Source organism: Sylvia atricapilla, chromosome 4 (assembly GCF_009819655.1).
Source record: "Sylvia atricapilla isolate bSylAtr1 chromosome 4, bSylAtr1.pri, whole genome shotgun sequence".
In the NCBI taxonomy this organism is placed as follows: domain Eukaryota; kingdom Metazoa; phylum Chordata; class Aves; order Passeriformes; family Sylviidae; genus Sylvia; species Sylvia atricapilla.
Window position 1 is genome coordinate 38762970 of NC_089143.1, and position 288358 is coordinate 39051327.

At 37.3% G+C, this 288358-nt stretch overlaps 4 protein-coding genes across 4 annotated transcripts; 1 reads left to right on the forward strand and 3 right to left on the reverse strand.

Annotated features, from left to right (window-relative positions):
• Positions 1 to 12644: 12644 nt before the first annotated feature.
• CBR4 (carbonyl reductase 4) lies at positions 12645 to 19255 on the forward strand. Its single transcript, XM_066317616.1, has 6 exons — positions 12645 to 12686; positions 14582 to 14723; positions 15261 to 15381; positions 15847 to 15983; positions 16574 to 16708; positions 18066 to 19255. The coding sequence occupies exons 2-6, from the start codon at positions 14582 to 14584 to the stop codon at positions 18242 to 18244; spliced, it is 714 nt and encodes a 237-aa protein (XP_066173713.1). The 5' UTR covers positions 12645 to 12686; the 3' UTR covers positions 18245 to 19255.
• Positions 19256 to 28176: 8921 nt separating this feature from the next.
• Positions 28177 to 207524, reverse strand: PALLD (palladin, cytoskeletal associated protein). The gene is given in 24 exon segments (XM_066317618.1): positions 28177 to 30278; positions 31275 to 31408; positions 32132 to 32297; positions 33010 to 33224; positions 34209 to 34334; positions 38899 to 38993; positions 42870 to 43019; positions 47883 to 48104; positions 49510 to 49560; positions 50129 to 50230; positions 52587 to 52722; positions 65465 to 66157; positions 131965 to 132026; positions 132028 to 132107; positions 132110 to 132277; positions 133045 to 133072; positions 133074 to 133165; positions 141474 to 141497; positions 143097 to 143238; positions 145782 to 145856; positions 146813 to 146918; positions 147500 to 147566; positions 149887 to 150065; positions 206479 to 207524. Coding segments are annotated over 24 exon segments (4332 nt in total). The 3' UTR covers positions 28177 to 30105.
• Positions 207525 to 228162: 20638 nt separating this feature from the next.
• Positions 228163 to 240512, reverse strand: LOC136360405 (uncharacterized). The gene is made up of 8 exons (XM_066317619.1): positions 239765 to 240512; positions 237876 to 237962; positions 237457 to 237690; positions 236147 to 236169; positions 235152 to 235297; positions 234533 to 234624; positions 234340 to 234435; positions 228163 to 233220 (listed from the first exon to the last, which is right to left on the reverse strand). Exons 1-8 carry the CDS (start codon positions 240311 to 240313, stop codon positions 231559 to 231561), a joined length of 2889 nt encoding a protein of 962 aa, XP_066173716.1. The 5' UTR covers positions 240314 to 240512; the 3' UTR covers positions 228163 to 231558.
• A 1632-nt stretch (positions 240513 to 242144) lies between these two features.
• On the reverse strand, positions 242145 to 268070 carry ANXA10 (annexin A10). The gene is made up of 12 exons (XM_066316831.1): positions 268053 to 268070; positions 258057 to 258138; positions 256060 to 256154; positions 251898 to 252011; positions 250030 to 250120; positions 249586 to 249665; positions 246898 to 246951; positions 246667 to 246760; positions 245181 to 245276; positions 244485 to 244543; positions 243299 to 243421; positions 242145 to 242522 (listed from the first exon to the last, which is right to left on the reverse strand). Exons 1-12 carry the CDS (start codon positions 268068 to 268070, stop codon positions 242454 to 242456), a joined length of 975 nt encoding a protein of 324 aa, XP_066172928.1. The 3' UTR covers positions 242145 to 242453.
• Positions 268071 to 288358: the final 20288 nt, after the last annotated feature.

The window sequence follows — 288358 nt, forward strand, 5'->3', positions numbered from 1 at the left end:
GGAGAGAAGATGAGTCAGGAGCAGAATAACTTTAAAGTGGTCATTGACTTTGTTCTCCACAACAAGGGATGTGCCCTAGGTCAAATTTCTTATTTCAGCTGGCTGAACTTCTGAATAAGCTGAAGAATGTTAGTTCTAAAAAGTTTACAGTTCAAAGAATTTCTCTCCACTCCTCTGATAGGCAGTCTTAATGTGTCTTTTGAATACAAACAGATCAGGGAAATCTTATTTTCCTGCTTATCAAAGCATTACTGTATGCTGCTATCCAGCTTCTAAGTTTATAGTACACAAGTAACTATTTGCCCCTGCAGTCACTGAAATTCTTTTCATTGAATAATTTAAAATCTGTGATACACAATATAGCTTTTTTACAAGGATAAAGTTTAATAGTTTTTAAAAATAAAGTACTACTGGGCTTTGTAAAGATCAACATTTTCATGAAAGATAAGAACACATGTAAAGAGATAAACATTTTAAGTTTAAAAAATCATCCTCCCTAGGCATTCAGTACTTGCACCACATGTGTATTTCTTAATACTGAATGGGTTATTTCTGCCACAGACTGTTAAAATTCTCAGAAAGCTGGAGAGTTTCTGTTGAGACTGTCTCCAATAAATAGAAAAAAAAAGAGCAAGAATGAGATGGGCTTGGAATTCTGTCTGAAGAACCAGAGGCCGGTTCAGGACCAAATTTTAAGTGGTCCAGTTGTACATACTACAACTATATCTCTGTTTGGAGGTCTGCCATAGCTGCTCTCAAGAAAATGGTATTTCACATTTGTTCTTCACCTTACCTAGAATACTTCTTGTTATGGAAATCCACATAACTTAGTGTCAAATGCAGATAAAATTTAGACACAATGGCAAAACACAACAATGCTTACGTAATTTGTTTCCCTGATTTGGCAGTGTTAGTGAACGCTGAGATGAGCAAAGAAAAGTTAACTACTAAAATATAAAATTCTGTAGGTGATGTTTCTCAACACATGTTTCTGTGAAATTCTGTGGGTGATGTTTCTCAACATGTGCTGTTCTGTACAGCACAGGATCAGCAGGCTTGAGCATCAGTTTCTGAGTCTGGGAAAGTTACACAGTTCTCTTTGTAAAGACTGACATGTCAGCAGTGAATGAGCTAGTGGCGAGTGGGTGGGAGGAGAAACAGCCCAGTAATTACAGAGATCAGTGAAACGTTGTCTGGTCCAACCACAGCTATTTTGGGGTTTTTATTTTACAATATGCTATCCCATAGTAAAGGATGCTAACGCTCCTTTCCCACATTAGGTCAGGGAGGTCTGTAAGTGGATGTGACCAAATGTTTGAATGTTGGAAGATGAGGACCACAACAGAACTTAGCTGGTTTCATGTCTGGGGGGACTCTGGTGACAGCTGTCTTGCCAGAGCCCCCAAGTGCAGGCACAGCTGGGGCTGATGGCACAAACTGCTGTCAGAGCTGCACGACAGCTCAGATGGCAAAGCCAGGCCGTGAGAGCTGTCACGTCCCTTCAGAGGTCAAGCTGATGGGAAATGGTCAGTCAGGAGGATGTGTCTCAGTGCTGGGGTGTGTTTATGCTGGCAAACCTTTGTTGTGTGGACCCCACATTGTGTGTTACTGATGAAGGAGATGATGTGGGAATTGTTCCATCTGCTTTCTTTGTACTTTTGCCAGTCAGTGTAACAGGTTTGGTTTTGACGACCAGGTGTTACAGTGTCATTTGGACAGTGACACAGTGTACTCGTGCAGCTATGATTTAATTAGCCCACAGCCCTGTTTCTATTGAGTAATGGCTAAATCTTAAGTACAAGAAGTAGCTTTTGTCAAGTGCAGGAACTAGTTTGGGGAAAAATCAGCGAACCTGTACTTTTGAGCCTCTTGGACTTTATCATCAGATACTGTCATCAGAGACTGGAACTCCTAATTGTTTGTGTGTGTCTGAAGATCTGTCATGCATCTGTCTGCATGTTTTCTCTATTGCAATCCTGTCAAAAGCAACCTTTTGAAGAAAATAGGGTGGTTTTTTTTCAAGGGCACATATTACATTCTGGTCAACATCTGGTTAATGTTTGTTATTAAAAGCTTATTTCTGTCTGGCATTACAAAAGACACAAACAGGAAGTCCATATTTTTGTAACTAAAGGCACTATGGACAACTTTACAAAAGCTTATATAGCTGGCTTATGTTGTGTTTCAGCTATATATGGTAACACAGTAGAATGCTTTTGGAAGAGATATTAGATGCTGAAATAGTGATTCCAAATATAAACGAGGTCCCTAAGGCATGGATGTAATGTCTTGCTTATAACTTTAAATTACTTTTTTATAGCTAAAACTAGCATGTCTAGTGGCTAATTATAATGTACCCTGATGTTATGCCCAACCATCCCCTTTTCTGTCTTTTCCACATGCACCACTTAACCTCCTAGGCCTTCATTTCATAAAGGATTAAGTGCATTGGAGTGTTACTAAACAAAAAACTCCAAAACCAAACAAAACAAACAAAAAAAATCGCAAAAGCTTTGTATAACAAGAGTAGACTTAAACATGACCTTACATGTCTGAGGAGGCATTTTGCTGAATCCTGGTGTTTTTTTCTCTCTGGACCATCCTGGAAATATAATGATGTGGTTCTAAGAAAAGAAAAAAACAATGTTACTTACAAAGAGAAGTTATTTCAGTAAATTTATTTTTACTAATTCAGTAAAAATAAATTAAATTGACATTTCAAGCCTGAAATTGATTTCTTGGATACTATAACACATCTGACAGAAAAGTAGAGCACTTTGGAGAGCTTGGATGTGTTCTCTATATTGAAATTGGAGATAGTGTTCCATTGGATTAAAAAAAAAAAAATAAAATAAAAAAACCCAAACCAAAGAAAGAGAAGCAATTTTTACCTGATCAAACTAAATGGGAATTGCAGTACTTACCCGTACTGGTATGGCTTTGTGAAGAACAAAGTGTTTAGCAAGTGTTGGACTGTTATGCAAGTGTTGGAGCCTGATGGCCAGGCTGAAAAGGTCGATAACTGGCTGGTTCTGAGACAGGCCAGTGGTGCTGTCTGCACTTTGGTGGAGGACAGATTGCCATCCAGTGAGTGTAAAAGGTGGGAACATAAAAAATCTTGGAATGAGATTCAGGATTATTTTATCTTCACAAACTTGTGGGTAGGGGGAATAGGAAGTAGGAAACAAAGTAGGGATCTGGAAGTTTCCATGAGAGATCTTTCTTTTATATTTGAAATAAAAACATGTAGTTTCATGCAGAATACAGAGAGATCATCAATTAGTTTGGCAGAAACTCTGCAAACATTTCAGAGGTAAGGCTGGGATGAGGTGGTTTAGCTGTTGCTGACTTTCCTAGCTGTTGCAATGGGAGCTATGAAAACACTGCTGATGGTAAAGGAGTCTGTAATTCTCAGAGAGGTGTCAAAGAAAACTGAGCTAAAAACACGAAGATTTACAGCTTCATGAATGAGAATATTTTGTCCTCATTTAGAAACCTTCTTAACCAGTATTGTTCATGCAGACACTCTGCTGATGTGCAGATTAGTTGTAGAATGTCTTTCTTAGGTTTTGGGGGACTTTATTTGGGTAACAGAAAAACATGTGACTGGATATTTGTAAATCTACCTGGCAGCACAAACCGTAGGAAGTAATCAATTCTTTTGAACAACAAGAAGCCGGTAAGTTTAAGCTTGGTAAGCTTGTGAGTCACAGAACCATAAAATGGTTTGGAAAGGACCTTAAAGACCTAGATCCAACGTCCTGCCACAGGCATGGATACCTTCCACTAGACCAGGTTGCTCAAAGCCCCATCCAGTCAGGCCTGAATCTCTAAAATGACTTTGGTTGTATCTCAAAAAAGAGAAGACAAGACTCTAATTTCCTCATAGTTTCACAAAATATATGTCTGTAGGGTGCAAATTAAAAATATCATAAAAATATTAGCTTTTATTGCTTTAAAAGCTTCATCCCTCCCTGGGCCCCATTCAATAGCCTCTATCTCTTCATTTTTGGTTGCCTCCATCAGAGGCTTAGCCAATTCCCCTAATTCAGGAATCCACAGCTGACAAAATCCCACAGCTCCAAGACTAGTTCTGTGAATTCAAAGAAACAGTTAAAGCTGTGAAGGATGTTGCAACTGGATGCAGCTTTACAGCCAAAATGAGTTATAAAACATTTTGCAGAGCCCGGCTCTTAAAAATAGCTATGCATTGAGTTGAGAAAATGCAGAGAGGCTGGATTAGGTCAGTAAGCACAACATTACCCAGTTCTTACAATGGAGGAAATTGACCTCCCATTAGTATACATGTCATTCAATAGATGGTGTTCTGGTATCTTCTGGCTGAGGCCTTTCTTGTTTTTTTCCTTCTTATCCCATTTGGTTATCTGTTGTGCTCCTTCCCATTACTCTCCCTGGGCTCTTTTCTGCAGGATTGCAGCTTGTTCTTTTCTCTTGTATCATTGTCATAGGGCAGTGGACCAATGTGTGTAAGTAGAATTGCTTAACATGTATTTATCAGATTGTTTATTTACACATATTTAACAGCTTTTGAATATAAATGCACAAAAAATGCCTCTGTTTTTGCAAAGTGCTTGCATATTCTAGCAAATGACAATCTGGCTGCTTTTAGTAAATTTCACTTAATTTACTTGAAAAATTACATGAAATACAGAGTTAATGTCAAACTTGGGTTGTTTTGGGATTTTTTTGAAGCACTTATATATTTTTATATCTTTTTGGAAACTCCCCCAACCTTTCCTAATCTACATCCTTATAAGTTTTGCATGAACAAAATTATTGACAACTCCTCTAATAAAATAGAATGCCGTTCCAGATGGGATTTAAATCCAGCAATTCACTTTTTGCAGGTGTAATCCTCTTTCTACTTTAGGGCCTAAAAGTGCTTCCACTTTTGGGAGGCATGACAGTAACTATGTAGTAGATATTTCCCTAGGGCTCTGCCAGTATGGGAAGCTGACAGTCATTAGCCTCAATTAAAGATGGGAGACCTGACATTTGGAGGAGAAAAACGAAGTGATTTGGCAAGTCTTAAACTTGTAGCATGCCCTCTGAATCTCAGTTCATTGGGGCACCCTTCCCCTGAGGAACCTAAATATTCTATGGTGTTGGCATTCCATTCCCCTGCTGGATTTTTTTATCCTTCTTCATTTCACAAAGAAAATAATCTTGGACCAAAAATTCCTAGGAACAGAAGCTGTCATGTCTCTTTTTTCTCTGAAATGGCTGGTATGCTCTTAGTTGTAGGAGATTAAATTGTAAACATTAATTAAGGCTTACAATGAATGAATTAATTATTTGTAAATATTAATTAATTACAATTAATTAATAAATCCTCTCCTCTTTTTTTCTCCTTTCTTTTGTTCTTTATTGTGGGCATCATGTGATGTTAGGTTCCTTTAACCCTCCTATTCCAATGGATTTAATGAGTGCTTGGGAGCCAGATGGCATGCCATATTTTTTTCCAAACATTTTAAGGCACATGACAGACAATTCATGTTGACAGGAGTGCTTCGCTGAGGTGTCTGTAAAGCAAATGTGTTACTTGTTACTATTAGAGCAGAATAATTGTTTATGAAATGCATCCTCAAATTCAATAATGATTCAGTGAAGCAAACAGAAATAAACTGTGCTACGTAAACACTGCACACTCAGCAGAGACATTACCCACTTGTACAAGGTAATTATAATCTGAGTGATGCAGAGTGGCATTGTGCAATAATAGGTACTGGAGTCAAAATTCAGCCAATTTTGTATGAAAATCTCCAGTCTGGGCAGTATTAAGGAAAAGACTACAGCTGGAGACAATAAAGATTCCTCTTTTTCAAGAGAGATGCATTCTTCCTTCTTTTATCTACTAGGAAGAGAGAAAACCACAAAAGCATTATCCATATAGAAGGAAAATAAATAAAAGCAATGGACTTTTCTATCATATTTAAGATTGGTTGAAGTTGTAGGTTCAGCTTAAAAAATCATGACTAATGATCCTCATGCTGGAGTAGAACCAAGATACCTGGTTTGGGAAAATAGCAGGGTCTCTGATAAACGCATGGCCTTCATGTATCCATCTTTTCTGGTTTAGCAGCTACACTGTGAAAATTAGGAGGTAAATACTAGCTTGAATTCTCTCTGAACCTCTATTTTCTCCTTTCAAAAACTGTTAAACATGGACAAGTACTTCATTCCTGATTTTATTCATTATTTTTTTCGGTGCTCTTCATAACTGACATTTCTGGCAAATGTAGAGTTCCATAAGAAAACAAACAAACAAGCAAAACCAAAACCCACCAAACACAAAAAACCTCCAAACCAAAACCCTAAACCAACAAAGCAAACAATCAAACAAAGGTATATGAGTTTTACATCCATCAGAAATACTTGTATGGGGAGTATTTCTTTTGTCAAGAAAAAAGAACATGATGTGTAGAAACTGGATAAAGAGAGGCTGAATTGTGACTGGAAAGAGCAGTCTACAGCAGGCTGGGGATAATCCACCCCTGCAATGTGCAGTATACAGTATACTCTCTATGTTCAGGATAGAAAAAGTACAGAACATTTAGGCAAGTGAGGATAAAACCGTAAAAGTATATTTAAAATATGTATCTAGGGATTATATATATGTATAAACTTTTCCTGTTCTGGAAAAAAGAAATCAAACCAGGTTCTATGACCGCTACAGCTGTATCAGGCTGTATTGTGTAGCTTTGAATCAGAATTTTTGCTCATCACTTTTGATGGAAAAATACATGATAAAATACACACCTTCTCGACTGACCTGAATTGCTCTTCCCCCCTTTCCTATACAGGTAATACACAGGATTAATAACAAAATTACCTTCTGGAATTTAGAGATGGTAGCTTGTGCAATGCTGGGTTTCTGCAAACCACACTATTAACTGTGGTTGTCAGGCAGGAGTGGGTACCAGACCTCTAATGGGGAGCTCAGAAAATTATTGACTTTTAGTAAAATCTCATCATAAACTGTGCTCTTACAAATCAAAACCTCTATGAGGGATGACTAAAAAAGCCAAGCTTTTGAAATAATGCATTTTATATAATCAAACATTATTTATATGACAGTCTGGTGTGAACAGTAGCTAATTTTTCCAAGGATGCTAATCTCTCCCAGTAATTGCAAGAAATTATTCACTGTGATAGATTAATTTAAAAAATAGTGTAAGCAATAATCTGAAAATATCCCTTTTCATCTTTAATTACCTAATTCTTACTCTTAAGCCAGCTGATTGGGTATTATTATGATTGATTACTTTATTAGAAGGATGTAGAACAGTAAGGGTTTCTGTATGTCACAGGAAGATGAAGTCTTCAGCTGCTCAGTTAAAGTACATGAGTGAGATGAAATGACAGCAAAGTATTTCTGCAAGAAGATGTGATACCAAACCAGATTTATTTAGGACAATCTGATAGAGAAAATTGAATGTCAGGAGTTTTAAGCATAACTCGATGGGATTCAGGCTGCAAAATGGTAACAAGCTGTAAAGAATATTGGCTTTGACATTTCCTATAATACTGGTGAAGATAAAGGAGGTGAGCAGTCTATGAGATCTGAGTGATTGTCACTAGCACTACTGCAGTTGCCATTTATTATGGAGTGTGTTCAAGTCTTTTCTGGCAAATCATCAGCTGAAATTTTGCCAGCACAAGTCCTTATGTTTAGGATCACAGCTATTTGCAATTATGGAAGGATGACTACACCGCCCCTTGACTTGCTGCTTTCTGTCAGTAAATGGATGTGCTACATTAAGTTGGTATTCCTGTACTCAGTAGATTTGTGCCTCATTAGGGCTACCCTTGAAAACATATCCACGGTCACATATTGAATATATGATAAAATAGGTGAGGCTATAAAAACAGTTAGTACTCGTGGATGTGCCTTCAGTTTTCAGTTTTAAACAGCTTTTGAACTCTTCATAAATGTTATGCATGTCAAGGTAGGTATTTGGGGGGAATCACTGAAGTATTTCACTTCCATATATCTCAGATCTGCTATTTCCTGGGGCCTAATTAATGTATTTATTAAACAAAGAATTTGCTTTGGTTTGCTTTGTGTAAGTCTTATAACTTCTTATGAGAAGGGAAGTGAAGGATCAACTCTTGTTACTTATTAACTACATTTTTCTATTCCTCCAGCATAGGCCTTTAGCTGAATTTTCTTACCCTAATGAGTTCAATCCAAATCACTTGGTCAAATCTTTATGTCTTTATTCCCCCTCATCTTTATTGAATTTGCTCACTTCTCCCAACATCCTATCTCCTTCCCCCTTCTCAACAATGCAGTTTACTGACTGTAAATATGAGTAGATGCAGTAAATTTCCAGGAGACTGCATCACAGGACCAAAGCAGGCAACAATTTGGATTTGCCCATACTGATACACAGTAGGAGTCCACAGTGTCTGTGACTGGACAGGAGTTGTGGGCAAAGGCTGAATGTGCAACAAGTTTCCTGAAAATAGTTTTGCAGGGGTGGGTTATCTTGGGGCTGTTTAACGTGTCAGGTGCCCCAGGGCAGCACTGGAAGTGAAGTGTTCCATTTCAGCAGCAGATGAAGCAGCAATGCCTGACTTCTCACAGGGAGCAGCAGCAGTTCACTGACCGTGCTAACTCAAACATGGGCCTCATGCTGACGTGTGAAATAATCCTGGTCGTAGTGGGAAAACCTGTTTAGCCAGGAGGATATGAAAACATTAGGTAATTTGCCAAGGTTCTGATAGCTTTGTTTTGTTCTGGGTTTTGGTGCTGTGTTTTGAGTTTTCACAGAGCTGTTACATTTTTCACAGAGGTACCAGGAAGTAATTTCTTAAGAAGTTTTCAAATTTTTGAAAAGGTACCTAAACTGTATAAAACCACTTCATGGAGGCATGATAAAAGTTCACTGTTATCACACAAGAACAAATATTGCAGAGATTTTGCATAGTCCAGAAAAACAAAACAGACTGCAGTGTCATAAAAAAGATCACTTAAGAGCAAAAGTGTGGCAATTTGGCACTTAAATATCTGAATAGGTGTGGTTGGGAAAAGTCTGCCGAGTGGCAAAATACTGGGGGGAAAGGGGTGGGTTTTTTTCTGTCATACAATAAGGCAGTTGGATTTTTCCTCAGCAGTTTATCTCAGCTTTGTGTCACTTGCCTCGAAGACTGAGGCCATATTAAAGACATCTGGGAATTGCAAAACTTGCTAGTTCTTAATTTATATAGTTTGTATATGTGTATACAGAATATATAAAAATATAAAATTAGTAACTAGACCGGATTTTTCTCAAGGTAAATGACAAGTGCATTCCTGAAGAAAAGGGAACAAAAAGAGACAGCAGCTTCAGTGCTGAGCTGTCCAGGCAAAGTGGAAAATGATGAGAAGCTCTGAGAGCTCACCTAAAACAAGGAACCTAGTCCAGTTATACCCCCTTTTTTTTAGAGGAAGAAATGCATGGCCATGTGTGACCTGCCACTGAGTTATCATTCGACCTGGAAAGAAGGAAACCTCTTAAGCCCTTCCCTGGCTTAATTCTGTTCTAAGCCCACGACTCCTGTATCCCAGATACATGCCCCCATCATCAGATTTGCTTAAGCTAGGGAGGTCATCTTTAATACGCCAGTTGAAAAGCAAAATAGTTTCTTGAATGTTGATTTCAATTGATGCTTAATCCCCAAGGTTTTACATTTCCGGACAGTAATCATCTGGCTCGAGTGTCAAATCTCCTTGGCCCACTTTAATTTTTTGTTCTTGTTCCTATAAACTGAAACTACTTCAGACTGATGTCTATGACAAGCTTGTTCAGTGGTGAGAAACTGAAGTTAGTGACCATGTTTCCAGTAAGGGAGGAGACTTGAAAGCAGGTTTTCTTGGAGCCAAGTGCTCCAGCCAGCAGGCTTTTGTTTCAAGCAGGACTGAGCACATGTGCAGCCACTTCTCCAGTTGCTTTGTCTCAGGCCTTACACAAACCCCATGTAATGTGGGAGGTATGCTTTCACAAGCCGTACAGGGAACAGTATGAAAATGCCGCTGGACATTAGAGCAGCATTGCTCTTTCATGTGTGACTCTTGGCAGAAATTTAAGAGGCCACAGATTCAAGCATCACTGTGGTTAATAATTAGACTCAAGTTCCTCTGTAAATCTTGCCTTAAATCACACTCAGGAGGAATATGAAATACCTGATAGAGCGGAGCTCAGTTACAGTGGCCCGTTTTGTGCTATTCTGCTCTGATATGCTTTTTATGCTGTTGGATACATTAAATATCCTTTCCTGTTTGAGAATATTCTGGTTTTATTCTATATTAGTAGAGAATATTTTACCTGAAAGCAGTATGTTGGTTGTATGGGAGAATGATTAAAAAATGTTAAGGAATAAATAACTCTCTTAGGAAGAGTATTTTTAATGCCTGAATGCTTTAGGCTTGAGGAAAGACAGCTGCATCATTTTGTACATTGTGGAGAGGTTCCAAGTGTTTGTATACATGGTCACATAGACAGAGAGACAAGAATTTTTAGCTTATATTTTCACAGTAATAGTAAGCCAGGCATAATAATGACAGTATTGAACTAGCTGTTACAGATTTGGTTCTTTTATCAGCTACTGTTCCCTCAAAAGGGGGAGATAATCATTATGACACTGATCTCTCTTGCACTCCACTAGCTCCACTAGCTTTAATGGGAAATCAGTGTGACTAAACTGGCTCAGATGAACTCTGCTTAATCTGATCTCATGATTTAACCAGGCATCTGGAAAAAAAGGATAATGTCACTCTGGCCAATGGATGAACACATATCTTGTTTAAAACACAAAGTTAACGAACAAGAATTAAACAGGATCTTGTCTGAACTTTTGAAAAGGATATTTCACTTTGTCAGCTATGACACGCTTTAAAACCCCCATAACTAAACTCATGCTTACTCTGTCAGCAAAATCTTACCAGTACAGGACAGGTTAGTCTTTAACTCTTTTATGAGGGTAGGTCAGCTGTATGGATGAGGACACGTGCCGGAAATAAGGTAAAGTCACAACTACTTATAATTTTTTTCACTTAAAATCTGCCTGCTGCTGTCCTTGTACAATGCAATGCTCATAGTTATTTTCTCTGTAGTATGCCTATCTTCAGAAAACATCACTAAGGATAATTTTTTGCCCTCTGTGTAACTTTGCTTATAAGCTTCACTTGAAGTAAAAGCTATCCTGGTCCTTAATTATGCCAGGTACCACAAGTCTTGGTCAGAGACTATTCTGAGTCACAATCTCATCTGTCAGTGCCTGTTCTTTATCACTGGGAGCTCCAGGCTTTCAGAATATGGCATGTTCTGAAATGCCATTGTATCATAAAATCTCATTCACTTTTTTGAAAAGAGATGCTTGCAATCTAAATACACTTTTTAAAAGAAACTAATTCTCACAATAGCTCACAAAATTTTATTTTTCTTATAGATGTTCATCTGTTTGCCAATGCCTAAATCTGCTTTTTCTTCTATATGTAAAGAATAATCTGTGGAAGAAGAATCCTATATGTATAGAACTAATGTTATTAAATGCTCTACAGCTCCCTGGAAACACTTAATAATCTGAAATTCTGAAAAACACCTTTCAAGTAAAAAGCAAGAAGTGTGTGAAGTTACAATCCCACTTTGCTCATAGAAATTCCAGTAGGACTTAAACATATTACTCTGCAGAAAAGAATACCAGCAATTAGTATTAGTAATTAACTAATAATTATAATATTAATTAATAATAACTTGATGGTTTTTCTGGAAAAAAAAAAAAAACCGAAGTGTACGCTTGTACAAAATTGTGATAGCTTTTTTTAGTATTCCTCAGGGGATAGAATTTACTCAGTGTGTATGACTTAATTAAGAGTCCACAGAAAACCCTTCAGCACATCATCAGACATAGGCCATAAGTGTAAACAGCATTACTGTTATAACAGAATAGGTTGTTTTATACTAGTTTAATTGCATATCATGAAGTTTGCTTTGGTTTCTGAACAGGAACTCTTTTCAGATGCTTCGGTATTTTGGGCTTATCTATCTCAAAGCGTTTGAAATTTAACTCTTCTGCTACAGTGGTGCCTCATTCAAAATCCTTGGGATTTTTGGGCAAGGATACATGAAAATGAGAGAAACAAAATCCTGGTTCATCTAACTGTTATTGTATATATTTTTGTTCAGGAAGAGGGTAACAGGACTGAGCGCTTCAGCTCCACGCCGGAGGCTGTACAATGGAGTTTCAGAGCGGCAGGGGTGAGGTGAAAGCAGAGGGGCAGCCCGAGCGCAGAGCCCCGGGCCCGGCTCCTTCTCCCACATCCCCGAGCCCCACAGCCCCGGGCCCGCTCCTTCTCCCACAGCCCCGGGCCCCACAGCCCCGGGCCCCACAGCCCCGGGCCCCACAGCCCCGGGCCCCACAGCCCCGGGCCCGGCTCCTTCTCCCACATCTCCGGGCCCCACAGCCCCGGGCCCGGCTCCTTCTCCCACATCTCCGGGCCCCACAGCCCCGGGCCCGGCTCCTTGCCCCACAGCCCCGGGCCCGCTCCTTCTCCCGCCGGCCCGCGGCCCCCGGCGCTGACGTCACGCCGCTCTCCGGCACGCCTGCGCCCAGCGCGGAGCGAAGGGGCCCGGCCGGGAGGGAGCCGCGCTGCGGGAGGGAAGCGAGCCAGCGGCCGGGAGGTACCGGAGCGCACGTGGAACGCGTTCTCCCGTTCTGCTCCGGTGGCGGGGCGGCAGGCGCAGCCCGCGCCCGGCCCGGGGCGGGGGGCACACGCAGGGACGGCCCGGAGCGGCCGCGCTGCCACCGTGGCGCCGGCGGCGCGCACGAGTCGCGCGTCCCGGCGTCCCCCGCGGGCGCGGCCGGCGCGCTTCCCGCTGTCCGTGCCGAGGGCTCCACCTGCAGCCGGGCCCGCAGGAGCCCGCAGCGGCCGCGCCGCCGGCACGGCCCGAGGAGGGGAGGAAGGAGGCGCCGGGCTGCGGCAGGCACGGCTGCGGGGACCCGCTCGCCCTTGCTGAAAGGTGCCCTCCTTGGGCCGGCCCCAGACGCGGGGTCACGCGTTAAAGGGTTTGCTCTGAAAGAAGAGCAAAGGTGATAGAGGTACTTGCGTGAGCCTCTTGCTCCGAATATACCTGGTTTTCCCGTCCGTTATTTATCCAGGAAACGGCGGGTCATTACTCCTGCGGCAACTTTTTTCTCCCGAGTGACAACTCTGGAGCCCGCCTGGCGTGTCTGTGCTGAAGCGCAAACCGTACATTAGTGCGGTGCCAAAAGGCCCTGTGCCCCAGAGGCGAGTGCCTGGTTAATGCCCAGGGGCTTGCTGTGCCCCGAGAACTTGCCAGGGAAAGCAGACGCGTGGGTTGGTTTCAGGCATTTGCGAATACTTTGTGAGGGAAAAGGACAGACCGTCTGCTTGTTCAGACACTGTCACAGAAGACCAAAATCATCAGCTGTATGAGTTGGTGGTGCCCTGGTACACTTTGTACCATGTGCCGTTCTGATTATCTCTCATCCAGAAGGGTTTAATAAACCTCAGTGAGGCCAAGGGTAAGGACTCTTTAGTGAGATATTGAATAGCTTCCACATGCGTAGGAGTAACTGAATAGACCTGGAAGAGGATACAGGTGGAGAGGAAACAGTAAGGGGAAGGTATGAGGAGAAACGCATAGAATTATCTAATCAGAAAGCAAATTAAGAAAAAAAGGAAGTACTTTCCCACAAATAATAAAACTCGTTGCCTCGGGATGAAGACAGCATAATTGGGTTCAAAAAGGATTTATTCAAATGTATGGAAAAAGGATTCATTATTATTGCTTGCATTCTGCCTCTGTCACCTCAGGAAATCCCAAACAGCTGATTGGTTTCTAGAGCTTGCAGACTAAAAGATTATTCTACAGAAGTACTTTCTTTGTGTACTCCATTCTAAACATCAAAGCTAGCTACTTCAGAATAATTCTGTGTTTCAAAAAGCCTTTTTTTCTTTCTTCAAAAGCAGAAACAAAAAACCCCAGGCTAGCGGTAAAACACAGTCTGACAGTGTGAAACCAATGTAAATACAACAGTTTCAAATCATACTCAGTAACATTTGCACTGGTGGTGTCCAACACAGATACTTGGGATGGAGTGAGAGCTTGAGGCTAAATGACTGCAGCACAAGAATAGTGGTTGCAAGAACAATATAAATGCAACCAGCACATCAGCTTTGAATGAGCAGCTGAATGATACATTATGGCCTTTAGGTACATAAATCATACAATTCTTTAATTGAATAAGAGTTACCATCACTCTAGTATTGGAATGCTAGATTATATGCATGGGGTTTTTTTAATAGTTCAGAAATATTTAAGAATTAACTTTCATTTGTAGAAATGGTGTCTAATCTAGTTCAGCTGTTGATTTTGAATAAAAAATGAATATGTATGTATGGATGAAAACCAAATCACTAATGCTATAACCCACTGTTACAAATTGCTATGAACAGGTAAAGGCTGTGATGTTGATAAGAACAGCAGTTACTGTCTTGCTGTACTGGACATGAAGTTGATGGTTTATTTGCAGTCTGTGAATTCTTTTGAAGATGGGCAAGGTGTGTGCTGTTTTTGGAGGATCCCGTGGGATAGGCAGAGCTGTGGCAGAGCTCCTGGCACAGAAGGGCTGCCGCCTGGCCATCATTGCTCGGAACCTGGACGTGGCCCAGAGCACTGCCCGTGGCCTTGGTGGTACGTATGCTGCTGGGCAGTTATCTCCTCACTGCTCCCTGCAGAGGTGACTTGTGAAAATAGCAAACTCCCTCCCAGTTTAACTAGATGAAAAGGAAAATAAAGACTAAGAAGTATTAAAAAGCCAGCTGTATTGGTATGAGTTTGTTTTCACAACTCTCGTTGACAAAGTAGGTTATCTGTTTTATCTGCATGATGGGGGTTTTAAGATGAATCGAATTTTTTGGGGTCACAATAGAGGTGATGTGAATTGAGTCATCCTCAGCCCCTGAACAAGCCAGAACTGAGACCAGTCTGCTCATGCTGAACTTCCGATTTCAAAAGGCAAAAAAATATAAACCAAGGAATTGTCACGTAACTAATGAATACAATGCTTGAAAATCATCTTTGTTTGATTGTCTGGGGATTCAATGGGTTCCTTAAATTATAACTAGTTCCACATCTGTCTTGCAACTGAGTTCATACATTCTGAAGAAGGTTTATGAATTAAATACAGCTTTGACTGTTTATTTTGACATTATATATATTTCAATACAGCAGGACATCTGGCACTTAGCTGTGATGTATCCAGTGAACGAGAAGTCCAAAAGACTTTTGAGGAGGTGCAGAGGAATTTGGGTCCCATTAACTACTTGGTTAATGCAGCTGGGATCAACAGGTTGGTTACTCTTTCCAAGACTATAGGTAATTCTAGATGAAGGCAGCTCACGGGAAGGTGCTCTGGCCCTTTGTGCTTAGTAAAAGTGCTGCTAATGAGCACATCTGAAAACAATAAGTGCTTGCCAGTATTTTGTTCCTGATGGCAGTAAAATGCTAACAGATTATAAGCTTTCATTGTAGTTTCTGCATTCTGAGTTTGAGATCCCCCTCCGTTCTTCCACATTTTTCCCCAGAATGGTCTAAACCAGTGCCTGATACGGCTCTGCAAAAGAGGCTCTGTGGCCAGAAACATGGCTAACGTGTTTTTTGCTGTTTGAAGTTCTTGCAGCGTTGTCATTTTGAATGCTTGAATGTACGGAACCACACCCCCATTAATATTCTGTCCAACAGTCTATTTTTATGAGTAAACATGATCAGGGGGTTGTTCAGTCAATTCTTTGGTTTTTTTTGGTTGGTTTGCCAGGGACGGTTTGTTATTGAGAACCAAGACTGAAGATATGATAGCCCAGATTCACACTAACCTTTTGGGAACAATGTTGACATGCAAAGCTGCTGTAAAGGTCATGATTCAACAACAGGGAGGTGCTATTGTCAATATAGGTAAGTTGCTTGTGTAAGCCGGTGGAGTTCTGTGTACTAGTCTTCTAGAAATATTTAGCAGGTATAACATACTACATTACTTGTTACAATTTACTTATTTTCCTTTTCCTTGTATTTAGACATTCTATATTTAGCATTTCTTTATGAATGCTTATTCTTTTGTGTAATTTCAGCAACTTCTAGATAGCTTTTTTCAGTAATATATTTTATTGAAAAAAAGAACCTTGCTATTCTTAACCAATTCTTTCAACATCTAAATCTGCCAGCTGCTGGCTGTTAACTAAGAATTGATAGGTACAGTCAGTTTCTTTCTTGCTTTATTTAATCTGAGCAAGGATACTTTTTTTAGAAGAGTTTTGATTTTACTGTCCTGGTGCCTGTCGGTCAGCATAGATACATGGATTGTACAAAAATCACAGCTAATGGGGAGATTTGCTTATCCTAGCATGCTAAATTGCATGAAGTTACGCATATTTTACTCTTTCCTTGTGATGTCATTTTTCATTCCAAGTTTAAAACCAAAATGACAAAGCTAGTACAACATTTCAAGTTACCCATTTAATCTTCTCTTTGATGTTTCTTTATTTTAGGGAGTATTGTAGGACTGAAAGGCAACTCTGGTCAAAGTGTGTATAGTGCTACCAAAGCAGGATTAGTTGGATTTTCACGCTCTCTTGCTAAAGAAGTAGCAAAAAAGCAAATTCGAGTCAACGTTGTTGCTCCAGGTTAGTTTTTGAGGAATTCCTGCACCCTTGACTGTTGCAATTCACTAAGACTGTGGCTATTTCTTCTACTCTGAAAGTAACTTAAGACAAACTTCTGTTATTTTCTTTAGCTTTGTATATAAATATTTTTAATGTCTTTTGTATGTTTTAAGTATGATAAATTTTAGAAAGCCTTCAGTCTTTTTAAGGAACACTGAGAAATTTGGAAGAGTGAGTCTACCCATTCCTCGATCCATAATAAACATCTTTTTTTTTTCATTGTTTCTTCTTCAAAACTTGCTGTCCTTGCAGATGGAGGGATTAGATCTAATTAGAGACAGAGAGCTACCCTTGTCTCCAACTGGAGAATTTTGTTTGTTAGTAGGGAAACATGGTAGACCATGAGAAAGCTGTCATAAAAGCACCCCTGTGTTTCTGTAGTAAAAAGGAGGGAATCTTGAAAGTTATTTCTGTGAGTAAAGGCTGTGATTTCATAAGATGATCTAGTTCAAGCAAACTGCCACCCTTAAGGAAAATCCCTTCTGTATCTTCTGAATTTTTCCACTCATAATGGTGTTCACTGCTGCTCACCTTCTACTATTTCTGATGCCTTTCAGAATTCTGCATGAATGTGTTCAGATTCTGAATTAGGCAGGAAAAATACTTTAATTCTTTAGTGAGTTGAGTAGCTCATCCACAGCCATCATAAAGGGGCAGAGTTTTACAGTAGAAAGCACTTTCCCTTCTTGATGGCAGCTAGAAAGCAGGTAAGATCAGCTTTTTATAAAGCTGCAGCTTGTTTGTAGAGTCGTGCAGCAGTAGGAATGCCAAATCTCAGAAAATGGAAAATTGTAAAAATGGTCCTTCAAAAATGTCAAGAGTTATTCTTCAAATGAATGCTCTAATAGAAACTATGCAAGCACTGCCATAAGTTCTAAAATAAAATGCAAACATTTTAAAGTCTGAGAGGGTTTGTTGCCAGACATTTTGTGCTCATGTTTTAATTGAGAATGTTTTGGTGAGATGAGTATATTTTGTCTCTCATAAAAGTGCTATTAAATATAGTTTTTGGACTGAATTATAGTTACCCTTTCTTGTTTGGTTGTTTGGTTTTGTTTGTGTTTTTTAAATGCACTTCTGTAGATCTCTGCATTTTGATTATTGTGTCACTGCTTCCAAAATGGAAAGGTATTTTATTGGTTAGGTAAAATAGTGGTCTTGGCCATCAAATGATGTGGGCTGCTTTGGGAGACTTTGGAGAATGGTAGCTGCTGCTGAATCCTGGTACTAGATTTCACTTTGTAAGATTCATTGGGAAATCGACTGGATAAATTTAGTCAAAGGTTAGATAACCCTTCATATATCTCTCTGCTCTTAGGCTTTATTCGCACAGAGATGACAGCTCATTTGGAAGAAGATCAGTTGAAGAAAGCAATTCTCCTTGGAAGATTTGGAGAGCCTCATGAAGTTGCACAAGCTGTTGTCTTTCTTCTAGAATCCCAATATGTAACAGGGAGTGTTCTGGTTGTAGATGGAGGCTTGCACCTTATGACCTAAGTATTACCTCGAATAAATGACTGCTTTAATGTCATGATGGTAATATATAAATATATACTAAATAAAGGGAGAGGGTTGGAAATCGTTTGAAGATTGATGTACATAATTGACTTCGTCTTATTTAGTCAGAGGAGAAATTGGGCAGCAGTGAAGTGCAATGTGTGTGTTTAGCTGCCTGAAAGAGTCTGTTTGGTATTACAAAGTCTGTGTATGAAACAATTTGAAAAAGATCTGGTTTTGATACAGTGATAGCTTTAATAATGTGCTGATACATTTTTAAAGCACTTTATTTTTATAAACTCCTGTTTTCTAATTTGAGATAGAATGAGATTTTATTTGCATTATGTTACACAAAGGTTAATAAAGTGCAGAGACATGTTTATTGGGTGGCAGGTAGGATTGCATCAAGTTTTTCAAGTAAGGCAAAGATTATAAACTGCATAGTTTGGCATTCTTATCAGTTAGTACCTACAAAGTAGCAAGGAGTTTCCTTTGAGCTTTGTTTGTTTGTACCTAACACTACAAAGCTAGGAACTTCTAGATCTTCAGCATACCTGAATTAAATCTTTGGAAGATTTAATTATATGCAGTGTGTTTTTATAAAGACAAAGCCTACTCGGTTCCATGCCTGAATATATGTACAGTACTCACTCAATCCAGTGGCTCTTGTGTGTGCCCATCAAAGGACTGCTTGAGCACTGCTAATCCTGTCATATTCTCAGCTTGAGCTGCACACTCGCTGCTGAACACTGCAGCTGCAGACCTTGCTGTGTAAGACACTTTGCAAGGACTCAGTAGATGTTTAGAACATGTATCACTTCCAGAGCATGAAGTTAACGTGTTTTGTGTTTTGCTCTGTATCTTCATGAATACTCAGTTCAGCTGTTAAGTTGATGCTCCCTCATATGTATGTATAGTCAATAAAATAGCCATTTATTTTATTTAAAGCAACTTTTGAAGCAGAGTAATTATATTATAATGTAAATGATTCTGAGTGTTCCTGTCTTGCTGAAAACTTACCAAATGTTTGACCTCAGGCTTTTCTATTGAGCTCAAGTAATTTTTCATAATTTATGTTTTTATTATCTCTGAAGAAAACTATGAATGTGGTTCAGGACCTTCATTTCTTAGCTCTCTTGTTCATTGCATCATGATCCAGATGTTGATTCAGCTTTTGAAATTACTTCCCATCTTGGCACACGCCACAGTACAGAAAGAAGAGATCTCGCTGATGATAACTGACTCTTTAAAGTTGGAGATTGTCTTCATTTGTGCAGCTGAGAAATTTTGTCTTTGTGCCAGAAAACAGTGCATGTTCAAGCTTCTTGCAGGTATGTATTGAGAAATAATACAAGGAGTACATGTATGATCAGGAGATTTTACAGTTGGTTGTGCTACTCACATTGGAATATAAAATAGCACTAGAAGTAATCCATCCAGGAGTCCTTATCTTCCTGTTATCACTGTTATGTGTCATGTGTGTCTTTGCACCAAATATCTAAGTGCTAATTATGTTTTTCCTTGATAGAAGGAGTTGGCCAGAGAATATATGAATTTTTTTCCAAGGGCACTAGAGGTGAGGAAGGACAGCTGGTACATTTTCACAAGTCAAGTAGGAATATGTCAGTGACTTGGCTGCTGCCTATACCCGTCCTTGGTATTTTAAAAACAAACTCTGTGAGACATATCTTGACCAAAAGCCAAACCTAAGAAACTAGAAATAATTTTCTGTTAGTGAGTTCTGACCCTAATTATTATCCATTTTTTTTTAATTTTTTTTTTTTTTTTGGGTAAGGGAGCTGTTAAATAAGTTATTGGCAGTGGAATTTTTAGTTTACATTTGCAATTAAAACCTGAAATAATGTGAAATAATGTTGTCAGAAGAATCTCAGCATGCCACAGAGTAATTTCTTTAAAGTTCCAGAATATACCATGTTTTTATTATTGCTGTTGCCATAGGACCAGACTGAAGTGTTGGGATCTTTAAATCATACTTTTAAAAAGCTTTTTCCCCCTCTTTTCTTCGAACTGGTAAATTGGAACTGAGAATTGGTTAACATGATCCTGTCTGGCCTGGTGTGATGTCCCAGACAGGTGAAGTAGGGAATGTGCAGGGTAGGTAACAGATCAGGCATGTGTCTCCTTAGAAGACTTTGGTACCTCCACCAGTTTGTGGCTGGGATGTTTGAACCTACCAGTGGGTAGCTCTGGGAACCCTGCAAGCATTAAATACAGCCCTCTGGTGCTCTTTCTGTTTTGCTTTTGAATTTGTAGACCTCTGTCTTACCCTGCCTGCCTTAACTGTGTCCGTTTTGTACTGAGGAGTCATATTTCTTCTAATTGCACATTGCTGGAGAGCTCTTTTGTATCTTTGTTGAATTTTGCTTTACTTTTCCATTTTCTCAAGGAAGGAGCAACTGGTAGAACTTCTTGCTGAATTCACTGTGGATCTATTTAAAAAAAATTAAATTGTTCTATGTTTTGTTTTATACTGTTTCCAAAAGTGATGCTTAAGTGTCTTGCTTTTTCCTAACCTTTGCACTTATATTTTCAGAAAAATAACTCAGTCCCAAATAATTAATAGTCAACTTGGAGTCTATTTCCATATATATGTACAAAAGTCTGAATTTTTGTATTTTTTTCAGCATGAATTGTTCTCAAATATCTACAGTTTTAACACCTATTTCCTCAGTGAAATGATTCTGCAATTTTTAAATTCCTTAATCCCTTTGTTATTTTCAGTAACTTAGTGTTACTGGAGTACACTGTTGCATTCAGAAACTGCTGTTTCAGAATCCTTAGAAATAGGTTGTGCTTTCCCTGCCCCAACAGAGGAACTGAGGTGTTCTGTTGGCACTGCACATTCTTAGGGAAGAACAACTGCTGATTCATGCCCTTTGTCTTCTGTCTTTAAACAATTACTGATATGGCAACTTCTTTTGGCAGCACAGCAGCTTTAATAGTTTTTGGCAAGGGAATGTGTCAGGTGCCTTTTAGAATTTCAAGCATGCACCATTATTAGATCTCCGTACTCTCATCTCTTTTAAGTTCTTCTTTAGAAGAACTCTAAAATGTTTATCAAACATGACTTTCCTTCACAAAAGCAACTGCGTATGTTTATCCTGTTGCTTTCTTAGCTTTAGAATAGTTTCTGGCACTTTGCTGTGTATAGAAAAATACAAGTAGTCGTTAGTTCCCTGGATCCCTCTGGAATCACTTAAAAAGCAAGTGGTCCTTCCACGCACTGAAGTCACAGAAACTTGCTGTCACTTTTGCCAGCTTCCAGTCCCTTGATAATGAGGCAGGTTACACTCAGAAGTTTCATGCTGCAGTTACTTGGTTTCTTTTAGAACTGGGGAGTGATAGTCCCCATCTTCCTTCATTTGTCCCTTTTTCCTTTGTAACCTCTCCTGATATTTTGCTCTGAGGACTAAAACCTTCAACGAGTTCCCTGTGAAGGTTCTCCTCAAGTTCCTGAATTGTACCAAAAAGTGATCACGGGGATTTGTTCAAAGTCTGGGGATTTTTTTTCCTCAGTGGTCTTTCCTTCCCTGACCACTTTGCTTTTTACTTTGATCATCTGCTTGCCTTGCACAGGCACGGCTCCTGTTCCTGGGGTGCTGGTCACTGTCAATGCTCTTTTGCAGATTATTCCTCAGCACTCTGATCTGGCTGTAAATGTTACAGTCGCTGTAAATTCATTGACTGATTCCATTTGACTCCTAAAGATAGACTGTTGGTTTTACAAAGGTTAATATGTTGAAATGCTAGGAGGTTCCCCCTCCTCACGAAAATGGATTTAATTTGAGGTGTGTAAAGTCATTGTACTGAAGTTCAGTACATTCAATCTTAGTGTTGTCATTGGGCACTGCATCTTAATTTTGACTTGTCTTTTTGGCTTAATTTAAATATTTTCTTATTATATAATGCTTCTTTTTTGTGGAAGTCTGTGGTAGTGGACTTCTGTCTTTATTAATAAACTTGGTCAGTTGACTTACAGAAATAAAAGTCACCATTAAAAAATCACTATTTGAAAATAGCATTTTGGCTCAGGCTTTGTACAGTCAGGGTTACCACAGCCAGAGTTGGGTGGGCCTGATCAGCTGCATGAAGAAGAATATATTAAAAAAGTGATCTTGGCCTCTTCAGTGTGACATTTATCCAACATAGTCACGATTGCTGTCTGTCATCACAGTTACATTGCTGGCTTAGACGTCTCAGATGTCATAGCTATGGCCACCATCTTAATGCTAGATACCAATACTGTCCAGTAACAGTTTACCTTGCTAGGTTTGGAAATTCAGTATTTGATTGGATGATTTCATATATTGATGTTTACTTTTATGACTCTTCTATATATTTTGTATCAATATCTTACTTTTTTATCTTCTGTCATATTTCTAGTATGTTTTGTCACTGTCCTTGATTAAAAGTAGACATTCGGGCTTTACATCGTGTGCTGCTGGCATTTATAGCAAACTGTATATAAATGTTTGGGTTTTTTTGCATGTGGCTGTTTGTGAGTCAGACTGTGCACTTCACACGCACAAATTACTTACAGTCATTTCTCAATTGAATTTTGAAAACTTCAGTTCAATATCTTACTAGAAGTGCGTAGTTTCTGTGACTCCATTCCTCATGGAAGTGGGAGAATGTGCTCTTACCATCTGATGTTTCTTCACCCACTATGTTGCTTTAAACTCTCCTCTAATCTCTTATGTACCAACATTTTTTTTGCCTTTTATTTCTCTTTCAGAACTGATTATTTTATGGATTCCTACTACTTCATGTTTCTGCAGTTTCTAAAGAATCTGTAGTCCTCTTCCTCCAACTGTTTTTTCAGGCATGCATTGAACCCTGGCCTCATCCACCTAGTCTTGGGAGCATTTAAAGAAGGCTGCAGTGCAAGTCTGGTCTTCACCTTACTCTGTGTTTTATTCCAGATCTTTTCTCTTGCTCCACCCCATGTCCCTGGTTTCTACATGGCCTTTCACTGCCACCACAGCATTTTTAAAGACACTATCAAGGCATGATTTGAGGGTGGCTGCTTTTGCAGCTGTCATTTAATTCAGTCCTCTTATACAGCAGCTCTCTTTCTGACTCACCCATAATTATTGGTTTGAGTTTTTACTCAGCTGGTTTCCTGCTTCAGAGAGGATATCCTTGCTAAAAGAAGGTTGTGTACTGCACTATTTACTCATTTCTGTGATCTGCCTTGTCACTGCCAAGTTAGGAAACCTAAAATTGTTCTTCTGTTGGTTTTGAGTTTGATTCAGTTCAAAGTTCATAGGTAGTGTGATTTGCATGTTCTGGGGTTTGAAGCACATTGTGGACATAGAAAGTTAATTGTTTTGTATGTCTTCTCTGCATTGTCGTAATGTTTGGGAAGATGATGGATTTTTTTTTTTTTTTCATCTTTTGTACTAGGTAGGTCACTGGAGCCTTACTTCTGCTATTCTCTAAAGAAGTCTGCTTGTAACATAGAATTTGCTGTAGTCTAACACAGTCTTCTCTTGCTGTTGAAGCATCTGTTGCAGTTGATGGGTTAGATGGGGCTCTGAGCAACATAGTCTAGTGGGAGGTGTCCCTGCCCATGGCAGAGGGCTTGAACTAGATAATCTTTAGGGTTCCTTCCAACCCAAGCCATCTGTGATTCTTGATTATTGTCAGTAAAAGTTTGTAGCAGGACACATAAAATGTTCATGAGGTGGTTTTGGTTTGGGATTTTTTAACATATTACAGCTGTGTGGAGGAGCTCTGGTGGGGAACGGCTTTTGCAGACTGCGGTAACAGATGTATATAGTGTTGGCTGAGAAGGTGCATGCTGAGTGAGTTCGGGTTGTAGCCCGTGAAGAGATTTCACCGTGGCCTCTGGAGGGCAGTCTATCCTAAGGCATTATTGTATTGGCAATGACTTGGCGAGTAAACCTGTATTGTTTTAGGGAAGTGGAGTTGCTTGTGTAGATGCAAAGCTGATGGCTGGTATCCCTGTTACTGGTTTTGTAAAATCCAGTTACATATATCCTGAGCAGCTTGGGGGTTGTAAGGCATGACTTTTAAAGATGAAAAGGATTTCCTACTGAGATAGTGAAATTTGGATAGAAAGTGGATATCTAAATCCCAGCCTGCAAAATCTCTTAGTTACATTATTACTTACAGTTAAAACATACATTGCAATGATTATTTATTGCTGTAAGACAAATTTTCCTACTTTGATGTGTTGCACACTGTGAGGTTGTATTGCATGATCCTGAAATATATATTGCCTGTTGCAATTCTTTTTCTGGAAGAACAGTGTAGTTCATTTAAGTAAAGCAAATGAAAAATGAACTCTTCAAGGCCAGGTGCACCCACTTGATTCAGTTAACCAGTGTTTGAAAAGGCAGGTCAAGTGTGATTGTGGAGAGAAGTCACTGGGTGTGCTTAGTGCCTGAAGAAGTAAGAACTCTGGTATGTCCCAAGTTGTATTTAATTTTCACATACACATTGTGTTCAATTTCAGATCATATGCAAAAGGTTCCTTTTTTGCTGTAGATGTCTGTTAGTAAAAAATGCTACCCGTACTTTGCCAGACATCTTTGGATCAGCATGACTATAATCACAACTATTCTGGTATTTTATGGTTTTATTTTTATATTAACAGCTCGTATCTGTTAAGGTCTGGGATGTGTTTTGTTCATTGTAGGTAACAAAACTGCCAGTCTGAGTATGTTGGTTTCCAATGCAGTGAGACAACACTGGTAAAAGCCACCAAAGCTCATTTGGTATCATTACACACACACTAGGGCAGTGACAGTGGGAGCGTGGGGGGCAGATGTCACTGAACAAATGGAGTTGTGTGGATGTTCCTCAACATTTCCCAGGCTGCTGGCTGATGGTACTGAGGTGCCCTTGCACATGTAGTGTGCTGATGGGTTTGAAATTGCTGCATGATTTTGATCAATTTGATTAAGAATAACTGCAAATATGGTTATTTGGTAACTGAGGATATGGTACTGCTAAAGCTTGTTAGTGAAGCAGTTTGATGGTCTGTGAATTCTAACTTGCAGATCTCCCAGCTCGGTATTTCTAATGCTGAGTGCACTAAACTACATGTTCCAGCTCTGTGCTGGAGGCTGTACTGTCAACACCTGGATGCCAATGACCTGTTGAAAGCCCTCAGCTGCAGTGTTTTAATTCTGCTCCTTTCAATATGACCTTTTATCCTACTTTTTCACATAGTTGGTAAATTTCTACTGAAAACTTCTTGCAACATCAGAGAAAAGAAGAAATACAGTAATTTATCATGTTTTGTTTGGATGTCATGTACGATTTTTGATGGTGAATTGTCCCTGTCAGCAGCAGACTGGAACTGAGTCCATTCTCTGCAGCTCTTGTAGCTCTGTTGCTGGAATGCATATTTAGAACAGAGAGCAGTTGTAATTTTATAGTTCACCATAATTTTCAGGACACCATGGCCTTAATTTGCAGTAGATTACAGGTGCATTGTCTGTTTTCTTATTTTCAGCACCTTTTGCAGTAGCTCAGAAAGGTCCTGTTAGTTAGTCTGGGTTTTGTACCCTCAGTTCTCTACAAATACTCTATGATGTCTGGGCCAAGAGTTGTCCAAAAAAAGCTTGACAATATGTTTCCCTGAAACTGTGTTGTTAAACACACAGGAGAGAAGTCCTACCATGATCCATTTGGTGTGATGAGATTTGTAGAGCTCCTTCTGCAAGTGTTGTAATCATTTTGTGCACTGGCCATGTACTGGTTTTTTTTTTCTGCCTTCTTCTTCTGCAGCTGTTTCTCGACCATTTATGCTACTACAGAACTAGAAAGCGATAGCAGTTACAAGACTTGGCCAGTCCCCAGGGTTACAACTGTTCCACTGCAGTTGTTTGATAAAGCTCAAAATTTCTCCTTCTATGTGGTGTTGAACTGGAGTTCATCTCCATCTGTATGCTGCTGAAATCATTGCTGTACAGGTACTGCTGCTCGTTGTGTGGCTTTTGTGCTTGAGACGTGACTGAGCGTTATGTTCAAACACATTTTTATTAGAGATGCAGTGCAGTATTAGATAATTTTGTGCTTTAATCACTTCTGTTAAGAGAATGCAGAGTGGCTTAATTTAGAGTTGCAAGCTTTAAGAGCAGTGAAAGAATACTGTGTGCTGTCTGGAATACATTGTAAATTCCTTGGGGCAGGAACTGTGTTTCCATCTGCCTGATGTGTTTTATGTGCTCATATTTCTGTTCACACAGAAAATCTGTGCAGAGGGAAGGCTGTTTCTTTTAGTTCAGGAGAATGAGATAAATGTCAGTAAATTCTAGCACTTGCATGTACATTTGAGTGGTGAGGGAGGGAATTGGCCGATATGCATAATCCAAGCAGGCATTTCTAGTCCACACATGAATTTCTCTATAGTGCATGGTGTGGGTTTGGTAGCTGGGTCATGCAGTCAGAGCACACAGCTCTTCCCCTCAGCATCATGGCATGTTGGATAATGTGAGCTCATGAAATTTGTTTGGGCTACTTTGCAGAGGTGAGGATGTAGCAGTCCAGATGTGGGGGATCAAGGCATTTCTTAGCATACACCCTAAGTGAATTAAAATAGACTTTGAAAGTGGTGATACAGAAAGAAACAATGATTTATAAGCTAGGGTTTCAAGTTGGACTGGTCTTGATCCCAAACCACCAGTTAGCTGTGATGGAAGCAAATTGTGCATGTTAACTAATTGTTGCTATTGCCTTAAAGCTGTAGGATAAAGGCACAGTGTGCTAAGGTACACCACCAGCTGAAACCTTCATGCACGTGGAATTTTGCACCTCACTGTTGGTATTCTTGACAGGGGTTTCTGTTGTCATCCTGATTGTTGCTGCATCGAGTCTTTGATTGCTATGAATATGCTTGGACTGATCAGCTTCCAAAATAATTTGAAGTCTTCCCGTTCCTAAACTGGAAGTCTCACAAAAAGTCAAGGCTCCTTTTTATAGTTGTAAAAAATGACAAAAGTACACTCTCAGGTCACACTGTCCATCTTTGGCTTACGTGGAAGATTAAACTTTTGGAAGTTACTTTGGTGCTTCCAAGAATTTTTGCTTTTTGGCTTGAGAAATTCATTTGCTTGTGCCAGGCTTCTATCTCTGATTTTGTAAGCCCAAACAGTCCCAGTAACTAAGGAACAGCACAGCTGAATGTTTTCATAAAAACAATGTTGCTGCTTAGAGATGTGATTTACTGCTTAAGTGTGTCTGTACATATATACAGAGGCAAAAAGTGATGATGACCTCATCTTCAACAAGCTCAAAAAGCAGTCTATTTTTTAGTCCCCAAGCTAAACGTCCTGTGAGCAGACACAACTCCAGTGACTTCAGCTGCAGTGTCACTGTTAATGCCAGTGCTCACTTAATTGCTGACATAAGCTGTTTGTAGTGATCAATGCTTGAAATGTAAACACACACCCCCCCACCCCCAAAAAAGGTTCATCTTGCATCTTTCCTGGTATCTTCACATTGAAAAAAGGAGAAACTAGTTAATAGTCAGGATTTTGTAACTAAATCTGATTTTTTTAAAAAATTCTGATATTGTCTTTTTATCAGGCACTTAAATGTAACAGTGCTCAGACTATGCCTTTTACAGAATCAGCTGTAAGTGATGACATTTTGCAATTATTAGAAATACAAAACAGACCTGCATATTTTCTAACCTATTAAAAAAAAGTATCTTCCAGCTCTTCTATTTGGCAAAAGTTTCTCAGAATTTATGAGTAATGTTCCTCTGTTCTGTTCAAACAAGATTCCAGGTCACAAGCAGATTATTCTGATAAATTCTAGTAGTTTTTAGATGCTGGATATAGGCCTCATTTAATCTGTATTCATAATATTTAAGATTTCCGAATCTTACACTTGAATGCTTGTACCAGAACAATTATTAATCTTTACCAGAAGGAAAACTTTCTATTTGTGTAATATTTATTGATGTTAAACCCACATTATATCAGCACAACAGTCCAAAGTAATGATAATACATTTTTATAAATACAAATAAAAGGTGGCAAAATAATGCTAGTGAAGCTAAACAAAAAAGTAAATTAGCATGTCACAGTTGAGGAAAATTTGGCAGAAGATATGACATACTTCTAGAATAAAATCAGATTATTCCCACCTGACAGACTACGACGTTAATCTAGATTAACCATCCCCAGTACTAGTCATATCCTGCACCAGAATAGTACTACCTTGTGTGCTAAAGTTTATTAGTCACTAAAAACAAAACAAACTTTGTGTACTTACAAAGCAATACACATGTAGCAGTAATGCAATATATGGTGTACACAATTACAAAATTAAAAAAAAAGAACAACAAACAAACCCCTAAGTACAGGACTTCTGAATAAATGAACTGAGATAAAAGATTTCAACACTTTTATTATAAATAATGAAAGATACCATATATGTGCTTCATATAAGGAATACAGTGTTTTCCTTTCCTAGCAAAGTATCGTACCTCGTACCATCAAACACTCATTTTCATTCTCAGGCCTAGTAATTCTTCCATCCATTCTCCTTCCTTCCCCTTCAACTGAAATTCATTTGGTTCTAATTTAAAACTACCTAGTCAGGTGTGACTTAAGTGGGGCTCCACTTCCAAGCGGATTTGCCTTGCTTTCTGTAAGCAGCCTTCAGGCTTTTCACCTATGGTGCACAGACTCTACCCCTCAAAAGAGTTGACATTTGCCTGCAGTCAGGAGAAGGAAAAAATAAAATCTACTAGACACATGTTAAGAAGAAAAAACAAAAAGCAAATTGGATTTTTTTGCCTATCTTAATTTTCTACTTCCTCAGATTTGCAAACCTATCACCTGTGGTGTATGCTTTTTTGCAGAGATCTGTATTGCAGTTTCAACCCATTTTTCACTTACTGTACATTTCTAAAATCCTCATACATATTACACAAGCTTTAAACAGTCAAACATCCCATACATACACTCTCTTGTTTTCAGCTCACCTTACAATTTCAGAATCCTGAATGGGAGTACTACAAGATTACACACTGCTGGAAATCCGGAGTTCCAACCTCTTGCCCAGTCCTCCTCCCACCCCTTGCAGTAACTCACTGCAGTGGTTTATACTATCAGCATTTTTTTCCCAATCTAGTTACCTATGTGTAATCTGGAGTAGATTGTTATTATGTGTCAACTCTTCTTGGTTGTCCTGCAGAAGTAAAATTACTTCTGCTCAGACTCCATTGCTATATGTCTGTAAATAAGCCTCCTCCGAGATGGCAAAAAGAAAAAACACAAATGAATTGAAAGTTAGGGTGTTGTTGATGTCCATGCTAACAGCAGTGAAAGAAAGATTTTTTTTTTTCATTGTTGAATGGAAAGCAGTTTGCAGAGATACAGCATTTGCTTACATTTCTTTTCCTTGTCCCTTCCTGTTTTATTCTTACAATATTGCACTTGTTCATCGTAGCTGTCAGAATGTGTAGCCATTTTAGAACTGTTGATAACCCTAGAAGAAAACATCCTGCACCGTTAAGATTGTGTAGCATCTACTTACTGCTTATGAAGGTTATGTAGTGAAGAATCTTTCTCTCTGATGCATTTTGGCCTCTATGAAAAGGATTATGAAGCAACATCAGTTAAGGAACTGGTGAGTGTGATTTGTTGTGCAATGTGTACATTTCTATTAATAATCTATCTATTCTTCTAATTTGGTATAATGAATAAGGAATATATGGTTACTGTGTTTGTTGTTTATCTTTTGTACATGAAGGTGTCTGCCCTTGCATAAAGTGACATAGGAGTATCATTGGTCAAGGCAATGGCTTTCAGTGTTTCTGCTTTGAAAGAAAATGATGGAAGCGGCAGTTGAATCTACAGATCATCGCTCTCTACCAGGCCAGGCTGCATTGTCAGGTGCACGGGGTTTGCCTCCGGCTGGAAAGCTGCTTTGATGTCTAGTCCTTGGTCACAGAGAGCAGCGTACCGGCTGGCTGAGGGCCGCACCTTCTTTGGCTTGGTCTGCTGAGGGGGTTGTTGCCACTGAGCTGGAGATGAAAAAGGAAAGAAAAAGTGTTAGCCTTCCTGAACTGTGCACCTACGTGTGCCAGGTGCTCAGTCAACCCTTTGTGAAGGAGATGGTAATTTCTGAGAAGCAGAAAACCATTTATCAAAGGTAAATTTTTTTTTTCATTTCTTGGCGTTGTGTTTTGGGGTATTCTCTCAGCATCTAGTTTCACCTTCAAATGTGGTAAGTAAATACAATGGTCTGTGTTACTTTTTGGCATTGTTTTCTATATTTCCTTGTGCCACTGAGAAGGTTGTCAGCAAGTGGGTTGTTTCTGTGCACTCCTGTTACAGTAACAGGCCTGTTCTAGGGTTAGTTGTTGCATATAAAAGGAAATAATCTGGCTGCCATTGCCACCCCTTGTATGCTGAAGAATGCTGAGCCAAATTCCCACTTCCAGCACCACCCCAGAAATCATCCTTTATCAGTCTCTCCCCTTCCCCCTCTTCCTTAATTCTTGCTATGAGACTGGTAAGAGATACTTTTTACAGAAAACATTCACTATGTATGGGGCTGCTTTGGAACAAACTGAGTAATTAAGCAGAAAGCCATAAAAACATCTACCACACTTTTGGTAGCTTGTCACAGGTGTATTACAGACTAATGTACAAAAGAATACAAAAGGTTAGGGAAGTGCCAGCAAAACAAAAGTAATTATGATCCACAAAAATCATCTGAGCATGCCGTTATCTGTTGTTAATTAGCTATATTTAATTACTAAGCAAAAACAGAAAGCATGCAAGCTTGTTTTGCTTTAGGTGTCTGAAAGATGGTGAAAAATACTTTGACAGAGCATTTGTTGTCTTGAAGTGGATGTTTACTATTGAGGAGAAACTATAAACAAAAGAAAGAGAGACCATTGTAAACCATTCTGTGAATAACCCAAAACTTACAGAACTTTTTTTGGGGGAGCTTATATAACTTATAGTGCTTTTGGGGGGATTGATATATAATCATGAAAATTGAAGCCACTTACTGTAAACATCCAACCTGGCAGTGCAAGACACAATCCCAGCCTCATTCTTAGCTGAAACAGTGTACCAGCCAGCATCCTCTTTTGTAGCTCCCTGAATAAGCAGGCAAATGTAGCCGTAGTTATCCTGGTGCATGCTAATAAAAAAGTAAAAAATTACTATTAATCACAAACTAGGCTATTTTAAAATGGCATTATAAAACAACCCAGTCTTGGTTACAGATTGATTACAGTCTAACTTGAACTAAAATTTTAATTAAAACGGAACTTCCCCTGAAATTAGAAAATAAAGCCTTGAGTATGCTCGACAATTTGGCAGTTTAATATCCTGTATTGAAAACTAAGAAGAAAAAACACATGAAGTAAGTTTTCTTTCACCATTATGGATTAAGACATCTGGAGTAGCAGGAACACCAGATCGTACCCAGACTTTTTGTGGAAAGGATAAAGAAACTCGAGGAAGATCTTAAAATATAAAATACTGAATCTTAGTTGCTTAACTGTAGAGCAGAATTATGAATCAGAGTTTTTGCTGAAAAGCACAGAGTGTTCCTTTGGAACTTTGATTTTTGCTAGCAAATTTCTGTAGTCTTGATTCAGGAAGAGTAGTTCTCCTCTTGCTTAGAGTGCAAAGGTAATTGTCTAAGTCTAATGATGGAGAACAAGTAACATTTTATTTCTGCTTCAGCCACCAGGCTGGCTGCAAGTCTAAGTAAATGTCATAAATTATTACAATCACTAGTTAATATTTATGAGATGCCCTTTACACAAAGTGTTCATGTGACCTTTCAGATTTTTATTTGTTTTACAGGATAGATCATCGTTGAAGTTACACATGGGGAGATAATTTTAAGTCTAACCTCACTCGGTCAGTGTTGTACGTGAGTGACTCGTTCTCTTTCTTCCAAAATATCTGAGGAGATGGCTCCCCTGAGATTCGACACTCCAGTCGCACTGGGAATCCCTCAGTCACACCTGTGTTTTGTAGCTTCTCTATAAACACAGGTGCTTTTTGTATTTCCTTAGCTGTGGAAAAGAAAAAAAAAAAAAAAAAGTTATGTTGACATTTGTCTATGAAAACATGCCTTTTCTTTCAGCAGTGTACGAAAAACAATTATGAAAGACCTAAGTGGCAGGAAACATACGTGCTGTCTTCATTAATCATGAAGTTCAGTCCTGGTTCCTCTGAAGAAAACAGTCCTATCATTTTTTTAATAGGGGGAAAAAAGTGCTAAAAAGTTGATTCTTTCCTAAAATAATTGAAAGGCAGAGCATGACAACTAGATAAACTGGCTGCACTGTGCATGGTACAAAGTGCTCCTCCACGTTCCACAAAAGCGTGGACTTCAAACTGAAGAAGGAGCTGCTCTACCAGAAGTCTGCAGTGGCCTTAGTCTGATGTGCTGTGACACGCACAAGGCATTCCCACTGGCTGCCCAGGGGTAGACATGGGTATGCACAGATTGTCATTACAAACAAACATCCAGGGAAATAGTCTTGTTTGTGGCCTTAAGGCCAGCAGCCCCTTTTCTTAACAGTGCACAGCCATTACATGCCAGTCAACTTATGCCACAACGTAACATGAATAGCTCACCTATAAATACATCATACTTCTGTTACTGCCAGGTTCCTTTTCTTACCCTCCACCCCTCAATGTGTCATTTGATATCATTCACGTTTCTTTTTTTCATGCTGTCCTGGCAGTGCTCAGTCTGAAAGCCAAGCATGAAGATGTTACCTGCAACAGTGAGCTCCAGGCTGAATGAATTTTCACCAGCCCGATTGCTGGCAATGCACGTGTAGATCCCAGCATCTCTAGCTGTGACTGGTTCTATGATCAAGGAGTGCACCCCATTCTCACGCACCAGCATTTTGTGAGAGCTGTCAGGGCGAATTGGTCTGCCATTAAGTTGCCAGCTTAAGTCTGGAGTTGGTAATCCACTAACCTTGAGTGTGAAGAGAACAGAGGGAAATTGTTTTAGCCACATGAAACACTGGAGGAGTCCTGACTTGTTACTTCAGGGAAGTTTGGTTCAGTTTGCTACTGCAAGTGTACCAAAAGATTTAAAGATCCAATTCTGTCCTGATTTACACACTGAGTCAGCTGTAGTCATTTACTTACTTTCTGGCCAACTCCCTGAATTCCATGATGTCTTATGGGTGCGACTGAAAAAAGATCAGCGTGTAGATAGGCTAGAAGCTAAATAACAATACATTGCAAAACAAAGGGCAGGGTGACACCTTTTGTCTGTTTTATTGTTTGCTCTTCAGGTGGAATGAGAAGATACTCCTTTCTAGATTAAGTTCTTGTTGGAAAACTTGCAGAAAAAAAGATGTTAGCTGACTAACTACTGACCTCCGAAGTTGCACTCCACTGAGGTGTGCCCTAGTGACAGCACCACCTGCACTAGTTAATGCTTGGTCTGTGTGGACAAGTCCAGCACTCTGAAAGCCATGCTACTTGCTGTGGGGAGTTTGCTTCAGAGCAAACAGCTTCTCCCAAATAGGTCAGCACAAAGTAAACAGAAGTCACCCAAGCCTGAATTATTTCTGCTTAGCAGTCACAAATCAGGTTTATACTGTTTGAAACTTTAAACGGGGGTTCAAAACTCAAGTAGTAAAAGGACTTAAAATGCAAAATGTAGAAACACATTGTCTTCATAGTGTGTGCTGCTTCCCTCCACACCCCACATAGCTGAATTCTATAAATCAGTTTACTGTGACCTCTAAGATTTGCCCAAAGCACTTTCATTGGAGGGGAGACAAGCTTTTATTGTCCACTTACTCATTCACAAGCAATGAGATTAATTACTCTACTAACAGGCACCGAAACTGCCAATAGGCAAAACTGCTTTGAAAAGAAACCAATGTGGTTTTTGAGTCAGCTGATGTTATCAAAAGGCTGCTGCTACCCTTTGCATGACACTTGCCTTGCAGTCCATCCTGCATAGTTTTCCTTCTTGAACAGTCAGGTCTCCAGGAGCCTGCAGAAAATGAGGCCGGAAGAATCGTTCCTGAATTGGTTCATTTTCATCACCACTGTCCCTTGATCGAGATCGTGGTCTTAAAATAATATGAAATAAAGGTAAATTATTTTTTTTTCTCTGCTAAGTCAAAAGAACCATAATCACATATAAGACTGGTTTGAATTTTAAATCACTTCTTTGACCTGTACAGTAATCACCCCACACATGCATGGGTAGCATTTGGCCCAGACTGAGCTAATTACGACACTGCAATTATTGAATTACTTTCTTTTAATTCACATGTGAGAAACTATGACCTATAAAACAATATTGCTACAGAATAGTAGCTTGTAATATTAATGAATTTTATGAATGATAGTATTTTCATTTTGTTTAGTCTTTAAATCACTGAAATACAGATAAAACAAGTTGGCAGATCTTGGCATGTAGCTTCAGTTCCCCATTTCTAGTGTCCTGTGTATTTAATCCCCTCACTGCTGCTGATTACATCAGAAAGTATATGGACAGTTTATTAATCATGATTCCCTTTTAGCAAATAACAGCAGCTAAAAGCTAACTCATCTCAATTGACGAGACACCCTTCACATCAGACTTATCCTCTCTTGTTCTGCACTAGTGAAGACTGTACAGAAAATTCTATATATTGAATTGCTGTGGACATATATCTTCCTCATTTAACAGGGTTTTTTGTATGGGATACTCTTGAATATTTTCAATACCAGCAAACTGTGGAATTGAAACAATGAGAATTTCAATTGTAAGTAGTAGGGAGAATAACTCTGGTTGTTAGTTTTCGGGTTTTTTTAAACAAAGGTACCATAAACAGTTTGATAAACAATAAAAAGGAAAGAAAAATAACTCTCATACACAGTACCAATCACTTTAAGATTCCATGATACCATTTAATCCATTTTCCGTGTTGGCTATTCTTGCCTGTTAATTTAATCCATCAAATCTTTTTCTAAGTGGTTCCTCATTTAACTAGGTTTTTGTTTCCATAGAAATTAGATTATTCCATTTGTGTGATTTAGTAATCAAAGAATCTTGAAATGAAATTTTATATCCATTTTTGTCCTTGCCTGATCAGCTCCAGTGGGTTCCATTCTGGAGCCAGCTGCTGCCAACAGTAACATTCTGTGTGAAGAAGAGGAGCTACTCAAACACCCTCCAAAGATCACTTTTATTAATGACACACTACAGTGAAGTTTCTCTTTTCTGAATCCCATGTTCTGTTACTTTTGCCAGTGTTTCTGTTTTGGCTGCTGTTTGCAGTGTCCATGCTGCAGTATAGGTGCATTATGCATTTTTGACTGCCCAAAGTAATTTCTCCAAGTTAAAATAATTCACAACAAAAAAGAGCCTAAAACCTTCAATGATTACATTTGGAAAACAAGCTGCATGGAAAACATACTACTGCACGGAACATAAACACTCCAGCTGCATGCTCTGCTCCACTGAGGCTGCAGTTAATTAGAGTTGCTTGAATTTGATTTATTTTGCCCTGCTCTGTTGTTGTCCTTTCCTCTGCTATTGCTGTGTTTGCAATGGCCAGGCATCCCCTGTGCCATGGTGTTCTCTCTTACTAATAGTTCAATGATCATCACAGTTTTCCAATAGCTGTAACTAAAGGCAAATGGGGCTGGGGGGACTTGTGTCCATGCTGCTTAATAATGTAGGACTGGATAATGAAATGGGAAACACAGACTGACATCCCTGCACACACTAAGAGCTCATGTAACTCTTCAGGTGCCTAAATCCATGTCTGAAGCAAAATCCATGGTTTTTGCCACTTGAACATGTCTAAAGCTACTTCAGTAGGTCCAACCTGCAGCTCATAAGCAGCTCTGAGCTTTAGTTGGTGAGCTGCTGATGAGTTTTGGAAAACAAAGCAGTTAAGAATTTGTGAACAGAGATGTTGCATTTCTTTTTACCTCCTTGGAAGTTTACGCTAAAATCACAGACTCTTTAAGCCTTTGTCTTGAGAGGTAAAACTAGGGTCATTTCAATTCTAAAATATTTTGTGGTTTTAAACAAATAATGAAATGAGTTGAGCCAAGTAGCTTCAGATGTCTCGGAATGACAAATTGCAAAAGACTGGAATAACTCTTGGATTCACTGTGGGCCCTTCGGAGTTGCAATGCGGACATCACTCTGCAGGGATTAGTTTCAGCAGAACTGATGTCATGTACTAAATGTGTCCAGGGGAGACTCCACGGGTTGGTATGGTACAATGCAGTGGGAATTTCAGTGAGCAAGAAGATGAAGACTTTATGACTGACCATATGGTAATCATTCCTTATTTGTAATAAAGGAGATTAAGTTCAAATTAATCCCATAATTGAAAGCAGGGTGATAGGAATGTTTAGTTTTTAAATCTTCTTTAAATCTCATGCATTTTATGACTATTTTATCATGCATTTAAAGATTTATTTGGGACTATTGCTACCATGCTTAGATGACACAATGTTTGTTGAGCACCTTGTCATCTAAGGGATTGAGTCCAAATCAAAAGTGGCCACCAACATCAAGTGATACTAAGAAAATTATGTCTGTCAACTGAGCAAATTTCAGAAAAATACATTAAGAGTGAAATAAAACCCCAGAGTTCTGCCAGAACACATTCTGTAAGAGATTAAATGTACTTCAGGAAAAAGCCTGTCAACAGTGTAACAAGTAATAAAATTCATTAAGCTTGTAAATATACTTGTAATAAAATAAGCAAACAAACGGTTTTGTTACTCTCAAGCAGAAAAGCTTACAGAAATAATATTGTAGTGAATATTACTTACCAAAAGTCAATGGCAACAGACATGAGAAATACCACAGAATATGGGGAACAGTAATTTGGGATATTACATTAGAAAAGCCAGTGGCAAGAGTCTGTCTTAGGAAGGTTTTATGTGCTCTCATTTCATCAGTCTTGGGTGAACCCTCCAATGGGAGCAGTGAGAACTGTCACTAAACGGAGATTCCATGCTGAATGCCTACATGGGATAAGCCCTTCACATGGTAATTTTACAGGAAATAAGAATCCCCAATAATTGCTCTAATTTTAATTAAACTGCTCTACAGAAATTCCCTGTTTATAATTCATTACTCACTGGACACTCAACCCAAAGCAATAGTGGCTGCTTGGGTGCCTATCTCTATTAGAAAAAAAAAAATACCAGCCAGTGGTGGCCTTGGACTCTGAATTCATTTGGAGAGATTGAAAAGATCCTCCTGAGGATTTTCACCTGAGGGTTCTGTCCAGCACAAATTTTGTCCTTCAGGAAGCTGCAGGAGTGGCAGCTGCTTGATCCTTTCACCCCTACCTCCCATCCCATCATCTTTGCTTTTAAAGGTCTTTCCCCTTTGTCATCCCATGTGCACTGATTTATTCAGCTGAAACCTGATTGTTCATGGCAGCTTTTCCCTTCAGAGCTTAACGTGGACTTTCCATTTTTTCCCATTATCTGAAAGTGCTAAGTGCATTAGTGACTGGAGAGGCTACACCAGGTGGTCCCAGCCTTTTCTGTGCTGTTGTCACAGTGCAGCCTGGCAGGATATTCCTCTCCAGAGGCACTCTGAGCTTTGGGTGTAACACAAAGGGTGACACACTGCAGAGGGTGTTGGTGGCCATCTCAGAGAAACGCTGGGAAATGCTTTTGGGGTTGCAGTTTGTTCTGTGCAGGAGTAAGACTGACAAGATCTTTTAACCAACCAGCCTCACTTCCTAATACTTCACAGCTACCAGAGGGGGGAAGAGAGCCTGTTTTACATGCAGCAGTTCTATATTACATACTAGTACTATATTAACTGTTAGAGAAATCCTTTCCTGGTTGTACACTGACTGTAATTACATGTACTCTGTATATTGGTTGGGCAATATTGAGATTCTAATGTTGGAACCATTAAGTAAAGCACATGCCTCATTACAGCAGAATCCAGAAACCAGAGCCCCCACATTCCTCTGAAAACAGTTCTAGTAACCAAAGTAAATTTTTTTGTATCATCTAAATCTGTCTAAGCTGTGCTAAACAGCCTCATAAATGCTTTGGTCAAAGAAAAAAAATTATTTGAAGGGAAAATTTCCTTCTAAGGTCCAAAAACATAAGCCATAGCTTCGTATGGGAATAATTGTAAACTCACCAAAGATAAGTTTAATACTTTATTTCTGACTCATAATTCCTTATAAGAACCTGAACTGAAATATTAAATACTGAAATACTAAAATATTTCTAATGTAAATCTGATAAACCTCTTTGGCATGCAGTTATTAAATGAACACTTACTAGAAGCTGCAGAGGGTGGAGGTTCCTGGTAGAATCCTAATCACGAAATATTTTTAAAAAGCCTAAGTGACAAGAGCCTTCCCAACAGCTGATAGTGTAATTTGAGACACATAGAAACTAGTGAACACCAACAGAGAAAGGAGAAGGACATAGGGAAATTTAAAGATATTTAAAAGTCATGTCATTTCAGAGGTTGCTTATACTTCTGAGTGTGCAAGTTCTGCAGCAATTTTCAGACAGCAGAGGTCACATTTCTTCCTGAATGCCATACTTTTAACTTAGCTGCCTACCTCACATTCTCTACCTTACCTGACAAGTTATTTTGCAAAATCCGTATTATTAAAAGAAAAAAAAAGCATCAAATACCTTCTTATGTGAGGCTGACCTGAAGGTGACCAAGGACTGCGGCCTCTTTGATTTACAGCTTGAACCATCAGCCTGCCCGTGCAACTTACTCTACCCTGTTAGGATGATAGAGAGAAGGAACATTAAAAGACTTGAAATATGTAGCAATAAATGTTCACCCTGATTTGTTCTTTTTTTTTGCCTACCCGTTTTATCAGCTTCTAATTTATCAGAACAGACTGGAATTACAATGACTATAATTACAATAATTTCCAAAAAAAAAAAAAAAGACTGTTTATACGCTGGCAATCAAGTTCTTATTGACTGTTATTTAGGTGGGCAGGAGGTTTCTCTGTGTGTGCCAAGTGCACAGAAAGACAAGTTCAAGGTCCTGAAGATGGCCCAAGGTGAGTGTTGGCAGTTAACAACAGAGTTGCTGCCTCCTAAGTGGATTGATCTACTTGATCTGGTGGGCCCACAACTCAAAAATACCCTCATTAAAGTGAAAGCCAAAAGAATTTGACAGGTATTTAACAGGTCTTCTCTACTGAGTGAATCTGGTTTGAGGAATTGCACTGAAAGGCACAGCTGTGCTGATGGGCATTGGTGATAATTCAGGTTATTTTCAATGAAATAAATAAAACATGGCTCTGGTTTATTTGGTCCCCCTTTTACTTTGTGTTTTAGAAGACAGATTCTCCACCACAAGCATTAGTCCTAACAGATTTGGGATGGGACTGCCCTGTACGGGGTAAAAGCATCTGATGGTCCCAATAAATAACAGCTCTGCCCCCTGGGCTGGTAGCAGGAAGGCAACATCCACATCAGCGTTGCAGTGTATTTCAGCTCTAAGCTGTGAGCTCCACACTCAAGTCTGTCAGCATAAAAGACAAATATTTTTATCACAGTACTTGTGGGGTTGCAAATAGCAGTTCTTTAAGAACTGTCCAAAGTCCACCAAAAAACAATTTCACTGGGCTCACAGGCAGCCTTAGAATAGCAACAACTTTTTGTTCACTTAGAAATGAAATCTTGTGTCCCACTTCTATTCCCATGACCCATTTAGTCCACAAGTAAAATCCCTGCATTAAAACAAGCCATTGTGCAAGACCCACAGCAATTCCTTATGTAAAAGCTTTATTTTCCCCCTTACGTTACAAGGCCATTAAAGACATCTGGAACAAATTAATTTCTATTTTGGGTACCACTACATATTAATATTTTTCTGGCAGGTGATGAATACACATAGTTTAGGATCATTTCTGCATATCTCAATACATGATGGTGTCACAAATGGCAACACAAGGAATTTGGATAGGGAACAACACAAAGGGCAATAAGGAATTTGGATAGGGAAGATTAGGCATGAAGCTGAAGATTTCAAAAAAGCCACAGGATGAAGAGGAAGGAAGCAGTAAGTGGAAAATAATTAATGAGATGATGTCCTAGAAACTAAGGGAACTCCAGTCTGAGGACTGTGGGTGTGTAATGCAAAGAAGCAGAGAGAATGGGATAAAAAGAAAGAAGGTAAAAATAAGAACTTGATGCAAGCCCATACAGTTCATAGAAAGAGCTCAGTTTAAGGGATATGACCTCTAACTAAAGACCTAAACCAGGCAAGGTTTTGTGTTTGTCTAGGCCCAGAGTCCATTTGCTCTGGATTAACTTCTGTGGCAATTTTTACAACAAACCCCACTGGTGTGTCAGAAGTTTAATTCCAGCTCACTGTACTTCACACCATGGGCAATGGGGCCTGCCGTGTTAACTACCATGGATGATCTCCAGGGTCTGTCAACAAGGCATTTTACACACATAAACCCTATTATGTGAGTCCAGGTCATGAGATGGCATGAACTGGCAGAGCTTTACTGAACTGAATCCTTTGCTTTAATAAACCCGATTTCTATCAGCTGAGAACACGTCTTTTTGCTTTAGAGTTTGGTGATTCGAACAGCAATGACCAAACACAGCAACAGCCTAGCAAATATCTACCAGTCCATCAGAGTTCTGATGGGAGCTCCCTTACATTTACGTACTTCACTTTCTGAAGGAAAGGTTGCCAAATTTGCCTAAGTTTGTGATAGCTTTGAGACGTGGACAACTTTCCATTAGAATTGAGAAGACTGCCAAAATTATTTCCACTCAGGATGACTTAAAAGAATTGGAATCCAGATCTTTTGAGTGTGAAAGGCTAGTACATTAACTCACAGCCCTTTTTTGCCTCCATTGTACTGTTAAATGCGTAGTAAAAGCAAGCAAATAGTGGAAGAGATAAGTATGTTTGCTTGGGAATTACACTGTAAAAAAGAGAACAGAATGGGCTTGGTGAAACACAGATGTTTTGTTTAGGGGAGCCAGAGGAAGATGCTTCTGGTTCTTCTCCAAAGAGGGGAAAAAGCATGAGCAAAGAATTTTACCATTTAAAGCTGCTTTTTCAAGCTCCAAGTGGGGAACCACACAAACCCAGCTCATTTTAGTACATCCAAAAACCCACTAACAAAGTAGTGCCATCAACGACCAGAACTGGAAACCTGGGTCACTGTTGTGTCATTGAATGACCATTACCCAGGACAACAAATGCTCCAAAACAGGCTGTGAATATTCAGGGACAGAGTACAGTGCCCAAACACAAAGGCAGTTTGTTCACCAAGATCTCCAAGGCTTTGGCTCACACAGTAACACTACACAGTGAAACTGTGCATGCACTGAGACAGCACTTAGAGCAAGATGACCAGGAACCATTTCTTACCTTGAGCATGCATCTGTTTTTAAACCTGTTGTGAAATTTCACAGTTTAAATGGTACCAAGTATTGTAACAATGTCATCTATGTGTAAAAGCCCCCAGCTTGAACAATTTTATGGCCTTAAGCTGTTTCATTAGTATTTATTTTACTTATATATGTAGAAATAATAATTAAACCACCAACATTTAAGCACTGCAGTTCATAGAATCTACCCAAAAGCTGCTCTCTGTGTGTTGCCTGTGTGTATAACTCCCTGTATTCACAAGCCCTCTGCAGTATGAGCAGGACTGACAAGCTGAAGAGCAAGACAAAAATGGCAGCATCATGCTGAGTAACCTAGCAACATGCATAACAGAGCACAACACTCCTGCTTTGATTAAACTCTGTCTCAGTGATACAGTTTGTTATTCTACAGTGTGATTCTGCTTGCAAGCCTAGTCTTGGCAAGATATTAAGCACTACAGAAGAAAATAATTCATTACATCCCAAAAGTTATGTTACTGCTTTGGTTTCTCACGTTCTACTCTTTCCCCTCAATTTGCTGTGGTGTAGGAAAAACGGATTAAAAAAGCTACTTCAAAAGGGTGAGTGACCTGTAAGTTTGGCTATGTCTAATGAACTAGTGGGTTTCTGCTGTGTACCCTCAACTCTTGTATTAAATCTGCAAAGAAAAAATGGCATTGCTAAACCAGTAACACTCTGTGTTTCAGAAAAGCACTGTTTAAGATCAACACAGGACTGCTACATAATAGTGCTAGAGTTTTTTTGTGCCTTACAGACTTGCAATCTGCCTAATGTAAGCATGTTGAGGTGTGATATACTCCCACTCATTTTAAAAAAATTGGCCTCAGTCAGTGTGTAGGGTCAACAGAAGAAAGTTAAATCACTGGACTGGGTTATTTCTGCTGCTAAACTGGATCTTTTTCTCCCTTTATATATATGGGCTGTCCATGCTCAGTTAGAATACTGAGATGTTATCAGCTGAAACAACTAGTGGAAGAGTAATTAAAAAATTACACCCCTCCCCCTGAAACCTCAAACCATATGAAAAAAACTACTGTTGATTTGCTAATCTCTTGGAGGTAGAAGGGTCCCACCCTACTGATGCAAGAGGAAAACAGAAATCTAACTTGCATGCTTTACAGTGACTTCATCATTTAATTAAATCATGCATATGTGAGATGAGATAGTTTTCTGAAGATTTATGTCCAGAAGGATGTTTGCTCTGGAGCCAAACCTTCATTTACCTGTGGGTTAGCAGCCATAATGGTGTAATTCCCATCATCATCCAGGGTGGAGGCTGTAGTATGCAGCGAGCAAGTTCCATCAGGTTCTCTTTGAATTCGGTAGTGATCACTTCGTTTAGAAATTTGCTTCCCATCTTTAAACCAATAAATCTGCAGGGAGAAAACGAAGCACAGCTGGTAAGAGGTGGGTGCTCATTGTCATAATTTCTCATTTAATAGCACTAAGGAATTTAACTGCTGAAAAACTCTCTGGTAAGTAGCACAAGTAAGCCACTTTCACTAACAGTTACATGATTATCAGAGGACCAAAGAGAAACAACACCCTGAACATTTTCCAACAAAATGTACAGCTGCATAAGGGCTGACCATTTCAAGAACTGTAACTAATTGTCATTACAAAGAAAAGATTACTAATTTCAGAATTACTAATTTTACCTTTTCTTTCACTTAAATCTGAAGAAGTTGCAGAAAAAACTTGAGAATGCTTTTGCTCTCTTTTCAGAAAATAAGAACATTAATTTAAAAAAGCAAGATAATGATAGGCTGAATTAATTCAATGATGAATAAAATAGAAGCAATGATCTCACTGTTGAAACACCCGTTTTGTCTCTTATCCATTACGCTGACTGGACTGGACCAAAATGCCAGAGGGGATAGAGCTGCTCCCGCTGGCAGTGAGCAGCTTAGTGTGTGGAGGGGCCAGCTCAGCGTAATGACATGATTGAAACTAACAATGTCACCCCGGTGTGACAGGCCAGCTACGCAAGTGGACAGCTTTGCAAAGTAATAGGAAATACTTCAAAGCAAAGCAGCACATCGACATCCGCTAATAACGACATGCCAACACCAGCACAGCTCCAGGCTGCACAGAACAGTTACTTTGGCTATCAAACAGAGGGCTTTTCCAGCACTTTTGATACATAATTTTATTTTCTGGCTGACCCAAGATATACTTTCAGTGAGCCAAAAAAATGATGTATGCAGGATAATATCTTACAGTAATCCATGAATTACACACACAAAAAAAGAGTATTTTTAGTGCCTCAAACTTGAAGGGAAAAAAAATGACCTAGCTTTGAGGATTTTTAGAAAATATAATAATAATAAAGTAAAATCCCAAACAGATATCTGCTGGAATCAAAAGTAAATGTTGTGTATGCATGAACACACACAGAGGAATATCTGAAAAATGTTATACTAGGAAGGCTGTACTCAGCTGCCCAAACCCATATTTAAGTAGAACATTATTTACTTGTCCTTTCTGAAACATGTACTACACATGACATCAATTGTGTTCAGCATTTGAGACACTTGTGCAGATACCTACACCACTGTTACTTGTGCAGATACCTACATCATTTTTATGAGAGGCCAACTCATTCAAAGTACAGCTGTATTTGTCCTGGTCCTGCTGGGACTATTTAGGATGAGGAAAATATACACATTTTTTGCTCAGCCTCATTCTTGAAGTGGGAATTAAGGTCTTAAGACTGAGGAAAGGGTGCTGGCTCTCTAGTAAAAAATGAAGTGGCAGAGCAATGTGCAATTCAGTTCCTGATGGAGTTTAATCTGCTGGGTTCTTATTGTGTACCAATATTTCAAAGTCTGAAATTCACTCACTTGGGGGAAAGTTAAGGATATACTTTTGAATTGCACCAAAAAAAAAAAAAATTTTGTGAAAATGAGTGGAAATTTTCCTTAAAATTTATTACTTGTATGATTTTTATATTAATAACATTGTGTGTAACTTTAAATGATTTCATTTCCTCAATAGCTGGTTATACTTGTTTCCCATTTTGTCTGTCAGCAACCTTGCAGAGACTCTGTGGCCTGAACAAAAGATTTAGTCATGTCTTCTTGTCTGCTGACAGAGCACTTACTGGAGATGTAAGAGATACCCGATCACTTATATACTCATGCTAATGGCTGCTAAAGCAACATTGCTGCAGAAAAAAGTTTTTAATTGCATGCTTTACATGTGTCACAATGTTGCTTGAAATCTACTGCATTAAGGAGTAACTATTTAATAGCAGTACACTTATCAGAAATGTCAGGAGACATGCATGGAAATGCACACAAATATTAACTGAACCAGCTATCCAAACATCATGTATATGGTGTCCAAAACTTATTTCAACTAAGTTTAAAAGCATTGGCATCCCATATGAGCAGTAAATTCTTAATATTACCTTTATCTGACATGGAGTTAATAAGTAAAACACTACCAGTGCAGGAGACAATGGCCCTTGCAGTGAAGTATTTTCTTTCTAGGATAACTTTTAAAAATGTACCATTAAAATATGTAAGCACTGAACACTGCATCTGGATTGCTTTTATTTGCACCAGATTTTCAGAAACCAATGTGCAATGACAAGGAACACAATGGTAGACACTGTACAAAGGGGGTTTGATCTTGGGCAGCACAGGCATTTTTAATCACCAAGAATTGTATTCAGCCATGTGAAGAGTGAGCAGGATGAGATTTATGTAACATTTGTGTCTCAATTAACCTCTTGTCTTAATTCTGAGGTGAAATAATCCCTTAAAAAGAAGCATTCCATAGTCCCTCCTATACCACCACAGGTTTCTTATTCTGATGAGAAAACAGTTTTCCATTATTCCAAAGGTTATAACAAAGAGTATGCTCAGATTTAAAAAGTCATATATATGAAGACAGAATTTGCACATCAGTATTCAATTTACATGGCATGTTCAGGGGAAAAAATAATCTAGCCAATAACTCCACTTAGAAAAATCCCTTGTAATGAATGCCAGATTTTAGAAACACTACAGTCCTTCCCCAAGCCATTCCTTGGCAGACCTAACAGAATACTTAGAAGGGAGGAGCTTCAAGTTAGTAAATTATTTCCAGCTTTTCATTTGCCAAAGTAAAAAATCTATTCACAAGCAACACTTCCAGCTTCAACAAATGACAGCAGAAGGGCAGCCCTCAGCCACTGAGCTGTTCAAATTGCTGTCTTGGAATGCTCTGGCAGATGAGGGGGAGGCACGGCCTTGGATATTTGCAAAGCCAGGCTAACAAGCAGCCATACAACAGGACTGATATTGGTTCCATCCCAAGCAACTTAACAAATTACACAAAGCATCTGCGAGTGAATGGAACAAAGGGCCAGAGTTTCAGGTGCAAGAGCAAATAATTTCTTAATGTGCACACTTTGACACTGCAGGAAAACAGAATGTGGCTGTGAATCACAGGGCAATCACATCAGATGCTCCTCTGTAAGGACATGCTTTAGGGGGAGTACTGAGAATTTGGTTTCTTGGCTTTGCAATCCTTATCGCCCCAGTGAGGGAAAGGAGACATCCCCTTTCATCTGCCTTAGACAGAGAAACTACACCTTAATTGGAAACTGTGGAAATTAGGGAATGGTTGACTAAGGCTGACTCATAATAGGTCATCTAGCAACTTAGTCATAAGCCTCAGGCAGAAAGAGTATCTGCACACACTGCACTTCTGTCAGCAACAGACCCATTTGCATTCCACCCTTGTTCAGCACAACAGACTCTTACCTATGGTCATCTCAGAATGCTAGACACCAAAAGTTTGGTTTCTATCAGACTTGGCTTATCTTCTCAGTGTGCGTGTTTTCAGTTTGAGGCAGAAGTACTTTTTTGATAAAAGTATACCGATCAACCCCACTTACTTTGCAGTGGTTCACATCATGTTGTGCTCTTGGAGCACAGAACTGGATTCCTTTCAGATGAAACTAAGCCAGAAAACGTGCTCTAAGAACTCATCTAACGTGCATCTGCTTCAGTCTGTGGGACAAGATTAGAGCTAGCCTGGAGAAAAACCTTCTGATGTGTGCAAGGACGGATCTCTCATTCTAGAGATTTTCTTCTTCTGGTCTGCACTCTTTGCTGATATTGATGTAGCCATAGTTCTCTGTTCTTCCTCTGCTACCTCACAAAGACCTTTTTTTTTAGTTTTTACTAACAGCTTGTACAGTATCATACACATGCATCATTTGGCATATGAAGTCACTTGCATTTATCTCTGTTTGAAATCCTAAGTACCCATAAAACTTACACTAGATGAGAGATTTGTATGTGAGTGCTTCCATGAGGGTCTGATGTAACAGATAGGGCATCCTTGGTCTTGTCTAAGAAGACAAGAGCCCCTGTCCACCAGAGGTCACTGTGAGAGTAGGGGACCTCACTGGGAAGACACCGGCCTTGGCAGGGGAGTTGAAGAAGCTGCTGCCGTTTGCCTGCTGCATAATCAGTCAGTTGACTGCCAAGCAATTTTTGAAATGGTTGTGTGCAACCTACCCAAGGAGGGCATTCTTCCAAACTACTGACATCACCAGCTGGGGCTTTTACATTTGCTACAAGGAAATGCTTCCCAAGCCCAACCCTCCTTCAGAAGTTCATCATTAAAACCTCATCATCATGTCTCATCTTGCTGCTGGGATATATGGGAGCTTATGGTATTTTATTACGCCTTCTTCTACATTCCAGTAAAATCTAGTCTTGTGAGTGTGTGTAGATGCTGAAGAATGAAAGATACCATGCTGGCTTCTGAACTAGAACCCACGTATTTTTGCATTAGCATTTTGCCATGCCTGAACTAATTACCCATGCTAGCAAGATGAGGTGGCTTTTGGGACTCCTGTGCCAGCTCACGTGGGGCTTTCTAGCATTGCACTGCATTCTGTGGTACAAATGTACCCTGGAGGTAACTCTGAAAATGACAGAAGCATTACTTCCAGGTAAAATAGTTGAGAAGTCAGGACAGCTGAGAGAAGAAGGCAGAAGGCAGGAGAGCTGAGAGCAGAAGCCTCACGGTAGCATTCTTTACTAAATTTTGACTAAATAACTCCAGTTTTTAACTCCAAAAGAGATTTGACAGTCTATGCCAGTTAGGAGTCTTTCTTGTCAACTGTGAATATCTCCTGTAAGATACAGCCCATAGAGTCCAGAGCCTGATGGTAAATTACCAACACAGAACTCTTCCAAGAAATTCTGGAAACATTTACCATCTTTTCTTACCTTTGGCTTTGGATTTCCTGCCACTTTGCATGTGAATGTGACTGGCATTCCTTCAAAGATTTTGTAGTGCTTCAGCTTTATCTCAAAATATGGTGACATACTGTTATCAATAGGTTCATCTCCATGCTGCACTTCGTCATCTGATTCTTCCACAGGAGATCTCTCCAGCCTGTATTCAATTTCACTGATCAACCTTTGCTCAAAGCTGGAGACTTTATATTCCTGTCAAACGAGAGGTAGATATTATTAGACATTGCTCACAAAGATATGTTCTGAATGTTTGGATTTTTTTATTTTACTGATCTTTAACAATCCATTAAGTTTTTACATATAAAAGGAAAATTTATCTTGTTGAAGAAAAACACTGTAATCCATGTCTCCAATAATAACTTCCCTATGAAACAATCAAGACATCTGGTATGAGGCAAAAACTGTATTTCATGTTGTCTTAGGGTCTAATTTATAAGGGGAAAGAAAGTCATTGGTTGCTTTCTTTCAATTTTTTAAAAAAACCCTAGAAGAATAAAAGTATTCTGAGGCAGTTCATAAAGACAAAAGGAACATACTAATATTTCCTGGAGGGTACAGACAGATTTAGGGGTTTTATTTCCAGACGGCTAGAAGACCATATGGTTCACATCTGCTATTTGCATAGAACTGTACTAGAGGCTGAACCACAAGGATAAAATTATTTTGTTTACAGTTGCATGTAAAAATGAGGAAAAAAAAAATATGAAAATGGCAACAGTGGCAGTCCATGGCAGTGGTTTCCCTTTACTCCTGTTGCTATGGTCCCCTTTGTGCAGGACAAAATTTATCTTAACACTACTGAAGATATAGCAGGAAGAACAGAAAGGTTTATCAAGTGTAAAACACAATGACTTGTTTGAATTTGTTATGATTTACTGATATACACTGTTATTTGCTTTCTTGAACTGTCTACTTTGCAGTACAGAATTCCTGCTTGGAATCTTACTGATAAGAGTGACAATGTCAGACTGTAAAGACAGACAGTTCAGAAGCAGGAAAAAAGAGTATTATCAGTGCTCTTCTCAGTCAGCAGGAATTCAGGCACTCTTTCAAATTACCGTTGGCCATTGTCTCTGACCCTTGTATTTAAGACAGAACATGCCTCTCACGCAAAGCATCCTTTTACATCCCCATCCTCTGTCACTGCCTCTGGTCTGAGAATGACGTGACATCTTTCTACCATTGGTTACAGAACTAATCAAAACCCTTGATAATTGCAAAAAATTGAAAAGCAGAGGAATACCTTGTAAAGTGCAGACAGTTTTAATATTTCTTTGTTTCCTGAAGTGTATACCATATAAGTAAACCATGAAGTACATGACAAAGTTAGTATCTTATCAGTGTATGTTATTGTTACAGCACAAAGATAGTGGCACACATGATGATTGTTGTTAAACTGTCTGCACTCACACAGGCTTCTAGAAACAACTTGAACAGCCTCATAAACAGAGTGCAGCTCCATTCTCCACAGTTATTAATGCTAGATGACCTCTTATTATTGACCAAAACCAGCAGAATTCAACAGGACAAGAACAACAGGAAAGGGGAAAGAAAAAAAATAGACAAAAAAAAGACAGAAAAAGGTGAAAATGTTAACCTTTTGAATATCCACAGGACTCACTACAGAAGCACCAACAGAGCGAACTTCCTGCAAGGGTAGAAAAAAAGATCAAGAGGCAGAAAGAAGACCAAGAGATATCCATGACAGTTCCTCAGAGCTTTTATCAGGAGAATGTACTTTGATCAGCACCATAAGCAGACAAATGCTACACGTTTCTGAATAGCAGCTCTAGCATCTGAACAATGGAGAGCGTGTACCTGGCCCCTCAAGCAGACTTTCTGTTGCGGTTTTGGTCTGCACCCAGAAAGTGCCTATTGCACAAATAAAGATGGTTTCAAGATAGTAGATGTCTTTTTGCCTTGAGAGACTTAAAGGTCAGGACAGAATAGAATAAATGGAAGAGTTTAAAGCAGAAAGCAGACATTTGAGAGGTCTCAACCTTATGGAAAAACTGAGCAATAGACATGTGATCCTCCAGTTTATTTCACTAATAGATAACATATGACTTCTGTAATCAGTAGCCATCCTATCTTATGTATATTTATTGTCTTATGTAGGACTTTATTTTAATGACAATCATAGTCTGTGAAAAAGAAAAACTGAAAGGCATTTTTTCCTATGAAATTGTAGAAATTGCATGAAAATTATGTGGCACCTGTATAGCAGGATCTTCTTCTGGTTCCTGTATATTGAAGACAGTTGCAGCACTGTCTGCTCCCAGTAGTCGACGAGCCATTTTTTCCTCATATGTTAATCTCTGAACACAAAATAAAAAGGAGATGAGGCGGGGAGACGAAAGAAAATATTATTTTTCCAACTAGAAAGCAGTACACAGTCAGCAATGCTTAAAGTAATGTTGATAAAAGAGAGCAGCAGTATGTTTCTAACAGAAATTTTCTACCACAGTTTGTAATGCATTTTTTCAGTATTACAAGTGGCTCTTTTGGCTTAAGCAACCCTTGCACTGACTCTGCCATTTGTTTCCATCCTCGTGCCAGGAACTTGGGTAGGAATGAGCAATAGGAACTGCTTAAATCAGCATGGCCATCAGAAGAGGGCATATCAAATCATCCCAAATCTTACCCAAGTCATTCTGCTCAGTTTTAACATTAGAAACACAAGGCACAAAATACTGGCAAAAATGATAAGAAGATTCTACTCTACTTGTCCAAAATACAGAAAAATGTATTCTTTAAGATTTTTAAATTTCTATTCTTTCTTACTCTTTCAGAAATTGAGGAGACAGCTTATAAAAGACAATTTCCACTAGAGAGAGAAAACAAGTCAAAGGAAAACTTTGATGTATAGACAATTATTCCATTATTAGTTTTCTTCCTGCATTTATTAATTCATTTCAGACACTTTCTTACAAATCAACATTACAAAAAATGCTAGTTTGTGGAAGACAAGACTCATTTCATTGTGAAACACCTCATTTAAAGAGAAAAACGAATGAAGAATGGAAATTGTAAACATTACATCTATTTCATATTTGCATTTTTTAAAAAGCTCGTTTAATTTATTTTTTTAATGTCATATTGCAGCTAAACTAGCAGGCTAAAACTCATGACAACTAGGTAGCAGTGCTGTCTTGGTTAGAAGTGTCGAAGAAAATCATGAACATTTCTTTACTTTTAGTTCTTCTGCAGTCATTCCAAGTGCCCACAGCCATGATTACACCTACAGAATTTACCCAAGACAGGAATCTGCAAGGCCAATGTCCCAAGGCAAGCACCAAAACAGAGTTCATTTAGTTCAAGCTCCCACATCATCTGATCACTGTTGGTTTGGTTTTTTTGTTTTTTTTTTTTTTTTTTTACCTTGGGCCATGTGGGTATTCTCAGGACATTCTATTCATTTGCACAGGCCAAACATCTCCCTCACTTTCCAAAATAGGCATTGACAGTCATTCTCAGCCCACCTCCTTGGAAAAAAACAGGAACTAATACACTATGACAGTGATTTTGCTTAACTGCTACAGAAAACTGCCAAATGCTGGACAGTCAATGGAGAAAGGTAACAGAAGCAGCAGACACTCTGAACATTCTCCCTACTTCACTCCACTGATCTTATTAGGAACTGAAATTGAGCAACTGTTGATAGACAGTCTGACTCAATGGGCTTTCTTGAACTACATTACAGTTCACAGCTCAGACCTCGTAGCAAACTTCTGGGCATTGTCCTGAGAAACATAAAATTCTACTTCCTTTCAAAGTGACACAAAGGTATTCAAATGTTTTTTGAGACATTTTATTGACAAAAGAGGGATGACAGTTTACATTTTTAAAATTACTTTCCTCTTAAAAGAAATTCCTGCTTCAAAGACAGTGTCTTAAAAACTGTAAAAAATTCTTAGGAAAGTTGCCTCCCATCAACTCTAAGCAGGAAGAATTTGGGATTTTATCTCTTTTATGTGTATCTGAAGCACTTAAAAATGAACACAGATCTTTGTGGCTGTGCATTTCCATAGCTTGATATGCTTATTTACCTTATTTCTTGACTTCTTGAGCAGGTCATCAACTCTTGAGTCTCTAAATTGTACTATAGGTCATTTCTATTCTATTAGTCAAAATTCTACTGGTCAATAGAAGCCCCCCAACTGCAGAATCTAATGATGCCTGATTCCTACTGGGTTGTTTTTCATGACGAACTGCCTTGTCCTCCTCTGATGTCCAGTTACCACCTATTGCTACCCCCATCATCCAGTGGCTGGGCACAGAATGAGCCATTCCAAAGGTAGAATGAGCCTGGACTGAAGAAGAGCTATGCATGTTCATCCACTCAGTAATGAACAGCTGAAAGCAGATGACCCTTGAGGCTCAAAAAGTCCTAGAGGTACAGACTGTGCAGGCTTCTTATACAAATTCACCATTTTTGTGACCTCCACTGCTTTGTTAAGTCCAAGTAAAGTTGTCAAACAGGAGAAGGAATGATAGAACAAAATGTATGCCATAATTTCTTTTGGAAATGCAGTTTTGAAAATTCAGTTAAAATTATAAACACATAAAAAAGCAATCTACAACAATTATTTTATATGCAGCATATCTCAGAAACTACCAATGATGCCCTCTCCCACCCACTCCCCTTCCCCAGGGTATTTTATGTTTTTATACCGGTTGCCCATTGTTCAAAAGGTCTTCTTTGAAGCGAAGTTTTCTCTCCAGATCCTGAATTACAGCATCTTTTGACCCCTGAATCTCTTCATCTGATGCTATCCTAGCAGTTCTGCCTGTTTTCTTGGGAAATCCCCTGCAAAACAGTACAAAAAATCATAAGCTCTCCTGAAGTCATTTATATTTAGGAATGTATCTGGAATTACTGCTATTAATGAAGAAAGCAACATTGTGTCTTTGAAAATAGAGGTCTGACATCTTTCTTTCTATAGTGTCCATTTTAACTTACACTACTGATTAAATGGTTAGTTTATGGACAAAGATGAAACTGTCCTTTATTTGTGTTCAGTTAAAATAGCCCTCGGGATTGCTTGGGAATTGCTGTAAACACCACACACTCACAGTTGAAACTGACGAGCAGTGGCAATAAAGCAAAACGAGGAAACATGAAAGAGAAAGCATGACTAGATAAGTGCGGATGGAAGATAAACTAGGTTCCTATGAAGTACCAGATGAATAAAGATCAGGAAGATGTAAGACAAGGCAGTTAATTATTAATTTCTTATGTTATTTATTAACTAATTCCTTGTAGCAACTTGGCAATACACACTGCATAACTTCATGTTTATTCTTCATATCTCTGTGAACACATACCCATAAGGCAACATATAAATGTTGTTGCTCAAAGAAGAGCCATTCACAAAGTCTGGGTTACACTGGCAAAAAGAAAAATCATCCTTGTGAAGCAGTTCTCAGCAGCAAGATTTCCCAGTGGAATAGCAACCATTAAACACTTCACATTCACAGGGCAAATTTATTCCTCTTACCAGCCTACAGGTTAGGATTGCACTTTCAGCAATTTTCACTCCCATTTGCTTAAACGGTACAGGAAATTTTATTTTTCCAGACTGCACTAATATTTAACACTTTTCATTGTTATGATGTCTTTATTGCTGGAAATGCCCAGCATGGGCGGTTTCTACTGGAAATCAGCTGTTCTTAACACAGTTGTGAAGAAATCAGCATTGCTATCATATCTGAAACTTGTAGCACATCCCATTTTTCCAGTGAAGCCACACATCATCATTTAAAACACTGATAACTGGTTCAATATTAGTTTGCAGGATTTTTATACCTTTGTTGAGTAAATAGGGCTCAGACCATTACACGGGAATGACATGGAAAACACAGGATTGAATCAGATAAACAGACAAACTCAGATAACAGAGATAGGGAAAAAAAAAAGTCAGACTAGTATGTAACTGGTAAATTTATTTCCAATACACAACTTAATGATTTAGTTACTGGTGCCAAAATTCTAAACAAAAATAATACTGAGATAACAAGTTTACTTGGATATTATTCAGTTCTATATTTCTATGGTTAGAGACTTTTCATTCTTCAGCAAGTGCTTTCAATGCTAATTTCTAGCATTAGAAAAAATGAAAAAATACACATATACTGTCAAAAGCCAAAAAGAAATTAACTGAATAGATGGCAAAGACAATAGTTGAAAACCTTCCTAACTAAAACATTTCATATTCCGTTGCTGTAAGAAAATATAAAAACAGTGAAGTTCTTGTAAAAAGAACTGCATTTTTACATTAAATCACAGCAGAAGAACAGACATTTGCCTAACTTCACAAAGAGACAGAGAACTACATCCCTTGCCCTAGAAATTCGTTAGCTGGTCATCATCAAGTAATATTCACTCGGCTTTCAGCTGGGGGTCTTCTCAGTCACAAATAAGAAAGCAAGTCTCCTCCATTCTGTTTTGGGGAAGAGATAGGAAAACTGTCCCCTATACAGGGAGACAAGAGAATGTTAAGAGGAAGGGATAAGGTCTCTCCAGAAATTTGGTACAGTAAATGTAAAGGAAGATATGGAATCAATAAAGGAAGAATGGACAGGAGGAGGTAGGAAAAGGGGATCAGAAGAGAATGTCCTCAGGAAGGCTTGACCATCTGCAAGAAGGATAGTGGACAGGTGCGATCTGTTTCTGCCCTTCCAAGTCTTTCCCTTCACGTCCCAGCCCTTAATTTTCTAGGCCAGCATTGCCATGAAACCAAATTTTGTCACTTTTTAGACTACCACCCCCCCCCCCCCCCAAATTTAAAAGCCCTAAACAAACAAGAACACCCAAACAAAACAAAACAACCTCAAACCCAACCGAAAACCAGCCAACTTCAAGGCAGTTAATTTCAAGTTTGGCTTCACCTTTGGTTTTACCTTTAGCCAGCTTTTAATGGACATATGCATCCTCTCTTGAAAATTCCAAATGATACCTTAAGAAACAGCTTACATTTCTCATTCTCACAAGTTTCATACTTGGACTGATAAACAGAGTTTTACCACAAAAAGGCCTGCTTGTGCTTGGGACTCCATAGGCTGTAAAGGTGAAATGTACAGTTCACCCAAGAGAATCACAACAGTGTATGAAAAAGGATGAACTATGTGCTTGGGAGTGGATTTCAAGTAATGGATTTTCTGTTCTGAAGCATTATTGCTTCAGATTATCGCTGAAAACAAAAACCCCTGAACAAATACATAAATTTTTTCACAGGGGAATGAGTACCCAGGGAATTACAAGTTGGTAAGTTCAACATTCATACCAAACACAGAAAAACAGTATCACAGTCCATTTCTAAACAATGTAGGATAATAAGAAAATGAAAGTTGAATCATGTCAAACATCATGTTTATCTCTCTGTCAGGCTGAAGGGCATTAAGAAGTATAGGCAAGAAGAAGTAGCTTTAATACACTTCAGCTTATGGCTTCTGAGTCAGCCTTCAGGAGCTGCAGTAAGTTCCCTAGTAAATCAGGGAAAGAGTCTGGCTGAAATTTCTATGAAATGGCTGTGTAAAGCTATTCAGTCTGAAAAAGCTGTTCAGAGAGAACCAGTGATTTCTCTTTCTATCAAACTGAAATAATACAGTCCAATGAGGCATTTCAAAGAGTTCTGTATACTAAGCTGAGCACTTAGGATTTTGACCTTAATTGGAAAAATGAAATAGAGACACACGTTTCTCAAATTGGCTGATGGCACTGAACTTGCAGAGGCTGCAACTCTTTTGCAGGTAACAACTGTCATTTACAATAATCTTCATGATTTGTCTAGAGGTGTTCTAATGGCAGAACTCTGGAAAATGCTCAAAATACGATAGCAATGCGAATGGAAAATTAGTATTAATATGTTAAGAATCTCTGGAGAATCTATGGGATTAAAACTTGGAAAATAACACTATTATTTCAAAAGGGAAAGAAATATAATTCCAGAACATGTCAGCATAAGACATGAAACTGAGCTGTTTTTCTTTATTCCTTACTATTAGACACTGACTCCAGTTTTACCACTGTACTTCAAGAAAAACACCGCAAACTGGAAAGTTTTAGAACAAGAAAACTACCACATGGTTTTAAGAGCATAGCTTTTAAAGCTGTGTCACACACAGAGAGGCAAAAAAATCGTGTTTATTTAGTCAGGAAATTAGGAGAATGAAGATAGGCAGGTAAATCAAATGAAATGTCAGAAATCAGACAACAGATGACATCAGAAAATAGCTGGTATTTAATCATTCTTCATGTCCATTGAGGACAAGGTACAATAACTTGAAGAAGAACAGGCCTAGCTTAGACACAAACAATGTGGAACTCTCTCTACCCAACAACAGTGACATTTAAACCCTGAAGCAAGTTATGTAGCAAAGCTACATTGGAATTTTATTTAAGAACAAGGTATGCAAATATGATAGCAATGGCCTGGGGATCCCTGGCTAACTTTTAACAGAAGAGGCAGACTCCTTAACAACCTTCCAGATCTCTGGGTTTGTGTAAGATGATCCTGAGCTCTGCACAGTCACTGAGGAAGTGTTACCCAAGACCTAGTCAAGGCAACTTGCCTGAAAAGTAGATTATCTTCCCTTTATTAAGTATTTAAGCAAGGAAGTAGTTGGTTCAAAAATTTAACTATCAAAGTGAGCACCAGTCAAAATTTCTTCAAATACCTTTAGAGCTCTTATCTCTTCCTCTTTCAGTACTGTTTTAAACTGGGACAAAAACCCCAAAGCAATGCTTAAGGAAAACATAGCTCTTTCTGCAGATGCTCTGCTTCCACCCCCTCCTTCACAATCCCTTTCTCTAAATATATACATTTTAAAAACTGTCCAAATATATATATGCATACATATATACCCCCACAGCAAGTTAACTCTCAAGACAAAGATTTTAGAGATGAATTTCAAAATGTCTACAAGCAATGATAACAAATAGAAGGACTTAAGTAAATCTATCTTCCAAAGCACAGATCCTTTCAGCCTGAGTAATGGTTTACATGGCAAGACAGCCTGGCAGCAAACTTTCTTCAGCTGCTTTTGCAAATATTTTCCACCATGCTTACATGCCCTTATCTGGATGCATTCAGCTCCAAAGATCTGTGTTCTCAGTGACGCACGGGCTTTCTTTCTGTCTTCTCTCAGGGATAGTATCAAACAAAAAAAAAACCAACCTGCGAATTCATTTATGTATTTGTACTTTCATTCTTTGCTCAATGCAAATTTCAAGATTTACTGCATTAAGCTAGCAGAAGAAAGCATATTTCAGGCTATTGACAGCATCAGTCTCGAGTACACAACCACCACTACAAATGTGCAGAGAAACTAACAGCCTTGAGAAGTAGCCTGCAACTCATGGATTTTAAGCACCTCTGAAATACACATCACCTAAGTCACAGGGGGCCTGAATTCAGGCATAGATAAGAGCACAATTGTCTGAATTCTTTTGGTCAGAAGAAGTGTATGAAATTGCCAAAACTGTCATCTTAATTCACACAGTAATTTTTGACAGCAAAGAATTTTGCAGCATCGGCTTGGCTCTCCTTAGTTTTGAATATTTGCCCTGATATTTGTTTAGAAAGAAGGCCAAACCAGCAGTACTTTTTATGTTTTAATTACACAGAGTGCATGCCGGATCCAATTGCCTCTTTTCCTATGTACCTTTTACAGTGTAAAGAAGGGCAACAGTCTGGTTGTTGTTATCCTTCCAAGAACAAATTCCTGTTTGCAGCCAATATGGCTTGGTTTCACAGAAATCCAAATTAATTCTCTGGTACTGAAGTAATGAACAGTAACTTGATTTTTTTCCTTCAAAACTAAAGCCTTCCAAAACTACAGCTAACTCCTGCTCACTTCACATATTTTTCACTTACTGTAAAATCAAAGTTACTCCAAGCACTGTAACAGGTCAAAGACTTTGAAGGTGCAGCTGCATAATAAAATTGGTTTAGTCTGATCTTGTCATACATGCTATGGAGACCAGGAGCTTCAGCTCTGTCCGGTAATGTTACATGCATCTGAATTAAGGGCATGCCTGAGGAACAGACCTGACTAAGGATGACTTCCAGTAAATGGAACAAATGTAACAAAAGTTCAATTTTTTTCTACCACCCAATGTTCTGAAACTGTAGTTGAAAAAAAAAAAATCATGTTTCAGCATTGGATAGGGTTAAGACTGACATGAATAATACATATTTCTGAACATGTCTGATCCTTCTTAATGATTAGATAACAGAGTATAACTCACCTATAAAGTGCATGATTAACATTAATTTTTTTTCTCTAAAGCTTATGTTTAAAAATGCATTTTTACTCATGAAAAGAAGAATTACTACTTTTTCATTCCCCTGTTCAGTTCCTTGCCCTCCTGAGCAAGCTATCCCTCTGCCTCATGCTGCACGGGTTACCATAGCTACACAAGCGCCATTTACCTTTCAAAAGATGTGCATATATTGTGATATCAAATTAAAAATCAAATGCGTATTTTGCAGTCTGTAATCTTATCTGAATTTTTGATTGTTACCAGCAGTATGCTAGAACGGATAGTCAAGAAGAAATAACTAAAGTACCAACTGCTCTTGAATGTAGAAAAGGCTGGCACAATCCTCACAGTCCTGAAATCTTTAGAAGAACAGGTAACTGTGAGAAGCATGTGAAGAAAAAGCTACAGTGGACTAGGAAAAGGTATTATATCCAAAATAATAACCAATTCCAGTTGATGTGGTTAAGGTCTCCGCAACAACAAGTATTGTACCTGGCTTTCACATTCACAGATGTTTTTGTGGCATTCAGATCTGTTTAAAATAAAGACGTTCTAAAATTAATTCATCTGAAAAGAAAAACCTGCAGACCAAAACAAGCATCAAAGCCATGCTGTGAACAGCCTCTCTGTCTTTTCAACAGGGAAATATGTCTACTAATTCTCTTAGTTAAGTTCACTGCCATCTTCAGTATTTTGAAGTATCTGCAAATACCATTTCGAAAAAGAACTGGATAAAAATATCTTGAAAACTAATACTTCCAGATGAAATGACTGTCAGAATACTGTAATTTTGACTAACATCTGTGTGTCTCCATGTTACATCCTTGATCTCTACTTTTGCACAGCTTTAATTGATTAGATCTGGGCACAACCTGGATTTCTAAGTTCAAGTGGAACAAATATGCATTCATTGTATTTCAGGAAAGCTGATATGGATATGTATGTTATGATAATCACGTGCATGTGTCTAATCAAAAGGTCCAAAAACTGTGCAAAATCAAAGCCCCCAATATAAGTTGTTTCTTAGCACAACCAACAAGAATTGGTCTAATATCACAGCTAAACCCCTTATGTTGGTATAACAGCCACAAGTAGTATTCAAGCTACGGCAAATGGAAATTGAAACAAAAATGGTTTAATGGACAGGAGGAATAGCAATTTAAAAAAAAATTGGAGGTTGAGAATGAATGCAAAAATGGTATCTTCTGGAATTTTTCCAGTTACAGCAATACTTGTGTTTAGATATGTTTTCCCGATATGTTATCTGGGAATACCCCCAGGTATGACTGACTAGGAAGCAAAGAGAGATGAAGTCTTTCTCTCTGAGAAGCAAGGAAAACACCCTAGCCTGTCCTCTCAGTTTGATGCTGGAGTTCTTAATCAAGGTACTTCCTCCTAGGTATCATGATTTTCACATCAATCATACTGTAGATAACCTCCATTTTTTACAACTGGTGACAGGCATAACTTACGGAAAAAGGAAAAGTGTAAGTCCCATCTACATAGGACAGCAATGCAGTTTACTCTAAAATGAAGGCTGGGATTTGTGCCGGGAGAGTGTTGAAGGCTGCAAGATAAAAAGATAGAGAAGTGTATTTTTTCCTCTGAGTGGTCACCATCATTGCCAGTTGACCAAAGGAACATGATGATTACCAAAATATTTGTTTCAATTCCATTTGAGACAGAATGCAATGGACAAGTCACAGTAGACAGCTGCAAGAACAGTCCAGCAGCTCTGATTCAAAGGGGAAAAAAGTGCAATCTCTTTCTGATATTCCTTTCCTCATGATTCTCACATAATCTCCTCTATGATTTGGATTCAATGTTCTAAAGATCGCTGAGACAGCAGTTAAATTTTGTACAGAATGACAAAAGCAACTGATTTAATTTGGACAATCTTGCATTCAAATAATGCTTTCTTTTCCATTTTCCATCCTTTTCCAGAAAGCAGTAAATCTATATTCATGTTCTTTCACCAATTCTGTACAGTCAGATTTTTTCCTGTTTTTCATGTAAACTAAGGTAGTATTACTGAAGATAACTACTTTAAGTAAAGGTCTGCTTTAAGGAAAATCATTATTTTTTAAAGTTGCCTTCAAAAGGATATATGTATAGCTAACAATATGTATTTTTTATACTTAGAAAGATATTTCTCCAGATTGGATAATTCCACACCCTTTAGTGGCAGGTTTTATACTTTTTAAAATCAAATATTCACTAAATAGTCACCAAATCCTTCTCATGGGATTATTTGTGCTTTCACAAATGCTCATGTAAACATATAATGTATGTGCTTATCTAGAACTTTTAGGTACACTTATTTCTCTTCCTTCACACATAACTTGTGTTTTTTTCTAGGAACAGTGAAGATCAGTTTCTAGCTTCTACAAACTTAACTGTAAACTAAGCCCCCTCAATTGTATGTTACTGTCACATTAACTCTGTTCCCTGAAAGTCCTTTGTGACCAAAAACTAACCTGAATACAACAGATCCACCCACCCTAGAGTTTTCTTTGGGTAAAGAAGGAAAGAACTGAGATTTTTAAGAACAGCATTCAACAAACTTACTCCAGCCAAGTTTTACCTCAAAAATTACTGACAAGTGCTCGTAATTCCCTGAAGTACTTAATTAGCTATGAAGTTCCACCAGCACTTCACTTCTGCTTAACACAATGCTCTAGCAAGACATGAAGTCTACCAAATCTACTCCATCAATAAAAAAAGGTTATTCCCAAAGCTTGTTCAGCTAACACCACCATAGCCACAGTTTGAAAATGCTGGTCACCACTACACTTTTCAGTTACTGGAAAACTAAGATACAATTTATTCAAGGGAAACATTCACCATATTGTTGCAAATAAGTGCTAAAATATTTAAAAATAAATTAGTAGGTAATAATGACACAAAGCAGCCTTCTGTTGTTTCAGATGTCCAAATAAAATGTCGTAAATTCTAAAGTAGGTATTCCCATAATACACATGAGATTGTAAGACCACATGATGTTAAAAAAAATCCCAAACCACAATTAACTCAATTCCAAACAAATTAACAATTCCTAGTGCAATGTTTCCAAACCTATCCAAATTTAACGGGAAAGAATATTCATTGGTTCAAACTGGTTTAGTCAATGCACTCACTTCCACAAAATCTCAGGGTTAAACCCAAGGAAAATGTTGAAACATTAGCCTGGTATTTACTGTTCATGGGCCCACAGAATAACAGAATTGAAGAGAGGGTTAGAAATGTTTTTACAGAATCACAGAATATTATGAGTAGGAACGGACCCAAACTCCTGGCCCTACACAGGACACCCTAAGAGTTACACTGTGTCCTTGAGCATTGTCCAAACACTCCTGGAACCCTGTCAGGCTGGGTGCTGTAATCACTTCTCTGCGGAGCCTGTTCCAGTGTCCAGCCACCCTCTGGGTGTAAACCCTTGTCCTAATATCCAACCTAAACCTGCCCTGACACACCTTCAGGCCATTCCTTTTGGTCCATTCCCACTGGTAACCACAGAGGAGAGATCAGTGCCTGCACCTCCTCTTCCCCTCACAAGGAAGCTGCAGACTGCAATGAGGTCTCCCCTCAGTCTCCTCTTCTCCAGGCTGAACAGACCAAGTGACCTCAGCTGCTCCTCATATGGCTTCCCCTCAAGGCCCTTCACCATGTTCACTGCTCTCCTCTGGAACCTCTGTAATGGCTTAATGTCTTTTTTGTATTGTGGTGTCCAAAACTGCACACAGCACTTGAGGTGAGGCTGTCCAAGTGCAGAGTAGAGCAGGACAATCTCCTCTTTGCCTGGCTGGCCATGCTGTGCCTGATGCCCCTCAGGACACACCTGGCCTGTCACAATTTTCTCCCCATGGAGGCGGGCAGCATCTTTGCAGTCCTCCCATGTCACCTAACCTAGCTGCTGCTGGTCAAACATTTACTTTTTTTTGCCTTACCTCTAGAAGAAGATTCCTGCCTAGCCAAGTTGGCCTTCTGCCTCGCCTGCTTTTCCAACATTTTGAAATTGCCTGCTCCTGTGCCTTTACGAGGTGGTGCTTAAAAAGTCACCAGCATTGATGGACCCCAGCATCATCAAAAACATTTTCCCAGGAGACCTTACTCATTAGTTCCCTGAACAGTCTGAAGTTTTAAATCCAATTGCTTCATGGTTGCATTGGCCAAGACAACCATCATCTTTAGAAGGCATTTTACTGAGTTGGCTCCCTTAGTGTCTGCACCATGTAGTGATCATCCAGGCATTTAGGAATCTTCTGGACCTGCTTGTATTAGCTGTATGGTATTCCCAGTTAACATTTGCCAAGCTAAAGCCTCCCGTAAGGACAAGAGTGGTTAACTTACATCTGTCCCTTGTTCTGTAAAGAATAACTCATCAGCACCACTGTTATGAATAGGAGGTCTGTAGTAGACTCCCATGATGACATCTGCATTACTTGTTTGTCCCTCAATCCTCACCCAGAGGCTTTTGACCATGCCATTACCAACTGTAAGCACCATTCATCCCAGTCCCTCCATTGCATAAAATGCCAACCTCCCTGCCTCTCCTGTCCTGCCTATCCCCCATGAAGAGCCTGTAACCATCCTTCCTGGTATACCAGCCCCAGGACTCATTGCACCAGTTTTTGCTTATGCCAATGATGTCATATCTCTGGGGTTGGGCCAAAGCTTTGAGCTCCTCTTGCTTTGTCTTGCATCTCCTTGGATTGATTTCTCTTTTAAGTATAACAAATACGATACATGCACAGGAAAGGAAATGCCCAAAGAAAGCTGATAAAGGGAAGGTTTTGCTCCATGAGGAGTAACAGAGACTGCTGGTTTGTATACACCCTCAGACAACTCTACTGGTGCTGCCTTTGACCAGTCTCAAAAATAACTGCCTCCACCTGCAATGCTTATTATTTTACCTTTATTCTGCTCCAATCACAACAAGAAACTGAAAAAAAAAAAAAAAAAGCCTACGAAGGTCTGCTTTTGAGGAGCAGATCTATAGTTGTGCTAAGACTTAGCAGTGGCAAAATCTTTAAAGATAAATGGCTTGACTATGATTTCAGCTGCTGAGCAAAACTTTGAATGCTGCAATTTATTTCTTGCACCCAGTCTGTAAAGCACACTGTCAGGAAACAGTATCATCATTTTCAACCAACATATCTCGGAGATCATGGAAAAACGGTGAGACTACAGGCCGAAGTTATGGAATACTGTGTGAAGCTCAGAAGCTATGTCCCATAAAGATACATGTGCTGAAGAGGACTTGTGAGGATGGAACAAAAGACAAAAGAAAAGAAGTAAAAAGTGAAAGGGGCTAAAAAAGAATCGAGCCTATAGCACAAAGGAGAAAAGACCTAAAGCTGAGGGAGAAATGGAGGCTGGGGAAGAACTGCTCAGGAGTGGTATGAGAATTATGAGAAACAGAGTGATTTACTCAGCAAGACACACCAGACATTAACCTACACAGCAACATGAAAAAGAAGCAGCCAGGGAAAAATTGGCATCAAAGATACATAACAATAGATTATGGCTTTTCTGCATCATACGGCACATATTTTACCATGTTTTAATGTTATAATTCAGATGACAAATGCTCATTGTGTATACACACACACACACACATAAGTTATACATACATACATTCAGTATAGTTAACACGATCCAGCTCCCATCTGGACTTTATTTCCTGAGGGAATGCAGAAAAACAGCCAACTACCTCATCCTCAGCTCAGACCCTGAGGTTGCTGCCTTGTCGGGGTGGGGGAGGGAGGAATATGGATAGACACACCATCATGTGCATACCCAGACTGGCTGCTGCACTTGGGGAAGTGAGGGGCATGGGGAAGAGGGAGCAATCTTTACAGAATTGTTTCTCAGTCCAAAGATCAAAGGGAATGAGGAGGAACACAGCTAATGCCTCAAGTGAAAACATGTATCCATAAACACAGCATAACAGGGAAAGAGAGACACAGCAGAGGCTCAAGCTGCTGCTATTACTCTCACAGCACACAGAGGTGAACTCAAAAAAGAATCCAGTTCTTGTCAGAACTGTATAGCTGGACTAGAACCTTTCCTTGGAAAATCAAGGGTAATACCAGGCTTCAGTGGGCTGTGCTTACTGGTTAAGCTGTCAGTAAATTATTATGCAATTTTCAGTGCTTGGTAACAATAGTGAAACTCAGTCAGTGCAAAGGACACAGTAAGACAGGAAATCACAACGATTATGACTGCAAGGACAAACTGCACTATTTATTAATTTTTCTCCTAAAAAAGTTTCATGGCCAGACTCCATAATGAGCTGTATGACACAAATCAAGATAAAGAAATGCTTTTTAAAGCATATACAAGACTTATTACTTTGCTATCTGCCCTCTTTCTTCCTTCTCATATCTTGGACTGAAATAACAGAAGTTCCCACTGCAACATTATGTAGCTGAGCAAGTCACCTAGATACTGTAGATATGTTTAGACAAACTTCTGGACAGAGTTATAAATGAGCCTTGGATACAGCTATTCTCATTTTTGTTCTTCAGCATGTTTCTTTGTTCTCTAAGGATGGAATGAGAGTCTAGTGCCAGGGGAAAGACAAACTGATCTATGATGGGAGCTAACATGCTCCAAAATACTATTCTGGCCTTTAGAGAAGACAAAAGGGGAAAGTAAGTGTGCAGAGTTGTTAGGGATAGGGATTCTATTTGTTTTTACGCATTGCTATTCTAAATCCCTCCCTAAAAACTTTCCCAAACTTCCTCAGAACAGAATCTCTAGCCAAAGCCAATGAATTGTTATGACCACTTTGTTATCAGATGTATACTTTAATACCTTGTACCTTCAATATCACAAAGCTATAGGGACTTCTGAAAGATACTCTCTTTATTTGATATTTCTCCCCCTGCAGATGTAATAGGAACACAAACTGCAAATATCACTGAATATGTGACTTTAAAAGAACTGGGCCATGAGAAGGGTTTTCTTGGATATCCTTCCACTCCCCTGGGCCTGCAGAGTCTTTTGCTGCTGCTTTCATATTTTCTTAAACTCTAGTTTAAAGTTTCAGCTTCCCATCTTTTGTGTTCCTACTGTAGGGCTCTTTCAAAATCTCACTTCTGTGAGGGTAAAAAAATGATCTCACATCTCTAGCACAGAAGCATTTGCAATTTATTCACACATCTCTCCTTCTCAGATAACAGCTAACAGTGAAGGACCCTAGGAAAGTATAAATGAAGCAAGTGCAATAATCTTCATTACAATCTCCAGTACATCAAGGAGCTCATCAGCTGATACTTACGGAGGCGTCACTCCTTTCGGAAGGCCTAATGCGTTGACAGAAATGGGTGGTGGCTGGGACGGCAGCATGGAGCTGAGAAAAGCTGCTGGAGACTGGCTGGAATTAGGAAATCTTGGAGTTGGAGACAGGCTGTGGGAAGGTGAAGAAAGGGAAGGAAGGGGAGGAGGTGGAGGAGGTGGAAGTGGAAAGGAATCACACACTGGATATGTTGCTGTTGGACTAAAGACAGGTGGAGGCGGGGGTGGAGGGGATGGAGAAGAAGGAGACCAGGCATATTCCCCTTCTGGAGCAAACTGCTGAGAGAAGGGAGGAACTGGCACTCTCCCAAACTGTTTCTGAGAAGCAGTTGGAGACATAGGAGAAGGAAGGCTAGATGTAGATGACCCAGAAGATGGAGTCACATAACCTGAAGCAGGGCTGATGTTCTGGGCAGCAATGAACTGCTTAGGCCGAGCATAGTTGAAGGAGCTGGAAGACTGCATGGTTGGGGAAGTATGGGAGTTAAGAATACTCATTGGCACAGGAGAGGTGGCAGACTGGCTGGACTCAAGCTCCTGGAAGGAGGGGGGAGGAGGAAAGGAAGGAGAAGAGGGAGGGTGCTGATGATCAGGTTGCTGTTGGTGACGATACCACTGTCCACTTTCTTGCTCCAGACGAATTTGGTTCTGCAGCTGCTGTATTTTTTTGGGGTCCCTGTGGGAATGAAAAACAGACAAAAAGATAATCAGACAGGCAGTGCTGGCTGGGGAGGAGGCAAAAGTTCCACTCCTCTGTGGTCCAGGAAAATTGAAAGAGAAGAAAAGTTCAAAGCATTTACATATGTTGAATAGCCCCGTTTCTTCAGAGTTAACACATTGCTAAAAAAGTCCATCAAGATGAAGGGAAAAGGGTATGCATAACAGAATTTAACAAAACCATCAATTCTTCAAAAAGGTAAATTATATGGCAATTTGAAGCACTTAGGGTATTTGAAAGGAATAATGCAGATAATGGAATTAAAGGTAAAAGTACTGAAATTCTTAACAAGGTTTCTTTTTGTTTCTTGTGCTTTTATTCAGTGGTCTTGTTTCAATAATAAGGCTGAAATATTTAGCCAGTAACAACTTCAGCCATAGCTGAATTTCTGCTGTAGCCCCTGAGGGCCAATCAGACCAACCTAATTACAGCCATACTTTAAATGAGGTACTTGGAGACAAGGGACCAACTTCTGTGTTAGAACCACTCATGTATGTAGATGAGCAAAGACTTCTGAGAAACATCTGTAACCTAGGGAAGCTGTGAACTGATCTTCTGTAGTCCTGCTTTTTCTCCCCAGTTTTATTTTCAACTGCAGGCCCTGAGACAAATCTTAGTGGATACTTAATATGGTTCTGAGGCATTGCAGTACTATCAGCTCAAATGGAAGTAAGAATTTCATTTAGAAATCCAGAAATTCACTGGAAGAAGAGTAGGGACTAAAAGAGTTAATATGCAGGAGCACTCAAAACTCTCAATTAAGAAAAAAAAAAAAAGAAAGAAAAAAGTAAAATGTTCAGCAGTGAAGCAAATTAGAACTGGGATTTTTTTGTTTGTTTGGGGTTTTTTTGTTTCAATACAGTTGTTTGAAAGACATAAAGCTGAAAATTAACTGTGTGGTCTATCATGTGACAATACATCATACTGACTTGCTTAAAAATTGTTGTTTTTCAGCTGGAAAATGTAACTTTATCTCAATAATCCAGATATCCACAAAGTTTCAGCATATGCACATATACCTTTTCTGTATATTTAATACTTAAATACTTTATTGTATACAAGTATGTCATTGTTTACATATAATTTAGGTCATCTAAGCAGAAATTTTAGAAGCAGTCTGCCTAATGCATGGCATATGAATGTAAGATTCTGGCACAACAATATACTTCTGTTGATAGCAACAAAATTTAAAATGGTAATAACATCATATTTTCCACTTGAAGATTAATTTTGATATTCCAACCATCTACATTTCCCAGAAAATGTTTTCTGACAATAATTCTGCTTATGATCTCAGGCCAAAGGAGATTGCTTAGATAAAAAAAAGAGGGGAGCAAGCTGCTTTAGGGCAGAAAACTGAAAAATCAGTCACTTACAATTAACATTTGCCTTTCTTTGGTGGTGTTGTTGTAAAGATGGTTTGATTCCAGTGATGTTCCACTAACTACAAATTTAAGTACTTAAAAGGATATTAACTTTTTTTTAGTTAAATCAGCAACAAGAACATCAAAATGTTAGAGTTCACTTTGTAGATTTTATAACTCATTTTTTAATGTTGACAGTAGAGGCTCTGAATCCCTATCAGTTCAACTTTTCACTCCACAGGATGCAGGCTGAAACTTATTCTTCTATTTTTGCAAAATTGCTTAACAGTCGTCTTTATTTAAATTGGTTAAAACAACACAATTTTTGTTCCCATCAGCATCCAACTTTTTCAGTCGATGACAGAAACAGTTCAGGTCACCTCTAACTGGACAGAGAAAACTCTGTGAGATTATTACTTTCACCTCATTCTCCATCTTTGGCCTGAATATTTGCAGAGCTACTGTCCAAGACCTCTAAAATTATTAACAAATTATAGTTATTTTATTTTTCATCATAATGGCCCTCAATTTTTTTAAATTTATTACAGACAGACCAAGGTAAAAAACCAAAAAAGGTGAAAATTTAGCACTGCAAATGAGGTGTTGAATATAGAAGAAACATAGCTGTCTCCAACACTCCTATGTTTATCCAACATGTGCTGAAAGCAAGTAGGAGTGTCATGTCTTGAGACCTTTTTATTTGCATTTGCCAAATCACATGGCGCTGCGCCCGGCCAGCAGCATCCCACAAATGCCCATCTATGGCCCTGTCAATGCAAGTGCAGCACTGCAGCGCTGCCGCTGCACTGCTGCTGACCCCGCCAGGCAGGAGCAGAGACCAGATTCAGGGTATGTCTACAAAAGGGTGACAGACAAAAATGAGGCTGCTCGGCTCTCACACTAAGCTTGGCTTGAGGCTGCAGGAATAAGCATGCCTGTAAATCAGGGTTTAGTAGCCCAGGACAATACTGATTGTAGTTGAACAGTTTTTGGTTAGCTTAGAATCTGCTAAAATCAAGCGTTTGTTTGCTTGAAAAATAACATGTAAACATAACCATTATCACATCAGTCCATGGGGCAAAAATCCAACAAAGATTTGCTCCATCTTAGAGCAAATTTTCATGCCAGTTGTAAAAGTGCACAGTTCTTGCCTGCAAAGGAATGTTCTCTACCTCAGAGCTATTCTTTTAACATCAGACACTGCTGTACTATTTTCTTGAGGAGAGGTATTCTAGAGATGTATCATTACAAAAAAGAAAAGGAGAGGAAAGAGTATCAGTTCACCGGTGTTTCTTTGGAATGACACCATCAGTGGTGGAAGTTCTACATAGGTTGGTCCCTGAAAGATAACACTGCTGTGACAAAGACAGGGAGAGCCCAGCTGCCAAAATTATGAAAGGGCATCAGCCCTCATTAGTAGGGAAACAAAGAAGGGAATTAAAAGAGTTTGTTTTTGGATGAGATTACAAGAAAAACTAATTTAATTGTAATTACATCCTCTTTCCAATTAGCTGAAATATGTTTTGTAATTTTAAAGGGCACACATGTTTTCAGGGAATGCATCAAGCTTATCTAAACAATAGAGCATAAACTCATTTTCTCATGTGGAATTTTTTTGCCAAATAATTAATTATAACAATATAAGAATGAGCCTTTAAAAGTAATTTTTTTAGCAAATTCAATCAGTAAATGGTAAAGGTAAGTAAGAAAAAAAAATCATAGCTGGGTATAATGAACATTGAGGAATTTCATCAACTCACTGAAAAGCAGGCCTAGTATTACAAAAATATGTTCAAAAGTTCTGCTTTAGAATTTGTGATGTTTTTCCAATACCAGATATTCTTAACCAAGGTATTAAAATACCTTTTCAAATTATCTAATAGGTATGTTAAAACAGTTCAAAAATATAAGCAGTAATGCAGTAAGATGTTAACGAAAGCAGACATTAGTTACAACAGAGGCGAGGTTTCTGATACATGATGTCTGTAAGAGCAGCTTCATGCACAGGTTTAGTACCAGACACTCAGAACGTGCTCAGTAAGCTAATGACTTTAGAGCTAAGGGACAGCAAGAAACATTTGAAAATAGATCTTAAAAGCAAAGACTAGCAACATGAGACATTAGGTTTCTTGGTGGACAACTACAGTACAGACACACCATAGTTTAATAGCTACTTGAGAAATCATATTTTGAGGTATGTACTTGGTTTAAATTATGATAGGCTGGTTTATATTTTTATCCTATTTTCGTAATGCTTTTTCTTCCTGATAACCCCTTTTTATCACATTGTTTTGAAAACAGAACAGTCTGTGACTGAAAATCAAACTGGTAACAGCCCCCATCAGGAACTGTAACTCCAAGTGCCTGAACACAGTGGAGTCAAGAAGGGGACATAGGTAGTGGTTGTATATCTCCCAAAGCCTCAACAAGACCTGGCTACTGGATTGCAGAGAACATTGCAGCAGATGGCATTTCCAGGAATGCAATAAATCCTTCACACTTAACTTCTCTCCTAGGCTCATTCACATATTCCCAGTATTAAGATATCTACCAGCTTTACTTTTATCTTAGATTACAAAGCTTATTTGGAGAAACAATGTCCCTCTGCTGGGAAAGTATCTTACTGTTTGCGGTTCAACCATCAACTCTGTGTACCTTTAAACACAAAAGTTCATATGGATGCCCTTCTATCCAAATTACCTCTCTTGGAAGGGAAGTTCTCCAAAGGTAGAGAAATGCTGTTCAAGCCTTGAAGCCTTCATACATCAAATGAGCCCTATCAAGTTATGCCTACTACAATGGCTACCACTGAAATCCAGTCAGTGTTTTACAACACAGTATACAAAGTAAATGCAAATAGAATGACCACAGGTAAAGAACCAAGATTAAGTGATGTTTTCTATAACTTTTTAAAATTCCCAATTTTGTCCCTCCTCATGTTGATAAAAGGAGCAAATGGAAAGCAGACAAAGAAAATCAATTTTTGTTTGAAAGAAAGAGTCCTATTTATCTCAGGTATAGAAGAATAATGAGCTCCTTCTGTCTCAAGTCATTCATGAGCAAAAGCAGACTGGTCCCTTCACAATCCTACCAGTAACCTGCTCTTTGAGAAATAGATTGAGCAGTTCTACAGAAATGCACAAAACAGACCACTGAAATGATGGTGTAGGAATATCTTAAATGAAAACCAATCAGAATTAAGCACAACTTTAAAAAGTTGAGCAATTTTCTATGTTAAGATTAAAAAACAATGCCAGAAAATGTCTGTCTATTTGGGGAAACAACAACTCACCTCCATGAACTCTACTTTACAATGAAGATCTAGCTTCTAACTCAATACTATTGCTTCAGAATTATGCTGGAGCTCTACCAAAAGGGAGCCAGTCACTCTCATACTGTACCAACTGGCAGGTGCTCTTCTGAGTGCCATGTCAGCAGCTCTCTGTGTATAGATGTATTTCTTATATGTGTACATTTAGATATATTTATCTCTAAACTTTGGTATTTATACAATAAAAGCCAGGATGGGTTTTTTCCCCCCTAATTTGTTAATTTATTAAAATTGGAATGTATCACATACACTTATATCTCTCTAGCTCCTGGGCAGCCAGACCAGATACTTGCTTCTGCATCTGTGGCTCCCAGCAGCTGGCAGGACAGATCTGTCAGGTAGCTTTTAAAGACATTTAATTTGCTTCCTACAAGCACATGTGTACTTTACTGATATAGTACCTGCTGAAAATTAGTAATTTTCTTAACTACTTCTGACACGTATTATTTAAGAAACTAAAATATACATACCAACTTATCCAAAATGTGATAGTAATAACAAATATCTGCAATTCTACTCTTCACAAAAAAATTCCTAATACAATTTAAAGTTTTCCACCAAACTTATCAATAACTGAGTTGTTAAAAATTAAAAAAAACCCCAAAGCCTAACTTAATCTGCCAGTGAATTAATTAACAGCTGTACTGAACAGAAATATTCAGAATACAAAAGTAATTCCAAATTAAATATCCATGAAATGTTTGCTTATTTTTAGAAATGTTAAAAATGTACACATATGTCAAGGCAAAAATGTGAAGAGAAAACAGTCGCCTCTTTTAACAAAAACTGCTATGCATTCAACACACAGCCTTCAGGCTGTATCAATACAAACACATTTAGACAAGCTTTTGGTTTTCTGAGGTTGAATAACCCCTTATATCATGGGGAAAAAAAAAAAAAAAAAAAAGTGGACTGTTTTAAATGCTGCAAGGGTTAATATTAATGTAAGACTAGATTTGTTAGTAAAAAATAAAGATGGGGGGAGGCAGGTGATGAAGGGGACAGGATGGGGGAATGACAAAAACAACACACAGAAACCAGCACCAGTTTGGGTTCTAACATAAAAATATTCAGAGGTATATTTTGTCTACACTAAGATTACGGGGAGGATGCAGGTTGTCATTACAATTTAAACCTCATGCTGGGTAACTGGAGAACTATTACTAGGAACCATCTCCAGCAGCTGCAATCCTTTAACATTTTTATTACCTTCCCTTCAAAACTTAACAATCTGAAAATGCAGAGTCACACAAATATTTTCCTTATTTCAGGTTGATATACAAGAGCATTTATTATTAGTTTCAATGTAACCTAACACACTCCTAGAAGAAGAAACACCATGCAAGAACTAAGACAGGGACTGTGTTATGAGCACACTGTGAAACTGAGCTTAACTTTTCATCTAAGAAACTGCATACACACAGATGAGAAGTGTAAACAGTGAACTCTCTTGTAAGGAGGTCCTGCTGTAATTTGGCTGTTAAAAACTTTTCTATCTATCCTAAAATGTGTCTGCTGTAGCTGTGCCCATTTTCCACTCTGGTTTGATTATCTGTCAAACACATCAAGGTAATTTCTGTGCTAAGGAAACCAACAGTAGAGATAGTGCCAGTATTCAGCAAACACAAGCCATTCTTTTAGAGACAGGAACCATTTTTTACCCCTCAATACCACTGTGGGGACATTTTTCAAAACATGCACCAGTGAGATAACACATTTAGATTGAATGCAGAAAGAGAGGAAATGGTGCTCTTGTGCGCATTCATTGTTCCCAAAAGTCATAAAGATACAATAGAGCTTTTGCAAAAGTGCTAAACTTCATATCTCTGGTAGGGTTAGATCATAAGAATTGGTCTGGTAGTCAAAAATCTGTCTGGCTTGGTAATTCAGTTGTGTTGCACAACTATTGCACAGGTTATCCAGTGATGGATATAACAGTTAAAATATCACACAGGCAACAGGATTTACTGACAAAGGAAGCTCAAAGTGTAATGTTATCAAGAGGTAAATTGCACCAAGACTTTAATTACAATACAGGTTCCAATCTGCAGCTGAATCAGCCCAAAGTGTAGGAAACCATTACTCGGAATGCAAGAATGAACTGGTTTGCAAACAGAAGAATAGGTCTTCTGACTCTGATTATGCTATACTATGTATAAGGTTATATTCTGGGCTGATTGGTGTATATTCAAAGAAAATATAGGGTAGAAAAAATATTTCAAAGTATGAAAAACTGTGCTAGCCTAAAACCAAAAGCAAACAGAAGAAAAAGACATAGTACAATACGTTTTCTCACTGGAACAACACATGCACAGTTGTCTTTTAAAATTTACATATTTATTTTGAATTTAATTTATTTGATTAAGATAATGTATAAGTCATCACATTTCATCTACTACTGACCACCAGAGTGAGGAGATTTGCTTATTTTTATACCACTCAATAACTGTTACAGTGGGCTTAAAATTGAACCTCCAGGTCTTCAATATCAACATTCCAGTATCTGTCTAGTGTTTTCTTTGGGTTACATATAAGGATGACTGCTTTGTACTACTAAAAGAGATACTTTTGTGAGGAAGAATGGATAATACACTAAAAAGGGAAAAAAATGAGTAGCTACTGGATATCCTGGCATTAAAGGAAGCACACAATTACTCTCAACGTGTTTTTAGGAAAATTAAAATTTCAACTCTCTATTAAAAATACTCACAAAACCAAAGTAGCTTTATAACCTAAGTTCTAGGCCCTTTTATCAGCTATTCTGTATTCACAAACAGTTCCAACATTTGAGCAAGTAGCTGCCTCATGTAAAGCTGGGATATTACCAGCTGACACATCAGTAGTTTATGTTACTGAAACTCAGTGGAGGCACCCTATTGTTAAACCACCATATGAAAAGGAACAACTGAAAAGGAAATAAATACATAAGAACTGGTATTTATATGGAATAATTATATACTTCTGCAATTCTTCCATTAAAACAATACGATGAACTTAATTTAGGTGTCAGCCCCATCTTAATGCCATAAAGGTTTAGTGCTATACCATTCTCCCTGCAGTTCTTCTGTGCACACAAAAATAACCACCTTAACAACATACACCAACTTTTATGGAAGGAGGAGAAACACCAGGAATTAAGACTAACTGCTAAAGACAGTAATAATCTTTCAGCCTGGAGCACTGGAAACTGAAAACAACATTGCAGCATTACTCCCAACTTTTGTGACATTTATTGAACCAATACAATCCTAACATAATTATATCTTAGGCTCAATACAGCAGAAGGTGCTATATCCTCAAAAATAAAATAGTTTACAGGGCACTGTCACTCCTTATCTTGACAGACATGTACTTCAGAAGTGTGAGTTTGGAGGTTTAATTTTTTTGTTTGTTTTTAAAAGGTATCTTCCCTGATTATAAAGAGACAAGAAAAAATTATGATACCCAAAATGTTGCTAAAGTACCCTCAGAGATGAAGAGCTGCTACTTTTTGCATTATAAACATAATATCTCCATTGCTTGGCTAAAACAAACAAACAAACAAATTAAAATCTTTCAGCAGGATTATTAAGCAGAGGCAAAATCCACCTACAGTACACAAATTTCGCTGCAGCCAAAACCTGCTTTTAAGTAGTCAGAATATATTATGCTCCTGAACGTTGGAACAGCCTGACCGGTACTAACAATATTTCCTGCCATCACAAAGAGAAACAATGGATACTGGTGTTACACAAATCTGGACACTGATATACAACCTGAATTAGCTTCTTGCAATGGCAACACATAATTTTAAATAGAATTTTCCTCATAAATAGATATAGTGATGTAAAGGTGAGAATGTTTTTTTTCCTGCTAGCTAAGTATACAGTATATTGTTCTGGAAAGCTTAAATTAAATACCTTATGCATAAATGGAAGAGCAAATAATTTCTTTTGTACTTTAGAGTGAAAATACATTCTATAAGGATGATTCACTTCAGGTACTATTAGTTTTTTACTATAGCAAATAACCTTGAGTATGGGAGACCCATAGTAAGGACTTCATCTCTGAATTAAGCTGCACCTTAAGTGATATATAATCACATAAAAAAGAAGGAATCATACAGTCAAACATGTAATGATAAACACTTCTTACAGACAAATACTGTGCCAATGAGTATGAATGGCTGGTTCCTTCTCTAAAACTGTTTTGAATCTTGCTTTGCTCTCAGTGAATGCAGTAAGTCTTATACAGAGAAAACAAAAGGAAGAACTGTATTTCATTTTGTCCCAAATAAAATTGTGACCAACACAATGACTAGCCAAAAACAAGGAATCTAGCACTCCTCCTAAGAGAACAGTAAGGAGACATCTGCATTTGGGTTTCTGCTTGGGTCAAAAATGTGTTTTTAAAACAAGTTTCCAACCATTTCTCACTTCCTTTTTCTCTGGTTTGCATCTTTGAGAAGCCTCTCAAGAACATGAACTCCTTTCTTATCAGGTAAAATGAACTAACCAGCTTGAGTCACTAATGAGCTTCAGTCCATGGAACAGACTAGAGCTAGTCCAAAATGAAAATACAAAACCCCAAGCTCAATGACCCTGACGTGTGCAGATACCATGCCCTCAGCATGTTTCTTCACTCTATGAAGCCACACTTGTTTCTGTGTACTATTTGCTAATGTAGGCTATACACTGAATAAACTACCATGAACTGGTAGCCAAACCGTACAATCTAAGAGGCTTTTGAAACTAAGTGTGTATACCACAAGAGGTATTACTTTACTTGATTTTTAGGGTTTTCTTTATAGGATTTCTTTACACTTTTGAAGTGTACAACATAGTGATGTGTAATATATGTCGAAAATATGGTATCTTGCATATTCTTTAATATCTACATACTCAGAGACAATATATTGACTTATCTTAGTTAGCAATTTTACTATTTCTATGTCATAGTACAGGTTTTCCTATCTGATTGCCTGCAGCTGACCTCCAGAAATCAATTAATTCCACTCCTCCCATCTGCCCTGCAGGAAAAATCTCCCAGACAAAACAAACATGTCTTTTTTTGCTTTCAGTCTGATCACAAAGTAGTTTGTAAAAAGCTAGTTGCAAAGTGTATTTCTCAGGATTTAAAACCATTTTGTCTGACAATTATGAAGATTCCCTCTCTATGGACTCATTATTTTGATGATTCATGCACCTTCTTAGCCTGGAGCTGGACACTCTCAGAGAAAGAATATTAGAAACAGCACTTGCCTGATTTAAGGGTTCCAAGTTATATTTTTCTATATTTATTAAGGTAAGATTTATGTTAAAATGAACATTCCAGAATGGATGACAAAAGGAGTGGTTTACCTACTCCTACAATAAAGTTCATTTGGTTTATCTTGACCAACAGCAGTTTGTTTTGTCCTTACTGTCACTATTGTAAAAGATTTTTACACTGAATTGTATGTGCACTTTATTCCTGCCCATGTTCCTTGCCCATGGCAGGAAGGTTGGAACTAGATGTTCTTTAAAGTCTCCTCCAACCCAAACTGTTACATGATTCTATATATAAATTGTTTCCTTAACATAAGTAGATTACTTAAATTACATTTGGAAACTACTGGTAAATCACTGTTAGTAAGCTGGGGGGAAAAAAAAAAGTAATCCATGCTTTGTTTCTGTTACTGTAAGTGCTAGCAAGATGTAAGTGTTGCAATACATTTCTTTCACAATGAAGCCAACATTAATTGTGTGCAAGACCTTCTCTACAAGTATCACAACATCTTTGACTACAAGTATCATTTACCTCAAAAACAGCTGAGATAGAGAAAAATCAGGCTGTGATTTGACAACCAACCAATAGCTCCATATCAAGTATGTAGTTTATGACTTCCAGTTTACTTCAGAGACAGAAGGATATTGTAGCACTGGATATTGATAACGACATTGGTATCACTGAAGTCAGCATCAGTGTGGATCATATGGTTCTTCCTTTTTTCACTATGAGTTTCCACATGGTCCTATTCCTCTCAGCAAAACTCAGATCATGGTATAATGCTGGTCTGCCTTCTCATCTGTCTCTCTGCCTCTTTCCCTGGGTTATCAGAAAATCTTCACCACCCCTTGTGAGCTTCAAAAGACCTACCTAGGGTGTACGATACGAAAATTCATTACTTTACCTTCTATCTCACTGCATACGCTAGCTTCTCTAGAAAACCATGCTTCCTTTTCTGGAAAACCATGCTTCATTGTTGGAAAACTATGTTTCATTCTCTGGAAAACACTTGAGTAAAATAACCTCATCTACTACAGTTTTCTACTGTGAACTCAAAGAAAGTTATTTGAGGTGTTAGAACCTGCATGACGCTTCTGTCTCTGGGCCAGTTTACTTCAGCTACCCTGTAGCCACAGATAAAATTTACACAGTACATTCATCCCATTTCTCATTTGAAGGATCCTCCTATTCCTATTCTGCTTCAGGTAGAAACCTCAAGCACACCACTGAACTAAAGTGTACACAGTAACAAAAGCATTTGGATGATTTGAGGTCAGCTAGTTGATTTAAACAATTCATACAAAATATGATAATAATTTACTGCAGAAAAACGCATATGTAAAGAGCCAAAAAGCTAGAGAAACCAGAAAGGATTTTAAAATATAGTCGTTTTTGTCATAAAGGTACAAAATAAGGCAGGGACATGTAAGTTCTCCAACCAGTTGTGCTACATATCAGAGAAAGTGAGGACAGAAGACTTTGCTGCTTAGTATTTTTGTTTGGAGGAAAACAAGTACATTCCCCTATAGTCATCCTCTTTCTCATGCCAAGACCGTAGTGAGCCCATGCACTCAGACTTACCACACAATTACATTCTCACGCCCTAAAGACAGTGTCATTTGAAGCTGTCCATCTCTTGGTCATTTCATAAACCTTCAGAGTCTGCAGTTTTTCCAAATGAATTTCAAGACCTCAATATTAAAGTTGCTTAAATAATCAGTAATCCATCAGGCCTTAGTTTAAAAAAATGAGGAAACAAACTTTGCTAAGCAAGAATTGATAGCACATAGTTCTTGTTGTACACTGTCCAGGCAATACTTCACAGATTAGTTATGTCTGATCTTCTACACTAGGGAGAACATTTGCCCAAGAGCCTAATACTAAAAATGGCATCTCATGATTTAAGATTTTTTGTTTGGTTTAAATTTGTCTAACGTTTTGAATCTTACATTTGAAATTAAGAGGAATCAGTATGGCAGAAGTCCTAGTTTCATAGAATTCATAATTGCAGGAAATGTTTTTCGACCCTTGGTTGACTCAAAATTTTTTCTCATGATTTTTAGCAGCATGATCTACTTCCCCAATGAATCATTCAGAACGAACGAGAAGAGATCTGGATACTTGGAAATAGCAACAGAATCTCGCAATCATTTTCAGATCTTCTATATATTACATAGCTTTATATTTCTGGAACAAGCTCCAGATGTGTAGAACAGTAATACCTGATTTGTGATATGAGTAAAAGATCATTTGCCTTTTTCTACTGGCCTTCAGTTTGATGTCATATTGCCCTAATTCTTCCCAAAAGAGTCAAAAGGAGATACATAGGCAAATGTTCTCATCACTCCTCTTTGGCATCTCACTTACACAACTAGTAGTACAGCCTCCTAGAGGGTCAGAGAAACCTCCAGAGTGCAGTTCAGAGTGTATAGACTTGATGCCAAACGTTGGAATGTATGAAGATCCCCTTGAAGAGCATCTTTAGAAGTCAGCCCAATAAACCATAGGCTTCACAAAGAAGACAGATTAGTCAGATTTGAGCAGAAAACACATAAAATGTTCAACGCATCCTCAGTAATTCAGATAAAAATAACACTACCCAAAATTCTTTCCCCCACCCTCAACTTAAGTAGCTCATTAGAGAACTGAAGTACTCATAATACATCACATGGTTTCACAGTCACACTAGACTTAGCATTTAATTTATTAAAGTACCTTTTTTTCATATACATTATGAGTTAGTTAACTAGTATGACAACTCCTATTTATCAGTTAACATACTCAGCTACTCTTGATGGGGAATATTCTTTTAGGTGGAATTAGTATCAGGGAGGATATACAGTTCCAACACTACCACACCCAGCTAGTGTCACCATGTAGGAGTAGAATTAATAGAAAAGGTCAAGTTGTTTAAAAGCATTATGAAGTAACATTGTTAGAGTCAGGAAGAAATCTTGTGATTATTTATCAACACCATCAGCTGTAGAACAAAGAGTTGAACAGAAGCCAGGGGAAAAAAATCGTTTAAAAAGACACTCATTTACTCATTTAAAAAGCAGTCCTAAACAAAAGTCAGAGAAGGTGATGAAAAAAGATATGCCAAACTGACTTTAAACACTGCCAAAAAAGCACAGTATCTCACTGTATTATGTATGAAGAGGAATGTGACTATTTCAGACCAGAAGATCAGACTGGAACAGGAACGGCAAGCTTGGTTTTAATCACACCAATCTTACCAAATGCTTAAAAGTTAGACATCTGCATTGCTTAGTCTAAAAAGGCTCATATCAATGTAATTAACTTCCTTGTACTTCATGTTCCCTAAACAATCAGAAAAATAGTTCAATTAGAATGTTAAATAATGTTTTCAGCACAGAAATACACATCTTGGAAGTATAAATGTTAAAAAAATACCCTAGTCTTTTTATGCACCAGGAGCAAATCTATAATTTACTTTTCCCAAGTTCAACCTCTTTTATTTCTGTAAGATGTCCCCAAATCTTTTTATAATTCTTTCAATTACATATAAACATAATCTCCTGGTATTAGTATATTAGGTTGGCTAAATATAGAAAGGAGCACTCACTCGTGTTTTATGGAGCATTTTCTTTGGTATGCAGCTAATATAAATAAAATGAGCAGAGAGAAGTTGGCAGTGTTCCACTGACATTACATCACTTTTCCTTAATAGGAAACCTCTCTGCAACTTAACATCTTGCTTTAAACACACAGAAGTGTCCACAAAGTCTTCAGTGAGGATCATCATATAAGGCCAGCAGTTAGCTGCAAAGGGCTACAACATGAAGCTGGGTCTCCCAGTACAACACCGAAAAGAAACTCTCTAGTTAAAAACCACCTTTTAAATGTCATCAATCACAGAGCAAGAGAGTTGCATAATGTCTACGAAAAGACATGTAAAATGTATATAATTCCTGTAAAAAAGCAAAGGATAAAGTTCTAATTTCTACGATGCTACTTCTGTAGACTCGGAAGTTCCTCTAGAAACCAACAAATTAAAAACAGAGGCCTAATCCAGCAGATATAAATAGGACAGAGACATAAGCATCTATAACAGATTCATTTGCTGCTTACTCTTTTTGTTCCCCAAAAAGACAAAATCTTCTGTTTTGAAGAAATTAAGTACTGTAAAATATTATATATTTATTTACTAAAGAGACAGATGTTGCCACCCCCATAGGTTGAGCTTTTCACCAAAATAATAGGATTTTTTGACTGTATACAATGAAAATAAATTATATGAGCAGCAAAACCCAGTGGACCTATAAGGATTCCTCTGAGAAAAAGTCCTTGCACTCAGTTTTCCTCATCCATTACTGAGATTGCTAGTCTTTATTGTGTCATATATTGGGATGAAAAGGAATCCACATAGTACATGAAGAAGAAAAAGAGCCTAGAAAAATTTATGTTCATGTTGTAATTAATGTAAACATAAATTCCAGCCATTGTATTTCTAACATGCATATTGCTGAGGAAAAATCCAATTCCCCTTCAAGTCTGCATGCTGCATTTGCTGGCATGGAATTTTATTGAGAACATAATTTATTGAGGCACTGTCACACAGACACACATGAACACCAAAATGTATTTACCACAGTACAAAAAGTCATGGTAGGTCATTTTGTCCTCTGCTTTTTCCAAAAAAAGTTTGAGAGAAGTTCACTGAGTGGCTCCTACTGCTTTTAGTTGCAGCTGTGCAGCAAACAGTCTTTAAAAATTTACAGTAATTGTTGCCATGTTTACATCAGTGGCTCTCAGTAAAGAAAATACTAATCTAGTAAAGGTATGCAAAAAATAAATGTAAGCTGAGCTAACTGCATATCACTGTGGTTGCTCTCACTTAGGAACCACCTGGTCTTACAGTACCATGAATTCTCTGTCCCCCTTAGGAAGACATTGCTTAACACTTCTGACGTCCAACCCTGTTCTTTCACTTCCGTTTGTGATGGCACAACAGCTCAGGACCCTAGCGGAAAGGGCAAGTGAATTAGAAGTTGAAAGTCAACACAGGGTAAAATGATGGGTTTCTTTGCTGGTTGAGTTTTTAGTGGCTTGGTTTCGGGTGATGGGTTGTTTTGTTTGTTTGGCTTTTTAAAGTCTTGAGTCTGTTCAGTCCTTCAGACAAAAGAACAGCCACCTGAAGGGTTTTGCTGGCGCAGCAGTGAAGTTGTGCTTGTCCAGGAACAAGCATCTGAAAGCTGGACCTCTCATAGCTCACACTGCCAAGGCAGGGCTTGCAAAGCCTATCTTTAGTTGGTAATCACGAAGGACAGAATAACCTTTTATATCCATTCTTCTATGGATGACTCTGCTGTTACCTCTCACAATGGCAATGACCAAATAAGATCTTGAAGTTTTATTTCATGTATACATTTTGAATTCAACTGCCTCAAAAATGAATGAAGTCTTTAATGGAGTTTGCAACAAGAGAAAAGAAATTTCAAACTGGTTAGTGTGCCCAATGCATAATTGAAGAAAATTTCACCTCTGCTGCTAGAAGTACATAACTATCTAAAAATTTCAAATAGGGGTATTTGTGCAATATTACACTCTTACCAAGAATGCAGTACAGGCCTAAAAATGAGGACATGCAGCTTAAGACTTGATTGCATGAATGACAAAGGTATAAATAACAATATTTACTTGATCAGTTTCTTCTTTGTGTATTTTTGCTGATCATGAATTAGCTACTTACTCCATAATCAGGTTTTCTTTTTTCTAAAACAGTCTTAGAATTATTAGCATGAGCCTGTGTTCATTTTCTAAATGATCATTTCTGCAGTGGTTTCAACTAATGCCTAATTTTGAGAAAGCATCAGGAGAAGTAGATGAATGAAGTTAAACTCAAAACAAAATTGAAAATAATATGGCACCTATATTTATCTAACATTAATTGAATTTACCTTCGTTCAAGCAAATTCGAAAATTTATGTTTAAAATTCATCCACATATTGAAACACATTTTAAAAAAATTACTAGTTTTTGCTCTCAGTGTAATATTTTTTTAAGGTGAATGAAGTGTCTCAGTAATGTGCTGATACTTAAATGGCATAGAAATTCTTGGAGATGTAAGGGTTTAATATCCACATCCCAGGTTAAGTTCTATCAGTAGCAACATTGAAAGCACCTGATCAGCATTTAGTAGAGTGACTGAAGTCAATCAGTCTCCATGCTCTTTCCGGAAAACTTGTCCCAATGTCCAAATATCCTACCTTTTGCATCAACCTTTATTAGCATATTTAAGCAGTGAAAATGCAGAAATCTTTCTTTTGTGCCTGGAAGATCTCCCTATATAAAAAGGAGTAAGAGAATTTTTGGTGTCACTCGGGAGTTTTTTCCAAGATTTAATTAAACACTCACATCACAGAGAAGGTTTATCATGGCATACAAATCTAGGCAGTCTAAATAACAGTGATGAATGTTATCATCTGCTTCAAAAATTGGAATAACTGGTATGGCAGAATTTTTCGCAAGCTCAGGAGAACTTTTTTGTTAAATGGCCAAGGTAGCAACAATACATAACTCTTACAAGCTGCAAACTGGAATAGGTTGCCCAGAGAAGTGGAGTCACCATCCCTGCAAGTGTTCAAAAAATATGTGGATATCGCACCTGAGGACATAGTTTAATGGTGAACATGGTGGTGGTGCTGCTGGGTTAACAGTTGGACTTGATATCTTAGAAGTCTTTTCTATGCAATCTTAAGACAGCTCACACAATGGAGTTTCACAAGAAATATCAGTTGAATAACAGTTTAAAATACCTAGAAATGTATAAACCAGAAGGTATCTCCTCCAATACTGCCTAATTATCACTTAGTTAACTTTGGCTTAGCAACCAGTTGTACTAATTCTATGCAAAACTTTTCACCTACAGTTTAGAAATGTTGCTTTTCCCTCTGTTTTGGGCTAGGAAACATGAAACTAGAGCTGAAGGAAGCAGTTGGGCTGGTGAAATTATATCAGAAAAATACTCCTAACATAACAGGTGCTCTAAACTACTTAGGTGTACATACTTACTATAGACCAGAAAGAGTAAAGTTTGGAGTTAATGAAACACAACTAAGTAAACCTGACAGTTCCTAAAGACTTCTATAACTTTGAGTTATTCCCAGCCATTGCCTGACTTAGCCTGGATATGACGTACAACACTGTTATTTCTAATGTCTTACTATCTTTCAGTATTTAGGCCAGTGTGTAAATTCACCAACAACAGTAAATGTAATCCTTATTTTACTGGGGAACAAAAAATCCAAACATGCCACAGATAAATCCTGAGTTAGCACCTCAATGAAAATTTGAGTAAAAAGACAATTATTCAAAAACACTGGACAATGTGTACTATCATAGTAGCAAAACTAATAATATTTTCTGAAAAAAGGCACTGAAATGGTTTCATTAAACCAAACATATGAGTTTAGTTTAAACATGTTCCTGTCCACACAACATGCCAATCTGCACATCAACGTGCAACATTCACATGACTGGAGTCAATGCAATACAAGACCTGATTAGATAACAAAACTATTAGGCACATTCAGTAACTTAAGAGGACAAACCATTAATTTATACCTGAATGGATACATCCAAGAGCATCCGAGGAAAACTCTGAAACATTAAACTGCTTCTCACATGAAAAATATGTTTTTCATGTCCCCCAGTATCCAAAAAACTGTTTCACTACTCTTTTCTCTCCTTAATGCAGCATGTTGCAGTTACTTAGCTTAAATTATTCTACAAACTTTCCCATTGGTCAGTGATCTTAGCAAAACCTGAAGTTTTCAAAATGAAGAGCAATTAATTGAAAAACTAATCCTATTAGTATCTTCCTTCCTTTTTAAGTGCCTCAACAAAGACATTTTCAAATTCATGTAAAGCAATGAACAACCTGTAATACAAGTTTCGAGGAATTTAAGGTACTTAAATAGAGGAAGCATTTGAGAACAATTTCAGAAACCAACCACAGAGAGTAACATTGGTAATTTGGAAAGTTTGACAACAAATTTCTGTGATTCCACCTCTATCAAGAAGTCCATCAATGATGACAGAGAAAATTTCCATAACTCAGAAGCACATTAAGTATTATTAAATTATGAATTGGTGAAAATTTTCATCTCTCAAACAAGCAGCTTGTATCACTCTTTATGTGGGGCCCCGGCCTTTCCATTAATTAGAAAGGTACTATTCACGTTTTGCAAACCTCTCCCAAACATCCCAGTTTCACTCTGATTAATCAATCCTCCATTACTCTGCATAATCAACTTTGCTCTGCCAGTATTGGAAATTCTGGCAGACATAATAAATCTTTTTGGGGAAAAGAGAGGTTACTAAGCAAAAATACTGGGTGTCACAGAGCTCTGTATGTTCATACAAATTCACTCAATTTCCCCAGCTTTCATTTACTGCCAATCAGCTTCCTGCTTAAAAGCATTCCAATTCTATTCTGTTCTGCTCTTTATCAATGAGCATGTTCCTTCAAATATTAGCACTGCAAACAGTTCCTCTGATTCAGTACTCTTACAAGAATCCACTCAGTAAACAGGGCCTGTCTCTTGCATTTGTAGACAGTAATGCTTAAAGCACAAACATCTATCTTCTTAATCCAAAAAAGGACATAATGTGAGTGCTGTGTTTTAGTTACAAACCAACAATTAGCCTTAGTGGTCAACAGAGCTTTCTCGTAATTTATTATAATTAACTGTCCCTAGGTCACTCCTCTTTTCTAGTTACAGTCTACCACAAAAAAGTCCAAAGTTTGTACCCAACAGGAATGTTAACTTGACAAAGTTACAAAACAGTTTCAAAGACTTTTAAAAGTGAGGATGCAATAGCCGGGTCTGCCAGCTTATAGAAGGAGCAAACTGCATCCAGAAGATTATGAAACGAGAGGCATTTTGTACCTTTTTGTAAAACAACATGCTAAATATAACATTCAAGATTTCAATAATTTTTCTGAATCAAACATTTCACCACACAGAATCATGCCCACAGATACTAATCAGATCCATTAAAGAAGTGCACTAATGGCTTACTTCATCTCAAAACCTGGATCCCAAAAGAACCTGAAACTAATTCACAACATTTGTGGTCACATGTTAATACCCTCATTTATAACTGCAGCCTGTAACAAACAGAACACCCACAACTTCTATGTGTGTTTCTGAGGTCTAAATTTTTGATACCTCTGTGATCCTGCAGAATCCCTGGGATCGTTTGTTGAAGAAAACTTCCAGTGAGATACCACACACCAGCAGGATATGTTGAAGCTTAGACAATCACAAGCCCCTGCTCCTCGAAGACATTAGCTCCTGCCCCAAAAAGCACTGCTTTCTGCTTAAAAAAATTTCTCAGAGTTGAAACCAAGACACTGATTTTGGGCTAACTGTGATGCATGTGGTCAGTGCTAAGCTTCACCATCCCGGGAATAGTCCCAGCGCACACCAGCCTGCACACCACATGACGTGCCTTTGACATCAAGGCTAGATTGGTGCAGTATGTTCCAGCTAGGGCTGCAGAGAAGGCGGACGTGCTGCTTGCAGCTGGTTGCTGATGGCAGCCATACAACTGGTAGGAGAACAAGGGAAACCTGGCAAAGATCCTGAGTCTGGGCCTCTTGTTCCTTTTTCTGAGTATTTCATGTGGTTCTGATACATGTCACTATTTATAATATTTGTCTCTTTATATCTATCCATCAACATGACTATTACCTCTATATATCTATCCATCAACATGACTATTACCTTTTGAAAGAATGAGAGACATGGGAACCTAGAGTTTTAGAATCAGTGTATCATTTTTATTTCTGAAATCACAGAAACACTTGAAGTTGCTGTGGTTTATGGGTCAGAGACAACTGTAGATGGAACCTCAGAGTCAATAGCTGAAAGCTCATCCTTTGTTTTAGAAAATGTTGACATATCATTTTGATTTTATCTTAACAGACACTCCTTTTTTCTCTCCATCTATGTGGAAAATGTGCATGCAACAGTCATCTAATTCAGCTGCATATCCATGAAAGCATGAAAGCAGTGTCTAAGCGTAAGTGTTTCTGAAATAAAACTGATAGGATTTTTTTCTCTTTCTTTAAAACAAAAGAAAACAAAAGAAAAAACAAAATAAAAAAAATTAAAAAACAAAATAAAAAAAAACAAACAAACAAAAAAAAAAACAAAAGAAAAAAAAATAAAAAAAAAAGAAAAAAGGGGAAAAAAAGGAAAAAAAAAGAAAAAAAAAAAAAGAAAGAGGCTTAGGTATTTTAATACAAAGCAGAAAACAGTAGCCATCATTTCCCAGAAATTCCTGATGAACCACTTAAGAAAATATTAAACAGTTAATAACTGCAAAATCTCCAGAAGAAACTGCAAAAGTCACTAAAGATAAAGGAATGGAAACCATGTGTAACATCCTAGAAACTCGTATAACAACACAATGTACTTTCAATATAGTGTGAACTTCCACAGTCTCACCTTATGGATTTCATATGCCTACAGACACTGATAGAAGATGTGTCTCTCTTTTTTACATCACAAACAGATCTTGAGATTTTGAAAAAGATAGGAAAATGATTAAGTTTTATAGGAAATCAAGACTTTCTCCTAGAGCAGAGCCAAGCAGTATGGCAATCTATTTACTGCCCGAAAAAATTGCCTGCGAATGTTATATGTGAAAAAATAAGCATTATTCAGCAAGGACATTGAACTCACACATGTGAGAATTACCATGAAAGTTATGGCAAGTTATGAAAGTTACCAGGAAGTGTTGGAAACAGAAAAAGAGTACAATTTGGCCATATCAGATCAAGAAGATATGTTTTGTGGAAAAGAAAATAATCTGCAGTTTATAGAGAAAAATAAATTAGTCTGGTAGCTTTTCAGCTGAGAAATACAGATGAACGCTTCTGAAACCCAGGCAGTCTTTTCATGAAAATGTCTAAAATACATTTGTTGATATGAACCAACACCCTCTGTAGGTGTGGATACCAATATTCCCTTTAAATACTCTTTATGTAATTCTGGTTTTAGGCACCTCAGATCTGCACAGAAATAAATGGCATCATCTTGCAACAGATTCTCCATCAGTAACGTAACACCAAGTAACTCATGCCTTTATTAAATTCCCTAGAAGTTTTAACAGGAAACACAAATCACACATGAACACAGAATGCATGGAAATACCCCATCCACAGAATATTATGATCACCCCTGGGACTTTCAAAGCTTCACTTGTACTAAAATTTTCACTATATCTTGGGTCAAAACAAAAATAACCATAAATTAGGTTGCCCTCCTGGAGCCTTCAAACACTGCAAAGCAAGGCTTTGAATTTCAGAGCCAAAGTAAGTAGAGTGAGGAGGGCTAAAAGAAATACAGCACCACTGGGTTTCTGAGCAAGGAAACTCTGCTTTCATTTGTGAAAACGTTCTCTGTTGCCTTGGTGAATCTCCTTGCTGGCCAAAGTTGGCTATTAAAATTGTTTTTCACTTTATTAGCTGCTTTAAACAAAGCACCCCCATAAGTCAGATACATGTTGGTAAGGACAGACATTCACACACAAACAGACACATATATTCTCACTCCATTAGATTCATATGCCCACAGAAACAGACTTGCATCATCTTCTCTCATAAAAAAATTCTGCATAATCTGTTCTTTGAAGTTAGAAACATTTTACACATGTCTGGATGTATATACACATATGGCACTTAGAACGGCAAGAAAGAATTCTGTTTCTAGTGAATGCTTTCATACTCTGATTTAGCCTATTCAGAAGCATGAATTCAGTCACAGAGTAAAAATTTTAAAAATACTTCAAAATCCAACTATGGAAAAATAATTTTGCTATTTTAAGGTTAAGTCTTCCAAGTTGTGAGTAAGGTGCAGAACTGTGTAGAAGCAAGCTCAGCTGAAAGCTTGGCCTAAACCCAGCAGGTTGGCTCTCCTGAGAAAAGTTGCTATAACACATGGGTCTCAATTTAAACCAGATTTCTGTATTCAGTGTGGCTGGAGAAATGGTGTCATACTTTTCAAATGAATCTGTAGCAGAAGTACCAAAAAAAATCTAAATATTCCATTCTTTTCTTCTATTCACTAAAAGCCCAGGCAGGACCTCCTAATGAAGTTTGTCCACTTTACCAGATACTGCTTGCATGCATTTCTTGCTCTCTGATGTACATTTTATTTTCATCATAGTAGAGGAATTAATTTTAACTTGCAATTTAAAAATTAAATCCAGCTGACTGAATCTTTATCACAATTCAACATTTTGGAAGAGACCTTTAAGATCATCAAGTCCAACCATCAACCCAACACCACCACTGTAACTTATAAACCACTAAACCATATGTAACTTTTTTCCTGATATCTGATCAGAATTTCACCCTTCTCTTCTTGAGGCCATTATCTCCGACCCTCTTACTGCAGGTATGGTAGAAGAGATTGACCCTCACCTCAACATGACCTCATTTCAGGCAGTTGTAGAGAGCAATGAGGTCCCCTGAGCCTCCTCTTCTCCAGGCTAAACATGCCCAGCTCCCTCAGCCAATCCTCATGTTCTCCAGTCCTTCCACAAGCCTTGTTGCCCTTCTCTGGACATGCTGCAGCATTAAAATGTCGTTTTCAAAGTGAGAGGCCCAAAACTGAACTCAGTACTCAAGGTGTGACCTCAGCAGTGCAGAGCACAGGGGGACAGTCACAGCCCTGGTCCTGCTGCCACACTAGTGCTGATACAGGCCAGGATGTCATCGGCCTTCTTGGCCTTCTGTTTTAGAATAAACAGAAATCTTGTAAACACTAAGACTGAAACAAATCCACTTGAGATTGTAACAGCTAAATATTAACATTGTAAAAGTAATACCCTGTGTTTTCTCATTATTTACATGCACACCTCAGGTTCTGTGTTGTCATAATGGGTACAGTAACATATAAAACAAGTATCAGTCTTTACTGTGCATTAAATGGGGTAATATGGTTGGTATAAACGTTAATACCACTAAAACAGTTTTTTTGTGTGCTAATCTATTTTTACATTTAAGCCTGGAAAAAAATGTAACCACGTTGCCAATGAAAACCAAAAAAATCTTTTCCTGTACATTTCTGCTGGCTGACACATCATGTCTGCAAATAATAGTCTTTCTAAAAAACCTTTATTTTACACAATCCCAAAGGAACAAATAAGATATGTGCCACCTTATGAACATTTACCAGAACTTGGACACTTTGGCAATGCAGTATAGAAGTTTCCGATGCATAGACTCTACTCTTCAACTAAATAAGTCTTCCACATTATTAAGGCTGAGGTAGGAATTCAACCCTATATTACCACTTTCTGCCTGAAATACACTACAGCGATCTGTGATAGAAGATTGGTTTCTCAAAGAGAATATTCAGAACTGATTTTCTTATCCTGTGTTACATTCTAGCACATATGATGCAGGCCATCTTTTCAAATTGGTAACAAACAAAATGTGAAGTCCATCTTAAAGAGAGATTTCAACATGAACATATTTTGTTGATGTTAATGAATACAATTTTCCCAGGCTCACAAGAATGTCCTGGGAAGGACTGGAATGAATTCTGAGTAACTGCTACAAACAATGGTTTAAGATAATCTAAGGTAATCAAAGACTTCTTACTCAAATTATCACTAGAGAGCTATGCACACTGTGAAAACTAAGGAAAGCAGATTCAGTTGCTTCTTGGCTCACTTCACACAGGTACATGAGGCAGAAAAAGCCCAGCAAGAAATTGAGCCCACTATATTTATTTATTTCTATAAAAATAAATGCTGTTTATCTTAAAATTCCTTCCCTTTGTGGAAGGGGGAAGTGCTGGGGAGTGCCATACACAATACACTAATTACAATCACTTTCTGCTTCAATAAAGGAAATAGAAACTTCCTGCCTTGGCAAAGGTTAGAATGTCTCAAGCAGGTGGGAAAAGGACCACGTAAGTGTCTAGACAGAAATGTGGAGGAAAATTATTTCCTAAATTTTCTATTCATGTGCTAATCCAGATAGTGGACTACATATGTAAAGAGAACTGCCTTAATTACTGGTTCTTCTTCTATGATAATTATATTTTAATTATGATAATTGTATTTTTAACTATATGAATACCAAAATGTAAATGATCTATAATGCTCCAAAAAGTTCTGACACTTCTGGTCACAAGACTCTCACCTTCTGCAAGTAAGAGGTTAAAATTAGTCTTCTAGGCATACTATAATTTGGTCAGTAATTACTCCATGCATATTCTTTCTTATTCTTCCAAATGCATCTAGTATGGCTGTATACTGAATATTGCTATTACTGAGTGGGCACTTCACTCCAAAGGGAACCTTATTATTTAATCTAGCACTGATATACTATCTGTTAGGAAAGCAGGAATGTTTCCAAGGTGGAAGATGATGCATGAATACAAAAGTCCATAGACATATTTTGATTAAATAATATTCCCAGGATAAAAGATTTCCAGTCAATTATTATGTTCTCAAGAATATATCTGGGACTATCAGTCAATTTATATGTTCTACATAATCCTGAAATTTTTACTGGTAAAACAAAACCTTAGGGTTACCAATTCTTCACAGATCAGTAAAGGTCCAGTACAACCCCCAAATACCTGAGGACTCCTTTCCTGGACAGTAAACATCAAATGAAAAACCACAGGGCAATAACATAAAACATTTTACATTGAAATTATGCCACTAATGTGCATGTACTATCTTCACCTTTCAGACACCTTTTCTTTGCACTGCGCTCTATGCACTTATCTACACGTTTTCAGATTAGAAACCCAGCTTTTTAAAGCCAAACATCTTTATCTTCATGTCTTTCAGGTGTAGTGTCTACAAATATTCATAATCTACAGGAAATGATGCTATACACACAGAGAAAACCTACATACATGCCATCACACTCACTGACAGTCGCTCCCAGGCATGTGGATCCACATGTTGGAATAAGTAAAATCACAAAGCGGCTAATTTAAGTAGAACTCAACGAGAAATTAGGTTGCTGTTTGAGGAATACAGTATTTTCCATCAACTAAATGACTTTACAAGGATGACTGGTTTGCTTTGCCCAGCTGAGAACGACCTAAGTTCAATAAGGTAAGTCTCTCATGGATCATTTTGAAACAGAGTAACAGAAATTCTGTAGAGGAGAGAAAGAAGAAATTCTCCATATAAGTGGGCTGAGCAGCATCTCACAGGTCAATTTCAGGCAGACTTCTTCCTTGGTCTTCCAATGCCTAAAGCCCAACAGCTGAACATTACTCATCAGATTTCAGATTTATCACTGTGTCCTTACAAAAAAGGAAGCATGCTGTTCTAACATAGCTATTAGAAATGGCTGCTGCTGTCACACAGACCACAAAGTGGATGACAAAACAGCAATCACGCTCCTGCTTATGGAGCAGTTAGACTATCACGCCTTCCACATCCATCATATAAACTCAAAAAATTCTGCAGTGCAAAGTGATGTATGTTGCAATCATCACACAGTCTCTGCAAAGAGAAAACAGTAGATTCTGGCTAGTCAATAGGCCCACAATAATTGGTGCATGAGTGTCCAGCAAGATGAGCTTTGACAGGGAAAAAAAAAAAAAGGCAACTTAAAAACTCTTTGAAGATAATAGAGAATTTTCTAGGATTTCAGTAAGTGTAAAAGCCTAAAAGTATTTCTCTCCTTTCAATGCTTTTTAATTGTTAGTTAAAACACACATCAAATTTTCAGGACAGATTTTTACAGAAAAGAAAGCTTCAGAAAGCTGCAAGGGAAGTTACGTGACATATATCCGCCAGCTGCTAACAAACTTTACCACATATCCACCATTGCAATTTTAGGAAAACTGCTATGTTGGATCGCAGTGTGCAATAACTTGGTAAATTCCAACTTCGTGATTATCAGATTTCCACTATCTCGAAGATGAAAGAAATCTCATCTCAAAGATGACATCCACTATCTCAAAGATGAGGATTTGTTTTATCCAAATGAGACACTCCTAATTCCAACAATATCCTACCTGCATATTCCTACATGTTTCAAACATTGCAAGAACATCTGTATATCTCCCACCCCATATTTCCAGTTTCTTTTATTCCAACTCTTACCTCTCTGCCCCCACCTTTTCCCACAGGGTTTCTCCTTCTGGCCAGGAAAATTAATACAAGAACATCATTTCACAGCCAGTTCTTTTAGGTTTTGTTCCCCAACCAAAAGCAGGATGCAACACAATCTCACTCTGAATCTTGTTCTCACAAGTATTTGCCCCATCTTCATAGTGAAGTGGTTTTGATACAATCGATGGACATATGCTGAGAGCCATTTAACTCCATGTGGGTTTTTTTTCCATCCTCTTCTTATCAATTCTGTATCTTAATCCTTTTATGTCTGGTATGCATTGTGAATCACAGACCAGCTCTGGATGTCTGGAAACTGCTGGCTTTCTTAAAGAACATCATCATAACTTTCCCACCCCAGAACGCCAATGTATCTCTGTGCACACAAATCCGTGAGTGAAGATAAAACCTTTGCACAGTATGTAATACATCTTACAACGTTAATTTCAGAAATACAAGGTTTGTCCACAGGAATCATGGTTTCAGTTCAATACAGCCATAGAATACCACGGAAAAACAGTTTCTTGACCTCAAAGCCTAATGAAACATTGACTGCATCCACTCCTATTTTTAGATGTGTGTTCTGCAATGCCATATTCCTTAATATAAAGCTGACCCAAATGTTCCAACAGCAGACGTTGGTTTCTCTTTGATAGCCAATGCATATCTCTGCTTTCCAAGTTTCTGTAAACACATCATTATAAAGAAGGCCAGTCTTACTTTTCCCAGCCTTCTTTCTAATTATGTGCCTACTGCCAGGAAACTTTTCCCTTTTTTTTTTCCTTTTTTTTTTTTTTTTTTTTTGTCTTCACTACTAAAATTTAAACAAAGTCTGATGTGTGCTGCAGACTTGGAAAAAAAAGGAAAAAAGCCTCCAAAGCCTCCTTACAAAGTTACAAGTTACAAAGTTACTAAGTAACACCAAATTTTTTTCAACACCCGTGATAAACATTAGAGAAAATGTACGAGAGTATATTAAGTGCCAGATCACCAAATATGTCTTCCTTACAGACATATGAATTCCACAGAACAACCCAAAACTCCAGCGTCTTGTTTAATTTTGGAAAGAAGCTGTAGTAAATCCTCTACAAGATCAAGTCTCCTGCCCATTACCAACTCTCTTCATCCAGAACTGTCACTGGGTTCCTACAGAAGTCTCGTACAGAGAAGGCTTGGAAAGCACTCATAGTATACTGCCCTATCGTATTTGTTAAGGTCTGATTCAGCAAGACTTGGGCTACAGAGATGCTGCCGCCACAAAAGCATCCTTTCTGCATTTGGAAACACCAAGGGGACGGCCGGGGTCGGCAAATAAAGTGCATCAGCCAAACTCGAACGCGACTACAGACGATGAGGCAAACTAAAAGAGCAAGAAAGAGTAGATCAAAAGTAGAAATGCTCGAAAGAAAGGCGGCGAGCCCGGTCCGATTACAGCATGATTTCATGTGCCCTGACCTTTCGCCTCCTATCACCGCTTCTGCCGTGCGTTCACCTCATCTGAAGAAGACGCGTCACTGCGAACTCCTGAAAGCACCCTGCCATCTTACCTCGGCACGGCGGAGCAGCAGCTCTCACATACCCGAGCGCAGGACTGCCGGGGACGCGGAGCGGAGCGGCGCCCGCAGGTAGCCGTGGCTATAAAGGCGGGCCCGGGGCGCAGCTCCGGCCGTGACTCACTGAGGAGCCGCCGCCGGCGCGTCCCACTCCGAAAGCTTCACGTTAAGAGTCCCGCGGCCGCCCCGGGCGCCCCGATGCGTGCGGGAGGCGTGACCAGGCTGCCGGTAAGAGAGGAGACGTGGGAAACCCGCCGCCAGCCGCCATCGGGATGTTTCTCCCTGCTGCTGCAGCTTAAGTTTTAGTGACTTTCTTTCGGAGCTGCAAGAACTGTACTCTGTGGTACACTTTTTGCCAAAAAAAATGCTAGAGTCCCAGGCTGGAAGTTCACTTTTTCCCTCCAGGAATATCCACAGCTAGGCAGAAAAACTTGAGAAGGCGCTGCAACAGCCTAGAGAAACATCTCAGGGTCTTCCATATTGCCATACAGCTGCACTAAAGTGTTGCTACGAAAATTTACATCAGCTCTTCTGCGAGGCAAAAGTTTCCACGATTGCCACATCATTTTTGTCTGCAAGACAGAGCAGGTGGGATGGCTACACATTTAATGTAAAACCGCAGAAGAGACACCTCAAGTTTTTCTTCTAAGCCCTTTAATACTTCTTTGTTCTTTTAAAATAAACCTTATGCTACTACTCATCACTACCAAGACCCCAGTGTTCAGATTAAACCGAATTTAGAACTTCTTTCAGAAAAAAAAGTATCATGTTATTGCACTGTAGTAATCTGTTTTACAGTCTCCTGCGCCTTCTTCCCCTGCCAAAGATCAGATTTATTTTCTGATCAGTGATCAGAAAATAAATTACTATATGATATAAAAATCTAGGGTTTTTTTAATCTAATCATGCAAATTAAAAACCTTCCAGAGTGTCACTTACTCTAAATACATTAATTACTACTACTTATTTCACAAAGACATTCATTTAAAGTTAGATAATTCTTTTCCCCCCCCTCATCTTTTTTTGTCCTTTTTTTCCACAAGGAGATAAAGAGTGTCGGATTTCTGTTGTTGGTTCATACCCTTCCTACTGTAAGCCACTTGGTCTGGATCCAGTGCTTTCTTACACGTTACGTGCTAACATCAGTTTTATAAGCAATCATAGAACACAACTAAGTAGTAACACTACTAACATCTACTCAAACACCTATTTGAAACAAGATAGATAATCTCAAAAGATGCATCAGTAAAATCACTATTCTCAATTCCATGCTTAGCCCATGGAGGTGATCAGTGGTATCACTTGCATTTTCTCTCTCATGAGCAGCAAGTAAGCCTATGAACATGATGCCTTTTATCTCTCTGCTCAACATCCTGGACAATGGTTGGAAGATTTTTAGGGCAGATGAAAGCAAGGGTGATCCTCTTTCTTCTCTGAGCTCCAGTTTCCAATCAGTGTGTATTATAATTCAGCTCTGGATGCTTGGAAATCTGTTAAGTTTACAAGAACATCACTATTTTCCCTCAACTGGTATAAACCTCCAAAATGTGCAAGACCTCTACTGTAGAAATTTCATTCCAGAGTGGACAATGAAGAACAAGGTAGCACTGAAAATTTCTCTGCTTACTCAACCCCTTTCACACCATTTCACCATTAAGCCCTCTTTAGGACTCAGAACTCACTTCACAACACACAATCACCCCAGAATATAACAGGAAGAGCAGAGGAATGCTGCCAGCTAGGAAATAGGGCGGGGAAAGTAAAGCATCTCCCCATTGCTAGAACACAGTGGCATGCCAGAACCTGGCAGAGAGAAGGCTGGCACTGCACTAGCACCCTGTTTCCAATTCTGGTACATGACTCTGGGGAAGAAGCATGGTAGCTTATACACATAGTATTAAGACAGTGCAAAGATAAAAGGAGTATCACTCATGGCTGATCAGGTCACTCTATGATTTCTGGTAGGTATGCTTGTTGAGAATAGTATTTAATCTAAAAAGCAGAACACGGTTCTGTTACGGCCTGTTAACAGACAATGTAACACACACAACAAAGAGCAGACTGATGTACAGTAGGAAAGGTCTGTGATAGAAAAACAGTACCTGGACTTCACATCTCTTAACTGCACCTTCTCCTTTGTATTGGTTATAACAGATTGAGATAATACTGCATCAGAGACATGCACTAAGAAGTTCTCCAACATTTCTTCCGTCATAGCTCTTATAATTTTTGTACATAAGAATTTTATGTCCCTGTGTGTATGCATATGTTCAGTTCATGGGGATGGAAGATGAAAGCAGAGACAGCTTGTGCACATCAGCTTAGTTCAAGACACTTACTCTTCTCTGACTCCACAGCATATTCGGGCATGGGAAGTGAAAATGAAGTTCAGTTTACTGGGAAACAAGCATGAGGCACATTGTGAGATTAAGATCCAAAGAGAGAAGAAATAAAACCATATGCTTAACTTAATATGATCTGTGATTCTTTCTTGTAAACAACTTTGCCTTTAATTCCAGTCCCAGGAACATCTGTTTCTGGTTTAAGGAGTTTCCAACTATATCTAGCTATCTATTTGCTAGCATGACTGGCAAACCAAAATGAGGGAAACTAATTTACACATAAAAACACAATTGCTTAGTCCAATTAAGTCCTAATATTTAAATAAAATAATTAAAACATAATTATAATGATAACAAAATGCTTTTGGAAAAATGCAATAAAGGAGCCCAATTATTAATTTCTGTGGACTAGGGAAGATAATGGTAGATGTCACTAGTAAAGCAGGCAAACACCAAACTGCCTGAAGTTTTCTTGCTAGCATTTGTTCAAACTTTGGGAAGCTTCACAAAATTAAGATTTACTTTTCAAATCACCCCATAAATAAAATGAAATTAGTACTTGAAGCACGAAAACTAAAAAGGATGCTTTCAGGAAAGAAAAGCTGAAAATGCAGAGAAAACCTTATACAAGTAATCACATCCTCAGCAATGAGTGAAAATAAATGAAAGTGACTCAATGAACTTCATGAGAGTCTGTCAAATTCTTAAACTATTACAAAATAATTTGTAGCATTTAAATACAATCTTTTTGCCTGCAGTGTATCTTCAGTGAAGGAAGTGTATTTTAATAGTGTACAAATATTTTTATTCATAACAGCTGTTTTCCAGGTGCTACTATAATACAAAAAACTACACACTTCTGTTTCCTTTCTTATCTTTGCCTTCTTGATTTTTCCTCATTACGATATGCAAAAATTTAGCATTGTAACTGAGACATTTAAAGCTATACTGGAGTGTGCAATTCTGATCACACTAGTTAAGACCACAACTCTCAATTTTTTAAAATCAAACCAGGATACTTTGACAAAAGAAAAAAAATCCAACAAATGAAACTTCAAAATTCTGAGATCTAGGAAGTCTTGTTTGAGATACAAATGGCGTTTTCTAATGAGGGAGACACATGACATGAGATTCTTTTGGTCTTAAAAACTGGAAATTAATGCAAGGTTGTAGGCATGCCTGTAAATCAACCCAAATAGTATTCAGCTAGCCACAATGCAGCTTTGCATCATATTACTCTAAACTCATATTACATTAAACTCAGATGGAAATGTCAGTAAAGCAGACCCTGAAGGACTGACCAGAAGAGGGAATTGAAAGAGTTTACAAGCTTCCAAACGGATTCATATGCAGCTTACTGGATTCAACGACCCATGGGGGCCAGTTCAGCGATCTCCCTGGTTTTCCTACCTAAGGGAAAGGCATTCCATTTACACTAGCTCTGCAAAATAAACTCTGGCATGCCAACCATTGCAGATTTTAAATTTTTATTTGAAATTTTTAAAAAAAGTATCTCCATAAAACTACATCACCTCCCATACTGTAGGTGCCAAAAAAGTCGAAGCTTTTCTGCATAGCTTTGAATGAGGATTCCTAAGCCAGGAACAGGACACTGATTTTCTTGGAAGGCCTGAGAGTTTGAGATTTCTCTAGAAGGCCAGAACACAAAATTAGGATTAACCAAAAGTGACTGACTATACCTCTGAAATGGTAGTTACCAAAGATGCCAGTCAAAAGCATTTAGAACTATTTCAAGTATCCTGTACTACCTAACTTGGCTGGTGTAACTCAGTGTTCCTACACTGAAGTAGGAACTGTAAATTGCTTTGTTTATTATTTCTGTTTGGTGAAATTCACCATGTCTGAGCTAAAAGTTCCAAGCTGTTTGTGGCTTTTGTTGTTCCTAGCACTTCTGGAAAACAAAAGATCACATGTTTGTTGCAAGAAAGAATATTTAGGCAAACATTTCCCATCACTTTCAATCCTGCAAATACACACCATTAAAGTTATGGGCTTTACAAAAAGGAAAACACAGCTAGGGCCAACACTTGATAGCAAATCATACTGCAGTCTCTGATCTAGGAAAACGTGATTCAACAACAACAGCAACAACAACAATAAAAGAATACGGTCCAAACTTCTAACAAGACCAACAGAAAAACAAAATTTAGAAGTTTCCATTGCTGAGACAATTTTCATAAGGCAGGAGTTACCATTTTTGTGGAAATACACTTGCATGTGTGTGAACAGACATGGTGACAAAGTGACTTACACTTAAGTCATCTTTGTTATACCACTATTTCACCTTTCAGATTAAAATAGCAAAGGTCCTCAGGGAAAAAAAAAATTAAATTATATTGATCAGACTTACTGTGCAACCCCTATGACAGCATAGAAAAAAGAATGGGTCTACTATGTAGCACGTTGAAATAAGGAACTGGGACAGTGATGGTTCAACAACAAGCATGTGGAGAAGTCACGTGTCCCAATGACTTCCTAAAGTTCCTAGATACTTCAGTACCCACATGACTGGTCTGTTTTATCCATGGGTAATCTATGAGATTTCCTGGCCTATGGAACTAGTGATACAGCAATGTGTAAGAGCTCTGGAAATTATAACCTAGCAAATATAACCTAGAAAATTCCATTCACTGCTCAGGCTTTGCTTCATAGTAAAGATGACATAACTTTTCAGCTGTGACACTGAAATTTTACAAGCATTGCCATGGATTTATGACAGGTCTACCTGCACTTTCAGATGCTAAAATTGTTACAAGGCTTCTGAAAAAGTCACAGCAATTTGAATGTCACCTGTAAGTCCTTTCCAGTTCTGAACTCAAATCTCAACACTACATTCCCTTCTTTAATAGCCCTGATACGGCAATAGTGAGTTTGTTGTATCTTTCAATTAGCTACACTTCAGTAACTTACAGCTGCTGTAATTGTGAGGCCTGTCAGGAAAGATAAAGAAGCTGTTTCTTCTGAGCCAGGCTTCCCTACAGTATTTAAAATGTTTTTCAGTAGCTGTTTATGAGCTGATCTTGTCACAATTTCAAGATCAAGGCATAACTTACTTCCTTTCATCAGGATGTCAAGCTCACAGTGCATGTAATTGTTTGCTATAAAGGCTGTGACTTTAGGACACATTCTGTTGCTAACATTTTGAAACCAGAGCAAACCAGACCAGTATGTTAAATGTTACTGCTGAAGTTTGTGCCCACAGCTATTTAGTTTTCTCTATTCTAGGTTTCACACACTCAGCAAAGATTATAGCTTTTCCTTCTGAATATTTGTTGTGTGAATTCTTCCTGCTTTAAGTGAGACTCAAGTGAAAAAGTGAATGGTATTCCACGTGTTTTTCCACCAGGAATAAGACCTTTTAACTTCAGCCCATATAAGTACCAAACCATATAATGTCCCAAGATACTGGATCACAGGGCATGAATTTTACACCTATGTTTAAACCAGTACCCAACTTGCATTTCTGAAATTCCATAACATTTTTCCATATTTTATGTTGTTATTACATGCTTTTCTATATGAATTGTCAGGATAGTTTTAGGGTTTTCTAGCACTTATTTTCTTTCTTTTCTCTCTCTCTCTACTACTGTTATTAACTGCAAAGGCAATCCTGACTCTCAGTGTGCCCGTGTACCCTTTCTAGATGAATCTCTAAGTTTTCATTAGAACACTACAGTAGACAAAAGCTTATGATTTTGTAATGCTTGAAATTATCTGCAACGGGACTCTTCTTCCTCCCTGGCAGAGGATGACTCATTTATCTTCAGTCTGCAAACCAACGGGGCTGCCAAAGACCCCTCCTTTCCAAACAAAAATCTGTAGAGAGCTTTCAGAAACATGAGAAAATATGACAAACACAGCTTGAGTTCTTAACTTTGCTGGCTGAAGATCACAGAAGGATATGGACAAGTCCGCCAGCCTCGATCGCCTGCATTCACCACTCCGCTAAAACAACAGAGAGCAGCTCCCTGGCCACAGACTGCTTCCCCGGCTTCCCTGGCATCTCCCCCTCCGCTCCTATTCTGAAATCCTCCAGCTCCAACTTCCTTATTTGGTTGCCGGGACTGTTCTTTGTCTGGCTGAGCCCCCCGGGCCGCGCCGCCCCCGGCTCGGCCCGGCCCGGCTCCAGCGGGCCACCCCGCCCGGGCCCCGGGCGAGCCGCGGCCATGCCCATGTAAGGAGCAGCTCCCCGGGCCGCCGGGCTGCGCTCCGGCCGGGGGCTCCGGGCAGCAGCAGCGCTCCCCGAGCCACCGAGCTGCCGCTGCGAGCCACTGGCAACAAGACAAAGGAAAATGAAGCTATGAAGTTCCAGTGTAAAAACTCACAGATTCCTGTCATGTTTTCCATTGTTCTTTAGAACAGGTTACAGCGTGTCCTGTGGGGATTTCACTGGTGCTTTCTGTAGAGAAAAGAAATCCCTCAACACTGCTACCTACTTTATTAAAAGTTACCGTTCTGTTATGCTACGTGAAGAAAGCAAGCAAGGCTAGCTTTACCCTCAAAATATGCCAAAGCTTTTAAAAATAGCCTTTATAAAGAGCAGCTAACCTGCAGAAAGACAGTGAAATTTGGTAGGGGACCGCTCTTTACTGTTGCTTGCTACTTAGTTTTAGTAGCACTTCAGGAGAAAGAACTGGCAGTCAAACTCTACATGTCTATATAAGAGCCACAGCAAGCAAGGAAGAACACTTGAATAAAAACAATTAAAAAAACCCAGCCAAAAACCAGTCCTGCTGGTCACTGGTGTGGGTTTTGGTGGTAGTGTTCCCCCCCCCCCCCCCCCCCCCCCCCCCCCACGCCATCGTTTAGGTTTAGTCTTTTTAAGTCGATTTGTGTGATAGGGTTTTTTTGGTGGTTTTTGGTTGGTTGGTTTTTTTGACAAAGATCAAGGAATACTGTAGGAAGGGATTTCTTTCTTGAAATTTAAATGAGAAAATGACAACAGTTCAGGAGAATATATATTGAATATGTCCACACTGACAACTGAAACAAAAGTTCATCCAGAGAGATCTAGTTATCTAAGGAGCTTATTGAGCTGCTACTCCTTAAAAGGAATATCCTTAACAAAGTAGTGATTTAAAATTAGTAAAAGTGTTCTGAGACAGTCTTTTCATGCAGTGTGACAAGAAACAACATTTTGAAAAAAATGAAAGAAGAAGGTATAGCTTAATTTCAAACTTCCTAATTCTGTCTGGGAATCTGGAAACATTTCTGTATTTTTCAATATGATTCCTTAGTATTAAGTTATGAAAACAAGTCCTAAAATAATGCTAAAACTCCTTCAAGTGTTGCAAGCTCCCGTGGGTGTTGGGTGAAGCAGAAAATAAGTAGCAAACTGGAACTGAGAGCACTGCTTTAAGTCACTGATGTACAGGGCAGTAGTGACAGCTCCTGGCCACAAGTGCATGAAAAAAATAATTACAGATAATACAAAGGTGCATTTATAACCATCTTCCTATAAGACTCCAGCTGCACCCAAGTCAGTTGTACTTTCAGATCAACAGAAAATCAACTCTGCTATTTTTACACCACATTCTTGCCCTCAACAAAGGCCTGAACTAGTTTATTTACTTATGAGTGACTCTCAAACTAGGAAAAAATAAGGAGACAGCTTAATAAAATAACAGAAGAATAAATATATTGAGGACATCGTAATTACATTACATGTTTAAATTAGCACACTAAAATTCACCTCTGAAAAAAACCCCAGACAATTTCAGCAAAATAAGAAACATACAGGAACAATTTAGGAGAATTTATTCCCAGAAAGATCAGGTTTCAAGTTGTCTGTTTCAAGATTAATGTAAATAAAACACTTCTAAGTGACAAAGAAAATGCTAAAATAAAAACCGAAAACACCTAAATACTTTAAATTAAAACTGAGGTCACAAAGATATAGCATTGTCAAATAGTAATTTAAAATGTGGTATCTTATGGAACTAATCCTTTCTACTGCTAAAGGCTGCAGAAGTACCAGTTTATTTCAGAACTACTCCATCATCTTCAGCAGGTGTTCAGGCTACTGACAAATAACTCACTGCTGATTCTGCAAGCAATTTACTGTCCAGGCCCTGTCACCTGACATCACTTCATCTGAATGGAACAAATGACACCACAAGAGACATGTTCAGGGTAGGAGGACATATCCTTTGACCTTTGACGTGCTGTTCTACATTTGCTCTTCTGCAAGCAGCTGTATGTCTCTGCTGCAACAGAAACTGGCAATGCTCTTAAGAAAGCTATCTAAAAATCCAAGATAAATGCATATGAAAGCTTAGGTTTCTACCCTTGCAGAAAGGGTGACCTCCCAGAGATCTGGACATTACTACTCAACTGACTTTCAATGAAAGTTCCAGTTCTCTCTCTGACTGGTCAAACAGGTTTCAAAGTACAGGTTTTGTCCTTCTAAATACACCAGATAGCCAAATTGCTGCCATTGACCCCAGTGGCAATCCTTCATGTGCAAGTATATTTCCATGCAAGTAGAGCATATCTGCTCCCCATGCCACCTTCTCATTTTGGTACCTGTCCGTTTGTGCTTCCTTTACCGCCCCCAGTGAACCCCCTCACTCCAACTACTCCACAGGTCACAGTAAATCTACAGCTGCAACTAGACTGAGCCATGGTAGCCTCTTTCTCACAGGTCTGAAGCACTGCCCTCAGAGAACCACACCATATCCTCTCTCCCTCCCTTCTGCCAGAGGGTGCCCTCATGCTGTCCAGCCCCACATTCGCATTACGGCAGTTTCATATAGTCAAAAACTAGAAGGCTCTGCATGAGCAGTGGAACAGAAATGTGCCATAAAAGATCACATCATTAACCCAACAGACCTGAGTAGTTTTAGCATCTGAATATGGAAGTATTCAGCACCAGTGCACAACCACTTACCAGGGTTAGAGTATTGGCAACAACTGTTTCAACCAGCTGCTTTGAAATTGTAGCAAACTGAATTGAAAAATTACAAAATCCTTACTATTACTAAAAGAATTACGAAAACAAAACCTCAGCATTTTATCAGTAAATTAAACTGATTTTCTGTGCTAATGTTCAGCCTCGTAATAAAAACTACTGGCATTGTAGAATAAGCACTAAAACTTTTAGTGGTATAGTAAAATATATTCAATAACACATAACTGTATTTCTCAGACTAAACATATTAACATATTCTGAATGTACAGATACACACACTGATATGTGTGTGTAATGATAATAATACATTTTAATAGATCTTCAAAAATTCCCTGCCAAAGTCTGAGACTTTGCATTGACTTAACTCATAAAACAGGCCCTTTGTACATTAGCCGGTTTGTTCACTAGCACAACTGTCCAACAATAATTACTATACATCATTTTATGGTTACAACTGAATTATCATTTAATCTTAATGCAGTTTTCTGATTTAGACCCATGCAAGCAACATTACTTATACAAGAAACCCAGGTGCATTCATCTCAAAATAATATTGTCAGAATTTTCAGTGCATAAGTACTAAAACTTATCCTGGAAGAGACGTATATAAAAGCTACTCTGAAATGTAAGGCAGTAGTGAGCAGTCAAAAGTCATGCAGCGATTTATATTTAGAGCAGCAGTCAAGGACAATGCACATGTCTGAGAGAGTTGGGCACAAATTCGTGGGAAGAGAAACCACTATTCTCCATATGCATAGCTGGCAAGCCCCATTGCATTTAGATTTGGAAAAAAATTGACAACATGTTTTCGTCAGAATGGAGGAAATACACAGAACAGCAGCAGAAACCACAGTCAACTGCAAGTACATGACCATTCTCCAGCCTGGTTTTGCAAAGAAATATATAATGCATGACTTTGTTAAAAGACAACTAGTGATATCTGCAAGTGGTAAATAGTAAATAAGCACAGATTGTTGTGAGGAGCAGCAGAATGAAATGACATGAAAAATTGAAGCTGACTATAAATAGAAAACCTGCCTTATTCCATAAGTTGACTCATCTCAGTCTGTCAGGCAAAATAGAATATTGACACATCAGACAGTGCTAAACAGAGAATAAAGCAACACTGTAACAAAATTAACTCAACAAAACAAATTAACTTTAGCTCCCTTGGTGCAGTGTCCTAGCGAGATCTTCTTCCTTTGTGGAATCATGTTTGTTGGATGCTCATAAGTTGAACAGAACTTTGAGGAACCAAAATCTACCATAATGTAAAACAAAAAGACATGCATCATGAAGGCTGGGGCTGTCAAAGTACAACATGCTAAAGTTAATTTTGTCCTTTACAAACCAGGTTTCTTCTTCTTAGACATTAAAACATATAAAAAACCCAAACCAACCCACAAAAAACTTGAATAGTAATTTGCAATAACTGATTTTATGGGTAATGCACTCCTAGTGGGAGTCAGAATTACTTAGAAGATTTGTAGACAAGACTTTATGCACTGTTTACATTTTCTGGGAACTTAAGAGAAAACAGTCTGAAATAAGCTGCAGCTAACATGCTACAGGAAATGAAGGAAGAGAACCAGACTTCTCAAGAAAGATTTACATTTATATAGTGGTGATGGCTATATTTTGGCTTAGAAAAAAGAATGCAATTGTTCTAAAATACACAGAAAAGCTGTTTACTAGTGTTTCTCCTTACTTAGTGGATCATGAACTGCTCCAACACTGTACACTGCAACAAAATGCTTTTTAAGAGAGCTCTTTCACCATTGCATGATACTTTGTTTACAGACCAAAACATCTTGCATCAGCAATTCCTCTCTGCATGGCAACCAAAGACACACTAAGCCAGCACAGCCCTCACCTATGCCAAATGGGTTGATGTGAAACACACCAGAACATTTTCCATGTTTTTCCATGGAGAAAGCATTCAGTCTGTTGGTCAGCAGTAATGCATTCTTGGAAGGGTAACATCATTATTTATGAAAGATGTCCACAGCACACTGATAGAAGAACCTGCAATCAGCTTCTCACCACTTTGTAAAATTTCTATTTGTGGGAATCAGGTGCCTTTGAATTTGAAGTTTAGGAGCTGAAATTAATTAAAGGGATGTGACTACTACATCTTAAGGACATTATAGCATCTCTCACTTCTGTAGAGAATTAATTTATTTGACAGATAATCTGAATAGTTCCAGAAATAAGACTTTTTCTCTACACTAAACTATGCCTATATTTGGCTTGATCGCAAGCTCTTTTATTTAAAAAGAAACAAGCAAAACCCCTTGCTACCAAAAATGCAGCTTTGCACATGTTCAGTATGACATCATCCTTTCAGCTACATTTTTTTCCACTGGGTCAGAAGCCCATGAATCACAGACATAGAGTGGCCTATGTGAGATCTCTGGACAGTTCCTGACTTAGCAGGATGTTTCTAGACATCGCGTTCTGACTCCCAGATAAAAGGCAGAAGAACTGGAAGCAAGGAGTTTATCTTGCTTTCATTCCCAATGCTTGCTCAAGATGACTACAGGGCAACTTGATGAGATGCTATATGGTGAGGGAACAGCGATGAAAGGAACTCATAGGAGACGAAAAAAGTAACTTCTTGTATCTGACTATATAAACCCATTTTCATGTAATTTTTGAGATATGTTTGGATAGAAATGGATGAACAAACTTGTCTAAATTAGTTTGAACTTTGGTTTTGACCCAGTCTTACATGTTCAGCTTCCACGGAAATCCTTTGAGAGAGTTTGCACCATACATCTCTTTCTGGGCTTCTTACTTGCATATTTGGGAAGAATCAAGTTTTGCATACATCAGCTATTCAGCTGAGACGAAAATAAACTGCAAAAGGATATAATATCATAAAACTTCCTTTCAAGAAAGTACTGTAAGACAGATGTTTTTATACTGCAATAAGCCTGAATATGAAAATGCTACATTTCATTCAAGCAGGATTATTGGAACAGTTTTGCAAAATCTCTGAAGTGTGACATAAGCCTGCAGGTTTTGATGCTTCCCTAAGATGCATTCTTCACAATCTAAATTACTTCACTTTAATCACTTCATTTTTGCCATCTAGTTTTCAGTGAATGCTGGGCATTTTTTCCCATTTCTTTTTTTACCATGATCAGAAATGGTAAAAAGATTGTGCCATACCTTTAAAGATTTTTGCTGTTTCTTCCTGAATTTTGATACAAACTTTACCCGTCTTGCTATGCAATTCTATTTTAAAAACGTTGTTTTCACTTTAAAGTCAATTAAAGAAAGCAATAAAATGTCCACACTTCTGTTGTACGATAGAAATTTTAACCTGTAGAGATCCAGAAGATTCTGAAGTCTTCTACAAATGTTTTTTCTCTAAAAGAGTATTTCTGATTGTTGAAGTGGAAATTTAAATAAAAACAGAACTGGAGGTATCTTTAAAAACAATCATAAGGTATCCTGCGGTAAAATATTCTGAAAAGTCAGTGAAGAAGCAGATACATAGATTTTCTTAAAAGCACTGAAATTCTATTTATTGGTATAGGTTTTCATTAGGTATAACAACTTTACAAGTATTCAGTTTCCATGGCTTAAAAAGACCATCCTCTGTAAAAAACCAAAAATCACCATTTTGGTGGTTTGTTGGGTTTTTTGTCTTGTATGAGACGTTATGAATGACATTTTGCTTTCACGTGGTTTTATTAGTTTTTAAGATCTTACTTGAATTTGTAAATAGGCTTTAAAATTAAAGGAGACTAATAAAGGGAATGGAGTAGATAACATAGGTACTAAGGTGCTTTGATATTTTCCTTTCTACAGTGTTAGGCCATGAGAGAGACCTCTCTTTGACAAAGCTGAACCACATGCAGCTGCTGTTTTCAGAACATGACCAAAACTGTGATGCGAGGTTTGACTGAGGAGTACTTCATGCTCAGGGATGCTGTATCTCAACTACAACTTTTGGTCAAAGTTCCTTGGAAAAGATGTACCCTGAAAGGAGTACTGCAGGCAGAGCCTAGAGATGCAGAAAGTTTAATGAACTTCTACGAGTACTCATTGTGAAGGCAAGTGCAAGCAGTCATTCTGTGGCAGCAAATTCAGTTCATTGTATCACAGCTATCCAAGTGAATAATTATTTACACATTCACATTCTACTGATATCAATAGGTACAAACAACAAAAGAAACTATATTTGAACATCTCCAGAAACAGAAACCACACCAAAATGAGTGTGGTCTTTTCAATGACCAAAGGAGCAAAGCTGAGCTCAGACCTCTGAACTATTTGCTGTGCACAAACTCCCCTTATTGCTGGCAGGCCTTTCCACTGGCACACAAGGAAGTCAGTATCTCATTATTACCCTAAATTGCTTGCTCTTCCTTGCACCCTCTGTTTTATATTTAAAGCATCTTTTGTCCCCCTCAGCCCACCATAAAGCCTACCCTTTTATGCAATTCTTCTTTGGATTTTTTGATACAGTCAGCTAGGTAACCACTCCAGCTCACTCTTCAAATTCATGCCTGTCTGACTGATTTATTTGCATCACTGTTTCCTGGCTTGTTCTTCTAAGAAATGCTGTATTGCTTCCTTTACTGAAGTACACATTCCAGATAATACAACACACAGTGTAGTGAGGAAACAGTCCCATGTATATGTAAAAGGCAACACAATATTTTTATTTCTTTTTTAATTAGCCAGTAAGCTATGAGTAAAAACATGCCCTAAATAATACTGCCAGGAAAATGGTATTATCAGTAGTATGGTGTGATACATGATCTGGGATGTGATTCTCAAAAAATGAAATAAGTCTGATAAGTCTAATCACTAAATATACTTTCTTATCATACTTTAATCAGATATTGCCTAGACAGCATCCCATACATTCTGCAATAAAACAACATATAAGTGAAGGTCTGGGCTTTTAAAACAAGGAGCTGGTCACTGGTCCAGGAAGCTAAAACATGAATCATTTCAGAGAATGCTAAAAGAAAAAAAAACCACCAAACCAATAGCCACCAAATAAAAGATGAATCATTTCAGAAAATTGTAAAAAAAGAAAAAAAAAAAACAAAACCCAAAACCAAAACAACAAACCCAAACAGAAAGAAAGAAAAAACCCAAAACTCACACTTCAGTAAAGCCTATAGGAATCAACTGGCCTCAGACCAAAAAATGCTAATGGAACATAGATTACCTAAGAAGAAATGAAATAAGTTGCCAAGAGCCGTGGAAGCTCTTTAAGACAAATACTCATTATACAGGGAAAAGAAAGAAATTCCACTGGACCATTTTCCAAATGCCTGATCTTGTGCTCCTTGCACAGCCTAATTTCCTTTAAAATTATGAGTTTAGGCTACATATTGGAGTTATATAGCTATGTCTTAAAAGACAGATGCAAAGTAGTACAAAGTAAAATATACACAAACCCAGGATTAGGGAAAAAACCCCATAGCTAGAAATTTGGAAAGAAAGCTACAATGAAAATAGCTAGAGGTGAAGTATATTTCTAATCCCTTTCCCTGGAACTGGAAAAATATTGAGGAGGAGGAAATTCAGAGTAAAGGGAGTGAAACTGTGAAAGTTAAACAGTCTTGACAAAAGGAGAAATATTTGAATAACATTTCCTAAACTACTTTAAAAGGGAGTAAACTAACCAAATGCCATCTGAAATTGGCTGTATGCCCACCACTTTGGTTAACTTTGGGGTCAGTAAGGCAGAGGACAGACATAAGCTAGCATAGCTGAAAAATCAATACAAATATAACTAAAACAGATGGAATTTATTATAGAGCAGCTGGAAATGCAAAGAAAGAATTCTGTGGATCCATACTGATGGTGTAACTTTGAAAAATATTCTCCAAGTATGAAAGTGCTTTACAAAACAAACAACTTCAAGAAGTGGTGTTAGATGTAGTCATACTACAGAAATCACTCTGTTCTACTCTGAGTGTCTGGCATAATATTTCTGATCAGTTCAATAATGTTACCTTTCAAATCAGTCCAAACAGACTTGCTAATGAAGATCAATAAAAAGAACATGATAATATAAAGTGTGTATGACAAAATCCATTAACTGGACAGAATACAACTGCATAAAATAAAATGGGAAATTCTAAGTGGTTTCTTTCCCCCTTGATTTTCTTGTAATATACATTCTGGTTACATTTTCAGGTATTTTGCAGTTTTAAAGAATTCCTGTAAACCTTTCAAGACATTCATCAATGTCAAGATTTTTATTCTGCAGGGAGTCATGTCAGAATCAACACAATAAATTTTACCACAAAGTCTTGCTAATGAGTCATTCAAGAAAGTTTCCCAAGGTACCACTGCACAGGACAGTCAGTGATATCTTGTAAGTTTTATATTTCAACAACCCCTGTTTTAAAATACTCTGTACCAAGAATGACATGTAAAAGATTTTTGTTAGGGACATATGGAAGCCACCTTCCAAATTAAATGCAGTTTCACTGTTATTTTGGACCAATACCTTTGGGAAAAGGTAGTGATCTGGCCAAACAACTAACTTTTTTTTTTTTTTTTTTTTTTTTTTTTACTTAATTGATCTAGTCATGTGGCTGCATGACTGCTGGTGCCTTTGCAAGTGGAGAAGTTGCAAGGTGTGGGTTGAGGAATACAGCTTTATCCTTTTTGTGGCAAAGAATGGCCCTTGCAGCAGCATAACCCAGACAAAGAACTACCTATTGAAAACAACATGAAAGAACTAAATTCTGCCATGTATCTCCTTAAGGTGTATGTGGCATCTGAGACTTTAAATGAAGAGAATAAAAAATCATAAACCTTCACAATTAGTGACTGGACAAACAATGCAGAAAGAATACATAAAATACTTAGAAAAAACTATAAAGCTCAAAGGATAGCAAGTTGATTGAGAAGCAGGTTACAGGTATTTCATTGAGTGAACTCCACCTACTTAAGATTGCCATGTCATTTCTGAACCAGAGTACGCTTTTATTACCCTTTTTTTCTCTATATTGAGACAAATTCCTTCTGATCCTACTAGACAAAGTTAAAAAAAGCCCATCTGACAGCAATGGCACACATGCTCCATTAGATCTTGCACTCCCCTGTTACAGTATAGAAAAGTTTACTAAGTAAATATTAGAAGTTACTAAATGTATGTTGAATTCTCAGATCAAAACTGGAGAGGGAGATAATCTTTTTTTGGATGCTGACATGAATGTTGATGTTGGTAAGAATTAAGAAGAACTTACGAAAACAACAGAGCATGATTGCAACAGCACACATATAACTCCTGGGGACAGATATGAACAATATTTGAATACAGACATCAATTTAAGCAATACCGTTTTCTATAAACTCCTTCTCACATGAATTAATATGGGTGACTGTCATTCTTTAACAATAGTAAGCCAGGTATTTCAAATTCTTCTTTGCATGGATTTAAAAAAAGGCCATGATATTAACAAATACTACTTCTCTGCTGTTGTTTCTCCAAAACATCTGTGGGATACTAGATATGTGGGCAGTCAAAAAGCCCCATTCCATCTTTAATCTTGCCACAAGCAGCTCAAGGAGCAGAAATAGATCCCTACTTGGCAAACCAGCTTGGTTTCTGCATTGCTGTAGGGAGAGGTAATTTGCACTACCCTACTCAAGCAAAATTTCCACACTGACAGTGACATTCACCTTGGGAATGCACTGGTAACTATACTGGCAGAGAGAAACCTGCCAAGGTACATGCTGCCCATTCTACCCCCCAGCTTCACCAGCTCTGTCCGTCTGCAGTCCCATTGAAAGTAGTTGCATCATCTGCATAAGGAAACCACAGGTTCCATCTACAGGCACTATTGAATGTCTAGTGTCTATAATTCATGCTTACTGAATACAGTAATGAATTAAAATATACAATTTTTTCTAAATCTCAACTCGAAAACAATATTACTCAGTCACATAGCTAAACTCATTTGTGTGCACTGGCCTTAAATCTAAAGCACAGTTACTTCAGCTTCAAGTCACTGGACCAAGAGATCTGTAGGGCAGTCTGTCTGTCTAAATTTCCATGAGACAGGTTATATCTCACTGCAAGGCAAGGGAGGAAGGGCAGCTATCTTGAAAAGTTTTCAAGAACTTCTCTAAGCCTTTCCAACTACTTAGCAACTAACCCTTCAGGATACACTAACACTAAACTGTAATGCTGGGCCAGTTCATGAGAGTAATTCTGGCCACAAGTAAATTTCAGAATATTGCTTCATACTTCGTCCAGAACATAGATGGACATGATGTTGGTCTTGATATTCTGCAGGACATGATCAAACAGTTGTCTTGTTTAGATCCTTCCTTTGGGAGCTTCAGCTCTTGACTTTGATTTGTCAGTCTGATGTAAGCTAAAGCTTTCCTCTCCTCCCACCTCATGGTTGAGGTACATCACTCTAAATGCTTGTTTGGTTTTCTGTTTGTTTGATTGTTTGCTTGCTTGCTTTTTGGGTGTTTTTTTTTTTTTTTTTCTCTCTTTAACAATGAAAAAGAACTAATGGAGATTTAGTAATTATTATATATGAGTGAAAATGGGCCTGAACCATTTCCTTATCCCTAGGATAGAGAACAAGTTTGGGTAAAAAAGTAAAAGGGAAGTACATGAAAATAAATCCAATGTTACACGTGTTATATTAGTGAGGTGGTTGTAGCCCAGATAATAAACAGCCAAAGCATAGAGCAGAAAATCCTCATGGCATGTTATGGTTACAACTGCCATTTCCAAAAAAATCTACAGTTTCTGTGTAAACTGTTAATAAATAAAAAATGTGGAAGTCATTAAAAATTGTGTTATTCCTTTAGTTTCCTATTTACCCACTTTGATCAATCAGTATTTTGGCATTGTTCCTTATTAAAAACTTCTACCAGCTTTTATACTAGACAGTGGGTGAAAGTGAATGACTATGACTCCATTACTGCTTTTACTAAAGAACAAATTTCCCCAAGATTTTAAAATCCCTGCCAATTTATTTTCATAGCCATAGAAAACAAACAGCCTTGCTTTAAATTTTTATGCAAAGATATAAGCATACATCCACAGTTAACCAAGACAGGCACCAACTTCCCTTTGAAGGTATAAGTCAGATTAATTAGAAAATAAAAAACAAATAAGCAGAAAAAGTGGAACTGTCATTCTAGTTGCTTAATACATTTTTTTACATAATAGAAGGAGAACTTTAAGTGATTCCTAAATCCTCAGTATACTCTTGAAAGAGCATACAGCAGGACACTTTCCTCATTACAGAAAATGTGATTACATGCTCATTATTTTCAGCAATATTTTTGGCTTTTGATATGAAGGAGATATATAAGTGATGCTGAAGCTGTCTGTATTGGTATTTTGGTTTTCAATTCAGAATTCTAGTAGTGGGAGCTATAAGCAACCTAGCCTAGAAATTAGTAAATGTCCAATAGCATTGATTTGCAAGGACATACAAAGTAAAAGAAAACCAAGAAAATCAGTCTTCTTAGATGGTAAAATAAAATTTCAGAAGAGCAAACAGTGCACCCTGAGTTTTTTCACGAGAGAAAATCATAACCTGGATTGATGGGGCACCTGAATACTGAAATGCTCTCAGGCTCTGCAGACCAATAATCAAAACAACCACTGTAAAAACTTGCCTCCTTACTAACAACATCAGTGATGTGTGAGCAGGCTCCTAATATAGCTTTCTTTGTGTGCACTGAGCAGTGTGAACAACCCGTATGCCTTTGCAAGCAGTCTCTTGCACAGTGACTGGTAAGCATTTGCTTTATGTCAAATGCTGGAACAGTTTTTCCTGTCACAAGGGAAGAATTCCAGCAGTTTGTCAGTAGCTGCAATTGCTCTGTGTGCTTGCTAGATAGACCTGTACCCTGTGAAGTACCATGGTTAATATCAGACCTAACCTGATATTTATGAGGCCATAAGGTTATAACTTCAACAAACTAGTAAGTTCTTTCATGAGGCATTAGCTGTTAAAATATTAAAAAGTAAGGGAGCCATTAGTTTAAGAACTTTTAATTCTGGAAGCATTTGAATTTGTTGCTAAAGTTCTAGCAATCAGATTAAGTCTGAAGTGCTTCATGTGTGGTCATGACTGAAAATAAAATATCAATCAAGAAACTACAAGCAAGTAAGGGTTTCCTGAAACACCTCCCTTAGGGAGCTTAAACTAGGAGACAGGGAGTTATAGTATGCTTAACTGTTAAACTGGAGCATGGAATTATCTAAAGGAAAGATGAACTAGCAACTCACACAATGTGAAAATCAGTGGGAAGAAGAACCTTTACAGTCTCTTCCTAGTTTACAGTAAATGGCTACAGTCTTCCCTGGGATGTTTTTTCCCCCAATACAATAACAACAAAAAAGTTCCATTCAGATTCTTCTCTAAAAGGCAATGCATGAATGTTTCTCATTCTGTTTCCAAGCAGACTGATAAATATATGCAAACAAATACATGCCCACAGGGAGAAGAGTCTGGTTCAGCAAGTTAGTGTAATTCATTCTGAAATGCTCGATTGTTCTGTCTGGAGCACCCAGTGTTTTTAATCTGCCAGGAAAATCCTTTTTCACACTGCCACTTTAGCAATGGAAAGCCATTGTAGAAATATATATTTATATATATCTATATCTATATCTATTTTGCTTCGTGGAAATAGTTTTAGAGTCATATCTTCAAAATGAGAAAAACCAGCTGCAGCATACAATTCGTATCAATGCATATGGGTCCATGCTGCAGCCACTCTCAAATATCCAAACACAGATACACTACAACCATTTTTATGGATGTTTAGACTGTGTGCTACTACAAACACTACATGCAATTGTACATTTGCTTTTTTAAAAAATTGTTTCCTTTTTTTTCCCCAAAAGCAGAGCTATGAACAGAAAAACATAGATACAGACCCATTTTCAACACTGGCCTCAAAAGCTCAGAATATTCCATACTGGTGTCTGATATCAAAAGCAAAAAATCCTTTGGTGATGGAATTTTGACAGATAGGAAAAAAAAAAAGCTCCAAATATTTTTGCCCATGGACCAGGCTTTAGATAAGAAGGTGAATGCATCCTAATTTATTTGATCTAGTTTACTTTTCTCTAATTCTGAGAAAAGCGCCCAACTGCAAATATAAGTTGTAGAAAAAGAACTGTAACCATAAAATACAAATTACCTACTTGTAGGGAAATAAAATTTGCCATGTTTTCTGACTACTTTAAATATTTTACCTGACATCGTACTGTTTCATGCAATTTTTGCTTTACAGCCTGATATATATATTATATTATATATAATATTTAATCATTTATGTAATATAAATAATTATACATAATTACTTATCATACATAATTCTGTGGTGTGTCTCTATGGCTCTAAAGTCACCATTATTCTATATGAATTTTTATGATGTTCATAGAAGATAAATGTTTTCATTACATTGTAAAGAGGTTTCAATGTCTCAGACACGCACAGCTGATCTTGGCACAATCTGATGGAGACCAACATGTAGCTGGGGACAAAGAATGGAGATGTTAAGTGGAACAGGAACATTTTCCATCAGTAATTTCAGGAATTTCACTCTTATTCAGTCACTTCATCATCCCTCTAGGCACCATTGCTACAGTTTCCCACCTCTCTGCTGATACAATTGTTTGTGCAATTTGACTGTCATGTAACATAAAAAATATTTCAATAAATTATCATGAGTTATTTCTGTCACCTCAGAGACACAATTTATTTTTATTCTTCCCTCTCAAATGAATTACTTAGACTGATGAAGCAAAATTCACAGTTCCATTGCATAAATTTGGAAACAAAACAAAAAAAACTGTTACTGAAAGTACAAGATGCAAGATTCCCAGTATCACTATCACTGTACAACAGAAAGACAGACAAGCTTACCCTGCAGAGGACCTGCATTTGGTAATTTTCATAGTTAAGGTGCTCGTCTGGCTTTGAGTAAATAGCAGAAAAATGGAAGGAATTTAGGGAGAGGCTACTATGATTGAAGAGACAAGAATTGAGGGGTGGGAGACAGGACAGGGGATGGGCAGGAAAAGGAAAAAGGACAACAAAATAGGTGGAAAGGAACAGTGCTTTACACTAGTCTGTCCCTGTGGAAGTTTCTACAACTCTCCAAATGAACAAGCCTACCCTCATACTCTTCTGAAGTCTAGGGTGAAACTCACTAACAGAGTATAAATCAGTTGCAGGTGTTTCCTTGGAGTTTGATTTTCTAGGATACTTCTTACAGCAGCTTTATCTTTTCAGTTACCAAACCTCAAGGGACTGTAAATCCTCAATGAAAAGCTAAAACCAGCAACATAAGGAGCAGATAAACTCATGGATAAAAATCCTGGGCCAGAAATCCTTACTGTTAAAAACAATTTATACTGCACTGTCATGAAACAGAAAAATAAACCAGAAAAACAGAAAAAAACCCAAGAGCAACAATACCTTAACTTCTTAACAATATCAGTAATTTCTTCCAGTAGAGATAATGAGCAGGAGAACATCATTACTGGAATGGCAGGAGTTCTGAAGTCACAGCTTCACAGAGAGATGTTTAAAGGTGTCATTGTTATTCAGAACCCACTGCCCACTACTTACACCCTAGTGCCAGCACAAGCATTCATGTAGGCATCTGCTGCATTTACTACTTTTCACCTGGCATGGCATCCTGAGCTACTCTTTTTCTGATCCAAGCAAAAAAGATCCATGGAACCAGCCTGGCAGATGAAAAGTCAGGACAATGTGATGGCAGCTTTGACTTGTGCTTGTTGAAAGTGCATACATGAGATTACAGCCCAAAGTAATCCTCTCACATCTTTCTGTACTGGTATGTTGAAAGTAGGCCAAAGGAGAAGAGGCCTCCTGGAATGTGTATCACTAACATTATCTATTACTGAGAATCCATAAAAAACTATGAAGAAAAGCAATATAAGCTACAGAAGACTGGAAATATTTCAGACTCTCATCCAAGAAAACTATGTTGGCTACAGCAAGTCTCCTTCACTTGCTATGACTATGACTTGCTTTGGAATGATTCTTAGCATGAAAAGTTCTTTGAAAGATCAGAGCTGTACAGTACACAGTAAAAACGTTTTTCAAACAGAAGTTTTTTCTAAGGTTTCCATAGAGCATTTGTGGGTCATTTGGTTATTACAACCACCCACTAAAAACAGTAACCCAAAGTGTGTAACTAATTTGTCTAGAAACAACTGCTGTCTTCCTCCCTCCCACAGCATATTTGCAGTGATTGTATTTAACCTGTCTTGCTTTGGCAGGCTGTGTCTGACTGAGCTGAACAAACCAGTTCTAAAGAGTCAGCTTCACTCTACCTGAAACATCTTTTTGTACTTTGGTAAAACAAGAGTGTATCAAATGTAGTTCGAATTTATGGCTTCAGATTTTTTGTTTCACTTAAGAATAGTCACATATAAAAATGACCTTGCAACTATGCACTGCCAAGAAACTCAAACTGTAAATGCACTACCATAGTTTATATTTTCTGTGCTGCTTTAGCAGCCTTATTTTGTCATAAATAATGCTTAGCTACATATATAAGTTGACTTATATATAGAGTTGACTCCAGTTCCCGCAAGCTTAGATTAGATACCTAAAACCTGACTTCTAACAGATTGTGTGAACTCTGTGTGAAGAATGATCTCTAAATGAGCATGTGAAATGAGCCTGACCTGTGAAACTCATACTCTACCCCACTGGAGAGATAGTGAGTTCTTCAAGTTTGCTCCTGAAAGACAATGATGTAGAGAAGGTCATTGTAGACACAGTTATCGGCAATCAAAGCCAAGAGAGAAAGGCCCATTCTTAAAGCACAAAACATCCTAATACCCTTGGAGAAGCAATATGCTGTATCTACTCCATCAATAAACGTGGACCTAGCTTGAGGGATATATCTTCAGCACAACTGTAAAATAAGGAAAAAATCAAGAGCAACAGCCAAAAAACCCTTAACAAAACTAAAAGAATGCAGAAGTATTTTCCAGGTAAACACCAGAAAATCAAAAGTGAACTCACATTTAGCACACCTTATGCCTAGCACAATGACTATCATACACGATTTTTTAATTGGTGAGATTGAGGTTTCCTCTTGAGTACTGGAAAATATTTAAAGTAAAGGAATCTTCAAAAAGGATTATTATAGGAATACACACATGCACACACATACACTACTACCCAATATCTTAACCACAGATCTAATCAAATTACATTTTAGATAATTTTTATTCATAGAAGGAAGGATCTGATAACCCTATTATTTCCACATTCTGCAAGATGTGTGTAACACCACTGATCTGAGGACTGGTAAGGAGTATAGCTGGATTTTACTCCAAGCACCACAAGACTAAGGCATCTTTTGGGAGCTCAGAATTTACTGAAACTTACAATGGTTTGCAAACATTCATAAGACATTAAATTATTAATACCTGAAAAACTCATTCTCCTTACTTTCACATTAATATATACAGCTCATTTCAAAGGGTCATGCATAAGTCTATCCTCTTACCAAAAAAAAAAAAAAAAAAAGTATTATTTACTTGTATCAAACAAGAACAGAATCCATAGGAATTTCTGGTTAAAATAAGCTACAATATTACTGGGTTTTTAAATCTCTTTCCAAGAATCTCCATACACGTAGGGTATTAAGCAGATACTCCACTAAAGCCAAAGAAAGTCAGAGTCAAGTTATTGCAAAATTAAAATGGGGGTCTGAAAGTTTATGGTTTTTATATTTGTAATGTTTGACATGGTTTACTAAAAATTTACAAAAATACCTCTGCCTTTTATATTTCTTTGTCTTCATTTATATCAGATGTTTATAATACTTCTTTCTCATTTTAGAGAGAATATTTCTCTCATTCACTTTTCTAAAGTTTAAGTGAATAACCTTCCTTCTAACCACAAATTAGCTGTAAAATACTTGGGCTGAAAACCAACTGCTTTCTGACAGCTTCTGAGAAATCCTTTTACCATATCTAGAAAGATATCCTAATTTATGTAGCATACTTAAGTGGTATAAAGCAATAACTAGAACTGGTTACAGTGTTTAAAAGTATATGGACTCCCAGACAAATAAAAGCAAATGGGTACAGAAGAACTCACAGAATTTGTGCTTATTTCAACAAGGTCAACAACCAACAGGCAACATCCTAAGCTGACAGAGTTACTGTCTGAAAACTGGACTCCTAAAAATGTTTTTCTGTCCTTAAATAACGCTGTACTGCATTTTCCGTTGGCAAAAGTTCATATGGTTTCCCAGTGTTTTTTCTGAAACATTCCATGGGTGAATAAACATGAAATATACAAGTGGTATGCAACAAATCGAGTATAAAACAGCTATTTCCTATCCTTAATATTTCCTTTAGTTACATTTATGTTGTCCAAAGCCCCAGTCATTGATTTCACAATGTTTTCACTAAAATCATACTCATACTTATCTGTTATTACATATTAACCTCTATCTGAAAGTCTTACAGAATATCATTATCCACAGCACTGTTTCTAAATGTTTTAGTCCAAATATTGCCTGATCAGGCTTGGCAATCCAGTGCTTGCTCTTCCACTCTTTGAGTATAAAAGGGATTTAGATGTAGCTTCAGCAGAAGTTCTTAACATGTGCATGCCTTTTCAGAAGGATTATATTTATTTAATCTTTCAAAACTGTTCTTTTTGTCCTCATTCTTGTTCATCATAAAAGATATACTATACCAAGATTTATTAGAGAGGTAAATATTTTCTAAGTTTTTATTTTAATGCCAACACTGATAACAGTATTAATTGTATGATTGTAGTAAAAGAACACAAAGAAAAACATTTACGTACCTCACATTTTACCAGAAAATTGAGGTTTTTCAGCCATAAAATCTTAAGAATTGCTGAATAATATTTTCAATATTTTTACAGAAAAAACTAAAGGATGATTTGTGAAATTACCACTTGTTCTAGTATCTTGAAAGTTTGCTATTTATTCTGAATTGTCCTTATCTCATTTTGGAAATAATGCCATCATTTATTTAATGGCTTAAATAGATGTCTATTGTTAGAAGCATTGTTTCAGTGAGCTACAGTCTTTCTTTCTCTCAACCTTAATAATATTATACTTTTCTTAAATAAGGGTTAACCTTGCCTTGCTGGTTCTCTGGAAGAAATCAGAGAGGCTTGTTTAGAAAAGGATTTGACATGCATGCTCTGTCCTGGTCAGAACTGGCAGAACAAACCTCATATAAAAAGCCAGCTACATCGAGGCCTCAGAAGCTCATCCACTTGTATATTTAGTTTACTTTAAAAACAAAACAAAACAAAACAAAACAAACAAAACCCCTTTTCTTTGTCTTTTGGCTACTTTTGATGAACTATATTTTATGTCCTGTAGCATTTCTTGTGGATAGTTCAGTTAGTTACCAAGCAAATACCTATGTGTCTGTATTTTCTCTAAATTCCAATGCTCATATTCATATATGTATTAAATCCAGCATGCATGGTATTAAATCCAGCCTGTATATGTATAAAATCAGCATGTATTTAATCCAAAGTTTCAAGCATTTGAGTTCCAGTTTGACAAATTTATCGAAAGCAACTAGAATACCCTAAATAAAAATGACTGAATTTGTCTTCCAAATTTTGTGTAAGTAACTTTCTAATGATAACTCACTTGTCATTCTGGCACTAGAACAACATGCAGCAAGGCTATTTACAGACTCTTTCAATGATTCCTTGTTAATACTTACAGAGAATTGGGAGGTATATTTAAAATATCTCTTCACCAATCAGCACAGATGATTACTCCGTTTTGGGTAACTTCTATCCCTGACTCCGATTAAACAGAAACACTTTTCTGAAAGTCATATATGATTTTTTTCTCATGAAATCATCCTGTCATTTGTAGGCTGATAACTTGGTAGAGATTCATGTGTATCAAGGATAAAACAATTGTCCTATAATGGTACTACATTTCTTCGCAACAGTCTTCTCTCCACTGAGAGAAGCAGAGTCTTAAATGAGGTGTTAATAGCCTGCTATAAGAGGATTCTGATAAAAATAGAAGCCACTGCCAGACACTGCCTACAACGTGATTTTCCTTATTCTTGTAATATTGTGAGAATGATATGTAGCACTTCATGATGTAATGAAGTTATAAAATATGTTTGGAGAACATAAAATTTCAAAATTAATTTCTGTAGCATTCTGCAACAAAATACATTACTACAACTACAGTCAATTATGAAGCTCTATGGAAATTCTAGTGACAGAAAAACTCAAATCTCTTGTGCCTCTTGTCTTTCTACTGCAAGGGACAAGAATTCACAAAGGAAAAATAAACAGAACAGAGCAGAAGTACACCCATCAACATCAGAACTGCAGAGCCCTGTCTGAGGGACCTTCACATATGTACCATGCTATCTTTAATTAAGTTAGCAATTCTTTGTCTTTTCATTTACACAACACATGGAAAGGGGAAAAAAACAAAAAACAACCAAACAACAACAACATATTTATCTATACTACAGCAACAGCCAGGCTGGACATTTGTAATTCTGGACATTTATGAAGTTTTTTTGTTTTTTTTTTTTTTTGTCCTCACCCCCCCGAATATTTTGTTTTGAGTCAGGTGTTGTGTATACAGGACATACAGTCCTCTGCTGTGGCATGTCATCAAACTCTCCTGTGACTTTAATGAAGCAAGGAGGAGGTTAATTACATAATCCCAATGGCTGTGGATGCTAAAAGGATGCTTTGCACATTGAGTATTTTTTTACTCCCATTTCTAGGGTGTTTGCTGATAACCAGCATCATGTTATGTGTTTTAATGGAAGCTGAAGGCACACAGCTCTGCCTTCAGGGACTGACTTGGCAACTTCACTCAGACAAGAATTAACTAGATAACAAAGTCTGGAAATATCACTAAAGACCATTTTAGACTGTGTTGAGTTAAGTAAACATGATTAGCAAAGGAACCAAAAGGGTTCCTTTTGGATTGTGCATTTCTATCTCTGACAGAAAACGCTGCTTATCTTACATTACTTTAGGGAGGAAGAGTTAATTCCCAGTGAGCATTATAAAAGTAAACAAAAGTTGAAGTGTATCCAAAACTCAGAATTCTAAGCAATTTCAGCCACTGAATAACATCTAAGCCAATATGATAACTATTTCCCTAAGTATTTAAAATACTACAGATATGAATTTTAAAAAGACAAAAATGAAGCACTTCAGAGGACTTGTCACTTCTGTATAATCTCCAATGACAATTTTATCCTGTAAGCAGTTATGATAAATTATGAATTTTAAAGATATAATTAATATGCATATTGGAGCAATTAGTTTTCAGAAAATAAAACCAGACTTTTACAGTAATGTCTCCCATTTTATATGTTTTGAATATTTAATTATAAATAAAAATAATTTTTCTCCCAAGTGACACAACAGGAAATGTTACTAGTAAATTCTGAAAGCTGTAAAGCAAAGATGCTTCCATCCTTTAGGTAAAATCAGAAGCAAACTGCTGCAATAAAGCTGTTGGCACTTGCGACTGCTCGAGCCTTCCCTCTGCATTAACTGGTGATTTCAAAGGAAAGGTGCTATCTAGTAGACATTTAACTTCCACTAAACTACCACAGCTGCAATCCATCCCATTGTGCTTTATCTTTTGGAATATGCTGTTGATGCTTCAATTTATTCACCTATCAGGGAGAATACACTGCTACTGAACCACAAAATGGCATTCTTTGACCAGATCACCACTTTCATACCTACTGCCATTCTTAAAACCTGAAGAGATTCTGCAGAGATACAAGGTATGCTTACACAATTCCTGTCATAGAAGCATTCAAGTACTCTGAAAGCAGGTTCTCATTAGGACTCTGTAGGCTTAAAACTTAGTTAAGCTTACTCTCCTGATTCTCTTCTGAATTAAAAAAATAATAACATTGCACTGTACTTGCCAGCACAAATAAAAAGCAAACAAATTCTTAGTTTAAGAAATAAGTTACAGGAGGAAATTAAAAAGGAAACAGGTACAGATAGGAAAGGTGAAAAAATGCCAAAGGACTTGCACAATGCATTTACTGGCAAGGTACTTTATGAAAGTCCAGGAGATAAACTTAGATAAATTGCCATAAGATCAGTACCTGTTAATGTTTGGCACATATACTGCACATGCACAACACTGTAGAAGAGCATTTATTTCCAGGTTCCATGTCTATGTTCTACTGCACTGAAAATGGTGAGAATTTCAATCATTGTGAACATCACCATAAAATTTTAACTGAGTAAGCTTCTTCACTCATTCTAAAATGCTTCTGCTTTTTAAATGTAGCTCCTATCCTTCCATTATTTTATGGACTTGAAAAATTCTGTGATAAAGAAAACATTAAATAGGTTTTAATGCTACTCTACCCATTTTCCTAAATACATTTTTCAGCTACCACATTATTCTTTGGATGTCAAATCAGCATATCACGGATTGGTATTTATCAACTGTATAAACCAGACAAAAATTCAGACAACATCCCATAGAGAACTGAGGATTAAAAAGTCAACAAATCAAAGGTTATTTAATAGTACTTCCATTTGCAAACATGTTTTTCTCATCTGACTTCTTTTATTTTCCTTATTGCATTTCATATTATTTCCTAGGTTGTAAACTTACAGAGAATCTTCAGATTTCTAAGGAATCCTGACAGCTAGTGAAAACCCCCAATAAATTTATTGAAGACTATTTTCTGACATACAATTGCAGCTGTCAGTTGCTTTACAGAAAACTCACTTTGTGCAAAATGCAACATTTAATTAAATTCACATACCACACTAGTTATCTAACTGCAATTTAAAAAAAAAAAAAAAAAAAAAAAAGAAAAGAAAAAAAGCTTATGTATTATAAAATACTTGAACTAAACAATCCTACGCCTCTTACTTACAGGATTTACCATCAAGAGGTAAGAAGGTGAGACAGCGGGATGGCAAGCAAAATCTTGGTTGACAAACCCTTGCACTTGAATAAAACATGAAAAAAGACCACAGTCCACATATGTTTCTTTAAAAGTTTACAGAAACAGAAAGAAGATACAAGCAGAAACATTACAGTGGCCAAAGTTGTTAGCGTGAGAGAGAAGGAAAGAGAGAAGGAGGGAAAAAAGAAATTGGCAACTGTGTCTTTCAAATACATGTAGAACATGAGAAAATAGGAAGTGTTTTTAAGGATAAGTCCATAAAATACAGATGAATTTCAAATCAGGAGAATGGGGATAAGAGAAAAAATTTAAAGAACATGCAAGAAAGTAATATATTGCCCGTGTAAAGGTATGTGTATTATGTCACAAAATGGGTAATGAAGAAAAATACATAAAATTCCACTGGTACTGAGTTGATGCTTCAAATTCCTGGAAACTAAAGATATTTTATACAGTGCATATTACCAAACACCACAAAGATCTGCTTTAATAAGTCTGTGATGAACAATAAGTGTTAGTCAAAAGAAACAAAAATGCAGTGCATTTGTGAAATTATAAGAGGGTTGCCAAGATCTCCTCCTGGAAGCAGAACTTTCAGTGTTTACTGGGTGTCCAATTCCATTAGTTTGATATATGCTAATTACTTTTCTTACTAAATACACTGCAGAGTCTGGCAAGGATACCTAAAAACCTGACACGAGGTAACAGGAAGGAATTCTAGAACATTCCAAATATCAACCAAGTTAGGTTTTCATGAGTATTCTTTTTTTTAGACAAATACTACATATATACTATATATTATCAAGTCTCCCAAAGGATAAGAGGGTGATTATATTTCTAGTAAACAACTGTTCTACTTGATACTCAGGCCAACCCTTCATCATCCCCTTGAGACATTTTCTTCACCAGTGGTGGAACTACTGTGTGTAAACACAACTAGCCTTTAGCTTTGGGGTCTTTTCTGCCTTCCCTACCACTATTTTCAAATCAAATACTGAACTTTGCCTCTGCAACCAAATTCTAGACTTGTGCTTCCAATTTGGTATTCCTTCTAGGATATAAACAAGGCCTCTGAAAGTGGTCCAGTCCCTATCTCTTACATGGTTTTGTCAGTGTTCTGTAAAATATCAATTTGTTTCCTCAACAGACATCTACTCAAGCAACACAGCTCCCTCCGCTGGATAAGCCTTTTCTGTTCTTACCTCCACAAAACCTCTGAGAGAGCAATAAAACCTCTGAGGGGCTCTTACACAAGAATAAGGCTGACAGAGCAGGACCTGAAGCACTTGCTCAGTTCTTAGGTCTTCTCTGATATATTTAGTTACCTCTATTGATTCTGATAATGACAAAAAACATAATTTGGAAAATCTGCAGCTAATTTTCATAGCTTACACATTGAACTAGACAAAAGCCAATGCCACTGAGTTCCAATCTCTTGTTTTCACCACTAGGAAACATTTATTAACATGGGGCAGAAAATTTAAACACAGTTAATATAAGTAAATGCAACAGATAATGGCAGATATACCTGAGAACAAGGATGAAAACTTGAAATGACATGCAAGAAAACCTTAGTAGTAAAATATACAGATGGAAGAACCATGGAAACCATCAGACAAGTGCATCACTTTATTAAAAAAAAACAAAACTGGCATATGTTAGAAAAATAATAAAATCGAGTAGGTATATAACTATGTGAGTTTATGATTAAACTTCATGAGCTAGCAACCTGTCCAGCAAGTCTAACTCAAGGATGGGTTCACACTTCTGCAGAGCTTTTTTTAAAGCATGGACATGACCAACTGCAGGTAGGTGGATAGGGCTAATTGCAGGTCGTTTCTATGATAAGGAAAGCTCCAAGAAGAAGTTTATTAAAGAGCAGACACTGGAAGTTTGAGGGTAGCCAGCACCTGAAATTCTGTTTAACTAAAGTTTAGCTTGTGTTTATCTACGTTTTTGCTATATATTAAAAAGCACGCAGTAAATTAGCTATTCAGAAGTCATCTTTGCCAAAAACATCCTCAAATTACCATCTTTTTTTTTTATTTCTTGAAGGAAAGAATAATAATTACTAATCAGTTGTAGGTTTGGTGTAGTTGTATTGTCGAAGATTTCAAGCCGAAGTCATGTAGCTTTGAAATCCCATTCAAACAATAACTATTTAACCCAACTACCATTCACATAATTATGCTCCTCTCTCATAGAGAACTCTAGTGTCCATAATACTTGGAAATTCATGTTATCAAAAGGAACTTTATATTTATCTATCCAGACTCTACCAACACATTTCCCAAAGAAAATGAGGATTGGCAAAACAAGCTTTGGCCAGTACCTGTCTCAGTCTCATAAACTGATATTGGCTGATCTTTTATTTCAATTTGTTGACTAACTGAACATCACAAAAGGTACTGTCAAAACCTGTACAAAAATGACAAGCAGATTTTCTAAAATAAATATTGTATTTTTCAATATCAATCACTTTCTGTGTCATATCTCAGTTGAGTAAGGACTTCCAGTGTCTCATTTTGGATTAGAATACTAACTGCCGTATGCAGAAGGTTTTTTTTAAAATTCTCAACAGACCTGGGTGCCAAAGGAAGTGACAGTGCAATCTTCTGTTGTATTAAAAGCTCTTCAACTGAATCAGAGGGGACCTTTCTTTAGGAAGCCACTCAGAAGGCAAAGATGACAGATATACTATTTATTGAGAGTTTAAAATTTAGTTTTTCCTGAAAACCAAAACAAAATTATGAACACCATCTGTTTCACTTTTTTCAGCTTCATCTTCTACTTTCTAGAGCTGAAGTGAGCAGTCCTGGCAAGTGGGTTTAGCTGTATCACGACAGAGTAAACAAAGGTGGTTCAAAACAAAAGCTATATCCCGTCTCACCTACCTTCCTCCTCATAATCAGCATAAGATGATATATTTACAATTTCAGAATTATGCATAGATTGGATATTTACATGGTCAGGGATGAAAGAATACCAAGGGGAAATGTGGTAAGCCATATTCAAAGCCATGTATAAATTAAATACATATGATAATTAAACTGCAAGGATTAGCATGCAGGGAAGCATTTAATCATTTTGTTTGAGATTTCTATCCTGTAATAGCAAGAGAATCCTTGAATATTTCCCTATCCAAAAGCACAGTGAGAACCTCTCAGAAAATATTGCATTTTAAAGAACTGATCACTCTGATTTCCTCTGCTTGATAATTTCCTAGTAGTATATCCACCCAGTTATTTAGGCAAGAAGGAAGAAACAAGAACAACAAATCAACAGAAATGTTTAAAAAATCAAATGTTTCATTTCATTGTTTTCAGTTCATGATTACCAGAAAATGATCCATAAACTGCAGATGGAGAGTACAACACTTCCTGCTATATTTTCTGGTTCAAAGGTGCATCATAAACTGTTGGCATAGCATTCCACTCAACCTCGTTACAGAAAAAATCAAATTGCCTTAAATACACAATCAACCCCCCCACTCCCAGCTTTCATTATTCTTTTCTTAGAAAAACCCCACTCTTGGTACCCTGAGGAACTGGTGGTAACAAATGTATGAGAGAGGCAACAGAGCAATAAAGTGACATGCAGGCAGAAAAGAAAGGGAAAACAGTCTTGGAGTCACTAAATATTTTTGAAGTTTAAAGCACCAGTTTAAACTTTAACTGAAAACCTAAAATGCACAGACACAAGCAAGTGACTGAACTTGTGCACTTGTAGCCCACAGAAGACCAACCATATCCTTTTGGCTGCACCAAAAGATTCGTGACAAGCAGCTTGAGAAAGCTTAGTCTCCCTCTCCTACTCCACTCCTGTGAGCCTCCACCTGCTGTGCTGCATCCAGCTCTGGGATCCCTAATATAATAAAGCCAGGGACCTGTTTGAACAAGTCCAGAGAAGGCCACAAAGATGCTCAGAGGGCTGGAGCACCTCTCCTGTGAAGATGGGCTGAGAGAGCCAGGGCTGTTCAGCCGGAGAAGAAAAGGTTCTGTCTGGGGAGACCTTAGAGCAGCCCTTCCAGTACCTCAAGGAGGCCTATGGAAATCTGGAGGAGACAGGGCACTTAGTGATTGGACGAGGAGTAATGGCTTTAAACTGAAACAGTTTAGATAGATACCAGGAAAAAATTCTTTACTCTGAGGGTGGTGAGCCACTGGAAAAAGGTAGCCCAGAGAAGCTTTACTTTCATGGTTGCATGCACCATCCCTTGAAGCATTCAAGGCCAAGCTGGATGGGGCTTTGAGTAGCCTGGTGTAGTGGATGGCGTCCTTGTCCATTCTAGACTGGAACTAGATAATCCTTAAAGGTCCTTCCAACTGAAACCATTCTACGATTCTATTAATTTCCCTCATGCCCCTGCTTGTCCTATAAACTGAATTACTTCAGTGTTAAATTACAAATCTGAAAAAATACCAAAGTCGTGTGTACATACCATGGGTGTGGAACACACAGTGAATGTATTTCATGACTGTTTCAAGGGTATTTGACTTTTCTGCTTAAAATACTGATCAGCTTTTATGAAGACAGGATGTACACTTAGGTCTCTCCACCTACTTGGGTCAGAAAATATCAGTGGCAAAAGGAGAAAAAAACTAAAAAATAAATGTATCACCTTTGACCTCTCTTGTTTTTCATATCTATTGTTAGAAATAAAATCAGATTTCTATTGCTGCAGATTTGAAAAGGCTTAAAGTTCATTTGTGATTACCCTTTGACACAGTTAACAGAGACACAAGTAAAAGGAAATTTCTCAGCAATAATTGCCACTGGTTTTGGATCACGCTAGTCCTTGAACTAAAATAGGCAGTGAAATGTGACTTCAACCTATATTTCATATCACTTCCTTTCCTCTCTTCTTCCAGTGGTCTCCGAGATTTTCACAGTGATCGAAGATCACCAAAAAAAGACAACTAATGCTTTGTTTTAAACTTACTGTCATCTACTGCGTTCAGTTCACAGGTGTGCCAAAAGACATTATAACACGTTTTATTGCTTTTCAGGATTTGCAGCTTTTACATAAGAAACGAGTCTGAGAAAATGGGGAAAAATCCTATTTCTTAGTATATTCTCTCATAAAGCCTCCTCTATTTTCATATATTATTTGTTACTAGTAAATAATAAACCTTAGTCCAAGTGTCTGTCGATCACTGAAAGGAAATGCTTCACAAAACTTTTCCTTGTTTCTGTTAAAAATGTATTTATATAGAATGAGAAAAAAAAAGCATTACAAATGAAGCATCCATGTATTAATTGTGAAAACAGATGCAGAAAATGCTCTAGACTTGTACTATTATCAAGGGATTAACTTCATGCGCAGTTTATCCTGCCTTACATTTTTAGCAAACTTAGTTAGATTAGTTATTTCTACTACAGTAGGAAATATGTGTAGATCAAGGTTTTATTGAGGGTAGACTTTATAGCAAGATAAAGATCCAAAGGTCCTTATCAACCTTGAAAGAGCAGAGCAGATGAAACAAAAGAAATTGATATGGATGGACCTTTGCTCATGAATGTAAAGTTACATGAACCATTGAACTGTTGCCAATTCTCACATATTGTTTTTCTATCCAGCTCTTCTCAATATACTCTAAACAGTTTCTTACTGCTGCAGATATCAAATACAGTCATTATGGAAATAATAAACTCCCTTTAAGCTTATACTCTTGTGGTTACTGTATATGACAGACTTGAATAACACTCCAGCACAAAGAGGCTGAATGTGAGACAAGTGCAGAGCAGCTCTCTGATCAGGAAGCTCTGGCACCACATTGTAGTTACACTGAGTCTATGAATTTTAAAATGATGGCTTGTTGCCAAAGCCAACAAACATCACACAGCAAACATCCAGCATATGAACACCACCTTTTTTTCTCTTACTGTTTTAACAGACACATGGAAAAAATAATAATAATATCAAGCCACTGGAATTGAAGTTCTTAATTTGAAACCATGGACATGTTATATACAGTTCTACAAAACGTTTCTGTCTTTTTTGCAGACATTCACACTGAGGATTATAAGGGGTTTAAGGCAGAACCTTCATACACAGACTTCATATCGAATTAATATAAACAACCATTTGCTTGATTTTGAGAGATGTAAAATATCTTAAGATAACATACACTGCTGAGGATCTTCTGAACCTCTTCTGTGCATTACACCATTATGGACCGGAAAAGTCCAAGGCACAGCAATAGCTCAACCTCCTCAAATGGGTCACTGCAGCAGAGACCAGAATCACAGAAATCAGGGGGTTTTGTCTCAGTTCAACAGTCCTTCCACTCTACAGAAACTCACGTTGCACAGAAGACATCACGAAATATTGCGCCTTTTAACCATGTTTAGTATTATTGTCCTCTAAATTTCACTTTAGCAAAATATCTGGTGTTGGCTACTTCACCAATTCCATTCTATATATATTTTTCTCAGAAAATTTTTATATTGTCATATTAAACTCTTTTAAATAGTCTTAGCACCAAACTGAAGCAACACCTAACGATGCCTGAAGGATTAATAAAGTGTCTGTAACCACTGAATGTTTCCTAGGACTTTAAAAACACTTTTCAAGCCTGAAAACAACTACAGTAACTCTCTGTAGCAGGTCTGCTCTTGCATTAGATTGAATTGTGATAAACCATTATTTTAGGTGTAGTCACAGCTACATCACCAAGATGCAAATGTATTTCATACTTCAAGAAGGTAGTCAGTCTCTCCTTCTTGTTAAATTAAAAATAATAATACTAAAGAACACAAAACCAAACCAGCCTATCATTCCTCAAACTCCTTGCAATTACTTTCAGTGTTTGCTGAAGAAACTGTTTTCAGAGAGTTCACAGATAAACCTGTTAAGTAATTTATAATTTAAGATAAACTTGAAAACAAAAGATTATTTTGGAAATTTAAAACCAGTACTCCTGAAAAATAACCCATTAATGATTTTCAGAAGCATAAAGCTCTCTCCATAGTTAATAATTTAGAAGTTTAAATAACTTTTTTAAAAGGTTATAATTAATGTGTTTGTTCTTTTCACTCTAGTATGTGCTGATGATATTCTATCATTTAATACTCTATGGACAGATACATTCCATAGATAAGTTCTTTCAAGAGAGATCATTCTCATGGGTTGAGAGAGCTACTTTACTATTCACCTAATTTAGTATCATCATTTGTTCACTTTTACTAGGGAAGGAGTTTTCCAAATGCCAAAAGCTGATTTCAAATCTCCGCAGTCAGACGTTTCTTTTTCTCCTGTTGTTGGAACTCTTTCCCTTCCTTATGCTATCAATGTGCTTGGGAGGCAAAATATTTGGCTGAAGAGAAGGCAAGATTTCAATTTCTGACAGCAGCACAAACTCATGCTGCCTTTGGCCAAGCAAAACATGTATCTTGACTGCAATCAAGATCAGTCTCTCATGCATCAAGTGTTGTTAATCATAAAATGTAGGAACCAAGTGTAACTACACTGGGGATTCCAAGGTCATCAATTTGAACATCAGCAACTGGAGGGACTTTTGCAATAGCATGTCTCTCACATTAGCTGTATTTGATGTTGACTCTGTTTAAAAACAAAACAAATTTTGCACACACAGAAGTAAACATTATACAGTGAGAAGTCTTTTATGCCACATTCTTTCCCTTATCTTAGGCAACCTTGCTTCTGGGAAAGAAAGCTCTGGGGTGAAATTTCTATTTTACTGCTCTGCTAGAGCCATTATCTCCTTTCTTCACAAGTGGGTCTTGCAACAGATATGCTGGGTACAGGACCACCTGGCTTACTCCATATCATCTGCAAGTTGCCATTCTCAGCAACCTCCCTCCCATACATGCAACCATCCCCATATATACTGTTATTTCACTGTGCTGTCTTTCTAGTTCTTCCACTCCTCCTCCCCTTCTACGGTTGCCAGAGACTGCTTAGAATGACAAAGAGCAACTGTAAGAAAAAGCAGTGAGAGTAGAAAGGGAATAATACTGGCTTACTGCCTCAAATGTGGTTTTGTGCATTTAAATTCAACGTGAGTGCTAAAACATTTTTATATGTTTATATGCAAGTTCCTGTAAAAACACAGAATAAAGTAATGACCTTGCTAAGCTTGAAGACCATGTTTCATGCTTCTTCTTAAACACATTTTCATTGTTTACAATTCCTTCCAACTATTGATGCAAATGAAATAAGTAGCATTTTAGTTCATCACACTCCAAATATTCTTGAGGGAGATGGCAAAGAGAACTCTGTGCAATGTTAAAATCAAACTATAAGTTAACAGGAAGCATAACATCACTTTGCATAAGGAATTACCATTAACCAAAGGTAAAAATGTTACTGTAACTTGTTTTTACCACTAATTTCACTCTCCTTTCCTAGAGCTTTGCCTTCTCAGATTATTAGCTAGAAGAGCTATTTTAAATCTGGCTGAAAGCAGAATGAGGTATGTGCTATACATAAACACAGAAATAATAAAAGCATTACACACCTGAATAGCCACTGACTACACAAACCCAAGCACAGGCAGAAAAAAAAAATCAACCCTAACCAGTGCTGAAATAGAAACAGCATCCAAAAATCTCAGGCCACTATGATCTTTAGGTACAGTGACATGGGAAAAAAAGGCACAAAGCAACAGCCACTGTTTGTGACTTTACCTGAAACCTCTCTAAAGGCATTGGGATATAAAATGTTCTTCCCTTTGACGTAGCACTATGTAAAGAAAACACGTGTCTCCTGTATTCAGTTCTTTGGCATATAAATCACAGCAGCAGGAAGACTGTTCAAGGGACAGGCACAGTGACTGTCCATTCGTCTAATGCTAAATCACTTCAGGAAAAAAATTGCTGTCAACAAATATCAAGTTTATAGGAAAACAACAAAGCCAAACAAAAATACTCACAGCTTTGGTTTGGCAAGCACAGGTGGTGGCTCCTTTGTGGGTGAAAGCAAGACAGCTGGAGGGTGGGATGGATTTATCACCATTTGGCTTGCTGTTAATCATTCCATTTACTCCATGAAGAGGATGAAGGCCATTTGATTTTCCTCAGGCAAACTGAGCTCTTGTGGAAGGTCCTGCCACATCAGGTCTCATTCAGTGTTGTTTGCTTGGTGGATATCTGTATGTTTTTTAGGAGGAAGCTCAAGAGAGCTAATTTCAACTGGAAGAAGTGGTGGGAAATGACAGCAATCATCACTAGAGCATTCCAAGTTGGGCTAAAAAAAATCAAAAAGAATGTCTCCTCAACAAGTCATAGACAATGTACATGGTAAATACAAGATGTATTTTCAGTATTTTAAAGATGAAATATCTTTGGGTTTATGAAGGCATATTTCTAGCCCTCCTATTGATAATTTATGCTGAATTAGATCACACGGGTGGATATTCATTTTCTGAGTTACTCCATGCAAAAAGCACAACTAGAAACATTACAGATCTCTCTATTTCAGGAATCAAGGCACTAACTGAGATTGGCAAATATGGACAACAATAGCTAAACAGGACTTCTTCTTCCTGGAGTTTCAGGATCACTGAGGAACAAATAATTTAAAAATGTGAAGAATGCAATGTGTACGTGGCAAGTTTGCAATGGCAGCTGGGTTAGTGCATCCCATGACAATGTATATGGAAACACATACACAAACTAAACACACCATGTCACAAGTGTTTAATTTTACACAAAGGCCACCTTTAGTAGCATAATTTCATCATCTCTTTAATTTTGCCTCTGCTGCCATCTAGTCTTGAACCCTAATGCTTAAGAATGCCAGGCCTGTGGCAGAACTTTAAATATTTCACACTATAAAAATATTAAACCAGGAAATGAACATAAGAAACATTCAGTTTGCTTTAATGAATGCACTGAGGTTGAAAACCCCATGTCTTACAGCAGCTATTTTCCACAAGAAAGCGGACTGACAACTTCACAGGTAAATTATTATGTGAGATTTATGACTAAAAGCTCCTTTCTCTGTCACATACCTGAGCAGACAGTTAGTTGTGCACTGCCTTGTTACTGAACCATGCTCATTTGTTGCTGTGCAGGTGAAAATGCCTGAATCTTCAGGAAAAGTTTCTGCTATTACAAGTGTACATATCTCTTCTGGAAATAACAGAAAAATAAAGTCCATCATAAACTATTAGTGTCATGTAGTGTTTCTTGCAGTGTGTGTTGAAAGGACACAAAAAGTATACTTTTACAAAGGAACACTGGGAAAACTATAGAAGAGCTTCCAACATAAATGGCTTTAAAGAAATCACTTCACATCTGAATGCTGAAAGAAGTAAATTCATCAAGCTAAGTTTTCAAACTGACTTGAACAGTAATTTGCAGTTACAAGTCTGTGCAGTCATTTTATACAATCAGTGTTTTTATGCAGATGGTACTAATTAACACAAATTATCTAATGGTTTCCAGAAACAATTACCTTTGCAAGCTCTTTTGTGTCTCTAAATAACACAGTCTCTACAAATTTACACAATTATTTCTTTCTTTGATTTTTTTTCTGTATTTAATGCAACATTCAGATCAAATCCCATTCCCAGTAAAACCAGAAAACATTTTATCACCACTTCCAATTAACTCTTATGTATATACTAACCAGAATTAAAAAATCCAGATGCATAAATATTTTCCTTATGCAGAGTTTGGGAAAATAATTTCTGTCTCTGCACAGCAGTGAGAATGGATACATTAAAAATATAATAAATAACAGTCTCCTCCAAAACTCTTCAGGGTGCTGTGACAGACATACTCTGTAGCTATTTTAATTTTGTCATTCTACTTTGATAAGCCATGGTATATGCCTACCAGGGCTACTGTCAGAAAACTTGTGTGATGGATTTTAGGTTGGCTCTAACAGTAATTATTACTAATTGAATTTTATCTGTTTATAATGGGCACACTTAACTGTTCAGGCATATTTTTTCCAGTTTCTTCAAAGAAGTCACTTTACTTGTAATAGTACACCATTTTTAAGAGATGTCACAGTAAATAATCTTACTATTTACACAAGATACAGATATTTTATACCTGGCCAATTCTACATTGTATGTCTCCTTAAGTAATCCAGAGTTTCTTTTGTCTATGCTGATTTCAATCTCCAAACCAAAGCAGAGAAGTTTTATAACATTCAGTTTAATTAAAAGAAAAAAAGAAAAAATGCATTTGGCAATTTAGACACTTACACACAACCCCACATATTATCACAAATCAGCTAATAAAAGCAATGGAGTAAAATGAAGAAAAGTACTTTAGAATCTAATAACTTCCATATGAAAATTATTCTGTAGAAGAAGTTCAGTAAGATCAACTTCACTTCTTATAGTTAAAATAAGGAAAACATTTTCAAATAGTGCTTGTTTGGTTCTGGTTATTTTCCCCTGTGGAATGACAGACCACTGTCTCATTTCGACAGTTAACAAAAAAGTTATGAATTTTTTCCAATTATAAATGACAATGTGTCCAAAAACTTCCTGTACTGGAAATGGGCTAAAAATGAATGACTGACTAAATATTTGGCTCAGAGTTGGTTTTCAGAGAGCAGAACATGCCTTTTTTTTTTTTTGGCAACGCAAACCAGTCATTCTGTGTAGCTGCAAGAGTCATGTCTGGTAATACTGTAGCACATTGGATCTTATCTAACACAGATGAAGATTAATGGCTCATGAAAGGTCTTATCAGGAAAATAATGGGTAACATAAGCTAGTTTTTGAACTACTGAGATCAGCTTTTTTTAGAGCCTTGGTGTGTCATAAGCAGTTGAAGCTGTATTGTTAACCACACGTGCGTACTCCTGGACTGAACTGACCCTGGGGATGTAATCTTAGACAGGCAGCATTCTAGTTTCCTGTTCATTTAACATCAGAATGCTGAAAGCTGGGTATTCCAGGGCCGAAAAAGAAGATCACTCCACCAGGCTGAGAATTGCTCTGTGAATGAGGGCAAAGGCACTATAAAACACAGCAACCAGCAGAAGTCCTATTATTCAAACAGCAGAGCTAATCAATGCATAACATTCTTCCAGCTTTTTAAGTGCGTAAAATGATCACAAGAAGAGCCGATCTTCACTCTTCAGTGACAAAAGAATTCTAACAGATTCTACAATGATGTGCTTTGTTTACTGAGGAGGTGTGTTTTAAAATTATATACGGTAGATTGTGGCAATCTTTGTAAAAAAAATTCTAAGTAAATTAATGATTAAAATAATCAGAGATTAAAATTTAGTCTTTTAACCAGATGAACAAACTGCAATACATTTGTGATTAATCACAACGGAAACAATCACAAAGAAAACTAAAAACTAAACTAAACTAAAAACTAAACTAAAAAGATGAAAATCCTAAGAACAAATCAAAAGGCATCATGGGCAAAAAACGTGTGAACAACACATTGCCATCTTCTTTACGTGTTTTCCTCCTCCAAGCCAAGAATCACTCACCTCCAGCTCCTTCCTAAAAGGCTTACTACTGTGGAGTACACAGAAATTAAATACTAATTTGGCAAAAGAAAGGTTCTTTCAAGATTTCCATAACACACTCTGGATATACTCAGTCTTCTGAGTATATTTCTACCTTTACATCCTGACTCACGTAATTATTTTACTTTCTGGAACTGTGGTAAGCAGAATAGGAAGATTTGAAGGAAATAAAGTCTGTTCTACTTCCTGGTGATCATCAGCTGACAAGTAACTTCATCACAGAAATGTGTTCCAGAAAGCAGCTCTGAAATGCTGTTCTCAGGGCTTTAAAACATATTTAACACTTGACTAAATGAATACAAAAGCATTTTGTTCACTGAAACATGTAAAATGCTTAGGCATGCAAGTACTTGACTGTTTTGTTAGTTATTTAGAGAGAAAGATTACACTTTACACAGCAATTATTTCCCTTTATGATTCATGAGTCCATTAGGAAGAATAAACTTTGGTAAGAGAGAAAACTTTTGCATTTTAATGAATTTTATTACTGGCAACGTGTTTACTTCAAAATGTTTCTCTACATTACATTAAAGGTAGAGAGGTTCTTGTATCTGCAACTTCATCTCTGAATGTGACTATTAGTTTCCTCCACTGTAACACACATAGTTGGGGAAATAAGTACAGTCCTTTGCTAGGTAGCTGTTCATTTCAGTGCAATGAACAGAGTGATTTCCATAGCTGTAGGTTCAAAGCCATAAGTTTTCTGATACACAGAGACTGTGGGGAGTCACAGTTGCGGTTTCCTGGTAGAAATCCAACAAAACAGAACTCTGCTAACTTGTAGACAACTCGTGTCTAATTCTCCCTCATGTTTCACAAGTGTTTAACTCCAGTTTAACTCAAAGCAATAGGCCCACCCAGTTACTTCTCATCTAGGTATCTGTGCATTTTTTATATAAAGAGAATAGAGAAGTCTGAAAATAGAGAAGAATATGCAGAGTAGCATAATAAATGGTAGTATAGCAGACCTGTAGATGCTTAGCTTGCAATAACATAACAAAAAATGTATTCAATTTGCATATTTCTGATTATCACTATCGCAAATACATTCACCCAGCTAGACAGCAGCTCTGGCTCATTGTCACTCTGGCTTTGTGTCACGCAAGGAATGAAAAGTACAGGTTTTAGAAGATGCACAAAACTGACTATGTTTGAAGATATCTCAAACAGCACTTACAAAAGATTGATACGAAAACTGAACAAAAGCGAATGTGACTGTGAGCAATAAAATGCAGTTTTAGGGTAGAGAGCCTAGGTCACACAATATGTCATCAATAACCAAGATGTCTGCTATCTAGCCAGATTTGGTACAATAAATGGGAACACTGCTATGGCAAGAAAAAATTCAGCCCCTAAAACATTGTTCAGGTTTGAGGAGAAATTAATCCATTTATCACTGTCGAGGAAAAGTTTATATTAAAGCTTACCCTAAGGTAGTTATGATACTGTGGATGCCTAAGCCACGTAGTTTGAAGTGAAGTTAGGATATACCTAGGATATACATCAAGGCTAGGATGAATGCATTCAGCAGCATAGCTGTGAATATTACTGCATTCCAAAAAGCTTTAAAGGTTTACAATCAGAGAGGAATGAGAGTACGTTTTTAAAAATCACATAGTACAAAAACAGATCAGATGTTTACTTTGAATTTTGAAGCATCAACAAGCAAGGACAGTTATAGCTGTCAGACTTAACATGAGGTGACTGACAGGAACAGAATCCTATATGATCTTGGGAGCACAGAATACAACTGAAAATTCAATTGATAAGCAAAAACATGTGAGTTGATCAGACCACCTTAAATGAAGGGGAATTTTAGCCTATTTTCATTTTTTCTCTTAATCTGTCTTCCTGAGATATGGCTCATAGAATATTGCTCTCTCCAAGCCTTTGTTTGCTTCTCAGCAGTGAAAGATAGATCCTTAGTCGTAATTTTCTTGTTTTCACAAAAAAGTGCAAGGATCTGGCATACCTGCTAACCTACTAAAGCTTCTATGTTTTGAATTTCATCAGCCACCAGAAAGGTGATTTTCTTGCTGCAGGGAAGATGTAAGGATTTCTGTAATGTCTGCCATATACTTTCAGTTTCAAACATTATGTAGAAACTGGGGGGAATTTCTAAAGGAGTTACTTACTAGAGTGGAGACTGGAACAGAGCACTTAAACAGGAAATAAAAAAGCACAATCCAACAGAAGTGGTGACTATCTTTTGAGATATGTTTGGTGAACATACACAGTATTGTGCTTAGGAAAAAAACCCCATGTATATGTGGCAATTCCCTGGCAATTTAAGCAAAATTACTTCATACAGTTTTCTTCTTACATGCTGTTAGACAATCGTTCTAATGTAATTCAATACAGTTTGTGGCTGTCTCCAGACAGCTGAGTAATGGTCAAAATATCAACAGCTGGCAAGTGATTCCATGGGATTTTTCATTCTCAAGCAGCCTGCGTTTGAAGGATTCAATCAGTATAAAGTCAAAGTGTCCAAGAAAGAAGTACAGAACAGGTAATTTGACAAACTGTGATGTTGGCTTTAAGTAATCTGACTAGCTATTAATTCACGAAGAAGTCTGGAGGGATTTGCAATGCAAACTGATTTCTGTCTAGACAGAAAAAGGAGTGCAAAACACATTAGAGTAGATAGAGTATAACAACACAAAAAAGTAGCCAACCTCCCCCCTTCTGCTTCTTAACTTCTTACCTGTGTGAGTTCATGGAATATTTTTCCTTTAAATCATTAGTACTGACCTATCAAAGGACAACCAGTGTTACTGGTGCTATAAAGTGTTTATTGATGGTTGGACTTGGGTTGACAATCAGCAACTATAGTCACACTACAGTTTGTTACAATTTAGGTAAAATTCCATGTATGTTTTAAACTTGGAAAAATTTTGACAAAACATGTCCATCTTTCAAAATTCTGAATAATTATCTGGCATATGCACGTTTCCCTATCAATCTTGCATATATTAACCATCTGCATTGAATAGCAGTTATGTGTTTGCTCATGAAAAATTTCCTCTGAAGGCATTGTTTAGTCTGGCTTCTAAGAGAATGAATTACATCACAAACCAGTGCTGCATCTATTACATTTCTGATACCCATATCCAGCTTCCTGTTCCACAGATTTTAAGATTCTTCATTACATCCTAAAACCCAGCGTTACTTATTACCAGTGGTACTACTAATATACAAAACATTGCTCATTATTTATCCCAAAAGGAAATATTTACATTTTGTCCCAAACTTTATTTACACTCCCTTTTCATGCACAGTGTCAATTCCTACACAAATAAGCAAGTAAGTGTACTGTCATTAATTTTTGTAGTGTGTAGGACACTGCACTATTTAAGATACTACATTGTTTAATAGGGCGTAGTAGGAAAAGGTAGGTGCACAAATCTTAAAGGATAGTGTAGTGCTTAGCTCAATGAAACCAGGGAGAACAAAATACCAAACTGAAATTCTTTCACAGAGTGAAAGCACAGGAAGGTGCTCATAAATATATATTGCAACATAATTAAAACATGAAAAAAGAAATAATCCAACAACAAACCAGCCAGACTGTAGTCAGGCATTCACTACTGTTACGTCTATAAAACTGCAACAATACAGATACCAAAACTGAGATGTCTTCCTATTCTTGTCTTGCCAACTCTCTTGAGAATGGCATGATATACCTCAGCATTAAATAACTTTTCTGTACTTGAGAAGATTCAAGAAATGCACCTTTCATGTAAGGATCCATTCCCTAGTACCCTTAAGAAGACTTCAGGTATCTCCTCTCAGGGTCTGCAGGCTACCCAGAAATGGGAAGGAGAATATCCAGCACATTTAACATGACAGTGCAGGTATGTGAGAGGGCTGGCAAAGGAGGATTCTGGACTCAGAATCTCACCTTCTATTTCGTACTTCAGGTAGCAGTTATGAAAGCAAGCTGACAGTTTTGTGAACTAATATCAGCATTCTTACTTCTTCCACAGCCTGACCTGTCAGAGAGGCTATACAAACCTTGCAACTAGCAATATGAAAATCAGCTGTTCATGAAAAAAAATCTTTTTGCAAGAAGCATAATATATGGTTTCCTTTGTACTCAACTATTTACACAAAAGAAACCTTTTCTTTCTAGCAAAAAAGTGCTTCTCCTTTCTACTAGATGATGCTGCATTCTTGTTTTAAAATATTTAGTTCATTTAGCATTACATGCATTAGGTTTACTAAAGAGGGTGAAAGAGTAAAAAAAATGACCAAAATGAAGCAAATATTAATGACTGTGAGTTTTGACAGAAGTCTTAAATTGGTTACTAAAAACTCTAAGACCGGCTAGTAAATTTATACTTCTTAGAAAGTTCTGGGTAAAATTTCACTCCTTTCAGACCTATCTATCATGGTAAAGGACTAATTGAACACAGTTGAAGTGATTTTCAAGAAAAGAAGCTCTAAGTGAGAATGAGCCAGATATACTAGGTATGACTCTAGTGATTAAATCTAGAAAAGATTTTGCTACTTTGACAGGAAAAATGTTCCTCTGAGAAGGGGAAAAAAAGTCAACCTATTGATCAGATTGTTTTTTGCCATTTAATTATTTTCATATCCAAAGGCTTGATATGATACTGAAACTCTCTTGAAACTCTTTTGTACCCTAAATTAAAATATTTAAACCTTAAAGTTTATGTTATGATTAAAAAATAGTAATAGCCCATTGCTAGCACTTGGACATGTTTTAATTTCTCATTAGAGGTTAATTTGGTCTTCCAATATTCTTCTTTCCTTCACATGGCTTCAAGCCTCCACAAATCAAATCATTCAATCACAGGTATTCAGGGCATCAGCTAATACCAGAGCTGATGATGTTGCACACCATGATAAACAGCATTAACTGTTAGGATAGAGCATGCAGATGTGTGTGTATGAAATCTATATGTATAATGGACATGAGTCAAAATAGGTATATAACAACATCGTGAAGTGGAAAGAAAATCAGTGAATAGCTGACAAAGAAAAGATTTTTCCCTCTTTCCTTCCTCCTCTCATTTCCATGAAAATGAAAAGAAAGCTGCATTTTTCCTAGTCTGTATCCTCATATTCACTGTGATGCTTTGCAAGTATCTCTCAGCTGCTAGGTCTGTCCTGCCTGTCAGTTCAACTCCTTAGAGTTTAAAACAACCCCCCACTGCTAACATCCTTCAGAGACACTCTTTGGAATTACTCAGATCCTAGATAGAAAACTTTTCAGGTTTTTTCAGTGTCATAATTAAAACTCTCTCCAAATTCAAGAATATTCAAGCACAACTGGCCACATTCTTGAAGCAAAGTAAGACTGTCTTCTCTTCTACATGTTTTACTTTGAAACAGGAAAGAACATTCTCAGTCTTTTAGCGTCCACTTACTATTCAAGAATCTCCCCCAGTATATAATGATGTATAATGGGAAAATGAAGCAGACAGAGAAAACCTGCAGCTGGAAGCATGCTTTTTACTAGTTGAAATCTAGGACTTTTATCTTGTGAATTCAGTCAGTGCCTCTTTTTTTATTATTTATTTTATTTTAAGGATCAGGTTTTACTTGTGTTTAAGACACACCACATCTGCCAATCTGGATTGGTAAAACTAGCACTTAGTGGTTGGGTGTTACGTAATTCTTATGAGCACCATTTGGGTAATGGAATTTTGTGGGACTTGTCTCTTTTCCCTCAGCAGCATGCAAACCATTTACTCTCCTTGCTGGTCTAAATGGAATTTACTGTTTAACTAATAAAGGAATTGATGTAAAGGACAGAGTACAGTATGGGAGGTGTGATAAAGCAGCATTGTCTTTAAGGGGGTTTCAATTTACCAATGTTCAGCAGAAACACTTTTCTATTTATGGCTTCAGTACAAACTCAAAGAGCTAGTGAATCAAGAGATTATTTTTTCATATGATTCTTACCAGGTTCAGTTGCAGATCGTGGCTCTGCATATCACATCATAAGGAGGGAAAACAGACAAGAAAAATTGTATTAGAGATTACATACAAGAAAAATTATATTAGAGATTACATAAATAAATATCAGTGTACTGAATGAACATATTACATTGAAATAATGTAAATAACTAGAGTACCTGTGCAGATGTTACAAAATCAACAAGATTTAAATTGTTTGTCAGTAGCAGCAGTTCAGTTATTACTTCTAGCCATTACAACTGAAATGGGAAGAGGAAAGGACTCTGTCCAAAACTGAATCCTGACAGACTAATCTCATGATCTTTTTCCATCCTGTATTAAAAGCAGATTATTGCCTGAACTGGTTTTGGCTGAGTGCAGCTGTGCCAGATGTGCTAGAACTTCAATATGAACTAGAGTCAAAAGCTGCAAAGTGAGATGCCACAACTGGCATCATTAATGTGTTTTTCTCAATCCCTTTGGCAGCAGAGTGCAGGCCAAGTTGGCTTTCACTTGACTGGTGTCCAGTACATCTGGAATTGACTGAGGTGAAGTCAATTCAGGACCTCTTGTTGCTAGCCAGGCTAGAAAGACAGAGAGGAGTTAATTGCAATGTTAAATCTAGTGCTAGGGTCCAGTGGGACCAGAGGTGAAGACTGTAACGGCAATACCTTTAAATTGTTGTCACTTGTGATTTGACTTGCATATTATAGGAATTACTATACCAGGAACAACATGAAACAATTGAGAAGTCCTCATAAGAAGCAGTGCAAGGGCAGTGATGACCTGGCCTGGGCTAGCTTTAGTGCTCAATAAGTTCACGCAACACACCACCTCTCCTTCCTGAGTATCATCATAACAGAGGGAGCTCAAAGATACAGACTAACTGAACTCAAAGTAGATTTTGTGAAATTTCACACGGATGATGCAGTGACCAAGGGAATGATATCTGTGTATTGGACCAAAGGATGAGAAGTGGTGGTTCATGAAGATCTCTTGGTTAGTGTGGGACCTGAGCATGACATAAATGGTATGGAATAATGGGGTGGAAAATATCCTCGGTTTAAGTGGGATAGAGTTAATTTTCTTCACAGTAGCTGGTATTGGGCTTTGTTTAAGATCTGTGCTTAAAACACCAACACTCTGTTGGTGATACAAAGACTTTTTTTTATAAAGGCCTTTTCTGCTACTTGTATCTTGCTGATAGTGAGGAGGTTAGGGATGCACAAAGAATTGGGAGGGAACACAGCCAGGACAAACAAACTGTACTGATCAAAGTGATACTCCATACCATATGACATCATGCTCAGCATATATATCTGGGTGAAGAGGGAGGAAGGGGTAACATTCAGAGTTAGGGCATTTGTCTTCCCAAGAAACTTACAGGTAATGGAACCTTTCTTTCCTCAGAATGGCTAAACACCTGCCTGCCCATGGGAAGGGGTGAAAAGATGCCTTGTTTTGCTTTGCTTCTGAGACTTTTGCTTTCCCTTTTAAACTGTATCTCAATCCATGAGTTTTCTCACATTTACTTTTCTAATTCACTTCCCCAGCACACTGGGGGAGAGTGAATGAGGATCTGTGTGGTCCTCAACTGCTGGCTGAAGTTAAACCATGACATTGCCTTACTTTTTTGGAGAATTCTGAAGTCTGGAGAATCTTGAATTTCAATGCCCTGTCGAAACCACTTAACATGAATGGGAGGGGGTCCTCTGACCCTGCATTCCAATACCACGACTTGTCCTTCAGATGCTGTGGCATTTTGTAGCTCCTGAAATATAAACACCACAAAATTCACAGAAGCACTTTACATTTTTAAATAGTCTTTTCTTCCCTTTGTAATTCAACAATATTTTACTGTGTCATTACATTTTTGCAATAGATATTTTCTTTCTTTCTGATTGAATTTAATATGTCTCTGTAGTTAAAAAAATATTGAATAGGTTACTTACAAATACATTTGTAAAAAGACCAAAGATGGGAAAAGTGCAGAAGTATTTAATTTCTCAAATTAACACATGCAGTTCGCTGCTTGAGCTTTCCATTCTTATTCTTCTTCCACAAACTGAAATGAAAATTCTGGAACTAACTACACACTGATTGACTTAGTCCTGAGAGAGTAGCTGAGCTGCTTTTGCGTTCAGCTCTAGAAGGTGGAGTTGCTTTTCATCTGAGCCATATATAACAAACCAAGCAAAATCAGATGACACCAATATGATCACGATATATTAGCTAATGCATGGATAGCTTCTGACACAGTCGCCTGGCTGTAATAAATCCTTGTACACATGTTAAAAATTTCAGAAAACTCTAGATCTTTAATGAAGAGCTACAGTGAGAGGGAAACACAATATTTTAAGTAACAGAACTGACAGGTGATAGCCACTATTTCTACCTTTGTTATCTATGTTAAGACTATAAATCAAAGACTGTTTTTTACTCTGCAGCAGCTGTCTTATTTCCTTTGCAATTTATTGACAAACTTTCAGACCTTAATGCAGAAAAGCACTTGAAGTTAGGGCTAAGCTTAGTTATTCCTAGTTTCTATTCATAGATCTCTAGTTAATAAAATGCATAAGAATTTTGTTACATAGAAACCTAAAAATCTTTGAGCTGTTCCCTGAAATTTCTGTGGAGAGAAATTTATGCCAGGAAGCTGGATTAAGTACATATTTTGTTGTTCGTATCTGGTTTGTTTCTTCTGTAATTATTTTTTTTTGGTTTGGTATGTCCCAGCTGTCTTAAGCAAGTTAATAACGAATTTCAGGGACAAGAGGTACTAGCATTAGGAAGAAGCAGGAGAGTTTTGATTGCTTTGGTAGTTTCTGGATGGGGGATGACTTCTCCCGTTTCCTGCTCTGACTTGGAAATTGGCTGCCTCCCAACCTTGCAGTAACCACATTCTCTAATCTCTTGCACCTCTACTATTCACCCTCCTGTGACACCTGGGTGCAGTATGGGTGCAGAATTATGAGGGACAGAATTAGGTCTAATATGATGGAGCCAAGCTAGACAGCTGTAGAGAGCAGGGCTTACTCTTGCTTTCTCTTACTACTATCTCTAAGCAAAACTATTTACTGCTCCATATTAATTTTTAATCAAATGTTTTTCTGAAGTAATAACGAGAAATGTTTTATTTTGGCTTCAACAAGCAGTGATTAAATAATAATTACTACTATGGAAATCATTGTTTGAGGCACAATGAAATAATATTTTCAATTGAAGTTGTATTTTATAGATCAAGGAAGCATGCCACTCTTTTTTTTTGCTGCCACCTAATTCCCCGTTCTTAAGTTTGATTTGGGATGAACATGAAGACAAATATTGACTTAAGTAATTACCTAAGAAATACTGAATAGAATTTTCTGAATAGAAACTTCTCTTCTAAAAAGTATGATCAGCAGGACTAGAGAAAGTACTGGTTCTTGTACTCAGCACTGGTGAGGCTGGGCTGCACCTCAAATCTCATGCTCAGTTTTGGCCCCCTCAGGAAAACAACTGAGATGCTGGAGCATGTCCAAAGAAGAGCAACAAAGCTAGTAAAGGGTTTAGAGCACAAATCCTATGAGGAGCAGCTGGGGGTTTTAGTTGTGAGAAAGACAGGCTTGGGGGGATGTTATTGCTATCTACAGCTACTTGAAAGGAATTTGTAATAAAGTGGGGGTTGGGGTCTTCTCACAAGTAACATGCAATTGGACAAGAGGAAATGGCTTCATGGGAGGTTTAGACTGGATATCAGGAAAATTGTTTTCAGAGAAAGGGTTTCCAAGTACTGGCTGCCCAGGGAAGTGGTTGAGTCACCATCCATGGAGGTATCTAAAAGCTTTGTAGATGTGGTGCTTATCAACATGGTTTAGCAATGGGTTTGGTTGTGCTGGGTTAATGGTCAGGTTTGATAATCTTAAAGATCTTTTCCAACCAAAGCGGTTCTATGATTTTTACCTTACAATTTTTTTTCTAAGTCAGAGTTAAAAAGCCAGTGTTACTTGCTCTTATCAGTAGATAAACTATTGTGAATGAGGCTTTGTCAAGACTCTTATATGTAATTGGTGCTTACCTTGCTATATTTTATGAATATTTATTGTTGGAGAATAGTCACAGGCATAAGACAAAGTCATACAGAATATTCATTTAAATCCACTAGTAGAATGCATAAGAACTTAACTGTCATAGTGAAGAAGTATTTTCTTATGAAGTCATTGCTACTGAAAAATTTGAATGTGATCAAATCTTTCTGCATTAGGATACATAATTGCAATATTTTCTTTTGGACTATAAGAGTGTGATATAAAAACCATGATGGATAAAACATACCTTTGTAAAAATAGGTGCAGAATAGATAGGCTTGGGTCCATCGAGATGGTGCAGGTATGAAGTAGGACTTTGAACCTGCAAAGCAATGCAACCATGCTATAAAATGGAAAGAATACTAGTTTCAATTATATAGTCCCTGCTTATATGCAAAAACGCAAACTCTCACTTGTGCAGTCTTATTATGGTGCTCTCTTTCTACCATACTTCTTTGGAGACATCACTGTTTCACATCTGCTATACTTCTGAAATCAAAATGCAAGCTTTGAAGGCTTCTATACTTCCAATGAGAATTTTGTATCCAGTTGTTTTTGCTTAAAAGTATCTTCAGAATTTGACTCTTGTTAATAGATTCAAGTGAATCCTTTGCACCAAAGTACTTTTGCTTCTCCTGCTAATACCTCCCTTCACTGATGCAGTGATAAATAAATCCAGGTATCTAAAAGCTTCTCAAGATTAGCCTAAGGAAGGGAAAAGAATTTACCATGTACAGGCTGACAGAGATTTTAATTTTGTATTTTATGATTTACATGTAAACTCAGCCACAGTGGCATTAAAAACTTAGTATAAATGAATGAACAATGATTTTCTATATTTAATATCTAGATAGGAAAACTTATTTTTCTCTAACAGGCCCAAAGAAATGACAGCAATATTAAATTTAATAACAAAATTTACAACTTCTGCTAAAAATATTGCAGGCAATCATTTGGAGTACATTCATCTGGGACTAGAACAAGTCACTATTAAGGGACAAACTCTGTAATTTTCATCATCACCAGATCTGTCTGCTGCTCAAATGACAGATCTGCTGTGTTGATTTACACACTAAGAATCCATATGCATATTTTCTTTTATGCCCCATTCAGTGGATAAACACTAAATTTCTAAAAATCATAATTATTAATATGATAATCTAAGTTTATAGTTTAACAATATGATTCCTCAAAATTACAGAGTTTTTCAGGAGTTGTAAATCTTGGAAGAAAATCTGAAATACTTTTACTAATTTAAAAATTGGTGTCTAAAAATACCTGCTGACTGGGCACAGAGATAGGTTGAATTACAGCTGTGGTTACTCCTGATTTTGGTGTAGATGATCCTATTGTCAAGGAAACAGAAGTGGTTTTCTTTTGGGCCCTGAAAAATAAAAACCCATGAAGTGCTTTATAGGATCTGAAATGAGAATTTGTTAGTTTTTAATACATAACCCACCATGTACTTTCCACATATTTAAATATGTCATTATCAACTGAAAAGATCAACACAAATGATGAAGATCAAGAGGGACAGATGAAGCTAGAGTAGAACACAACCTTTGGCTAATTTATGCTTCTTCACACAATAAAAGGTACCGAATTAAGATGAAACTAAAAGGTATTTTGTTTTTTTAATTGTAGTCCTCTACATATTTCTTTGGAGGCATTGAACTGGGTGACTACAAATGAAAACTTGGTTAACTTGACTTATTTGTGAATATGAAAAGATGGTATCAACAAATAGGTTGTCAGGGTAAGGCCAGCCTTCTCTGACAGGACAAGTAGATCAATACAATTTACAGTTACAATACTACACATTTATATCAGATGAAAGGAATAGAAAAGGCAAGGCATACACAAGTATACCCCAGATGGTTCTTAAGATTGTAAAACTACCAAAGATTTTCCAGTATCCCTTATTAAAAACTTATACACAATATTGGTACTGCTTTACATACTTACTGTGGCATAGCTCCAGATTTTAATTTGAAAATTAAACTTTCACTCTCTGAATCTGTAGAACTCGCACCTAGAAAAGAAAGCTTTTTCAGTAATCTCACATTTTTTTATTGATTTTATTCAATGCTTAAATTGCAAAGAAAAAACTATGGTACTTTTGCATTTCATGTCAAGAATTGAGAACTCTCTGTTACAAACTATGGCATTTTTTAATCTGATATAGTTTGTAACTGTGTACTTCAAACAGTTACAGAAATCATAACCATGCCATTTTAATTGCACACTGCCTTCTCTGGGCTCCTAGCTGTCTCCCTTCCTATTGAAACAAATATGGCTGAGACAGGGAAAAAAAAGCTGAATACTATTGCTCTACAGGAAATGTAAAATTTTATTTACCTAAATTTTAAATTTGAAGCTTAAGCAAACTTATGGTTTATTCACAGATAACAAATTTTCAAACTTAAATAAGAGCAACTCAGTATACCAAGACATTTTCAGACTAAACTTGCTGCCCACGATGTCCACATTTCAGACTATTTACATTAACCTACACATAACATTTATGTACTGCTATTTCTTGCCAGTGGAAGTCTAGATATAATGTATGTGTTTGGCAATACCCAGAGCTTACTTAAAGAAAAAAATATGGAAGCATTTATTCCCTTTGTCCTATTTTTTCCTAACAACAGATACTTCACACATTCATTCTAGACATTTATGCAGTACATATTATTCCTAAAGGAATTTGTGCATATAAATGGATAGCTGTACGTTTAATACAAACCATAAGCACTTCATAATCAATATGCATAGTATAGCATAGATGGATTCTAATGAAACAATGCTGGGACTGAAATACCCAAGAACCCTATTGAATTACAAATTTATGCAATTAAAAAAAAAAAAATCAAAGCAATAAGTAGCACAGAACAAACGAGAAGAGAGAAGAAAATGTCCAGTCATCAAAATGGGTCTACATGAAAGGATTTTTTAAGAACACAGAACAGCCAGGTCTTGCATGGCTGGGCCTGCTGCACAAAAGAAATTATGACGCATCTGTGTCCTCGAGTCTATTAATGTACAAAGCAATGCTTGTGTGTCAATCTGCTTTCCTTAAAAATGACAGGGGAGGAGCCTAACAACTTGTACAAGTCTCTCTCTTTCAAAGTAATGTTATAAAACCTCAAGACAGGACTTCATACAGCAAGACTGGCAGATGTCAAAGAATGAATTGTTTTATTCACAGCATCTCTCTGCCTAGCTCTTTCATCTTTTACTGTCGCTTCTGCCCTTAAAGCTTCACACAGCAATATGTATTTGTACTACACCTGAGTATTTCTGAAATCATGATACTTCTGTAAAGAAAACTCCTACTAGAATTTGTAAGATTAAGAAAAGTCTTGGGGATTTTGTTATTGTATCCCAATGGGTCATTAAAAGGTTATGAGAATATAGGACATAATGAAAGAATTCCTATAATGGTGCATATGTCATGATTTAGCTAATTAACAGCAAAAAGGTTTTTGTTTTGTTAATCAAAAGCTATTTAATAATTTTGGTGTGTCGTTATTCAGATTCCTTAAGACTAATTCTTATGTTAATTTATTTTATGCTTTCAAATTTAAATTATAATGAGTTACAAAATTGGTAAAAGAATACAAAGTACCAAATTCTTCTGGAGAATGAAAATAAAAATCAGTATCCAGTTAAGATAATCTCGCATGAAATACAGTTCTCTGCTAAAAAAATAACTTAATAATTTTACTCATGGTCATTATTAACTTTTCTCAGAGAAAATAATACATGAATTATGACTAATTTTGCAGTCAGGAAATATTTTGACAATTATGTCCAGTTATTTCTGGACAAAACCACTGTGACTGACTTTAATCTGACTTAAAATCAGTATACCAAAGATAATGGATTATAGTATGTTTACACATGACTAAAGTAGACTCATTTGGGACAGCCACAAAGAGGAAGGGAGAGCACAGGGAGACAGTTCAAAAGACAGATGGGGATTACCGCTATCATGAAAATCATTACTGCTATCACTACTAAAATAGTAGTAATTTAACTAGTAATTTACAGTAGTACTGCTTAAAAGCTAATGATATGCCAAAGTTTTTGTTTGCTCCTTCTATTTCATTCTTTATGTCTTTTCTACCCAAAATAAATAGCAATCTACTCAGTGATTCCTGATATATTCTTTGAAATATCTGAATTAATATGATGTGATGTTCAAAATTTGTTGTGTTAAAGAAAAGCAGAGGAATACCATAAAAATACCACCATATTGAATGTAATGTTAAGATAAAGATGCAAAAGTAAACTTCAGTTTAGTTATCTTTTCTTATATGCATGAAGTATTTTATTATTTTATCTCTTACCTTCAATGAATATTTCAGCTGATGTGCTATCTGATCCAAAGGAATTTGAAGCCAGACAAGTATAGCGTCCAGTGTCGTCTTCAAAGGCTTCTACTATAATTAGTGAATGAAGTCCTCCACTTTCAGAATGGATCTGAATGTCAGGGGAATTCTGGAGTTCTTTTCCTTCACAGAACCATCTGCAGCCCACACACATTTAGAAAGACAAAGAAAAAAAATATAAAGGATTGGTTCGGGCTCATCGCACACAAGAAGACATTACACTCTGCTGCAAAAATCTAAATTGCTACTGAAATCAGCACATGGTGTTTTGAAGTGTTTAACAAAGAAAGTATTTCATAAAGAAATAACTTGCTAGAATAAGCTTTGTTTAAAAGGTAGGGAGACATTTCTGAACACTAAGAAAATTATACACAACACACCTACATTTTAAAACTATCTCCTGTCCTGGTTTTGGTAAATGAATTTTTCCTGCATAACTCATGTATTGGCTTGTTTTGACCACAGTCTAATCCATTTCAATATACTTCATCACTCTCATCTACCTAAACCCCATTGATTCTGCACACAAAATATCTGAATTTGTAATCAGTGCCACAGTCTAGCTTGAGGCCTGTCACTAGTGGAGTCCCTCAAGGGTTGATATTTGGTCCAGTATTATTCATCAATGGCTTGGCTGGATGAGAAGATGCCTCCTCAGCAAGTTCACTGATGACACAAAGCTAGGAGGGGTGGCTGATACTCCAGAGGGCTGTGCAGCCCTTCGTAGGGACCATGGCAGGTTGGAGAGATGGGCAGAGAGGAACCAGCTGAAATTCAGCAAAGGCAACTGCAGGGTCCTGCACCTGGCGAGGAATAACCAGCAGCTGGAAGCTGAGCTGCTGGAAAGCAGTGTGTGGAGAAGGACCAGGGGGTCCTGGTGGACACCAAGCTGTCCATGAGCCAGCAGTGTCCTTGTGGCCAAGAGGCCAACGGTGTCCTGGGATGCATCAGGAATGAGCATTCCAGCAGGTCAAGGGAGATGATCCTGCCCCTTTACTCAGCCCTGGTGAGGCCTCACCTGGAGTGCAGTGTTCAGTTCTGAGCTCCTCAGTAAGAGAGACATGGAGCTTCTGGAGCTCCTGTTGAGAGGGCAACAGAGATAATTAAGGGACTGGAGCATCTCTCATATAAGAATAGGAGATGAGCCTCTTCAGCCTTGAGAAGAGAACTGAGACAGGACCTCATAAATGTATATAAGTATTTGAAGGGAGGGTATCAAAAGGATGGATCCGGGTTCTGCTCAGTGTTGTCAAGCAATAGGACAAGAGACATCAGGCAACTGATTCACAGAAAGTTCCACCAGAATATTAGGAAGAACTTCTTTACTGTGCGGTTGACTGTGCACCAGAATAGAGAGGATCGCATAGAGAGGGTGTGGAGTCTCCCACACTGGAGATACTCAAGAATTGCCTGGATGCAATCCTGTGCCATACGCTCTGTTTGAGCAGGGAGGCTGGGCCAGATGACCCACTGTGGTCCCTTCCAACCCAAACTAATCTGTGATTCTGGGATTTTTGTCCATCTTTCCCAGTCAACATAACATAATCCCATGGCACAGGTTCCATATTGGTAAGCTTTAAATAGGTTTACTCTTGGTTTAGATCAAGAACATAAACAGGATTTCTAGGCCTGGATTTTTATCTATGTAATACATCTTTCAGTACCAAAGAGGTATGCCCCAACAAAAGTGCTGGATTTAGGTACAGACAAAACAGACACTTATCTAGGATGACTTATAAGTAGGTAAAAGCACAGCATAATTTTGTTTGCATCAGGTCAATCAAGCATTTGCCAGTGTAAGCTACTCTATGTTCTCAGCCCATACTGCTGCCATGAAAGTACCTGTTTGCACCTTTTTTCTGTTTGATGCCTTCATATCAGGCAGTTCTATTACCCTAGGCTATGGCCTGATTTCTCTCTCTCTGGCAGCCCAGGAAGTATGAGAAGCGGGTAATTCTTGGTTTATAGTGTCTACATTTTTGCAGGGAGGAGAGGCAGACTGGAGAGTCATTAAAGGAAAATCACTCATGAGCAATCATCCTTCTGTTCTCAAATTGTCCCTATATCCTGAAAACAAATTTTACCAAGTCTTGCCAGGGCTGTTATTCCCATTCCAGTCCTGCAAACCCACTCTGATCTTTACCCCTCTTTCTTCCCTTCTCACCCCGTAACCCCTAGTCTGTGTTTTTCCATGTCGTCTCCCTTCCCTCCTTTCCTTCTTCTTCCTCTTAACCCCAAAATTAAAATCTTGCTCTAACAAGAATAAAGACAAAGCGAGCAATTCTTGACAGCAAGCCTCAAAAGGGATCTTCCCTCCAAAAACTTTTAGTTTTCTACTCTAGTATGTTGTTTTTTTGTTTTTTTTTTTTATTTTAATTAATGAACGTAACCTCAGAAATTTACGGATAGTCAATGCAAAGCAAAAGATGACTGATTTTAAAAAATTTGCCACAAAAAAAATTGGTATTTTTTCCTTAATTTGTATGTGTTGATGAGAGAGTTTTTGCAGTTACATCCCAGAAACACTTCAGAATTTAGTTTTTTGCCCTCTATCAGATGACTTCCAATTACCCCCAAAACTCAAAATAACACCAGGGAGTTACAGAACTCTCCCTACCTATTTAGGCCAAGCATGCAACACTACAGGAGGACAGATACTGTAAAATAACAATCAGTGAGGAGTCTTTAAAACTTAACTGCTTCACTTTCATTGTTTTTTTTAATTACAAACTTAATGCAATTAACATAAATAAAAATGTTTTAAAATATCCTTCTGAAAATATTACATTGTAAAACTTGAAATGTCAGGCTTATTTCAGAATGTAGAGTTAAGAAACCAGGCTTACACAAAACACAATTTCCCTTAATAACATAATTGTGGGCAAGCTCTCTGTGTTTATGAACAATAGATGTTTTATTCCTGAAGGGAAAACTCTCAGTTGGTAGTGACATTAAAGCTATATGCAATTGTCTTCAGTAATTAGAATACTAACAAGTTCCTTTTCTGTCTTCTGTTGTCTAGGTAGTGCACACAGAAAGCATCATTTTTGGAAAGAACTAACAAACTTCCATTTGTTTACTCAGCAGACCCCTTTGGCCTCCTTTCACAACTATTTGCCTTGGAGACCAATCTATTCTGTCAGCTCTACCACCAAAATTAACATTTCTCTTCCCCCTCTTTCCCTCCTTTCCTCTAGTCACAAGTCGTCCTTTCTACCAGTGTGAGGACCTCTGCTACTATTTCTGATTATTAGACTTCAGAGTCCTAACCTCCGTGTAGCCTTTCCTAAACTGCATTTAAAAAAAAATACGCACAAGAGAGAGGTTAATTCAATTTCTAGACAATCACAGACAAGAGCCTGTAACATGAGACCCTACATAACCATTTGTTCTATTTTTCTTTCCTTTCCAGAAACATCCTGCAAAGGAAAACCTCTCCTTCAAGCCTAATTATTTTCTCAGACAGATCCCATTTTAGTTTCACGCAAGCTGTATGGCTTTCTATTGTTTCCTAAATTCCACGTACACATGGAATGTTTAAGAAATCATCATAAGCATATTTGTACATACCCACAGTCAGTCTCAAGTAGTGGGAGCTATTCCTCAGCACTAGTTGAGGATTAAGACTTGTATCACAACAGTGTCATATTGAAAACGAGTCCTGACCTGCTACATCAGACACTGTCTGCCCCAGAGGAAAGCACATAAGTAAGCAATTCAATACCAAATGAAGTCAGCTATCATTAAGGCAATGTTTGATGCATGGGAAACACACCTGGTGTGGGACTCCAGTGTTTATCGTGGAAAGAGGAATTCACCTTCACAATTGGCAAGAGCACAGGTATTTGAAATGATGAACACTGGAAGAGGCTTAGTTGTACTATCTTTCCTTTTGTAATTGTATTTTTTGTCTGTGTACATGTTGACAAAAGATGAGGATTGCTTGTCATGAATTTCTTTTGGTGATTACATCAAAATTAGGTGAAAAAGAAAATATGCAATGCAATTTAAATATTTACTCAGCAATAACTTGCCAGTAGCCAGCTCAGTTCAAGAGAGTTTGTGAATTCAGAAAAGGATCATCAAAGAAAAATAAGTGAAGCATTTTTTTCCCAAACACAGACTGAATTCTACCTTTTCATCATATATATATATATGTATTTGTGTAGTCAGCCTTACTGCATTAAAATATGAATAATCATAGAAGAGGATTTTCTGCTCCTAAGGACTGAAAAAGATTCAAAGATAATGATTTGAAGCATTATCTCTTTCTGCAGATGGATCACTAAAGCAAGCAACAAATCACTATCAAAGGGAAACTGAGCCAAAGAAACCAGGACTCATGGCTAGACACAGAAAAATAGCCACAAAGCAAGTCTTACAAGAAAATTCCAGTTTTATGCTAACTAGGGCAGCATTAACTCATGTCCAGTCTATTCCAGCCCACTGATCCTCTTGGGGATAAGAGGATTACTTTCTAGCCACTTGAAGGCAACAATACTTCTCTAGAGTTAAAACACCCCAAACCAAACCTAACCCAAAAGACAGTGAAAATAACACAGAGGAATAAATGCACGGCAGATGCTTTGAGAAAAAGAAAATTCTCTAGGGAGCATTGTTTTAAAAAGACACCTCTCTCAAAACTTCTGGATACTAAGTGTAAAAATATCGACTTATTTCTCTATCCCTGTGTTGCAGGTTCTCAGTATTGCATTAAGTATTTAAATAGAAACAAAACAGGCAGAGACACCAATAAAAGCATTTGCAGATGTGTGTACATATCAGTCCACAGAATAAAAATTTCAGCTTGCACCTTGGGTGTATTCCTGCAGGCCATGCTACCGTTCATGTAAATTTGTAGAGAACTGTCCCCTCAAAAAAGAACAGAAACTGCTGTAAGATGTCAGATAATGGCTGAGCAATTAAAAAAAAAAAAAAAAAGAAAGGAAAAGGAACATACATTTTATATAACTGACATAAATTTTATTAGCTGCTCTGTATCTTACCAAATTTCAAATTACACTGAATTTTTCTGCTCTCTCCTGTCCTACTTTCTTCCACATTCTTTTTCTACAATTTCTCTTTATGTGCATTTCTACTCCTTGCCTTGCTTTCTCTTCAACCATGCTCAGTTTACACCTACATTATATCTCCTGTATATTAAAATCATAGTAATTAAATAGTTAATGCAGACAGTGAAACAATCACTAGACTGGAAAGTCAACAGACAAGGAAGAGATACTTTGGTAGCAGGGGAACAATGATTAGGTACTATTTTTCATGCTCTAAAACCCCCTTTGCTTTTCCACTGGCTACACTGCGCAAAACCAGAACAGCAAACAAAAAAGGACAGTCAGATGCCAGGTGAGCAGCAGTTCATGCACGCTGACATCCAGTAGCAAGCCACACAATACGCCTTTCTATTCACTCGTCTTTTCTTTATGCCCTCACAATCCTCCATGCATGGAAATACAGAGGAGCACGTGTGTCTGGGATTTTAATGACCCTGAACAAAATATAAACAGAGTTGAACAGTACACTGACTAAGTAAGCACAAGGGTCTTAAGAAAAACAGTTCAAGGTTCTCTCTAATGCATAATCCTGCTGGAACTTATGTTTTTTGAGAGCCACTGAGGAATAGAGAGGTTTTCCTCTCTGCACACTCTTAAAGTTAATTTAAAATGGCAGCTGAAATGAAACTTTAAGATATAGCCTTAGGGAGAAATTAGACTAGGGAATTCTGACCACTACAGAAAGTGCAGAGAGATAAGTTTGTAAATTAAAAAGTAATTTTAATCCTTAGTGGTGTTAAGTATGTCCAGCAAGAAAAGTCAAAATGAAATACTCTGGACATTCCTGTACTGGCAGAATCAGCTTTCCATCACAATACTGTGTAACTCCATTTTGCTTTTCTCCATTGAAACTAAGCAGTCCAACACTTCCAGACTATAAACATTACTACCCTAAAGAGCCTAGAAGAATCCAGCCTTGTCATAAAAGATTTAGAGTACCTGCAGGAATCAAATTACTCAGATGCTTATAATCTCTACACACTGCCCAATTTTTGTACAATAGATACTTCATTATTTGTATAGGCAATTCATAAGAGAATTACCAATAACAACATACATACTTAAATATTATATACTGTAATCCTACAAAAAAAATCTAAATATAAATGCTGGTGACTTGCCTGAACCTTCAATTAAGCAATTAAAAAATATCTCTACATACTGAAAACCATAGAAGCTAATTTTATAAATAAACCTGTGTTACATTATAAGCAATTGTACATTATTTTAATTGATTTAACTGATTCTTCAGATGTTGCACAGTGTTCTCCCAGCTCTCACAAATTTCAGTGTGGACTTCACATCCAGCTGAGTAAACTGCACTATTAGGTACATGGAGACCAAAACTGACTTCCTGAAGTGCCAGAGAAATGGCAAGAGAATACCAAAATCATTGTATTTTCAAAACAGGTATCAACATTTCAGTCTGCAATTTCCTACAGGTTAATTCTGCTTCCTCTGAAGAAAAGCATCATGTTTTGGTGCAAGGATGCAAAGCAGACCAGCTGAGCCATGGCTGCAAGCTTCCAAGAACAATGAGTAATGGCCTCTGTCACTGATTGCAACCTGCAGTAACTCCAAAGATGATTTTTTTAGCTTATTCCTGCCATTAGGAAAATTTCTTCCCTACAATCTTGTGTAGGTTTTCCAAGCCTCTTTCAGCTCGCCTTACCCATGGAGCAGGATTCTGCTCGGTTTCAGCTGGAGAATAATCTGAAAGTAAGCTTGAGATTTTGATAGCCTGTACACGATGCTCAGAGCTACAGCCTGCAGCTCATGTCATTCTCTCTGGGTACTGCAATGTCCCCACAGCCCTACCTAGACGTGTACAGCGAATTACAAAAGACAGCATTGTCAGGCTACTTTTTGGATTAAAAAGTAATTGTTCTGTTTTAAAATCAGAGAATCAGCATAGAAACTCTTAATTTTTTTTCAAGACTGTATCTTTCCTTGACTTTGCAACTGTTGGCCTCACTTTGTAGCTTTTAAGTACAGAAGCTTTAAGAAAATATTTTCAATGGAAGCTGTTTAGTTACCTGAATGATAGAGGTAGTAACACAAGAAAACACAAAATCTATGTTAGAGTATGAAAATGAACACAACACTGAGAAACGCAATGATTTCTAATGTACAACTTTCCATATACCAAACCATTTAGAGAACATTTTTAACTTTTGGATTAAGTAAATTTACAGTATTTCCTAGGTCCTTCTGTTTTATCTCAGCTTCCTGTTATATTTTTAAAGGAACATCATAGTTAAAAATACTGTAAGCATTATAATGTGAAATGAAATACAAATTGGTATTTTTTATTAATTACTTTTTAAAGGAATGCTTACAGCTTTATTTAGATTCACACTTGATTTTGGGGTTTTTTGGGGAGTTTAAAAGTAGGTGCCTTGGTGTGAGAGAAGCACAAATAATAATTTAAATAAATAAATGGACTTTTTCTACATTAATCATAATATATGTACTATGAAAAATGAAAGAAAAGAATGAGTTCATAAAGCAAACACATTCTAATTTTATTGCAATAAATAAAATTTAGTAGAATTTTATTGCTATAAATCGCATGTCTCTCTGTTAATCCTGCAGAACTATAAAAGTTGGAAGATATGCATGCTGTGATGCAGAAATGAAATACCTGGATAATAAAGGGAAATATGCCTATAATGCAGAAGTTTAATGCTAATCTTTTCTGTACATAACCAGAGATACCACATCATGTAGAAAAGAGGTACTTTCTGTATGACTTACATGCAATCCAAACTTACTGATTTCTCATTAATATACATTTCTCTAATAGCAAGCTGTGTAGGAGGTTAAAATAATGTTCACTCATTTTTATTCATTTCTTGTGGGAGAAAACTTTTATAAGACAGGATATGCTCATTATTTTTTAGAATTCTAAGGAAGATACATAAATATTTAACATTAAAACAAGGAAAAGTATCTTGCAACTTTGTTGTTGATCTGGCTTCAAAGTCTCATAGGTACATTTATGCCATGCAGCAAAGAAAGCAGGAAAGTGACTTTTATGGTTGAGTGCATTGTAGGGTTGGTGCAAATGATATTTAGCAAATGTATCAATGAGATACCACATTTCAGGTAATCCTGTTTCATCATGTGGATCAAAGACATCTGTGCAGCTGTTTTTATTCAACAAGAACAGCAGGAAGATCATATTTCTTTAACTGGCAAAAAAGCAGTCAACATTAAAGGAAAAATCTATATGCTTACTTCTCTAACCAGAATGAACAAATATATCTTAAAGAAGTTTCTTCTAAAACATTTTCTTCTAAAATGTTGTTTATATTATAGTCAAACTTCAGAAATAACAGAATGCTGAAATGCATTCTGTAGTTTCCTTTCCATTTTTGAAGCTCAAAGCTTAAATCCTACCTCACATCTTATTTTGATCTTTTACCCTTTGCCACAAAAGATTTATCTTTTTTTCCACATTTTTGTCCACTTGCAAAACACAAAGTACTTATTATTCTTGACCTTAACTACACGTTTTCTGAAGACAAAAGCATTGTCCCGGTGTAGGTGTATCCTGCAGATCTCACATTTACAGAAACCCTTCACAGAACTTTCTTTTCCCTCTTTGGCCACAAGCCTGTGCTATAAAAGTGCCACTTTGAGAAGCTGCAAGTTATTTGACAAATAGGTGTAGATAGATAATTCAGTTTCTTCTATACTTTTGCAATCATCAGATCAAGAAAGAGTGAAAATTCTGTGCAATTCAAGGACCACTTATGTCTTATGAAGTGCAAACCACCTTTTTTACAACAGGCATGTTGATTATTTGCAATGTGGAAGCTACTTATGCAAAAATAATTAATTTCATCAAGAAAATTCTATAACTAGCGGATTTGGACATATATATATAAATTTATAAGTTACGTGACCATGTTCATACATGTGACTAAAAAGCATGAATTAAAAATCCAGGAATAAATTATATGCAATTTAAGATATGAAGTTCTCAACACTTCTGTTTGTAAGACATTTTCAAGGGCTGCTGGACTCATTAGATAACTGCAGGCTAATTTAGTGAGATTCTTTACATCAGTCATTGTCTTCAGAATATTCAGAAAACTTACTGCATTACAAGTAATTAACAATATTTAATGTATCAATTTCCCTACATCATCTCTCCTTGGACAATTTATTCTCACTCTATTTTCTGAAGCACTGTTTTGTACCTAACATCTAAATGTTTACAGAAGGATATTTTATATAATCTGTTTGACTAGACCTGAGTTCCTGCCACATGTGTGCATACTACCACCACTTACAACTCAGCCATCCATTTGAGATAAATCTAAAAAGAGGTTTTGAGAGCCAGTGCAGTCTGGGCCAACATTGCTAGAGCCTCTTTGTGAGTGCCTAAGAAATAACTGCTGTCTTCCAGGTTATCTACACTTATGTAGGATAAATCAGAATGACCGAAGAGAAAACTGCTACTCTCCTGAAAATTCAGAATAAGCACTTTCTGGCACAGCTGAGGATCAAAAGAACTCTTTGCTTCACTCCAATTATAATTCTGTATTTCAGTAATGAATGTAATCACTCAGCAACTTGGATGGCTGTGCTTGACAATATTTAATTTTTTTCAAGCTCTCATTAGATGTTAAATCTGAAATAAATTTCCTTTGGACAAAAGCCAATATTGTGTCACAACAAAATACTTTCAACATCAGGTTGCTAAATTCTCTTCCCTTCATTGAAGTTTGTTCTCCTTAGCTGTAAGACCCCAACATTTAATTATAAAAGTCTGCAAATATCAAGGGGAAAAAGATATCGAATTGGAAATATCTCCAATCTGCAATAACTCAACAGTTTTCTATCTTTCTATCTATCTATCTATCTATCTATCTATCTATCTATCTATCTATCCATGATCAATCATCTCCACAATGTATAGTACAATTTTTTTCAATATTATTAAATACACGAGATAGCAAAATAATTGAATAGCTGCAAATTCCCACTTGTTCTTAGTCCCAAAATGATACCATTTACTTTTGGAAACTGGCTGGTTGCTTCATAAATACAGTAGTAAAAGTATCTGTAACCTCTCTGGGTTTCATTGGTTTCAGACAAAAAAAAAATCACATACTAAGACCTGCAAATTCTAAAAAGTTATAATCTGGTCTACAATTTCCAAAATTAATTAAAATGCATTGAAAAGGAAAATTCTTTGGTCTTCTAACATATCTACAAATGCAATTCTCTATTATGACTCAGTAAAAACAAAAAAGAAAATGAGCATAAGAAAGATACAGATGAAAAATGATCCTATAATAGTTTTGTGACACATTTACCTGTATTTTAGAAGACTTTACACTTAAGTCAGTAGGTGATATGAGCAAGAAGTGATAGAAAGAATTAAGTGGAAGATGAACTAAAAGATCAACTTACATTCATTTATAGCCTTACCATTCCATGTTACCTTCTCATTTTATATTTTTAGGTTTCATGTTTCATGGCAAGGTTTGGTTTTTTTTCTTTTGAAATATCTTCTACATTTTAATCTCCACTGCAATAGCTTGCCTCCAACGCCAATAAACCTGGAAGCTGTTTCCATACGTCAGAGTACAAAGACAGAACGGTTTATAAATATGATAAATGAGCAAGTACAGTCATAAAAAGTTTGATAATAGCTGGCTCTGCAGTTCTGTGCTTAATATAAATCTGGATGCTTTCATTAATTTTTTAACATAATTCAGGTTTTAATGATTACCAGATAGAGCCATTTATTTACCACCCTTTGAGAGTTTTGTACTTTCAGAGGATGGTCATGGAACTATGAAATGTGTTACACAGAAGAATTCAGCACCCAACAGAATAAAAACCCCAGCACCTGAAACACACAATTTTTGCATTTAACTAGCTACTACACGGGAGTTCCTATAGTTTTAGGGCATGAAAAGCCAGTCACTGAGCAATAATTTCTTTCATTCTGACAGGTAATTAAATTGACTGGTTTTGTACAACTTCCTTCTGGGGCCTGGAACATTTTCCCCTGAAGTCAAAGTGTGGTAGACATTATCTGCATTTCATATTGCTCCGCTAATTCATTTGTCAGTAAGTCAAGCAGACTCCTTCTGCTTGTGTCTGTAGTTGTGCCAGCAAAAAATTTGATTTATCTGTTGTTTTGTTTCATGCAAAGGTTATCACCTCTTCCCCAAAAATCAGAATGTTAGATTTCCAAAGCAGAGATGCTGCTCTGTATTTTTCACCCTGTAACTAAAGGATTTTGTTATATGTGGAAATACATAGATACAAATTTTCTTGCCAAAATGGAATTGAAAGTTAATCCAGGAAATTTCTGCCTGGTTTATGTCCCACGAAGCATCCTCAAATATTTGTTTAAACGAAGTTACAGAAATTTATCCCAAACATATTAAAAAGGAGTCCTCAAATGCATCCAGCCCTGTGCTGAGAGTACAGCAGTGGTGTATAAAGCGTATGAGAACAGAGCTAAAGTTTAGTGCCTCAGAGAAAACACACATATGGTACAGAGACAACATTCCTGGTTCCATTCAGGTTGTTCTCGGTTTCAGAGCACACTGGAAGACCTCACTAGAACAGCATACTAGGCCTCCCTCATTTTATTCCACCATTTTCTCCCCGAAACATTTTTCTCAAGCAATGAAATACTGGAATTTCATTCTTAGGGATCTGTTTGCCTGTTGCAGAAGGATTTTACGTGGCTACCTTCCATAAAGTCTGAAGGCAGTCACGCACCTAAGCTCAGTAAATAGCTGTCACTTTGTTCACTTAGACTGAAGATACTATCACTTGGCTTATCTAGACCTCTTCTTAAATGAAGTTACCACTTATGGTATTTGATAGGAAATTAAGACGATCATGGAAGGAAAGGGAAGGAAAAGAAAAAAATTAAAAGCGGTGAAGATGGTTAGAGCAGGTTAAAAAAGAAAAAAGCATTTCATAATCCTGTGTGAAATGCTGAACATTTTTCAGACACAAAGAACTGTTGAGGCTTGTAGGATTAACATGATTCCTTGTCTAGCTGAAATGGAATGCATACTGCCTATAACTGAAATGCTGCTCTTAGCTATTGCTTATACTCCTTTGGCCAGAAACGGATTTTCAAAGAGCATGCTGTCATTATTTTGCCTTCGTGGGGAAGGGTACCTATTACAGAATTGCCAGGCATAATCTTCCAGTGAAATAACATTTTGAACTTCGAGGGATGGACTGTAAAGAGTTACAAGTAAGAAAAAATATGTGAAGTTATAAGGATAAAATTGCAACTTGAATTCTACACATAAGGTAGATTGTGGCAAGTTAGTCAGTGACAACTCAACATGTCAGATGAAGCATTAATTCGTCTTCTCAAAACCATAATACTTAGAAAGTGGAAGAAGATGAAAACTGTTTGAGACCAACCACTCTAGTCTACAGAAAATAAACCAACAATATTAAATTATGAAACCTTAAAAACTTGCAAATCAACCTTAAGTAAAAGGAAACCTCCATTTAGGATATACAGTCTTGGTCATACTGAACACATGGAAGTGGTAGCCATGGAACCTCTTGGTTTACCTTGAAACCTGGCAAACATCCTGGGATGTTTGGAAAGGTAGAAAGCTATTACATCGTGACATATATTGCCATCACTGGTTTTCATAGGCACAACTATATGATGCCTACAGGACACAGTTATCTACGTGCTAGTGGCTGAATAGCTGAACTTTTAATTGGCACCTGCAACATTAGCTAAACTAGATCAAATTAAATGCAAAATTAAACCCTACATAGCCAATACAACGGCATTTCATTTTTACATGGGTACTATTCATACTATCACCCCCCTTTTTCTTAGTTCTCGAGTATTTCTAGGCTAAAGACAGTCAGTGTAAGTTTGTTGAGCAGAAGCTAAAATACTTGCTTCATTTGGGTCAGGTCAGCAACTTAGTGACTGGCAACAAAGCAAGGAAGCTGTCAGCAGTTTTGTCAGTGCCTTGCGTTAATCATGACAGCAGTCAAACTTATTCAGTGAGACTCAGCCTGCAGAGATTGGCATCACTCTGCAGAGTGCCAAAGGATGTAGAGAACAAGCACCTCACTCCTGTTCTGACCACGGTTTTCAATACTCCAACAGGTCTTGGAAGGCTGAGATGTCAATGGAGGAAACTGTCATCATTAAAGAACTCAAGATTAGGATGCCCTATATCCACAGACATTTGCAACAGTTGTGTGTATTTACAGATAGAAAAATAACCATTTTAACAATTTATTTTCTACGCCTGCTGGTATGTAGAAAACTGGAAGCTTTCTGAATTGATTTCCAACATTAACTAGCAAAACAATACTGATAATACCTGTTCTGATTCATAATTTAATATTATCAAAGATAATTTTTATAGTTTATCATGGAAAGAAAAGGCTTGATCTCTATGTAAATAGCCCTCATATTTACAAGTAATGGTACTTTTCTGTAGCATGCTGTTTTCTACCTACAGAGGCAAATAGATATAGCAAAACGTTCCCCATTAAAAGAGGTAAAATAAGATTCAAGACTTAGGACTCTCGGATAACATCTGTGGTGTCCTAGGACAGATTTAGAGTGCTGTATAAAAAGGTCTAGTTGAAACAGCAGGTAACAGGAAGGAAAGGGTGAGGAAGGAATTCCTGTGTTTGGAGTCTCAGTTCTCCCAAAACGTATGCCACTTTTTCCTCAGCATCCTTCACACAGCATTCCTTTACTGAAATTATACTCCACAGGCAAAATCTGACTGATTTGCTCAGTTCATACAATGAGATACCCATCATTAGAGTTAACTGTTGTAACACTGTGCATTTTACAGCACACCAACAATCCTCCTTATGAGACGATTACATTCGCTTCCTAAGCCAAGTCTGAGGACTGGCCATCACCTTTTCTAAATAATAATGACTAACTTATAGTATCTGTTCAGGTATCAGCTGAGTGCCTTTACACACCTCACTAGCTGCATGACACAGCCCAGCTCTCACTCCAGTCTTTAGTTTCAGCTTTATCAGGTAAGCTTACATCCATGTTTGACAACTGTCAATATGGTGTGATCCTAGAGCAGGCATGTACCCATGCTTCATGTTTTGGTGACTATTTGCAGAATTATGACTAGTGCCTGCTTGCTCCAAACATTCATTTCAAGATTATTTTCCAAATTTCAAAATTCTTCCTACCTACCAACATACACCAGCCTAGCCAGCCATGCCTCAAAGAACACCATGTGTATTTTTCCAGAACCATTATGAAACCTGAAATATGAAACAATACCAAGGGCAGGTTTTAGTGGAAAATCAGAAATTCCCTAGGAATCCAACAGGTTGAGGGTCAACACTCAAGACTACTTTAATGTCTACTCCTCTTTGCAATGACTCAAGTTTATATATGCTTGCTATGACCCCTGTAAATCCTGAAATTCATTGATTCTTGTTTCCTTTTCCAATGTGCCTCTGTCCATTGTTTGAAAAACTGACTAAAGAGAGGGTGCCTGTTTAACATACGCATAGTGCAATATAGAGTGCACCAATATTACAGTCAGAAAAAAAAAATGTAAGTAGTCACTGTTTAGGAAGAATGACAACTTTCAATGTAGTAACAGATGAATAACTGTATACAGTTATATGTACATACCCTATAAAAGCTGGCCTAAAGATGTCCCAACACGATATTCTGGTATATACGTGAAGACACAGGAATATTCCTACCTATACAACACAGCAGAATCTTACCACCTTTGCTTCAATTGATCTGTAAAGCACTGAGGGGCTCTGGAATTTGTCAAAGACTTCAGGCACAAGACACATCTTTTAAGACTGGGCATCTTAAAGGCCATGGTTTCTTGTGTATTTGTAGAAGAAGTACACTGTTTTATCCACAATACAATTAGGATTGTGTAGTATAAAATCAAATCCAGTTGATTCTATGTATTTTACGTGCATTAACTCAGTGAAAGTGAACACTGACAGAACACATTAACATACAATGGGCGGGAATGTCAAGGCACTGTAGTATACATTTTGACCTCTGATTAATTCTCACAGCAGTTATTCAGAAATAATAGCTTTCCCACATGCATTATGCCCTACAAAGTTACGAAAATTTGCAAATAACCTTTAAACATTTACATTGTAGTTTATGTGAGGCAGAAATTAACTAACAGCGATTCATGAACTCTGGTTAACGTTTGGTATGGGGTTTTTTTCAGTTTTCAGCCTTTTTTAAAGTTAAGAGCAAAGTTCATGCAAGGCCTGTAAATTTGAGAGAGATGTAATGTTAAGCAAGAAACTAGTTGAAAGACATGTACAAAGCTACATAACTGATATTTTCTTCCTTTTTCCCATACTCCCCTAGCTAAATTTACCACTCCAATCCTTAAAGAGGGCAAAAAGCTCATAACTTGTTTATTGGGTTTCCTGTTGTAGAATACTACTTCTGTATTATTTCTAGATAAATTATGGTGAATTAGTGTATGAACTGCGTTTCATCATTACTTCATCTTCCAAATATAGGTTTTTCAATGCTGTAACTTTTGATCTGCATTCTATGTTTGAAACACCTTGGACTTTTTTAGCCATTTCAAAAATATCCATATAAAATAACATTCATAATCTAATCCTTCCCTCTCATTTGAGGGAAATTTGGATGACAGTTTTACATCAAAGCTATGCACCAGTGTATGGGAGAAATGTAATTGAAAAGAAAGAAGTGAGAGCACTGAGGAAAGAACAAGATTTTATTCAGAGTATTTCATACTAAAGAATATGCATAAAAAGAATATAGATTATTACAAATTCATTCTTAATAGTAGGGATATACTGCATGTAGATAGCTAAAACAATTTTAAAAGGGTTTAGTTATATGAATTTTTCAATCTTCTAAGAGCAGCGCCAAATGTTGAGAGTAAGTAATTAAATTGTATGCAATAAAAAAGGCCTTTCCTTTTTACTTTTGGTATTTTCCATAATATATTTAGAGTGGAACATATTTACTGTGATTTATGACAGGGAGATCTTCCCTTATCTCTATTCTTCTCACTCTCAAATCAGGTCACCAATTACCCTGTAATGGCCAAAAGAATTCTGGAGACACATTTGCTCTCTTTTAAGAGAAGCATGTTTTCATCCCATGCAAAATATTCAAAGAAGCTATTTTTCATTTATTCAAAGGAACACTAAAAACTATTTGTTTTAACCCTGACCTTACTATTAAATGCTATGACCCAAACTCTCAGCCTCTAGGCAATTAAAAAAAAAAAAAAAATCGTTTGAGTACATCCAGCCAATGATTTCCATGTTAAAAAAAAAGGCTAAGTTGGAGCCATGTGGTCTCAATCAGGCAGTAAAAACTCTCTGTATTTTCTTAAATGCACAACTGCAGTATGCCCATAACCTCTCCTTTAAATCATCTTAACCAGATCTGAATCACTCTCACCACAAATGATTCGGTGGCCCTGGAATGTGCTGCGGTAGACAGAGTTGCTCTGCAATGAACATTGAGATATTTCCCACTTTCCTAGTGTTAAGAGAATAGTCTGCAGGAAAGAAAAAAAAAAAGTTTTCTAAAAGGTTAAAGCCAAGACAAAAAGTGACATCATAGTTCAATCATTCAAGAAAAAGAGGAAAAAAATGCATCTACTGCCTAATAAATCAGTGTTGTGTGCCACAAAGCACAGTCAGCCAACACAGCCAAAGAACAGCTTTTCTTGCTGAGGCAGGGATACCACAAGCAGCTGGCAGATGCATATGTAATTGTATTCACAGAGAGCCACTAAATCCATTAAGCTAGTCAGAGTAGGAGAAGCAGATCAATTAAAAAAGCAGAATATACACCATTTCATCAACAATCTGTGCAGCCTCCTACACCACATTACAGTATTTCTGACCGTAGGCCACCACAACTTTTTGCAGTTTAGTATATACGTACATGGCACTTTCTTAAAAGTTTATAGGTAGATCACTTTGGATCAAAGACCATTTTGAGGTATTTGCATTACTTGAATGTATGCTGCTAGCCTTCTTCACCAGTCTCCTTGAGCAAATAGAAAGGACAGACACAAAACCACCTTAGCTTCCTTAGCACATCTCATAAGGAGTTCCAAAATATTACTTACATCTAAAGTTATAACAGAGGAAAGAGAATGTAGGTCCTTGGGGGCTCCTAAAAGTCACATTTAAACAGCAAATGAGCAAGCTTTGCTTAAATAACTGTAAGATTCTTAAATGCCATTTCCTCTTTAAAACTGTGTCTGGAGCCTGAAAGATTTCTTTCAGTCTTAATCACCTCAAAAAACAATTTAAACATGTGGCCAAAGCGATGTGCATTTAAAACAGGAATAGACCTGAGCCAAGACATTTGGATCCAGTTATTAACCTTCTTATACTTCATGGATGTAGGAATCCAGGGATTTTGGTACAGGCCCATCTCTGAACTCAACACTCATTGCCAAACCTCACAGTCAATAGAAAATATGCTTTAACATATCAAAGCAGGAAAAACAGCATAAAGATGTCAGATTTTTCCACCACATCAATGAGAAAAAATGTCATTATAGCACCCATGTAAATTGTGAAACTGAAAGCAGCTGCTGAGGCAACCTGACATGGTGCCATTGGCAGAGGGAGGTCCAACTGAGGAAAACAATATTCCATTTTTAGCTCTGAAAAAGAATCTTTGCTAGTTCTCGTGTGTGATTCCCATTCAGTGAATAACTTGCTATAAACAGAGCTAGCAACTACTGTAGAAAGAAATGCCTTAGTACCTGGCAAAGTGTACTAAACATCCGCAACATCCTAACTAATTGCACACTGTACTGCTGAGCACTGCTTCACAGTCAATCCATAGAAACATAATTTAGCAGATAATTTTTAAAAATTACCACACCAAACTGAGTATTCTCCCAAATAAAGGGTCAAAGTCAGAATGATAAAGCTTTGGGTTTGAGTTTCTAAATAAGAAAAAACAAGCACACAAACCTCAAACAAACAGTTAATTGACTGTGACTGCTATACTTTACACAATCACACATTTCACACATTTGCCCATTCAGCATATTTTTCACGTGACTAGATTCCCCTTCACAAATACTCGATCACCAGCAATTAATAACTGGGTAGAGGGAAGGGACCTCTCACTTTGTCAACAAAAAAAAGTTTGAATAACTACTTGAAGTAACTGATGGAGCCAGAGTTAAGGCAAGGGAAAGGAATTTTTTCTCCCTTTTCATGTCTTTTGTCCCAGTAAGATTTTCTTGGTCTTTTTGTTTTAAAAGTACATAAGTCCATTCAGTCACCTGGTCTCTTCCCCTTTGTCCAATTTATTACAGAGTTGACTTTCTGGATTTCAAGGGTTTCTTATTTATCACTTTATTAAGATAACCTACAGAGCAAGACATAATAGTATGCTGATAGCAGGGCTTATCAGTACTTTTAAAACAAATGGGTCCCTGCAGTGAACTTCCTTTGACAGCTAGATGGCATTTCTGAAAGCAATGCATTTGGATTAATCTGCCTTTTTCTGACCATTATAGAACTTCTCCTGAAGACAATACTGAGAGATTTTAAAAAAAGTCTTTGTAGCAAAGCAAATAATTTTTCTAGTAAACTTAAGAGGCAGCAGTCTTAATACTTTGAAAAAGCAAGAACAGCTAACTCATTTTGCATATTGGAAGAAAGCTGTCTCTTTTGTAGGACCCCTGTCCTCTCTCAGAGTCATTTACTCAAGCCTACAATCTTTTTACACTGTGTATTAGCTTTCACTTGCATGCGCTAGAACAGTAGACTCTCAAAGCTTTTTGTTTTTTAAAAGAGATTCACTTTGCTCCAAATAGCGGGGGAAAGGAAGGGGGAGGGGATGTGCTCTGAATGAATGCCAGTCATTTAAAACAAACTTACTTGGGGTGCGTATAACCTAGTCCTGGGATGCGTATCATCCCTCTACACTCCTCATCCTCCTGAACTTTAGTTCTACTCATATCATATGTGATGGAACACCTTTACTCCCCAGGTTCAGCTCTTGCACTTAAAACAAATGAGTTACTCTGCCAGTTAAAGTCACTCCGTACTACACATTCAAAACAAAACAAGTTTGCAAAAAAAAAACTAACAATAAAGCCATTTTGGAAAGCTTTCCAAAATTGTACAGACACCTAGGCATTTTGTTAAAATAGAAACATTTTTACAAAGCTTTTTGGAAAGGGAGAAATGAGAAACATTTTACTGCTAGGCACTGTTCCAAGACCACTATAATAACAGCACACACTGTATGATTCACTCACGTACTTTCCCCCCTCTCCTAGTGTAGTAAGCTAACGCACCTTATAGTTCCCTGCACCTTTATACACATTAAATGCTGGCACTTACCGTTGCGGCACAGAGCGACCCCACCCCCGCAAAGAGGCTGAGAGCTGATGGTCTCTGAGTCCTTGATTTCTTCACTAGCCCCGGCTCTTAGCTTTGCTGCTCTAAATTCAGCCTAGTCCGCGGAGAAGCACAGAAAAATTTAATAGACAGCTGAGCTGCCAAATTCCAGCCACCTCGACCGGCAATGAAGACGTTCTCCCTAGTTCTGACTGAGTCCAAAGAACAAAGCCTGCTGGCAATGAGGAAGCGGAGTTTAAGTCCTCTGGCTCCAGTCCAACTGTTGCTCTTGCTGTTGCAGCAGAGTACGTGAGAGTGTTTGCATGAGCTTGTAACGCGTGTAAGAGATGGGGGCTGGGGGAAAAGAGGGTGTGTGTAAGGGGAGGAATGCTAGTCATATCCAAAAATAACATGAAGGAAGTCAAGTAGTGATCCGTCTCCCCTTATTCTCTCTCTTATCACATGTACTGAGAGTGTCTCTACCCTAAGATTCTGATCTAAAGAGCAGGTAGAGAAAAAATTCCATTGTGACTTGCAGCTCATATGATTGCACTTTTAAATTGTAACTGGGGAGCTGTACACTTACAAGAACACGTCACGAAATGCATGATTTAGTAGCAATCTGCTGGATGATACTGCAGACAGCCTGCATTTCACACTCTGTGCATCCAGTTTGCAAACTGGAGAGAAAAAACAGAAACTAATAACCTAGTTTACTACAGACCAGAAAAAACAGTGTCATGTTTGCCTATCCAGAAGTTCCTAAATTCCAGTCTTAGGTATTTCCAGATACTGCTTAGTGTTGATTTTCAAAATAACAAATGTTGCAAGTTTACAATATAATGCAGAAACAGGGATACAAAAATCTTTATATCGTTTAAATTTGCCCTGTTTTTTTACAATTTTTTAAAACAAATACCCCATACAGAAGAGTATTGTGTCAAAAAGAAAATCAACACCTGTGACACAACACAAAGAAGAAAACTCCACCTAAAAACAAAAACAAAACTCACAAAAAGAATTCCTTCGTGAATAATCAGAGAGCTATAGTGTAACTATTGTGACTTTTCTTATTTTGTTAAAACCCTTAGAATATTGATTTCAATAATTTTGGGCTTTCAAAAATCTGAAAAACAGTCATTAACAAATGAAGAACAAATTTAAGGGAAAATAATAACCCATTAATCACAGAATCTTCTGAGTTGGAAGGGACCATCATCAAGTCTATCTCTGATCAAGTCCATCATACCATCTATCAAGTCCATCATAAAGATCATCAAGTCTAACTCTGAAGTGAATGGCCCTTAGAGGGAATGAACCCAGAATCTTGTCATCATTAGCACCATGCTCTGATCAACTGAGCTCATCTCATGATAGCCCCAATATTATTTTTAGTACTTGCATTTAACCTGGTTTCTGTCAAATCGACTTATGGACATGTAAAACTCTTTATAAACTCAGAAACAGTCTCTGTGATGAGTTAACATTTCTGAAGAATCTTTACTCAATCTAGTAGGACTTCAGTCTCAAGGAACTCCTTCAAAATACTGTAAAATAACACAATGCAGGTTGTACTTTTATTGGGATACTCTCTGTGAAGTGTTTAATTAAGTTTTAATTTAAACATTACAATATAAAGAAAGGTCAAAGCAATTTTGGGTTTAATTTAATCTCGTGCAGATTAGTTTAGACCATGATTCTGAGGTGTTGATATGTTGCTGGGTATTTAAGAAAAGCAAAACTGGTAAACTTCAATGATGAATGGTTTTGAAATACCAATTTTCACAACAGAAATAACACTGGGAAAGAAGGCAGAAACTAGTTAGAAAACAGACTTCTGTGTGCTGGTTTCAACAATGACGGCATAAACCAGCCACCTGTTTACACAATACTTTGTTCCTCAGTATGGGAGATATATTGATTTTCACTCAAACACAGTGATTTCCATATCCCGGGTGTGGACCTACACTTGTTTTATCCTTTAGTAAAAATAATGAAGCTTTGGATAGGAGCTTAGGCTTTATAGAACGGATATAATACATTTCCTTTCATTCTCAATGCATTAAAGAAATGACAGTGCTTTTTGAAAGGTACTAACAGAAATTTTTTTATGATAAATTTTGAAACTACAAATACACTCTGTGTTGAAGGTAAATCTCAGAAGCCTATAGAAACCATCTGGAATGTAAGGAAGTTATGATGATTTAAGTTTGCCTTCCTGCATATTCACTAGAGACTGAATTTCAATATATTAGAAGGCCATAAAAGTTACAGTAAGTCCAAGTTCTGTATCAGGAAGTTCAGTCCTACTGTGTGATGTACTTGTCTGCTGTTACTTGGTAGCATTACAAAGCTTGACTTCCTTTGTTATCTTGAAGTTTGCCAATGAAAATTTAAGCTGACAAATTTCAAACGTAAGGAAAGATCAAGAACAGATAAGATTACCTGAGGGCTTTTAGTCTACACCTCATCCTATCTTGAATATCAGCTGCATTGAATTTGCTGAATTGGCTAATTACAGTTCTAGCTTGAAAAACACTCTTCAAGTGGACAACAATAAGCCCACATTTAGTTAGCTATGCAATCCAGTCTCCACACAAGAGAGGTTAGTCCAAAATCCAGTTTTAGTCCAGAAATTTGAATTTGTTTTGCTATTATGGAAAAGCACAGGCCTGAAAGAACATGAATTCAGCAAAATTATACAACATAAAGACAAAAAAAGCAAGCAAACAAAAGAACAATGGGGAGCTGTCACCTTCTTTTCCTCTCTCTGTTGTCATAACCAGACTCATAGCTGTTTTTTGGAAAATTTGAATTCAGACAACCCAAAATTCCAATATATATGATAAATTAAGGTTGAGTATTTCAGTAGCTGATACTCCACAATGTTTATCTAGCCAAAAAATCTTTACTAGTATAGATACTACATTCTTGTTATTCTCTGATGTCTACATAGATGAAAGACATGCGATACATAAAAAAGCCCCAAACCCTGGATTTATTTATTATTGGGTAATTTGTGGACTAGAAGACAGAATTTTTTGAGGGTCTAGTTGCATAAACTATTACAACACTAATACTGTTGTTATTTAATTCAAATATAAGGCAACCCTGTGACATTTAAAAAACTTACAATTGTATATTTGCTAATTTGCAGTTGATCTGCTCCAACTAAGGTTTTATTTTCTGCTTACAAACAATTAAGCTGCAAGCTTCAAATTATGATGAGGATCTGTCAGAATTATATCTGAATGTTCTCATTTCTCCCTAAAGAAGGAAGGAAGAAGAAACAACACATATTAAAAATTCTTAGAATGCAATGTCATTCCTGTTACATGCAGAAATGAGACACTTTGTGTTAGAAATGCTTTGACCAGTAGGATATAGCCATCATAAATTGATTGGTGCTCAGACTAGACAGTTACAATAATTTTTGTAGCATTAAATAAATGCATCTAAACTAGAATCAGCAAAAAATAACAGATTTAAAAAAGTCTTTAAGTGTGATCACCTGTTCCAAGTAAAGTATGAATTGACTGCTGGCAGTAGCTTTTAAAAATCAAGATTTTCTCATATTAGTCTATGGGAAGGCCCATTCAGACAGACCATATGGCAGACTGTCCTAGAGCTATTTGCACCAAGAAGCTATCATATTTTATGTTTTTGGTCTCCCAAGAATAACACTGTAATAAAAGAGTAGCCATCTATTTAGAGAAAGAACACATTTTACTCTCTTCTTTTGAGCACTTAGTAGACACATACTCTGGTAAATAGGGCAATTTAACAACTTCAGTGTCATATATTCTGTACACACAAATAAATGCGTTTCCAATACAGTCTATGCAAATTTGGCATTCAGCAGTAAAGGTCACACACTGTTTGGATGTAGGGAGCACTTGCAAGACAAGGGCTATAATCTAATAAAAGAGACAAGAGCAGTGAAAAATGCAAAAAGATAGAAGACTGAGGTCAAACAGTCTATATTTTCCTAATTCAAACATTTTCCTTTTGGTATCTACATACCTAAACTATTTAAATGATGACTCAGGCTGAATTTATCTTTGATTATAAAGGTTTTGCTTTTTCTATCCATATATCCTTTTCATTATATCTGTGGCTACTGACCCAAAGCCTGTTTTTTCATCATCTCCTTTTCTCTCCTCACTCCTGCTAAAGACTTGTGCTGTTTTAAAAAGTGAAAGTGGTTTTGTGACATAGGTTTATGCAGGAACTTTTTCTCTGTAAAGATAATTTGTGAAGTATTGGCATGTTCTGATATTATTTAATGCTGAAGTTTCATTCTCCAAAAGTAATAAAGGCCTAAAGAGCATTTAGGCTTTTTTAAAAATTAGACTTATTGTGTATATTTAAAGTATTTTTTTGCCTCAGAGGTATAACTCAAGTTGGTTTTTATTTCAAGTAAATAGAACTTCCCTCCTTCCTCAATTTTTTTCAATAAACTTTCACAGAAAATATGATTTGAATCAGAGGAGAACAAAATTTTCATAATGTTTTCCTTCCGTGAGCATTTTCTTATTTTAAAGACAAAAACGTATACATAATTCTGTCTTTGGGTTCTCCAGTGTTTCTGTTTATAAACACTATTAATTCACTTATAAGCTGTAGAGATGTAGAACAAGGTATAAGAAGCAACTGTATAAGCTATGTGTAAAAAGACATGTATTCAGGTATCTCAGAACAAGTTACTTCATGAGATTGCTTCCACACGATCCAAGGTCAGAATTAACACCACACCTAAATGGAAGTTTTAAAGAAATCACAAGATTTTCAAAGTCAGTAACTATTAAAACGAATGGTACCTATAAGCAAAATGCTCCCCAACTTCATATCTATATCACACTAACAGTATATGATCAGACAAGCTTGGTTTTCCAAATGCTCTATAGTTGCATCATAACATAAACGGAGAAAAATATGCATTTGGTACAATTGCACAAATAAAAATCCTCCTCATCTGTACTTCAGCCTGAATGTCAGTCAAATAACTTGACTGATATTTCAGAGTGAGAGAAGGATGTAGGAATCTGTCATTTAAATGACAACAGGAATTCCCCAATGAGCAAAATGCTCATGAATGGTCTTATTAACCACTTACATTTTCTCACCAAATCAGAAGTCATATCTGATTTCAATGGAAATTAATTTACTCTGAAGGGGGATATATGCAGGCATCTCAAGCCCAAACAAGTCAAATGGCTGAAGTATTTGTCCCCAGAACAATCTACTTCTTTCCCTTGTTTATGGAATCCTTTGTAATCTCAGGATAAGTATATAATAATAAACCCTGAAATAGATTCCATTTTAATTGCTTGATTATTAAATAAAAACACTTTAAAAGGATGCATGGACTAAGATAATGGTAGGATGGAGATGAGGGAACCAAACATTTCCAAAACTCAACTCATCTACTTGTTTAATTCATGCACTGTCCATATGATTCACAGAATTCAGATATTCTGTTTGAGGTTATTGCTCATAGGAATTATTCTTTTAATTGCTAGCTAGTCTGAGAATCTTATGTCTCCTCTGACACTTCTATTTATCTTCAGTTTTAGTTCACTTTCAATCTCGTGTTGAGAGAAAATACCTAGACTCTGGAAATTGGTAGTGATTCTCCATTATATTCTGTCAGAAAATAAAAAACTCTACATCCTTCTGGATAGGTCACACATGTTGTCAGTTAGAATTGAAGATTTTCCCAAATAAGTGAATACTTTAAAATATGTTAAAGAAAATTATATTCCTCCTTTCATAAGAAAATATAAATCCAGTATAGAGGTAGAAAATGGTGTCAGCCTTGATTGTAAAAAATTAGCTACACCTAAAAATTGTTTCTAATAAAACAGTATAATTTGCAGAGTGAATGCTCCCTAGTTCTGCCCCTATTCCATTCCTTTTTTCCCCCCTTAATTTTATTTTCTGCCATTATCTGCTACTATTTACTAATGAAAATCTATGAAGAATACCAGAAAAAAATATTGCTTGAACAGAGTGTAGAAAATCCATGGTCACATTACTAAAGAAATTGTAACCACAGGCATTTCACAGTCTTTCTTTCCAAGCTGACAAGGCAAGTGGTTGGGACAACTGACCAGACTCTAGGAAACATCAATGCAGCTCTTGTATACTGTGGAAGCTGAGCAACTGTTGTCTGTTCTTGAAACAAGGCTTCCAACACTACCAGTACATCCTTCTCTATGCAAACTGATGTCAGCAGATAATGCTGCTGCCACCTGATCACCAAATCCATTCTAGCTAAGAAACAAGAAGTCAAAGGAAGAAGAAGCTCATAAAAATTTCTTTAAGTTAAGAGAAGGTAGTTTTCCTTAAAGTAACAAAATCATCACTAAATCCTCTACAATATATCTTTTTCCCCCGTTCATTTGCAATTCTAAGAAACTTTGAAGAACACAGTCTGTGAAGAAGAATTGTTTACATTAGTTCTTAGCATAGTTTCTGGGTTTTTTAATTTGTTTGTTTGTAATATGAACAGTGCAAAAATCATTATCTTATGATCTAGTAACTGTCAGGAGTTAAACAATAAAATGTAGCAAAATACAGCAAGGGGTTTGTGGGGACCAAACCCTCCCACCCACCATATATCTCATATTCTGAAGGTGGGATTTTATTTTATTTTATTTTCTGGCTAATTTTTAAAATCATAGTTCTTTTCAAAAGTATAGGAATCATTTTATCCCATTCTAGTTGGTCTTCCAGAGAATACATTTCTGCAGCCTCTATTAGTGGAAGAAACAGTAAATGAAACAATCCAGCAACTGCTGCATTTCCATTTAAATAAAAGTATATTTAACATTGAGACAACAAGCATTTTGTAAAAAATAGACTTAAATAAAGTGCAGCTGGAGCAGGAAAGGAACCTTGCAATTTTTTTTCTCATGTCCTAAAGGTTCAGTTTTTGAATTGTGATTAAGGTTTTAACTGACAGCAAGGCATCTGCCATCCCATGGAAGTCACATAACACCTATTAAAAAATAAGTTGCATTATTTACTACAAAACCACGTAGAATTATAACCATCCTGCCTCTCTCATTGTAAAATAATAAATCATTCTATTCTTAGCAAACTGCATGTTGAGAACCAGCAACCAAAAAGCTTTTAAATGGGAAGAACAACCTCTTTTAAAGAAACACAGTGATTAGCTTAAGCCAAGTGAAAAATGCTGCATTTTTTCCAAGATGTGTTTACTAAGCAATAGAAGAATTTAACAGATTTGATGGTTAGCCAGCATTTATAAATTGCCATTAAAAAAGCAGATAAATTGAAGAAAAAAAATCCCCTTTATTGGGTTCTGATGTTAAATTTAATCAGTTCTCAAGGAATTCTTATAGCCAGAATGCCAAGACTTAGATGTCAAGAAACCAAATGATTCTTGGGTTTGCTTTTAACAGAAAACATAAATTGCTTGTACAAATGCCTTTTGTTAGATGAGAGTAGAATCCAAGTAAGCCAAAAATCCATGACCAACTGCTTTGGCAAAAGCAGTATACATTTCTACTTATGTAAGAGAGAGCTATCACTACCGGTCTTTTAAGAGCAAGTTACAAAGGTAGCCACAATTTCTCCTTCTCACACTTTTGTGACATTATATTTTGAGACATATATTAAAAAGTTGTATTTCCCATTAGGGTTAGAATATTTTCTATATCAAAGAAAAAAAACAGAAATTACATTTGATATAAAGAATAAGGACTAGAAATAACTTAGGAATTAACATTTGGCATAAAGAAAGCATTGCTATCAGCAGAAAATGAAATTAAAAGTAAATAATATGTCAAAAGTATACCTTATTCATATTTTTTTAAAAAAATTAAATCTAATTCTTTGCATATTCAATTTGAAGTTGATGCATAATTTTTTTTAACAAACCATGTAATGTCTCAAAGGATGATTTCCAGAAAATATGTTTTGGCACGACCACTGAGGATTATGTTGGGTGGGGGAAAAACCTCCCAATACATCACCTAGCAGAGACAGCTGACAGGATCATAAGGGGGTCCCAGTTCATGCATTGCCTGGAACAGGCCTCACTTGAACATCAATCAATACTTTTTATATAGATTCAAGCTTGCTTTGGCTGTTTGGATAGCTGTGAAGTGAAGGCTGAGTTTTACCAGGATGCTTGCTTTACCTACTTCTGGTACAAATCCCCTTTCATGATTTGAAAAAAATCTTAAAAATGCTATTCAGATGGATTAACCATGCAGCAGTAATTATTGAAAAGTAACTTGAGGTAAACCACATATTTCTATCCCTAAGTTCAGAAGAAAATTAGTTCAGGAAATGAACTCATAGGTAAATTGAAAAATAAAATTGAACTCCTCCAGAAAAATCATACTGAACACATGATACTGTTTCCCTTCTAATGCATTGTTTAAACATTGAAGAAGAGGATTTTTGGTAAATGAATGCTGATACTTGGATTTGATAGTGTTTCTAGCCAATTGTAGCCAAAGCTGTACTCAAGATTTTTGTTTTGCTGTCGTTAATGAGATTTTAAAATTAAGGTTTTTTTCTGTAGTGCCTCAGTATGGCATGAGCACCAGTATCCAGAAATAAAAGCAGAGACTGTATGCGTGCTGCGTGGTAGAACCTGCTCACATTTCACATCATTCTGCTTTGCAGGTTCTGAGCTAATTGCACGGCAAATGGGATTTATGGTGAAAAATGGATACTCCACACACACACTATTCATAAATTTCTTAACTGACAGATGTCCTGCTGCTCTTCAGTGCAGTATCTTTGCTCTTTGCATACCTTCAGCAATAGCCTCACAAACTGGAGGGCAAACTTCCCGAGCAGTTCTGGAAACACATTCTTAAGAGTTTCCCTCTAGCAGCATAGCCAGCTGCTCTATAGCAGCTGCTGAACAAATGCAGAAAGCATCCACAAAGTATTCGAACACTCCCGAGCACTCGTTGCTCTCTCACAGCCTCACTGTGCACAAAAAGGGTTAAGCTAGGCTGAAAGGACTAATGAGTAATGCAGCTGGCAAGACTGTTCTCCTTCCCCTCTCACTGAAAAACTGGCTTTTGTTTCTGCCTTCAGTGAATGAACTCATGCAGCAATACCTGTTGGCAAATCGAGGCTTGTTGTATTGTTAAGATACAGACAATGCTGCCAAGTCCTTGATGTCTTCGCAGATCTTTGCTACACACATTACTGTGCCAGGGACTCATCAGATGATCAAGCCCACACAGTGCCAGAAGTAACATCCAATTGCCACATACCAGTCAGAGCTCTCAGGACACAGATAGATTATCTCTTCTGTATATTCACAGGCTCCCCTCTGGATACCACTAACAATGCCAAATTCTCATTTTAAATGAAAAACATTTTATTTTATACATAGTTAACTAATGAAAAACTTCTAATTACTTTTCCTTCTCTTTTCCCGTTAGTATGCTGAACATAGATATCATTAATGTTGATTTCTCACTACTTGTTGCGGTGATCCATGCGTGTGAGGAACTGAAATAAATTTACACTTACCTGCTTATATATTTACACAATTACAAACACTGGGGCCCTTGATTTGGTGGAGGCAGAAAGATAATGCTATGCTCTAGCCTTACAAAGAAATTAAAGTCGTTAGGTAATAGTGCTCCATTTTCTCTAGGCAGTTTACCCACTTTGAAAATAGCCAAAAAGCACATAAACCAGGTGAAGTCTGTCTGTGCCACTGTGGTTCCATCAGCAGCTTTTCTGTTCCAAGGGCAGCTGTCTGTAGGAGAACTCGCATAGTAAGTGCTTTTAAACAGAAGTGTCTTCGGAAGGAAACCTGGGCATTTCTAGATTTGTCAAGTGTGTAGTGTGCTGGACTGCATTCACCCTTCTAGTCTGGGGAGGAAGAGATGAGCCTGCCTGGTTCTAGATGGTTCAGAGACAGCCACTTTGTATTCCCTCTTATTTGAATGCTTTTTGGAAGAGTAGCAAGCTGCTTAATGACAAGGAGAGTCAAGTGAATTTTGCTTCAAATACAAGTTACTGGGATATAAAGTAATATTCTAATATAAGGGGCAAGGAGGTAAATATTTCAAGCAAGAACAATATTTTCATTAAAATTGCTAGTACATATATAAAAGCACTTATATTAAAATGCATGCATTTCAAAATGCAACATTGAATAAAAATATGAGAGTAATGACTTGTACAACTGAAGTACTAGACAAGATTATAAAGACTTTGAACTACTTAGAGCTTATGATATGATTCATGTAAAGCACTTCAAACTGCACAGTCTCAATTTTGCCAGCATTATATTATCTCTGTAACAAAACATTGAAGACATTCCCTGTAAATATGCATTCAAAACCAAGAAACTTTTCTGGCTTCCTTTCCATGCTCATCAAATCTGAAAGGAGAGAAAAAAAGAAACAAAACTAGATACCAGCCAATAGGTTAGATAAATAGTTCATATCCATTATTAAACTCATATCATGAAGTCAGAGGTTCAAAACCAGCTTCTCTATAGCAAATTCGTGGTAGCAGTTCATGGTTAATGCTGCACTGCTTTTTAAAAGAAGGGTGAGACTTTTCCTATAGATATTCATATACATTTTAAAATTGCACATAAGATTTAAATATTTCAAAGAAATAAAAGTTATTTGCTTTCTGTTCAAATTGCTTATCAGAAACAAAGCTTAAGGACTTTTTCTGCTGAGAATTTCAGCTTTTTTCCTTTTGCAATCCTGCCTTTTGCTATCTGAAAAAAAACTAGTTAAAGTACAGAAATTTATGTTCTGAAGTGTTCACTAGAGAAAAAGGCAGGTTTAATTAGGATTTAGTTATTCTTTAACAGCTATTTGTATTCTAGACAGAATTTGATTACATACGTAGGAGCCTGAGTGACACAGACTGTGGGCACACACAAAACTATCTCCATCAGAAGAGATTACTTTTCTTTAGATTTTGCACTCCTTGTGTAATATGGATTCTCGTGCAAATGTTGTGGATATCCTAGCTCGATGTCACCACAAAGCATATCTAGCACCATTGGCACCATTCCCTAGTCAAAGAAATGCAAAGATAAGCCACCGAAAGGTCAGCCCCTTTTAAGCACCTAAGAACAGGCAACGTTAACTCAGAGTTAAGCAGGGAAATATTGAAATCCTCTTTTAGGTATTGAAGTATTTATTGAAGTCCTCTTTTAGGACTCATTCTGAAAGCATTAGATCCCTGAGAGCATCAGCAGACAACTGAAAGCAGGCAGGTCGAAGTTCCATTAGTTAACATAAGGTCACTAAAACGTCTTTTCAATAGATGGCAAATCTCGAAGGAGGAAGCAAATCACAGAATATCACATTTTGCTTTAATGTTTCTTATTTTGTATCGAAAACCAAGAATTCGAAACACGTTTAGGGCATCCAAAAATCATGAGAGTTTTGGAAGTCCTGTGTTTTCGCATAGGTTGGGGGAAATCTCCAGACAATACACTAGAGTGCAGTAGAGAGGCGTCTGAGGGAGTGTCTGTCCTGCTGCTGACAAGGACAGTGTGGGATGAAGACGTTATGCTTCGAGTACTTTAATCTGGCAAAATGGTACCAGCAAATCTCTGAAAGTCAAGTCAAGTGAAATTTAAAAGGGGATTAGCCATAAACAACAGTATGTCTAGAGATATACTACAAAGAACACAAAACTCAGGCTGTAAGGAGCATAAGCAATCTGCAAAGGGCTGACAATCTTTCTGCCAAAGACATCCTTTTATAAGTATCCAAGATGAGACGTCCTACAATTGACTAAAAGAATATAATTTGAACATTTCCATATTTTTTAGTTTAAATTTTGCCCACCACATTTAGTAATGCATAGAAATTAACACATGGGAGGATAAAACTAAGAATTGAACTACACTCAGTACACCTGCTTACAACTTTCCCTTCTAAGAATGTGTATTTTATATAACATTACCTTAATGGCAGTGATAATCCTAGAGACTGGACTATCAGTTTTCAGTCATCACCAGAGAGAAGTCAGGCTGATACCACACAATCTAGAAGGACAGTCACATGAAATGTGACATTACATAATATTTTCCCCCAATACAAGGTGATTGTATATGTATTAATTAGTATATTGTAAAAGTTTCAGTTTAACATGTGGACTAAACACCAGCAGTTTCTTCAAGCATTCTTGAAGTGCTCCTTAAAATGGGTGCTCTAATGTTTAAGAAAGAGTAACAATCTGAGGCTTGCTAGGGTCAGTATATAGTGAATCAAAGACAGGACCATTGAGAAAGATTTGGCTAACAAATTATTTAGCTCTTAATCAGAATGCTACATGCATCTGATGTTCTTACACCAAAAATGCTAATTCTACAGCGAGTTGAGTTGCCCCCAATGTAAACACTCTTCATAAAATGAGACTCTAAGATGTCACCCTCAAGCATTTGGAACACTGACTATTCTAAAAATTGTATAGTATTTGCCCTCCCTGGCTGCAGTGGTGTGTCACATGGAGTTGGTGGTACAGTCAGATATTTGAGTTTTTTCCTTTACTGCAAGACCATTCCTGCAGAAGAAAGTGCATCAAATTAACACTTTTTTTCAGCTCTCTGTTTTTTCATGAGATGAAATTACAGTATGATTTTCACAGCTGTGCATACCTAAAATTAATTGCTTCCCGCATAATTTTTAGGTAGATGTGTAGAAAACTGATATAACAAATCTCTATGCAAAACCTTATAGAAGATAAAATAGCATTTGCAGTATCTCCAGGTAATTCGATTTTGCCTACACAGTCATTCCCTTGTAGCTTTCATCCACTCTTGATTGAACATATACTCTCACGCCCACATATTTACAAGAAGGAAAACATGTATTTAGTGGTCTGGCCAGGATCAGTCTTATGCAACATGGAAAACAAGGGATGCTGGCTGTCAGGCTCTTGTGTTTTCTTGAAGTTTCTTCTTGATCAACAGCTCTTTTTTTTTTTTTTTTTTTTTTTTTTTTTTTTTTTTTTTTTTTGGTTTTGGTTTTGGTTTTTTTTTTTTGCAATGAAAAGTCTTCTGCTATAAGATTTCTTCTTTTTTGCACTAATACAAAAAGAAAAAGCACATACTACAACCTTGTTCCCACCCTTCCATTGTCAAAGCATAGTCTTCACAGACAAAAATACTAAAGACCTATTGAGGCTTTTTTGAGTTATGAAGTTATAGAAGTAACACAGCATTTCACATATTATCAGCTGGGAATTATGTTCTTTACTATTACTTGAGACTATTATTTTAACACTTCTGCTGTTTCTTCTGGTGCTTCTATACACATTTTTATGCTTCATTCATAAAAGTCTTAAAATTTGATATAGGTATCTCAGAAAGTTATTTCTGTACTGATAATGCCAAATCTCTATCACTACTTACCCCTTGAGAAGATCCCAGTCCTATATTGCATAGACCTTTGCCTAATAGGATTGGTAAAAAACAAAAGCAAGATTTGCTTTCCAAAATCTTATGGGTAGGTTACTGCTGACTGATAAGTTTCCTAACCAGTCTGTGCATGGTTTTGAAAAACACTTCTAGGCTTCATGCCAGGGCAGGATCAGGAATATAACAGATACGTCATCTAACAACTTACTGTGCTTACCAGAAAAGTACTTACAGACCAAAAGGTATACATATATCCATACAAAGGAGCACCCAGTTTACTATTAATACAGTCATGCAAAAGTAAGTAACTCCTGCCCAGTACCAGTGCCTGTGTAACCAAATCAGCACTATGTCTTACTCCCTGTACTCATACAGAATGTGACACGGCCTTTCCTCCTTGATGCCTTTCTGAAGGTAGAGCTTTGAAACGTCCCTTCAGGCCAAGACTTCCAATACTCTCTGGATAAAAGTGAGATGTATTTGTGGAGTGCACATTGATACTTGGAAGAGCTAAATACAAAATAGATAATATCAGTAGAGGTTACTGATGTTTATTGCATCTCTTCTCAATGAATGTAGGCACTTCTATGAATAAGACCATAGGAGTTCACTAGCACCTGCTACTACTCTAATTTAGAGGGGACTCCAGGAATAATAAAAGCTTTCGCCAATTTTCTTTCAAGCTCAAAAAAAACTGTTTGCCTTGCATTTTCAAATATGGCAGTGTGATACATGCTCAAATCATTAAAACGCACACAGCTCCAAAAGACAAGTTGAATTCAAGTATGCTGAGCTTATTTACTGCAATTAGTTTGGCTGAATTATGTTATAAAAATACAAACATTTAGTCTAGATGCTATTGCATACACTACAAATGGTTGTAGTCAGAAAGTACAAATAAAAAAAAATGAGAGACCAAAGACACAACTTACTATGGAATTTTTATTTTGTACATCTTTCCCAAAAGTGAAAGTCTTAGTAGTTTCTCCTGAGCCTGGGGTAGATCATAATTTATAATAGATAACTATTATTCAGCTATTAAAGGCTGAATCAACTCTTAATGATGCAGTCCTGCAAGCCCTATGGAGCTTAGAAAAAAACAGGTAAGAATGTTTTGACTAAAAAAAAGAAAAACAAAAAGGAAGAGAGAAGTCTTTAGGTGAATGTTTAGGTATGCAATCACACTTCCTTTTTTTAGTTCCAGTAGCATCTGAGCTTTTCTGCAGCTATGAAGCTAAAATGGTTCACAAGAAGTCAAAATTCTAAGTTCCTAATACATCAAATCCAGAACTAAACATTAATAGCATAAAAGAAATACAATGGAAGTTTGTTATTAAGATATTAATCTAGGAACATTCTATGATCAAATTCCTTCTGCCTTGTAACATTCAGGCTTAATAAAAACAGAACTTTGTCTACCTTTTAATCTTATTTTATCACTCTTCTGGTATGCTAATCTGTCATCAAGATGTGGAATCAGAAGACTACAAATGGTTAATTAAAATAACACAATTCAGTTTGGATCCAAAGGAAGCCATATAACTCAGGCTTGAATTTCTCTAAGTGTTTACGGGAAGGTCAAGATCAAACATGTATAAATGCAACATATAATGACATCATTTTGTGTTGCCATAGTGAAGAGGGGGAGAATTGCTGCTGTAAGTGACACACATTTTATATGAAGGGAAACTCTTGCTATCTTGCTACCACACAGACTAAAACTATTTTGTCTCCTAAGGTGAGATATTTCAAACAAAATATGTCTTACAGGGACCATATTTATGCAATTCTCATACAAGTAATCTGTAGCATGATGATCCTTATAGGGTTGAGTTCCTCCAGGAAAGAACATGGAAAAAAAAAGCTTTGTGACCAGTGCTTTTACTCTATCTTTAAGGATGCTTACCAATTCCTTTTCTACATATTCTTAATTTTCATAGTCTTCAACACTCATTTCATTAATTTGTCCGCCGTGAAGTCAAGATCACGGGGAAACTTATTGATAGAGAATTAAATATCTAATGATGGAATTGTATTAAGTAGCAAACATAAATGTTAGAATTAAACACCTTAATTTTAATGCCAGTTTTGTCTTCTCTAAATACATCCAAAAATGCTTCAATCTATGATTTTTCTCTTACACAGAACACGTAATATTACTAGCAAGTCCTGCAACAAAAGGTCTTCTGGATAGGGTAAGACATTAATCCACTTTAAATGCAGGAGTAGAACCGACAGAGGCAGAAACCCCAGTGTAAAGACAAAATTTCAGGGAAGTATTCAAGGGAAGAAATTCAAGTAAACCAGTGTATTCCTATGCTAGAAAGATTTTCCCACTGAAAATCTGGTTAATATTCTTTGCAGCAGTACAGCATGGACATTTGAGTTTTAGGACTTTTAGATCCCAACCGATTTTAAATTTAACTATGCAGCTCACGTTAAGGACTGTGAGCAGAAAACCATGAAATCACAGAGTTTTCTAGTCTTCAGATGAAGCTAACCAAATCTTTTAAGTGACCTACTGAAATCATTATGAAATCTGCACAATCAGCAGGAATCAGACATGGTCCTATACACAATGCATTAGTTTATGGCATAAGAAATTACTTTGTATTAAAAAATTGCATAAACATCTTTGTACAAACACTGCACATTCAAACAACTGTTTCTTTCTGACTTCAAGAAAAAGATCTGATAAATATGCCCCTCAGTACTGATTGAAAGAGGTCCACAGCAGGATAGCTTTTGAAAATATCATCCTACAGGTTTGGATCCATGTATGAAACTGGCAGGCTTTATTTAATGAATTTGAAGTCAGACAGTTACTGAATGCTAAAAAATTTAAACTTCAAGTAACTCTTTAGATTCAAAATATCTCTGCTTAAAATTTGAGTTTAGAAGAAACATTACTATGGTATTTTTTACTATTTTTTGGACTTTTGTTTCTACTATAGGCATATACAATCTACTATCATCTCTCTCCTCAAGTCAGAAACAGTATCTTAAAAACATGAAGTAACCATATTTCTAAAAGAAAATTAAACTAAAAGTAAAGGTAGCATTTTCCCTATTGACCCAAAGGATTTAAAACCTAGGTTCCCTACCATAACATGCAAAAAGTGTAAGATATTATTCTTTATCCTATTCCACTGGTGTAATATACCTATTAAAACTTCTACTCAAAAACCTCAAAATACTGGGTTTAAAACTAAAATTAAGATGGTAGTCTCTATAACAGAAATTGTTTTTATATAGAAAATACCATTTAACAATAGACACCTATAAAAAACCACTCTGATAATGTTCCAAAACTCCCTGACTTACATAGTTCATTTCTTTTGGAAACATTAAGTTATTCCTTATAAAGATGCACATTACATATTTAAGAAAATATAAAGAATAAGCAGACAATACAGTATTTCAGAGTTTATTCTTCTATCCAGAGTGAAGTAGGGCATTTCAGCAACAAAATGAAGAATTTTCAGAACAAAATGAAAGGGGCCTTACTAGGTGGCAGATGTTTAAAATCTTATGAACAATAGTAGTGAAAAGATTTTGGTTTTTTTTTCCCCAGCCACTGCTTGTTTATGAACAATAAAAAGCAGCTGAGTGCACTTCCACTAAGAGACCCTAAGGACAATAAGGACTGCAAACACTAAATACTGCACACACTAACTCTTACTGAATTAGGAATGTTAGTAATATTATGTTTTTTGGTAATATTTGTAAGTCATTAACAACTTAAAATTAAAATCGCTTCCTATCTAAATTCTTCGTGAAGCGAGCCTCACAGCACTTTGTAAGACTTTCCTGTCATAAAAGTGCCAAGTATTTGAGATTTTAGATGAGATCATACTCAAAAACGTCACATCCGTGAAGCGAAGAGGGGGTTGTCAGGAGAAGGAATTGCAGCACAGTGCTCATGGCATGAGTAAAGCTGCCCCAGAGTGCCCCACCTCTCACTGGCTGCTCTGGACCACTGGAACAATATTTGCTGGTTGCTATGTAGACAGGAGTCATTGCCAATTCACCCCATTAACAAGACTGAACCTGGTTCTGGTTGATAAGAATGGGTATTGTTTGAATAAAATGTGTTGATGAAATACTCCTCACAGGTAAAACTGGTAATTTTTATGTGCTTGGAGAATGTTAAACTCATGCCTTGCAACCATGCATTTCGTAAAAACTTTTATTTCCATACCATTGTTGTTGGCCTTCCTTTTAAGCAGATTTGGAGGAACGATACCTCATGTTTTTTCAAAAGGCACATATAATTTGTAGTGTATTTGAATCTTTTCAAACCACAGGTTAAACAATCATTCTAAAATAACTTTACAGTTTATTGGTTTTTTTTTAAAGTCAGCTGGAGCAGCTGTATATCTGACAAGCTGACTTTGTGCATCTCATGAGTAATGACAGAGGGGTCTGAGCTTTCAGTATTATATTTGGAAAGAAAAAGCATTGCATACAAGCCTAATGCATTAAAAAGCATTGCTAAGAGGTTAAGCACTCAGATGCTAGGAAATGCCAAATAGCAAACACATACTCTGGAGAGGAGCAGATAATGGTGTTTGGGAGAGGAAAGGATGGGACTGTTTGTTACCAGCTTTTAACCAACATATACTAATGGCACATGAAGGGCAAGAATAAAGATCTGAGAGACTGAAAGGAGCCTGTTCTCTCTCTGTTTGTCCTTAACCTTATATATCCATGCCTATTCCTGTTTCATCTCTTTCAGAACCATAGTTTCATCAAACATCTAGACTTCTTTGCTATATAATGTCTATCTACGTTTAAAGTTATTAGTATTTGTTGTCTTTTTATTTCCCTCTACATGAACAATTCATAAGCAATTTCTTTTCAGAATTAACAATGAGATAAAAAAGTGCTATTACTGCTTAGCAAAGAGGATTGCAAAATTCAGTTTGAAATATTTAGGGGTTGGTTTATTCAGAGAGTAAATAATGCTGTATGTATTTATAACATAATTTCTATTAGTTTCAGTTGCAGCTAAAAACACCAACCTCATTACCTGGAATAACATGTAATTTTTAGCATTCATTAAATAACTATGCATATTAATTCAGTCCCTAGTTTTCCAGCTCCAGCAACCAAAAAAAGTTAAGAATCCCACAAAATTCCTTTTTTGATTTTACCTTTCTACTGTATTGGCTGAATAAGATGGTGGGGGAGGGGGAAAATGTGGTTATATAACTACATAATGTAGTGTACTGCTTGAGTGACACTTGGTTTTCTACATTGAGTCAATAATTTTATAACTTAATTATTTAGAACTGAAGTCATTTTTATGCTTCTTGGAACAAGCCAACAAGGTAAGTTCTATCATACAACATTAAAAAAGGCATGTCTGTATCTTTTTGTGTAGGCAGCCCTAAACCATGTGCTTCACAATTTCCTACACAGCTTCCAGGCCTGTCATTCAGTTTCCTTTGTTTTCCATCTCCTTGCATTTATTCTTACTTGACTTCAGTTCCAGCATTCTTAACCAGGCACTCTGTCCTTCCCTCCTGCCCTGGTTTTTAAGAGCTTTTATCTGGTCAGCTCCCAGCTTGTTCACAGGTCATGACAGTGGCCTCTTATGTGCTGATCCTAAGTGCATCCTACACTTCTGGCCAAAGCTTCTCTTCAAACTGTCCCAGTCTCTTTAGCCTAATGGGGTGCATAGAAATCCACCATCCTGTAAAGGCTTTAAGCTGCTTAGATTTGGTTCTGAGATGAACATAGCAAGTACAATACATAATCTTTGCTTTAGGGCAAAATTCCTCAATCGTGGAACTACATATAAATACAAAAAGAACTGCAGGTTGCAACTTGGCCAGCTCTGAGTGGATTTTCAAAGGAGTGGCAAAAGGCACATCTCTAGCACAAAGGTTGCCCTGTATCAAATTTCAAAATATGCCCTAAAGAACTGGCAGGATAATATATATATATGTTACTGGGCACCATTTTCCTTTAATTCAGGCAAACTAAACACCTAATTTTCTGCTCATTCCTCTTTTACAAAAAAAAAAAAAAAAAACCAAACCAAAAAAAACCAAAAACCACCACCTAAAAATCCCACACCCTTAGCAATCACAAAATCCTTCCCAGAACCTTTTAATTGGTTAGAACTTTTGAAGTTAAGGGATAACAAAGCTGTAATCAGCATCTCTTCAAAGGATAGAAACAATTAAGGGAGGTGTGGATGCCCCCAAAGAAATAATTTATGATATGATGTCATTACAGTATCTGGCATGATAAACCAGAATGCATGCAGCACTAACAGGACTGATGCTGATTCTCCCATGCTATCCATGGTAGAATTCCTGCACAAGACTGATAAAAAAAAGAAGGAATCTCACATTTCTCTCCAAGACACTTTTTGTTGCAATATCCATCCTACTAGAGCAAGAGAGGGGATCAAGCTGCCTTGATGGAATAGAATGTTTGTGTAAGTCTTAACTCCCTCTACTCCACCAGACCCTACTCATGCTTAACTTACATGAATTTGTGATGGTTCAATTATTCACTGAGACAAAATAATCACTATCACAATTCATATAATAAATGTAATACAGGTAGTGACATTTCAAAAGCATTGTATGCTTTCTGAAACAGCACTTTTTTAGTACATAATAACATACTATGGTAGCTTTGTCCCCACAATAGAATAGTAGTCAATAATTTGCAACTGCTTTGAGCAAAACCCTATTTCACTGTTCAAATTTTAGCAGCATGCAGTTTTCTGTACATAAATAACAGCTCTTTTAAAGGTTCAATCACTAACCAAAATCCTTTCCAAAATTGATTGGAATCCCTCCAACCATCTATGGCCTTCACCTTCATCCCCGCTCTTTCTCCTGCCTTAATTCTGTATACTCATTCATGCAGTGGTCTTACCACAAAGACTTTCAAAAAAGTGAACAAACTCACTTGGTACAACAAACAGGAGAAGCAAAATATAATTGCAGGACCCATTACTGCACTTTTCAGGATTTATTGCTGACACTGACTATGCCAAGAGTCAGTTCTGTTAAGTGAAATGCTACAAATATGGTATTTTAGGGTTTGACTTTATGGTGACACATTTGTACTATAGTCATGAATAATATATGCTGTTCTCTAGCATATTTCCCAGTATACTCCTGTACACTGGTAAGAAAGGGTCTTACTAAAACAATGGTATTCTGTAGTTTTGCCCCCCTTCCTATAAAAATAAAGCATATTCTAAATAAATACAGAAGAAGAGTTAGACTGCAGTCAACTTTTCAAACAAGAAGTCTGTTCTTTAAGGTGACAATCTAATTCTAGAAAGCACTGTGAAATGAAGTTAGTGTCTTAAAAAATATATTACTTTTCAAGTTACTCGATACCTTCACTCTCCCAGAGAAAATTTCCTGCTCTGGCTGATGGCCAAAGAGATTATATAGTAAGAGGCCATATCCTTTTGCCTTTCATTATTTAGGCAATATTTCATACTACTACAATGTAATCAAAACACTTCCTTTCTAGCCAATATTTGGCCCTAACACAGATCAACATTTTTTCCATTGGTATTTTTAGTAGCTGCTCTGAAGAAAAACATCATTAAAGCTCAGCATTTCTTCATTTTGCCTTCATGCTGTGATAAATATCAAAAGTATTCTGCTAGATCTATGATGAATACTCTCAAAGGGTTCTCAGGCTATAAGGTTTCATGAAAAATAAAATTAGAAAAGTGAAAGGGATTCAAATAGTAAGTGAAAGGATAGTTTTATTTCTCTAAACCCAAAATCTAGAAGAGACACTTATAGAAATAATATAACCACATGCAAATAAGAAAAACTATTCAGATACATTTAAAAAACTTGCAATAATTGTAATTTGTTTCTCTCACATCAAGTTCCTTTCCTGACTCCTGCAGAAAAGCAACAAAAAGAAGCAGTTTTGTTTTCAAACCAAGGTAAGAGAATGTCTACAGAACCTGCTGGGTTTACTGAAATTACACAGATCGTCTCTAATTTGTGTTCCTGGAAGAAATGGGGTTTTTGATCAACACGTAGCCAATACAGAGGTTTGCATGAGAGACACAGTGTATGTGAAAGCATGGTAGACTATCATCCTTCCATAACAGTGTCTGTATGTATGGAACAGACTTCAGCAGGTTCAGACAGATTTGTTAACAAGGAGCAGAATAAAGGGGTCAGGAGTTCTAAACTCTTATAGCTCTGGATTGGGACATGATGCTCTGGTTACAACCACCACAGCCTTCTCATAGCCAACTTCTACAACTGAGTGACTTCATGAAATTCTATATCCCAGATGAGAAGTAGCTATAGTTAGGGTGCAGTAGAGCTACAAAAATGCAGTAAAACTCAAGTCCAGTAAAAACTGCAACACTCTCATAAGATTAGGAGAAGTAGTAACAGTAGTAATAGTATTAGTATTAGTATTATTAATAACAATAATAACAATAATAATAATGTTGCAAATCCCAAGCTCCATCTAACGAGCCATGTCTTATGCTTACTGAGTGACACTTGCCTTTCTTGAATCGTGTAAGGCCTTTGTGGTCCATGAGGAGAGTAACTAAGGGACAATGAGGTCTGTTGTTCTTTAGCTCCGTGAGCTTGTTACATCAGCTGGAAGCCAAAGCTCTTTTCTGTTCACTAGCCTTCTCTGCCCCACAGTTATCTCTCACTGTGCCCATGTTTCATAAGAAGAATTTAAAACTTGAGAAATAAGTGGAAAGTACATTAATCTGTAAGACTCTTGAAATCAGCCTCCTAGCTTTCTGTTTACAGCACCATGTTTATGATAAAGGGCATTTTGAAATTGGAACTGATTGTGTAACATGCTTGCTTTGTTGAAGTTTTAAAGTATGAAAGGTTGTTAGAATACCGAAATAATAGTCTGGAGCCTTCCTGTCTCTTGCTTGCTCTCTTTAAACACTGATGGGCTTCAAAATCAATCTACCATGCACCTTCCTCTTGCTTTACTTAACTACCAGATAAAAACTGGACACTTGCAAGCAATTGCAAAATATGACTGCAGACTTATTGGCCTGAAACAAGTCCCTTTGCAATGGAGTCCTTTTCTACATATTGTGCTTTCCTATTTATTCAGGACATTGGGTTTAAGAGAAGTCTTTGGTACAAGAGCTTGCATTAAAGGCAGTACTAAAATAGTGATCTTTCCTCCCCTCCCTGCCAAACTGTGACTACCTAGCAATATCAGGAATAATTTAAAACTTTCCCAGAGCTATTATATAGAAAGACTGCATCTGTCAGAAATTAATCTCCCTCCAGCTTAAGTGGTCAGTCTCAAAGATTTTGTCATTCCATTCTTCAGCAAGCCAAGAAAAGGTTCAGTTTTATTCTGTAAGATTCACTAAATAAACCTAGCAGAATATCTGATATAATTGATTTTATAGCTGAAGCTATCCTACTTCAGCTTATGCAAGAAAGATTAATTTTAGAATACCAGCTGCCTGCAGTATTGTAGAAGCCTCAGAAGTTCTCCTCCTCCTTTTCCCTTTGGCCCACAATATAAGGTTTTCTTGGAAGTCAAGATGGTATGTGCCAGATTGAATATTTGATACTGTGTGTTAAATAGGTTTTTTTTTAAAAAAAACAACCCACGGTAGTTCTTTAAACTGCCTCACAGGACTTCAAATAGATGACAATCTCATTTGCACTTATTTGTTTTGCGGGCATAAAGTTCAAATAATACTGGTGATACACTAAGCACAATATGAAACTTATGTTCACTCAATGAACATGGAAAATGACCAATTGAAGTCTTCAAAGAAACAGCTAGTTTTAAAAATTAATAAATATCATCTTAAAATGGATCAGAAAGATGCACATGTATGTTAGCCACTACTAATTTATTTTCATTTCCAGCATGTTTGCTTCAGTAATCTTCAATATGCCATGCAATTTCTTCCATTGTTGCTGGGGTTTGCTGTTGGTTTTTTGTAGGCTTTTTTTGGAGGAGGGAGTAATTGTTGGGGGATTTTTGGTTTTGTTTGGTTGGGGGTGTTTTGATTGTTTGGTGTTTTTTTTTTTTTTTTTTTTTTTAAATTAAGGTAAAGGAAAAGCAAAGCACAGTTCTTTACAGTAAAATAAGTTCATTTCTCTGAGATTGACAGTCATGCGTCCTCCTCCTGAGAAGATTATGTTGGCCCTTGACACACTGCAGAACAAAGAACCAACAAAGAAACTCCACATTTTAAGTAGCCTACTGTCACTCTAAACAAAGGTGCAAATAATTATTTTATAGCTAAGATAACATGTGTGTTAAGTCATCACTGAAATCCCTTCTACTTCAGGTAGTGGTAGTGGGTGTTAAGAATTATCATTACACTTTTCAAGACTTGAATGAAAAGTTCAATGCCATCTTTACACCTAAGAGATACACGAAATATACATGGAATGGGTAATGGAATAATGTTAAAAACACCCACTAGCTCCCATGCTCCAGTATCTTTGATATTTGATTTCACATTTTCAAAGTTTTTGATGCTTCCATTCTTAATGTCCACATGGACCTTTTAATCTTTACTGATTTTTAAGTCAGCTGTGGATTTAGTCACTGTTTTTTAATGACCAATGGGAGAAAAAAGCACTTCTGCTCAAAGACTATTATTAGATGCCTCCTATATGACCAACTATTTTGAGGGAGATTATATAACAAACTAGATGGTTTCCATTTTGAGTACAGGGAAAGGTACTAAGAAACTGTATTTGTGCTGCTTACTAGGAGTAAATGAGCAAATAAGAAAATAGGACCAGTATAACATGAAAGGCAAAAATAAAATGGTGTGAAGCTATGCCCTGTGCACTACTCACCAAACAGCAATCAAGACAGAATTCAAAGGTTGAAAACTTACCAAGTAACTAAAAGAAACAGAGTTCTTCTAAAGAACAACAGAACAGCATTTTGATGAAAGTCTTAACACATTTCACATATCAAGAACTTCATATTGAGGGCGGACTTGTTCTATTTGTGGGAAGACAAGAAAAATCAGCACCACTCTATGGAAATAGAGGACAGCCTACGTTAGATGTAACTAAATGCACTAGCTCAGCTGAGGCAGTTAAAAAGAAAAAAATAAAAAGACAGCAAGAGGCTAAAGTAGAGGTACAACTACTTGAAAGTCTTAATTGTATTCTAGTGGGAGCAGAATGAGCATCCTAGTAAAATACCTCGCAATACATGATGGAGCTTCCTTATTCTAAACAACACATCTGCAGCCGAGTTTCCATTGCCTTCTTCAATCTCCACATTATATTTGAAAACCAGACCTAATCTGAGGAATAATATCCCTAGATTTAGATTCTGTATCCTATGCATGAGTGGAACCATTTTATACTGTGAAAGATAAAAAATTCTGAATACCTAAAGGAAAAAGTAGGGAGAGATGAAGACTCTTGGTAGACAGACATAAAGGGTTATGAAGGCACTTTCTCAGAGATAACTGCCCTTCTGAAAAAAGAAATTGCTGTTACTTGAAATACAGATTTTAGAAAAAGCAAAAAAAGGACAGACACAGATAGTAGTATTAAATGCTCTTCCAGAATAAAAGTATACCTGTTGTTGTTTTTTTTTTTTTGTAAATTCCTAAAATCCATTTTTAAAGGAGAAGACTCCATTAGTATTATAGACAAAAGGCATACAATGAAACTACAATGAAACATTAGGAACTTCATCTGTCCTGTTTTATGTTTATGTATCTTCTTTATAATGTTCTACTTGCAGTTTAATTAGTAGTAATAAGTAAAGGATATTTCTATTGAAAGACAATGTGACTGGCAGAAAAGGAGTCAGATTGTGGTATTCCTTCTAAACCTGCTCCCAGTAGCCTCAGCTTCATCACTTATGAGCAGGAGGTAAGATTTTCAATGATAGCAGTGGGAGATCTAAAAGAGATGTCAAAACCAGATTGTACTAGTAAAGAAAAAGTTTCAGTAAAGGCTAAGCCTTCATCTTCTCCCTTGCATTCCTAAGTAGTGGCTTCTTTCATTTCACTTGCATGTAGTGTAGTTTTCTTGCACTGCCAATTCACAGAATGCCTTAGTCATATATGGGAAGAGCCACACATAGGGTCTGTGATTCCTCATATCTCCCACTGTCAGACATTTGCATTCCAAGAATCTTTATTAGCTGTGTGGAGAGCCTTTCTAAGGAATCAGGAGTTGCTTATTTCATCTCTGACATTCCTTATCTAATGAAGCTATTGCATGGGTAAGCACAGATATCTGCCAGAAGTGCAGCTACAGTGTTGCCAGCCACCACTATGCAAATTTCAGTAAATATTAAAAGCAGACATTTCACTATGAATTGCAGTAAGATGGATAAATTGTTCTAATCTACATACCTTGGTATTAGCCTTACAATTCTTGAGGCAGCAAAGGGCAACCTATTTACAGAACACTGGTTTTGCCTTCAGCTTGTTTCTCAAAACTCCTGTGGACTGGAAAAGCAAACTTAATAGAACACCATGTAAACCTTGTAAACTGGGTGTAAACAGAACTTTACCTTAAGTGAGCACTTCTGTTTCTATACTACTATGCTTTTGGTTGTCTCATGCTTCTTGCAGCTGTATAAACCCTATTATAATGCTGAGTCAGGTTTCAGGTTGTAATAATCCCTGCTGCAAATGTTAAGATTAGTAAGATTAATTAAAAAAAAAAAAAAACAAACAAAAAAACCCCCAAAACACCATACTTAGGTCAACTGAGATTACTGCAACTGCCAGTTTCACTGATGGTGGAGGGTAAGGGGATCTGGCAAGACTCTGTACAAGAGAGAGTCAAGATTTATCAGATTTATCAGGCAATATGTTTCAGCTGGAAAAGTGAACTCACTCAAGTTCATAAGGGATTCATAACATGTACTATAAAATGACCTGAACATGGGCCTTTCCCAAAAAACAGAACTGAGTTGGGTTTTCACAAAGACTAGGATAAATTCTCCTAGTCTCACTTGAAAATGGGTAAGCACTAGTCTAGATTGAGTAACTTGCTCTAAGAGCAATGTGCTCACATTCTCTGTGATATTAAAAGAGTTCATAGTTAGTAATAGGTGCCCTCAGTTGTACTATAAATGAGAGATGGGTTCTATTTGTGCAAAATTCTTCCCTTGACCACCTGAAAAGCACAACTTTATCAAGTAAGAAGAGATAAAGAAAAGCTGTTCACATATTATACAAACTGCTTATAAAGCACTGAAATGCTCATGTGAAAGGCACTGCATAACTGCAAAGTAAGCTATTTTTATAATGTTAATGTATGCATGAATTGCAAGTACATAATATTAATACCATGAAAAAATGAATCACTTTGATTTGAAGCAGCATGTTAGCATTAGCCTAAAAGAAACATAACAGATATGTCTTCATAACAGATTTGTTGCAGAAAAATTTAAGTCTCCTAAAATCTGTCCTGAATCTAATCCTAAATCTCCTAGTCTCTGTTTTGACCTGCAGGTAGATAGAAAAAAAGAACCCCAGTACTTTAGGAGTTACTCTACCTGTTAATTACCTCAAATCCCCAGGCATTTTAATTTATTTCCCTTTCCCACAGGAAGTCAGACCTATTCAAGTTCACACTACGCCCAGTCTTAAGCTGTGTACTCATTGCTGCTGAGGAGTATCACACCAAGTGGTAGCACACCACTTGAAGGCAATAAGGTTCTTGCAGACAGGTCGATGACAAACACTTTGAATATGCAGTAATTCAGTACTTCATATGAGATGCTTCTGTAAAGGCGTTTGGCCTTTCTGCAACTTTAGCTTTGTAAATACAGGTGAAATTATCAAGTTGGATTATTCCTCTTGGTTTGTTTAATAAAACAGCACCTTTTCTCTACTCAGATTGCCTACTTATTTAAGAAGTATGCTAATTTCCTGATTTATAGAAAGATACCATATGGATATTGATTCAAGTTTTCAATATTTAAACAAGTCCCTCACTGTTTCAGTTGTTTGCAAATTTTTCCTATTCCTACTGATCATGAGTAAGGCAGATAAGGCAACTTACAGAGGCACAGAAATAGAATTAAGTACATTTCTTAAATTAACACACGGGAAAATTTTTCTTGAGGACAAAAGCTAAGAAACACTTAAATCTCTAAGGGGACAATATCTTTACTATATCTGCACAAAGCTAAGCTTCCAAATTTTGTTCATTCTGGTATGTTAAAGGAAATTCTATCTCCTCACTGCATAACTCCATAATTTTTTAAAATCCTGAAGTGTAAAACCCCCAAATAATCTTTTAATTTTCACTTTTTTCTAAAGCATGTGGCATGTGAAAACTCATGACAACATAATATGTCTGCTTGATGCTTTTCTCCCACCACCCACCTCAAAATGTGAGCACAATTGTACAAGGTATAAAAACCTCCACTGCTAACTCCTTAACTTTTCTGCTTTATATCTTTGTGCTCAGGGAAGGAAATATGGATACTATGAGAAGGACTTGAACTTGGACAATGCTCATGGGTCCCTTCCAACTCAGGATATTCTATGATTCTGTGACTTACTTGTTTATTTTCCTATGTTACAGGGAATAGGAGGGCAAGGGAATTCGTTTTTCTTTTACCATTGTATGGGCTGGAAAGGCAAGTCCATTTACAAGTAAATGAACCACGATTCCAGCCCACTTAACAGAGGCCTATCAAACTATAACACTAGTTAGAAAAAACACACTTTCCAGATGGGTCCCAGAACCAAAAAAATAAGCTCATTATTCACCGCTGTTTAACAATGTTTCTTCTATGCTTGTTGTATTATAAGCTTTTAGTCCATAGCCTTTCCTACCCCCCTTAAAGCCCTGCCAGCTCTAATAGCCCAAACTGAAGTTTAACATTTTCAGCCATCAGCTATGAATGTTTGCAGAGAAGTCCTATTTGTTCAATTTCCTTATCCATATCTTTAAAGGTAGCTTTCACATTGCCAAGAATGCATTTACAGAGCATATTTCAGACATGACAGTTTTTTATTAGAATTTTTAAAGCAAGAGGTTTCAAAATTATACTTGTATTTACTTTATTTATATTTATAGAGCAATGTATTGTGTTTTAAAAAGATGTGTCCTGTTCAAGTAACATTAATAAACTGCTATAATTGTCTTTAAGAAGCTTAAAACAACCCAAGATGTGGTACTGCCTTTAAGGAAATGAGCAAACATGTCAAAGTGCATTAAGCATGATATTTTAAATGGGATTTGGAATAGCACTTCATACCTGTTGAACACTGACAGGTAATGATGCCAGAATTACTTACTCCAGACTCTTCTCTATGAAAAGCCTCACTACTCTTTTCTTCTCTTTCAGTACAAGTAAAATAGGCCTAAATCATGTAGGTTCATTCCTATCTCTGTTCTACTTAGTCTCTACATTTAGTTTTCATTTTCACAGATCACTTTCAATCAGTCCATAACAAGCAGATTGCAGATTTATTTCCTCACTGTCAGACTTCTTGGCTGTTGATGCTTTGCACAATACTGGCAAGGCCCAGAGACAGCATGTAAGATTTATACAAATAAATTCTGAAACATGAAGTAAAATCAGCCTCTTGGAATTCTGCCTCTGGCACTGTTTCAGCACCACTTTGTGGGAAATCTGTATTTTAAAACTACTTCAATTAAACTTAATTTTTAAAGTAAAAACTTTTAACATGGACAAAGCTCATGTAGTGAAAGAGCTTTCTGAAGACATGTGGTGCCACATTATTTTAAAGTTCATCCAAGTCTCATCCAATTCCTATGTAAATACAAGGCAAAAGTCCTTTATGTTTTTTTCCGCTCTGTAGATAGAAGCATTATTTTTATTACTTTACCTTTAGGCTTTTTAAGTTAGCCATCAAGTATTTTGATACAACTGTCATCTAATCTTTGAGTCTTTTTATAAATAATAGTCCGTAGTTTATTTATTTTGGGAGCATTAGCAAGGAACTTGAGATCTGCATTCTTCTACTGAGAGGCAGAAAAAGAAGAATAAAAGAATAAGGAAGTGAACTGAGATGTTTTTAAAGTTTCAGTAATGAAATCAAAAAAACTAAATCAGAGACATGGGCATTCTGAGAAAAATAAAGTACCTGAGCTGGAATCCTCTTCCTAATTCTAATTTAGCAGAGCCATTCTAGTTCAAATAACTATCCCTTTGTTTTTACAACTGCCTCTTGCAGCACTTGTCTTCATGTACCTAACAGGATTTATTCTTCCAATTTTCAGGATGAAAAAACCCCCCCACAAAAACCCAAATAAAAGTTTGAAACTTTCAAACCCCAAAATTCACAAGAGCTATTTCCATGTTCATGAAAAACGACAGCTCCAAAGAAAGAGAACCTGGTGATGCTTAGAGCCGGTATAACAAAATGAGGAAATGCTTATATCATTTAGTCAAAACTATTCCAGAGAGACAATAAATAAATGACACATAAGAATAACCAGTGTCCAGAATCTACAGATCCTCCTTGGGGCTTTTACAAAACCCAACAAGTAAAGGGTTTGTGTCCCCATAGGCCACCTTCCCAACCACATCCACAAATTATTTTAGACCTTTGAATATTAATTTTGTAACATCAGTGGATTGCTCTGCCTGTTTTCTAGCAGTTTGTTTTCTAAGATCTATATAAATTACCCTGTTATCACAATCTGAACTTTGTAAAGATCATTTCACATTGGAAAGAGCCATGCTTTCCAGGTACCTGTTTTAAATACTGTACTCTATGGTGTTAGGGAAGCAAGAAAAAAAACCCCACCCTTTCAAACAAAACATTTGGTTATCATTATTGTGGGGTAACTCCAGGAGGAAATCAAACTCCAAATAAGTCACTCCCCTTTCCCCTGGCCCTGATGGTGAAGGAGGGACAAAAGCAGAGCCTGTGAGTTGAGATAACAATTTAGCGAAAGTTGGCTTTCTTAATATCTAAAGAGAATCCAAAATTCTCAAAATCTTCTATAGCTGACCTGAAGGAGGAGAAGGGGATGGAAGGCTGGGGAAAATCCTCTTCCTCTGTTCCTCTTATAGGCTGGCTATGATTATTAATGAATACCCAGAGGCATTGGACAAGACTAGGCCAGGTGAACAACACTGAATATACATCCCTAATGACCCTCATTGCCCTTGACATTACCATGTCATAAACCAGTATCATGTGGTACATCAACAAAGCAATCCTAATCCCTCTCCTTACTTAGAAAAACATCTTCACCAGCAGTGCATATGGGTACATATGCTGGGTTAGCTGCCACACCCCCATGAGCAGACCCAGCAAGGTGGTAAGCAGTCATTCCTACAGACTAACAACCTGGCTACATCCACACTGCACCAAGCTCTGCCCCCTCTCTGCAATCAATCATTGCAGAGTACAAGAGACTCCCAGATGTTGTTCTTAAGGAGCACCATGGCAAATCTTCTTTCCAAGTGGTTTGAGGTAAAAGAACTATTACTTACAATTTAAGAAAACTGACACACTACCAGCATTGCTCAGACAGGCCACAGTGTTTTATAAAGCAGGTGGGTACATGACCTACACAGGCCTAAGCTCCACTGTATGTTTTCCCAAAATGCAGAAAATCCTGAGGTTGTGGATTCCTATTGCCACAAAATGAATGGCAAATGGAAAAGAAGTATCTCAAAGATGCACACTCTCTACCGAATACCTGCAGGCCACAAATCCCTACAGGCAGCCACTGCAATAGCTGTGGCTATTGTGGTGGCTGTAACCCCTCGATTCTCCAACAAAGTCCTCTAGTCCAGAGCACTGTTCTAAGACAAGCAGAATTAAGGAGCAGTTTCACAAGTCACTGAGGTAACTTTCAACACTACATTCCAGATCTACGCTTAAAGAAAATTCAAACTCCAGGGATGCCTGGAGATGAGCTGGCCTTGACTGAAAATACAGCAAAAGCAAACAAACAAAAGATACAAGAATGATCTGGTATGGTTCGATAAACAAACTGTATAAGAGGAAATAAATGAGAAGGGAAGAAGGGCTAGAATAATAATAATGAGATCAACTGCAAATAGCTATTATTTTGATTTGTAACTGAAGAAAAAAGCCCAAGAAAAATAAAGGAGACATTATTGATAAAGAGAAAGAAAAACTATTATTGTGACAGAAAATATTGAGGATGCTGACATATAATTTTCATATTGATACATATTTTATTTGCATTTAAGTGTAAAAAAATTACTAAATGACAACACATTACTGCTGAGCAGATTTCCTAAATGAGTGTACTTCCAGATTAAAATGGCTAACAACATCTTGCTGTTTAATCTCAGCAATAAGCATGCAGTTAACACTTTCAGATGGTTGTCAATGCTCCCTCCATATACAGAAAAACATCCAGATCTGCAAACGGAACATTTTTAATCCAAGGAACTCCTTAGGTGCAAGAATATTCACCACTCTTAACAAGCACCCTCTGTTTGTAAAAGGCTAGTAAGAAGACAGATTAGCAGGATTCTACTCTGAAAAGATTTATAGAGGACTATGGGAAATTTCTGTATAAAAGTATGTTTATTGGGGAAACATTTTAATAGAGAAAACTATGGGGAGAATATTTTAAAAAGTTTATATTTGTGAGCAATTTGACAATTAACTTCATGAATTTTCACCCTTAGGAAATAAACACAAGATGTTCTGGAGACACTTATTATTTACAAAAAGTTGCATAATAAACCCCCCCCTGTTTCTTGTTGCACTGTCACCAGAGGACATGAAAAGGGGGACACTCATCCTCGTCAAGTTGAGAAGCAAGAAAAAGAAGAAATTTATTTATATTCAGGGTTTAAATAGCGTTTGTATTTGATCCACAACTGGGGGACAAGATTGACACCTCTCCAACCCCACTGGTCAAACCAGAAGTCGATCACAAAGAGGAATGCGAAAACAATCTACTTTGTTTATGTTACCATGCGTGAGAAATCTTCAGGCCAAGAATGTAAACTATCAGAAGGCTGAAAAATCAGGGCGACATTGCACTGTTCTAAATATTAATAAACAATTATAAAAACACTGAAATAATAGAGCAGAAACAATTGCATAAATTGTGGAAGTATTTTAGATCAATTGTTAATGCAAAATATTTTGGGAATCACGTAAGAATCACCTCAAAGCTCAGGACAAGACTTTTTTTTTTATTATTATATAACAATAGTATATATAGCTGTTACTGATTTTCAAGTCACAAGAGCCCTCTCCTCCCACCCTCTCTCCTAATCTTTTTTACCTTTTACGAATTATTTCTGCAATCACTGTAGCTAACATAATACTTGTAAATCTACTAAGCTCTGTTTTTAAGACACATTAAGCACTTCATTGTTCAGAAGCAAATTTTGGTCTGGGGCAAGCAAACAAGAATGGAATTAGCAAATACTTCAAACAAGTTCATAATAAAATTTCTTCATTAAAGTTTCCATCTTGAATAACATAAGTATGTATATGAGCTAATGAGAATATTTGAAAACCTGCACCATCTAATTCTAAAATCTAACTTAAATAGTTAAGATTCCACAAATTAAAAAGTAACACAACAATTTAAAAGATGACTATTACAGAGTTTCTACAAGAAAGCAAGCAGCACATTCATTAAACAGGTTTTATTTTTAACTAAGGACACCTGGAATAGTCAAGTATGTCTCATAACCACACATACATAAACAGCTATTCATATTAGATAAAAATAAGTAGTACTAAAGCTTTGCCATTATAGAATTAGTAAACACCTCTATCTCCCACCAAGGCACTGGTGTTTCACTACGACTACAAAATTTACCTCATAAGAGCCTTCAATTAACAAAACTAAATTCTATCTCTAAACCACAGACTTTTCTACCTCAAATCAAGTCCAGTAAAGAAGCAAAAACTATATCTGTGACACCTTGTACATTTCCAAGACTTAAAACTACCAACTGCTGTGTAGGTAGTATAACCACTGTTGTCCTGTACACCTGAGTTTTTACACAGCTCTGCAGACTTCTGTTAAGCATGACCTAATCTGATGTTCAATTTTCTTTGCAACTGTGCCTGATGAGAGGACTATGGTGTTGACATAGTTTATTGCATGCTTTTAGTCTTCAAAGCCTTTAAAGACTGTAAAAATGGGCAAGATTTTAAAGTTGTAGAAGTCAACATAACTTGGTTTTATTATACATTTAAGTATCGTACTTTGCATTTGTTTCTGTATTTTCTAAGAACAGTTCTGGGTTACATGCATGTTTCTAAGTGGGGATTTGGGGTATTTGTTACAGTCAAATCTAGAAAAACAGCACTTATGAGAAGAAAAGGATTATAATGAGGGCAAATTGTTTCTTTAAAGCAAAGAAACCCTGTTCTTGTAATGTAGTATGTGAAAGTGCCTAGTTTTTAATTTTGATTTTGATTTTTTTTTGTGTCAATTTGCTGTGGAAAAAGGAAAAGAATACATTTTGCACAAAAATTTCAATACCTCTTGTGCTACAGAAGCTGGGTGTATATGTGTAAATATTTTAATCACAGCTTACAGATCAGGGTAGACCTCAGAAAATACTTTAATCACGGCTTTCAGCTCCAGGCAGACCTCAGATGCAATTAAATATTCAGGTGGTGAGGCAAATGCTGAAGAGGTCTAAGTCACACCCAGCTGGGATTTGCTTTAGTTAGCTCAAGGCTAATACAAGTATTTTAAACACTGCATTGCTGATGCACTTTGAAGGACAGCTACTGACTGATAAAATGGTTTTGAGAGTAACAGAAATTTTGTTTCAACTTATAATTTACATGTTTTAGACCTTCTTTAGAAGGCAGATATCCTAGAACTTTTCAAATCACTCTGCACCTTCCTAGTCTTAGGCTGGAATCTGGGTTGCTCAGAAATGTAAGAGTTCTTCTGACCAGTAACAAAATATTCATTGCAAGAAACCTGACTTCCTGCTAGTAGAACTAGTAAGTTAGACATTGAACTTTTTTTAAAAAAAAATTATGATTCTAGAAATGTAACTAATTATTTTCTTTTGGATTTCAACGTCTAGTTGTAAATTCTTCTGTCAAAATATAATTTTTTCCTATTTGTAGTACAAAGCTACTTTGGTCAAGTTTCATCACTCAAACCATAACACTTTACTTTCAGCTGTGTATGGCTATGAACATCTAAGGAGCTTAAAATTTAAGAGGCTTTCCTAATCAAATAACCTTCAAATATACACCTTGTCCTTACACTACATTTGATGGTTTCTTTAATTATACTAAGATTCTGCACCATTATCATTATCCTCATAAGAAAAGCAGCAGGATAAAGAAGGATTCTAGCTCAACTCTGTATAGGCTGAGGACTTTGAAAGTTTAGTTTCAAAAAAGCTATGAAAAGGGAAGAAAGCCAGTTATAAAGATTACTTGGATCTAGGACGAAATGTGAGGCATAGAAAAGCAGTAACATGCTAAAAGATCAGAAAAGCCTATGTAGATTCTTTTGAAGGCCTTTTGCTCTGGTGTCAGTTGGATGATTTCATAGTTGCCAGTGCCTGATGCTACTTAAATATTAACTGTATTTGCTATTACGCTGGACAAATTTTTGAGTGCCTGGTGAAATAAAACCTTAGTGAGTTTCTTGTCACCTATGAACTATTCCTTATGACTTTAGGAAATTTGGCTTCTGGTTTTCTTCCCAGCTGAACAAAAATCCCCAACCAACCAAAGAAAGAAACCAAACAACAACAAAAAAAACCCCCACAAAAATTGTAATTTCTTTCTACTTTAATCACACTTATCACACAGAGTTCCAAAAACAACCTTTGCAGTGGCTGTGTTACTAAAAATGGGTTTTCTGGGAAAAATCAGAAGAGCTGAAGCTTGATTTCTCCAGATTTTAATGCTACATGCAAATGTACAGACTATGGCAGCCCTGGCTCAGGCCCTTGTCTGCATCTCCTGTTCAGCAGATTTTCTGTGCCAAATAACTTGCTCTTACACTTCTCACACCAGGTAACTGTTCAGCTTGTCCCATAGCCCTTCTTTTGGCAATGCAATACCATACTTTCCTGATATCCATTTCTACTTTCTACCTAGTCACAAATCTTCACAAAAAGCTTAATATCTTTTACACATTTTTTTTCTAGCCAGTTTCTTCAGAAAACTGTAAATATTTTAAATTAATATTATTATGGTCTGAAGACTGTTTTCCACATATTTTACAAACTAGAAAACCTGTCTAATGAAACAATTGTCTAAGTAAAGTGCTTTAGAAAACTGGATTATTTTCATTACCAAAATACAATAGAATGGTCAACTATTATTATATCATTGATGTTATTTTTAAACCATATAAGACTTCCATTAACAGAAAATATTTCTGAAAGTAGTGCAGACATTCTTCACTTGCTCTGCAATATGTGGGTGGTTTTAAACAGGTTTGTCTTTTTCCACTGCAGCAAATTAACTATTTACTGGATATATATAGGATCTGCCATAAAACTCCTTTTCATATCTAGAAAGGACAGTGATGTGCCCAGATAGCACTACAAAACTTGAAACTGTTTAGAAGTTCCCAGTAATGCTATTATAGATAAAAATCCACTGCATATTTTACTGCATGTTTTCTCATCTGGAAAGAAGCCTCTTCTTCCCCCAAGATTCAGACTTTGGAGTCTCACCCAAACATCCCTCAAGTGTTTGCTGTCTCTTAAACCCCTGAGCGAGGCTTGGGTTTGCTCTCTTGGCTCCACAGCAGCACTCACTTGAGGGCTCTGTGCTGCCCGTGCTGTGTGTGAGTGACCTCTTCAGCCAAGTTGGTGTCACTACAGAAAGGACAAGTAAAAGAAGTGCATCGACTTTTGAAATGAGTAGTTTTTGAGGTGTAGTTGCCGTATTTTTCCTCCCATTGAAGATCCATAATGAAATAGAGAGGAGGAGGAAAATTTGTTTTTCGTGGAAACTTTGAAAAAGTAATTTTTATTAGTAACTGATATGTCTTCTTTCAGTTGTCAGATGGAGAATTATTAATAATTAATAAATAAAACCAGTTTGAGAATGGACCATGAAAGTGTATTAATTTGACTGTCAGGGAGATTTGCAAGAGCCTGAAAAGTTGGCATGAATCTTATTTGCCACAAATCAATAATGGCTGTATCTACAGACTGCCAACATAGAACAATTATGTGTGTCAAAACGGAAATAAGACAGAAATTACAAATTATTTTATATTGATGTGATTACGTAAAAACATACTTGATTTTACAATAATCTACTATTATGTCAGCAATGTTTCTCATTACTCATTTTGCTCAGTCATTAAGAGCCTTCTTACTTTATGATTCTGCCCGAGTTAAGGTTCAGAAAAACAGTTTACACAGATCTTGGAGACATTGTAACTAATCAGCAGTAAAAACTATCTCATCTTCTTGAGATACGCTCTTTAGGGGCAAGTTTTCTCTTCTTTTACCTGGATTCATGAAATAACACTCACATAGAATGTTGCTAGATCCAATTCTGTTTCTAATTTTGCCATGTGGCTCTTAAATCAAGCGGAATTTAATTTCCCAAGCAAATAGAGTGGAAACATTCTAGTGAAATAAAGACATTACAATGTGTTATTCTTTGTGGTTTGTAAAACTGCATGATTGACTGCTCTTATGTGACTGCCTCTAAGCAGGTCACTGTCATACCTGTCCTTAGGTATCTTCCACAATCAGGTGATGATCTGGTGACTTAGCACTTACCTGACATCAGGGACTGGGTTGCCAGCAACTCTGCACTCCAGCAATACTTTGTTTCCTTCGGCAACTTCTTGGCTACGGAGCTTCTGAGTGAATAGAGGTGGTGAAAGTTCATGCTCTTCCATGTTGATGAAGGGACGGCACAGGACCATTTTGCTCTCCATGATGCTCCCCCTTCCAGAATAGTGTTTTCCATTCAGATGAACTCCAGGTAGTTTTTCCTCAGGCTCAGTGTCTTGATGTGGTTTGTCAAACTCCTGGTTCACCAAGGTACTTAAAGCTGGTTGTTTCTTATTAGGAGACAGGTATCCACTATCTGGAGAAGAAGAGTCCCCATCAGGACTACGGCCTCTTGTCTTCGCTGCCTGTCTAAATATAGATGACAACTCCTCTATGAATGTGGCAGCTTTGTCACACAGCTTGTTCCTGGAAGGAGCTTCTCCCTGGGATGTCAATTCAGAGTTTGGGCTTGTCTTAGGCATACAGGAACCACCTTTCTCTGCATATTTCAGGCTTCTGACAAAGCTGGGACTAGCAGGTAGAAAGGGTGAGGTGCTTCCTTGTCTCCTAGAAACTGTGACAAAACTGTCCTCTGTCTGAGGGGCAGAGGATTGCTCTTTCTGATTCCTTGGGAGAACATGACTTGCATCAGGTGAAGTCCAACTGCTTGCTTGAGGTGTCTGTAAAGTGTCTTGCTCATGCAAGTTGGTGTCCCTGAAAGAAGGGCTTTCTGAAGGGCTAGAAAGAGAGGTGTTGACATAATGAGTAAAGTCTGGTTCTGCGTTCTCATCTTCCTCCACGGAATTGGCAATGGCTTCTCGAGCAATGTCAAGGCTCTTACTTATCTCCTCCTGGGTAAGGAAGGCAGAAAGTCCATTTGAAAATTCACCATTCTGGGTGTCTGACAGGGAATCACAGAAAAAGTCATGGTAGGATGAAGCTTCTGACATATTTTCAGGATATCCTTTACTGCTGTCCCTCTCTGGAGAGTAAGTCTCCTTCAGCATTAAAGAAAGAGGCAATGCCCGGCCACAGTTTCTGTCTTGCATCCTGGAAGACACAAGAACAATTCCTTAATGAAAAAATGTTATATCCTAGTTCCCATAAGCTAGACACAAAGCTGGAAGACAAGCAGAAACTAATGGTGCATGACATACTATAAACCTTGATTTCTATGACAATGAGCCAGGTCTGCAAATTGTCTAGGTGGAAATGATAACATCTGATTGGTTATTTTGTATCATTTTTATCCCCCCCCCCCCCCCCCCCCCCCGCTTTTAGCCTTATGAAGATTTTGGGAATATATTTACTTTTCTCTTTCCCATAAAATTGCCTTCCAGACACTAAACCATCAAGTTCTGAGAGAAGTGTTCAAGTTGATTAGAAATTTCACAGTATCCTTTCTGTTTAATGTTGATAATGTGTTTAATATTATTTTACTTATTGTGATAACATTTTTAACTTGTTACCAATTTAGTAGCACTTTCCTCAACACTGAAAAATGAAATATCAAGCTACCATATGCTAAAAGTAAATAGGAGAAAGTAAATAGAAGAAACAGATTTCATAACTTATATATCATCCTGCACAATGGAAGTGTATAATGTATATTTTGTACCAGTTTCACAAAGCAGAGAATCATTTATACCTCTCCCATTTCCCAACATAACTTCAGAATTAGGATGAGCATTCTGTTTAAAGTCAGCAAGAAACAAGACATCAGGGAAACCACACTTTCCCCAAGGGAAGGACTCGCCTGAAAATCTCCTTGTTGAAGTGTATTTGTCCAACTGGTCACTAGATTATAGCTGATGTGATCTGAAACATATTGTTTCTACAGAGAATTTAATTAAGTGGAACATCAGTAATTTTAATTACCCTGGAAAATTCTCTTCTTCTAATGATAATTTCTACAAGGAAAACTTTTACATAAGAATAAAAAAACACATTTTCCTTTAATTCTCTACTGATAGAGGAGAAATGGCTTGACAATCATGCAATGCACTCGGATGTATTTTACATCAGCTTGTGCAGGCTCCAATTACCTTTAGTCACTAAACCAGGGCTTACCCAGCATGTAGTCATTAAATGACTGACTGATTATTGGAATTCTTGGCTTAGCATATGCATCTCTTGATATGCCTGTTTGTCTTGCCAACAGACTACAACTCAACACATAAAAGAGAAGTTTAAGAAACCCAAAGCATTTAGGATTTGATAGACTTTTTTATAGAATTCAGTGATAAGTTTATTATTTGCTGGGATTACATCTTCCCTTCCTGTTATCAGGGCAACAAATTTAGCAACTGTGCCAATCTCTTGTCAACAGAGTCTAAATAAGTATATACAGTATAACTGACTACCACATAGCAGCTTTAAAGAAAGAATCTGAGAAGCCCAGCAAACAGCTGGTCTAGAGGCTCAGCTGTTCAGGCATAAACTGGATGAATGCCAGGGAAACAAGGGTTAAACCTGCAGAGTTTCTGCCTCTTTAATCTTAGTTATTTTTTAAAACTTTCTGTTCAAATGAACAAAGGTGCTATTTAGACAACATGTAAATATCTGTCCTTCAAATGATATCTTTATTTAAATCTGACACACACTGGTTCCTAGCTTGTTCACGTCTCGGAGTGACACATTACATACTCAGATAAACTTCCCTGACTTCCAACACTGAGCCGCTCTAATGTTTCAATGGGCTATTTCATGGGTAGGAGGACAATTTTACTGACTGTTAGCCACTCAACATAATGATTAAAATGAAGGTATTATGAGTTAACATATTTCTTCCCAATACTCAGCTTTATCATTAGAAAAATATAATGGTTACATCTATTGTAATTTTCAAAGCCTAGTATCTAAATTCAGGTGAATCAGTCTATACCTGGCTATTTAGATAAAGTAGATGGATTTAAACATGCTGGTTTATTGGTAGTTTCTAATGCTGATAAGCCTTCTTGTTGTGATGGTGCCTGAAAATGGATTCACATGTCTAGCTTTAGGGAGCTGAATGGAAGCTGTCAGGAGAAAGACTTTCTTCAGCCATACTGTAACACATAAACTCGCTATTCTTTTAGTGCAACTTGTAACCACAGTGAACTGGAGGTGAAGTATCACTAACCCTATCAAGTAGCTTATAAGATCATAATTAGAAATTTTGAATGCTATTTCTAGCTTCTCCAAGTTAGACTACAATGTATTTATAACACTTTTCATCATCATTCCTCGTTAGAAACCTGCAAAGCCATATACTGTATCATTTAAAGATACAAACAAAATACAATGTTGCATGCATATCAGTGTTTACCTGGACTTTCAACATTATTCCAGCCAGACTATTTATGGGGTCCTACTTGCATATATTTAAAATTACACCCAGGTAAAACCAGATTTTTTTATCATGCAGTTTAAATACTTATTCAAAAGCCAATACAGATGCTCTAAAGAATCATATGGTAAATATTAAATTTGAAATGTACTGGATTACAATAATTTCAGAAAAAAAGAGAGTAACTAATCAAATAAAGGTTTTGAAGAGATATATAGTAAAATATGGAAAAACATAGAAAATTAAAGGACCCATTTCAAGAAAAATATAAACATCCTGAATTTGCAGAATCTGCCAAATAAGAAATTATTACTTAACATGACCCAAAGCCTAACTCTTCAAAAGAATTGTATGCAGGATGAAATGTAAGCAATCTAGTAAGATTTTTTAAAACAAAAAAGGCACATAGTTTTTCTCTGAATTTTGGAATCCTGCAAAATTACTTCACAAATACAATTATGTTTGGCAGAAAATATAAAACAGATCTTACAATAAGCAGGCCAATAAGAAGACTTCAAGTACAATTAATAGTCGGTAAAGTTGTTTTCCTCCTTCTCTATCTGAAGAGGCATAAAGTTGCTCCAGCTCTTCACTCAAGCTTGCTTGGTCCTTAGTCGAGAAGACTGTGGCCTGTGCGTTACATCCGTCCTCTGTGACTATGAAATTCGTACCCCACTCATCTATATTTGGTAACTGAACTCATGTTTCAGCAGACTGCCACTATCTGGAATTCCAGCAGAAGCAATGTTAGGCCTGGAAGTGGCACGAAGCTCTGGGTGCTTACTACTCAGAAATTCAGAGAAGTTAGCCATTCCCTTTCTATACCATTTTATGGTAATAGATTTTTAGTTTTTTAAACAACATTATTTTCATGATAACAAATAAAATAATTGCCTTTTCTACTTAGACTAATTTAAAATCAATAACCTCTTTGTGTACCTTAAAATCTTGTAGAAAAGAAAAAATTAGCATAATTTAGGTTGGAAAAGACCCTTAACATTTTTGGAGTTATGAGTAGAAATATGGCAACTTTTAAAAATAATAGTTATTAATTGATTAGTTATTAATCTGTAACCATATACTACACTGTATAAATAAATTAACCTACTGAATTTTCACATCTCAAGTGAAATAATACTATATAATCAGAAAAGAAGTATCTCCCTCAAAAAAGATACAAAAAATCCCTGGAAAGCATGTGTGCTTTAAAAATACCCCACAACTCTGACGCATGTATTAACACTGAAACAATCAAAATATGGTTTTGGTTTCTATAGAGTTGTAGAGCATAATGTTTCACAGAGTCAATTCTCCCTTACTGTCTCTGCTAAGGAAGTACTTTCACCTCATTAAAACTCCTGTGAGTGTTTAGTCCCCAAGGAAAAAGAAATCTGTCCAAAAGCACTTTTTTCAAGCACATAATTTCTGTTAAAACTCAGTGAAAGGAAGACGTAAACATGAAGACTGTTGGTTTAATCTACAGACTTTATCACATAGTTTCCAGAAATAAAAGCAATGTGTGGGCAACGTGGTTTCTGCCAGATTGCAACCTACTGGGAATCACATGCTCCAGAGGGGATAGAAGAAATTATAGCTCCAAAGAGATGTTACAGACCCCTGTCCCTTCTGCCAGCATCCATTATATCTGCTGTCAGATTTGAAATAATTTTGTACACTGCCATTTGCTCTTAGCACAAGGTCTTCTAGATACTGCCTTACATTTTTTACTAACATTTGTTCCTTGGCAACAATAGAAGTGCAGTAGATGTACTGCTGTGACAGAAGTGCAGAGTCTCCCTACAGGATCCAGACCATCTTTATGTACTAACAAGTGCCAGTACCACACATGGCGTTTCAGCGCTTGATGGAGCATCTTGGCATCTTTATGCAGGCAGTTATTGTCCCCTAATCACAGCTTGAACAGGTTCACTGCCGGACTGGAATACACTCACAATGTATACAAACCCCATTCTTGCAGCTTGAGATTCTTACCATGTTGTAGGGAAATTAGTTAAAAGGATTTTATTTCAAGTAATTTTATAGTGATTTCAGCATGTCAAATAAGAACAGAACCATGATTCTAAAAATTTCAAGCTGAAAACTGCATAAAGAAGGAGCTGATTAACCAAGAGTTAACCACTGTATGCCTTATTTTTAAGCAGTCATCCCACAAAGTAAAATCAAAGCCCTTTTTCAGACAGCCAGCATCTCTACTAAACACATAAGGCTTTGCCACCTTGGAATGGGAGTCAAAAATAGCCTGCATATAAACAGCAACAAGCTGCCTTGGGTTATCTTCAGCATTTTCTACAGGGAGTGGGTGGATGAAATCCAGGTTCTTGCAATTATGTGTTTAAATTTTCACTTCTGGGAAGAAAATATATCTGCCTGTAGATATCTGCAAAGATATTTTAAAAATAATTTAGCTTTTTGAATACAAATAAAGCATTGCTTTGTGTAAATCAAGTATGCCAGATAATTTTTGTACAGCATGATAGAAACATTTGCTCAGAAATGTGAAAGATTTGTGTTCAATTAATTCTTCTTCAACTGTTAATGAAATACTCCTCATAAATTGAAAACTTATTAGGGCTACGTTTTATACAGCTCTATTAAGCCAAGAATAATTTTTCCCAATATTGTTCTTCTGTGATTTAGGGAATGCTTATATCCTTTGATCTGTACTGAATATTTTGGAATCAAGACTTCTATTTTTATTGCAAAAATTATGTGTATTCTTCTCTACAAAAGCAATAAAGGAAGTAAATCACTATAAAAATGGCAAACAGACAAAAACTTTGGAACAGTTAAACATTTTGCGGGATAAACACACTTTAATATGGAACGATGTAACAATTTAGCATTTGCGTATAATATTTTAAAATTCATAAAAACATCAAACAAGATTAGAGATATACAGCTAATATGCTTATTCCATATGGAAATTTCAGCTGATGAACAGAACTCCACAGAGATAACAGTTTTCACCACCAATAGATTTGATGGAACACAGCTGCAGTTTACCTGAAACCTTAATAATAGCTTCTAACAACTAGTCAGCTCAAGTCATTCCAAATCTCATGCCCAAAACCCTGAAACTATTCTGGTTGTACAAGTTTTCCATTCCATCTGATGAAGATGTTACATAATGCAAAATATTTTCATTGTTAATTGCGTAAAACCAAAATACAGTAATAACCTCTTTACCCTAATGATTAATGCACTTACCTGAAAAAGCAGAACACGTCTGTATCTTACTCTAAATAGCAACAGGATAAAATACAAGTAGATAGGCAATCTCCTTTCCAAGACCTGAAGTCAAACACCAGTATGCAAACTTCAAATAGAAATCTCTAAGAACTGCTTCTACTTTAAGCAGCAGAGAGATACAACCTCCTTTACCAGTTGCCACAGAAACCTCCAGTTATTTTGAGTTACTAACAGACATTTTTTTCCACCTCTGAAAGAGCAAAAAAAATAATCTGGTCGCCTGTGCTTAAACAGATTGGGTCAATGTCTTGCTGTAATTCGATGCCATACATAGCTTTGTTCTTTAGTTTTCCCTCAGTATGCAAAAAACCATTTAATTTTACTTGTAATAGATTGTTTTACATAGCTAGAGCTAATCTATGTTTTCACAGAGTGCATTGGAAGCACCCACCTGTCATATATGTATGAAAATGTCAAACATAGCTAGCAGTGTCAATGGTATTCAAACACAATTTTTCCAAGTTTCTCTGAGGATTTTCTTAGGAGTGCAGTGGGAAAGCTTACACACCTTCAGCTTTTGCTAGCAGTTGTATCAGTAAATGGTCTGGAAGAAATACAGTGATTGTTAAATTTAAACTAATAGCAGAACAGTAACAGTAACTCCCAGTGTTCTTTTAAAGAATATTTCATCAACAAAGAGATTGAGGGGATGCAAGTAACAACACATCAATTCACTTGAAAATAGTAAAACTTTCTAGAATTACCACAGCTGTGAATAGGAAAGGAAACCATAAAACAGAAAGGAAGGCTAAGTAACTCACAAAGAACCAATACCATTCTGTAAAGTGGGAAAGAGGTGAACATTTCTCAGTCCAAGATCTATAGCCTATCTGAGGTCTTGGTGGGGCAAATTACCTCATATGGAGAAACATGTCATTCTGCTTCCCTTGTCTCAAGGCTTCTAGAACACTTGTAATATCATTCTGTCTCAAGATGCATTTCTTTATCTTTTATAAGCTGGACGGGTAATAATGGAACACATGTACAAACAGCTACTTGAGCGGTGAGTGCCCCCAGCATCCCCTAAAATTTCAAAAGAATTTTGTTAGGAGTTTGCACCCCTGCTCACTGTGATTAATACACTTTTGCACCAGCGGCTGTGAAGCGCATTGTGCTCTCACGGCTTTATCACAAAGGTGAAGACACATAGGGCAAAGCTGTTCGATCTTTGCCAATAAACACTGTGCCCAGGGTAGAGATGTCTCTGTCCGCGTTACCTGAGAGCGGGCAGTGCCCTGGGAAAGGCGGTGCTGTCTGAGCCTGCATCTTGCCAGGCCCTGTGCTCATCAGACTCCCTTAGGGCCGTGTCACCGCGACGCGCTGGTTCCGGAGCCCGCCTCGCTCCCTGGCCAGATCTCCGCTCACGGCCCGCTCACGCTCTGCTGCCTGAGGGGCTGAGGGGAAACGCGGACGGCGCCCGGGTTTGGAGCACCGAGTGGGCGCCGGTGAACGCCGCCGGTGCTGGAGGCGATGAGGCGCCGGCCAGACCCGGCGGGAGCGGCTGCCCAGGCGGGCAGGGAGCGTGCAGGCGGCCGGTCTGTGTGGCTGCGGGGGCGCCGGGTGCCCACGGGCCGAGCACGGCCTGCGGGCTCCATGAGGAGCTGGCCCACACCGCTCCTGGGGCCCACACCGCTCCTGAGGGCACACACCGCTCCTGAGGGCACACACCGCTCCTGAGGGCACACACCGCTCCTGGGGGCACACACCGCTCCTGAGGGCACACACCGCTCCTGGGGGCACACACCGCTCCTGGGGGCCCACACCGCTCCTGGGGCACACACCGCTCCTGAGGGCACACACCGCTCCTGGGGGCACACACTGCTCCTGAGGGCACACACTGCTCCTGAGGGCACACACCGCTCCTGGGGCACACACCGCTCCTGGGGCCCACAGCCCTGCCGTGGAGCTGGGCACACACCGCTCCTGGGGGCCCACACCGCTCCTGAGGGCACACACCGCTCCTGGGGGCACACACCGCTCCGGGGGCCCACACCGCTCCTGGGGGCACACACCGCTCCTGGGGGCACACACCGCTCCGGGGGGCACACACCGCTCCTGAGGGCACACACCTCTCCTGAGGGCACACACCGCTCCTGAGGGCACACACCGCTCCTGCGGGCACACACCTCTCCGGGGGACACACACCGCTCCGGGGGGCACACACCGCTCCTGAGGGCACACACCGCTCCTGGGGGCACACACCGCTCCTGGGGCCCGCACTGCTCCTGGGGGCACACACCGCTCCTGAGGGCACACACCGCTCCGGGGGACACACACCGCTCCTGGGGGCACACACCGCTCCTGGGGGCACACACCGCTCCTGGGGGCACACACCGCTCCTGAGGGCACACACCGCTCCTGGGGGCACACACCGCTCCTGGGGCCCGCACTGCTCCTGGGGGCACACACCGCTCCTGGGGGCACACACCGCTCCTGAGGGCACACACCGCTCCTGGGGGCACACACCGCTCCTGGGGCACACACTGCTCCTGGGGGCACACACCGCTCCTGGGGGCACACACCGCTCCTGGGGCACACACTGCTCCTGGGGGCACACACCGCTCCTGGGGGCACACACCGCTCCTGGGGCCCACACCGCTCCTGGGGCACACACCGCTCCGGGGGGCACACACCGCTCCTGGGGGCACACACCGCTCCTGAGGGCACACACCGCTCCTGGGGGCACACACCGCTCCTGGGGGCACACAGCCGTGCTGTGGAGCTGGGCACACACACACTGCACCCGCGGTGAGATGGTCTAGAGAAGGCCTTTCCACTGCCCGGTTCTATTAAAATGTTTAGCATGTGTTATCTAGTGGTGTCAAAGAAAAGAAACGAGGTGTCAACAAACTCTGAATTGACAGCCTTCTGTTCTGGTTCAAGTAGAAAGGCCGTTCCACATTTTATCATTTGGAAGTGAATACAACTAAGAATTTAAACAAGCCTGTGTTAGGGCTGATTTTAGTACAAAAACTTAAGAAATCAATTTCATCTTGAATTCAGAAGCAAGAGAGGAATTGAGTGGAAGTTAAAGAAGGCAGGACCGATGCAATCTCATAAGGATTGAGAAAGCAAGGATAGAATTTGTCAGTGTAGCACATAATCAAGATTGTATAGTATCGCATGTGCAGCATGTAAAGATTTCAAATTATAAGATAAATTTAAGAAATTGAAGCTGTATCAGCTCAGTGTCGTCTTACATAATTTTCCAAAGTAAAGAAGGGAAATAAATTAGAGTTAAAGCACTCTAGTGGGAAATCTGTCGCAAAAATAACGCTCTAACTTATAGAAGCTGTTTGAAAGAAGAAAATCAATCCATTAATGTTAGATTGCTTTGCAGAGTGGGGACAAAAATTAGCTGAGTAAACACTAGTCTCTTTCTTAAAATTAATTTTCTTTTAAGAAGTCCATATACAAGACCTTTGCTCTAATTTTGTCTAGTTTTAACTTAAATGGTTTAAGTATTACTCTTCTCTCAGTTGATTTTGTCCTGTATGCTGTACATACTAGTCATAGTCATTATGGCTTTGCCAATTCTTTTATTTTAAAATTAATTACGTTTGTTTTAACTACCTGTGCTGTATCTGAAAAGTTACTCATCCCTCTATGCCCTGTGGTGTATGGAACTGCTTAATTCTAAGTGCTGCAGTCCTGTTCACAGTAGCTATTTCCTGTACCTCTTTGAATATTATATTTCAAGCAGAGCTGATTTTTTTCTTTAATATAAAGCCTGCTTGCACTTATGCATATCATAAAATTCCCATAGTTGGGCAGTGAGAAAAATGTTTTATAGCATCCCATGTCATCCTTTAATGTTATATGTGCTAAGATTTAGACTTTCCTCTTCTTGAGGAAAATGATCTCTATTAGATCGATTTTATCTGCAAGCTTGTAGTGCAAATTTTACATGTTTATATTCACAGCCAGTCATGTATTTGGATTCCTTCTTAGCATGTGAAATGTGTTTGATCTGAGCAGGCACAGACTGCTGAAGTTCAATACCAGATAAAAGCTTCTTTCTTTATAGGGGGATTAACTTTGATAAAAAGGAATGTGCTTCTTTCAACAAACTGTGAGACACTGATCTGTAGGAAAATAAATATTTACTCTTTCTGTTTTTATCATAATACAGCTTTACATTGCTGTACCTTTGTTACAGCTACTGCATGCTGCCTTTTGATTATGCCAAATCTATTCCTGTGGCCCATAGAAAGACTCCACCTGCCCCCAAAAACATGTCTGAGGCCAGATAGGGGTTGACAGCTGTGTATTGCTGCCAGAAATCATAGCACTAACAAAGACAAATGTGCAAGAATGTGACATCCATACTTCTGGAAAGAGCAATGAATGCTGAAGGAGGAATATGGAACAGCTGATAACTTCCGCTGTTAGCTTCAGTAGAACTAAATTAAAAAAAAAATAAAATTAAAACACAGCTGGCTATTTAGAACGAACTGCTGAGAGATTTGTCAGTCAGTAGCTCCTATTTGGGAGACACTTAGCTTGGGGATATTTTTGGAAAGAGTTTCCCTGGAGTTGGAGAGACTTCAGGCCTTTTGCTTTTTTCTGATTGGCCAACAGACAGGTGCTGAAAAAGGTGGTGGCCGAAATATTGCAGACGTGGTGAATATCACACAGACAAACAACAGCAACTTACTTCTTGTTTTATGATAGGCTATGCCATATAAAAATATTTTTTTGTTTTTTTGCTTTCTCTCTTTCTGTTGTGAAATGAAAAGAGATCAGACAAAGGAGTGTTTCATGTCAGTTAGAAAATACAACTGCCTGCGTTTGGAGTTTGGGAGTGGCATGTTCTACCATAGCAAATGTTTAATGCCTTAAAACTAAAACCATGTGGAGTTTTTTCCAGGGTGAAATGTTCTATGTACTTCTGATTTACAAATAAATAGGTTGTGTTTAAAGGGTCTATGTCCTTCAAACAGAAATGTACTATTGTATTATATATTAATAATTTCCTTTTAGAGAGAAATCATGTAGTAAACAAACTATTTATAAAAATAAGTGTTTTTAGGAATGACACAAAGTAGGCCTCCAAACTTGTGAGAGAAGGAGCCTTTCAGTGGCAATGACAACTTGTGTGGCATCACTTGTATTTCTTCATTTTGAAGTCAATTTCTAGAGCTTGGACCTCAGAATTGAATCCACTGGTTCCATCAAAATCACGAATTAGAATTTTGACAGAGTATTGATCTTGTACTGATAAGTCCATCTCTCCCTCTAGGCATTGCAGCTGCAGAGCCAATGACTAAACATTGATGGGGTACAATCCTGATACTTTGGCATTGATGGACTGGAAAAACTGGCAGTCAGAATTTTTTAAATTAAACAAGCTGTCAAACACAGTCTCTATTTAGACAGGATTCAGCTTTTTCTTTGTCTGAAAGAGTGATTATTTCTACTGAAAAAAAAATTGCAGAGGCAAATTGAGTACATTTTGAAGGCAGTGATGAAAAATCATTTAAAAATATATTTCAGACAAGACATGATAGATTTCTACTCACCATCAAACATGAGAAATGCATGATAAGATGTGAATGCCTTCTTTCTGTCCTGTTTGGTATCTTGATTCGAATCAAGGTAAAGAGGCAAAGTAAGCAGTTATTCCAAGATGTTTTTTCCTTGCTTTAAGTTCTCCAGCATCAGATGTGGACCTTGTATTGGTTTTTCTGTATCAAAGAAGGAACAATTCATTGTAAATTCATGTATTTTGTAGTTGTTCAATGAGATGTCATTTGAGTTTCAGTGGTTCTTAATACAGCAATTTTCTAGTCCTTACATGAGCCTGGTGGTGTTAGTCTAGAGAAGGGAGTCAGACTGATTGATCAGTGAAATAATGAATTCTTTTTAAAAAGTGAAATCATGCAAAACATTCAATGAGTCAGAGAAAGAATGCAGATCTGGGAGGAAGCAGCTTAGAGACCCAAGACAACAGCCCTTTAATGATGATGCAGGTATGCATTTAAGAGTTAAAAGCATGAGTGGGACGGCTGAAAGAGCCACTGAAACAATGATTCATCTAAATGGAAACACCATGTTCAGACTGTTTGGAATAGAATTTCTGGCTTTGCCATCAAAACCTGACTAAATCCAACCTGACTAGGATTGTACAGACTGCTCATCTGCCATACTGTTAAGTTCTCATAGAGGCTGCATAGGGTTTATATGACAAAAGCCTTTCACTTCATCATTATTTGATTTCTGGATGCTTGATTGTGCAGCCTTATTATTAGTCCTGTACCTTTCATGAATAAAGATGGAATAAAAAGATACTTGGACATGATTATATAACTCTTGTGATAGTTTGCTAAGACTTTCTGAAATTTAACTATTAGAATTCACAGATGTATGTTCCACGTACTAGTGTTTCATCATATGATCTCCGTGTGTAAGTTTAATGTGATTTTTAGGTTCTGCCTCATGTACTGGCATCTTACGGATTGTTATTTAATATATCCAGACACACATTTCCTAAAAAGTACAGTTAAAAATGTTAACAAGCCTTCATCATAAATCTCTTCAATCTGGTGTTTGTTTAGTGATGCATAGTGGTAACAAAGGGTCAGTATTGGCCCTTTACTGAGCTTGCAGTCCTCACATCTTTTCAGAGTGTTTCTTATGGGAATAGAGGCCTAAAACTATTATTGTGGGTAGAACAATTACTTTGCTTCTTGGGTAATACTCAGAGAATGGGGCAGGATAGAGGAATGGCAAATGCATATGACGGAATTAGTGCTTTAGGTACTATTATGATTATTATTATCATCAATTTAATTTGCAAATGAATGATATTTTTCTTTTTAAATGTTCGTTCTAAATGTCTTTTTTATAGTAGCTGATAGTCAGTGAAAACGTATAAATTTGTTTTTAAAACTAAGAATAATGCAATAGAAAAAGTATTTTAGACTGAGTATGTGAGGTAATCAGTTGAATATCACTGCTGCTTTGTGTGGGTTTTTTATTAACCCACTCATATGGTAAAGTACATTTGTGTCCTTTTACTCAGAACAAAAATCATAGAGTTTTCAAAGCCTTAATATCACTTTTATCCTTGGACATGTTTTCTTCACGGTGTTTGGATATATTTAATTTCCATCGGGTTACTGCTGGTGCTATATGCACTGACTATTATTTGTTTTGTAAATACTTTATATGAGAGAAAATGGAAAACATAAATCAAGTTTATAAAGCAATGAACTTGGAATTTATGGAAGACATTTAGAATGTCTTAGCTAAAATTGCATAAATACTTCATACATAATTTGATTAATCAATAGAATTCAAAAGAAAAATCATTGAACAAAATCAGAAAAGGATTAGAAAAAATGAATAGGAAAAAAGTGAAAACAATTGAAAAAGCTTTGCATTGACAACCAAATGAAACACAATTTTAGGTCTGAAATAAATAAGGTAAAAGTTTTCCTGGAAACATGCCAAAGGAATTCTGTGACATGTACTGCAGAAATGTCTGGTTTCAGCTATGGAAAGATCAATCCCTAGATAAAGGTAAATGGACATATTTTTCTGGTTTCTTTGGAGGGGATGGCAGGAATTAACTCTGTGAAGATTAGAGAAGAACATACTAATAAATTTTGCCTGCTGTAGTGTTTTCATACTAGGAGTTTTGTGTGCAGCTCAGATCACTTCAAGGAAATTAGTTTGTGAAAGAGGCTTATTCTGTATCTGAGGAGTTTTCTAGGCATGACAGCAATTCATCAGCTTGGCATCAGCTGAGATCTGTAAGAAGTTATTTTTCACAGCAGGTATATTGTAGATTATGTTGGGCCAGCTGAGTTGCAGAAGAGGAAAGAATGCTTCAACATGCTAAAGTATACAACTGACCCATATTGTGCTTTTTGAGGGTGTACTTACTATGTCATCTGCACATCTCAGTACATTCTGTTTCTACTAAATTCCTACCAATAATGCTACCAAATAATGATGAACATATGTTCTTCACAGGATGAGCAAGGAAGGTGTAAAAAGTCCTGATTGAGGTGTGCATCCACTGGGTGTGATGACCTCTCTTCTGCTGAGGGGGATTAATTGCTATTTTGTGATTGCCCAGACTGCCAGGCATTCCATTCAAGGCTGTTGAAGCTGCTCAATTTGAGCAATTTCGATGAACCCACTGATGTACTCTCTAGGAGTGAAAGGGAATTATAAACAACTTCTAGGAGCCTTTGGTTTCACCTTTTCCATATCAGTAATTTCCATTTTTCTGCATACTAACTTCTTGCAGCTTTTTTTTTTTTTTTTTTTTTTTTTTTTTTTTTTTTTTTTTTTTTTTTCCCCAGGGTGTGTCACCTAACAGATAAAGTTTAGCATATCATCAGTCAGTGTAGAATAACTGGGACAGTTACACCTAGTCACAAGTTACAGCTAGTTAACACCTGAAGCAATGATTGAGTTAAGGATGGGCTGGCATCAGTAGCTATTCACCCAGATCAGCAGGTGCCTAAGGTTTGTGGTACTGGAGGCCTAAAATGATATGGGAGATCACAGGAAAATGCATGCTGTACTTTTGCAGAGAGCATACATGCATTTTCATTTTCAAGTTACACCTATAATTGATACATAACCGATGTATGCTGATTTCTGTACACATTGGGACATTTGCGAGAATCACTGATTTTTGAGAGTTTCTTCCGTTAGAGGAATGTTTCTTAAAGGTAAAATTAAAGAATTTGACAATCATTAGGGCCATCGAGTTTTGTTTGTTTGTCTTTCCCCCCCCCAAGGCAGAAGAACAAATGATCTAAGAATAACTACTGAAGCATGAGAAGAATCCATTCTCTACTGGATAAATAGCATGATTCACTGAAGACAACAGATAGAGGATTGCCAAATGCTTCAGGTATTTAGGATTTGAGAATGTGACAAACAGCGTGGGTTATTCACAGATGATAATAATATAATAATCACATTTTTTCATTTTTTCAATTTTCCTTTATGTATTTGTTGCTGCATAGTTGGATTGTTTTTCTTAAAATCTGAAAGCAACAACATTTGAAAACCCTAACAGAGACATGCTTACATTTTAAGATCAAGAATTGTAAAGTTCAGAGATCCACTGTTTATAATTGCCTGTGGTTCTTATGCATAAGGATTTTTGATTTTTATATATCTGTAGCTTTATAGATTTAAATGCATAGCTGCATAGTTTCTAACACTTTGTCACTTCAGCATAGTAGTTGCACCTGTTTCAGTTTCATGTATTATGCTACCCTTGTATTCTGTTTAGTCTTGCTTTTCAGTCTAGCAAGGACAATTGGTTTTGCACCATACATAATAGACATAATAAAATGTAGGACTAAAAGATTAGGGTCGGGGGGGCTCCAATGTGCTTACCCAGGGGGAATTACCTAACCAACTGCTCTTCTGATTGGGCAATATTTTTTAGACATACTAATTAATTAACCTTATAAGAACCTGTAGAGATACTGCATTGTGTGCATATAGCCATATTGTGCACTGAAAGCTTTCAATTAAGGACTTACTTTTTATATTATCATTCTATGATATTTGCTGTCTTACAGATGTTCTTAAATGCCTAGCACTGCAGGGGTGAGTGCATATCAGATAGTGGTGCTCAAGAAGCACCTTCCCTGTGAACTGTGTAAACTTTTTCTCAGTATCCTCCAGCAGTTTGTTCAGATTTAAATCACTCTCCAGCAATCCTATTCATTTCCAAATTATGATGTCAATAACATTGTCTCTAAATTATGCTTCTTTTTCTTTTCAGAAAAGCATATACTGCTTAGCAGACCAACTGTGGTTTTCTTTCCTCTATTGCCTAATTAAATCTGTTCCACACATGGGATTGTTATATGCCACCTAGTACTGCATTGTACTTGAGATGGAATACCCTGGTAATCAGCTATTTGGGGTCAGTTTTGAGATGATTGATCACCTAATCTTATCATTAGAGGTTTCCATTCAAGAGGGAAGTTTATCTTGTCCCTTTGAGCTGACAAGGATGTTATTTTTATGTAAATTTGTCTGTAAATATCTTTCAGCTCCCCTAATGGCTTTTTGAGTTGCTTTGAAGGCCAGTTTGCGGTTCCAAAAATTGTACTCCTTTTGAATTACTTTGGTTTTTGTATGTTCACCTCCCTAAAGAATACAGGGCATTCTGTCTGTATTTGGGAAGAGCACAAAGCTTGTGTGGTGAAATCCTTAACTGAATGTCAGATAATTTCTGAGACATTGGTATGTGTTTTATGTTGCCACATCTTGTTCTTTTATCCATTCAGTTTCTGCAGCTGTTTTTTTAAACTTTTCTTAACTCTTCTTATACTGACATCTGAATAATTTGTATGGCATTTCTCCAAATAAGCTGTTAGTTTTCTCATGCTGGGATGTACTTTGCATGGCAAGAATCCAGAACACATTCAAACATTTTCTGTTGAGGGAGTAGCTTGATTTCAGCCATTTTCCATTTTGAAAAGAGAAGATGACAGAGATCCCAGGGTTCAAAATTTCTACTCAGGTACATGGCAGGTAGTACCATGCATTGTGAATTTTATTTAATGTATTTACGTTTATGGGTGTGCACATGAAGATGTTGGCATTACAAGAAATAAATGAAGTGCAAAGATAATCTTGAGTCTGGGCTAAGTCTGAGAGTGAGGATTATATTAAGACGTACAGGATGATTCCCAAACCCAGGGACACAGAACAGCAGCCCCAAGCCCCACCCAGACCTGGAAGCCCTTGGCAGCCAATCAGGCACAAAGGGGGCATTGGCAGAAGCTACTCAGGAGATTTAAACCTCTCTACACACCCTGGATGTACACACCGACTGAGGAATAAGAGTCTGGAGAGCAGCACTGTGGCAAGGGACCGGGGGCCCACATTGATGGTAAGTTGAACCTGAGTCATTGTGCCCGGGCAGCCAGGGGGGCCAAGGGTGTCCTGGGGGGCATCAGGCACAGCATGGCCAGCCAGGCAAGGGAAGGGATTGTCCTGGACTGGACAGCTTCACCTTGAGCATTGGGTGCAGCTTTGGGTTCCACAATGTAAAAAAAGACATGAAGCCATTAGAGAGAGTTAGGAGGGCAACGAAGATGGTGAAGTGTCTAGAGGGGAAGCCATGTGAGAAGTAGCTGACATCACTTGGTCTGTTCAGCTTGGAGAAGAGGAGGTTGAGGAGAGACCTCATTGCAGCATACAGCTTCCTTGTGAAGGGGCAGGCACTGATCTCTTCTCTGTGGTGACCAGTGACAGGATTCATGGAAACACCATGCAGCTGTGTCAGGGTAGGTTAAGGTTGGATATCAGGAAAAGATTCCACACCTGGAAGTGGTTGGGCACTGGAACAGGCTTCTCAGGGAAGGGGTCACAGCACCAAGCCTTGTCTGAGTTCTAGAAGTATCTGGACAATGCTTTCAGGCACATGGTGTCATTCTTGGGAGTGTCCTGCACCGGGCAAGGAGTTGGATGCAAACTGCATAAATGAGGAAAACTCTTCCATCTATAGCAGGCCATTTACATGCTGTTAATCTTCTGCTGCCCAATGGCTGTTAGAAATAGACATAAAAAATGTGTTTCTTAGTGGCATAATATCACCCTCTGACCTGTGGATTCTGCCACAGGTCTGTTCTTGCTGCCATTTTGAAGAGGTTTCCAAGTATGTATAACGATATTAAATCTAGAAAACTAATACAATGTATTGATTCTAATTTTTTTTTAGATCATTACTACAGTAAAGAGATAGTGGCAACATGCTGAGAGGAAAAAAGAAATCTCCAGTTTGCTGTCAGATTCCAAAGAAAGTAAGGAGATAGCAGAGAATACCAACAAAGTAGATAATACTTACAGTGTTAGACTGAATAGGGGAAACTGAACAGCTTTAATTCAAATATTAGTATCTTTTGAAGTTAAACATACAGTTATGTTTGTAAATATTGGCATCTAAGTTTAGGCACTTAATTCTGTATTTGAAATTTCATGTCATGTTTGTCTGCATCCTCAGTCCCTACAGTTACGATTGTTATAAATGGGTAAGTAAGTATCTTTGGAAAATTTTTTTTCTGAAGATTTCTGGAGTACCATCAGAGACTCTGAGCCAAGACATTCTAACAGTTTTCTGGGGCAAGAAATAGTCACCCTAGTTTTCTTTCCTCCACCCTCTTTCCTCTCCTGCACCAGCTGTGTGATCTGCGCCATCTCGTGCTGGCTATGGTACCTGTCTGGCTCCAGTGTGAGTGAATTTATGAAGACATTGCAGGAGAGAACTAACCCAAGAAAGATGTGAAAGTTTTCTACCATCTTAGCTGAATCAGCAAATGAGTGACAGAATACTGAACTCAAAAAGGGATGATGCTGTGTAGTTGAGAGTGAGAAATGTGGAAAGAGAGAGAAAGAAAAAAGCTGAAGTGAGGTATTATAAAAATGAAATATTCCCAGCAGCTGCAATGAACTGTCATCAGCTCACATTACACTAACTTGTACTTCATTATTAAATGCACTGTGTGCAGTGGGGAAGATAGATTGCAGCTCTTCCTCCCTCTGCTGCTCATCAGCTGCAAGTGTAAATGTAATACTGATGCTTGTATTGATACCGAAGTATAGGGATGGAACACTGGTGTGATCCAGGCTGAAAATAATCCTATCCTTTTGGCCGCTTATATTTAATTCTGTATTGTTTGGTGGCCCAGGTCAGAGCAAAGACCAAAAAGTTGCTGCGTTTTTTCTTTGGAGCAGTAGATTGAAAATATGACTTCCTTTCAGACCTAGTTTTATCACAAGAAATTCTTATTACACAATGATAAAAGTCAGGAAAAACTGTCCAAGGGAGCACATAAGTATACTATACATTGCTATTATTACTACAGCTGTTCATTTCTTTGTTCTGGAAGGACATTCCTCAGCAGAGCCTGTGCATGCCAGCTGGACACACTGCCCACAGGGGCTGTGGAGGAGAGGCACAGGCTGTGTGTGCTCCCCTCTGGGCAGCACTGCTGGAAGTAGGCAAGGGCATGGAAAGCCTCAAGGGCCAACCAAGTGCTGGTTCTGGAGGTGGTGGGGCTGGCTGGGGAGGCAGGGCTAAACTGAGGGATTTGGAGGTCTGTTCTGACCTGGAAGAATCCATGACTCAGGTGTTGCACTGACCCAGGTGCAGCACTTGGCACCTGGCCTTGTGGAACCTCATGAGGTTGTCCAGGTGCTTCTACATGATGCCATCATTCCATGGTGCCCCTGGCCTGCTCAGCTTCCTGTCCCCTGCAAATGCAGGGGTGCTTGGTGCCAGTGTGCCTGGTGTCAAATGCCTGGGTGCCAGTGACAAAGGCACTGACGAGCCCCGGTCCCAAGGCAGAGCCCTGAGAGCCACCCTTTGAATGGGCCTAGTGAAAGTTGTCCATGCCCACAGCAGGGGACTTGAGACTACAAAATTCTGTATTTGCCCGGCTTGAAATGGACCTTAAAGATTATCTTTTTTCAACCTCCCTGCCATAAGCAGGGACACCTCCCACTAAACCAGGTTGCTCAAAGCCCCATCCAACCTAGCCTTAAAGACTTTCAGGGACTGGGCATCCTCCACTTCTCTGGACATCCTGTTCCAGTGCCTCACCACCTTCATGGCAATTAATTTCTTAATTAAAACCTACTACAGTTTGAGGCCATTCCCTCTTGTTCCATCACTAAATTTCTTTACCATGTTCCTCTCCAGCTTCCCTGTAGGCCTCCTTCAGATACTGGAAGGTTGCTGTGGGGTCTCCATGTGACTTCCTCTTCTCCAGGCTGAACAGACCCACCCGCCTCAGCCTGTCTTTATAGGGGAGGTGATCCACTTCACATTAACAACTTCATGATCCTTCTTTGGATTTGCTCCAACAGTTCCATGTCCTTCTCCTGTTAGGGACACCACAGCTGGATGCTCTACTGTAGGTGGGGTCTTACAACAGCAGAGGTGAAGGGGAGAATCAGCTCCTCGACCTGCTGGCCACACTTCTCTTGATGCAGCCCAGGATTCTGTTGGCTTTCTGGGCTGTGAGTGCATATTTGTGGCATGTGTTGAGTTTTTCATCAACCATCACCCCCAAATGCTTCTCTAGTGCTCAATCCATTTTCTGCTCAGCTTGGATTTGTGCCTAAGACTACACCAACCCAGGTGACTGACTAGATGGCCCTCAAGGTCCTTTCCAGCTCAAAACCTTCTCTAATTCCAGTATTTCAACAAAATCTTGACTGTATTAAAAAAAAAAAAAAAAACAAAACCCAAAAAACAACAACAACAACAACAACAACAACAACAAAAACAACCCCAAAAAACCACCAAAACTAGGTGGTATTGTTCATTACTAGGAACTGAGTTTATTAAGTTCCTTTTCAGTAATTAGTGTGTCTTTTTGCCAAACACAGTCTTCATCATTGATAGAAAGCTCACACCATCTCCTGCTCAATTTAGCCAGCAGATTTGTCTGCAGTGTTCCAGTTTAGCTTGCAACCGGTTAATCAGTTGACACTGTATTTTCAATATATTAATAAATTATCTTTTCTAATACTACTCATGAGATCTACATGCTCAATATAATTATAGAAACATGAGCCTCTGCAGCGTTATTAAACTTATAGCTGTTCTGCAGTGATCCCAGGGAGCTTCTGTGTCAGTATTTGAGGTCATGCCAAATAGTCTCTGCATCCTCACCCAACCTACACAACAGGGTTTATTAACAATGGGCCCATTGCAGTGTGTATCTATTTGATTTTTTTCTTTCTTTAGGTCAAATGAAGGAGATGCTTACTACACACTCAAAGATTTTTCACTCCTTATTCAATCTATCTGGAGTAATAAATTTGTGCTTTTAAAAATACAATATATACATAATTTTTAAAGCAACTTAAAAGGGAACAATATTCCTTTTTTTTTTTTATTATTATTAAACCAGAAGAAGTCTGAGTGAACTGTCTAGCATTCAAACAGCTGGAAGAAAACTACGAAGAGAAACTGAAGTATGTTACCTGAAAAATAAAAACCAACCAAACTAGCAGTACTTAACACTCTCACCACACAGATCAACAGTCTTTAAGTTAGAAAGTTATAAGATTTGAGTTATCAAATACAATTTCAGAATAAAGCTTTAGTTAATAACCAATAACACAATAATAAACAAACCAAAAATACAAAATAATGCAAAGTTTGTTTTAGGAACTTAAGCTTTACAAATTGACATTTTAGCAGCTCTCATGTCAACTAAACAATTTTTTAAAATAAATTTTATTTTTTAATAGCTACAGAACAGAATAATTGTACTTTATCTTTCAGTTGCACTTTTTTTTCCAGGCAGGGACATATATGTTAATATAGCTCTCAGATATATATTGAATGCACATCACAGTTCTGACAACTGGAGAGATTATCCCCTCAGTAGGACAGCACTAGAAACTTTCAGCTCCTTTGTGATGTTCAACATGTACTTTAGCAATTATAATAAATTGTTTTAACTGTTTTCCAAGGTTTCTACATAGTATTTTCATGAACCACTATAAAAAGCTTCCAAAGTGACCTGCAGATTTAGTTTACAAATTCTGAAATATATATAGGGCTCTACAGCAGTGTAGCCAAGTTTGATTAATTAAATTTTCCAGCCATATGTAGAATTGCTTCATTTTTTACCTCTTGTATCTGAAGGAATCAGAAAGATACAGAACTATGTAAAACAAATTACTGAGGTTAGTAAAACATGTTATTTCCTTCATGCTTTGGGCTTTTTTGTTTTTCTTTTTTGTTTCATTTTGTGGGTTTTGGTGATGGTTTTTTTTTTTTTTTTTTTTTTTTTTTTTTGGTTTGTTTGTTTTTTGGGGGTTTTTTTGTTTGTTTTTTTTGTTTTTGGGGTTTTTTGGGAAGGGTAGTTCTCAGCAGTATTTTCAGACAAATGCTTCACTTTAACACTGCCCTTTTGTTTACCTGTAATCTGAAAAAATATACTCACATACCTAAGTTTAGATAACCTAGGAAAGTGAGGCTTTGACATCAGTCCTCACCACCACACACAACTTTACGATGATGACCAAGATAGTGATAGAAGTTGTTTGTTCTCTATGGATAATAAGCAAAATATGGATTAAGGACAACTCTGAAACTAATTTCTTTGAACTAGCACTGGCGTTCATCCAAGATCATTGAATGTCCTGCTTCCAGGCAGGACAGGGTTAATTTTTACAGTTGCCAGGAGGAGGCACGCCTAAGACCTAGAGGTTATTCTGTACATCACATCGTTTCAGGGAGCAGGGCAAGGGCTCCCTTCCGGAGCAGTATAGTATGGCCAAAGGAGTGGACAAGCATCTTCTTGTTGGGAGTTTTTGTGTGAATCTTATCTGCCCTATAAACCCTGCATGCTGAGCTATGCAAGGCACTGGGACAACACTGCGTGAAAAGCAGCCCTAGGAGTGTAGCAAATCCCCACACCCACACTTCCTACTTTCCAAGTAGTGTAGAACAGTCTATTTGCTTTATCAGTCTATAATGGTGTCTTTTCAGTAAGAGACAAAGTATCTGCATAGAATTTTAACTTTACCAAACTCATGAAGTAACAGAAATTAGCTAAGGACAGGTTGAAAATATGTAAGATGCAGAAACTTTTTATAGTTTCTGATAAACCTTAACTCCTTAAGATTTTTTTTTTGTCACTGTAGAAGAAAACGAACATTTTCTGCAACTTTCAGGCAATGAATTTCACAGGTGCCTCATCTGACTCCAAAATTGTTCAGTTTCTCTTGCTTTTATTAGAGTGAGACCAACCTCCACCTGTGACACTCTCTGCCACTATCATCTTGCTCAGCCTTTGTCTTCCAGTGATTTGAATTAACATTTCTCTCCTACACATGCAGAATAAGACAAGAATATCTAGAGATAACAGGAGAAAAAAAAATCTTAGGAGAAAACTGAAATACAGTAAGGTTTAAGAGACGAAGATCAAGAACTACAAGACTAGCCCTAAAGAATTTTCACCACCTTCCTTACTATGATGCAGACAGAAAAGTAGTATTATTGTTATAAATACTAGAAACTGTTTTTTCAACACATTTAATAAAGGAATGCACCGCCACAGAAAAACTGAGGCCAAGAACTGTTCACAAATGAAATTAGGTCAACATTTCCTGATGCAAGAATAGTTTCTCTAAGTATTATGTCACAGTAAGTATATTAGTAAGTATTACAGAGATTTAAATTTAATCAATATTTTTCTTACAGAGTTAGAGGTAATTTGCAGATGATTGATCTTTCTTGTTGCCAGTGAAAACTTCTGAAGGAGTATTAAATATTCTGCATTTTGATTTAATACTTTCCAGCTGACATATCTAATATAGAAATAATTTCTTTAAAGCTTAGCATCAGCTTCTGCTGAAGAATGAACAGTAAACAAAATAGAGCTTTATTCTGAAACAGTGTATTCCAGTAACTAAAGCACAGCTATCTCTTGGATCCAACAAAATGGCCAACAAAGTAGAAAAGATGGTCTTTTTATCTGTATGCTGTATTGATATTCAGACTAAAAATTCCATGAGTTCTAAATCATTAATACACAGAGTGGTAAGTACTGTTTACCTTTTTCCCTGTCATTACACAGAGATTTTAAAAGAAAATTTTTGTGTTTTAAAAGCTAGGTTCTTCAAAAGCTTTCAATAGAACAGCAAGTTAATCTGTCCAAGTATTTCTAAACTGTTGCCAAAAAGAGCTGAAATTTAATTGTCATGTTTCTTTTTTCTGAAGGCAGCACTTCAGAAGTGTAGCTGACACGCTTCTGCAGTGTATAACAAGAACACTCATACGATGCTTCCATTTCAAAAGCACCAGAAAAATTATTTAAATTACACTCAAACTTACACCTTCAACATACATTAAACACACCACAGAAAAGCAAACAGCCAAGGGGAGATAAGCCAACAATTTTTAGTAACACCTTCAATATGCTTTATTTTTGTTGTGGCTCTCCTCCCTCACTGTGAGGTGAATACTTTTGGCTGTTTTCTTACCCATTCAAGTGCAAGTGCTGCTGTATACAGACAGCAATTTACTGCCTCCTGCCACTGAGGCCTCACCCAGCTCAGTTTCTAACACACCTCAGTTCCCCATCCCCCAAACATGCCCCAGAAGGTTTGCATTCTTGAAGATCTAGCATCTATGGCTATGCTTTGGTCTTGAGCCGGACATGAGAGTTTTGGTTGTTTCTTGAGTTTGTGACTATACTATAAAAATCACTTCACTGCATTGGACTGCTCACAAGCAGCTGTTTCCAACACAGATGCCTCTGTTGGGAAGAAGTGAGGAGAACAGCTGTAAAACCACAAGTACCCCCACCTTTTAATGTGTTATGTAGCATTTATTTAAATCCAGCTTATTTTCCTCTTCATTCTCTCTTCACATCTGATTTTCTTCTACCAGACATTTTGTCTTCAGCAATAGAAAAATATTCTGATGCATGGCTGGTATCAGTGGAGACAGATGTTCAACTTAGCTCTTAACTGTCAGAAGTGCTGTCTCTTAGCATTCCTCCTGTCTCACTTGCTGCAAGCACAGAACCTCCTAAAGATGGGTCACTGCATGTGCCAGGAACAGAACAAGCTGTGTTCTGAAACTGTACAGGCTCAGGCTTATCCTCCCTTCTAGGACACAGACAGTTGTTTTCAGCAACAGTTTCTTCTTCTTTTACCTTTTTTTGTTGTTGTGTTGCCATAGAAAGTTGAGTGGAAGATGCATTCTCATATTCAACAGGAAGGACTCCTGAACATAAAGGGTGACAAGGAACATTACCATCATCAAGCTTTTCTGCATTTTCAGTGTTTTCAGATGAGTTCACAGGCAAACACAAGCCTTCGCATTTTGGATGACTATGAAGAGAAGCAGGCTCTGCACACTCTGAAGATACAGGTTTCCCTAGATTTAGAAGTGTTTTATCAGATTTCATCTTCTCCTTATCCATTTTTTCTGTTCTGTTTCCAGAAAAAAACATGGAAGAAGTCAGCGAATCAGAGGAATTTCTGACAATGCCTTCAAATGAAAATACTGGTGAAGGCAATGGATGGTTACTTTTGAAAGAAAATGCACAATTACTGGTGAGAAGGGGGGTCTTGGAGACACCATTAACCCCAGCTCCAGTGTTAGTTTCTGAAGTCCCACAAGCTACGGTTGTGCTGGATTCTGAACTGTGTGGATTTTGTTCCCCTAGGACAGGTGGTTTCTGTGTACCATATCCTGCAGGTTCCTTTGCACAAGGTGTTTTTTCCCTCATGTGAGATGATGTTTTTTTGTCAGATGGCTGCTCAGATCGGCTAAAATACGAGGATGATGGCAACACCTTACATGAATTGCCAACTTCCGATCCTGCAAACCAATCTCTTTCTGAACTGCCAAAGGGAAACAAAACATGTCGTTTCTCACTTTCTGCTGAGTCTAAATTAGGACTTGTTGAAGCATCACAAACTGTGTTTTTGGTTTCAGCACCATATTTATCCTGGTTATTGGTTTTATCCACCTTATCACATCTCCCTAAATAAAACTGAGGGAAAGCACATCTCTTGTCTTGCTTTTTAAAGGAAAATGTACCTCTGTCTTTACTAAATCTTGGCAATGAGTTGTTAGATGCACTGAAAGTAAAAGGTACACCTGAAGGTTGCTCTGCTGAAATATCTACAGATTCTGAATTTGAAATGTTAACAGCCACTGTTGCTGCTGGCTTTAAGTCCGATGAAGTGCTAGAATTTGAGTTCATTTCACTGGAAACAGTAATTGCTGATGCCTGTCTTGGCCATTTTTCTTTAATTAATAAATCTGGAGAAGTTTCGGACAAGGCTGAAGTGGATATTTCCTGGCCATCTCCCTCATGAAATAATTTTAAGTCACCATTTGTTTCAGAAAAAGTTGTATTTGTGGATGGGATGCTATGAGCACTATTTCCAGAAAAGTTTTTTTTGTCAAAGCCACTTCCTCTTTGGAAGGCTCCTGTTTTCATTTTGACTGTGTTATTTGCTTTGGTAGGTGAAGATATAAGAGAAGTCCCTGAGGGCTTATCCTTGGAGGCCTCAGCAGTTACAGATTTATACTTTTTGTTTGCAGGGAAATTTTGAATCTTAAACACATTGGGGAGCTTCTGGAGTTCCATATAGTATTTGTAACGTAACTCCTGTAATTACAGGAAAAAAAAGAATAAAAACATCACATTATCTAACATGGCATTTGTGGATTCAGAGGTTATAAAACTCATGTATGACTAAGACTGGAGAAAAGTTCTTATATTCTAGAGAACTTATAATGTATTTTTCCATTGGTACTGGAAGGCAACAGGACACAAGTCATTACAGGAAAAGTGCTTGAAAGACAATTAACAAGATACATATAGAACCCTGATGAAAAAGTAGGTTTTGAAGGAGGAGACTACAGAGAACTATTTAAAGTCACTATCAAAACCAAAAATAGATAAAAACAGTAACGTAGATATTAAGCAACAAATTCTAAATCAAAGTCTCATGAAAAATAGCCATCTGAAATTAAGTTAGATGGTGGGGGTTTTGTTCTTTTTTGTTATTATATATAATTATATTCTTAATGGCAATACAAAATAGGTATTCTCCAAAATAATGCAGAAAAAAATTTCTATATTTAAAAGACCTAAGCAACATTTTAATTCAATCATCTGCCACTGGTATTCTCAGAACATACATAATGTGATTCAGTGCCACAGCCATGCTTCACTAACTGTAACTGGAATCATTCTGTACAGAACAATACTCAGCCACCCACAGGGAGCTACTAGTAAGTTAAAAGATAATTAAAAATCTAGTTGTATAACTACATAATTCAAAATGAAACAAAAAAAGAGACTTAATTCAGTTTCGTGTCAAATTATTATATGGTCTTACAAAGTGGAACTCTATTCTATAGAAAATAGAATACAGGCAGATGACTTCCTCTTCAAATAGACACCAGGGAAGTTTATTCAGATTAGAAAGCTACAGATGTGATTCAAAAAGCTACACTAAATATAAATGTAAATATTTGAAGTCGGTAGTAAGATTATGTTTCAGCTTTCTAGAGGAAAAAAAAAAAAAAAAAACAAACAAAAAAAAAAAACACACCAAAAAAAACCAAGGTAAAATTCTGACAACTTTAATGCCTTGTCATTCTAGAATAGAAGGGTAACTTTCTACTGAGGAAACTGAAAAACATGTTAAAAGCTTATTTAGAAAGTTGCATCACAACAAATACTAACTTAGCCATACTTACAACTGATGTTCAATCATACCTCATGGCTCATATTTCGAAATTCAGACATTTCTGATATTGACATAAAGCGAGTAGGGGTCCTGCTACCATCTCCTTCATCCTGTCCTGCTACAGGCTGAAAAATATTTTTTCAGCAGACATTATATTTCATTTTGGTAAGCCAAAACATACAAAATAGTACCATGCTGAAGATCACATAGCCAGTAACTTACAAGAAATGTGTTGGGTGTATTCCTCTGGTCCTGCCACTGCTTTATGATATCTTTAAATAGAGTTGAGCTCTCATTTCCTTCAAAAGGTAGCTCTATTAGAAAGAACATAAGGATAGCGATGGACAATATATTAAATATGGCAAACACTGAAAGGTTCCTGTGCACCTAAACAGATTCCATTGAAGAATAAAAATATAGTGCCTTAAGTGAGACCCTAGCCGTTGTTGAATTTTCTGTGATATACATTTTTTAAATGCTGGAAATGCCTGGCCTTACAGAAAACCTAACACCTCCTCCTGTGAGGTAAAGACACTTAAAGTAAGCATAGGCAACATCAGCACAACACTACAACAAACGCCCATCTAGCTCACAACACACTTCAGTCAGCAGAGCTATTGGTCAGCTTTGAAAAGTATGGGACTGCAGATTCCAAAAATACAGCCTAGGAACTTCCTAGAGAAAGCACATTCATTTAAAAATCCCTCATGAATTTATCGTTCATTTAATTTGCTCAGATGCTTTCTTGGATGTGTTTGCCACGCAGATTGTTTATTAGCAATTGGTTCCACAAGTTTCAAGTTTCTAGACTTCCCAAATCCTGCAATTCCTTCTTCCCCACCTTGAACAATGCCTGCATCAACAGGGGTTAACTCCAATGCTAAGATTTCATTAACCACAGACTTGACATCTATCTTCTTTGGTATATACACTGGTGGTTTTTCCCAGTTGGATGCTATATTCATCACATCAAGCTGAGTTTTCATTCTGGAAAAGGAAAAAAAAAACCAATCAAAAATGAACCAACTTAAATATTTTTCTTCATGCTTACATGCAAGCTAAATTATACCTGCCTAATATAAAAAAAATATTTTATAGAGAAATCACTTGGAAGGAGAAGGAATCAGAAAAATTATGTCTACAATAAAACTTTCAGGTTATCTACATTTTTTTTTCTTAGCACTTGTTCATTTGAACAAGTTTAGGTTTTATAATCAGTGAAAACTGCAAGAAGTAGTGGTGGTAGGTCAGCTAAAAATTAGCCCCTCCAATTTCCTTAGTGTAAACTACCTGAATCTAAATTATACCTCTTTTTCAGAGGGCATTGCTAATGTTAGTCTGAAACACTGTGTTTTAAAGAACTTAATTTCCAATATTCTTTTCTAGAAACAGGTTAAAAGATTCTAAGAAATCTAATTAAGAACCCTTGGAAAATATTACCCAAATTCTGCAGAATCTCCACACACTCTCTTACACAAAGATTTCTGTAAAAGCTTCAAGCATGCTGCAGTGTTCCTGAGTTTAAATAAGATATCTGAAAATATCCGATCACTAAGTATTAATGGATTTGTATATTTACTTTGTATTAGGGGGTATTTCAAAAGCTTAGTTATCTGTAATCCTAGATAGTAAGTCACTCAAATTCTTCACGCATTTCCTAAAATTTATCATATTTGGCATCAAAAAATATGAAAGCATTATAATCTCTTAATTACTCAACATTATTTTCATTTTAAATTCTTTATCTTATGATATCCAATGTAGCTATTTTTTTAGTTTTTAATCTTAAAAATCTAAAAGAAAACTAAAGAACTAACAAAACATGAAAAAATATACCTTGTATTCAAGCCACAGGCAACCTATAAATAAAACAAGAATTTGTAAGATATGAGCATTTCTCCAACTATCAGGAAGTTATTGCTTCATCAGAATACTTGAGAGACTAAAGTTTCTGTCTTTATTTCACAGAAATAAATATTCTAGAAAATAAAGCTGTTAACATTAAAAAACCAACCAACAAAACTCCAACCTAAACAAGTATGTCTGTGACAACTATTTTTCTTGTACTATTTTGTGATAAATACAAAAAACTCCTTAAGAGCTAAATGAAGGCATGGTCCATGCGGTCACCTGATCAGTTTCAGAAGCTGAGATACTTGTATACATTCAAATGAAGGACTATTTTGTATTTCTTGGAGAGGAAGCCTCTGCTATGCGCTCTCAATATGACATCATACTATTAAAAAAGCTGTCTTTTAATGTTAATTCTGGCAGATAATGGTGGTAAGAAGTGCACTGTGGTCATGTGAGACTTCCCAAAGAACATGTAATGAAAAGTAAAAAACCTGACTGGATTAGAGCTACTTCCCTATAAAAACCTGGTTATCTCACTGTACTGCATCTTTACACAACAAAATCAGTGTACTGTTCCAGAGGGCAGGCAGGGAGGTGCTAAGTTAAGAGAAAGAAAACAAGTAAGAGAAAAAAGGAAGTAGATGAACAGGAGGAATGGGAGGAAAAAGGTGAGAAAGTAAGAAAGAACCCAAAGATAAAAGTAGAGAAAGAACAGAAGGCAAACCGGAAGAACAGAAGGAAGAGGCAGAATACAAAGCAAACCACGAGACATAGGAGGAAGACAATGAAAACAGGATGGGGAATGACAAGAAAAGAGGGGGAGGAGGAACAACAGGAAGAAAAGGAGCAAGTTGAGAAAGAGAGACATCACAGTGATTAGTGACATACTAATCACTGGAATCACAGTATTTCTTCCAAAAGTGGGAGTTGCTTTTACTTCAAGTAAAAGTTAAATTTTCCTTTGCAGGTTGTTACGAGACACTTAGTCAAACTCTGTACTTAGCGTCCCACTTATTTGGAGGTCCCAAAGGACCCACTGCAGAAATCAGCAATATTCTGTTTCTTAGGAAAGCAAACAATAAAAATCACTGAGAAGCCGCATATAAAGTCTTTTCAAACTTTTCTAAAATTGAAAAACATTGCTATAAAAAAGTACAAAGTGTTAAGTAATTTTAATCTATGTTTTTCATTTGCCAAGTGTTTTTCCTGATTGATTATAATCATGAACTACAATACAGCAGGCTCTATTTGAGTTCTTTATACAAATGGTATAAAAAATGAAAGGCCATCACCTCCAGGAAACACTGAGGATCACACTCATGGACGAGCTTTTCACAATCCTTCAAAAAATTCTCAATAGTCTTCTTGTGAGTTTCTTTCATTTTCTTCCAAATTTGAAATTCTTTCTCTTTTTTATCTCTTTGATTTTCAACATCTTCCAGTAATTGCTGTTTTTTCATTTCTAGAGTTTTGAAAATTTCTGCAAATTTCAGGTCAATTATCTCCACATCGTTTTTTAGCATTATCTAGAAGGACAAGAACACAAGAACAGATGCAAATTAAGTAGCAATGTCTATACACTGTCACTTCTATAAGAAAGCTCAGAGCACATCTACACCACAAAGAGCACCTGTATGCTCCAGGCTGTGAATAAACTGTGATAAGAGGAGAAACAAACATAGACATAGAATATCCAGCATTTGTAACTCACATCTGCATCATCTGGTCCTTTTGAGATCTCATTTACCAGCTTCTCATTTATTATCCTCATTTGTTTCAGAGTGCTAAAGAAGGTTAACTGCAAGAGAATTGAAACACTTATTACAACTTTATCCATTTCATAAAATAAACACATTTCAGCGCTTATCTAGAATCAGATGAAGACAAACAAGGGGCTACTGGAAAGGGTCCAGTGGATGACCACAAGGATGATCAGGGGTCTGAAGCATCTCTTTTATGAGGAGAGACTGCAGGCGTTGGACCTGTTTAGTCTGGAGAAGATTGAAAGGAGATCTCATTGACATATGTAAATATCTCAAAGGCAGGTGCCAAAAGGAGGGTGCCAGACTCTTTTCAGTGGTGTCCACTGAAAAGACGGGACAAGGAGCAGTGGCCATAAACTAAACCACAAGGCATTTCATCCCAGCATGAGGAAGAACTTCTTGACACTGTGGGTGGAAGAGCACTGCAACAAGCTGCCTAAGGAGGTTGTGGAGTCTCCTTCTCTGGAGGCATTCAAACCCCACCTGGTGACAATTCTGTGTCACCTGCTCCAGGTGACCCTGCCTTGGCAGGGGTTTGGACTTTATGATCTCCTGAGATTCCTTCCAACCCTATCAATTCTGTGATATTCTGAACAATATAGCAAAAAAGCTTGTGATTCAAAACATCACTTAACGTTTAACACTTTCCTGGATCAGTACACAAATTTTCTTCTGCTATTTCTCAAAGTAATGTTCTCAGGCTCACCTACAATGCATACTGATAGAATGATGACTTTATAGTTAAAACATTGTTTTCCTGAGGCTTTTTTTAACACTTCCCCTCACATATACCTATGACAATGTAAGTTTTAATCGTATTATTCCAGTTTGGAAAAAAAATGTGTGATACTCACTTTTTTTTTTGCCTCACATTGCTAAAACACAAAGATGTTCATAAGCAAGATACTTGTTTAATATTATCACTGAATATCCCTCCTTTATTTCTCTATAGTTCACTATATTTCACTACTTTACATTATGTAGTAGTATGTCTAGTGCAAAGGCTCTTTTCCCCTGGTTTCTCAAGTGACATACAATTGATGATGGGAAAGGCAGGAGAAAAATCAGTGTAAAGGCAACTTTTGTCTTAAAGAATGGTCGGTGTATTTAAACTTTTATGTGTGGACTTTCTTTTCATCACTGCCCTGCAGTTGTTTCAATTACTGCACAACAGAACCACCACCCTGCACTCAATTTGCACAGGGGATGAAAAACTCATTCTATCCAATTAATCTTTATTTTGTTAAAAATCACAACTTCTGCAACCATGCAACCAACCATGATAGTTCTTATGCAGACTGTAAAGCATCTTGGTTAGACATTTATTATTACTCACCCAAACTATCTATCCCTAAATATGTAATTATCTGTGACCCAAATTATCTATCGCAGCTAGACAGCCTACAAACAAAACATCTGTCGGTAGGTTTTTGGAGTCGTTAGATCTTCCTGAACTTGGATAACCAACAAAGCCAAACACCAACACCCCTTCCCACCAAATCAAACCCAAAAAACCCGACACCACCCCAAAATCCAAAATCAACTCTCCAGCTCCTTTGGTAAACTGGGTTCAAATATGTTGCTACTGTAATAGCGCCTGGTCGCCTGTATGCGTGGGATGCAGTCTGACAGCAGCCCGGAAAAGCACAACCCGGCAGTCCACAAACAACTCCTTACTGCCCCAAAGCAGCACAAGCCCTCTGCCTCTCTCCTGCCCACCACGCCGCGGCTTTTCCTGTGTTTCTGAGCAAAAACAACCCGTGCCCGGTGGGATCTCCTGTGGCCAACCCGACCTCCCAGCCAGGCCCTTAGAGCGGAGGGGGAGCGCCGCGCTTACTTTTTCTTCCTGGTACACGGTATCTATGAGGTTGACAGAGTGGAAGATGCCCTGATGCTCCTCGGAGACGCACTGCCCGCACCCCGCCTGGCGGCACATGCGGCAGTAGAGCTGCACCGGCCGGCTCGGGTGTTTCTGGCAGCTTCCCCCGAACGCCTGCTGGGACAGCACGTCGGACCCCGGCTTCGGCCCTAGCGCCGCCTGCCCGGCCGTGGCAGCGCCCGCCGCGCCGGACCGGTAGAGCTTGACCACCTCCGCCAGGGTGGTGTTGACGGGCAGGGCGGCGACACCGCCGCGGGGCAGCAGGCACAGCTTCCTGCACAGAGGACACGGCACCCGGGCGCAGGACGGGCCCGGGCCTGGCCCCGGCGCCCCGCGGCCGAGACGGGCCTGCCCCGGACTCCGCTGCAGCTGCCGCAGGCGGGCGGCCTCGGCCGAGGCCAGGCACTCCAGCACGCAGCCCCGGCAGAAGTTGTGCGAGCACAGCGGCAGCGTCACCGGCTCCTCCAACAGCGACAGGCACACGGCGCACGTCAGGCTCGCCTCCATCGGCGGCGGCGAAGGGACAGGCGGGCGCCGCTCCTGCTGCTGCTGCTGCTGCTGCTGCTGCTGCTCCTGGCCCCCCTCGTCCCGCTGCTCCGCCACTTCCAGCTCGACAGCACCGCGGGGCTGAAGCCGAGCTACCACGCAACCCGGGAACGCCGCACTCCAAACGTTGCTTCCAGCCGTCAACTTCCCAAGAAGTGGCGCCCAGCCGTGGGGGGCGGGGCGAGGAGAAGAGCGTTTGCGATTGGCGGATGTGCGAGATTGACATCGCCTTTCTCCAATAAGAGCAGGCGATGGCAAGGAGGCGGGGTGGAAGCTATTGGGATCCGCCTCCTGCCTGGCGCGCGAGCGCCCGCGCGGCGTGGCGTCCGCGGGGTCCTAGCGCCGCCGCCGCCATTTTGTGACGGGCTGTGGGCGGAGCTCCGCCTCACGGGCTGGGACGGGGGCTCGGGCAGGGCTCGGCGCTCGGGGAGCGCTGCGCGGGCGGCGCGCGTTTGGCAACTGAGAGAAGCGTCGCCGTTCTTTTCTGCACACCTTCGGAGTTAAAACGAAGTGACTCCGCAGTGCCGAGGTACGGCTGTTGGGAGCTACCTCCAGCTACAGTTGCAAAATCCGAACATCACTTCGGTTTAGAATTACGTTAGTGCTGAGCAATTGGAAACGTGCTCAGCTCATTCTCTCATTCTCCTCCCCCCCCCCCCCCCCCCCCCCCCCCGCTTTTTTTTTTCTTTTTCGCCTCCAGGAGCCGTTCCCCCAAAGTTCTAGCTTAATACTTTTATTATGAGCCCGAAGCGTTTGAGTCAAGCTCAAGAGAGATTCGAAAGAAATTTTAAGTTTATTATAAATGAATGTATTCGTAACATGATGTGTCAGTATTTGTAAAGAAGCCAGATACACTGTAATTAGTGTTATTTTCAGAGGCTGAGGGCAGCGATAGATGCGAACGGCACAAAAGCAGCCACGTATTTGTGCCTTTCTGTAGCAGCGCTTTATTCGGTCACACGGACTGCACCTGCAGAAAGCACCTCTCTAAAAACATCCAGAAGCTCTGTGTCCAGTTGGACACTTTGTGGCGGCGGGAGAAAAGCCACGGGCAGATATTTTAGTGAACATCGCCACACTTTTCTTCACTTCTGTTTCCGTAAGAGGCTGGGAAGTCTCACGGATAGGCTGCCCTGAACAGACGCGGGTATTTAAAGCAGTGTCACGTTTTTCCGTGGGGCGAGGACTCGAGGCCGGGCTCTGCCGCCTTTCCCCGTTGCTGTGGGAGCTGCTATCTCCAGCTGCTGTCGCCAGCTGCTGTCGCCAGCTGCTGTCTGAGGTTGTTGGCGGGTGTTGCAGGGAGCGCCGCATCCTTCAGCCTCACTCGGAGGTGCAAGCTTACCCGCTAATATAGTCAATTCTTGAACTGTGCCACCTAGGGCATCCTGGATATGTCTCCGTGCTTTGAACGTCATTATTCAATTAATGGTTAAAGTGAGATAGCTTTAAGCAGAGAAGTTTCAGAAGATTAAACTCTGAATTCCATTTTTATCTGAGTAAGGCTTGATCTTCCAGGTTTCCCAGCGCTGGATTGGATGGAGTACTTGATTCTAATTTTTACTTTTGTTTCAAGGAGACTAGGGAAAAGGCTGTTAAGTAAGTTAACTAAGTAAAAGAATACAAAAGCACTCTGGTGAGTGACTGATAATGGATAGGGGCAGATTCTTAGTCTAGTAGTAACTAAAACGATAATGTTCAAGAGCATTAAATATGAGAAAGAGAAGAAAAAATCCTTAAAGGAAGCAATCTTCTTGCTAAAAGTAAATAAAGCAAAATATATTTTTCTCTTCCAGAGGCTGTTGATAAATATTTGGGATGTTGTGACACTAAATGATAAACAAGTGCTTACAAGGAATAATTTTACCACTTGCTCCATTAATTTAGATTAATTATAAAACCAGAAATATTAATCAGAACTAGGGAAAACCCCCATTCCTGCCAAGATTTTTTCCTGTCTCAAGAAAGATTTAATATTAACAAGTATACAGGACAGTTTTTGCTGTTCTATTATGTAAAATAGGGATCTCTTACAGTTAGTGCATTTAATATAGCTTCAATTTCTATTTAAAATAGGTTTGCACAGCCTTCAGAGTTCATCTTCTTAATAATCTTCTGTATCACCAGCACAGATAGCAAGTAAAGCACTCTCGTAATGCCCTGAAGCAAAATGCTGCAAGGAAAAAAAACATTTCTGTGACTGTATGTTTTCTGAATTTTTCTTTCCTTGGTGTGACAAGGACTGGACTAGTGTAAGGTTTTGTAAAACATTACACTATTTTCATAAGGATTCTAGGCTGTGGTTTTTTAAATTTCACTTGCCATGGCCTTTGCTTGCTTGGCCACCTAGAAACAATCTATCTTTGAAAGGCTGAATTAAATCTGTTTATTAATTCTCAAGTTCAATACCAAAACTTCATGAGTAATTTTGTCAAGTTGCTGCACATCTTGCAGTTAGATTATAGCGACATAAAGAAGGTAGTGTCTTAGCAAGAGTAATTTTTTGTGCAATTAAACAGCTTCAAAGTTTTAAGAAATGGACCAGGAATACAAGAGGAAGAGAGTTTGTGAAGGTACTACTTAAGGACAAGGATAAAACCAGATACTTACTCCAGTGTTGTACAGAAGTGATACCAGCCTAGCCTTACAGATCAACATGAGATAAGGTGTTATCAATTAGTGTTATCAATTAGGGACTATTCATACAAACTCTTGTTCAGCTCGCACTGTCATGCCTTATTTATATACACATCTTGCATTTGGGGAGGGATAAAATCACAGAGAGTAAGTAGAGAGTGAATTGTTCATTTACTCAAATCGAATTGAGGCGCTGAAAATGTGCGGTTGTTTTTACACCTTGCTTTTTTGTTTGTTTTGTTTTAAACCAAATGGTTAAAACAGAGTGGTGCAGTCTGTGTGATAGCAGTCCAGAAGTTTGTAAAAACTTACTTTAATGTCATGGAAGAGTGATTTCCCATATCTCTCTTTGTATCGCTGGCGTATGTTCATCAAGTCTATCTCACTCCTGGCGATGAGAATCCTAATGACTGTTTTATTGTGAAACCCAAAGTCCTAAAATGAAAAAAAAAAAAAAAAAAGAGAGGAAACTTGATAGCTGGACAATATGTGTTTGCCCATCTGTGTGTGCTCATATAAATGTTTAATAGATCAGATATACTCATATAGGGTATATAAGTGTATAGCATATGAAAAGTATACCCACAAAAGTACTCTAGATGTTAAAGGAGTCTAAGGGATTTATCCTACAGAGTTTTCCTGTACTCAAATAATAGAATTCATGTAACTGAATAACAGGGGGTTCCCCTATGCCAGTGATTTATCTATGCACTGAAACTTTTCAAAAAGGACAATGTGATGAAGTTTTGTCAGTATTCTTAGGAATTCAGTTTGTGAGTAGCAGTTGTAACTTGTTGTGGAGTACATTCAAACTATAATGGGGCCAGGAATCTATTTCACAAAAACTGCTGCTTCCTGTGAATTCTGTGAAGTTTTTAACCATAGCTGTAGAATTTACACAGCTTGTGTTTAGATACGTGTTATTTTAACTGATGCTAAGTAAATTTTCATAATGTAATTGTGTGAAGAATGGGGACATCTAGTGGCAATAAAAAGTCAAAAGAAGTTAGCACTTTAGACAAAAAATAAAATAATCTGCATGAAGTCCTGCATAGAAATATGACAATTTGTCTTTATATTTGTCTTAATAACATTAATTTATTACTTAGGTTTTAGCCATACTTATTAAATCTCTAGAGACAAAGAAATTCATAGTAAAAATAATGCACATTGAGTTCTGCGCAGCAGGGGGAGTTACTGTGCATAGAAAAAAAGTATTCAGTTAAAAAAATCGGCAGTTAGCACACAGATAATTTTTAAGTTATCTAAATACTTAACCTTTTACTTTTACTTCTTAGGCACTTTTACTGCTTTGTTGCTTAGGCACTACTGCTTTGAGATTTATGTGGGTACCAACACTTTTAAAACACACAATCACACCTTAGAGATTGAAGAGATTGATTTTTAAGTACTACTTTCAGAATAATGAAACAAACAAAGAAGCAAAAAAAATGGGGAATTTTCTTTTTATGACATGTGAAGTAGAATGGCTACTTACATGAATTGCATTATGAAGCCTGTAAGCAAAGTAGGAAGGCTTGTCACGAATGCAGAGAACTAAGAGGGAAGAATTGCAACAGGTAAGCAGATTATTATAAAATGCTTTCTTTAGACTTTGTGCTCCTTGGAATATAAAGCTGGGTAGTGCTGACTATGCCTCAGGTTAAACTACCAATATTCACTAATGCAACTATATTCATAATTTTCGAAAGTTCAGTGGTGAGTGATTGCTTTTGCGTCAAAGGGCCTATTAAATATCAGCAAATACACTCACATGTCCTATTAGTTGAAATATTTTTATCTTTACTCTGTAAATGAAAGACAAATATACATAAAGCTTGAAACTTATTTATATACCACCAAAGTCCTGAAAATTTAGCTGGTTATTTATGATGTGTAAAATCAGTTGGAAATGCTGTTATCATTGATCACACAAAATTTATTATCAAATAAAGTAGATACTAGTTCTGCTCAGTCAGAAGTTAGTGATGCACAGATACATTTTTTAGATTTACACAAATGCGGGAAAGTAGTTGAAATATTCTTTTCTAATTATCTCTGAAAAATTAATTGCACGATATAGGACATTAAAGTGGATAAAATATCAGAAAATTAATATTCTTGATGCGCAAGAGATAATACACTAGAATTTACTAAGAGATTTCTGTTAGTGAAAATTGTATCTTTACGTTACCTATTGCAACCAGCAATTCTTGAAAGTATCCATCGTAACATTCATTGATGGCATCTACTATGTCTTGCCCAGAGATATTTTGGAACTCCTGGAAAACTTGGGGGAGATGGGGGAAAAAAAATCTTGTTTTATTCTAGTTCATTAGTAATGATCAACTTGCCTTTTTTTAATTTTTTTTTCCCCTTCATTTTTTTTACTTCTTCCCAGTAGTATAAATACTGAGTTTATTTTTTTCCCTTATTATTCTCAGTGTTTAATTCTGTTTATATTGCCCAGGTCAGACAACCTAAATGAGTGGCCTGAAACCTGAGTTCTAGGACGTTCTCCCCCTGGGTTCTTCAGCCTACAGTATAAAATGAATGTGTCTGACATATCTAGCAACATCTCTTTATGACACTCGCAAGAATGTCCTGCTGGTGAGAGAACTTCCTTGCTTGGCTTGGCTGAAATTGCCCAGGTTCATGGATTATGGCAAGGAGCCAGGACTTGCATGATGTGCACACTCACTGTGAGATGCAGGTATCCAGACACACAAATATCCAGGGTGTGTTTTCTCCATTAGGGAAGGAGGAAAATTCTTTTTCTGCTGACTACAAAGCTTATGGAGGACTACAGTGCAGGCAGGGCCCTCACATCTCAGGAAGAGAGCAGAACACAGAGCCAGGTGTGTTAGTCCTGCCATCATGAGTTGAATGGATTTGTTGATCCATGATAGCAAAGTAGTTCTAAGCTACTGTTGGAAGTTGACGTAAAAAATCCAGCTGGCTGCACAGTGATAAACTTGTCAGCAGACAGACTGTTTTTCTGCTGCAGGGCAGAAACTCAAACTTGTCACCAGATAGAATAGGTTTATTTTCTACAATGGAAGATTTGGATGAGCTCACATAAATTTCCTTTAATCTATAGCTATGTCTGATTTTCTCTTTTAAATAAAATTAGCCCTTGTGTTTCTGTGTTTATGTTCATTACTGGAGAGCAGATGTAAACACTGAAGTGCTCCCGTCAAAAACTTCTATGAAACTTCTGGGGAAAAGCTTCAACACAGCAATGTGTTTTCACATGCAAACATTTCTTGAAAATTCTGCATCCAGCTCTCCCTAGGTGTTTTCCCTTGTAAGAGTTGCTTAGGAAAAATGAATAAAATAGTTAAGAAAAATCTCCCTCATCCTGTTGTATCATGTGTAGACTCAGTGCAGCTGTAACATTTGCCTTTCTTTGGTTATGCATTCTTTGGGTTATCAGGCATCCTGATGCCTGTCTGTTCTGTCTACAGCTGTCAGTAGTCATTGGGCAAAGTTCAGTTTTGCATTAACTCCAAATTCCCATTAACATCAGTGGAAGTCTGAGAGCTTCAAGAGTTCACACTTAGGTTTCAGGCTTATGTCCTGCTGCACGCTGACTGTTTTGGTGTGCAAAGCATTGCTTTCCTAATGAGTCACATTTTTCCTTTCCACTCTGTGTTGGAACAGTTGAACTGCTGGATTACCCATCCACAACTGCTGGTGACTCCTGTTGCAGAGAATCATTTGCAGCATGTTTTTGTGTTCGCCTGTTTTCTGCTGACATGCTTCCCATAGAATCTAATATATCAAAAAAAGGGGAGGGGGAAAAAAGCAAAATAAGCAAAATATTTTAAGTAAGTCCTAAATCACTTTTCAACGTTTGTTTTCTGTGGTTTTTTTTAATGTTTGGGAACTTCACATCTGAGCATATTTACCATTGCGTCCTGAGCAGCTGTAGAAGGGTCGGCATATCCTTCCATCCTTGTTCCCTGAGGGAAAAAAAGAGATACATATTCTTCAAAAGTTAAATGCTAAATCACTATAGGAATATAAAGTTCTTTGTATATGAAGCTATGTCGAATTTCTTGAGATCACGTATATAGGCTTTTAGGTTGGATCAGTATATTGCATGGTTGAATTTGCAAATATGGGAAATATCTTCAAGTTGTCACATTTTGTCTTAATTTTCTTCAATAAGAGGAATTCTGGAATGACAGACAGTCTTGTGAGAAGAAAAAGTGAGGGAAGTGCGTAAACCTTTCCCATTTTTAGTCCTATTTAAAATAAGCTTTTACCTGACCACCACAATCCCACCACCATTTTCAGAAATATGGATATTGTTTAATATATAACTCTAAGGGGAAAACAAGGATAGGAGTAAAATTTGCCATTCACTGATTAGTTCTTATCAATACACATATTACCAGAAGAATCTTTTCTTAATGTATTTTTCTTCCTGCACAAACCATAGGAGCAAGCTCATCAAATAATGGAGATTTTGCTTGCTTGTAATCATTGTCTAAACTTAAGATCCAAGACTAGGAAATTGTTTGGCAACTTTGATACAGAAACCCCGAAAGAATACTTCTAATTTTCCCATACATTTAATAGCTTTTCAGTTACACAAACCAAGCTAAATTCTTTAGTGAACACACTATTATTTGAGTTATATAGTCAGAAAAAAGAGAAGAGCACACTACTTTTGGAATTGCTTTTAAAACCATAGTAATCTTTTAAGGATACAAATCAACCTTGTTTGCAGAACTCTTAAGAATCTGAAGCTCATGTAATTACTGCCTTAATAATATGAAGCGATTTAGTTTAAAATTTAGTCATGTTATATGTGAAGGGGAGGATTAAAATAGGTATTAGCTATCAGGTTGTAGAATGCCTGATTTGTAGGGTTTTTTTGTTAAAAATGTTAATGTACATGTTAATCAAATGGTGAGAATTTCACACAGAAATTTCTAGTAGTAAGATAAATTATTTGAAGTGAATTATGATGGAATGACTGCATGAAATTACATACACAAGAAAACAAGGGAATAAAGACAGGGCAGTGAACAATAGAAGAACTTTAATAATACTCTACATGAGTCAAATGCCCACTTTCTCCAGTAACATTTGTATAGTTATATTTTAAATTCTAAAAAATTATTGTTCTTCAATCAATACCCCCAAAAAGAAGCCTGAATATGAAACTCTTTTAGTTACGTTAATTTCTTAAGGAAGGACCTTAACCTATACCTTCTAATTTGCCTCTGGCTGGACATGAAAACCATAAATACAATACTATGGCAATTGAATAGTTTGCTCTGCATATGTGGAGCATGTTTATTTCTCTCAGTAGTCTGATTTAATAGAAACCAATGCAGAGGTTTTCTGCAAAAAAGCATTAAAGGAGGCAGTGGAAATGTTGCATGGTTATAGAACTAGAAAGAGTATGTTTTAATGAAATAATAACTTAGTTTTAATATAAGATGATATGCAAGCATGGGTGATTTGACTAACAATCTTCAGAAGTATACAGTATAACTGAGTCAAGTTAAAATTTCCTGCAACTCTTCCTTATCTTGAGTGAAATAGCAAATTTTGTTAGCCATGAAATTGCTGATTTTAGTCCTCTTTATCAAAACCAGGGTTAAAAAAAATGAGGCCTAGTAATATATAATCTGATATTATTTTAAATCTGATTCATTTGATGAGTGAAGGATGTCCAGTGGTTTTAATAATTACGAGAAGTGAGGTTGCTTAATCTCTAACTCTTCATTTTTAAGCAAGGAAGGATTTTGATTATTAGGGAAAAAACATCCAGCATGACAAAAAAACTATTTCCTATTTATAACTTTTGAAACTTCTGTCTTTTTTACTTCAGTGAAGCCTACAGTTATTTCAAATTTGTGTAAGAAGTTTTTGCCCAGACATGCGCATATATAGAAGTACAGATACACTTTATTTATGCCGTTATCCCGTGGCAGTCCTTCATTATTTGTTACTCTGGTTTACAAAAGATTTTAAAGATAATGAGCACAGTGACTACAGTGAGAATGACCAGGATGACCGCATTGTTGTATAAACTACAGACAGGTAAAACCGCAGAAGTTGGTATGTAAAAGTGGTATTTTCTTTGCCTCTGTGCTAGCATATGCAATAGCACAAAGAGCATTGTATTTTAAGCAGCAAACTCTTTAGTTCTTTATTTCTTAGTGTGATGTGCATGTATTTCTATTCTCACATAATGTTTGGCTGGTTTATGATATATTCTGATAGTGGAGAAAACACATGCTTTTAAAAATGACAAGTCACATCTGTACGTGCATGTAGACTCCTTTTGAGATGAAACAGATGGAGCAAAGGTTCAGCAGCTGAATACCAATGGGACTTTATAAAATAATCTGTTTACCTTTGCTTCCATCTGATATCCAAAGTCTTAAGTCAGACTAGATGAAGAAATTCAGTTTCTCTTCCTTATCAGCTTCTATCCTGTCTCTTATTTAAAAGTGCAGCCTTATTGAACTACCTTTAATCACAGTCTCCTTAAAAATGTGAAACTTATCAGATACTATCAAAAGTCATTATGAATCTTTTAGAAATTTAAGTTGTGGTTCTTGTTTCTACAGTACCTGTGCAAGGTTCATGAGTGTATCTCTGAAGTGACCTGAAGTCTCAGAATCGATATCTTGTTGAAGATCAGTATTATATTCTAGGTTAAACCAAAACCATATAATATAAATCACAAATGAACATGCTGTGAATAGTACAAATGAAGATTATCAAATAAAGGATAAATAGGCTTATTCTATTCCAGTGTAACCTGGGCAGGTTCTACAAGGACCTAACTGCAGGGCTGGCACATCTGTCTGGCCCTGCTGGGGGCCCTCAGCCACTGTCCCCTCTGGCCTGCCCCCCCACCACATTGCTTCAGCCTTTTGTATGTACTTATGGGAGAGGATGTGGAAAGGGAACCAGTCTTTACTGAGGAATAATTTTTGTAGCTCTGTTCCTTCATGTGTACTAATACCAAGAGAATACACACAGTACAGCTGCTACTTGGTAAAAAAGCTTACGCATTAGGTATGCTTCTTTCATTTGGAAGATCTCCATATTTGATCTTGAGGCTAATATGTCAATTAGACATTTTTCTTCTGTGTCTATTCCCTGTATGGAAAGAAGTGAATATGAAAAGATGTTGTGTAGTAGAGACCCTAATTTTTAGAAGAAAGCAATACTGTTCTTATCAGAAATAACAAAATAATAGTAGTTTCTGCAGAGTGTACTTTTGCATAATCAACTGTTTAAATTACTTTAATTGTAAACCCCTATATTCCAAATATATTAGATCTGAATTTCAGCATATACATTAGCAAGTGGGAAATGAAGCAGAACTACTGTTGACAGAAACATAATGAGAATAATATGAGCTTTAATAAGAATAATTGCTTGCTGAAATAAATCAGATGCAAAGGTTGAACATATTTCTCTAGCAAGTGTTCAGGAAATCTGAAGTAGACATGAGCATAGGTATTATATTGGTCATCTAACTTATCTTCTTCTGTGTCTTGTTTTGTTCTGTTTGTTCATTTTTAAATTTTTTAAAAATTTTATTTTTAAAATTTGTATAAGAATGTTACAGTCTGCAATACCTACCATAGAACTTGGTATTAAAGGAAAGCATTGTGGAGTATGTGCAGTGCTGCAAATCACTGTATTTTTCCACAGGGTTTGAATGAATTTTATAAACTTCAGTTGACATAAGATGTGGTACATATGCTGCCACATATGCACATGGATAGTGTTAATGAGTATTCTGCATTTGGGATAAAGGGAGAACATTAGAGCCCATAGATACACATGGGCTGTTTTTCTACCTTGGCCATAAGAATCCAGGTCAAGATAGAATACTGTAATAAAGTTCAGGTTTGATCCACATTTAGGAAAAACAACTTTGGCAGTTTTGTCAATAATGTTAAGGAAAGACATTGGTTCCTTTGTTAGCAATGATGTTTCACAATCCTTTTAATGCCAATTATTATAAAGACATATCAGTAGTTCTAAAAATTGATTTAAGTGTCTGAAAAACAAGATAAAACTATTAACTCTTGTTTTGGAGGGGGCAGAATTCTCAAAATTGGCAAGATAAATCATCTTGCCCAAAGTCACGTAGTATGTGTCGTGCTCGAGACAGCAGACAGCAGCAAATATTCACGGAAAGAAAAGGAAAATAGTGTTGAACTCTGATATGCCTTCCTGTCCTTTAGGGGTTGGTAATTCTGGAATTTCCTGAGAATAATTATTTTCAATAGTCAACCTGGTTTCAAAGCATATATTGAAGTCCTCTATGAATTAAGTTGTGCTTTTGGTCTCTACAATGCCATGTGGGAATGAATTTCACCCTTTAATGAACTGATATTTTAAAAAATATTTTTGTTTGTTTCAAAATTTCAGTTGTGTTAGGATCACAGTCTCAGATCCAGGGAAGAAAAGGAAATATTTTCTTCAAAATGGACAATCAGTTCTGTTTCAGTGGAGTTACCAGCACTTACCATTGTAAGTGTTGATGCAAAGATATGTTCTACCAAAGAAATATTGGTCTTTAGAGAGATGGAGCCTTAGTGCATGGCACTGGCTGTGGAAATAAATTTGATTTGTAACATACATAAATGCTTGTGAAAACAGCACATTTCCCCTGTATAAATATTTATTCATTTTCTGAGTTTGCCATGGATGTTAAATAGGTTGTATTTGTTCCATGACAAGGATATTATTTAAGCTGGTTTTAGGATACCAATGAATAAACTTGAAATAGCACTGTATTTCTGATGACTAGTGGACTATGTGATAGTACACTACTCCAGTGAAGAAACTTTCAGTAAATTATCAACCAATGAAATGTAAAAAAATTAATGTATGTTCAGTACTCTAATTAGAAGATTACCTTCAAGGCATGCCAAAGTTCATGGGCATCGTAGGAGGCTGGTGGATACATCAAGCCAACCATAACTTCTTTAAAGTGATGAGAGAGATTCTCTTTTAGGTCTGTTATCAGATCCTTGAAAAGAAAAAGAAAATGCACAGACAGGATTATCTTTCTCCACACATTAGCACAGCTTAAAAATTATTAGTAGCTTTCTCTGTAAAGAAATGTAAGGATGAACTGTCAAAGATTAATTCTAGCTAAGATTAAGTAAAAAATATTCTTTTAAATATACATGCTTGTTCTACTAGTATGAGCAAGATAAAAATATGTGCATAAGCCAGTAGGCCACAATGGACTGTTGGTTTTTGGTTTGTAGGAACAGAAAAGAAAATGCAGATGTTTAAGTGCAACTATTACTTAAAGACTTGGAAAACTGAATATCACAGCAGAGCATCTGCAGCTTCCCTTAGCATATTCCCAGTGCAAATCTGAGAGAGGTAAGCACCTTTGGAAGATGAATATCATAAAACACATGTGGTTTCTTTTGATTTTTTTGGTGCTGTCATGTGAAGAAAAGTCGTCTGTATTGCTCCTAGTATATAAAAATATCAGCTTTGGATAGCTGGAAGGTTATGCGCTTCAATTCAGTTATATTTTGCATTCAAACTGAATTCACTACTTATGATAGATGCTGGATTAGTAACATGGAATCCCCGTTTTCCTCCTCATATTTCTCTGTTCTTTCTTGCCAGATAGCTGAGTAATGGATCAGAGTTTCCTCCCCATTCTCGCCATTCCTACTAGCATCCTCCAAAATGCTGCAAATGCCAAAAACTTGTTTTCTTACTATTGATGTCTCCTGTTTCTGATTGAGGATACTTGCGCAGTCCTTTTTTTTTTTTTTTTTTTTTTTTTTTGTAGTATTTTTTGTGCAGCACTATACACCTGTAAAATATCTTCTAGTCTATATCTGAATTGAAAGACATGCCAGAAACATTATATAAACTATGTTTCTAGAGGTGTATTTTTTTCAGGACTGTACTTGGATTTTTGATACATTTCTGAATATAATAATTTAATAGCTGTACTAACAATGAAGGATGACATAGGCATATTAAAAATTAAATGTATGATGAAGAAACATACACAGTCTTCAGTGAATGCACTTTACATTCATTTGACAACCACTAAATCACAAATGGAGTAGAAATTAGTACACTAGGACATTTTACTTCTGACAACATGCCTGTGGGAAAATGGATTAATAATACAAATGGATACTACTTAAAAACTACTCCTGCAGTCAGAGCTGAAGAAAGTTTTGGAAATAAAAAATGACAACTCTAAGTTGTCATTATTTTAATTTCCTAATCATCTTTGCTATAAAAAAAAATCTTGAAGGCTAATTGTAAGAAGGAATCAAGAAACTTCTCTGTATGTGTGAGTCATGCAGCTAGTACAGGTCTTTTTTTAATATATATATATATATATATATATATATATATATATATATATTTCTCTCCTTCTAATGTGTCCGAGTTTACATATGTCTAATGAATGGGCGTAGTAGCTACCATATTGATCAGATTGAAGTGAAATCAAGAGGGAAAAAGATTGGACCAACAGGTTTACCATAAATTGATCCTGAGGTTAAAACTGCTGTTGCCTTGCCACATCTCTTCTCTGTCCTGTAGTGTTTACCAGTCATAAACTGGGGTTGCCAAATACTGCATTTGCTCAATGCAGAATAACCAGTGGGACAAATTATGGCCAGGGAAGTGTGCTAAATTGCCTTTCTAAGCACAAACTGGAGCAATTCAAGGCAAGATAGGTCACATTCTTGCTGGGGTTTTTTCAGAAAATGTCAAGAGTATCATGATGAATCTTGCACTGTGAAGTATACCCAGTGCTTAATGAAATAATTTGAATTAAAATTGTAGGTGTATTGGAGTATGTTCCATGATTTTTATAATATTCTGCGGCCTATTGCTGGAATATGAAAACAGTTTTCTTGCTATTATTATTCATAGCTTTAGAGGCTGAGATTCTTAAAATGACATCTGAGGTTTTCTTTGGCTTTTTTCTTGCTTTTAGGTCTTTAGGTCTGTGACCACTGGCTTTATAGCACTTCATGTTGACTCATATGGCTAAAAGAGGTATGAATTTAAATATGATATGTTTTCATAGGGACTTACTGATTTGTTTATATTTTTATTTTGATTTGAAGAGAAAAGCAAATTAGATTAGTAGTGAGCAAGTCAATAATTGTTCTCTGTGAATATGAAATATCTGCAAAGTATGTTTGCCAATTCTTTATTATGATGCTATATTATCTCTAGATCATGTTCATGCATCAGAGAGCAGAAATTAAAGATAAAAACATGATACAAAGCTTTTAAATATTTCCCTTGTTAAAGTGATAGGTCTAATTGATACACTGTAGAGAAAAGGTTAAAACAAACTAGTAAGCTGCTATGGATGGAGTAGAGAAGGACTGTGCAGTGATGAAGGAGATAAATGAGCACTAAGAAAGAATGGGCTTGGATGCTTCATGTCACAGGCACCTTGGGGTAGCTTGACATACTTTAGTTTTCTGTAAATAACATTAAAACTCAGTGAGGAATATTGCATGGATAAACACTGAACTTGATAGATTTGTGTGATGGTAACCTAGTAAATACCTCATAATGTAAAAAACAGGTTTAATAATTTAGGTCACAGTCTTTGGAAAGTGGACAGCTGTGATTTAGTTATTGTTCTTTTATCATCTCTATAAAATATACTTACTCATTCAAGGCTACATCTAAAATATCACAATTATTGTGTGTTTCATTTTTTCTAACAGTCCAAATAAATTCATCGATCTCCTGGAGATGAGTAACAACACAAAATGAACCCACTGCACTGATTAAATTGAGCTCTTTTTCCTCCAGATCTAAGGCAGTAAATGGGTGTTTGAGTTTATTCAGGGGTCAGCAGTTTTGAGGTATTTCGGTATAGAGTTGGCACAAAGGTTGTCTCTAGATAACTTTTTCTCTACCCAAAGAAAAAAATACACTGTTCTGCTGTTTGATGAACTGATGGTGTAAAAACACCACATAATGTGGAGTTTTTGAATGAACCATTTCTAGTTAACCCTTATTAAGAGAGATGGCTCTGTGGTAGCATTTGTGCAAACTCATTGTTCTTACTCTTGCTGACCAATTCAATGGCAAGCAGACGCTGGCCTTCAAGGAATTTTCTGGTGAGCCCTTAGTTTTACAGGCTTCAGGAAATGAAGAAAACTGGATTTTGTTATAAGTGTTTATCTGGCCTCTTTCAGGGGAAGGGCATGTCTAGTCAATATAATCAAGTAGTATCTAGTATCACACTGTGCTTTTCATGACTTTCACAGGAATTTTGCAAAAGGTGTTACTAGTATTATTTTTGTCGTTATATAGCTGTAGCAGCTAAGGAAAAGGCAGGCATTGCCACTTTCCCATAGTTGGTTAGCAACAGTAGATGTGGAAATAGAATATCTATCTTTGTGTATGTTTAACAGCTCGGATAACAAAAATTACATTGTTATATAGAGTAAGTACAGATAAAATGCATTCTTTTTAAAAAGCAACTTTTTATGTCTTAGAATTTTTTAAACACCTTTCAAAGATTCATAACTTTAACATTAAGCAGCTCAGAAGAATATTGTACTTAGTGTATAGATGGGGTTATGTGGAATGATGTGTGAGAATGTCAGTACTTGAGATGTGAACGTTAATCATTATGTGAGTAAGAAAAAAAGCCTGTAGTTCTTTGTATGGTGTTTTTCTTTGGTTACAATACTATTTTATTATTTATTCCAAAAACTTGAAGAATGTAATTCAGAACCCCCATTAAGCACATAAAGGAAGAAATAAGTCTGTTCAGGAATTTTAGGTTGATCAGTAGAGAACAGACTGTAGAAGAAGGAACTTTTCCTAACTCTGGGTATGGCAGATAATACTTCTGCTGTAGAAATCACAGCATGATACCATCAGAAGTATCAATAGCCAAACGAGCAAAGTTGTGTGCCAACCTGTTGTGTCCAGCCAGCTGACTGTCAGGCTTGTGGTTCCAGTGACTGACCTGAGAGAAGGGCGGACAGTTATACAGGAGACAGGAGAGAAAGAGGTAATGAAAGTACAAAGTGTTTCTGTCGTACCCTGCCGTACATGTCTCTGTACGCCTCGGCAATCATGAGCCTCTGGGAGTTGCAACGCTGAGTTAAGATTTCAATCAACACATCTTTTTCACAACCTGAAAAGGAAAAGACACAGGCTCTAAATTAACACACTGGTGTTAATTACTTACATTTGTGATTGTTTGTGTTTTGTTTAAGAACATTATACTAATTTTTTGAAAAAAATTATCAAGAGACTAATATCTCACTAATATTTACCAACATCACTTATATTTACTGTGCTTGTGGATCTTGGACTTGCTGCTGTAGTACCATCAGAAAATGAAGCAGTCTATTATTACCAGATGCATCATCAGCTCTCACAAGCTCAATGGATTTGAAAGCATCAATAAAACAGATAGGGGCTTTCATGTATTCAGAACTAGGCCCAGTAGCAGGATTTATAGCTTAGCCTTGGAAGTTGTGTGTTGTGTTGATACTGATTAAATTGTCATTTAAGAATTAGGGATCTCTTTTATGGGGATGACAAATTGCTGTTGGACTATTTGTTGAAAAACTCTAAGTTACAATTTTAGAGGAACTGTATAAAGTAAGTTATGAAGTTTTAGAATGTAGTATTTTACTCCATTTCCAAAGGGCATTTTATTGAAGGTTATGATGATTTGCTTGATAGGTAGAACATACAAGTAAACTTCTATAATAAATCAGTATTATTGCTAATGAAAATTATATTATTAGCATATTCAGAAAATTATTTTTGATTTTTAAAATAGTTTTTGCATCCTAAGGGTTGGAATACTGTACATAACGATTTCTTTTTACTCTTCAGAAAATAGTTATCACTAGGAATCTTTACAGCTTTCATAGTCTCTATAGTAGTAAAAACTGAGAAGGATCCAGATATGGGAAATATTATAAAACATAAATATAGAATTTTATTCACTTGTGTATTATCACTGGTACCAGATGACGGAACATCCTTGTAAGAATGAATTCCATGTGCAGGATTGAGGGTCAGAGTGTCAGTGCCTGTAAAGGATATGGTGACTTTACCTCCTCTGAAAGCTGAACTGTTAATTTTGTCAACTGTCCTTTAAATTACTACTTTGTTCCATGTACTTTGATAGGAAGATTAAATTTAAGGTTAATGTACTTGTATTTAGAGTATTAAATGAAAAATATCATCTCTATATTTTCATGTTAGCAACATTACTTTAAAAGTACTGTTTGAAGTGTAGGAAGATGTTTAGAACTTTTCATCTGTAGCCAATTTGGTCATAAAGATACTTCAGATTCCCCTTGATGAATAATGCTTATTGTGGTTCATTTGATATTAAATCTGAGAGTCCTCACATTTTCATTAAAGTAATTGAAAACAAAATGGAAGATTTGGTGCTGCACAGTCTTGTGAAAAGCCCAGGGGGTATAAAAGCTCTGATACAGAAAACAGTTTTAAAGTGAGGAAAACATTTCAGATGGACAAAAATAGATCAATATTTTTACCCTCAGCAATACAATCGAGGTTCAATAGGAAAATACAAAAATCTGAACTTAGAAAAATGCTTTTATGAACAAAAGTTTTTTGGAACAAACACTGAAAGCAAAAATTGCAAAGATAATGAATTATTTAAACTTTATACTCCATTTGTTTTATTTCTTATGACTGTTTAAGAGACTTAGCAGACCTTGGTAGCTCTTAACTCTTCCATTTACAACTAAAATACTTTCATTTCTGGGCCCTCATTCTAGTGATGTAACACAGAATTCTGTTTTTCCTGTTTTCTCAGTGAAGTGTTTATTATTGTAAGTGTTGGTAAGAATTTTAGATTAATCCTGATCAACTTAGTTCCTATAAATGCAAATGGTTTATTTGGACATCATCAGTGAGTCTTATTGTGATTCCTTGAAGAATCTGGAGATAGGTGGTGACAATTTTATAAGTTTGTATTTTGCCTGATGCTTTATGAGAACTTTCTGAAAAAGAGGAAATAGCTGTTAGAATCAGTCAAGATACTCACTAATTCCCTGTAGGGCTCCTCCTAGCAACTGGGCATCCATTACAGGGTTAAAATTTGGAGCGGGAAGAATTGTTCCTTGTGTCTACAAAAGGAAAAAGCAGACTTTAATTTAGACGTTTAACATTTTTACCATGATACACATAATTCTGTTGCAAACCAACAATCATAAAATTAAATTTTCTTTGCTTCATTGGGAGCAGGATGTATAGTTTTTGATTTATGAAACAGAACTTAAACGTGCAGTTAACCGTGAGAAGACAGACCATATTGGAGGAAGTTGCCCCCAGTATGAGTTTGGCTTGATAGGAAAAAAAATGGTGAGGATTTACATTAAAATGTACATCCCTCTGACAACCTTTTTAAAAAATACTATTTTATATATCAAAGTTAATCCATGGTATCCCTGACAGTCTTCAGTATTTATTGCTTATGGTATTTCTAATTTGAAAGGACTAATCAGAAAATGATGGATCAGATCCTGGTTTGTTGCTTACAAACCTGGTGATTTATTAAAGCGGTGATGTTACTGCCAAGTGTGAGATAGTTTTGGGATTGCCATGTAGAAGGCAACATAATTTTTGTGGTTGCCTTGTCACTGATTAAATTATTGTCAGCTCATTCTCAGTGATACTTTATATCATGTATTTTTTCTTATTCTTTCTAAGAAATTGTGAATAATAAACAGAACTAGTTTTAATAGAATCACAGACCAATAAAACAGAAGAAAGTAACTGAGGTTGACAGATACTTAGCTCTGTCTCCTGGTTAACCTCTTTAATTCACCTGAGAATTCTATCTGCTTTACCTGACATATCAGATATAAAGGTTCTCTTTTGTGATGATTCCTCGACTCACTATATCTGATTAAAATGACACCATTAACTCCATATTTACATTTCAAAGAAAAATAGAATGTATTTTATAAATATAATGGGGTGTCTTTAAAAATACTTCAAAGAATCAGGACTTATATGGATTATGCTAATTTGTTTGTTTGCTTGCTTGCTTTACATATGCTTGAAAGTCTTTTGTACATTTTGCCTTCACACATGATGACATACACACAAGTTTTGTGCCTGGCCACTAATCACTGTGGCCTGGCTTGAAGTCTAAGCAGAGGAATTAAAAAGCACCAAACAAGAATTGTGTATTTTAACTGAGAAGGAAGATACCATTTCTTGATACATTTGATCATTATTTTGAACTCACCAAGCAAAGATAGGAACAAATTGTCCATGGCTAAGTGAGAAAAAGTGCATAGTCAGAAATTTCACATTTTTGGAGGAGTTACTTTAAAAAGTACTAATAGACGAGCATGCCTGTACAAAAAAGGTACTTACTGGTAGACTGACATCCTTCTGTAGTTTTTTAATCATTTAAATACAAGGTCCAACTTTCACAGCTGAACATAAAGTATATAGGGTCTTTTTACTCATAAACCAATTGGGAAAATGCTGAGAAAAATAGTGTTTTGGAAATAGAGAGGTAAATATTGGCCATAGAGGACACAGTGACACTTAAGCTAATTTTTTTTTGATTGATAAATGTTGTTGTATATAAAATGAATTGCAGACTCATCCTTAAGATGAGTCCATTCCATCTTCTTTTTCATGTGAGAATTGTCTGTGTACTGTGGGCCTCACTTGGCACTTAATGTATATGTAGAATAGGGATCCACAGATATTAGCTTCAGAAACTGAGAGTTTATAACAGTCCTTGCTGGTCGGAAGGGGTGGAGGTTAGGAGAAAGAAAATGTAGTATGTATCCATTTATTTGAATCTAATTTACAGTACTGGTGATGACCCTTCATCTCTGCATCAGCTTTGTACAGGCTCAGTTCCCGTAAAAATTAGTTATCTCAAAGTATTTCCTATCACACATCCAAGTTTGTGGTGTCACAAAATGAAGAGCTAAATCACTGATCTTTTCTGTGTTTATGATAGTTGCACTAAAATCAGACATAAGTGATTAATGTAGTGAATGGTGTAAGGGTGGATTCCTGCATAGTATTTGAAGTAAAATATTAGTAAAAATGTTTTTCAAAGCATATATCACCTCTCAGTCGAGATAAGTATTAGTAATTTCTGAATATGTGTCTTTATTCATGAAACAGTCAAAGAAGAAAAGGACTTTGCATGAATTCATAATTGAAAAAAATATATTGGATGAACTGATCATAGAAAAAACAGTTTTGAATATACAGATTTTCAGACTTGTAGATTTTTGACCAAAAAAGGCAGCACAGCATTTGTGATTCCAGCAAACTAATGGATTTTTGAATGTACTGTATTCTCCCTTGGTTCAGCAGAGTTGTTGAACAGCTCTTTGATAAAGTATTCACTGTCTTATTATTTGGGGCTCACCATCAGTAGATTAAACCTTATCCAGTAGATGCCTATCTCTTATCCAGGATATAAAACATGATGCTTTTGAGTAGAGCCAGATTAAAGATGAAGGTTCAGATAAAAAATTTTAGAAGAAACAGTATAATATAACTTCTTTTTGAGTGAAAGTGAATAAAATAAGTTTGATTACAGTTTTCTTATAGTGTACACTTTATACTTAACTTCCATCTCACAGAACACATTTTTCATAAGGCTTTTCATTGTACCTCATGTTTTGATTTTCAGAGGGGTTTCTCTGCAATTCAGCCTTCTGCTGATGTGTATCCGTTCTCTGAACTGAGACCCAGGATTTACATCATACATGCTATCAGGGTTCTTGGAAGGAATTTTTGTATAACTCGTGGTGTCTTACTGCTGGCATAGCTCAGAGTTGGTGCAATGTCTCATACCTGGAAGAAAGTACTTTGCTACTTTACAGTTTTTACACAGGGTGCCTTTAGGAAGATTTATCCCATCACAACCTGTCTCAGTTTTTTCTGCAAGCTCTTTCATAGTTTCTGTCTTTGACTAGCCCACAGAAGCATCCTTTATTTATACACTTAATTTCAAAATGTTAAGATGTTTATTACTTATTTTATTACTTATTTAACTGACTCCACTTGTTTTCATTGAATTTTTGAAATAGGGGCTCTGGCAGGTCTGAACTCTGATAGCGTTGAGACTCTGATAGAACTGAACTCTGATAATTTGGTGTCTGAATGGGAGTGCTATGCAATATTTGCCATGGAAGACAAACCCAAGGAAATTTACTGTAGACAGTTCAGTGGTGCCAGGGATTGATGCTAGGATGAACAGTGCTATTTGTACCCCTCTGAAGTAAGTGCTGTGCAGACAATCCACAGAACTATCAGATGATGGATCTTTAGCACTGTGATGGCAGGCAGCACTGATATGAAGCCCCTCAAGATCTTAGCACCTCAGGACTTAAACCAAACTAGAAAATTTCTTTTGTTTTAGTTGTTAATCCTAGAGCTGAACAGTAATGATTAAGCAATATCATTGTTAATCTTGCATGCTTGGGTAATCTTTTGTTTTAAGGAAAAAGGGAAGATAATCCGAAGATGAATGGAGCATCAGGATGGGAGACACCAGGAGTGAGGTCAGCAGAACTGAGCAGTAACTGGAGGAAAGGTAATTTGGGCAGTGGGAGTTCATGACCATGAACACATTGACTGCCTACCCAATGCAGACCCAGACTCAAATGGAGGTAAGAACGGTCCTCGTGGACTAATTACCATGAGAGGCAAAAGGGATAGCTAGCAAGTAGGGGTTTGACTACTAATTAACAAAAAAAGTTATGCTATTTGTATATTTGTAGCATTTGTAGAATGTTCTGTCTTTCTTTGTTGAAATGTCTTAACTCTGCAAAGTTCTGATGATCAGGCAGCTGGTCTGTTGTGGGTTAGTGTATAGCTCATTACCTTGTGCAAACTATGATTGAAAAATAGAAATACTTCACCTCGGTGTGTGAATTGGTGTTTGTGCACCAGGTAGTGAGCCCGCATTTGGGACAGCAGCACTTCTGTCCTGTGGCAAGATGCTATAAAGCAGGTGATAAGGGAACCTTGCTTCTAAAGTAATGCAAAAATGCAAGAGGTTTATTTTTCTGAGTAAATGTCCACTCTAATGCCTTTTGATATACTTATCTGAGGAGACGGAAAGGTGATATGGTTTTAAGTTGTTGAGCAAGACTTACAATAATCTCCTGTACTGAGAGATTAATTTTGAATGTTGGGGCAGGAATTTTGTTTTGCAAAGATTTGTCACAATCTTGTCATACTTTAGAAGCATCTTACAATGTTTTTTGCTGGAAATACCTCAAGAAATTGAGGAAATATATAAGAAAACATTATAGTAGGAAAGCTGGGGTTCTGCTTTGAGAACCTAGGGCCCAAGGTGTAAAATCACGTTTCCTCCAAAATTATACATTATATACTTATATACATATATATTGCCCTGCCTAAATGTGCCTAAGAAATATCTAGCTACCAGCAATGTTCATTGCTGCACAAACTGAGGGAGCAAAGCAGTAGAGATTTAGTAACTGAATGAAATTACAACAGATTGAAATTTGATCAGAGAACAGGCAACTACATACGAATAGATTGTTCCTTTCTGTTATTTTTGGTTAGAGAATTTCTATCACCCCATTTTGAAGCAGGGCATTTTTAGGATTGATTGAACACCTGAGTGTAGTTACATGTACTGCTGTCTCACTTCATTCATTTCTACTGAGGTCAGCTGTCACTGACCCCTCTAACAGAAGAATGCTTAGTGGAGCTGAGCAGGAGCAGTGTGCCCACGGAGTTTAGGGGAAAATGCAGGATGTGGCTGACCACAGCTGTTGCAAAGAAAGCTTATTTTAGCTCAACACAAAGCAAGACTGAGTGCAGCTATCAACATTTGAGAGGATGAACTGATGCTATAAATGTTTACACTTGACTTCACTAAAAGAGTGTGAATGTCTTCCTGACTTTGCCAGATCAGCATGAGTGGAGTGGATACCTGTCTAAGCCCAACACAGAGTATAAATACTAAAAAGGTAACAACATAATTTGGAAAAAAGCAAATGTCTTGGGCTGACTTTAACCCATAAATTCCTTCCCTGTGATGCCCAGTGCTGCAGCAGAGAGCATATAATGAAAGGCAGTAATGCAGGTCTCACCTGTATCACATCTGTGTTATGTTTTCAGTACATTTTGTATTACTCTGCTAGAAAAGCCTGCATAAAATCACTTAACTTGGTATTATACATTACAGCCTCTATGGGTGAAATGTATGGAAGAACCTAGTGAGAGAGTACTGGGCTCTGACATCAGGATGACCAGTTTTGAGTCTATGGCCATGTCTGTTTTACTTATGCAACATCTTTTGCTTCTCTAAGCTCTGGAAAGCATAAGAAAATTTCCAGTATGGTCTCATGATCTTCTTCTGCATGCTTTAAGATAATTCACTACAGGGATGAGCAAAAATTGCTCTTCATGGCAAACTTAAGTCTTCAGAAGTGAAAATTGCATTGTGGTTGTCTTGGTGATGTCAGAAGAAGAGTTTGAGTTGATGTTCACTGAATACAATTTCTCTAAATACAAAGATCTCCAACCCATCCACACAAGTAAAACAAATTGTGACAAAGTGACAGAAATCCTTTTGCAAGTTGAGAAGAGCAGGGACAATTTTTGGGCTGCTTTACATTCTTATTATGAGAACTTTATCATAATTTCACAGATAGCATAAGGGGAAGTATTTTTATTGATTTCAGGGAGCTTTTGATTCCTGCCCTTAATGAGCAAAGGCTTGGGTAGATGCCCTATCAACTCTCTGTTCAATCTAATACGTCTATAATGTTTTTCAAATAAAGAAATTAACAGGAATTTCTCCAATAAAATTTTTAAATTTAGTAAACATTATGAAACGCCCATTAATCTCAGTAATGTGGGATTGAGTGATAAAGAAACTTGCATTATGCTCTGGATGTCAACTTGTTCTATGAACACTGCAGATAAAAATAATTGGTTGGGTTTTTTTTCCTGATCCCTTTGTCTCTGTTTTTTTCTATTTACTTACAGTTAATTTCCTCTCTAATTGTTCCATCTACATTCCAAGCCATGGGGTCCTTTCTGGGACAACCACTGGCTAAGTAAAATATGGTTTGTCCTGTGACTGAGTCCAGAGTTTGGATGTGTTATTTAGCTAATGCTAGGCCAGTGGAATAAATTGCTGTTGAGTTTCCACTGCTGTATTTTTTTAACTAGAAATAGAATTTGGTTCCCTCACCTCTACTGAACAGTGTTTTCACAAAACTTCAGAATAGGTTTCATTCCTCTACCAATATGATACAAATTCATTGTAAAGTTCAAAGTTACTCCTAGTTGGATTGACAGATAAGCACAAGTAGAGCCAAATTTTATGAAGAAAACAAGGGAAATGTCTGGTATAGTCACTGAAAGGATGTGAAGAATTGCACAACTTAATTTTGATATCTGGATTCTAGCATCCTTCACAACATCCTCATAATTTTGCTGGAGCTCTCATTGTGAGCTTAGGATTCAGCATGACAGACTTCTCTGCATTACAAAGAAAATGCCTTCAAAAAGCATCAGAGGAAAGTAATTTCCAAGAGAAATTTTGCCTTTTTGTGGGCTGGGTTAAGCAAACTGGTTTTCATACTGTCTTTCCTCTGCAGCATCATAGTGAAGGGAATATCTTTTTCAGAAGGAAAAATAATCAAAAATATTTTGCCTTTTTTTTTTCTCACAAAGTGTCAAAGCAGTTAAAGATAAGGCAAGTAAACCTTCAGAGGTGATTCAGTGATTTTTGACATTAGGATATTTATTTCTCTTTCTGATCACAGGATATCCTCATATTCAAAACTACCTCTGTCTCTACAGAGGTGGCCCAGGTGGGCACTTTATACATATCTCTTTGTGTTTGCACATGTTATTTTAGCTCTTCTGTAAGGAACCGATTCCCAAATAAGCTGAGCAGACAGAACAGGTTTGTGTGGTGTTGGTGGAATGAATCAAAATAATGAAAGAGATTGGAAATTTATAGTTGTTCTGGAAAATGATACTTGGAATTTACCTTCCTTCTGTGAAAGAGCAAGAAAGTAACAGCTTTTTCTGACCAAAGTCATAAGAAGTTCAACAAAAGTATCAGTAAAAGGTGAGGCTGCTCTTATCAAATTATGATGTGTAAACTTCGGGCAATTCAGTCTTGTGATGGAAAAAGCATGCTGAAGTACGAACAACCTTCTAATAATATTTGTTCAGTAAGTCATTCTGCTGATAAGAAACAATTGAAGTCAGACTCCTTAGTCTGAATATTTCCCATGGCGAATGTCTGCTAAAATAAAATTCTTTCTTTATTAGCTAACCACGTGCTACAAGCTAGCTATACTTCTGCAAAAATATCCTTTGTGTGCAACTTTATTAAATAAAAATTTCATAAGTATTCTGGTTTTCTATGAGTTTATTGAATGTGCTGCATTTAATTTCAATAATATGTGATAGAGTAGTGGAAGGGATGCTTCTAAACAGAAAATAATTTCTCCAAAGCCTTCAGTCTTTCTCTATATATGTATTTCAGAGAGGTCATAGATGTCATCTTGTCTAATTTCTGGTTGTTTTAACTGTGGTACTTACTATAGGGAACCATTTTTTGGTTATGTAATCTCTGATAATGATGATGCCTTGCATTGCTGTATCTGGCAGGACTGCTGCTGTTAACAGTTTGTGCATCTCGATCTTGAGGGGCTCCATCCTATCTGATTGTTTACAGATAATGTATGTAATTACTGATATGGGTAGCATAAAATATAAAGAAGATAATTTTAAAGAACAAAGCACATTTTGAAAGTCATGTTTCTGATTTTTTTTTTCATTTTTCTTATGCTTCTGAATTAACAGTATATTCAATGTTCTTGGATTTCTTGAACAATATCCCTAGTTCAAAGTGTACTTCTAAGACTTTTTCTCAGTCTAGAATTGTGTTTAAGAAGAGTAGAGAAGAAATTAATGCGACAGTCTCACTACTCAGTCCTGCATAAGCCCTGTTTTCTTGATTGAAATTTGCTGGAGTGATTTTTATGCTGTTTTGTTGCTGAGTCTCTTCAGAGAAAACTGCCACTGCTCCATGACCAACTTTATCTTGAAATACCAGCAGCATCCAGGGGAGAATGTTTACATGCAGCTCTGCCTTACATGTCCCCATTCTGTCTGGATGCCAGAGCAGGGAAGTCTGTTCCTAGGATCCAGTGATCTAGTTCATAAAAATAGCTAATTTCTCACCCTTTCCAGTCCATAACACATGGGAATTGGAACAAATAGTAAAAGAATTACCTAACCTGAGAATCTATCCCAATACTTTTCAAAGCCTGTAATCAGGTTTTCCTGTCATTCCTGGGACTGATATGCTCCCCATTGTCTATGGTTGCTTCTCTGCTCTCTTGTCTGTGAGGATGAAAAGACAAAGGGTTTATTAGTGTGCCTTTTTATGTTTAGAAGAAGAGGGAATAAAGAGATTGTATTAAAACCATTTATTCTGGGATATTTTGATGTAATGCAGTATATCAGAATTAGAAACTTGTGTCCTCTCTGCTCAAGTAGTTCATTAGGCTGACTAATACATAATGGTTACATTATATTAAGCCTACATAGTGTTGTAAACATGTGCCACAGTTAAAGATTGTCTTATCTATTAGATTTTTTATAATGCTATCAAAATACTGCATTATTATTATAAATATAATTGCCAATTGTAATGATTTTAAAGAATTTCTTCTGTAAGTTATTTTATAAGGTACTATCATTAATATCAGACATTATATGCAGATGCAGTGTCAATTATTTAAATATAATTGATTACAATAAATCAGTAGAAGAAAATAGTATTTCTTGACTTCTCCAGCTGAAACTGATCTACTACCTTTTTAAGGTATACTATTCTTACTGTGTTCCTTAAATTGTCAGTAATATATTACAGAATCAGTGTAAATAAAAAAAAAAAAAAAAAAAAAAAAGAAACAAAGAAGAAAATCTGCTTTAAGTTCTTAACTGTCTAGTAAGGGATGCATGATCCAAAATTGCAGAAAACCAAACATATTACTAATCCTGATTCAATAGCAATCCCTTTAGAAAAGCAAATATATGCAATATAATTTTATCAGAAGAAATACTTTACTGGCAAAATTAGAATAATTAGCCAATTATACTTTCTATCAAAAGAAGAAAGGGAAAAATATTTATCCTTTAGAACGTTCCAGATTGGTTTGTAAGTTTGTTGGGAATGTACATTGAAAAAGCCTTTGAAAGGAACAAATCATCATTCTTACCAATAATAATTGAATGAAAATCCCTAGAGAACATAATGGTCAGTATGCCAGGTACAGAGAGAAATTTCATATTTTGTTGTCATGAAATAGTAACCCAAATAGTTTCTGGAATGGAAATTTACGATTTCTCTATCAACTTTTTTTCTCAAACGGCACTAGTGAAGCCATTTAATATATTGTACAGCTTTTTGATTGGGAACAATCACTGATAACTCTTCCTTGTGTTGTGGCTCTTGTAGAGGTAGCAGTTTTTTACTTTAAAGTATTTTTCATGCAATGAACAAACCCAAATGTTTATAAATGATGAAACTATTCAATTACTTTATGCAGCTGCAGATGGTCTTGTCAAATTGTAACCCCCCCAAATAGTGCTAGAAATAGGTATCTTCTGAAAAATTCACATTTTTATCTTTAATACTGTTGGGTGATAGGATGTAATTTAGTTTCTTGTTGAGCAGCTAAGTGCAAGCATAGAAAAGCCACCTACAGGACCTCACAAGGAGGTTTGAGTTGTGTTTTCTTGGAAGGTGTAAAATTATGAGATAGGAACTGATAATTCTTTATATTTCAATCTTTGTTTCAGACACTTCATATATATACAACAATAAGTAACACCAGAATTAGACCCAAATCACAAATAAATTATCTTCACCTAAGATTAATTTCTACCAGTGAAGGAAAATGGACCCCAACCTGTGTGATGACAACCCAAGAGGAATGAAAATTTTGGAAGATTTCAGAGAACAAATAATTATACTCACATAATCTCCACAATACATTTTGATACGAGACTTCAAGTTCTGTTGCGATGGAACAGTAGCTTGCCTAGACTAAAAGTTAGAGTAAATACAATTTTTATAGTTAAACCTTGTTCTGTTTTGGAGATTTTGGAGGAGCTATCCAGTCACACTGATACCAAGTACATAAGGCTCCAAAGTAGCAATGAAGTAGAACACCTCTTGGTACCTTGTGTCCTTGGGTTTAATAGATTTACTGTGTGCTTAGTCATTAACCATGTATTGAATAAGTGTGATTGTAATGTAAGTAAACAGAGTCATTAGCACGACACCCTCTGTTCTGCTGTGTTGATTTTAGGAATCAGAATTCAGCTAGCCACAGAATGAAACACTCACCCACCAAAAATTGCTTATGTTAATGATTTACTTTTCAGATTGGATCTGGTCTAGTTCCCTTTTTTCCTTCCTTGTGCTGAAATTGCTCAGCTCATCACTTATGCTAATAACTATTTGTGGCTGGCATGCGCAGGAAGATGCTCTAAAGCCCTTATATGTCACCCAGAGTAATCAGGTAGTTTTAGTGAAACTCTATAAATGAGGATGTTTTCATGCAAGCTACAACTTGCAAAATCCTGCAAAGAGCTGATTAAAAATCCCATACCGTTTCTCTATTAAAGGACTTACACAGAATCTTAACTATTCAACTGACAGCAAACTCATATTTTTAATAGCTAATACCATATTTTTCTGCTCATGATGACTAGTATTATAATAAACCATTGATAATACAGGAAGTTTTCTCTCTCACACACATACACAAAAAGGAATATAAAATAGAGGAACATAAAAATACAGATGCAGACAGAATCAGTCTGTATATCCTCTACTACAACTTGAATGGAATGCACAGGCCATTGTTATCCTGATTGAGTCCATTTTAGAGAGATAGTGTTTTCCAATAGTTGTACAGTGACAGCTCAAAATTTGAATTAAATTACTCCAGAATTTCTTGGTTTTCTTAATGTATCCCTCACAGACTCTGTAGCACTTATTAAAACATGCATGGGGTTTTATTTCTTACAATTTTGGAAGACTTAGGAAAGAATAAAAAAATGCTTTTTTTGTAGCTGTAATACCTTAGCAGCTCTTCTAATCACTTAAAGCTATCTCTTAAATTGTATGAACACAGAAGTATTGATTTGAGTATAAGCTTTTTCATGTCAGCCTATGTTATGTGTAAAGATTACAGATGCATCTTTGGAAACTGTTGGAAGAACAGTTTCTTTCACAAAGAAACACACGAAACATAGCCTTCCCAGTGGCATGCCTTTAAATTCTCTTTTTTTCATTAGGACTGTGGTAGGTATTTTACTTTATTGTAATTATACCAAGTACATTCTTTATCTCTGTATCTCGAGTGCTCTTTGAGGGTGGCTGGAGAATACAGTTCCACTGTACTGATAAGAAGAATGATCCATAAAGAATCTGGTCTGGCTGTTTAGAGGTGCTGAAGGTGGTACCTAGAGTAGGATTCAGTCTCCTGATGATACATATTTTAAAGCAGTTACAAAGATAAAAGAATATTTTAAGCCTATCTTTTTTACAGACTGCTTAATTTTATGTCTATTTTCTTGCTGTGATTAAAATGTAATACAGTTAATCTTCAGTAAAACAGAAAACAGATTAAATTTACAGGATTATGTTTTAGTCTGCATGTGTCCAGATCTTGAAGAACAATTGAGTGTAAATAAATAGTCAAAACCTGTTGTTCTATGAAATATTCACACCTGGCATACAATGTGATAAAAAAACTTACTGAACTAGATTCTGTTTTTAATGGAACTTTCAGAGAAAACCTGGGAGAGAGTCTACAGAAAACAGGAGAAATGTTTCAACATCCTTATCCTTTTGAATGTCCTTTGGCTGTGCTTTCCTGCCATCTCTCCCCCAAGGTGAGAGGCAGGGTTTACCAACAAGGAAACGAATAACATATTTGTCCATGTAATGCTCAGCAAAATGGATCCTGTGTTTGTGTAGCCACACCTTCAGATTTTCTTCAAGAATCAGTAGGTCAGAGGTGTGAGTAATTTCTAGGAGAGGAGCTTATCCTGTCTTTTAGGGGAAAGCTGAAGAAGCTGTGATCCCAGGGGTTTGGGCAATCTCACTTTTGGGAAGAAAAAAAAAAAAAAAAAAAGAAAAATACTACGCAATAATTACTTATGTGGAAAGACAGGAAACACTTGGCTTTTTTAGACTAAAGAACAATGAAGGAGACCTTAAAAGTTGAAGAAAATAAAAGATGTTGCAAGGGGAAGGGGGAAAAAAATGTCTTCCAGTTCACAATGAACTGGGCAGATTAAAGCCTGTTTTTCTGTTTCACCGCTATTTAATCTTTGCAATTCTCTCACAGTTACCAGGTGAGATTTTCATTACTCTTCTGGGTAATTGCTTGCTTTCTTTCCTGTTTTTCCTGCTAAAAATTTTCCTGTTTCTATTATTGGAAATCAGTTAATTTTCTCCTCCCTCACTTTCTTATCTGTTCTTCTTTTTTGGACAGTCTTAATTATTTTCTGTCAAAGCAAGAAGGGGTTAGTTCCTCTTCTGCAGGTCCCTACAAGCAGTGGAATTTCTCACCTGTGCTAAAGGTTCTTAGTCAAACTTCCCTGGTCCTGCTCATTGATATGCTTAGGCTTAGACATTGCAAATGGCCATTTTCATGTTATTTTAATGGAAAGCTTGAGTAAAAATAATGAAGTATAATCAATTTTTATTAGGGATACATCTAAAAGTGATTATTTATTTGAAGTGAGAAGTAAATGTTATTAAATATGAAATTATTCTATTTGTTTTCCCTGAAAATTAGCTTCCAGTGTATCAGTTGTATATAAATTAAAAACAGAATTCCCATTATTGGTATAATGATCAAAACAAGGTATTGCTCTGGAGTATTCAAGTAATTGAAATGTTTATCCAGTATTACTGCAGGTGGAAGCAGTAAAATATGGGACTTCGTGCTGCTGAGCATGTGGTTTCTGTGGTGAAAAGAAAATCTGAATATAACCGGAGCTGGTGTAATTTCTAGCTCTCAGCAGAGTACAGAATATCTGAGCACAGTACAGAGGTCAAGAAGAAGGGATGGAAAGGTAATCTCTAGCTCTGGTGTAGTAGTAACAGCCTTGGGCATTTGAAAAATCTGTCTCTGGGAGCTTGTGTGCAGCATGTTACTCACCATGATTAAATGAGGTATTTGATATCAAATACCTTTACGCAGTGAATCACTGTAGGATCTATGACTCAAATTTTAACTTTCTCAGTCCCCAGTCTTCATTAATATTACTAAAAGAACTTGGACACTTATCTACCTGCCAGTTGTCCTTAGGGTTGCAAGGGCCAAGTTCTGCCTTCTTTCTGAGAAGAGCTCTGAGCCCAGTAAGTTTACACAGGAGGCAATTTGTGATACCGTGAGGGCTGTGATGCTGATACTGTGTGCCTTGGGAAGGCGACTGCTAGTTCCCATTTGGGATATAGCCTTTGACAAAAGGCTGACCATATGAGAGGGTACAGACTACTGAAAAAGAGAAAAGGGTTTGGACGAGACAGTGAGTAATGAGAGGTAGTAGTGAGTGTAGCTTTACAGGAACAGCAGAAGCACAATGACTTAATGAGTGTAAAATTCTGGTTTCATCATTGTGTCAATATAATTTGGAATTGCAGTTTCTGGTGGTTCATGAGTGGAAAAAACTGAAAAATCTTGGGCTTACAGACTGCTTCTCAGTCCTGAATGTCACTGAATTGGGTACTAGGAAATTATGCTAAGCTTGCACTGATGTTTTTGACTTTCTGGAATTAAATATAAACATATTCACCAAATATAAATATGTTCACCATAAAAAGGAAATATTTGTATTAACTAAGACAGATTTCTGCTGACATAGAAAAATTGGCTGCAATCCAGCACTACATGAGCTATTTCTTTAGTGACTTTTTAAATCAAGGTTAGCTGTTCACAGGTTGGTTGGGCAGGAGAATTAGGGTGTTTTTTGTGGAGAGAGTTATTTTTGCCTGAGACAAACGTAAAATTATAGAATATACGGAATATATCTATGACGTATTCTGGAACTTACATAGTGTGGTAATGGAAATGGGTGAATGGAAATGAGTCCTTCTAGAAGTTTTTCTTATGCCTAAGCAGAATTGCTCTGGATACTGTTTAAAACAGTATCCTGGATGTTTATCATAGTGTTGAAAAATTGTTTTATTAAATTTACAGTATTCACTTTTGCTAGAGAACTATAGCAGAAGAAAAAAGAATTCTTTTGATAAAGGATACACAAAAATGTAAAAAATTAAAACAGAATTCTATGAACTGCATAATTATCCAAGCAGCAAGGTTCCTAAAGCTGCTGCTTTTATTGCTGCAAATTACTGCTAAATGAAAAGGGAAACAGATACCAAATTTCTTCAATACTAATTTGTGTAGATGGCAGCAGTGTTTCACAGTACATACTAGATTAAATGGTGTTCCAATTTCCATTTAACATGGCTTTATGAAAATACAAGGACGAACTTTTGGTTCTGATTAACAGAGTATTTTATTACTAGCTTTATTAATTTCATGACATATGAATCGTAGAGATGTTACTTATCCAATAACAGTTTCAAAAATAAATTGATAATTATACAATTTACTGAAAGCACTTGGAGAATCTGATATTTTTATGACAAAAATTTAAGAATTACTTTATATATACAATAAAATGCTCACTGTGCTTCCATAGATAGCATATTACTTTTTAAATGAAATTTATACAAGTAAAATACAAATATTGTGAATTTAGGCAATTTGTTATGCCCAGATATGTTTGGAAGATGTTGCTGCAATTTTCTACATTAATCCTGCTTTAAATGTTGTTAAGTCTTACCATGTGTTGGGAGTTATGCCAAAGTCAGTGTATACAACAAATTAGTGATTATAGACTACTGATTTACAGGGACATTGTAGAAATCGTAATGAATGTATGATTTCTTGTATGCTGTCAAATTAAAGCACTGTTTCCATTACGCAAGCACTTGATCTTGCAGATGATGGAACATTTCTCTACTGCACATTTGTATTGACAATTTTGTACTGATTTTGCTCCTCTCCTATGCAAGCTCTCAGGAAGAAGCAAAGTGACTGCGCGTGTGTATGTGGGCTGGCTCTGATTTAGCTGGAGAGAGTAGCTTGTTTGTGAGCTTTTGTTTCTTGTGAGGCACTCTCCTGTTGTAATGACATGCTTAAATCCATTAGCATGTCTCTCACCATAAAGACTGAGAAATACAATTAGCAAGTTGTTTACAGCAGAACTGCAACTGCTGTGACTAAAGTGTTATTGATAGAGTGAATGAACTTCTGAGAATTGTTTTCCAAAGATTAGTTTAATAAAGGTTTGATTTGATGCTATAACTTAGCCTTGATTAGTTCAGTGCAAGGCTTGATTTTTTTTTTCACTATCTAAATACTTTACGTAAAAATGACATGATATTTTGCCTACATTATTCCAGATAGTTAAGCCTGCACTTACCACTTTTAATCTTAGCAGTTCTATTAGTCTTGGAGACTGGAAACTGCTTGATGCTAAGCACTGTTGAAGTTTCATTTATTTGGATGCCTGAATCTGAAGGAAGAAACGATAATAACTTCCATACTTAAGCTAGAACAATTTTCTGCTAGGAAATGAAGTCAAAAGGATGTAAGTGAAATGCAGTGCATGCAGGAGAAGAAAGAATAAAATTAATGCTGTCTTTAATAGACTAGTGCCAATCATCTGTTTTTAAATCCTTTGCCAATGTTGATTGTCACAACTCATGCATAAACAGGAGCTGATTTTATCTGGCTTGTGCATTTTGTGAGTGTGTTCTCCTTGTTGCCTTAGTAACTGGAGTAAGGTTGGCACTAGCATGGGCATTTTCATCTAAAAAAATAATTATTTGTGTCTACTATGTCTAAAGAAAACAGCTTAGAGACATAGCTGTAGCATAAGCCAAACTTTTCAAAGTTGGCCATGAAAAGAAAGAATCATCTTAAACTGCTCACCAGTGTTGAGAACAAGGCTCTTTTCTGTGGTAATTTGAAGTTACGTTTTCTATAGTTTGGCCATAATTTTCAGTCTTGTGAGAAAGACAGAAAAGTCCCCAAGGGGACTTTGGGATCCTTGGTATGTGTTCTTAGATATGCAGCCAGTGGGCTGAGGCGCCGTAGGAAAGTTAACTGCCTTGTCTGTCTCCATCTTCCCTGCACAAGTAGGTATAACATTGCCTTTTATAAAATTCCTTAGCTACTGTTCATGAAGAGCATTACATAAGAACTGGTACATGTGTCTTTATCTTGTATGCAATACATTATTCTGTGAGTATAAATAACTTAAAAAGTGGGAGGCAGGAAACATTACATTAGGCTGAAAACAGCATAAGCTTGATTTCCAACATCTCCAAGGCAAAGAAAGTATGAGTACCCTTTATTTTATTGTTCAGAGGCAAATGGAGGCTTCACTTATGATCAGTTTGATCTCTGTATTGAAAGATCACATTAATTTTTGCACACTTTCAAATGCAAAGGCCTCGAGACTGCAGAATTTATACCCAAACACAATTTTCATTGTCCTCTGTATGTAGAATCTTATATTTAAGCCTGAGGATGTACACTGCTGTACTGAATTTTTATGTTGTAGAAACTTGCACAGCTTGGATTATACTTCCTTCTTGATCTTTCAAAGCCATTACATTTTTGTCAAAAGAGTTACATTTTCCTGCAGCATTTAGGCCCTCTGATAGCCATCTCTTTACAAAGAGTTGTCATTACTGCATGATGCTGGGAAACCTATTTTCCAGGTATATTTAATCTGTATTTCATAGTTACCACTTTACACTTGGCATCTTTTAAGGGTTTTGAAAAGAATACTCAAATCCTTTTGTTAACCTATTAATAAGAAACCTACTCAGTAACAGTGTCTTTGTGTTTTCTTGATGTTGTGCAAAATCTCTAATAAAAAGGTAATTAGAGTAACTTAAGAAACATTTGGTCCAAATTCTTCAAGATTTGTCATCAAAACTGTAGTGAGTGAGCTCCTTTTTCTCTGTTCTGCTTTTTTCCCTCTTTTCTATTGTGTACTGCTTCCAAATGTTGTACAGATGACTCATGCAAACATTTCAGCCGTGAATATTATAGTTTATGTTTTTGATTCAATATCCATGATCTGACATTTTCCTCATCATTGGCTGACTGAAGATTTCACAGAAGAGACTATAATTTAAATACAAGCTTGTGTTTACATTCCTGATAGATGTTTATCTTTGAACCTCAATTGACCAAAATTTTGATTGCAAATGTTTCCATGTTTCTCTGGCCCTAGAGTAAGAGTCATGGGTTAACTTTTCTTGACAAAGCACAAAATCCCAGCGGACACAAAGAAGTGACTTCCCATCTTTCAAAAATACTCCTGCTTTTCAGTGTACAGTGGGATTAGTCATTCCAGTTGATGATGACACAAATTATGAGAAGATTGTGAGCCTCTGCAGCTTTGTGCTGATGGCTAAGGTATGTATAACAAGTGTGGGCACAGGAATGTTACTGGCCAAATGAATCTGCTGACATACTACCAAGCAAAAGCAGAAACATTCAGTTGATACTGTTAGATTTTAAAGAACCAAGCTAATACTCATCTGGGTTTAGGGTGTTCATCTAATATGAGAACAAAGAGTGAAATTTTGAGCTCTGTGAGGACTGTTGGGGTGAATGCCTTAGCTGCTTTCCCAGATGCCATGGTTAAATAGGTATGAGAATCTACAACCAGAACTGAACAATAATGATGGTTAGCAAGGACAATAGTTCATTTAGCTTGGAGGTGTCAAAGTTGCCCTATGCCCTGCTTCAAAACTGCTTCCATAGCCGATTGGTCATGGTCAAGGGAGACTCTCTTCTGAAGGGAACAGAAGGCCCTATGTGCAGACAAGCAAATCTGCTGGCTCCCTGGGGCCGAAGATAAAGATGGGACAGGAGCTTTCTGCCCTACTATGGCCATTTAGGACATTGGGACAACTGATTAAGGGTTCAGGAGAACAAGTAGTTTCCTCCTCTCTCCTTTCAGGTGCAGTGAAAGATGGAGAAAACAGGAAGAGCCAGCAGATGAATACCTGGCTCTGAGCCTGTTGTCACAGGCAGAATTTTGGGGCTTTTTATCATGGGTCAGTTTAGGCAGCACCAAACCTGCAGGGGATCTGTGGGATACCACTGTCACACTAGCTTAGGAGTTAGTAGAGCTTGTTGGAAGAGCTTTGAAAGAGATTTGAGGGAGGGAAAAGATAAAACAAGACTCCCCAGAGGGGTGTGTGTGGGCAGTATGCCAAAGTTGGGAGGACAGTGTGCTAGCAAGGTCCTTGGGTTTGCTGTCTCAGTGGATGGAAATCCATGAGGCAGCAAAGGCACAAGGACCCAGAGAACTGGAGGCTTGTCCATGGTGCTGGGGAGGGTCGTGGAGCAGATGATCCTGAGTGACATCATGCAGTGCATACGTGGCAAACAGGTAATCGGGCCCAGCCAGCATGTGTTTATGAAAGGCAGGTCCTGCCTGATTGGCTTCTGTGACAGGGTGACTCACTTAGTGGATGAGGGAAAGGCTGTGGGTGTTGTCTACCTGGACGTTAGCAAAAGCCATTGACACATTTCCCACAGCATTCTCCTGGAGAAACTGGCTGGTCATGGCTTGGCCATAAATACACATAGGTATAGTGCTTAGGGAAATGGTGTAGTGGAGTTGCCAGTTTGACTTGATGACTTTAAAGGCCTTCTCAAAGGTAAATGATTCTATGAGTCTATGAGTCTCTGATTCCATGATATCAGAAGAGGTATTATGGTTTTCAAAAGCATTTTGGAAGAAGATGCTGAACAATAAATGTAGCTGGGCAATTAAAATTCACTTCGTACTTACATGATAACTGATAAAGGCCTATCTTGTTGCTATAGGGCAGCACATTAGACAGACAAAATGCATGTAATTTTGCATTGCTGAATAGCACTTCAGACATAATTTTGTATAATGATAATAATTCTGCATATTTTTAGATACTACCCGGTGAATCCTGTAAATTATTAATTTTGGCAAAAAAGGGATTTGAGGACATTGTGGACATTGATAATCCCAGAAGTAAAACATTAGAAAAACTGTGTTGATCTTAATTAACAATTTACTATTGGTCTTTACCAACCAACATAATGGATTTGATCTTCCTATGGCTTGTAATAGGCCCATGGCTTCTTAGGGGTCCTCTTCCCTGAGAAAAAAAGAACTGAAAACATTAGGAATTCTGTAAAGCAAGCCTCTGATTGAAACTAAGGTTTGCTTAAGTCCTTCTATCAGAGGATCCATTAATTTTCCTCTCAGGTGTAAAAATTGCTGACTCTCGTGCTGATTTTTTTTTTTTTTTAGGCTAAGATCTGTTCTCTGGATTTTTGCTTCTGAGTGAGTATTTCTTCTCAGCACTCTGACATTTCTAAAGGGCTCATCAGAGAGTCACTTTTGTTTTCTTGTAATGAAGGGTAAAGACAGGAGGTAGAGATGGCAATCCTGTTTCATAGTACTTCTAAAGCCAGGTAATGAAAGAAAAAGTATCTGAGAAATCTTTTCTGTTTCAATAGTGATTCGCTGGTTTTTCAAGAAATTCAGTTGGATGGGTATATTTATTGCAATGGAATTTTTTAATTAAAAAAGGAAGTTTAAACAAGCACCACTGAAGGTGATATATAGCCAAAGGTACAATTTGCACCAGCTTGCCTGGGGCCACTGAAGTGACTTTTGTCTGCCTGTCACAGTTTGTATCTTGCCTTGGTGTGAGGAATAGTTATGTTTGATAATGCATTTAATTGTTAGTAAGTGTGCAGAACAGTAATGTGGCATTGGTTGGTGTTGCTGCAAGCTTCTCTTGCTCTCCTCTGTTTTCTTGCTAGAGAATATTTTTTCCCGTTTGGGTTGGTACATTTGGGCATCTTTAGCTGGTGCATATACAACTCAAAAGTGAAAAGCAGTCTGAGTTAAAGTAAGGCAGCCGTGTTTAGTCAAAGATAAGCCTTGACTTTGTTGGACAGCTGACCACCAGGATTATAGGTGGTGAAGAGCTGACAGCAAGGATTGCAGAGGAACGATTACAGCATAGACCCTTGTATCCCCTGGGCCTGATTTGGATGTGGGGTGCTGCAACAGCAGTACAACTTCTCTAATATTGTTTGAAAAGTACTGTATAGTCTGTTACTTAGATCACTGAGAATAAACTATGTTATTAGACAAGGTATAGCCATGAAAGAAAGGTTTTATTTCATCTTATTCATGTGAAGATGAAAACATTTCTGTGATGAAAATGGTTATGAAGCGTACAATCCAGAATATATTTTGCAAACTCATTTGTTTGCTTTATTTATTTTTAATTGTTGTTTATTTGTTGCAGCATTTTCCTTTTCAGGAGGATGACCATCTAAATGCATTTTTGTATCCCAAGGCTGGCATTACCTGTGAAATTCTCCCCACTCTCTCTGCTTCTGTGGCCAAAGTACTTTCTGCTGATCCTCCACTCACTTTACCTGGAAGTGTGTGCAAAGAAACAACAGCTTAGTGAATCTAGTTGTTTCTTGGTCAATCTATAAAATGTGAGCTTTGTTTCCAGTCCTGTAAAGGATTTTAATTTTTGTTCTCCCAGCAATAGTTAGGCAATGGGAAATCACAGGACAATAGAAGTCTTCTGTCCCACACTTAGTTCTGCTCTTCATCATGAAATCTTTTTAATTAACTCTTTTGTTATGTCTCAATTAGTACACATTTTTCAGCTTGCGTGGTTGCTTCTGTTACAACTCTCTGAAGATACAATAGTAAAACTTCATAATCACCTTACTTGACTTACTCACTCATTCTTCTATGATAAGACAAATGTACCACCATGGATAGTTAAAGAGGGAAGGATAATGCTGGCACCCATGTCCAGTTCGTTTCACTGGAATCTTTTCTGAGGACTCTGTCGTGGTAACATATCCATGGTAACAATTTATCAATGGACTATGTGCCTTGTGAAGATCACTTGTAGCCAGAATCTCCCTACTCTCAGGAGACAGATCAAGACTGTAAACATAGCAACTGTTTTTTAAGGAGATGAAGCTAGTTCCAGTTGAAACAAGGCTTTTCCAGCTGAGGTACAGGCACCATTCTCAGCACCCCAATTAGCAGTTGACAGTGTGGAAGACTCATGCTTTCTGGCACAGGAGGGGTCACCTGCTGCTCTGTGAGCTTCATGCAGATCTCCCCTATCATTCCAAAATTTTTCAGCCGCTGTGAATTGTCCCAGAAATGCAGTTCAAATCGAGCCCCCCACCAGCATTATTTCATGAGTGTAGAAAGAGCATGGCCCTTTAGCATGGCACAATAGTAAAATTAAATTGCTTTCATGAAAATCTGTCCTTCTCTTCTTTATAACTGATGATGTAGTTATCATGGAGGTCTGTGCTGCTGACAAAATCATTGTGAGAGCTCCATGCATGACCCAATACACAGCAACTGATTTAGAAATACAGTTCTGAAATCATATCTACATATTTGTGATTAATAATATTACCACTGAGTCTAGGTCCTTTTGTCAGTTATTCTATGTAGAAGCATTTTGAAATAGCTAAATAGGATCTAGAATAGCAGAAGAATTGAGAGAGTCTGAATTTTCTTTTAAATTTCATAATTATTGATATTTGGCTTCTTCTACAATGGGATGGTTCTGTAGTTTGAGGGGAAAAGCCTAGAGGCATTATTACTTGATCTTCATTCAGAGACTCTTATTTGTGCAGGTACTGACACGCTGATCATTTAAAAGCAACATTTATGTATCCTAAAATGCAGGGCCATTTGGTATGTTATCAGATCGAAATATTTTTCATGAAACAGAGATTTCTTGGTAAAAGAATTTTCTTTTAGGTTTAACCAGGTACAGTAGTTAGGAAAGAAGCGTTTAACATAGCCATCCTACAGTTTTACTTTGTTTTTTTTTTAAATTTTTTTAAGAATTATTTTCACCTCATGCTAATCTAGTTCTAATGAATATGTATTAAATTTGGTTAGCTGCAGGAAGAATACAACTTTACTGGCTTTGGAAGAGAACTGTGGAAAAAAATAGCAGGTACTTGTAGAGCAGCAGCTTCCAAACCAGTGTAGCTGTGCAGCTGTGTAGAAACACATGCTGTATTGTGTACCATGCAGCAAATTGCTAAAAATACAGGGTTTGGACCTGCTGTTAATCTCTGTTAAAAATGCTGTAAAAATCTGCCTAAATATTTAGAGTGATATGTACTGTATATGAAGTTAAACCAGTTTTATAATAATATGCACACTGCGATGATCTATTGTGATGGGCAATACTTTGGAAGAAGTATTCATGATCCAAAATGATCCAGTGTGTTTATTAGATAATGACACACATTTTGCTAGTTAGTGTGGAGTAGTTCATTGGAGTTTTTCTGGCAATGCTTGTGTGTTCAGAAGGGGTAAATGGAAGATGCTAAATCTTTAGAATTGAAGTGCAACATGTGACAAATATTGTCTCTGTCCTCCCACAACTATTTAATTATGAACACTAAGTATTGGAAAGGAGGATAAAGCTACTTCACTATTCTGTTAACATACCACTTCTTAGTATAGGAAAAGAGAAAAGTGTAGGCAACTGAAACAGATGTTTCATTATGTGTCTTAAGGGGAAATGACACTGGGGGCTTGTAATTATGCTCCCATGATTGAGCCCTTGGCTACAGCTATAGGCTGTAATTCCACTATTTACAGTACTGGAAAAAAGAGAAGGTAAATAAAAGAAGAAAATTACTCTTGGGGAGCTAGCAGATAGGTTTGTGGGGTTTTTTTTCCCTTTACAGATTTGGGTTATTTCTTTAGTTGTGCAAGTATAGTTGGAAGGTAAGGAGGTGAAAAATCCAGCAGAGCAAATTACATTTTCCTTGGGGGTAAGATAGTGCTTCCATGAGATTTTTGGGGAAAAATTCAAGAATTAGGTCATCATGCACCAACATGCCAGTGGACCCAAACCTTCTGTGCTGACTGTCTCTGTATTTTTTCTTATAATTCTACAGTATCTGAGTAGGATGAGGAGAAATAGTCAAGGATACAAAATACTTTCTTGTAGTCATAAGATTTCAAATGGTATGTGTAGAGGAAGAAATAGCAATAAATTTCAACATCCACTGTATGTATATCTTTTCAATGAAGAGATATGTCACTTAAAACCTCACCTGATAGGCTAAGGCATACTTCTAGGTATTAATATCCTAAAATTTTGAAGTGAGAGCAGCTCACATGGATCTAATTGAAAATTTAAAATCCTGTGGATTTTGGTTTTTTTTTCCAGCGTTCTTATTTATGCTTCTCAAATAAGTATTTCTTAAAATCTTAATCTTAACAATGTTATCATGAAGCAGAACCCTGATATTAAGTTAATTTGATGATATACCAGTGAATTTTGTTTCCAGGATTTCAGAATTGAAATGCATGACATATATTTCCCAAATCTCACCAATTAATTACTTGGTTAAAAAAACCAAACCAAAACAGAATCTTAATCAAAAACCCTTAAAGCCGCAAATAACTGCAGCTTTGAGTCTGTAGCTAACAGGTTTTGAAGCATGTAGAAAATTTTGAAATTTTGAAAGTAAAGCTCTTGTTTCCTATATAAGTAAAAAGTTTGAGCAGAACTTTTATAAGATAGAAATATCTTAGATGTATGATGAGAACTTGAGCTGAGAACATTGAGCTGAGAACTTAATCCTAAGTAACTAAAATGTTAAGTGGAGCTGCTATAAATATAGTAGGTGGGATTCTGTTTGATCTCTCTCCTACATAGCGATGAAGAGGTGACGTAATCTTCTGATGTCTCTAGCTAATCAGGAGTTTGAAGAAAGATAATTCAGTGTAAAAAAAAAAAAAAAAAAAAAAGGGTGGATGTAGGGGTTTACTTCAGCGATTCATGATCTGCATGCAATCTATACTGAGTAATGAGGCATAAATCCCAATGGGCAAATAGGTACAATGGCTGCCCTTGCCCTGTTTAAATTTGGAGACTGTCGGTCTGAGGAATTTTCTGCATCTGGAGTAGAAGAACTGTAAAATGATGGAGACTTTTAAACAGGTAGAAAGTTTTACAAAAGAATGTAATCAAGAGACTTGAGATCACAAGTTTAATAAAGCAACAGTTTGTTTTTTTTTTTTTTAATCTGGACCTAAACAAAAGAGAAAGCTCAAAGCCATTTGTTTCGAGTAAGCACTCACAAAACTGTACATGTTGCTTCTTCAGGGATTAATTTAGATACTCAGGTTCATAGAATTCTTTCGGGTTTGTTTACATATGCAACATGGATAATACCTGAACAAATAATTTGCAAGATCTCCTTAATTTCCATGACAACTACTTTGGGAGTCAAACTTACAGGATCAGTTGTTCTGGCAACACCAAGCAAAATGACAGAGAAACTAATTACTTAAGAAAGATGAGTAGTTTTAAAATTTTAATAATCAACCATTTGGTTTTGACCATGACTGTAAAAGCAGGTCAGACCAATTGTGCATCTGTTTCCTTACTCTGAGAATGGCCGATATAAGAGCTTGGAAAAGAGTGCAAAAGTAGGCCAAGAATATAGGGGTTTTTCTTGTCAAATTCTTTATGGATTTTTAACATGTATTTTTTCTGCTGTTTTTGTGAAATGCAACCATTATGTTCTCACTTTAAGAGAACTTGGGGTTGAAGAACAGAGGAAGCTTTGGGAGGCTGGCATGGACTAAGAAGAGACTCATAGGGGTTCTGATGGTCTGCTGGAAGAATATGAGGGAATCTGTGAAGCTCAGAAGTGATGCAAAACCTGGTCAGTGTGTCATGGTGGATGACCAGAGATTGCTGGTGAGGTGGTATTCTTGGTAAGGAAGGTAAGCTGGGAGTGCTCAGAGGGTCTTCAGAGACTGAGGAATGGTTTCCCTTGTCTTGCTTTCAGGCTGGCCTGTTCCTCTCCAGTCCCCTTCATAAAGAACCACTATACCTGCACTTGTGTATATGCGTGTGTTTCCCAGCAGCAGCCCTTGTGTCTCCTGGGTGACTGCTGAGTGAGGGAGTAGTCTTTCAGATGGAAGCTTTCCATAAGGCTTCAAAAAGGGACCTAGGCAGATGTTTTCCTGATGCTGCCAGGAGGGGCTGGCGTAGTGGCTCTTGCTGATGTGGGAGGCTGCTTCCTGAAACTGTAGCTAGCTCTGGCAACTTGCTAACACTGATCCAGAGACTGCTGAAGGACAGAAGCCAGTGGGGCTGTACATAGCACTTAACAGCTAATCCCTATTTCCCTGGTACAGGTGAAAAGCTGGTCATCTCTTTGGTCATCTTTTTGGTCATCTGTTTTGCACACTCAGTGTGCCATCCATTTTCTTTGGGAACATAGATAATTTTAGCTTGATCTGATTGGAATTAGCAGGCAGTTGTAGCAGAGTAAAAGTGATTACCTTGACAAATCTTTATTTGCAACAGGCTAAGAACAAGAAAAAGAGAATTTGAACTGCTGCAAATTTTGGTCATATGCATATTGTCCAGAATAAAGCAGTAGTTAAAGGAGATTTATATATATATATATATATCTTTTTCTTGTCTATGCATTAGTCAGTGTATAATATCAGTTTAATAAGGGATCCAATAAACAGTGATAGACTTTAAACAAAGTATATGATCGTCCCAAGATCTAAATAGATGAGTAAGAAGTAAAAATGTTGGGATATATTGGCAGAATGGTTCAAGTGCATAAGGGTCTCCATTTGCTGCAGTTATTTATCTGAGACAAAAGTTGAAATGAAGATAAAAGTATCCTGTCTGTCAATTTCCATGGCAGGCACAATCTGTGATGCTCACAAAAGATAGCAAGAACTGGTTTTTGCAATACAGATCACATGTGACCAATGCCTACAACAGTTCCTGTGATGTTACACTGCATTAGAAGGCTGTGAAAATGGGCATCACTAACAAAAATCACGATTGATTAAAAGGGAACGAAAAACCTTTCAGCCTAATATTTGCTTACCTTGTAGTGGTAGCCAGTGGATCGACTTGTGTAGTACAGCAATTTATTGGTACAGGCACAACATGTAGGAGCTCCAGCAGAGACGATGCAAAAGCAAGGACGTTAACTCACACAGCATTTCCAAAACACATGGGAAATACTGAATTTGGGTGAAAATCTGTTCTCATTGTCCTGTTAGTTTCCTTGTATGGGCTGAAGTGTCTAACCTGAGGCCTCATTAAGTTCTGCTCACCCAATTATTTGTCATTATCTAACTTGCCTGTTTCACTGGTTACTTAAATGGCCTATAAAAATATGACATTGACATTTCCTGCAGATGTTACATGTTGTATTTTTTTACTTCTGCAACCTAGTTTATTATCAATGTTTACAGCTTATGAGATGCGGCAGTTCTACTCTATTGCTCTCTGTAAAAGCTGCACAGGTATATAATACACTCTGTAACCAGGGAAGTCTTCTTTAGCTTAGGCTTATGAATGTTGTGCTCCACTTTTGCTTTCTTGTTGTTAAATATTTGTACTGTGTTTCAACGGATTCTGGTTCATTAAGCCTCACTAGCCCATATGCTGCTGCTATGTCCACTCATGTATAAATTCCCTAGCAGCTGGGAGGGAAGATGTCTTAGTGGTACAACCTCAAATGGTTTTGTAGAAGTGAGGGATTCACCTTTGCAGTTCTCTATGGCCAGATGTGGTCAGCTGACTATGCCATATGGAAAAATGATCTGAACTAAAGACAGCTGGTGAGTAATGCTTTTGCTTCTTGATTAGGAATGTTGATTATAACTGCTTATTGACAACAGAAATTACTAATTAACGGGGCTGGATAATGCAGAGGGGAAAGGAAAAAAACAAATTTTAAAAGGATTCATATATATAACTTGTAACACTGAAGAGCAATATCCTTTCCTTGTGAATGTGTAGTGGGAGAGCAGGGGGCAATAAAGTTAGCTCCCAAATACTTTTTGTCATTGGAAGGACTAGAAAAATGTATTCCAAATATCTGTAGAATTCTGTCACAGAATGTGTTTGAAATGCATCGTCTACCCCAAGATAAAAAAATATTATGCAACTATATTTTGTTTTCAATGTTTTGACTTTGCAGGCATCTTTTATGGCCTGACCCTGTGCCAGACATGAGCGCTTATAACATTAAGCATCTGACCTAAATATCATTGAAGTTAAACTCCGTTCTTCTAGTCTTCTCCTCAGTAACCAGAGAACACGTTGTGATCAAATCCTTGTAGCCCTTGAACTGATCCAGACCTAAATATGTTTCCCAAAATTTTCTTTAATTTTTACTGAATTTTGTTTCCTGACATTGACCTTCATTTGCTCTGTTTGTTGAAAACCTAATTTAGTCTGTTTAAGCAATAACAATTGAGGCTCTGGGCAATTTCAGGGGATTAATGACTGATTGAGAGGGTTGATGGCCTGAGGCAATGACTCAGGGCTGTTAACTTCATCTACAGAAAATGTATCAGGAAATGTTTTAGACTGAAGTTGTTGCTTGGCAGTCTGCAGCTGTGCCTGAATTGAGGGAGGGTCACTCTATGGCAAAAAAAAAATTGCCTATAAAGTCTGAATGGGTTTATTAAAAGATACTATTACAATTTTCTTTTATAGCAGCTCTAAAAAGCCTGAACTAAAATGGAAGAAAGACAGGAAAGTGAAAAAGCTTGTTCTTAGTGTGCTGTGTAAAAACAAGGTAATGGACAGTTCCTCTAAATAAGCTTTTATTACCTTTTTGAGAAAATAAGAATGTATTGTAGAGCTTCAAAAAGCAGGTGATTCCAGTTTCTTCTGTAATTTTAAATATTTTTCTATTCAAAAGTATTCCAAAATGGATCTCTAAATCAGAATTGTCTTACAAAAGTATTTGATATTGATGACCCTTTCAAATTATGTTTTCAAGTTCTGAAATATTAATAGAGAGATATTCAAATGCATGAAAATTAGACATTTATTATGTGTGTATGTAGATCTAATCAATGTACGTGTCATAGGCACTGAATTTTTTCCTGTAAAACTGCTTGAAGTAAGGTTGTGTCCTTACGTTTACAGATGGTAGTCAGATTGTTTGATTGACCTGCTAGAGGTGAAAGAAGTTACCTGCAGAGCATGCAGAATACCCACCATTGGAGCTTTCCAGATCTTAGCTGGATAAGACCCTGAGCAACCAGCTGTAACCTCAGAAGTGGCTCTGCTTTGAACAGGGGCTTCGGTGAGATGATTTCCAAAAGTATCTTCCAGCTTGCATTGTTCCATGATTCTTTGCTTCTATGTATATGTAACAAAGCCAAGACTGGAAATTTAATCCTGTTGGTCCAACAGGACTTTTAACAAAATACTATATACATATCATCATAATCTTTCTTAAATCTCTGACTTCCAGTGGGATATGGGCATCTACAGTTTTTAGCACACTTTTAAATCCTTCCCTTAGGTGCTTTACTTCTTTTATAAGCTGAGAAGATACATGCAAAACTAAAATTAGTGGTTATGCTGATGTTTTTGTTCTTGCTGGTTTTCATAGTTAATATGGGCATCTTTGTTTATTTTCAAAATTTATCTTCACTGCAGATTGTATTTTGAGAGAAATTCCTGTATTTGATAGTTGGTCACAGGGAAAAAAAGTTAAATGTTTTTTCCCAAGTAAATGTTCAAAACTGCATTTGGAAATACTTGTGTGTGCAAGCAGTGAGTTTGCAGTGTAGCACAGCTCCTCATAAGAGTGCCATTTCAGGGGTGCTACCGTGAGCTGGCCTCTTTGTGTAGAGCATGGACCATTTGCACTCCAGCTCCACAGAGCTCCTTTTCTATTCTTGTGCTTCATGTTATTGTTTCCCTCATGTAATATCTTTATTATACTGCTGGGTTTTCTGTCTGTGAAGCCTGTTACTTTTGATCTGGGATAGGTGTTACAGCTAAGAAATACTTTCAAAAAGTGGGCACAAGGACTAGATCAAAACTTGAGTTGAGCCTGTACATTTTGCTTTGATTTTAATTTTTTGTTCTTCATTTCTCTTTTTGACTATATTTGAAAAGAGACAACAATATTAGGAATAGGTATCTCATATGAAAGAGCCAGAAATATCTATACTAAGAAATTTTATGCCTGGGCTTTTAACTAGTCTTGCATCCAGAAAATTTGGGTGAATACAGGTTACTAACCTGTTCACTGCTTGTCCAAATCAAAGTCTCAGCTGACAGCTTTTGCTAGGTGTTCAAGAGATATAAAAGTGACACTTATTATGCATCTTTCCTCGCTTGCTAATACATACTTAAACAAACGGAGAAATGCATTACATCAGTATTTTGACTTTTCTGCTTTTCAAATTTGCAGCTTTTCTGAATTTTCATTGTTTCAAACTTTGAAATGCATTCTCAACATTTTTAGTGTCATTTTTCTTTACCTTATTGAATAAGAAAAGACTATATATTGAACATTAAGCTATGGAAATGCTTCTCTCCTGACAGCACAAACTTAATTGAATGAATTATGGATTTTCCCCCATGTTATTTTGAGAGTCTTAAAACTCCTTAATGATACATATGAGCAGCAAACAACAGAGAGCTGGTCCACATACCATCTGGGTATTTTTTAGAACTAATCCACTGCATTGAGTTAAAAAAGTGGATACAGAAATCTCTGAGAAGTGATACAAAGTTGGTGGATTAATCTTTATTTCTGACCCAAAAATGCTTTGAGGGGTCTGTTAAAGTAGGGAAGCTCTTACTAGTTTTTTAGTGTATCTTCAATATTTAGCAGCTCAGCCTAATCCTGAAAGATTATGTAGTGGAGGATGAGGGGCATTCAGTGATTGTGGTCTCTTTCATTCCTTTGCTGTTTTCAGCTGTAGCAATGGGTGTCAGACCAAGCTGTAAAATATATTTCTATATGGGATTTACTGAGGAACTGACAATTGCATATATTTGTAGATGAGAACATTATTTGTGTCATCTCTCCAAACACCACCTGCACGTATTTTAGTGTCAGTGCGGAATACAAAGAAAGCTGATAATATTTAACTAAATTTTACTATAATCAAAAACCAGAGATTTTACAGTACCACTGCCTTTGCATCTGATACACCTGATCATTCTGCTTTCCATTCTGACATACTTTATCCTAAATCTCCTGGAGTCATTCTTTGTTCTCTTATCAACTTGGTAACGTCAGGTTTAATTCTGCAGGTCCTTCTGTGAGCACA

Excerpts from the sequence above, each read along its gene's own strand:
- CBR4 (XM_066317616.1), top strand. The coding sequence starts at position 14,582 with ATGGGCAAGGTGTGTGCTGTTTTTGGAGGATCCCGTGGGATAGGCAGA. Across the intron at positions 15,382-15,846 it reads AATGCAGCTGGGATCAACAG|GGACGGTTTGTTATTGAGAA; the intron begins GTTGGTTACTCT and ends TTGGTTTGCCAG. Across the intron at positions 16,709-18,065 it reads AGTCAACGTTGTTGCTCCAG|GCTTTATTCGCACAGAGATG; the intron begins GTTAGTTTTTGA and ends CTCTGCTCTTAG.
- LOC136360405 (XM_066317619.1), bottom strand. The coding sequence starts at position 240,313 with ATGGAGGCGAGCCTGACGTGCGCCGTGTGCCTGTCGCTGTTGGAGGAG. Across the intron at positions 237,963-239,764 it reads CCGTGTACCAGGAAGAAAAA|TTAACCTTCTTTAGCACTCT; the intron begins GTAAGCGCGGCG and ends ATTCTCTTGCAG. Across the intron at positions 236,170-237,456 it reads ATCCTCAGTGTTTCCTGGAG|GTTGCCTGTGGCTTGAATAC; the intron begins GTGATGGCCTTT and ends TTTTATTTATAG.
- ANXA10 (XM_066316831.1), bottom strand. Across the intron at positions 244,544-245,180 it reads AGAATTGCTGGTTGCAATAG|TTCTCTGCATTCGTGACAAG; the intron begins GTAACGTAAAGA and ends CTTCCCTCTTAG. Across the intron at positions 242,523-243,298 it reads CACTCTTCCATGACATTAAA|CATTTTGCTTCAGGGCATTA; the intron begins GTAAGTTTTTAC and ends TTTTCCTTGCAG.